General features: G+C 40.7%; 4 protein-coding genes and 3 long non-coding RNA genes across 16 annotated transcripts; 3 read left to right on the top strand and 4 right to left on the bottom strand.

Annotated features, from left to right (window-relative positions):
• Nucleotides 1-11,880: 11,880 nt before the first annotated feature.
• LOC120741740 lies at nucleotides 11,881-17,852 on the bottom strand. Its single transcript, XR_005697680.1, has 2 exons — nucleotides 14,555-17,852; nucleotides 11,881-13,067 (listed from the first exon to the last, which is right to left on the bottom strand). It is a non-coding gene; the product is annotated as an uncharacterized LOC120741740 (long non-coding RNA).
• A 24,014-nt stretch (nucleotides 17,853-41,866) lies between these two features.
• On the bottom strand, nucleotides 41,867-84,522 carry asrgl1 (asparaginase and isoaspartyl peptidase 1). 3 transcript variants are annotated; one of them, XM_040044643.1, is made up of 7 exons: nucleotides 84,417-84,522; nucleotides 61,313-61,545; nucleotides 55,251-55,393; nucleotides 54,781-54,935; nucleotides 54,110-54,231; nucleotides 43,491-43,601; nucleotides 41,867-42,795 (listed from the first exon to the last, which is right to left on the bottom strand). In XM_040044643.1, the coding sequence occupies exons 2-7, from the start codon at nucleotides 61,506-61,508 to the stop codon at nucleotides 42,590-42,592; spliced, it is 933 nt and encodes a 310-aa protein (XP_039900577.1). In that variant the 5' UTR covers nucleotides 61,509-61,545; nucleotides 84,417-84,522; the 3' UTR covers nucleotides 41,867-42,589. The 3 variants fall into 3 exon arrangements, with proteins under 3 accessions (XP_039900577.1, XP_039900579.1, XP_039900578.1); XM_040044645.1 differs by having other exon boundaries at nucleotides 61,313-61,508; nucleotides 84,417-84,475; XM_040044644.1 differs by lacking the exon at nucleotides 84,417-84,522 and adding an exon at nucleotides 61,787-62,954.
• Nucleotides 45,139-53,427, bottom strand: LOC120741662. Its single transcript, XM_040044642.1, has 3 exons — nucleotides 51,700-53,427; nucleotides 45,808-47,613; nucleotides 45,139-45,776 (listed from the first exon to the last, which is right to left on the bottom strand). The coding sequence occupies exons 1-3, from the start codon at nucleotides 53,096-53,098 to the stop codon at nucleotides 45,652-45,654; spliced, it is 3,330 nt and encodes a 1,109-aa protein (XP_039900576.1). The 5' UTR covers nucleotides 53,099-53,427; the 3' UTR covers nucleotides 45,139-45,651.
• LOC120741665 (zinc finger MYM-type protein 5-like) lies at nucleotides 47,623-51,389 on the top strand. Of its 3 annotated transcripts, none has more exons than XM_040044646.1 (3): nucleotides 47,623-47,984; nucleotides 48,768-49,400; nucleotides 50,872-51,389. In XM_040044646.1, the coding sequence occupies exons 1-3, from the start codon at nucleotides 47,900-47,902 to the stop codon at nucleotides 50,991-50,993; spliced, it is 840 nt and encodes a 279-aa protein (XP_039900580.1). In that variant the 5' UTR covers nucleotides 47,623-47,899; the 3' UTR covers nucleotides 50,994-51,389. The 3 variants fall into 3 exon arrangements, with proteins under 3 accessions (XP_039900580.1, XP_039900583.1, XP_039900582.1); XM_040044649.1 differs by lacking the exon at nucleotides 50,872-51,389 and adding an exon at nucleotides 50,702-50,790 and having other exon boundaries at nucleotides 48,768-48,917; XM_040044648.1 differs by lacking the exon at nucleotides 48,768-49,400 and having other exon boundaries at nucleotides 50,702-51,389.
• Nucleotides 84,523-93,048: 8,526 nt separating the features above from the next.
• Nucleotides 93,049-203,292, top strand: LOC120741750 (regulating synaptic membrane exocytosis protein 1-like). 6 transcript variants are annotated; one of them, XM_040044780.1, is made up of 35 exons: nucleotides 93,049-93,224; nucleotides 97,180-97,254; nucleotides 127,611-127,821; nucleotides 131,169-131,180; nucleotides 151,894-152,165; nucleotides 155,367-156,061; nucleotides 163,568-163,608; nucleotides 166,535-166,648; nucleotides 166,779-166,878; nucleotides 171,181-171,304; nucleotides 172,193-172,210; nucleotides 174,532-174,578; nucleotides 176,826-176,941; nucleotides 177,035-177,165; nucleotides 177,721-177,892; nucleotides 178,069-178,216; nucleotides 178,455-178,511; nucleotides 181,255-181,420; nucleotides 181,864-181,968; nucleotides 182,416-182,475; nucleotides 184,490-184,567; nucleotides 186,494-186,583; nucleotides 187,756-187,839; nucleotides 189,375-189,431; nucleotides 189,780-189,845; nucleotides 193,786-193,895; nucleotides 193,986-194,104; nucleotides 196,017-196,177; nucleotides 196,281-196,495; nucleotides 197,334-197,366; nucleotides 198,346-198,511; nucleotides 198,936-199,048; nucleotides 199,142-199,243; nucleotides 199,383-199,522; nucleotides 200,894-203,292. In XM_040044780.1, the coding sequence occupies exons 1-35, from the start codon at nucleotides 93,064-93,066 to the stop codon at nucleotides 201,110-201,112; spliced, it is 4,578 nt and encodes a 1,525-aa protein (XP_039900714.1). In that variant the 5' UTR covers nucleotides 93,049-93,063; the 3' UTR covers nucleotides 201,113-203,292. The 6 variants fall into 6 exon arrangements, with proteins under 6 accessions (XP_039900714.1, XP_039900719.1, XP_039900718.1 ...); XM_040044785.1 differs by lacking the exons at nucleotides 172,193-172,210; nucleotides 184,490-184,567; nucleotides 189,375-189,431; nucleotides 189,780-189,845 and having other exon boundaries at nucleotides 176,829-176,941; XM_040044784.1 differs by lacking the exons at nucleotides 172,193-172,210; nucleotides 184,490-184,567; nucleotides 187,756-187,839; nucleotides 189,375-189,431; nucleotides 189,780-189,845 and having other exon boundaries at nucleotides 176,829-176,941; nucleotides 181,258-181,420.
• On the bottom strand, nucleotides 102,029-106,023 carry LOC120741753. Its single transcript, XR_005697684.1, has 3 exons — nucleotides 105,873-106,023; nucleotides 102,642-102,644; nucleotides 102,029-102,042 (listed from the first exon to the last, which is right to left on the bottom strand). It is a non-coding gene; the product is annotated as an uncharacterized LOC120741753 (long non-coding RNA).
• Nucleotides 133,344-144,056, top strand: LOC120741752. The gene is made up of 2 exons (XR_005697683.1): nucleotides 133,344-143,868; nucleotides 143,917-144,056. It is a non-coding gene; the product is annotated as an uncharacterized LOC120741752 (long non-coding RNA).
• Nucleotides 203,293-213,380: the final 10,088 nt, after the last annotated feature.

The raw sequence follows: 213,380 nt of genomic DNA, 5'->3' as shown, positions 1-213,380 counted from the left end.
CCAAACGACGACTCAACTGTGGAAGACCCGGCTCAATGAATATGGTATGCGGCTCAACATGAAAAAGATCGAATACCTGGAAGGAGGCCCCCAAACTGTTGGCACCATCATAATTGACAATGAAGAGTTGAAGAAGACAGAAGAGTTCCGCTACTTGGGCTCAGTCATCAGCTACCATGGAAATATCACCTCCGATGTCCAAGCACAAATAAATGCAGCCTGGTTAAAATGGCGACAGGTCACTGGTATCCTTTGCGACAGAAGAGTGCCAGATCGACTCAAGGAAAAAATCTACAAAACGGTGGTCCGCCCAGTAGCCCTGTATGGCTGCGCATGTTGGCCAGCATTGACCACACATGAACAGGCCCTAAACACCATGGAGATGCGCATGGTCCGATGGAGCGGGACCGTGTTACGAACAAAGACATACGGAAGCGACTAGGCGTAGCCCCAATTAAGGAAAAGATGCTTGAGTCCCGCCTGAGGTGGTATGGACACATGATTCAAAGGGATGAGAACTCTGTAGCAAAAATGGCTATGACGATCGACCCAGAAGGATGCCGGCCTCGAGGCAGACCGAAGAAACGGTGGATGGACAAAATTAAGGAGGACATTAAGACCGTCAACACATTACCTGAGGACGCCTTGGACAGAACCAAATGGAGAAACCTTTGCCGAAGCGCGGACCCTGCACCAGCAGGAACAACGCCAGGATGAAGAAGAAGTCTGGAGAGGGTTTAAAACCCATTTCCAAGGTTTTGGAACTCCAGTCAACCACAGTGAGAGCCATTACCCATATGTGGAGAAAACAGAGATCATTGATGAACCTTCTCAGGAATGGCCAGCCAGTTAAGGTCAAAGTTCACAATTGAACAATAGGAACGACTGGGTAGAAATGGCATCAATGGAAGAGTTCCAAGAACAAAACCACTGCTGATCCCCAAATATTCTGTAGACTGACGAGACAGAATTTAAAATTTCATAAACAGCATTTCATAAAAAGCTCATATACCAGCAGTCAAACATTGTGGTGGTAGTGTGATGGTCTGAAGCTAATATGCTACTTCTGGACCTGTACAACTTACTGTAACTGATGTGCCATGAATTCTTGACTAGAAATCCTGAAGTAGAATGTCCGGCCATCAGTTTGTGCCTCAAACAAACAAAAAACAAAATGAGGGTATTGAAATGCTTTTGACCTGATCTTAAAAAGACTGTTTAATGATCCAAATCATCATAAACATCATCAGAGTGGGGCATGAGATGTACGGAAGAGGATTAGGGCCACTGGAAAAAAAAAGTGGGCATGTCTTTTTTTTTCTTCTTTTCCAGAATTCTGAGAAGAAAGTCAGAATTCTAAGACTTTAATCTCAGAATTCTGAGAAAAAATTATTCTGAGGAAAAAGCCAGAATTCTGAGATTAAAGCCAGAATTCTGACTTTTTTCTGAGAATCCTCTTCCGTATGAGATGTTAGATGGACTGGGGCAGTATTAATCTCTTGTGGGGAGGAAAAGGTGAGTGTAAATGTAAAGCTATTGATTTGGTCAATCTATGTTTCTACCCTTACCTACATTCACGAGCTCTGAAGATTTCCGAAAGAATGAAGTCACAGATGAAAGTGGCGAAAATGAGTTTCCTTTGAAGGATGCCTGAGTCTCCATGAGACAGGGTCATGGTCATTTGAGAGGGACTCGCAGTATAGCTACTGCGCCAGTTGAGGTGGTTCAAGCATCTGACTATGACGTAGTTGGACACTCGTGGGCGAGGTCTTTTGAGCACTGATACTAGTCCTACCAGGAGGAGGCCTGGGGCAGACCCAGGACTGGCTGGGGAGGTTATACCTCCTGGCTGGCCAGGAAATGACTCAGTGTCCTCAGGGATGAGTTGGAAGAGGTGGCCAGGATCAGGGAAGTCTGGTGCCCCTGTGACAGAAAAAACTAATGGAACATATATTTCACTTATCTACAAACAAAACAAGTTTTGTTAAGTTAGCCAGCAAAATTTGCTAAATAGTTAGCTAATTAGCTAGATTAACATATAGCTTAAAATCTTAAAAAAATAAATAAATAAATACCTGTCATGCTATACTGTATATTTTAAACAATATAGACTTCACACAGTAACTAACAAGGTAGTCTCCTTTTCATCTGAATACCAGGCTTGTGGGCGATGTGTATTTCAGCATTTTTGGCTACTTCAAATAAAAATCACTTTTGTAATTTTTGATATTCTTAACAACTGGCAATAACAATATTAGTGACTGAACATTTCACATATAGTCATACAATTTCTATCACTTTTTCTCTCCCTATTCACTTCAGTCCAGTCCAAATACATAGTAATTCACACGAAACTATGGCTTTGCAATACTTGTTCACTTCAGTCACTTACCTCAGCTGATTTTCGTTTAGATCTTTTTCAGCTATTTCATCTGTTAGCAAGTAGACATATTTTCCTTTCTCTGTTTGCCACATCGTTGCTAGTCCTTTGCTATGGCCTGCAAATGGTAAATGGCCTGCATTTGTATAGCGCTTTACTCAGTCCCTAAGGACCCCAAAGCGCTTTACACTACATTCAGTCATTCACCCATTCACACACGCATTCACACACTGGCAATGACCTTCTGATTAGTGGCTGACCTGCTCTGCCACCTGAGCTACAGCTCAGGGGGATACATAGCTGGGGGATACATGTAGCTATGTATCCCCCAGTTAGGCTTTGCCCTGTGCTACTAAGTGTGTTTATGTGGGACTTTAAGGAATCAATATCCTTTTGATCACAAAACATCAGTGCCTAGTTTTATGTCCTATGTCATGTACTTTCTGTTGTAGCTGTAGTCATTAGCTTCTATTACACTGGGCTGAAGAGTGTCACCAGAATTTATTACTGCATATGTCACTCTGAGCTTTGCCTTGAAGCGTGCATAAATTACTCACGAGTATTATTTGCGGAGAACATTGTTTATTGCGTAATCATCTGTTTTTAATAAAACAATTACACTGTCATTTTCCATGGTGTCTAAACAAGAGATAAATTACAAGTTTGGCAGGCGTAAAACACCACTGCACATTCATACATGGTTTAATTATACGTTGACGCACAGACAAACAAAGGTACAGATAAATTAACAACAGCAGGGCTAAAAGACCTCAGGCAGCACATACTTTGCCTATAAAATGCATTTTTAAAAATGACACGATGCGCTGCTTCCATTTGTCACAATGCTTGACAACCTTTATTTAAGTTTCTAATGTAGTTTAGGAGTATTGTTAAGCACTCATTACTTGCATAGTCACTTCTGAAGCATCTTACAGTCAATCATGGACTGCCTGTGCCTTCCAGAGCCACAGCAAGAAAGAAATAACGCTCTGCTTCTCTGGTACAAAGAACACATCTGTTGCAGCAGATCTGCCAGCTGAATAATAGGATTAAAGTCCTCAGTAAAGGGAGCGCAAGAAGGAGCTGTAGATTATGTGAATAGCAACTGACTGAAGAACCCTCTGTGAGAGGAGTTTTCTCTACAAAGAAACTGAAAGATAAGAAGTGGGATAAGATTAGAACACTTGCTGCCTAAGCAGAAAGATGTGACGGAGTCTTCAAAGAACATCGATTCTGTTGTAGCGCGACTCATCTCGCTCCTACTACGACTTTCTACTTTGTCCCATTGGTGACAGAGTCAATCCAGCTGTTCTTCTTTGCTGCTGTTGATGAGCCTTGATGAAGCTAGACAAAAGAAATGAAGCATCAGAGGAGCAGCCTCACGTGGTTCCAAAAATCAGCATGAGGTATGATCTACAGTACGTGATGCATTTTGTAAAAAATATTGAAAAGAAGGCTCCTGATGTCTCCACAGTACAGTAAACCATGAAAGACATTTTTTCTTTACCCTAATTAAGCTTAAATTGAATAGTTAGGCTGGACTGAAGAAGCTTCTCAGATGAGAGATGAAACGTCTTTAAGAAACTTAAAGAAGTTCAGACGCTTTTCTTTCCAAGCTCCTTAGACTACGATAACCTGGATGACTGAGAACCTTCACAGACAGGCTGATCTGTTTATCTTCAGTAAACCAACATATTGAGTTGTCACATGGACGTATACATGCTATAACGTCTGGACTCTTAACCACCACTGATAAAACCAAAGGTTGCGTAAGGTTTTGTCCTTGTCTTCTATAGATGTGTGATGGATGGTAAATTGACTGGTTCTTCTATTCTGCTTGAGCATTAAAAGCTCTTTTTAGAACATACCCCAATCACCTGAATTCATACAAGCACTTTCTTCTATGCATAAGCGCTTTCTGTCTAGGATTCACTCTCTGATGAACACATTATAGAGCAACTTGGTTCAATATCATGCAGAGTGGAGCAGGAATCAAACCACCAAACTTCCCTATTAGTAGATAACCTGCTCTACCCCCTGAGCTATAGCCACCCTCAAGCTTACAGTATCTGGTATTCCCAGGCAGTCTCCCATCCAAGTATTAACAAGGTCAGATCACACCAGCTATGCTCAGGGTGATATGACATTAAGGCTGAGGACCCGTCCGGCACGCATACCTAGGACAGCTGGGAGCAATAGTTACCTTACAACCTTAAGGTAGAGAATACCTCACTCATACTAGAGGAAAAAAATACGATGGCAACACCTTGCAACTAAGTTGCCCAGTGATTCCACTGAACTTTTCAGCATTCAATGACCAGTTGCAAGTAGCTGCTGTGACCAACTGGTTGCACAGAAAGTGAGTTTGCAAAACCTCAACATGTGCTCGCAGGACTGGTCCCCGTTTCCAAAGCAACCATTTCAAATTTCAGTGCACATTAAGGTAACACTTAGGTCCCATCTACACAACAAAAGCCATTCTCTACACATTCCTGTGACAGAGGAGCATGTTTAGCAACAAACTGCTGTCACTGTACTGCACCACCAACAGACTGAGGAGGGCTCCTGCACCACAAGCCATGAAACTCATTGCATTGCAGAAATAGAGAGGAGACATTGATTTTTCAGCATAACTCTGTGCAAACCAGTGCTAAGATTCTGGATACAGACTATATTAGTTCCATGGAAACTTTTACTCTTCACTTTAATGTAGTTTCTGGCTACAGCTTATTCCAATTTGTACAGTAGTCATAAATCTTGTGCTGTGAATGAATTATGTGCTGTTTGCCTGTATGACTACCTTCATTTTAAGTCACCCGCCATAAAATACACCCCACAGACATCATATAACAGGAACAGCTCTCTTTATTGAGTCTGACATTAGACTAACACTTCACTATTGTAGTTTCCTCACCATAAAACTTCTGTTATCCCGCATTGGTATTGCTCCCATGTGGCCTCTATTTACTGTTTCTTGTGTATATATATCTGTATTTGTCTCCTGTTTGATGTCTTGTGTTTTACAAGCAACTGGATGTCAAAGTTTCTTCCGGGACAAATAAAATACTCATCCATTCATCCGGTATGACCGTAGCATAAGCAGTTTAAAAATAAAGATTGGTATATCTTTGCTAAAAGAGGGGCATAAATTAATATTAACTCCTTAAATCAGGGTTTTTTAATGTATTCATGGTGCTACTGGGAGTGTTTTAAAGCCCTTTTAAAGAATATAATTGAATTCTGGCTCCAGATGTTAATGGATGTTAAGTTAAAATGCTATGATATTAGCACACTGAAAACATTGTGTTTTTGTGAGAGAAAAAAAACATACAAGAAAAGAAAGAAACTCAGATTCTGGGTTCATCCACTTCCTATAAAAAAACAGCAGCAGGGACAGTTTCATGGTTTGATCCAGGAGTTGAAGCTGTATTACTTTCATACATATTTCAGGATGTCAGTAGGGCAGGTTTGCAGCTTGTAAAACAAGGTTGATGTCACACTGTTTGAAGACATGCAGACAATGTGTGCAGATAAAATGCTAATGAGAGAATAATCATGTGCAGTGTGAAGACTACATGTGATTTCGTTTCCCCAGAAGGCTCCTCAAAACAACACTGCTGACACAGCCACTGATGCTTAACAAAGTTGTCGCTAACACAACTGTGAAAATTTATAGGCTGAATATTATTAAATCCCAATAAAGAAACAAAAAAATTTTTAAATGACTTCTCTGCTCATTATATCGTGTAAAATACACTCTGCAGGGACACACAACTCCACAAAAGTTAGAAGAACTTTAAAGTTGATGATTCTATAATTTTATCACTACAATCAGCCACTCTTACATTAAGGATCCAGCTTTAAGGTGATGCGGTTTGTAGGAATAAATGGCAGAAATAATTGTGAGTTTAGGTCGTTCAGTTCTCCTTGGAAAAATCCAGCGCACATCACAGACAGGCACAAAAACACCTTCAGGAACTGTGAGGGAAATTTAAGTTAACACAGCAACTAAATGGAGATATCTGGGGGCCAGCAGAGGTAAGTAGTTTGAATCCTAGCTCAAATGTTTTTTAATTATCTAAAAATGTCAACTTCAAATGTGTGGATTTTTGAAAGCCTCAGCCTGTGGATCAGTGTGGGATACAATCTGAATACCAGCAGTTTAGAGATGAAGGAATAGTCTCCATCATGGGGGGTTAAGTAATAGTCTATTGTCAGGTCTGTGATAGAGTTATACCCATATACTTTTAACCAAGTTAACTGTATTAGAATTACAACTATTTCATGTAGAGTCCCTCATTTTGAGGAGGACAAATAAATATATTACAAAATTAAAAGTTCACTTTCAACACAAGACTCATGTGGATGTCACCAGACACTGTTAGCTTCTAAGCGACACTTTGCCGGGTCTTTACTGTAGCTACCTTCAGTTTAGTCTTCAGTTTAGCAAGCAATAGGAAAATTCAGCTCCAAAAACTTCAAAAACTCCGTACTTCATGTTGCAGTGTGTTTTGAGTCACTGTCAGATTGTACTGTGTACTGTCACTGAATTCAGTGAAGGACTTTTCATTTACCACAGAAAGGATTCTGCAGTTTCTGCAGTCATCCATTATCACTGTCTTCCTTGGGCATCCAGGCAGATTTATGATCGACTTTTTTCTCCCTCAGAGTGTACCAGAGCTGTTATTGCTAATGTTCCTGTCATTTTTCATATCAGTGTGTTTTTTTCTGTATGATTTCTTTTTTTTTTTTTTTTTGGGGGGGGGGGGGGGGGGGGGGTTAAAGGATAGATAGGTAGATGAAAAATGCATGAATACATAAGAAGATACAAGCACAGAGACTTACATAAATATATTCTAAATATAAAATACAGAAGTATAAATGTAGCATGTTGTCTTCATTTTTACTGTAATGCTGTAATGAAAAGTACTTTTCCTGTAATAAACCAGGAAGTAACTCACAGTGGCATAATAAACTGATGGTCACACAAACGCACCCCCATGACACAAACGTATGCACACACACACACACACACACACACACACACACACACACACACACACACACACACACACACACACACACACACACACACAGCACTTTGGCTAGCAGTAACAATGTCACAATGCTGTGTCATTGTGGGTACCCATGTTTCTCATGTTGGGCACTTTAAGAATACGGCTTCATCTGATAGGAACACCATCAGTTTTTGTAGGTGTTTGGATGCAAAGAATAGAAAATGTATGTGAATTAAACAAAGTACATCAATATCCGTGCTCTATACTTGCTTCATTTTCTGCTATCGTGATTTTGTGCACCAAATCTTCTCATCCTTTGTGGATCTTAAATGTTGACACATTACTTTCTCTCTGACATACCCACAGTGTTGATTCTGGCTGTTTTTCTCTCTGTCTGCCCTTTTCTTTATATTGTGTGTGTGTGTGGGTGGAGTATGGGGGGGTTGGCACTTTTTTTCTGCATTGTTGCCCAACAGCAGATGGTGTCTCCATGTGCTTCCTCTCCTCTCGTCTTCCATTTCCTCCCAGCATGTGCTGCAACACACCGCTGCATCTTTAAAGAGATATTTCACAATGTTCTCCACTCTCATCATCAAGGGGTGATTACAAGTTCAGACACCGCTGGAGACTGACAATCACCAAAACTCACTTATTTTCACAACAGTAAGTCTAAAAGGCCAGATCTGCAACACACAGCAGCAGATTTGTTTTGCTCTCGCCCGTCTGCAGATATCAGTACTGAGGCTGAAAGATGAATGCTCCTGGTCCTAGCTGCATTCACTAAAACCACCGGTGGACAAATGAACCTCATGAAACCATTTTCAGCTTCCTGACAACACACAGCTGTCTATCAATCAATCCCAGTCAGAGGCTGTTTTCATTCTGAGGTGTGCCATATTACATCAAATACAGTATCATAGTCTTTAATACTGCAGCACCCATGTGATGGCAGGTTGGATGTTAGATAAAGATCTCCTGAGGTGAGTAATCTAAATGATGATAAATCTAAGTTCTTATTCAACCAAACGCTCATACAGTATTTACAGACTGTCTAAAACATCCCATCTTCACTCAATCACTTTTCCCCTCATTACAAGTCAACGTTGCCACCATTAGCAATCTGACTGTGGTTCTTTTCCCGTAAGAACTGGTCAAATCTGCAAAAGGTTCTCACCTGACCCCACTCAAACTTTATTAAAATATGAAAATATGCAGGAGGATCTTGTGCAGATCTGGGAATGAGAGCTGGGTTGAAATGTTGGGCATTTGGACAAACAGAGTAACTGTGCAAATTCTTAGTGGTAAAAGAAAAAGAGTGGGGAGGAGAGTGAGAGCAGTCAAAATGAAACAACCCTGGACAGGCATTCACTCAATGCAGAGAGCTCCCCAAGATGGTACAAAAGCAGTGTTCAGCTGGCATTATTTCATCTATTCATCTGGGAAGTTATATTTGCACCTTCAGTATCTCTTTATAAATGGCAAACTGTGATTGGGGAAAACTTGCTGCTGTTGGAGATCTTCGTGCATGTTCAGGTTCTCCGATGTGCAACAGTGGTGCAGTGTGATGGACCCTGTTGTGGTCAAGCAAGAGCTTCAGCATGAAAGCCTATTGTTACTGATCGACTGACAAGCTTGCAGAAACAAGTGTTGATAATGGGATTCCTCTGAATGGTCCCTGGGGCTCACGGATGAGCCGCATCAGAAGGACCCAGTTGAAGTGAATAAAGCATCTGACTATGATGCCTCCTAGGTGATGTGCTTCAGGGATATCCCACCCTCTTTTTCACAATATGTGAGGACAGAGGAAGATTACATCTCTTTTGACCTCTATCATCTCACTTGGAAACACCCCTGTGCACCCTCAGACAAGCTGAAGGAGGGGCCTGGGGAAGTAAAAACCGCTGCCCTGTAACCTAGTCAAGTGGTATAACATGCATGGAAACTTTTATAGCTATATTTGAACATTAAAAACTTTAAGCATATTTAATCAATTTTGAAAAACATGCTTTGACAATATATATTCATTTTCATTTCATTTTATTTCACACAGGTCAAAGTTTGTTTTTTTCCCTGCAAAGTACAGCGCCAAATGGCTCCATGTAGGTTTAATCTAAGTTGCTGCTTCAATGAGCATCAGAGTCGCCTGAGCATGGATGTTTATACTTTTGTGATTGTGTAAAAACTTGACTAGCGCTATTCCTGTCTCGGTGGTTTGTTTTGGTTTCGGGGGCTTTCCCCGTCTTTTCTCGATTGTGGCAGAAACTATAGTGATGACACAGAGTGTACTTCTGCTTTATGAGATGCAGAAAGCAGGGAGTTGTCATTTCATCTTAACTTGCTGCTAGTCTGCCTTATAAGCAGAAAACTATGTGCAAGAAGAGATTGTGTATGTGCCCTCAGATAATTCTGAATACCATGCCTTGGGACAATAAACCAGTTTAAGTCATGGTACTACTGCATAAACCAAAGCCTAAAATATATATTTTTTTAAAGTATAAATTTTCCTTATGAATTGAGATCTGGAATAACATTATACGTGTAAGAAGAAAATGTATAACATTGAACACATTTCAAACTCATCTCAAAGACGCCCAAAGAGGAGCCAGATCTGTGACCATTCAAATCAAATTAACTGAATTTTGCACTGCCAATATTTACTCAATCATTTTACACTCCACTGAAAATAAGCAGCTTGTCTGAAGTTTTGATGGGTGTGCTGGGAAATAGAGTACTTGTACTTCCTGACCTTGCTCCCTGTCACAAAGCTCTTGACTTCAACTATGCAACAACTTGTTTTTCAGCAAGAGCATCATAGATGTGACATTAGTGGTTTTTCTCCAACAACAGGCTCATGTGTAGCATGGTTAGTCAGCACAGTGGCAGCATTTTAATTTATGTTTAGCATTCAAAGCGAAAATGCGGTGCTCAAGGGAGGAAGGAGGGGACGAGTATAGGCTACATTTGAGCATATGAAAATGGGTTTTCATACTGTAACATGTGTGTAATTTGTATGATGTATGAAGTGATTGATGCAAATGAGTGCACTTGTTTGGTGTTTCGGTGACACACATTTATGGTGCCATTTTTAGACATTTTATATCTGTCCACACAGATTTGTTAGAGACATATTTGCAACAACCTTAAGTGCTTTTTTGTTTCCTCCTTATTGCTTTTTCAACCTGAACTTCAGTCAAAGATGACATCTTATAGGTTGGTAGCCGCTGAAGCACATACTGGATTACAGTATGTGATGTTACTGTGATTTTATGCCTCCATCTTGTGGCAAGAAATGAGCATGAAAGTGAAACCTGACTGATTGAAAAGGTATTCATGGTGTGTTCTGTGTTCTAACGGCTACAGTTCCAGCAGATTAGAATCAAGTATAACATTTATACCTTCTCTGAATCACACACACAGACACACACACTCCCATAGTTGACTTTGCTCAGTTTTTTCAGAGGTTGCTTGTTTTGAAACTAAAATAAGCTATATCTTATGGATTTGTGTCTTCTCATATGATGTATGATTTTTTTTTTTTTTAAATACATTTAGAAAAACTTTTCATATTACTTGTGCTAAAACCGGAGTACTGGTCACTGCAAAGTAAGAAAGCACTGCATTAACGGTCCTGACAGGAGTTAGAGAGCATAATTGGCTTCCTGTTGAATCCAGAATCAAATTTAAAATCCTTCTCACCCTAATAGAGCACTTTGCTCTCTGACTGCAGGTTTACTTGTTGAACCTAGAGTACTTTAAAGTAGAATAGGAGGCAGAGCCTTCAGCTTACACAGCCCTCTTCTATGGAAGCAGCTCCCAGTTTGGATTCCTGAAACAATCCTAAAAGTAGGTGTCCAAGTTTAAAATGTTCTTTTTTGGTAAAGCATATAGGTAGGGGAGTTTGTTATTAACCTCTGGCTCTCTTCCTGCCATCACTCCCAACTGGTGGTGACAGACCCCTCCCTCAGCCTGGTTCTGCTGGAGGTTTCTTTCTGTCATGAGTTTTCCCCATTTCTACTGTCTCTAACGTGCTCGGACATTGACTCTTGAGGTTTTCTCCGCATTATATTGTAATGTAAAGACCTACAATAATAAAACTTCACCATCCTGTAAAATTGTCCACCCCCCAGGTGTAGATTGACAGTCAAGTTTAAGTACAGAAAACACACTGAATGCTTCCTCTAAATGAAAAGGTCAGAAAACACAACATGGTGATTTATGTAGACTTTCACTTCATCTTCTAGTGCTGAAAGAGTTTTGGTACCTAAAGAGAGTTATGGAAAACTCATTTTTCTATTCTACTCTCTGGACTCGGTCACATGCTTTGAAGAGTGCGTGTCACCCCCAGCCCCAGTGGGAGAGGCATGACCAGGGTCTCTGGGTCAGGGAAAACAACCAATCCGAAGTCAGCAGCTCCCCATTTCCTGTCCCAAATGCTAAGCATTCACAGCAGCTGAGGTTGAAGGAATCACACTAGTCCTTTAGTTGAAACTTTAATAGCCTTTTATTTACACAGACTTCCATCATTTGTACAGACAGTTCAAATTAACACCAATGAGGTCCTTATGAAGCTAAACTGGAGAAAAACAAACAAACAAAAAAAAAAAAAAAACACTCCAGTTGAAAGCAAGTAGTGGGTCCATGGCTCAGCTGTTGACTCGTATAAAGAAAAACTTTTATATATCAGCAAACTCAAAGTTTTCAGAACACATTCAGGATTAATATTTATCAAATGAATTTGATACAATCTACAGTCTGGATTTAGATGTGAAGTGTCAACTTTCCTCTGCTGTTTGGAGAGTTCCTGAGCCGGAGAGTGCAAACAGTCCCACTCCCGGCCACCAGAGGGCAGATGCCGAGAGTGTAGGATGTTTACACTTCCTGGATCTCAGAGGTCAGAAGGAAATGTCAGGCTGGACAAAGTTTAATTTTAATACCATATTAACAGAAATTCCAAATCACAGAAAATAAAATCAGTGTTTATTCTTTATTCTCTCAAAAAAAAAAAAAAAAAAAAAAAAAATCCCTTGTCAAGGCAAATTGATATGGACAAAACAATTCAGAAGTGAGGTAGTTCAGAACGCTTTACAGAACGCACTACTTTTCACAGCACCAACTTACACTTCCTGCTTCCCTGTGTTTCAGTCCCATATATACACTTCTAACAGGCAAGAAAACAGAAGTATCCTTGCGGTTCCTCCAACATCACATCCATGCCAAAACATTGAGTACTCATTATGTGAACGGGTTCACATAATCACATTCAGGGTGAAGCCCGTTTGGTTAACACAGGGCTAACAAACAACTCACACCTGCAGCCAGTTTACACTCGCCAATTAAGCCAACGTGTCTTGCTAACCACTGCGGCACCCTGCCCCCTTTGTAAAGCACACTAAACTATATTGTTTCATAAGCAAACTACTTTGAACTCTTATTTTAACTCTCAGTTTGACAGTATTAATACTTGCAAACACGGTCCATAGCTTTACCGGTGAGTCTGCAGAGTTACAATTATATCCTCCAGTTTAGCACAGAAGCTTGTGCAGCAACAAGCATGCAGCTTCGTCATCTTTAAGTTCCTTGGTGAGACCCTCTTTTATGCAGGGGGGGCTTTTGTGAGTGGAACAGGCCCATTTCCTGGGTTTTCCAGCACCAAGGAAGGAACGCTGAGACTGTTTAGACAGAAACGACAAGCAGCACAGCATGTTTTCATTCATGTATGATGAATGTGGGGGTGGGGGCAGTTTGTAATATTAGAAAGCTTCCTTCCTTCCCTGTCTGTGGCCCTCTAGTCTGTGTTACACCCATTTCCCCTCAGCTCTGATGACATGGTTTATCTTAAAAAAAATTAAGAAGAAAAAAAAAAAAAAAAACCCCACCACACTCTTAGACCCTTAAGTCAAATTTTCTGAACTTTAACCACTCCTACATCTTCTTCCACCCCTCATCTCATCTTCATCCTCACCTTCTATCCCCTGCTTTTCTCCTTTCAACCCCACTCCTTCCTTTCATTCTTCCCCATTCCTCCCCCCAGCCCTCGTCTCAAGAGAGGATGAAGCCGCTCCCATCCACTGGGAATTGAATGGCCTGAGTGGAGACAGCTATCAAAGCCAGCCGTTTCACACTGGTGCACAGTTTTTTATATTTTTGCTAAGCGTGCTACTTAGTAACCACCTTACAGCTTTACAAAAAAAAAAAAAAAAAAAAAGCAGTATGAAGTTTTCTTAAATGTTTTTCATTTCTTCACAGCCATACGATACACATTTCTGTGATGGGTTCACCTCTTAGACCGTGTGCGTTGCTCTCTGGCAGAGTGACCTGATCACCTGTCTAGATCACAGTTTACACAGATTCATATACACAATGAGGGAGCTGAAAATACCATTAGTGCCTAAAAATGGATCCAAAACTCCGTTAATCAAAACACTCCTAAACAATGTGGGAACATGACAGTGGGGAAACGGTCCTTTTTTTCCCCCAAATCAGCCAATCACTGATAACAGTTTAGCTTTCAGCAAACTCTGTATCATCTGCCATTCACAGCACTAATTAAACAGAGTTTTATGGTTTCAAACATTCCAACATCATTACTCCATTTAAGTTTCTTTTAAAAAAAAAGTATACTTAGTCATTTGGTTAATGTTATTTAATATTACACCATCCTCACTGGCGTCTTGTCACTGATTTAGAAAAACTTTCATGTCTTCACCTGTGTGCTGCTTTTATGAAGTTGAGGTGGAGCTGTTTGAAACAGAAAGAACTGAATTTGGAACGAACCACCCGTTGTCCTAGCACAGGGGGCACATGGCTTCTCCGTATTGAGTTTTGTCGCGGTCTCTATGCCTTTCCCCCCTTTGCTTTAAATCGTTTTGCGCATTAGCTTATAGGTTCAGGTTCCTCTCATTTGGTTAGGATGCAGTTATGTTCCTGTGTTCCCAAGCAGAAGAGTCAGCTCATTTCTGAGGAGTGGTCCATTTACAGGCCCACTTATTCCCTAGAATAGTTCATTTTACCTCTTGGCTTTCTTAGTTGCCCACAGAACTCATTTTAGCACCATTTTTCAAACTCAGTTTAAACCATAACCTTCTTTTGACACTGTTCTCCTTTATGTCTGATCTTTCCCTTATATTGTTCATGACAGTTCAGTCACTATACTTACAGCTGTTTTCACTCCTGTCGCAGTGATGGTACTAGCAGTTGGCTGCTGCAAACATCCGACTGAAAGCCCCAGAAACTAACACCAGCTTCCAGTCAAGGATGTTTACAGTAGCCCTGACTGCCAACCGGCCCGGAGAGGATGAAGAATCTATGAACACACAAACATTTCCGTTAGCCAATCAACAGTCACTTAAAAATACAAGCTTGAATCAGAGTGATCTGCACTGGAAATAATTCAAAGCACACGTCATGTGCCTTTCAACCTTACTAATAAAATGAGAATGATCCTCACAGTTATGCACTCAAGTGTCATCACCTGAAAGTCTCATGATTGTGGAGTGAGTCTTAAAAACAAAGGACTGGACACATTATCAGCGTAAGAGTACACATCTCTACTGGGAAGATTTCTTTTTGTCCTCCTGCCAACGTGGACTGAAAGGCAACAGCGGTGTCTGTGTCACTTCCAGTCTTTCTGACATCTATTCTTAATCTCAAACTTCCACACAGCCTCGCCCTGTTCAGGGTATAATCCATCATCCAACACAAGTTCAGGGTGAATGTAAAGTTGTGCTCGAGCTGGGATCAGTGCCGCAAACACATCATCTTACCCACCCAAACCAACAAAAAGTAAAGTAAGATCATTTTTGATTTTGTGCGAAAGGAGCCGGAGCTGGTAAGGTCCCACTCTACTTTTATATGGAGACAAGAGAAAGAGGAGAGGGCTTTGAGAAAAGCGAGCAATATCAGAGGATTTGATGATAAGGTGTGAAAATATATGTTACTGTGACTCAATGCCAACTGGCTGTACAACTAAATTCATATATGTCAGATTTTTAGTATGCATATGCGAAGCAGTTTATTTTGGTCAGTTTACCCATGATGTAACTAAGAGGCTGAAGTCATCCATGACAACAGAAGCTGTCAAATTTAGGCTGTAAATGAAAAGTCTGGCTTTACTTTTCATGACACTGTCTAACTCGGATCTAATCTAAGACCACAACTTAGGCTAACCTATCGCTACACACTTTTTTTGTAAAACTAGTCTTTGTGAGAGTTAACAGCGACCCCCATGACAGTGACATAGATGCAAGATAAGTTTTCAAAGAAAACACCTGATGATGGGCCTCCCCAGCAAAGTTCATACATTACAGCCTTCATTCTATGCTGACTCAAGTGCTGAGCAGCGCAGACCAGCATAATTACTGGTCTCCACTATGTTTTGCTGCCCTGCCTTTGTTGTCCAGTAAGCATTCTATCAGCATGTGACATTCCACAACCTTAACTCCCAACCCACACATACACACACAAACACACTATTTACCATGTAAACACAACCCTGCATTTCTGTTTAGCTACCATACACACTCCCACAGCTCAGCATATGTACACACACACACACACACACACAAATCTAATTACTTCTTCACACGCAAATAAATGTGCAGGACTCCCATAGTGCCCTCTCTGACCCTCCTCCCCCAACCCAAACGCCTACTTCCTGTTTCTTCCTCTCTCCTCCACTTTTTCTCCATACATACAATAATGGAATGGCATTCTTGTGTCTGAGTGTGTGTGTGTGTCTGAGTGTGTGTGTGTGTGTGTGTGTGTGTGTGTGTGTGTGTGTGTGTGTGTGTGTGTCTGAGAGAGATAGAGAGACAGAGTTAGAAAGACAGCAGAGTACATGTAAATGAGTGTACATGGCTTTGAGAGCATGAATGTGCCCCCGTGTGTGTGTGTGTGTGTGTGTGTGTGTGTGTGTGTGTGTGTGTGTGTGTGTGTGTGTGTGTGTGTGTGTGTCTGGTAGAGATTGAGAGTGAAAGAGCAAGAGTGCATGTAATCACATGTGTCCTGCACTGAGATAAAGACAGGAATGCTGCTTCCCCATGGTTCCCTCCCTCTGCTCCAATAACAAAGACCTCAAGTGTTAAGTTATTGTAAATCAAGTACATTTTTCTTTACTAAAACTGGGTCAAATGTAAATGGTAAAGTCACTTGGAGTTCTTGACATTTGCTACTACATATAACTAACACCAATCATTGTTCTATTTTAGCGGCTTGTGCATGTTAGAAAGACCAGGCTTCTTTATAGAGCTATAGACTGTATATAAAAGATGGGCAATTATTACTTTTGGACTCTGGATTCGGTGACGAACGCATGGTGTGCTTGTTATCTGCTAACGCTAGCAAGCTCAGTTAGCAAGCTACTTTTGTAAAGTGTACGGGTATGAAGCCCTAAATCAAAGACACAAACATCTTCTAAAAAAATGCTGCAAAATGTTTAGATGTCTGAACACCTGTCAGTCAAAACCACACCCCTAACTGTAAGCCTTTAAAAATCCAAACATGTGACCTGAACCACTGTTTGCTACATTAACAATATTGTTTTATTATTGCAAAGTTGGGCATTTTGAGAACTGTGGGATTGACATGATGAGATTTACATCATACAGACACTGATTGAGACATTACATGCATACTGAGCATGTCTACTTTACTTAACAATGTGGTTAAATGAAATATCTTAAATTCCTAAACCAAGAATGAAGTTACAGGTTTTGCTGTACATACTGACTTTCCACAAGATAATAACGTATAAGCAGAAATATTTGTGTCAATTCAGTAAGACTGAGCACAAGCCCATAGAAAGCTAAACAGTGCTCTTTTTGCCTTGAGGATGTTGTTTTACTTGTTATGAGAATGCTACAGCAGGGAAGACAACCATCATTGGTGAGCCATCTATGGATAGGGTTATGATTGGTTTGACGTCTACATCTTTTTAGACCATTTTTCCTGTCTGGAAAACCCAAAAGGAAAATCTTAACAAAAAGAAAAACTGTAATGACAAAATTATGAATCTCATAGTTTCTAGAAATCGCCTAATTTAGCATGTAGCTAAGGCAAACGCTCCCCTTAGCCCTAACCCTGACTGAGTTTTCATTGATTTGTTGGATGTTAAAAGCTTGCTGCTCGGTCACTGCTAACTAGCTGAGTAAAAATAAAACAGGAAATCATTTTGCATGTTCCGTTGTGCATGTACATAACAACTTTTTTATTTTCTTATCACACCTTCAAGCTGTAACCTGTTTACTTTTATAGTAATTTAGCCACTAGCACAAAGATTGTTCCTCACATTTTGAGCAGATTCTGTCATTTAAGTCATACCAGTGACACACAAGCTGCCTCCACTGGACCACAAAGAAAATTATAGGGTTAAAAGTAGGGCTGCACGATTTTGCATAAAATGAGAATCAAAATTTTTTGGCTTAGAATTGAGATCATGATTCTCTTTTCTAGTATAAATATTTATTGCACTTATTAACTGCACATCAACAAAAACAATAAATAAACATTAAAAACAACAAATGTCTCACGTTTTGTTGTTGCCGCAAAATGTTGTACTGCTTGAAATTCCGTCTCCACCGTTGCTCGACACTGCGTGTATAGAGCAGGTAGTGCAACAATAGAAAAATAGTTGTGGGACGGCACTGTGTAGCATTTGTCTAGGGTGTTGATCATTTTCCTAAATCCCTCGTTTTGCAGTGTTGATGGGAGCCATATCTTTGGTCAGGTGATAAGTAATAGCCTCCGTAATTTCTTTGTGCCTGTGGGAGTTCGACGTGTATAGGGAAGCGCTGTATAAGGTTCCCATTATTGATGTTTGGGTGGTTGACCGGGACGGATTTTCTCCTGTCACTTTCTCGTCATCCCTGACGTGCTCTCCGCTGTTTTTTCCCTGCTAATTTTAGCATCACGCGGCACAGCTTCTGTATCACGTGGTATAAGGCTCCGCCCTTGTCATTTGTTGAGCAGGAAGAGTGAGCGCTTGTTTTCATGCAGATTACGTCCCGGATCAAAATGCGGTACAATCGTGGTCGTCGTCTCTTTTTTTTTTTTTTTTTTTAAATCGTTGTCATTTGGAAATGAGATCGCACATAAGTATGAATCGAGATCGCGATTTTCTAACGATTAATCGTGCAGCCCTAGTTAAAAGAAATGAAATATCATGTTAACCCTTAAAGGAGAAATCTGTCTGTTGTAAATGGATGGTTTAACAATGCAAGACAAAGACAGTGTTTCATGAATTCTGCTGACGCAATAGTACATGCTACTGGCCTCGAACCATGCTTTACAGTAAGTTTCGGTTACTATTGCTTTCCGCACTCCAGTGTCCTTTTGGAGAAAAACAAACTGCTCATGTGCAAGTATGCATGTATGTGGACTGTATATGTGTGTATGTGGACTTATGGCTAGTCCTCCCTCTCTCACTCAGGTCACTTTGGGGAACAAAGCAAACTTTATCAGGACATTGCAATCCTGCATTCCCCAGATTCTTAGCACTTGGCAACCAGCTAAAAACAGAGCAAAGAGGGAGAGAGAGAGAGAGAGAGAGGGCAGAGGAAGGCAAGCGGAAGACAGAAGACAGAGGAGGAAGGCAGGAGAAATAAAAGGTGTACGTACTACTGATCTTTCCTCACAGCATCTACTGTAGGTTTGAATACAATCTGTACTGTTGCCTAACAGGCTGCCAGATGATCTAAAAACCAAGAGCAGATTTTGAAATGGGAGGAAAACAGCTCCTATTGTTCTATTGTGAATGATGTTTGAAAAATGTATTTGCAAGAATGTCTTTGTGTAATTGTGTAGTAGTGCAGTGTGAGTGCCCTTTACCTATATCCAAGAATAGCAGAATGAATATCATTTCCAACCAAAAACCTTCTATCAGTGGTCTAAAGTTGTAGAGAAAATGGGGAATAGGAAATTCATGTGAAAATGAAGTTTTGTAGACATGATACAGGAAAAGTACTTAGAGCTAACATTTAGAAATATGCCCAAAAAGTTGATTCTGGACGTAGCGTATCCCACGGAAAACACTATGTCCAGCTTTTCGGGATTTCCTTACCTGGATGATTGAGCATCCATCAAGACATTTAGAAATATGGTTGCGATTTTTGTGTCAACTTTATGTAGCACTAGTTTGACATTTTGGCATTCGGTAGAGAACAGCACAAAGAGTAAAATCCAATTCTAAAACCAGGCTGTCAGACGCCTCCTGTCTTATCGTCTAAAGCAGTGCATGACTACGGGCTGCTTTTCAGTTTGGCTTTCGTAAAATCCAGAAGATAAACTCCTGACACAGCTCGCTGCCAAAATGAAGCCAGCATTTGGTTAAACACGAAGAAAAGGCCTTTGAAAAACTAAGCTCTTTTGCAGTTTTATTGTTTGGAAAAGCTGGAAACAAAATGGGCACTGCCACATCTTTGAATAGTTTAGTGGTTTCAAAACTAGAATTTACACTGAGGGTTTGGGTATAGAGAAGTGTACAATTTGAATGAGAGAGTATGGCAGTAAATTATTTTATCACTTTATTTTAAAGGGTTAAATGATATTTGGCAGTCGAAACAGTAAGATAAGGATGAAGGTGGAGCAAGGGCTACCAGACTACTCCATATGAAGACAGGTAACAGGAGGTCAGGAACCTGTCCTCAGCCATATTAGCAAAGGAAGTATAATTAAATTATATACAGCAAAATACTTTTGACTAAAAGTACATAACAGGGATGAGCAGCATGAAGAAAAATTGATTCTAGAATTTGCAAGACTTCCAGCACTAAAAACGTCAGTGTTCTAAGGCAGAGGCCATCTATCATGGCCTGATCTGTGTACAGTAAATATTCCAAGGTGACGGGCAGTTTAGAGGTGATACATGGATGTTTAAAAATGCTACAGAGGAAACCTTTAAAGCATAGCAAACTCTGTGTCTGCACATTCTTTCATGCACTCGAGAGGCACTTCTCTGACATCACAAATACACCAGCACAATGAGAAAGCCACAGCGAGCCAGGTCAAACACCATTAAAAGGTACAGTAGATCAAGGACACGCACTTCAGATGACCTTAGCAGTGTATTGTGCCAAAGTGAGCGTTTGAAGTCCAGCAGCTTCTCATTTGTTCAGTTGCCAGAGAACGTACACTAGAAGATTTGTTGCTGACTTTTTAGAGGAGATGAAACTTCACTTATTGTATTGATTAAAACTAGGGGTTTGAGGTTTGTTTGGGCTTTTTTTGGTCTTGCTAGTCATCTATTTCTTGTAGCTCTTTTGTCAAATCAGTCAGATCTGTAAATCTGAAATCTGCTACGATACTCTGGACAAACAACACCAATTTTTTTTTAGTCGTGCCATAAATTATCTTTTTCTATAAGTAGTCATCTGACATGCAGGAGTAAAATAAAATGAGCTTTTTAGAGCTAAAAGTCCCACGCTGAACTCGACAATTTTGTAAATTAGTAAAATGTGGTGCATCTGATGCCAGCTGGAACATTAGAAGACAGATACATATCACTGACTGAATAAATCCTGATGTGAAATCTACCGAAGAACTCTAGAGCAAAGACAGTGATAGAAGTATAACTTACACAGCAAGCTGATTCAGTTTTCTTTTAAAAAAATATAAAAAATCTGTGTGGACTGCTGGCCCCGTGACCCAAACCCAGATAAGCAGCATAAAATGGATGGGTGGATGGATGAATGAATGAATGGACACCGTCTTGGTGACAATTGAATGTAAAGTTAACTCTGCCCAGATAAGGGACCGGGTGACTAAGAGACCACATTAGAACTGCTGTGTGATAACTTATAGTTACACTGGTCATTAGAATAAATAACTAACAATCATGTAAACAGAGGAGCTTTTCTGGGCTCTGAAAGCCTGAGAACCACATTTCTCATTGCTTTATTGCCTATTCTTAAAGTTAATATCAAGCTTCAGAAGAATTACTTTACTTACAATATTTTGGCTTCTATCAAGCTTCACATGGTGCACATTCCTACCTAAAGTGTGGCTGAAACATTGTTCCCGATACAGGCCAAAAACATGTTGCAGGCCTGTGAATTGCATTGATGGATGAGTTTTAAGGTCAAAATACAAATACTAGTAACTGCTGGTTGCTTACAGTATCATTGCACTTCTGAGTCAAGTTACTAACGTATAAGCATTAAGAAGGTATATGGTGTGACCAATAAGTGCAATAACACTTTAGAGTCCAGATTCTACAGTACACGCCACTATATCCCTTGGCCAACCCGCACACCTCCACCAAGAACACTCCTGACTCCTAATAAAAGTACAATTGGTGACCGAGTACCTGGATTCCTGGATTATCAAGTTGACACCTACACTTGGCTAGTTACTGCTCAGCTAAGTGGATTTTACATTTACAGGCTTCACTCCATGGCTCAAGCGTCAAGCTTTTCACAGTTAAGCCAAAAGGTTTCTGAAAACACGTCACACAAATACACCGTTTCCCAAATGACTAGCATTGAAGTAAAACAAGTGCTCTCAGAATCAGACTACAATGCACCTTCATTAACAGGCTCGCCCCTGGCCACGACCTTCACAGCAGCACTGAGTGTAGCTGGAGTTTTTCTACAAGTTTCCATTCTTTATCTGATAGCACAAATCCGGCCCTTTTTTAAGGCCCTCCCTTCCTCTGCCATTCAGATCTGTCTCTTTAGTTCTCTCTCTCTCTGATGACCTGGCCTCGTGTATGAGTCTCTGTCAGCAGTTTAACGGACCGGTGGATATTCCGATCAGGGTTGTGAATACTAACAGAGCTGGTGGCCCGTGAAACCAGAACCTCTGATTATTAACATCGCTGACTCCTAGAGGACCAAAATGAGGAGTTAATGTTTCTCAACACCCTTGGCTGCAAAGCAAAAGAGACTCTCAGGAACCTTTAGTTGGAAAAGTTGGTAATAATATGCCCTGGTGTTTCACACACTTTTTGGTCTACATTGCTAAAATACACCAACACCAACATGCTAGCAGTTGTAACTATAAATACTTACTGTTACAGTTTTAAATGATCCAGCAGTTTTGGAAATACTTATTCGTTTATTCCCAAAAGTGAGAGAAGATTATTTACTTGTACTTCTCAGGTCTGTGCATTAATTACTGAACTGAAATTAAGCTGAGCTCAGCTTTGCAAGCTAATAATAAACCATTTCTTTAACCAGCTCTCTTCAGTGACTTCCAAAATGCCAGCAGAAAGTATTCTTTTCTCTATCTAGTGCTGTTTACGGCTGACTTTCTCCCCTATAAATTATAACCTAATAAAAACCAGACATATGATATTAATCTTCTTCTTTACTATGATGACCATAGTTACATGTGTATCTGTATGAACCCATCTTCTCTGCAATAGGTGGGATAATCTGAATGAAACTTTGTACAAACATCATCAGACTTGCAGCAATAATTAACATCTAAATGCTTTTAAAAAAAAAAAGAAAAAAAAAAGATTTAATATAAATCCCAATTTCTTTTGATCTTTATATATATTATGTCCCTTTGTGAATGTAGTGTTACACTCTCCGTTTGCATTTCTATCATGCGCCACATTCAACGTAAGGTTCCCATACGGAACTTAACAGTCACCACAATGGAATTTTGTTCAATTCACCACTAAATACGGAATGAAGAATTTGGAAAAGCACTAAGCTAAATATTTAGAGCAAGTTGATTATTTAGTTAGCTAGTGCTAAAAAACCTTGGCTACACCATGTTACAAAATGAAGGTCCATCTATAGTATTCAAACCGCATGTTTATTGGCTAAAAAGTGTGCAACCACAAGTCATTAACCAATAAGCGTGTGGTTTCCCAGTCAGGCACACCCCTTCTTGTCACATCCGGTTGTCTACGACCACGAAAGCAATGGCAGAAAAGGTCAATTCAAGGCTTTAAAACAGGACTTTAGAAATCCCTGGATGATGTAACGGTAGCTATGTTCATACAGGTATTCTTGGACTCAACTACAGTAGCTAAGCATGAAACAGCTGGAAAAAAAAAAATCTTAAGTTGACCCTTAATATACAACTTCAGTTTATCCCCAATAATTTTAGCTACTTCCCTCTTAGCCTGCTTTCTTCTCATAGGCCAGCTTATAGACTAATAACTGTTTTTGGTACTGAAAGCAGTCTGACGCCAAGTTTATGGGATTACCTAATTATCTGATTTGATTTAATTTGGACATCTTAATTTTCACTTTTACAGAAACTCTGCAGGATCATGCAGACTTTATAGCTAAGACTTGTCTTCAAATGTTAGCATGCAGTGCATTCAGCTTGTTTCAGCTCAGGTCCATATTAGTTCTGCACCATTACTTTCCATTTCTTAGAATAATCCCATTAAAACAGAATTAGGTTTTCCTTCCTCCCTCGTTTCCAGTCCAGTCCTCACTTCGAGTTTGGGTCCCCTGCTCTGTAATGTATTGCGGGATGGGCCGAGAATTCAGGAAGTGGCTCCTGCGGTCTCCATAGTAACCCTGAGGTCAGCCCCGCAAGGCCGGAGACCCCTCCTCAAACACAAAGAGCTGAGAGGCCTAGATAAACACAAACAACCCAGATTGCACACACTTAACAAACAAACACTTGCACACACAAACCCAGGCGAGCACACAAGGACGTGGAGTGCATTCAGCTAACTAAAGCACTTCCTGTGTAATCTATAGCAGGAACACAGCATACAGCATGGAAACTACTGTAAAGCACTGGTAAAGATAAAGCAGGCTATTTAGCTTACTGGTTAACAAACTGATCCCTTGACCATCCCAGTGCTCCTAGTAGATTATTGGCTCTGCTGTTACATGGTACTGGCATTTTAAGAAAAGGGACACCATGACACCAACATTTTTCTTACATTTATCAATTTACCAGTGTGTGAATGTGTGTGTGAATGGGTGGATGACTGGATATGTAAAGCGCTTTGGGGTCCTTAGGGACTAGTAAAGCGCTATATAAATACAGGCCATTTACCAAATATTTATGTGAGCTTTTTACGTGAATACACCAAACTGCTTTCTTCTGTAAAACTTTTTGCACAAAAAGGAATGGTGGTATATAAGCAGACATCTAAACCAGACTATCGTATCCAAGTAGCGACAGTGACAACAGAAAAATGAGACGTCTTTTTGTGCTCATTCCTGTGCTGTAGGAATAATACTTACTTCTTCCTCACTGTGCCTCTGTCTTCCTCACACTCATGTCTGGGAACCAAACTGACCTCCATCCCAAGGGAGGAAAGAGCCGGGTGAATGGGCCGGCCCCAGAGCTTCGCTTTCATACAGCGCGCAACCCGATACAGATTACACATTACTTTTTAAGAGTCAAACCAGAGACAGTGCGACTGAACTGTGACCTCTTGGTTGGTGATCATTAGAGCGAAAAAAAACAAAACAAAACAACTTATAATACATCATCTCATAAGGGCCCTGTAACCTTTGCTGCATGGAGTTTACAGTGCTTTGTCCTCCTCTGCATCTCTTTGTTCTATTAATGTGTGACCTGATTACACTGCTTCATAGTATTTCTGGAGTAGCCTACTTGAACTTTAAAAGGTTCAGAACTAAGAGATATTTATAGACCACTATAGCCCATGGAAGTTGTGATTCCAGTTAGTAAAAATGAAGACCCTGTTTTCTTCTTTGAATATAACCACTCTGTGTAATCTGATTATTCTTATTTCTAAGTAGCAGCAGGCACAATTTAATCCAACAGAAATGGCAATGCATCCTGTTATAAACAGATTCAGTTAGGGAGATGACATGCAGATCTAGACAGGCGGTTTTCTTAATAGTATTCATCTTGAGAAATAAATCTGTTTACTCCCTGGGATTTATTCCAAAGAACAGCAGCATTACTAAAAGCACAACTTTAACAACTGTGTAATGACTGATGGGCAAGTGATGCTTCGACAAACCTCACACGAAAACCCGACCCTCTACAAACTTTAGTGTCAGTCTATAAGGACATACAGGGTACACAATGAGAACAAGGCCAGATTATAACAGAAATTATTGCATATTCGGCCTGCAGATATCTAACAACTTCTCCGGTGAAATCTTCTCTGCTTCTCATGTCGCTTGACTCCGCTCATTGGCTCATTATGCGGATGTAAGGTGTGAGAAAACAGAGGAACCGATTCTCTTAAAGTTATTTTTGTTCGCAACTAGCTGCGCTTTTGATGTTACAGCTGAGCCGACCTAAAGAACTGGCTGTTATAATGACGTGGATAGCTAAATGACTACTCTCCGGTGTATGGAAACGTGCTGAGAGTTCCGGTATCTCAAAGGTCGTTGTTTTTTTGAAGGCGGTTTGGCACCATAAGAAGTTAGAGGACGGAATGAGTGCAGAGGTAAGTTAAACTCACCGTGTTAACGTCCCCCGCGGACAGCTGCGGCAGGCAGAGGGCCAGCTCTGCTGCTCTTTGTATTTCGGGATAACACCGACAGCGACCAGCATTCTTTTAAAACAGTTAAGAGGTCGAGTGAGGGTCAGAAAATACACGAAGTCTTCCATGAGTGCCGCTCACTTGTCCCGAGAGTCTATGGTGAAGCAGGGATAAAGTTCTTAAAATTATTCCGCCGAACCTGCTCTCCTCTCAGCCTGCACTCTGTCAACTCTAGGTTTTTGTAGGAAGAACGCTGGACGGAGCCCCGCCCCTTTATGCTGACCGCTGTCAAGTTTGCTTCAAAAACGATGCGTTTTTCGGTCATATTTTTCCGCTTAAAAATGCCGCATTTTTTAAGTAAAAGTTTGCGAACATTATTCCTATAACTACTTAAACATTGTTAAGAAAACAGAATATTTACCAAGTATTTATTTGAATAGAATTTGATGCATTTTAACAGTAAAATTAATGCTTTTGTTTTGAAAGTATTTACATTATTTCCGGTACAACCTTGTTAACTACGCCAATTTGTTGTTTTTCAAGACTGGCCAAAAGCAGGCAGGCCGTAGGACAGCCACACACACACACACACACACACATTGTTTGTCCTGATCTTCTAATAAAACTTTTATTTATCACGTTTTTAATGAGGCCGTTTTAAAGAATTGACTGAATACGTGAACACAACTACAGGTTAATCAGGTCATCACTGAGGAAAGATCTAACCTTGCAGAGCCCGCATCGACCTCCGGCTGCAGACTGTTGGCAGGTCAGCTGTACGCTGATTTTCTTTCCTTCCGCACGACTCAGCTCAAAATGTTTCAATAGTGCGTCTCCTTTTATGTGCAGATGTTCTCCAACTTGTACTGCTGGTTATGTAAAGGGGTTTGCAGTTTTATTATTCTCACAAGAAGCCTCAGTTGATCACATGTAACAGAAGGACATAGTCAAACCCTGACAAACTTTCATGTCATAATAATCTAATAGTATTCATGTTCTTTAAAGGCTATAAATTAGAAAACGTATTACAGTTCGTAGCCTCAAAAGAGCTAACAGATTCCAGTATGTTGGCTGAGGAGTAATGTGCAGGTATCAAAAAGCAGGTGCTCGTTGGATTCAAGGACAGAAAGAGAGCGTAGATGTTTTTTGTAATCAGTAAGTCATAACTAAAGAAATGCAAGGCAGACTCCTTTTCAAAAGTAGACAACAATACTTTACAATATTTGACCCGAGGTCTGATCACCACATATAATTCTGAAGTGAAGGATTATGTATCCTGAGAACATGTATAGAAAATATAACAGCCTAACTATAGCTGTACCTAAACACAAACTCACATCATTTTACGCAATGTCTGATATGGACTTCCCTTGTTAGCTTACTATTACTGTTGTTGTAGCAAATAGGCTACCAGGACTTAATACTTTAATTAAACAAATATTGTAAGAAAAACGTGTGCACTTAACCTTTTAAATTTGAATACATAATTGTATGTATCCGACTTTGAAGAATTTATCTCCTCTTTATCTTGTATAGATAAAAATGCATAGATGCATGTAAATGTATTTAATTTGTATTTAAATGCAATTCATCCAATGCTTATATTTTACATCAACCTTCTGTGGCCTAATATGTCACTTAACGTGACCGAGAACTCTAACCATAACCATAACTAATCCTAGGCAACCAGGATATGTTTTTTTAATCAGAATTTTATTTTGATTTAATTATCATTCCCAGATTTGCAATCAGGAAACAAAGAAAATCACCATTCTGTGTGATTCAATTGAAAAAAAAATATCAATTAAGTCTGTTTTGCTTTTCTTTAAAATACATGATTGGCGTAGGATTACTTGTCACCAGTGTTGGTCAAGTTACTTGAAAAAAGTAATCAGTAACTAATTACTGATTACTTCCCAGAAAAAATAATCCCGTTACTTTACTGATTACTTATTTTCAAAAGTAATTAATTACTTAGTTACTTAGTTACTTTTTAAAAACACAATTTACAACCTGAATAGGTGATAAAGTGATAGATCTTTCAGCCCAATTCTACTTTTTCTGCATAATCCATCATACAAAATGTAATCAAATGGAAAAGTCCCTTTTTTTAACTTGTTTTATCAGTTTTAATCTTTTAACTTTAAGCATCAAGCAAAAATTTAATTATATGCAACATTCTCTCACTGGAAGAAATTAGTTTAACATTTAAACCTATTTTCTGCACATTTCAGCACATAAAATAAAATGTTTTTTGTGTTTACACTCACTCTTTCAAATAGATGCAAGTAAAACACAGCAGAAAATAAATAAAGTCAAAGACTAGCAGTCCTTTTGCTCTATTTTCACCTGTAAAGCAGGAGTGGGGTAGGCGGAGGTTTACCCTGGTGCAGGTGTGCCGCAGCGGTCAGTGGAAGAATCCGCGAGTTTCTCGGTGAATTTCCCATTACGTCGTTGCGCACTCTGTGCTTGTTTAGGGGTTTTTTTCGCTGTAAAAAAAGTTTTCTTCCCACACACAACGGACACTAATGTTTTTGTCACTTTTTATGGAATCAAACTCAAAGTAAGGTCAGTATTTCCACGCTTTAAACGCTGCACGCTCATACTCTCTCCCGCACTCGATATATGATCCATTGTTGATCTGCACACAGCTGTTGTCACCAACAGCGCACTCGCTTACATGAGACATTTTCGCAAAAAAAATCACAGTTTTAGTAACGCAGTAACGCAGCGTTCCTACGGGAAAGTAACGGTAATCTAATTACCGTTTTTGCAATAGTAATCCCTTACTTTACTCGTTACTTGAAAAAAGTAATCAGATTACAGTAACACGTTACTGCCCATCTCTGCTTGTCACCTGTGATGACTGTAACATCAGAGTGTTGAACCAAATTCAATCGACATCATGCATCAGACAGACACACTTATCCTAGCTGGAGCTGTGCTTGCAAACACTTTACAGTAATCCTTGTACTGTATTCAGATAGGCATCAACCAGTTTTCACTGGCGCAATCCACCTTTATTCTGCCTGAGATTATTCTGCCTCTATAACGATTTAACAAAAGGCGACAGTGGCATTCGATTTCTATCAGCATTTCTGCCCATAGGCTGTCTGTAAAAGATTGGTGTACCATTCATGTAAAGTACCTACTTATGTTAAGTGTTTGTGTAAATGTAACTAGTGATCTTTTTTCCCCCAAAACCGTCATCATACAGCTACTTTTTATGAGATTAGCCCACCCAGCCAGTGCTGGTTACGTAACAACGATTTAAGCATCAAAGAGCTGTGAAGGCGATAGCAGGAGGAGTACCTGGATTCCAACAGGTTTCACTGAATACCACATGGTGTTTTTCATGAAGTAGTTCTGAATAAACTAACTATTAAAAGCAAATAAAGGCCGTTTTGGCTTTGCCATGGCCCACTTTGAGAGTTCAGGGCTGGACAGCCTTTGTCCAAGTGCTGTGTGCTGTCTGGGCAACCCCAGGCAAGCCCAGATCCTAACCCTGAACTGGCCCCTTGAAGGAGAGAGAGCCGACCCAAATATGCTCACCTCGAAAGATTAACCTCTGAATGTACTACACATCCAGTCAAGTCCCTTTTATATGTGCAGCACTTTGATTTTTAAAACAGGAGCTGACCCATAGTGAGGGAAATCTCCAGATGAGGGAATTTTATAAATACAAAAACAATAAAAAAGGAAAACCTAGACTTTGTAGATTTCATTTAACCTCACACTGGTGAAATTCCCTTGGAACAGCAGCAGTTTTAACCTGAAATAACAGTATACATTTTAGCTGTTTGCTTTTTCCACTGCCCTCACTGCTACATTGTTTTGGCTACAAGCTAGTGCACAAACCTACTAGTAGGACCTGCTGAAAGCGAGTTACACAGCTAAGGGTAGAAGGGCAAGTGTTTATACTCAAAGCACATGAGGATGTGGGTGATAGGTAAGAAAGCTGACACTCACAGCAGCGTTTGGATGTGTGACCAACAGACGATATCAGCTGAAAGTTTACAGCAGGTCACTGTATTATAAAAACATAATTTCATAATTATGCAAACATTGATTGAGAACTGTATTTAAATGCAAGTTCAAGTTGATCTGTTTTAGCGATGCTAATGATCTAACGGTCTCAGTCGGGCTATCCAGTGGTCAAGACTGAAAAGCACAAAGCAGACTCAAAAAGTCCTGCAGCTCTGTCCATAAAACCACTGTCCCCTTCAAGGTGATGTCATCTGACCTCTGGCCAGTGTGCATTTTCTCAAATTTGCTCTCAGAACAGACAACTTTTGTGTCAGAGGACCCAACTATCATGTCAGCTTGGAAACCAAACAACAGTGTTCAGTCAAAAAACCTTATGTGCCCAAGATCAAATGAGGAACTTTATATCCAGAGTATGCTCTACTTGTGTCAGCACGGGCTCATGCACTATAACTTAACACATGTCAAACTCAAGGTACTCCATGTAGTAACAAAAAGACCCTAAAATAATACAGAGAAAACTCTGGGGAGAGAGAAAGAACAAAAGGGTAAACTGTGGCTAATAACAACTAATGATAAATGCAGGTGAGTGAAGATGAAATGCTCAGTGCATCATGGGAAGTCCTAAGCCTAATCTTTAAAGTGGAGCTCCCAAATCCAAACTAGGAGCTGGTTCCACAGAAGAGGGGCCTGAAAGCTGAACACCCTGCTTCTACTAAACCAGCAGTCTCCGAGGGAGGCGCTCTATTGGCGTGATATGGTACTAGGAGGTCTTTATGAAAAGATGGGGCCTGATTATTCAAGAGCTTGTATGTGAGGATTTTAAATATGATTCTCTCTTAGTTGTTCAGGCATTTTGAGACATATTAAAGGAACTGGAGGGACTTGATTGTCTAACTCCCAAATAAAAACATTTCATGCTACATGAAAACATTTCATGTAGCAGTTTTGCAAGACTGAGCTTTAATTAGCAACTGCCAGCATGCTAATGTTCCAGGTGATAGCTGAACTATAGCTACAAAAGAAGAGGTTTTTCTCTGTATAGTTTTTCTTTTGTGAGTAGGAACCAAATTTATATAGCTAGGAGGTAAAAGAAGAGAATGGCAAATTTGTTAACTTTAACACCACCAGTACTATTTAATGTTGTAAAAGCTACTGTTCTCTACATTGGTTTAGTTATGTGTGGTAAGAGTCCTTTTATCCGGTTTATTGTTACCATTTCCCTATTGACCATCAGGATAATCCATAAAACACTTTGCACAGTTATGGCCACTAGGTTTTCAGGTAAAACGTCCATCCTTGTGTTACTCCAACCAGCTGTCTATCATATGAACATAATATCACAAAGCTTCACTCGACTTAAAACTGAACTGATTAGAATTTGACGGTCGAAGATGAAAGGTCAGACTCAAAGTGACCTCTTAAGCACTTCTTTAGATTTATAAAATGGCCATAAATATGAAAAAGTAGGAAAATGTATTACTTTTGGTTCTGTTAATATTACAGTTTTTTCTGAATGCTTAAACCCTAACTGTGATTCTTATAGCACAATTTCTAAAACTATTGATACTTATAGCAAAACCACTCACTGAGTTTGAAAAACTAAAAGCACAAACACTGCTTTGCACTCAGTTTGCCATTTTGTAATACACACTTTGCAAACCTGTAGCTACAATCCACTGCACAGCACTCTTTTTGCAGAACTGTAAACACAACTCACTGCTTTACACTCAATTTCCAAATGATCAATGCACTCCTAGCAAAACTATACACATTTAAGGCCATTATTTACACTATTTTGCCAACTGTCTGGCACACTGTCACATGTGAAAACTTTTTTAGATAATTAGTTCACTTTGCAATCAGCCTAAGCACTATGATACAGGTAAGCTCTGTGTGTGGAGTACAATGGAGGGAGCAGGAAGAGTGAGAAGTAGAGGAGGCCGAGGAAGAGGACGTGGAGGTGAAGAAGTAGGATGAAGAGGACGACAAGGACAAGGAGGACCAAGAGGAGGATGAGGAGGGGGGAGAGGAGGACAAGGAGGGGGAGAAGAGGATGAGGAGGGGGGATAGGAAGGATAAGAAGAGTAAGGAATAGAATTACTGATGACATCAGAGCTACAATAGTGGACCATGTAATCAACCGTGGAATGACCCTGAGGGTAGCTGGCCAACGGGTCCAGCCTAACTCGAGCCGCTACACTGTAGCAAGTACCATAAGGACATTTTGAAATGAGAATCGGTTAGTACAGTCACTTCGCACAAAGATTTGTAGCACTGCCATATGCCAATGAGAAACACACCAATACCATTGATGTAAAAATACTGAAATTGTTACTTTACAGAATTGCTAGGCGACCAGATGCTGGGGGCAGAAGAAGCATGTTCACTGCAGACCAAGAAACCCATATAGTCATTATGGCGATTGCAAATAATCCTATACTTGGAAATAAACACTTGTGTTTGTTTTGATGTGTTTGAATAAACACCAGTACTTGAAGTTTGGATCCCTCTATGCTTATGGATCTATGACAGAAGTATGAGCTCAAACTGACATAGCCTACCTTGTGCACAGAGAAAGCAAAAGCCAGATGTGTTTTGTATTCATACCATCAGTGTGCAGTTGGCGCATTGTGTGCTTAGTAGATGATGGCTTGTGTGTACTGTTTGATACGGAAACACCATTTTTATGAAGGTGTGAAGAGTTAATCTAGCTGTGTTCGCTTTTGCAAGAGAACTACAATGTTTTGATGATTGGGTGACAGGTTTTCTTATTTGTGTGTAGAGTTTTGCAAAATTAGCCAATAGTTACAAAAAATGTGCTTAAGCAATCAGAAAAAACTGTAACTGAATCGGATCCCTCTATCGGTATAATATATACAGCCAAAGCTGGAGAACAGACATCAGTGCACTCCAACACGTCTCATGGGCAAATAAGGTAGGAAACACGCAACCGACAGGGGTAAAGGCATTTACTGCCTTTACTGGAAAAAGCCTCTGCATTAGTAATCACGATCTGAGCAGCAGCGACAGAATGGAAAGACTCATTAGTGTCAATTCTTCTAGACAGTAGATCATTATCTTTCAACTGGAGAGTCAGTTCAATCTCAAAAGAGGTGCTGATCTAAACGCAGAACACACAGTTTTCATCAAGGAAACCACGTCAGGGGTGGTCCTGTTTACTAAGCAAATGTAAGTTTCATATACATGAAAATACAAACATAGCAGCAGAGAGACAAGCACAGGGGTAATGATCGGGTTTCACTGATCTCTTAGAAGCAGCCAGAGAGCAGCGATGATGTGATGTGTAGAGTGTTCCCTGGGATTGACACACAGGTGATCACTGATCATCTGAAAGGTGTAGAAACAAGATGCTCTGCAGCCATTTGGGTATCTTTAAATATCTTTAACAGCACTCTCCCCAACTTTCCCATGGCTGCTCTTTCCCTGGGATGGTAGATTATATCTGAGAAATAGATACCTTTCCTAAAGACAGCTAAACAGTCTCCACAGCAGCAGTAACCAAACTTGTTAGCAGTGTGATCAGCTGATGACCTGTTGAGGATGTACCCATCACCCAGACTTGGATAAACAGTTCAGGACTTTACCTGTGGATTCTTCAAAAACACATTCTCTTTTTCCATTAAACAGTAGCGCATATTGATTTTCATAGCTTCTTTTTCAGCTGTATACACCACATGTAAACATGTGAAAGAAATGTATAAAAAAATAATGCAATACAACAGAACAATTCATACATACACAGAAACAAGCCCCCTGTGACTGAGAATAGTGATTGTGCGCTCCAGGATGTAGTGATGTTGTTGATACTGTTTGCCATATGGGAGAAAGGAGGCCATACAGTGAACTGTATATGATATACACTGGGCAGGTCTGTTTTTGTTTTTTGTTTTTGTTTTTTATTAAACAATAAGAAACATAAATTATTCTTGTAATAAAATTAATCAGAAAAGAGTTTACTGAGGTCATGAATCAAAGGTGCCTGGTGGTAATTTTCCTAGTTACCTTCTGCAGCCAGAGGTGGCACCTCCTGCTGGTCACTGGACTGAATGGACTCTACCTACTGTATCTCTACATTACAGTTTTTTCTGATGGCTTAAGCACATTTTTTGTAACTATTGGCTATTTTTGCAAAACTCTACACACAAATAAGAAAACTCTTCACCCAATCAGCAAAACATTGTATTTTTCTTGTAAAAGAGAATAACCCTTGCTTAACTCTCCACACCTTTGTAAAAATGGTATTTTCGTATCCAACAGTTAACACAAGCCATCATATTAATAAGCACACAATGCGCCAACTAAACACTGATGGTATGAATAAAAAACACATCTGGCTTTTGCTTTCTCTGTGCACAAAGTAGGCTATGTCAGTTTGAGCTCATACTTTTGTCATAGGTCTGTAAACATGGAGGGATCCAAACTTCAAGTACTGGTGTTTATTTACACACATCAAAACAAACACAAGTGTTTATTTCCAAGTATAGGATTATTTGCAATCGCCATATTGACTATATGGGTTACTTGGTCTGCAGTGAACATGCTTCCTCTGCCCCAGCATCTGGTCACAATTTCAGTATTTTTACATCTATGGTATTGGTGTGTTTCTCATTGGCATATGGCAGTGCTACAAATCTTTGTGCAAAGTGACTGTACTAACCGATTCTCAAAATGTCCTTATGGTATTTGCTACAGTGTAGCGGCTCGAGTTAGGCTGGACCCGTTGGCCAGCTACCCTCAGGGTCATTCCACGGTTGATTACATGGTCCACTATTGTAGCTCTGATGTCATCAGCAATTCTATTCCTTACTCTTCTTACCCTTCCTATCCCCCCTCCTCATCCTCCTCTTGCTCCTCCTTGTCCTTGTCGTCCTCTTCATCCTACTTCTTCACCTCCACGTCCTCTTCCTCGGCCTCCTCTACTTCTCACTCTTCCTGCTCCCTCCATTGTACTCCACACACAGAGCTTACCTGTATCATAGTGCTTAGGCTGATTGCAAAGTGAACTAATTATCTAAAAAAGTTTTCACATGTGACAGTGTGCCAGACAGTTGGCAAAATAGTGTAAATAATGGCCATAAATGTGTATAGTTTTGCTAGGAGTGCATTGATCATTTGGAAATTGAGTGTAAAGCAGTGAGTTGTGTTTACAGTTCTGCAAAAAGAGTGCTGTGCAGTGGATTGTAGCTACAGGTTTGCAAAGTGTGTGTTACAAAATGGCAAACTGAGTGCAAAGCAGTGTTTGTGCTTTTAGTTTTTCAAACTCAGTGAGTGGTTTTGCTATAAGTATCAATAGTTTTAGAAATTGTGCTATAAGAATCACAGTTAGGGTTCAAGCATTCAGAAAAAACTGTAAGAACATTTTACTTTCATCTGGATAAAGAGCAGTGCCTGAAATGTCCATCTCAGCCTCCCCAGAAAGCTTAATGCAATCTTAATTATTTTTTCCAAAATATGACCACACTAGGAATAAGCTAAGAAGCCCGTGTACGAGGTCTTCTAATGTAATGTCTCTGCTCTCATTTCTTTTTGTGTTTCCCTTTTCAAGATCCCCCCCTTTAGGGCACTATTTTCACATTTACACACAAAGCAACTTATTGTTAAAATTGTACTTTTGTTTCTTATGTAAAAACATTAGAGCGATTCAACATTTGACTTGTGACACAGGAAGGGGACTTGGGATCAAAACGGGCTGTATGTGGCTTATATGTTTGACTTATTCTAAGTTCTTTTAGTTCACTTGTACCAACATAGATGGGAATTCAATTACTATATTTTCCTTAACGTTATGTATATTTTTTTCATTCTGTTTATGTGGTCATAAGATTTAGAAAAGCACTTTGGCACTGTTCTTTTAAGATGTTCGACACATCTTGCCCGTGAAGCAGTCTATGTGGATACTAAGTATCAAAATAACAAGTCTCCACTCTAACATCCTGTTACTCAGAAACTGTAAATTCCCTATATCTGGATATTTTCTCTCTTCTGGCAGAAAGCAAAAGAAAAAAAAAGGTCACAGTTCGAGAAGCTCTACAGAAGCTGGCTCCGTCCTCTTCTGTTACTCTGTATTGAGACAGCACCATCTAGTGGAGGAAACAAATAGAGTTCGTGCTTAAAACATGAGCACTCCTCTACACACAGAGTTTGTGAGTAAACAAAGCATGAAACACACTCTGTTCAGGGATTGAAGGCATTTATTGTCCTCTTCAGTGTTTAACTAACACAAAGCATCAATGTTAGCGCCATTTATAGTTATTACATGTTTTATTTTGAAAAGCCTGAAAAGGATATGGTACTTTTGTTGTGAAAGGTTTGTGAGAAATAAATCAAGCGAATCCGATTATTACAGTTTTTTCTGATTGCTTAAGCACATTTTTTGTAACTATTGGCTAATTTTGCAAAACTCTACACACAAATAAGAAAACCTGTCACCCAATAATCAAAACATTGTAGTTCTCTTGCAAAAGCAAACACAGCTAGATTAACTCTTCACACCTTCGTAAAAATGGTGTTTCCGTATCAAACAGTACACACAAGCCATCAGAGGCAGAGCCAGACATTTGAAACACCCGGGGCTTAGCCCTAAAGGGTAGTAAGCATGTGGGATTTTTTTTTTCTTTTTTTTGGGGGGGGGGGGGGGGGGGGGTAGAAATGACTGAAAGATTAATAGGCTCTGTTTTGAGTTTTGTTCAAAAAAGAATGACTTCATATAGGGAAAAATATATATCACATGTGCAGGACACCTTAAACTAGTTTTTTAATTAAGCAGCAAGGCAGAACAAAGTCGGGGCTGTATCAAGACACGTGGACTAAACCCCAATTCAACCAGACCCAGAACTGATCCGGAATTAAAACAGGACTACAACAGTTCAAAATCAGGACTTGGGACTTAACCAAGACAGAACCAGAATCAGAACTAGATGATAGTAGCACTACAAATCATCATAGACCTGCACTACACTTATTTTTTTAATTCTACCAAAGTACACTATTTAGATTGAGAAAAGTTTATATAATTATTTAGCCTTGTTGTGCAAACAAGCCTGCATAACTTAATAAATATAGAATTTGAAAAATAGCAAACCTAAAAAGAAACACTAGGTGCGAGATACATGAGGACCTGTGATACGGTGATACTTTTGGTAAACAACCATTTGACTAACATGTGTGTCTCACCTGCTCTTGTTCCATCTCTGTTCTGTCCTCATTCTCCATCTCCCTCTCTGCTCCTCTCTCTCCCTCTTTGTGCTGACAATCATCAAATATACAGTTGAAACCAGATATTCATATACTCTTCAGATCAAAACACAAACACTTTTTTAATTGTAACATCAAATCAGACTAAATGTTTATTTTTTTAGATTGATAAATATAAAAACCATATTTGTTAACTTTAAGAGTAAAGAGAGAAACTATCTGTATTTCTTAATTGCAAATGGCACCAAATTGTATTCAAACTTGAGCCACACTTATGGAGCTCCATAGTTCTTTTCCTGGTGTTTTGGTTGATATCTCTTAATTTTCCCATTTCAAAAAAACAGGCTCTGTGTTTTGCCTTATATGCATCCACAGGTGTGCCACCAATTTACTCACATGGACTCTACTAACCTATCAGAAGCTTCTTCAGCTCAGAATGGAATCGTCTGGAGTTTCTTATTAATTAACAAACTTAGTGTATATGTACTCCTAAATTTGATCAAAGTGATAATAAATAGACAGCTCTGTCTCTCTTTATTCTGACATTTAACTAATTCAAAAGATATTTCAATATTTATCTAAAACAAAAGTTTACTCTAAATTGATGTTGTACAGTAAAAATGTTTTATGTTTTCTCCCTAAAGTGTATGTAAATATCTGGTTACAAATGTGAATATCCTGCTGTGTACTGAAATCCCTCTTGTTTTGCATAGAAATATACTGAACAACATACAAAGCATAATATATAAAATAACATTTACCTGAGTTTTTTCTTTGAAAGAAGCTCCTAATGTCCATTCTTATATTTCAGTACATAACTGAAACCGATTTAGTCGGGGAGGGTAAGAACTGAAAATATGAAATAAACACACGTAAGCTAAGACTCTCTAAAAAAATAGCATTTGTTCGGCTTTTCGTTTCGCCATTTGTTGATTCACTTGAAGAGCAAGTAATGTAATATTGGTCAAGTGATCAGTTTGATATCAATCTTTCGTGATGCACCGTCATATGTACATTATTTGTACGGTACGAATGATTTGCTTTGGTACCTGGTCAAACTTAAGCTCTCCTTAGTATGGCTGGCTCCGTTTCTCCAACAGCGCACTCACAGGCGGCAGCTGCCCCGCCCCCTCGCTCAGTCGCTTAGTGCCTGAGCTCGGATCATACCAATATCAGGGGGGATTCACGCACAGTCGGAAATTCCCACAGTGTGCACTATGTGCTTCGAATATTGTGTGTACTTTTTGTTTTATACAGTTGTCAGCCAGGCATCTAACTATGAAAAAATTACACTCCAAAAGACCCCGGGCTTCTGACAAAACAACCCGGGCTTAAGCCCAGTAAGCCACCCCCACGCTCCGCCCCTGATAATAACCACTTCAGCCAAGAAGAGTGCCTGACGAGCCCAGTTGTAAGTAAGCTATTAAGACTCGACTGTACACTGTGTTCGTGTTTTCCTCCGAAAACAATAAGTTCCGTTGGAGCAGTCTTTCAACGCCTCTCTCTGTCTCTCGCAAGAAAAGTTGACCCACACAACAAAGTAAAGCTGTTTTTCGGCTACGAGCCGACAGGGACCCCGCCGTATTAGTCAGAGGTCCCTTTACTACAGTTCGGAGTCGCGGACCTTCAGTAATAGCAATAAATCACACAGCAATAGTACATTCACGTTGTTGTAAAAAGCATGATAATATATTAAGTAATCCAAAGTATTCAGAATACGTTACTGTCATTGAGTAACGTAACGGAATACGTTACAGAATACATCTTGGGGCATGTATTCTGTATTCTGTAATGGAATACATTTTAAAAGTAACCTTCCCAACACTGACAGAGACAGATGTATTCAAGATCAGGATAACTGAAAAACCTGTGCCAAAGACTAGGCGAGGCACCCTCTCATTTGTAAGTGCTTTTTGTCTCCTGTCATTCTGACAGCAAAAATCATCCTGCGAGAGCTATGTGGCAGGAAGATCTCATGGGATGAGGAAATCCCAGCTGAACTGGCTTAAAGGTCACAAGTTTGGCATTCAGAGCTTTCAAAACTTCATGGCTTTACCGTCAACAGGTGTTTGAAACCTGCTGAATTTGGAGTGGTCATATCTACACAATTGCACCACTTCGCTGATGCCAGTGAGAGAGGTTATGGAGACGTTACTTACCTCCGTATCACAAACCAGAAAAGAGAAACTCACTGCTCATTCATCATTGGCAAGTCCAGAGTGTCTCCTCTGAAGCAGATAACAATTCCACGTCTTGAGTTGACAGCAGCTGCAGTTGCTGTAAAAATGGACCTAGCTCATGAGAAAGGAGTTGCAAATGCCACAAGAAGAATCTGTGTTTTGGTCTGACAGTACCACTGTTTTAAAGTACATTTCCAGCGAGAACATCAGATTTAAGACATTTGTAGCAAATAGAGTGTCACTTATTAGAGACAACACAAAACCAAGTCAGTGGATGTATGTGAACTCTGAATTAAACCCTGCTGACCATGTTTCAAGAGGAATGAACACAGACACATTCATGAAGTGTTCAAACTGGATTGGTGGGCCAGAGTTTTTGACAAAAGATAAGAAAAACTGGCCAATTCCACCGGACATTAAAGAAACACCAATAAATGATGTTGAACGTCAAAGAGGTGATGAGTGTGGATGTTACAAAATTACATGAAAATCCAGTAAACAAACTGATCTCTCACTTTTCAGACTGGTTCCATCTAAAAAAGGCAGTTTCCTGGATACTTATGTTCAAGCAGCTGCTTCGCAGGTTAAGTGTACATCGGAAGCTTCTCATGTCACAAGCAAGTGGCTGTGAAAGCAGCAAAAGGAAATCTGAAAAGGTTGCAGGTCAAATGCAGCACTTCAAAACATGTATTAAGGGATCTTCACTTACTACTGCAGATGTTGCAAAGGGAGAAACTGAGATTGTTAAGTTTTGTCAAAATCAAAGCTTCGCAGAAGAAATTGCAAGTCTTCAAAAAGGTGACAAGCTTAAAAGGAGCAGTCACATTGCGAAGCTGGATCCTTTTGTCCAGGATGGAGTTTTAAGGGTTGGCAGTAGGTTGCATGAGTCTGCACTACCAGCCGATGTTAAGCATCCAGTGATTCTCCCTAAAGGTCATCATGTTTCTACTTTCATTCTGAGACACATTCACCAAGAAACAGGTCATGGAGGAAGGAATTACACATTATCCAGGCTGAGAGAAAGATTCTGGATTCCACAGGCAGATTCAGCAATAAGAAAGATCCTGTCAAAGTGTGTAACATGTAGGACATCTGCGAAACCTGGTGAACAAAGAATGGCAAACTTGCCACAAGATCGCCTGATTCCTGACAAACCTCCATTCACAAAGTGGGCATAGACTATTTTGGACCTTTTGAGGTCAAGCATGGGCGCAGCAGAGTTAAGCAATATGGTGTATTGTTTACATTTCTTGCTGTTAGAGCAATACACATAGAAGTTGCCCACTCACTTGAGACTGATTCTTGCATAAATGTATTCAGAAGGTTTATTGCAAGACGAGGTCAAGTGTCTGTCATGAGATCAGACAATGGCACTAACCTTGTGGGTGCAGAAAAGGAAATGCGTGAAGCAATCAAGGGATGGAATCATTCAAAAATCTCAGAAATGCTCATGGAAAAGGGCATCACCTGGATATTTAACCCCCCAGCAGGGTCACATTTTTGGAGGAATCTGGGAGAGGCAAATTCGCTCAGTTAGGAGAATTCTTAACCAGATCCTAAAGCAGCAACCTCTGGATGATGTATGTTTGTGGACATTGCTATGTGAAGTTGAAGCATTTGTCAACGGCAGGCCAATAACAAGAGTGGCTAATGACCCCAATGATTTAGACGCACTTACACCCAATCATCTACTTCTTCTTAAAGGGCAGCCAGTACTGCCACCTGGATTGTTTCAAAGAGAGGACTTGTATGCAAAAAAAAAAAAGGTGGAGACAGGCGCAGTACCTGTCAGACATTTTTTGGAAGTGTTGGAATAAAGAGTATTTGCCGCTTCTACAAGAAAGACAGAAGTGGTTAGTGACTAGGAGAAATCTGAGACCAGGAGATGTTGTTCTCATAGTTGATGACAGTGCACCAAGAAGTTCCTGGTTAATGGGAAAGGTTGAGAGATCAGGTTGAGACTCACATGGACTTGTCAGACGTGTGTTTGTCAAAACCAAAACTAGCGTTTTGGAGAGGCCTATCGACAAGTTATGTTAATTGCTTGAAATGGAGGCAACAGTTTGAATCTCAGCCTCATGTGTAACAGATTTATGTTCAACACATATGACTTATGTTTCATGTAATGTTTGGTTAAGCCAGTTAGATTCTGAGTGTTGATATTAAATGACGCTTTATTGTGTTAATATGTAATTGTTATGCCTTAGCAGTAACAATTAGGGGCCGGAATGTTAGCGCCATTTATAGTTATTACATGTTTTATTTTGAAAAGCCTGAAAAGGATATGATGCTTTTTTTGTGAAAAGTTTGTGAGAAATAAAACAAGCGAATGGCGGAGCGACACGATGGTTTTACTGTCGTTGTTGCACAAACCGACGCGTAAAACAGCCTCTTGTCCATCCAGACTCTTATTTTAGATATAAGAGAAATAGAGAACTCCAAGAAGAAACAAAGATAACCATTACAATCAGTATTAACAATCATTATGTGATCAGCAGCTCTTCACAGACACTGGGTCAGTTCATCCGCCAGCACATTTAACACACATAAAGCAGCAAGGCAGCAGTTCTCTATAAAATGTTCACAATACTTGATTGCACAACGTCATCAAAGAGCAGATTAGTGGAAGCTGAAGAGGTTCAGTAATTTACACTGACATCACATTAACACAAAAACGGTAAAAATAAAACATCTGAAGATCACATTCACAAATATTTCGATTCAGTTTATTTAAAGTCCCCACACCACATTTTCAGTTTCCGATTTATTTTGCAGTGATTGCCATTCAAACTGACATTCATTTAAAGAAATCTCACGAAAAATCTTTTTTTCAATCAAGAAATTTAAACAACTCTGTAATTTTATTCTTAAGAAATGAGATCAAATGAATGGCTTGGAGTTCTTAAGTCCTGTACAGGACCTACAGGACTCGTGTCCACTTTGCTTCCTGCACAGACTCACTCGAAACCTGAACTTAATGAACATACAATAAAAAAACGTTCATGGGTATTCACGGTTACGGTCTGGACTTGGTACCTGGTACAATGCTGCCAAAAACAATCATTTACACATGATTTACTGGTGATTTTGAACTTATTGCTTAATACCATTTATCCTAAATAAAGCCCTTGCTAGGCCTGATGTGATTGGTGATTGCTAACATACAAGCACTAAGGCAATGTTAAGACTGCATTAAAGATCAGTTTTAAGAGTGTAATCTGAAATTAGTTCCAGCCTAGAATTCATAGGCTCTGTAAGCCTTTGCGGATAAAAACATTTTGTGTTATAACTTTGTGTTTTAATCAAATGCACAATGACCATCTATCTTAGCACCTGGATAAACTTGTACTGAATTTTTTTTGTTTTCCAAGTAGTATCAAATTCTCTCTTAAAAATGATAGTTAAAAAAACAGAACAACAACATCCATCAGTTGATGCTTTGGGTGAAGTGTTCTCCAGAGTACTGGCCATAGTGCACAATATCCCTCTGGGCTGCAGCCCACGACATGTAGTTGCTGCTGAAGCGGGCAGCCCAGTGGCCCTGAGGATCCACTGTCACTACCCCGCCTAGCCCCCCAAGTCTGGACTGCATGCAGGCCAGGCCCAAGTCACTGGCATCTTCTACTGACCGACCTGACAAAAGAGGAGACACAAGAAACAGCACTTTAACTCTTTTTGTTTTAATTGAACAGTCTGGAGAGAGGCTCATTGTTACAGTTAGCATTTGTGCTAAAGTCAAAACTTGGTTACAGGAAGAAAACAAGAAGAGCTTTACTGGGATAATTGGTATACTGCTACAGTGAAGGGCAAATCAAGGAAAAACAAACAAAAACCTAGGTCCAAATAGCTTCCAGGACCCCAGAAACAGTGCGTGCAAGTCCCATGGGTAAAAAGGCTTAGTCGCGGCTCCTCTGAGGAGTTTTAGTTTTTTTCTGGATGTAAATAAATCAAATATGAGAGCTGAAGCTGTGTGTGGCAAAGTGTTACCAACCTCGCAGCTGGTTTTCAACCCCCTCAGCCACAGTGGCTCAGATTTGTGTGTGTGTGTGTGTGTGTACATGTTTAGACATCTTTGTGAGGACAGAAAATTGGCATGCTACTATACTTTTGGGGACCAACAGTCACTCACGGGGACAAGATGCCCATCCCCACAAGTCTGAAGGCATTTTTTAAGCTCAAAGTGTGGTTTTAGTGTCTGGGTTACAACTAGGTTATGGTTAGGCATTCATTTTTGATGGTTAGGGTCAGGGTAAGCGCTAGGGAAAGCATTATGTCAATGAGATGTATTTACTAAGATATGAAAACAAGTGTGTGTGTGTGTGTGTTACCTTGCTCCATGTGGAACAGGATGAGTCTGGCCAGTGTAACCTTCATGATGGTCTCACCGTGGCCTGTGGTGGACACTGCTCCTGACTGGTTGTCAGCATACCCTCCAGACCCTGACAAAGACAAAATATTTCAGCCGTCCTGCACAGCTTACTGAGGTGTTCTCTGGATCTTCCTGCAGCTATAAGCAGGTTTGGAAGCTTTATGAAAACACTGGCAACACCCAGAGGCAGCCCTGGGAGAACAGATTTTAGCCGTGTCTTTAATGATAAACTGACAGATGGCTAATGCTGCTGTTGTGTAGTCACAATTCTAATAATTGAACGGCTAATGTTATTATGTGCACCAGCCAAGCATCATAACATTTATGATGACTGTTTAATATTTTGATGTTGTGAAACAGGAGCTTTACTGACCTCCCAAAATGCCTTATAAGGACCAGGGAGGTGTGTTCTGCTGCTAGTGAGAGGCGGGGGATATGAACGTTGTGTGAAGCAGCTGGAGAAGGTGCAGATGGCATTGCTTGTATCAACACTATTGCAGATGTAACATACAGTTTATGGCACAACCTTACTTACATTCATTTGAGTCTGATCTCCCCACTGAGTTTGTGGTTTTGGTTTTTTCCTGCTGCTGTCTAACAAAACATTCTTAGTAGAGCTGGGCGATATATCGAGTTTTTTAAAAATATCGATATATTTTCATACGAGATATAAGATGTGACAATATCGTTTATATCGATATAGTCTATGTTACGTTATAATTATACTTGTGGAGCCGCAGGTTTGCCTCTCTTTCGTCCACTTTTGTCTCTACGCAACGTTACTCGGCCTCGCCTCTCCTTCACTGAACACAACTCCCCCTCCCCCTCAGCTTCACCTGCAGGCAATGACAAGATGAAAGCGGAAAATCTCCGTTAGCGAGTTACCGTGCGTGGGGCTGTGTTAACTCAAAAGACACGACGTCGTACTCTCATTCACAGCGCTTTATTCGTTCCGCCATTTTACATACGGACCACAACAACAACACTTCGCGGGCAACAGTACTCTCGCGATAAAACAGAAAATAACAAGTTAACAATCTCCCTCTTTCTTAAAAAAAATAAAATAAAATAAGAGTATAAACACACCCCAGTAAACATTTGTATACATATATGTATATATTTATATAAACAAAAAAAAAACATTTCAAAAGTGCTTTGCTTTACTTAAAGCATACTATCATTGCACACAATAAACAATGGTACATTTGAATGCAAAGACAACTTTGTAGACAAAGGATTACAGTATCCAGAGTCCTTCATCTAGCGCCTTTAGAAGGGTTAAAGGTGAAACTCCCTTTTTTGTCAGACAATCAGCAAGTTGAGATTTTGAATCTGACCAACAAACCTGTCTGATTTTCTTGGCTTGTATGAGCTCTTTAATGCTGCTCATTTCTAGCCTCAGTCTCTTCTCTGTAACCTGCTTAGTAGACTTGAGTGCATCAAACAAGGAATGATTATCAGTTACACAGATCAAAGGAAGAGCGTTTAGACCAGTGTTACCAGTTGTAAGCTCAGAAAAAAGTGTTGCCAGGAAGACAGCACTGTCTATTCCATCTGACATGGCAAGAGTTTCTCCTGCCAGTGTACTTCTGACCTACTGCGCCTGATTTTTTTAGACTGCCAGAAGAGAGGACAAAACTTTCCTCCTTTACCCATAAGGACGATTAATGCCCCTCCTTGAGTACCGCCATCAGGAAGGTTGCCAAATGAAGCATCACTGAAAACAACCAATGCCAGATCCTCACTGTTACCCAAGTGCTGAAACTTAAGAGTCACTTTCTCTGCCTTAAGTTTACGGATAACTTTGTTCACTTCATGAATAGACTGTACAGTTGCATCTTTGATATTAGATCCAAGGCTACATGTGTCAAACATAACATCAGGCCTTGTTTGTTTGGCAACCCACAAAATCTGTCCTATTTTTGACCTGAGTTGCTCACGTTCTGTTTCACTTAAGGAAGCCTCCCTCTGTACAGCCCGTGCTGCTTGTAGCTGAACCGGTTGTAGGTTGTCAATGTAAAGTTGTTGATGCACCTCTATTACATCATTAACTGTACAAATGTCCATACCAACATAAGAAAAGCTGTCATGTTCTTCACGGCCCACAAGGAAGGTAGATTTCAGTACAGGAATGATATGAGTTGCAAAGTGACTTGAACCAGCCCAAAGGAAATCATCAACGTGACATGCAAGCACTCCTGTAACCTCAGATTGTTCATTCTGCCAATAGAACACTGCAGGATCAACCTGTGATATTTTACCACCAGTTTTGAGCATAATGTCTTTGACCTTATTGTACCAATAAAGTGAAGCATCTGCAAGTCCATAAACACACTTTTTCAGTTTCCATAGAACATTGTCCTTGCCAGCTTCAGGTGGGGGACGAAGATAGATGTCTCTTGACAGTTCCATTCCCTGCAAGAAGGCAGATTTAATGTCCATTGAATTTACTCTCCACTTGTTTTGACATATCACAGCTAGCACCAGTCTGAGGGACTCAGACGCACATGTTGGAGAGTCTTTCTGTAGTTCTTTAGTATTTACCTCTTCAAACCCCCGTGCCACAAGTCGAGCCTTTGGGACAACACCATTAGTAGTTTCTTTGAGTGTACAGACCCATCTAGTAGACACACATTTTTGACCCAGGTCTTTCACTTCATCAAACACACCATTACTTTGCCAGCTCTCAATCTCCTGCTGCTTAGCAGAATCAAAGGAAATATCTTTTGTTATGAGTACATCTGCATCTCTGTTTTCAGCTTCAGTGCAAAGACCATCCACAAGTGACATGTCTACAGCTTTCCTTTCACCTTCACTACCATCATGCTCAAGATATTGCACATTGTACCAGTTTTTGTATTGCCCTTTTGCTTTTCCCGCTCTGCCTAGCACTCTGGCTGTGTGTTGGACACCGTTGTCTCTGTTGGTAAAAGCAATCAGCTGTCCTGATCTTAACTTTACATTTGCAGAGACATGATCAGTGGGTGTAGAGGGCTCATTTGCAGTTTGTGTGACAGACATGTTTTCTGTAGTGTGTGTGACAGACATGTTTTCTGTAGTGTTAGTTTCTCTGTCAATAGTGATGTCTTCTTCCTCACTAATACTCTGTTCACCATCGGGTGTGTCAGTGTCATCATTTTCAACTGCGTCTTTGTTGTCATCATCAGTAGTACTGTGTGATATTTGTTTATCTCCAGTCTGTGAATCCACTTTAGTCAATCTTGACTGGTGTACTCTTACAAGAGTCCCCCCATGTCTTACAAATACAACAGTTCCATCCTGCCCAATAACTACACCTGGACCCTTCCACTCTGTACAGTCGACTCGTTTGTAGTATACTTTATCTCCTGCCTCATATTTGTCATCTGTAGGCCTAAGTTGTTTGCGTAGTGCTCTCCTGATCCTTTCTGAACACTCTGCCTCAGTAAATGCTTTTCTGGAAGCATGTAATGCTGAGATATGTTCAGCTACTCTTGCACTTACAGTTGTGCCCTCTAAGGCAGGTGGCTTATCCATCAACACAGAAGGAAGGTTGGGGTTTTGGCCAAACACAAGTTGATGTGGACTATAACCATGTACATTAAGCATACTGTTTTTGGCCATAAGGGCCCAGTCTAGCGCAGTGTGCCAGTCACATCCTCGTTCCTTTTTTACCTTCAGGAGGATTTCTGTAAGTGTCATGTTATGTCTCTCCAGTAGTCCGTTGCTCCAGGGACTATACCCCGCCGTTGTTTTTACCTCAATGTTGAAGTTTTCAGCCATGTCCCGAATGTCTGTGTTGTTGAACTCTCCGCCGTTGTCTGTGTAGAGCCGTCTGGGGGCACCGTGAATGCTTATCCAGGTGTGAATGAAGGAGTTGACGATCTCTGCAGCTTTCTTTGTCTTTACGATGCTGCCAGCACTGAAGCGTGTGAAGTGGTCGATGATGTGAAGGTACCACACATTGGGCTCCAGCTCATGTAGATCCATCGCTACTGTCTCATTATACTCAGAAGCCAGGGGTAGACCAACAGCAGGTCTCGGCTTGGTTTTGCAATATTTCTGACAAATGTCACAGTCACGAACTATCTCTTGTAGAATAACTGCCAGTGCCGTAGCTCCGCAAACGCACATAACGCACACTGCGTAGGGCACCAAATGGCCGGTAGGGCACCAAAAAAATCAGGGTCGTAAAAAAAAAAAGTAAACCATATTAATACTATAAATATCATATGCATTAATATGGTTAAACAATACAAAAGCAACATAAAACAATTTTCCCGAGAAAAGGGGTGAATCTGCTTTGTGCCCTGTCTCCAGTCTCCTCCTGGTGCCCCCCCCCCCCACTCCCAGTGGTCTGTTCTATAATTGGTAAACACCTGTTTGAACATGGCCTCGAAACGGCAACAGGAGTCGGGAGCGGAGAAAAGAAAGAAGAAGAGGAAGCGTGATGAAACTCAGGCGTCGCTTGCCGGTAAGGCAATGTTTAGATAATAATAATAATAAAAAAAGTTCATTATTGTAGCCCTTGCTTGCACGCTCATGTCCGTCAACTCTGTGATAGCTCCTGTTAGCAGTGTTCATACTGTGTTAACAAATGTTGCAAATGATTGATGTTGGGTAGTTTGTTTACGTTGTGGATATGAATATAGAATGGACTACTAAAAGCAACTCATCATGGTCACTCAATTGACGGTTTTCAGATAACGTTAGCAATCGTGACTCACGATTGCTAACGTTATCATGATTCGTGAGACTAGCATTTCCCTCCTCAGGTTGCTAGCTGGCTAACGTCATGCATGCTACTGATTAACCTTAACTTTGGGATAGGTCAGTGATGCAGTCAAGTATTATTATCAGATTAGACAAGATTACTTTGTATGTTGCTGCATTTCAGGATATCTATAAAGACGCATATCTTATTTATGCCATTGACGTCTGAACACATAAATAGTTCTCGTCTTTCTTTAGGTTCATAGATCAAGGGCGACATCTGTTGGTGAAACTGTAATATGAAACCTATATCTTCCAGTAATATAGATTTCCTACTTGCGCATTTATATCAAATTATGTACAGCATGTTTATATTGCCATTTGCCATTATGAAAATCTATACATGTAAAATATAGTTAGTAATTTTTAAATGTACCAGTGACTTACTTAATTTATTAGTCTTATAATGCAATCTTTCGTAGGCCTACTGTAGATTCAAAATTGTATTTCTGTAAAATCCCTGAATATTTTCTCTTGTATGCAGGGTCAATGCTTAAATATGTTCAAGGAGGATCTCAAGGACAGGATGAACCATCCAGTAGTAGTGCCATCCCTGGACATCAACCACCAGCCATTGTAGACCCTGCAACAATCCCTAGCCAAGAAGAACAAGAACCATCAACCACCAGTTCAGGTACAGTTCCATACACAAGTACCACTGAGAGTCCTGTCACTGAGAGACTATCAGAAAGTGACACTGTGGAGACATGTGTGCCCCCTTCAACCGATCCTGCTCTTTGGCCAGCTCACATTGTAGATGCTGATCGTGTTGAAATTGTGCGGAGAGGTCCTTTTAATGTCAGCTCTGATTTTAATTTTCCAAAGGGGCCTGATGGAAGAGCATTTCACACTAGCCTTAAGTTCAAAATTCTTCCCAATGGAGAAAAGGTTCACCGGAGCTGGTTAGTGTACTCACCGCAGAACAATGCTGTGTTCTGCTTTGCATGTAAGCTTTTCAGTGTGAAGGATATAAAGCTGAGTACAGAGGGCTTCAGTGACTGGTCGAACATCAACATCCGTTTGAGGGGTCATGAGTGTAGCCAAGACCACATACAGTGCATGCTTAAGTGGAGAGAACTGGACACACGGCTAAAGAAAAGCATGGCAATAGATCAACAGGAGTTGACCTTACTAGAGGCAGAAAGGAAAAAGTGGCGAGAGATTCTCAAACGATTACTCTCAATAACTCTCTCACTGGCTTCCAGAAATTTGTCTTTTAGGGGCTCTTCTGACTGTCTTTATGAGCTGGACAATGGCAACTTCTTGAAGGAAGTAGAGCTTATGGCAACATATGACCTTGTAATGGCAAATCACTTGGCCAACATAAAAGATGAAGGTTCCCACACACATTACCTCAGCCCTGAGACACAGAACGAACTAATTCAGATTATCTCTTCAGAAACATTCCGCGCCATTGTGAAGCAAATCCAGTTGGCAAAATACTTCTCCATCATTCTTGACTGTACTCCAGATGTGAGTCACACTGAACAAATGTCAGTCATAGTACGCATTGTTTGTTTCCAAGCACAACCAGATATTAAAGAATACTTTCTTGGCTATATAAATGTAGAGCAAACAACTGGCCTTAACCTGTCCAATGTTGTCCTTGACAAGTTGAAGGAGCTTGGCATTCCATTTGAAAACTGTCGAGGACAGGCCTATGACAATGGGGCCAACATGAAGGGGAAGAAGCAAGGTGTTCAGGCCAGACTGCTACAATTAAACCCGAGAGCATTGTTTGTGCCTTGTGGAGCTCACACGATGAATCTGGTCATAGCTGATGCTGCCAAGTCCTCTCCAGATGCAACTGGCTACTTTGGGTATTTGCAGAAGTTGTTCAATTTCTTTTCCAGTGCCACCCAGCTATGGGCCATTTTAACAAAACATGTGAAATTGACACTTAAATCTTGGAGTGACGTTAGATGGGAAAGCAGGCTTCAAAGTGTAACTGCTGTCCGGAGTCAGACAAAAGAAGTGAGGGATGCTCTCCTGGAGGCCAGAGAAGCTGTAAGTGATGCAGTCGCAAAGGTGGAGGCTCAAGTGCTTGCTGAGGAAGTAGCCTCATTTCGATTTTTGATTTGCTCCATCGTGTGGTGTGAACTTCTTACAATCACAAACCAGGTGAACAAGTTACTACAGTCCAGCTCCATGCAGCTCGATGTTGCTGTCAGGCTCATTGACACTGCCAAAAGTAACCTCTCTAAATACAGACAGTCTGGGTTTGATGAGGCTGTGTCAGCTGCCAAAGAACTCTGTGAGGCCCTGAACATAGAACCACAGTTGAAGGAGAAAAGGCTCAGGAGCACAAAAAGGCAGTTTGCATATGAAGCTGTTGATGAGCCCCTCCATGATGCCCTTAAAAAGCTTGAGGTCACATTTTTCAATTGTGTTGTGGACTCTGCTTTAATCTCCCTACAGGAGAGGTTTGAGACCATGAATCAAGTGAAGGAGAAATATGGAGTGCTGCTTGATTTCAGCAAAGTGAATGGGATGTCCAAGGAGGATTTAAAAAAACACTGCACTGAAGTACAGAAGACACTGACAGATAAGGGAGTAGCTGACATTGATGGACCTGAGATGATGCAGGAAATCATCAACCTTCCTCAGCTGCCACCACAGACGTCTGCTTTGGAAATGCTGTCATTTTTACATGACAATCAGCTTCAAGAGGTATATCCCAATCTGTGGATTGCTCTGCGTATTGCACTGACCCTGCCTGTCACAGTTGCCTCTGCTGAGCGAAGCTTTTCAAAGCTCAAACTCATTAAAACGTACCTGCGTTCATCAATGGGGCAGGAACGTTTAAGTGGTCTGGCTGTTATCAGCATCAATGGTGACGTGGCTCAGAAGCTATCATATGATGACCTTATAGCTGATTTTGCAACCAGAAAATGCAGGCGTGTGCCTCTCTAGGCCCTAGAGAGGCACACGCCTGCATTTTCTGGTTGTCAGAGTATGCCCTAGAGTCTAGGGCATACTCTGACAACGAATTGTAAAAATGTTTAACATAGTTACTTAAGGAATGTGGCTTTTGTGTTCAAATTCTTATTTTTCTTATTTAAGTTTCTTATTTAAATTCTATTGTGAAACTATTTGTAAATATATTAATAATAATACTATTATATTATATATATTATTTTTTTATAAAAAAAAATTACACATTATTGCCAGGCTCTTTGTTCTTGTTCCAATGTTCAATTTTTGTTTCAGTATTTATTTGTAACAGTATTTTTAACCTCCTTTAACCTTATTTATTTGTTTAACTGTCATGTTTGTTGTTATTTAATTAAACAAATTCCACTGAGAAATTCAAAAGTATTAATGTGTTTTTTTTTTTTTTTTCAGTGGCGGGGGGGGGGGGCACCATAAAGCATTTGTGCTTAGGGCACCCAAATGGCTAGCAACGGCCCTGATAACTGCACATTGTTTATCTGTATTGCCAGAGCTTTGGATGAGCCTCAATAACCTCTCTGCAGATGCATGACCAAACTGCTTATGAAGTTTCACAAGGACTTTCTGTTTCTCTTTTGTAGACATTTCAGCAGTTACCATGACAACTTCATTTTCATTGCAGCTTTCTGTAGTATTTTCATCTCTAATGTCCACACAATAGTGTCCCGAACTAGTGAGCTCTAGGGGAACAGGCTGCTTAAACATGACAACACTGTCATTCTCCATGTCTAGAACAGTCCCTGCTTTCTTGAGAGACGTTTTGCTCAGTAGTAGTGGAATGTCAACAGGAACTACTTCACTTTCAATGTCACATTTTGTTTGTCCAATTTTGGCTGGAAGTTTCACTTTTCTGCTGGAATACACTACAATACCATCCCCAAAGCGAAATGGTCTGGAGCTGGGGGTTTCTGATTGCAACAGCTTGTTTACTTGGCCTTGGCTGAGGTCACGCATGTAACTATCTAGCCACTTCTGACCACAAACTGTACGTGTACATGCAGTATCAATAATGGCTGACCCCAGTGCCTCAGTCAGGAAGATTTCAGAGTCTGTCATTGAGGCTTTAGTGTACAAAGTAATGTTACACTCCTCCACTTTCCCATCTTCAGTTAGCTTTACTTGGTCACCATTACGATGAGGACAGTCTTTCGCCCAGTGGTAAGTGCTCTGACAAATAGCACATCTTGTTCGCTTGCCAAACTTGTCAAGTGGGTTGGTACCTTGTAGTGGTTGTCGCTGTCCACTCCGCGACGAAGTACCGTTGTTTCGTTTGTATTTGGGACCTTTTTGTTCCGTAAGGAAAACTGCTTCTTGGTTCAGTTGAATTCCGCTGAAAACTCCGGTTACTTTCCCTCCGAAAATCCGTTTCAGTGCAGACTTCATAGACGCAAACGTTAAGTCCGTGCACGCTGTCAGTGCAAGCTGTCGACTTTTCTCATCAAGACAAGCTGTATCTAGAAGCTTAAATGCTAGCACAGCGTCAGGCAGCGTCATGTTGTACTTTTTCATCCGGTTATAACGCTGTTCAAAGTCTATAATGTAGTCTGCCATGGACACGCTGTGGTTCTTTGCAATGGAGTCAAAACACGAGTAGGCTTCATAAGCGCGGTCTTTCTCTTCTCTCTGAAACACCGCGTCAAGTTTTGCAAGTAGTATTTCCATACCATCATCTTTGTCTAAATCTTCCGCGGGTATCTCCATGGCCGTTTCTCTGGCTCTTCCCTCGAGCCCCAGCGCCACCGCGAGTGCCTGTTTCTTTTTATCCAGCTCCGTAACTCGTCTCCAGATATTGACTTCATTCTTCCAGCATTCGTATGGCCTGGCTTCATCAAGCTTTGGTGGTACTTTGTAATTGGAAACCATCCTCTGCTACCAATGTTAACTCAAAAGACACGACGTCGTACTCTCATTCACAGCGCTTTATTCGTTCCGCCATTTTACATACGGACCACAACAACAACACTTCGCGGGCAACAGTACTCTCGCGATAAAACAGAAAATAACAAGTTAACACTGGACGGCGTCAACGTGTTAGCGAGCTAACCGCACTAGCGAGCTAACCGCGCTAACGACATGCAGCCCGGAGGGGCTGCACGGCCTAAAATCCTTTCATTTTCTCAAAAATCGACAGTGCGCCTTATGTATGAATTCTGGTTGTGCTTACTGACCGCGAACCGATTTTATGTGGTACACAGCGCTCAGCAATCTGTCAAAAAATGTTTTAATATGACTTTGCTAAGCTACGGAGCTGCACCGCTTGATGGATTGTCGGAGGATTACGGCTACCGAGGAGGAGCCTCGCGGAGTGGTACGTACTGTGTGTGTATAAGGACCACAAATGGCACCTGTTCAGAGACGTGGTGCAGCTGTGAAATCTGTCTCTTTGTTATTATGCTCAACGTCTATTAGTTTACATTTTGACTGCACAATTGTGAGCTTTTTGTTATGCACAAAAACAACATTGTTTGCTTTTATTTATGGACCATGATTATTTAATAAATGCTGATAATTTATTTTTGAGTAATTTCTTCATGTACATCTACGCTGTATGTAAATAAAAGTGCCCGTGTGACATCTGGGACACAGTGTGACTAAGAACTCTCTTTTTGTTCTTAACTTATGGCTTTAAAAAAAAAATCGAGATATATATATCTTATATCGCCATCCAGCTAAAAAATATCGAGATATGAATTTTGGGTCATATCGCCCAGCCCTAATTCTTAGGTAACCTAGAATTGAATCAAATATTAACCATACTCCCATTGTTCACTAAATAACTATTCATTTAAGACTGGCTAAAGGTTAAAAGCTCAGCGAAGACACAAAAACGATTACAACTGCATGTAAATAATTACCAGGCATGTGTGAACTGACCTATGATGGGGGTGTCACCCACCCGACCTTCCATCTTGTTCAGCATCCCACCAGTGGAAGTTGCACAGGCTAAGTTGCCCTCTAAGTCAACTGCTACTGCACCAACCGTGCCTGCCTTCCCCCTACAAAAGAGAGCAGAGCAGCAGAACATGTCTGAGAGCTCTAGTTCTATTTTGTTCTGTTTCGCTTTTTCCTCTCCGTCTGTCAAATACACTCAGCGGCCACTTCATTAGGTACTCTTGTTTAACTGCTCAACACCAATGTCTATGCAGTTTTCTACAGACTGGTAAAAAGGACTGGAAAAGCTCTGCTTCTCTAAGATGTTTGTTTTTTAAATACCCAATCATTTTGCTGACCCGCTGTTAATTTACCCAATTAGTTGCCAAATATTCCTTTTCAGTCTTTTTTTAAAATTCAAAGTGAGATAACATCTTTCTGGGTTTGTGTAAGTCCTGCAAAGACTCGCTTCCTCCCTTTATCTACACTAAGAGACGTGAGTGAAGGAAGTCAGGGTCCACATTATGCAACACAGTGAGCTTATGGATCAGTGCGTGCATGGCAGAGATGTCTATTGATCGGTTACATACTAAAAGGGGTCATTTCATTTCTGGATATTACTTTAAAAAATGAAAATAAATAATGCTAGCAAGCTTAAAACTGTTGTGTCTCACATTTGGCACTGCACAGGGTTGGCATCAGGTGCAAGGTTCTTCCTCCAGCGCATGCGGGAATACTCAGTGATGAGGGACTCCTGGGGGACCTCCTCGATCCCCATGGATCGAGCAAACTGATTAGCACCTTCGGCTGTCAGATACGCATGACTGGTCTGAAGCAAAGATCAAAGTTCACACTGTAAACAGTTACAGAGCACATTTGAAATACTGTGCTTCGTCCAGACTATACTAACGGTTTCAGTTCAAGCATATAGAATTTTGTTCTTATCAGAAGAAGGAATCATAGCTACAGCTGTAAACAGGCTGTAATCAGCACCTTTAGCTACATTGATAGATAAAGGTGCTGATGAAGGCAGAAAGGTCCTGTAGGTGTCCATCATGTATTTTCAGATAAAAATCCACAGCGGTCTCCACACATGCATGATTCCACACAGTTCCTGCAGTTCAGTCAGGAGAAACATGCATACCTTGTCCATAACAAGTCTTGCTAGCTGGATGGGGTTAGCTATGTTGCGTACTGCGGACACTGCTCCGCTTGCCAGTGTTTTGCCATCCATCACAATAGCATCCATCTCCACCTCTCCTTTGATGTTCAGCACTGACCCACAGCCTAAAATATGATTTGAGAAATGATGCAGCTCCAAGAATCTTTAGTGTCCTGCAGTGACATATGGCCTGTTGGTGTCTCTTAGGTGATCAGAGCTACACGCAGCAGGTTTACTCAACAGCTAAACTGTTTGTTTCTTCTCATCCCAACAAATTCTTATTGACTGCTTTACTTTCACAAAAGAGATACCACAACATCAGTGAAATATATAAAATCAAATAAGAAAAATTTGTGTGGTATATTGGTCATATTTTTTTTGTGCAGTGTTTTTTTTAACCATTTGAATTTGATTCCTTGTGCAACCCAATATTTAAAATTTTCTTACACCATCTCAGTGTCCAAAAAAACAAAAAAGGTAATATATTAATTTCTCTCTGTTCATAGTGTCATTCATTCATATATTCATATATATATATTAGGGGTGCAACGATATTCGTATCGATATTGAACCGTTCGATACAGTGCTTTCGGTTCGGTACGCATATGTATCGAACAATACAAAATTTGTAATTTATTTTATCAACTTTCCTTCTGACGATGCTGTCTGTGTTGAGCGCTCAGTGAATCTGCGTTCGACTACTCCGCCTAGGCTGCACTGTCGAGCGCAGATCCACTGAGCGCTCAACACAGACAGCATCATCAGAAGGAAGAGCGCAGGGCAAGCTAGCGAGACAGAAGTTAAGCTCTCCTTGCAACATGGCAAATTGAACCTCCCCCACCCTCATTCAGATCTGGCGTTTGGAATTATTTTGGTTTTCATGTGACGTATGACCCTGAAAGTAAGCGAGTCATGGACTAAAGTAAAACAGTATGTTGGATGTGCCACGCAATGCTCAATTACATGGGTGGGAACTAGTGTGTTAGCGCAGTTAGCTCGTTAACGTGTTGGCCGTCTAGCCCCATGCTCGGGGCGATCAGGGGTAGCTCGTTAACGGAGATTTGCCGTGTTGTGGCGTTAACGTCATTTCAACGAGATTAACCTGAAAGCACTAGTGGGAACACAACGAATATGACTGCACATTTACGCCGACATCATCCTAGTGCAAAGACAAGTGGAGGCAGACAAAAACAACAAGCATGCATGCTACAAACTTTACCCGAGTCATTTAGACAGCCGTTAGCACATGATTCTCCTTATGGGGACCTGATATGTTTAATATGCTGCTGAGAATATAGCCCAGAAGAAGCGTATAGTATAGCTTTTATTTTGGAAAGAGCCATTTCTCTGTAATAAACTCTCTTTTCCAAAGATGAGTGATTCCTCAATCAGATACAGGGCTCGCAATATCGCTAGCCCCGGGACGTCGGGCTAGCGATATTGCGAGCCCTGTATCTGTCGGGCTACCAAAATCTATCTCTTCCCTGCCCGTCCGGCTATTGTAGGAAGGAAAAATATATGTCAATGCTTTTGCATTCTTTCAGAAATGTAGCTGGGTAATTATGTCATTGGCATCGGTGAGCCACTGTCAATATGTGACATATTGAAATCGCGTTTGAATTTGCGCTTGTTTTTTTGCTTTCACTTTGCAATCGCGCGAACTGTGTATAGAGAGCGACGATAATTTGCGCACCAATTCCTCTGACATCGTCTTATTAATCGTTAGCTTACTATGCAAACATGACAAGTGAAATCTCCCGCAGCAAGCTTAAACATGTGAGAGGTTGATCGCGCAGAGAATCGCTGAACGTTATGTGAGTGCGTGTGTAAAAGCAGCAGGATATATATTTCAGTTCTGCTGAGCCAAATAAGACAGGTCAGGGTGAAGAAGTGACAGCCAAAGAAAAGCTTACCACAAAATGGAAAAGTTATGACAAATCAGACTATAAGGTGTGATATTATTCTGTGTTACCTTATATATGTAATCAAAGTAGTTGAAGTATGATGCTGCTGTAGATCATATTATACCCTTTAATATAGAGTGTGTGATCTGTATGTAGTTTAGTTCTCATTATACTTTTGAGTTAAAAGAACATATTCACTTATTAGTTTATTAGATAAGTGTGCATCACTCTGTATCCTTGATCTGCAGTGAATGTATTACATGCTTAATTGTTGAATCATGAAGAGAAGGTTGTAAGCAGGAGACTCTGTGTCTAAGACAGGGGAGATAGACAGACCACATTCCACACCCCCACCTTACAGAAAGCAGAGAAACAACTGCCGAGGTCATAACTTAGGCGCCGTAAGAGAGAAAGAATGTTAATGTTTGGTCTTTTACGACTAGGTGGGGGCCACTAGAGACTATAAAAAGCTGAGCAACCCGTCACCATTTTGAGACTTGCGGTGACCCTCTTCAGGCATGTCTCCCCATCATGATGGTCCTTATGCTCTTAAGTGTTGAATTGTATGGAAATAAATGATTGTTGATTGAGCATAAATACACCGAGTATTGTCCTTCCTTCAGCCCAAAGATTCAAAGAATTGGAAGATTTCAACAAAGGCAAAAAGAAAGTGCAGTTTTATGGTTTCATGGACAAAATAATTTCTGTGGCTGCAATATGATGAGCTATATAACCAGGGGTGCACATAAGTGGTCCGCATGTGCGCATTCGCTGTCAAAATAAAAAACACGCACAAGGGTTAGGGTTAAGTTTAAAAACTGTACTTTTGAGTTAAAATATATATTTATAATTTTAATAAATGACAAATTAAAAAGGCATGAACATTTTTTTGTATCGAAAAAATATCAAACCGTGACACCAAAGTATCGAACCGAACCGTGAATTTTGTGCATTGTTGCACCCCTAATATATATATATATATATATATATATATATATATATATATATATATATATATTAGGGGTGCAACGATATTCGTATCGATATTGAACCGTTCGATACAGTGCTTTCGGTTCGGTACGCATATGTATCGAACAATACAACATTTGTAATTTATTTTATCAATTTTCCTTCTGACGATGCTGTCTGTGTTGAGCGCTCAGTGAATCTGTGTTCGACTACTCCGCCTAGGCTGCACTGTCGAGCGCAGATCCACTGAGCGCTCAACACAGACAGCATAGTCAGAAGGAAGAGCGCAGGGCAAGCTAGCGAGACAGAAGTTAAGCTCTACTTGCAACATTCAGATCTGGCGTTTGGAATTATTTTGGTTTTCATGTGACGTATGACCCTGAAGGTAAGCGAGTCATGGACTAAAGTAAAACAGTATGTTGGATGTGCCATGCAATGCTCAATTACATTGGTGTGAACTAGTGTGTTAGCGCAGTTAGCTCGTTAACGTGTTTGCCGTCTAGCCCCATGCACGGAGCGATCGGCGGTAGCTCGTTAACGGAGATTTGCCGTGTTGTGGCGTAAAGGTCATTTCAACGAGATTAACCTGAAAGCACTAGTGGGAACACAACGAATATGACTGCACATTTACGCCGACATCATCCTAGTGCAAAGACAAATGGAAGCAGACAAAAAAAAGCAAGCATGCTACTAACTTTAGCCGAGTCATTTAGACAGCTGTTAGCACATGATTCTCCTTATGCTGCTGAGAATATAGCCCAGAAGAAGCGCTTTTATTTTGGAAAGAGCCATTTCTCTGTAATAAACTCTCTTTTCCAAAGATGAGTGATTCCTCAATCAGATACAGGGCTTGCAATATCGCTAGCCCGACGTCCCAGAGCTAGCGATTTTTTCAGTCGGGCTACCAAAATCTATCTCTTCCCTGCCCGTCGGGCTATTGTAGGAAAAATATATGTCAATGCTTTTGCATTCTTTCAGAAATGTAGCTGGGTAATTATGTCATTGGCATCGGTGAGCCACTGTCAATATGTGACATATTGAAGTCGCGTTTGAATTTGCGCTTGTTTTTTTGCTTTCACTTTGCAATCGTGCGAACTGTGTATAGAGAGCGACAGCACTGATCTGTGAGTGATGATAATTTGTGCACCAATTCCTCTGACATCGTCTTATTAATCGTTAGCTTACTATGCAAACATGACAAGTGAAATCTCCCGCAGCAAGCTTAAACATGTGAGAGGTTGATCGCGCAGAGAATCGCTGAGCATATGTGAGTGAGCGTGTAAAAGCATTTCAGTTCTGCTGAGCCAAATAAGACAGGTCAGGGTGAAGAAGTGACAGCCAAAGAAAAGCTTACCACAAAACGGAGAAGTTATGTTATATATATATATATATATTAGGGGTGCAACAATACACAAAATTCACGGTTCGGTTCGGTTCGATACTTTGGTGTCACGGTTCGATATTTTTTTCGATACAAAAAAATGTTCATGCATTTTTAATTTGTCATTTATTAAAATTATAAATATATATTTTAACTCAAAAGTATAGTTTTTAAATTTAACCCTAACCCTTGTGCGTGTTTTTTATTTTGACAGCGAATGCGCACCTGCGGACCACTTATGTGCAGCCCTGGTTATATAGCTCGTCATATTGCAGCCACAGAAATTCTTTTGTCCATGAAACCATAAAGCTGCACTTTCTTTTTGCCTTATAGTCTGATTTGTCATAACTTCTCCGTTTTGTGGTAAGCTTTTCTTTGGCTGTCACTTCTTCACCCTGACCTGTCTTATTTGGCTCAGCAGAACTGAAATGCTTTTACACGCTCACTCACATAAGCTCAGCGATTCTCTGCGCGATCAACCTCTCACATGTTTAAGCTTGCTGCGGGAGATTTCACTTGTCATGTTTGCATAGTAAGCTAACGATTAATAAGACGATGTCAGAGGAATTGGTGCACAAATTATCATCACTCACAGATCAGTGCTGTCGCTCTCTATACACAGTTCGCACGATTGCAAAGTGAAAGCAAAAAAACAAGCGCAAATTCAAACGCGACTTCAATATGTCACATATTGACAGTGGCTCACTGATGCCAATGACATAATTACCCAGCTACATTTCTGAAAGAATGCAAAAGCATTGACATATATTTTTCCTACAATAGCCCGACGGGCAGGGAAGAGATAGATTTTGGTAGCCCGACTGAAAAAATCGCTAGCTCCGGGACGTCGGGCTAGCGATATTGCAAGCCCTGTATCTGATTGAGGAATCACTCATCTTTGGAAAAGAGAGTTTATTACAGAGAAATGGCTCTTTCCAAAATAAAAGCTATACTATACGCTTCTTCTGGGCTATATTCTCAGCAGCATAAGGAGAATCATGTGCTAACAGCTGTCTAAATGACTCGGCTAAAGTTAGTAGCATGCTTGTTGTTTTTGTCTTTGCACTAGGATGATGTCGGCGTAAATGTGCAGTCATATTCGTTGTGTTCCCACTAGTGCTTTCAGGTTAATCTCGTTGAAATGACCTTAACGCCACAACACGGCAAATCTCCGTTAACGAGCTACCCCTGATCGCTCCGTGCATGGGGCTAGACGGCAAACACGTTAACGAGCTAACTGCGCTAACACACTAGTTCACACCAATGTAATTGAGCATTGCATGGCACATCCAACATACTGTTTTACTTTAGTCCATGACTCGCTTACCTTCACGGTCATACGTCACATGAAAACCAAAATAATTCCAAACGCCAGATCTGAATGTTGCAAGTAGAGCTTAACTTCTGTCTCGCTAGCTTGCCCTGCGCTCTTCCTTCTGACTATGCTGTCTGTGTTGAGCGCTCAGTGGATCTGCGCTCGACAGTGCAGCCTAGGCGGAGTAGTCGAACACAGATTCACTGAGCGCTCAACACAGACAGCATCGTCAGAAGGAAAATTGATAAAATAAATTACAAATGTTGTATTGTTCGATACATATGCGTACCGAACCGAAAGCACTGTATCGAACGGTTTCAATATCGATACGAATATCGTTGCACCCCTAATATATATATATATATATATATATATATATATATATATATATATATATATATATATATATATATATATATATATATATATATGAGTAAGTGAAAATATTTAATAAAATTCTGAGTTTCTCCATTACCTGCATTGAAGGCAGGGTTATTCTCCATCTGGCTCACAGCCTCCACCACAGCATCCATGCTGCTGCCCCCTCCCTTGAGGATATCGTACCCTGTCCGCACTGCTGCACAAACCCCTGAAATGGACAGTTCCAGCCGCTCCTTTGGGACAAACCCTGCCCCTCCATGCACCACCACCACTGGCAAGAGGTCAGTCATCTGGCAAGAAGTGTCACTCAAATAATATCTGGTGAATCTTTCAGCACAAACAGATATTTTTAACGCACAAACGTACACAAACACACAAACACACACACACACACACACACACGGGTTATGTTAAGCAACGGGTATAAAAAGGCCAACCTGTCTTTTTACAAAAAATAAGACTTCAGCACAAACACTGCTTAACAGATGATAAAAAAGCACAAATATTCTGGACTTCTGTTAAGAAACAAACAAAGAAATAAACAAAACAAAACAAAAAAAAATTATACCTAAATGTGGCAGATCCCCAGGTAACTCAGAGTTTGATGAGCAGAGAAATGAGAACAAATGGGTGTGTTGTGCAAGTAAAAGTGCTTGCTGACCTGCAGGTGAATGGGGTCAAACTCCAGAAATTCAGAAACATTATCTCCAACTGGTAAATCATTTGCATGTTTTGGTCAAGAGCTTCTCTTTAACAACGAGGTTGTTTTCTTGTTTTGTTTTTTGTGCCAGCATATGCCAGTTCTATGGGAATCCCCCATTTTGGTGCAAAAATAGGATTTTAAGCCTGTCAAACTCAAATTTCATTGCAGAGTCAACTAAATTGTGTGTGTGTCATAACCGCATTAACACGGCAACTGTGTGGGGCTGCACTGCGTCAACATGTTAGCTTGTTAATAGGGCTGGGTATCATCACTGATTTCTAGAATGGATCAGAATACTGCTTGAATGGGAAAGTGTTCAGATGTGTTAAGTGGCTCAACAAACAAAAACATTCTTCTGAAAATGGTCAGGTACAACAACTGGACTGAAAATGAGTGAAAGAGTATGCATGCTCAGTCATCCAGGTAAGTAAACCCCCAAATCCTAACCTTATAAAAACCTTTATAAGATTGGGAAAGCCTGCAGTCAGCTGAGACTGAAGACGAAACGTTTCTTCCACTAAAAACGCTTCCAGATAAACCTAATCGACCTTTTTTAGAGTGAAAGAGTAGTTTACCCAAAGGTGCAAGGTTTATTGCATGATGTTGAGCAATGTAATGTGCACATGTAAGCAGAACATACAAAGAGATATATTTTTAAACGTTTCATTGGGAAAAGAAACTCTGGATTCACATTTCAATCACAACAAAACTTTCAATAAAACACTTTTTGCATCACATTGCATGATTTTTAAATAATTTAATTGTAAAGCACTGCTGCACATATGTATTTGAACACCTGGCAATCAGCAAGAATTCTGGCTCTCAAAGACCTGTTAACATACCTTTAAAAAGTCCACATCTACAGACAGCTGTCTTGTGTCAGTGACGTAAAAGATGGATTTAATGCGACCTGACCATTCAGACAGCAGTTGCTTTCTGAAACATCGGATATGTATCGGATTCAGTACCACATACCAAAGTGACCCAGATCGGATTTGAAAATATCGGATTTGTGCCGTTCACACTGTCATACCATGATCGGATATGGCTCGCATAGGGTAAAAAAAAATCGGATTTAATGCGCTTTCGCCTGCAGTGTGAACGTAGCCCCGTCTCGAAAGGGGAATATTTATTTGAATATCTATCGTGCATTTTTAAAATACAATTCACACACTCGAATTGCTGGCTTAATGCTTCCAGGACTTATCTGAAGGCGCACATGGGTCATGTGACAATGCCCTATTTACTAGGGGTGCAATGATACACAAAATTCACGGTTCGGTTCGATACTTTGGTGTCACGGTTCGATATTTTTTCGATACAAAAAAATGTTCATGCCTTTTTAATTTGTCATTTATTAAAATTATAAATATATATTTTAACTCAAAAGTACAGTTTTTAAATTTAATTTTGCTGAAACAACAAACTAATAAAAAAAATAAATCTATCTGATTGAGGAATCACTCATCTTTGGAAAAGAGAGTTTATTAGAGAAATGTCTCTTTCCAAAATAAAAGCTATACTATATGCTTCTTCTGGGCTATATTCTCAGCAGCATATTAAACATATCAGGTCCCCATAAGGAGAATCATGTGCTAACGGCTGTCTAAATGACTCGGATAAAGTTTGTAGCATGCGTGCTTGTTGTTTGTGTCTGCTTCCACTTGTCTTTGCACTAGGATGATGTCGGCGTAAATGTGCAGTCATATTCGTTGTGTTCCCACTAGTGCTGTCAGCGTTTATCTGAAATGACGTTAACGCCACAACACGGCAAATCTCCGTTAACGAGCTACCCCTGATCGCCCCGTGCGTGGGGCTGGACAGCGTCAACACGTTAACGAGCAAACTGCGCTAACGCACTAGTTCCCACCCATGCAATTGAGCATTGCGTGGCACATCCAACATACTGTTTTACTTTTGTCCATATCGCGCTTACCTTCAGGATCATACGTCACATGAAAACCAAAATAGTTCCAAACGCCAGATCTGAATGAGGGTGGGGGAGGTTCAATTTGCCATGTTGCAAGGAGCTTAGCTTCTGTCTGCTAGCTTGCCCTGCGCTCAGTGAATCTGCGCTCGACAGTGCTGCCTAGGCTGCACTGTCGAGCGCAGATCCACTGAGCGCTCAACACAGACAGCATCGTCAGAAGGAAAGTTGATAAAATAAATAAAAAATTTTGTATTGTTCGATACATATGCATACCGAACCGAAAGCACTGTATCGAACGGTTCAATATCGATACGAGTATCATTGCACCCCTACTATTTACGCGACTCCGTAATAGTGATGTGCGATACCACTGATTTCCTTTCCGATCTGATACCAAGTAATATTCAGGGTGGTATCGACAATACTGATCCGATACCGATACTTTGTGCAAAAACTTATTTTATTTATTGTATCTCAAATTATAGCATCATAATGATTACAGGACATCAGATTACTTGTTCTTATCACTTAATAATGCAGAGTTCATCATATAGAAATAAAAAATCTGAAGTTGTGCCTATTTGAACACTTTGCCTGCCTGCAGCACTAAAGGACTCCATGAGAGACGTCTGTCTCGCCCTAGCAGCACCTGTCCCTCTCCTCCTCTTCAGTTCGCCTCAACATACGCTCGTCATATTCTGTGATATGATTTACTCTGAGCCCCTCCGCCACTTGGCTGCGCCTAGAAATCCTGTCCATAAAAATTATGAACAGAACCGGAGACAAAGGGCAGCCCTGGCGGAGCCCATCACCCACCGGGAACGAGTCCGACTTATTGCCGGCAATGCGAACCAAGCTCTTGCAACGGTTGTATAGGGATCGAATGGCCCGTAGCAATGGGCCAGACACCCCATACTCCCGCAACACCTCCCACAGGACACCCCGAGGGACACGGTCGAATGCCTTCTCCAAGTCCACAAAACACATGTAGACTGGTTGGGCAAACTCCCATGCACCCTCAAGTATCCTCGAGAGGATAAAGAGCTGGTCCAGTGTTCCGTGACCAGGACGAAAACCGCATTGTTCCTCCTGTATCCGAGGTTCGACTAGCGGACGAACTCTACTTTCCAGCACCCTGGCATAGACTTTCCCAGGGAGGCTGAGGAGTGTGATCCCCCTGTAGTTGGAACACACCCTCCGGTCCCCCTTCTTAAAGATGGGGACCGCCACCCCGGTCTGCCAGTCCACAGGTACTGCCCCTGATCTCCACGCAACATTGCAGAGGCGTGTCAACCAGGACAGCCCTACAACGTCCAGAGCCTTCAGGAACTCGGGGCGGACCTCATCAACACCAGGGGCTCTGCCACCAAGGAGTTGTTTAACTGCCTCAGTGACCTCGCCCCCGGAAATTGGCGGGTCATTCCCCTCATCCCCAGACTCTGCTTCCTCCTCGGAAGACGTGTCAGTGGGATTAAGGAGGTCCTCGAAGTATTCCTTCCACCGCCTGACAATTTTCTCAGTCGACGTCAGCAGCGCTCCGCCAGCACTATACACAGTGCAGGTAGAGCACCGCTTTCCCCTCCTGAGACGCCTGACGGTTTGCCAGAATCTCTTCGAGGCAGTCCGAAAGCACTTGGCGGAGGGCTTTCGCTTTGGTGGCCTCAGAATCTCATCTCTGATTTTTGCGGATGATGTGGTTCTGTTGGCTTCATCGGGTGGTGGCCTCCAGCTCGCACTGGAATGGTTCGCAGCCGAGTGTGAAGCAGCGGGAATGAGGATCAGCACCTCCAAATCTGAGGCCATGGTTCTCAGCCGGAAAAGGGTAGAGTGCCCACTCCGGGTCGGGGATGAGTTCCTGCCCCAAGTGGAGGAGTTCAAGTATCGTTTTTCAAACCCCCGCGGTCTTTTGCTACTCGGGTTAAACATGATATATAAGTCACTTTGATAACTTAAAAATTTTATTATTTGGCTTTTTCAGTGTTTTATTTGTTTTTGATTAAATCGGTTTGGCTGAGATTAAAGTTATTAGATTAGATTAAATTTAACTTTATTAATCCCTCAGGAGGGTTCCTCCAGGGTTTTCACACAGCTGAATAAACATCAAAGAGAAAATGATTAAACAGAAGAGTTTACGCCAGCGCCCGGTTATATTTTAGATAGCAAGGAGCAGACGACAGAGTTTCACTCCACCGAGGGAGCCTGTGACGTACTACCCGGCTTTCTTTAGACCGCAAAGGCCGGGTCCTCAGGTGGAAGCAGCCTCTGAATTTTGACCCCCCCCCCCCCCAAACAGGTCTTTTGAATGTCTCCCTAGTATGGCCACAACACCTCACTCTTGGAGCACTTTTTTGCCACATGTGTCGCAAACCACGGCTGTGTCCCAATTCAGGGTCGGCACGCTTGGAGTACGCGCACTACGTTTACTACGTACGGTGCGTACTATAAGTACGAGAAGTGCGGAAGTGAGAGGCTTGTGAAATGAGACGGTCTAGCCTTTGTCGTGCTGTTCAGGTTGCCTAGCAACCATGATACTAACCACGAGAAATGTTACATACAGCATTGTTTGACAGAAATGAAGGAGAAAAAATGTTTTGTTGGTCATTCATTTTTGTCATGACATCACTGTGATTAGTTGAGTAACTGAGGCTGAGACCACGGGACTGTAAAACATGATTGCTGGGCTTCATTTCTGTACTGAACAGTCATTTCAAGATTAGTTAGTAAATAACAATTAGCTAATGTTGTTCATGAGACTAAAATCATCTCACTGTGGTAATGTAAATATAATATGGACAATATTATATGTATTGTCAGATTATTATGATATATATTACAGGATATATTACAGCAGTGAGCTTGAACTCTGGGTCAAAGATTCAAGTTGCATTTATTTATATTTCCTATCACCTTAAATCTTCACTCAAAGACAAGTATCTTTGACAGTGTATATATAGATGTATTATATATGAGACAAATATTGTTCTTTTAATATGTTGGCATTACTACATTTGGCTCAATGCTTACATATATGTGTAAGCAAAATGTACGAGCTGTGATAACTGTTTCTGATAGAATGAAGAGTAGACTGATATATTAAATATTCCTTTATTGGGTGAGAAAATCAGACCATGTCATAACTGCTTTAGGTCATACAGAATAGATATCAGAGCTTTAAACAGGCTGACTTCTGCTAAATGGGTCAAACTGGGCAGAGTAGAGGCTTTAAAACCAAGTTAACGCTGACGTAGTACAAACATCACTAATGTCCAGTGTTGGGGAGTAACGGAATACATGTACCGCCGTTACGTATTTAAAATACAAAATATGAGTAACTGTATTCTGTTACAGTTACCGTTTAAAAAGGTGGTATTCAGAATACAGTTACTTTGTTGAAATAAATGGATTACACGGCGGTATTTTCCTGTTTCATATTGTGGCGGGTCAGGACTATTTGGGTTTTGTTTGACAGCTACGTTCTGTTGTTCCAGGCGGCAGCGTTACGGTTGCCATGGTGACGCGCTCTCTCTGCGACTGTGTCTTTCCTGGGTGAGAGAGCGCTTTTTTTGTTGTTGTTGTTGTTCTAAGCTAATAAGCCTAAAGAATGTAGCCTTATGGTAGTGTAGTCCGTGCTGCAGGGAGAATGGACTGCCATACCCGTTATGTGTCCGTGAGCGCGAGGAGGGAGGAAAATGTGAGTGGAAAAAGTACGAGCTGTCACCGAGCAGAAACAATAATAACCACTGCAGCCAAGAAGAGAGCCTGACGAGCCCAGTTGCAAGTAAGCTATTAAGACTCGACTGTACACTGTGTTCATGTTTTCCTCCGAAACAATAAGTTCCGTTGGAGCAGCCTTTCAACACCTCTCTCTGTCTCTATTTTTCAGCTATGAGCCCAACACGGAACCGACGTATTAGCCAGAGGTCCCTTTACTACGGTTCGGAGCCGAGGACCTTCAGTAATAGTAATAAATCACACAGCAACAGTACATTCATGCAGTTGTAAAAAGCATGATAATATATTAAGTAATCCAAAGTATTCAGAATACGTTATTCTCATTGAGTAACGTAACGGAAAACGTTACAAAATACATTTTGGGGCATGTATTCTGTAATCTGTAGTGGAATACATTTTAAAAGTAACCTTTCCAACACCGCTAATGTCACATAACTTTGCCGACATGTGGCCAACAGCAATGTTTTAATGTTCTTCATTATTAAAGATTCGCACATAAATAAGTGATATCATATTCAGTACTTACTTTTGACAGTTCACTCTTCGGCCGCTCCCTTCTGCCTTCTGCCGTATTTTGCAGCAAAATTATCCACACCCACCGCTGCGCTATGGATTGTGGGATATATGGGACCACGAAGTGTGCACCGGACATTGGTCGTGTCCAAATTCATGGGCTGCATCCTCCTGAGGCCGCATTTGTAGACCGATTACGTTACAGCGATGCGCCGAAGGCTGTCCAAATTCGTAGACTCCTCCGAATGCAGCCGACAAATGACTCCTTTTCCCCGAATTTGAAGGATGGGTCGGGTGTGTCCCTCGTGGCCTACCATATCCCAGAATTCATAGCGCGGCCCAGCCAAACTCCAGTTTCCAATAATGGTGGCCGCTACTAAGTTTTAAAATTACTCTAACTAATCTTTCTGGGTCACAAAATAAACTTTTAACATATTTTCAGGCGAGAAACTAGCTGTGTAAACATAAAATATCTGCTAGGTTTATCAAGATATCGCATATTTGCAAAAGTGCTTCGACGTTTTCAGAGCATCTGCTACCCACCAGCTCGATAGCAAGCCGAGAGCTCGAGGGTCACTGAAGCCGCCGAAAACGGCACAACATTTTCAGATCACCGCGGAGTTTCGCTACTCAGCTTAAACGTAATATATAAGTCACTTAGACAACCTAAAAATGTTATTGTTGGGATTTTTTCAGTGTTTTATTTGTTCATGAGTAAATCGGTTTGGCTGAGATTAAAGTTATTAGATTAGATTAGATTAGATAAAATAAAACTTTATTAATCCCCCGGGTGGGTTCCTCCGGGATTTTCACACAGCTGAATAAACGTTAAACAGAAAACTGATTAAACAGAAGTGTGAGACGGTCGAGAATTTACGCCAGTGTCCTGTTATATTTTAGATAGCAAGAAGCAGACGGCCGAGTTTATTAAACTCCACCGAGACAGCGGTGACGCTAATCAGAAGGCTAGACCATCCAATTTCCCCAGCCGTTTACTTCCGGCCTACCCGACCTTCTGAGGACCTGGCCCACGTAGACCGCGAAGGCCGGGTCCTCAGGAGGATGCAGCCCATGAATTTGGACACGACCATTGGCTGTATCTGTCATGGTCCTGGGCCATGTTGGCCCAGTATTCTTGGTTCCTTGTATTTTCGCTCCTTATTTAGGCCATGTTTTCTGAGATGTCCTGTTGTGGTGTTCCCTAAGTGTTTTCCCTTTGTGACTCTTACCCCCTGTGTGCCCCTCTGTGTATTTATGAGCTCTTGTCTCTCTTTGTGTTTATTCCATGTTTCCCCCAGCATGTTATGTCTGTGTTCTCCCCGTGCTCTCTCTCCTCCTGTCTGAACCTCTGTGTACTTCCTGTTTTACTTTGACAGTCTCTCGTCAGTATGCGTCATGTTGTGTTCACTCCTGCCCTGTCTCGTTATGTTTATCAGTGTCACCTGTGTTCCCCACCTGTGTGTAATCTCCCTGTGTTCTCTGAGTGTATTTAAGTTATGTCTTCTGTTATGGTAGTTGCTGGTTTGTCTGTGTTGTTTCCCCTCGGTCTCCCTGCGTCTTCCCGTATGTATCTCCCCGGACCTCCCTGCATCCTCGTTTCTGGTTTGTGTTATTAGTTTACCCAGTTTAGGTTTCCGGTTTCATGTTTTGTCGCCACCGCTGTTTGTACTTACACCCCTGTAAATAAACACTCACCTGCACCAGAGCTGCTGCCTTTTGGGTCCTATTTCATATTCCACACGGCTTGCCCCGGCGAACCGTGACAGTATCCCAATCCGGTCGTTAAGTGATGACGTGACGAATCCTACTTCCGGGCCTAAAGTAGTCTTTAATATGGCTTTTGTATTGTTAACATGTTTAATGTTTTGTATTTTCTTCTACTTAATCTCCTATCCTATCCTATCCTAAAACAGTCAGTGATCACTGTTGACCTCCCTCGGCTTTTATTACCGCTAATCATTTATTTAAGCTCAGTTTTTAAAACCTTAGGATGTAACTACAGCACAGCCCATGCAGCAGTATATGAATGACCAACCTCGTATTGTGGATGGATTATCTCAGTTGTTCTCCTGGCTGAAGTTTGGTCCTTTTACAGCATCCTGCCATGCGATTACATTTGTTCCTGACCACCGAGAACACTCACGTTAACGTTTATCGAGTGGAAAAAAGTTAGCTTGTTTATATTATGCTAACATAGCTGTGTCGCTAGCGGTCACGTAGCACATCATTATATACCAGCTAGCCAAACTTCAGTAACCCTACAAACGTCACTGCTGTTTAGTTTTCTGTCTTCATTTATGTTGGAAGTGATAACAGAGCTGTACGTTTTAATTTGTTTCCAAAACCCTGCAGTCAGGACACGCTATATTGTATTTAGATAGAAGCTAGCGAGCTAACTTCCTGCTAACTTCTAACTCCGTTAAATGTCATGAATTCTGTTTTCATGGATGCCTGGATGTTAAACTCAATTGTTACACCTGGTAGAGCAGAACGCTGATCATTTTATTAACGATGAAAGACTTTAGACAGTTTTTCAACTCTCAGTAATGCCATAGTGATCGTTTGATATATGGACCTGCAGCGGAGTTTAGGCCCAGACACGGCTAGTGACGTCAGACTTAACGATCGGATTCAGGGTCTGCAGCCTTAAAGTACGCAGCCATAACGGTCCACAAGGGCCACGTACTCAAAGACCGCTAAGGCCGGAAGTGAGAGGCTTGTGAAATGGGACGGTCTAGCCTCCGTCGTGCTGCCCAGGTTGCCAAGCATCCATGATACTAACAGCTGGAAACGTTTCATACAGCTTTGTTTCACAGAAATGAAGGAGAAAATCTTTTGTTTATTTGTTCATTTGTTTCTATATGAGCTTTGATTTGATAAGTATCTGAGGCTGAGACCACGGGACTGTGAAATCATGATTGTTGGGCTTCATTTCTGTACTGAAAAGTCATTTTAAGATTAGCTAGTAAATAAAAATTACCTAATGCTGCTCATGAGACTAAAGTCATCTTACTTTGGTAATGTAAATATAATATGGCCAATATTAAAGTTATTATTTCAATCATTATTAGTTATTACAGCAGTGAATGACTCTGTTTCAAATACTGAGCTTCAGTAAAGATTCAAGCTGCATTTACTTATATTTCCTGTCACCTTAAATCTTCACTCAAAGACAGGTTTCTTTGACACTGTATATATAAATGTATTATATATAGGAGACAAATATTGTTTTTAATATGTTGGCATTACTGAATTTCTCTCAGTGCTTACTTTAAATATCCATGAAATCATCACATTCTCTGTAAGATTAACGTCGACTATTGAACGGTTTATATTTTAAAGTAAAGGCTTTAAAACCAAGTTAGTACAAACATTGCTAATGTCACATAACTTTGCCGACATGTGACCAACAGTAATGTTTTAATGTTCTTCGTTATTAAACATTTGCATATAAATAAGTGACATATTATACAGTATTTACTTTTAAAAGTTTACTCTTCGGCCGCCCCTTTTCAGCCGTTTTTTTATTTTCGGCAAAATTATCCACACCCACCGCCAGGCTATGCATTCTGGGATATGTTGGGCCACGAAGTCTACACCGCCACATCCTTAAAAGGAAATGAATGACTTGCTCCTCTCGACTCCGTCTAAAGGTGACCATCCGAGAAAGATTGCTAAACCCAGTCCCACAGCGAGCGACATACTGGCAGCTATTCAAGCTCTCCACATGCGATTTAATAAACAAGATGACAAAATGGCGGACATTAACAACAAATTATCGGAGAATGCCTCGTTGATTGCCAGTCGTGCTGAGTCCATTGAATTCAATGCAGCTGAAGTCTGTGATTGTAAAGATAAAATCGCGGGTTTGGAGAGGGAAGCCTCAACCTTACGGAGAGAAGTTGATGAACTCAAAAAAAAGGCAAGAAAATGAGACCAGGTATTCATGAAGGTGGAATCTAAGGATTAAAGGAATGAAAGAAGGCATGGGCGAACATATCAGAAAAGAGGTGATCAAAATTCTCGCCAAGATCGCCCCAGAATGGTCAGATAATATGGAGGACATTGTGGACATTGTGCACCGGATTGGAAGAAAAGAAGAGGGCAGAAATCGCCAAGTCATAATTCAATTCACAAAGCGCCTACACCGAGATGGAATATGGAGTATAATAGTCCAAAAATGCTCAGATTTGTGAGAGTGAAAAAAATCAGTTTTGCAGAGGACTTGATGAAGGAGGATCGTGTGGAGAGGGAGAAAGTTTGGCCAAAAATTTTACAAGCCAGAAATGCGGGGGAGAAGGCTTACTACAAAGGAGCTGTCGGTTATATTAACGGCCGTCGCGTTCTGGCAGATGGCTGAAAAGTGTTCACTTTTACTTGTTCTCTGAACTCTACATAAAGAGGGACGTTTGACAGTTTTGAATGGGATAGGAGGTGCCAGCACCGCTGTTCTTTCACCTTTCCCTAAACAGGAAAGTAAACTAAGTTTTTCTTTTTTGTATATATTCAAGTTTGATATTTTTAATATTTTGAACTCTATTTTTTTTTTTTATGCTACGCACGTGTTTATCCTTTGTGTCGTTGAATGTTAAGAGGTCTCAGGGATAACGTTAAAAGAAAAGCAATGTTTATGTTTATCAAAGGGCTAAAAGCGAATTGCGCCTTACTACAAGAAACTCATTCAAGTGACGCTGATGCCACCTTCTGGTCAAAACAGTGGGGTGAAAAAATCCTCTTCAGCCACGGATCCAACCACTCTGCTGGAGTAGCTCTCTGTTTCTACCGATGTCCAGGGAAGGTCGTGACTTTTCAGGCTGATAATTCAGGACACTGGCTGGCAGTTGTATTGAATATTGATGGTTCATTTCTGATTCTAGTAAATGTTTATGGGTACTCCTCTGTAACTCTAAATAAGCTCATGCTGGAAAAAATAACAGATGTCCTTTCCGAGTATAAACTTTTATACCACACAGACCATGTATTACTAGGCGGTGACTTTAATCCTGTTCCAAATGAATGGCAGGATAGAAATCCTCCTAGATACAGTATTAATAAGTGGAATCCAATTCTAACAAAGTTCATTGATTCAAACAATTTAAGTGATATATGGAGAGAGAAAAACCCTGGAGTTACTCAATTCTCTTGGATTAAACCAAATGGTAATAATATGTCCAGATTAGATCTGTGGTTGGGCTCGACTTTACTATATAGATATGTTTCACATGTTTCCATCTCAGCAGCCCCGTTGACAGATCACAGTATTATTACTCTTAAACTTAACCCTGAAAATAAAACACAATTTAAAAAAGATAACTGGAAATTCAATGCACATCTGTTAATTGATGATGGGTATGTTAAGATGGTTAAAGACCTCCTCCATGAAATTTGCAATGATGGAACAATTGGTACTTACACACACGGATGGGAATTTTTTAAATTTAAAGTTAGAGAATTTTCAATTACGTTTAGTAAAATGAAAAGTAGACAACAAAAGGAATCTGAAAGTAAATTACTTTACAATATAAATAACTATTGTAATAGACAGTTTATGTCAGAAGCTGATAAGAAATCCCTTTTGTCTTTTTTGATCAGATTGAACCTTATATTCCAAAAATCGATTCTGTATTCAGAGAAATTTGTGATTCTGATATATCACTGGATGACTTAGATCAAGCCTTAAACAAACTGAAAATGGACAAAGCTCCTGGTCAGGATGGCTTGACTGCCATCTTTTATAAATTCTTCTGGAAAGAAATAAAATAGTTTTTCTTCAAAACTATTAGGGAAATCATTAGTAATGAAACATTAGCAACGACAATGAAACAGGGTCTTATCTCCCTTATTCCCAAACCTGGTAAAGATAAAAGATTAATCGATAATCTACGACCAATTACTCTATTGAATACAGATTATAAAATTCTTGCTCATGTTATTGCAAACAGATTAAAGGACGGCTTAGATCAGATTATTAGTGAAACACAATCTGGGTTCCTTAAAAATCGTTCTATCCACAATAATATTAGATTGGTTTTAGATCTACTGGATTATAATCACTTAATTGAAGATGATGGTGTGATTCTTTTTGTAGACTTTTATAAAGCATTTGATACGGTCGAACATCCTTTCATTTTAAAAGCTTTACAGTATTTTGGTTTTGGTAAAAAATTGATAGATTTAATTTCTTTATTATACTCTGACATCAATAGTTCTATTTCTTTACCTTTTGGAACGTCTAAACGATTTAACATCAGTCGAGGAATCCGTCAGGGGTGTCCAGCTTCTCTGTTACTTTTCATTATTGTAATGGAACTTTTAGCTATTTTCATGAAACACAATCCAAATATTCAACCACTAAATTTGATGGGAGCCCCATTGATCATAAGTCAATTAGCAGATGATAGTACACTGGGTTTTTTTTGTTTTTTTTTTGTGTCCCGTTTGGATCTTTAGCCATCAGAATTGTTGTCTTAAGGCCAAGAAAGATGCCAAGCGGATTTATTTTACCAAGTGGATCATCATGGCCTTGCCATATTGGTCCATTTGATTGACCTTTATTATAATTATGAATTTATTTTATTTTCAGTTGCTACAAACGGGACAGACATGACTGGGGGATAGGACAGGGAGAAAGAATGAAAGAAAGAGAGGGAGAGAAAGAAAACCAAAGGGGAGAAGAGATGGTGAGAAGGGGGGGAAGAAAGAAAAAAAAAACAAAAAAAACAAAAAAACAAAACACCTGGGTCACCTGTATGGAGAAAAAAAAACAGAAGAGAAAGCAAACAACAAAGAGCAACATAATAAAAAAAACGGCACCATCACAATAAACTAGCTAGCAGTAGATATCAGTAGATACTAAATAATAAACGATATTGTGCAGCACGCAAGATAGACAGCGCACAATGTGCTTTGAGGCAGCAGCCAAGAAAGCTGTAGTCCGCGTCTGTGAATACTCGTGTGTACACCTGTGTGGATCAGCATGCTTGCATTCCAAAGGTTTCTCCATGTAACGATCTGCTAGAGGGTGTGGGGAGCCACAGCCCCGTCCTCCAGGGTATGAAGCAGGTATGGAGGAGATCAAAACTCCAGACATCCAGAGGCCCCCAGAACACAAGAGACCAAGGAAGACCAACAGAGGGGCAGCCGCGCCACTGTCCCAGTAAGAGCTGAGGAGAGTCCCAGATGAGGGCTCACTCAGCAGCCGCGGAGCAGAAGCCAGGGGGAGTTGCAGTGACGCGCCCGTGAGCTCCGCCGGCAGCCAGCTGTGCCTGAGTGACCGAGCCCCAGGCCGAGAGGCCGGGGTCACCCCACCTCCGAAGTGGCCCGAGCGAGCCCCAGGCTCCAGGCCCCGATAAGCGGCCGCCAAGGAGTGAGCCGGTGTGTACCCGGACGCCCACCCCCAGACACAAAGAACCACCAACCACCTGAGGGAGTCCGCCACTGGCAGGGGAAGTGGTGGTGGGTGGAGATAGGCCTCCAAACCTTGGAGGGCCTGAGATGTCCCCAGAGAGGTGGCGTCTGATACCCAACCTGACATATAGACACAGAAATACAGGCACACACAGATACAAACATCCATTCCCACCCTCATGCTCTCATATGCACTTACTCCACACTCAACCAACGTGGAGACAGACATGAAGAGACGCTGAACACACGATCACACTCCCCAAGCGTACTCTACAAACCGGGTCTAGGTACCCTTGCCCCTGGAGGGGGGAACTGCACCCAGACCCAGGTGGTGTTACCCTTTTCCCTGCGGTGGGGAGAGGCAGACCGCCCCGACTCCGCAGCAGCAGGGAGGCCCCACACTCCAGACCGCAGTCGGACGGCCAACCTAGCCCCCCCGCTCCGGCAGGTCGCAGAGAACGGGGGTGAGAGAAGACTCCAAACCTCCCTCCACCCGCTCATTGTAGTGTTGATGCATGTGTGTTCTAAGGTGCAATTAAAACCCAGGAGGGCATGGAGCTACCTGCCAGAGAGCAGCAGGTAAGCGCATGGTCCCTCCTGCTAGCCCTCAATGTCTACGTACTACACTGTTTTTAAAGAACATGTCACAGGTTCCTCTTGCACTAAATGAAATTTCACTATTTTCAAAGGCCTCTGGTTTGTACCTGAATATTAGAAAATGCGAATTATTAAGTATTCATGATTGTAAACCCAATATCTCTCTTAACATAGCTATAAAAACTGAAATTAAATATTTGGGTATTATAATCTCAAAGAATACAAATAATAGAGAAAATCTACATTTTGAGCATATTACCCAGAAATCTAAAAAGATCCTAATCAGCTAGTTACAAAGAGACCTCTCCATCTTTGGACGCGTCTTGCTTACTAAAACAGAAGGTGTCTCTCGACTGATTTATCCATCACAATGCTTATATGTTTCCAATAGACTAATCAATAATATAAATCAAATTCACTTTAATTATATTTGGAGAAACAAGCAATATTATATTAGGAAGAATGATGTAGTGAAGTCATTTGAAGAAGGAGGTTTGAATGTGATTGATTTTGAAGCAATGGATGGTTCCATCAAACTCAAATGGTTGCAGTCTTTCATAAATAACTCAAACAGTATTTGGTTTTATTTCCCCAAAGTAATTCTCGAGAAGCTTGGTGGCATTGAATTTCTCTTAAAGTGTGACTTTGAAATTTTCAAATTGCCAATTAAATTAACCAATTTTCATAAACAGGTTCTCCAGTACTGGAAAATGATTTACAAGCATAATTTTTCTCCACATACAAATTCGATTTGGAATAACAGATGTATATTGATATAAAGAAAATCCATCTTTTATAAGGATTGGATGGATCATGGAATTTGGACCGTTTTACACCTTTTAGACAATGACTGCAATGTATTATCGTATATTAAATTCATAGATAATTATGGCTTATCATGTACCCAAAGTAAATTCATTAAAGTTGTGAAAGCCATTCCCCCTGCAATGATTCAGATGGCTTAAGCCAGTTTAACCTATTCTTCCTCTATAATTCGTGAACTGTCCTTAATTATTGATGATCGTCAATTTAAAGGAAAGACATGCAATAATACATTTTTAAGGACAATTCTAACCAAACAACATTTTCCTTCTCAATTAAAAAGAGAATATTTGTTTAAAGATTATAATTCAAGGTTTTTGACTAAGTATCTTTCTTTTCCAATTCCACCAAAAGCAAAAGAAAGTCCTTGGACGGGTATATGGCAAAGTGATTATCTTCACAAGAAATTCAATATAGATACTTTTTGCAACACTGATATTTAGACTACAGAGCACCTTTTTTATTCATGTGAAAGTTCCAGATCTTTTTGGGATGATTTTCAGTACTGGTTAACCTCTAAAAATATTGACTGCCCTTCTCTAACCTTTCAAGTAATTAGATTTGGCCTACAAACAGAAAATAAGAAAATAGAATTTGGGATTAACAACTTATTTATAGTTGCAAAATTTTTCATTCATAAATGTTGCTTCTTGAAAATTACTCAGATTTTTGCTGGCTTTAAAAATGAAGTCCTTCTATTGAAGGCTTCATTAGACAAGTGTAACTTAAATAAAGCTCACACCTTACTTGAATTTTTGATACTGCTTTTCAACTGATGTAGCTAGACTGTGTGTGCGTACTTTTGTTTTTGTTTTGTTTTCTTTGTTTTTTACTTTATATGGAAAGTCATCTAATGTACTTGTATGCTGCTTTATGTTATTTCTGACCTATACTGTTCTTTTGTTCTTTGTTCGATGGCTGCTTTGTTCTTAACCACCTATATTTATACTTGTACATATCTTTTTGATTTGTAAGATATGCGCTGTAATTGTTAATTTGTACAAATAAAAAAATATATATATTTGAATTATACGGTTAGCGCCCAGTTAGCTCCTAGCGTTTCTCAGCAGCTCTGCCTCCTTTTCGACCACCGGGACATTTAAACAATGGTTACCTCCGTATACAAACAAATTCATGCTTTTCTTCTCAACAGAGAGCGTTCCCCGATTGAACGACAGCACCGTAAAATAAGAAGAATGGCGCCTAATTACAGAGTTAATAATACAGACTTTGTAATATCTCACGTGTAGATTCATCAGCCAGATGAAGTGTTTACTGACAATTGACAGTGATAGCGGACATCATCATCACTATTCGAATCAATCTTCTCCACACAGACAAGCATAAACACACTCGACTATCACTAAATCAAATTTACCACACGTTTGTTATGATGCTAATTCAGTTTACAATAGGGTTCATTCGCTCGGTCAGCAGGTGGCAGTATCCTCGTACACTGGGGAGTAAACTGCCATTAAACGAACAGAAGAAGAAAACCCCTGCACATGCGCGGTACGGATCAGGTAGACCCGATTTGTACGGTCCAACTGTGCACATGCGCAGTAAGGACCGGGAATCCTGATCCGTAACTACCGTATTTTCACAACCATAAGGCGCACTGTGCTAAAAGGCGCAGTCTCAGTTATGTGTGCCCTTACTGTATTTAACACACACATAAGGCGCACTGGACCATAGGGCGCATACAAGTACCGTATGCGTATTTAAAAATAAAGCGGGAGCAAACCTGAATTCGGTACCTTACTCACATTTCTATTGCCGGTAATCGTCATCATCAACAACACACAAGCATACAAGTGTGCGTATTTAAAAATAAAGCAGGAGCAAAACAAAGTTTGGTACTCACATTTTTATCATCAATCAAACCCATCAAAGTCCTCATCCTCTGTGTCTGAATTGAACAGCTGCGCTAAATCTCCATCAAACATGCCAGGTTCACCGTCTTCACCGTCAGAGTCACTTTCCGTGCCGTGCGGCTCCTCGGAAACGATGCCGGCTTTTGCGAAAGCTCGAACAACAGTGCCAGCAGACATGTTAGCCCAAGCATCTACAATCCATTGGCAAATTGTGGCGTAACTCGCCCGGCGCTGCCTTCCACTCTTAGTGAAACTGTGGTCTCCACCGGTCATCCATCGCTCCCAGGCCGCTCGCAGCCTTACTTTGAACGGGCGGTTCACACCGATGTCCAGCGGTTGGAGTTCCTTTGTCAGGCCTCCCGGAATGACAGCAAGCTCACAGTTCATTTGCTTCACAAGTTTTTTCACATCGGCTGTGAGATGGGCACGCATAGAGTCACAGATCAACAGCGATGGTGATGCGTGGAAAAAACCACCTGGTCTCCTTACATACACCTCCCTCAGCCACTCTTTCATCATTTCCTCATCCATCCAGCCCTTTTCATTTGCCTTAATGATGATTTCTGCTGGAAACTTCTCTTTAGGCAAAGTCTTTCGCTTAAAAATCACCATAGGCGGCAGTTTCTGTCCATTAGCATGGCAGCCAAGCACAACAGTAAAAGAAGACTTTTCATACCCCGTTGTGCGTATCGCTACCGTGCTGGTCCCCTTCTTCTCCACAGTGTGACTCACCGGGATGTCAAAAGTGAGCGGGACCTCGTCCATGTTTGTGATGTGGCTGGGCTGGATGTTTTTGTTGCCGATGTGTTTGCTGCAGTAGGAGCGGAAGATGGCCAGCTTTTCCTTATACCGTAATCCGCTGGAAGTTGCTGCGCTACCGTAGTCCTGGTCCGGATGGAAAAATGGCACCGTTTCATAAAACGAAAGCACCAAGACGGACCTCCTTGGAAATGTTCAATGTTCATCTCTTCAGCTAGTGAAACTGCTTTTAGCCGAATGGTGACCGTCGAAACGCTTCTCCCACTCGCTCTTTGCTCGATGATCCACCGCTCGAGTCTTTCCTCCAACTCGGGCCACCTCGCCTTATGTCCGCGGAAACTCAGCTGCGTTTTCTTGACCTGCCGGAGCTTGTTTTCCAGCTTCCTCCATTTGCGAACCATCGACTCGTTAATCTTAAGTTCTCTCGCCGCTGCTCGATTTCCATGTTCCTCCGCGTAGCTGATGGCCTTCAGTTTAAACTGTGCTTCGTAAGCGTGTCTCTTTGCCATTTTCAGGGTTGTTAAAACAACGATGTCGTGCATAATGCACATACCTGTTCTTTTATACAGGTATGTGCGATTGTCCCGGTATATACGATCAACGCCCACACTTCACCCTTTAACGTTCTCATGGTGTTCTCTACTACGTCCTCCTTACAACACATAGGGCGCACCGCGCTATAGGGCGCGCCGCACTTTTTGAAGAAAATCTAAGACTTTTAAGTGCGCCTTATGGTCGTGAAAATACGGTATCTTTTTATTTTTCGTTTTTGTCTACATTATATTGAAATGCTTCATTATTGCAAACATTTTAAGAGATACTTATTATTCTTAACATCTTAACAGATACTCTGACCTGTAACTATCGTAAAACGCTTCGACCGGAAGTAGACACCTTTCGCGCATGCGGGGTACCGATCGGGTTTCCGGTACGGATCGGGTAGTGACACGGACCACGCTTGATATTTGGGGAAATCGACGGTGCATTTGGAGTACGCATTTGAAGTACACTTCAAATTGGGACAGCCGTCGTCGCGTGGCGGTGACGTAATCACACTCAAAATGCATACTTCAAGTGTGCGGTCTCTTAATTGGGACACAGCCCACGTTTCAGCTGGGTTTTTTTTGGGGGGGGGGGTTCATTCAAACCTTTATTTAAACCTCAGTACAATACAAAATAGAATTAAACAGTACCATAAAATTACATACCATAGACAACCAAATAAAAGAACAATTTTCAGAACCTACAATATAAATATGCTAGGAGGAAAGTAACTGATCAAGCCAAAGAATAAAGTGATTGAAAGATTTTGATTTTCTCACAAACACAAATAGTTTTTATAGCTTTTGGGTTAGTGGAGTTCTTAATTGAATTAAGATACTGTACAAGTTCAAAGGAGAATACATAAAAAGAGGGATGTCTTCCTAAACATTTGGACTTGTGAATATGAAATTTAGCCATTAAAATTAACAAGTTAATCATACATAATAATAATAATAATGGATTGCATTTATATAGCGCTTTTCGGGACCCCTCAAAGCGCTTCCTCAATACCACTATACATTCACTCTCACATTCATACACTGGTGAAGGCAAGCTACAGTTGTAGCCACAGCTGCCCTGGGGCAGACTGACAGATATCTGTTATCAAAGTTGAATTGTCTTTGGTTTTTGTGTAGACCAAATAAAACATATTTCCAAAACAGTACAAATCCTTTAAATACATTTTCTGAGATAAAAACACATAAACTCTGCCAAAAATCTTGCACAAGGTTACAAAAACAAAAAAGATGTATAGTAGATTTCTTGGAAGTTTTACAAAAGCTACAGCTTGTATCAATGTCTAAATTGAATTTGCTTTAAAGATAATCTTTAGAAGGATAAATTCTGTGTATTAATTTATAAGAAATATCTTTAATTTTATTGGTAATTAAAAACTGATTATGGAGTTGCCAAACTTCGTTCCACATAATACCATCTGACAACCGGTTCCAGAAAAAAATTACATATGGTACCGTGGTTATGCTACTCTGAAATAAAGATCTGATAGATTTATTGTTTTTAGATTGCTTAGAAAAGCAAATCTTGCCAACAAAAGTTTGTATAGGAGATGCCAACGGCCTGTGGAATGAAGTGATATTAGGTTGATTCTTAAACAGCATACAAACCCCTGATGGTATTGAGCCAAATACTTTTGTATAATCATGAGGATTTATAGCTAAATTGAAATGTAAACAAAATTCTTCATAGGAGAAAAGCGTACCATTCGAATCAAATAATTGGTTGACTAAAACAATGTTATTCCTAAACCAACTATCTAAGAAGAGAAATTTTCTTTTAAATAAAATATCCTTGTTATTCCAGATATAATAACTGTGTGGACTAAAGTTATGCTTGTAAATAAGAGTCCATGCTAAAAAAGCTTGACGATGAAAAGCAGAGACTTTTATAGGGATTTTATCAATATCAAAATTACAGGTAAGGAAAAATTCAATGCCACCTAACTTAAACATGAACACAGGTATAGTATTCCAAATGGAAGTAGGATTAGTAATTAGATTCTTTAACCAATTTATTTTGAATGTGTTATTTAAAGTGTTAAAATCTAACACATTAAGTCCTCCATTGACATATGAGTTCATAAGAACTGTTTCTTTAATGTAGTGTGTCCTATTTTTCCAGATAAAGTTGAAAAGTAACTTATCAAACCGCTCTGACCAAAGTGTTTAATGACATATGTCTGAATACAGACAGTGGAAAAATGTCAGTCTTAGTTTTACTGGATCTCAGTGCAGTATTTGACACAGTTGACCACAACATATTACTCAAACGACTGGAGAACTGGACAGGTCTTTCAGGAACTGTACTAAACTGGTTCAAAACATACTTAGAAAACAGGAAATACTTTGTATCAATACGTAACTTCACATCTGAGCAGACAAGTATCACATGTGGAGTTCCCCAAGGTTCCATCTTGGGACCCCCTCTGTTTAACATTTACATGCTCCCACTGGCACAGATTATAAAGAACAACAAAATAAACTACCACAGCTATGCAGATGACACACAAATATATATCATAATGTCACCAGGAGCCCGAGGCCCTGTACAGGCTCTTGGTAAATACATTGAGGAAATTAATGACTGGTTGTGCCACAATTTTCTCCAGCTAAACAAAAACAAAACTGAAGTAATAGTCTTTGGTGCCAAAGAAAAACGATTACAGGTCACCAGAGAACTTCAATCTATACACCTAAAAACCACAAACCAGGCGAGAAATTTGGGTGTAGTGATGGATGCAGACCTAAACTTAGAAAAACACATTAAGACAATAACAAAATCAGCTTACTATCACCTCAAGAATATATCAAGGATAAAAGATCTGATGTCCCAACAGGACCTGGAAAAACTAGTCCATGCATTCATCTTTAGTAGGCTTGACTACTGTAACAGCATCTTTGCAGGTCTACCTAAAAAATCAGTCAGACAACTACAGCTCATTCAGAACTGTGCTGCTCGAGTCCTCACTAAGACCAAAAAAGTGGACCACATCAGTCCAGCTCTGAGGTCTTTACACTGGCTGCCTGTCCGTCAGAGGATAGACTTTAAAGTTCTGATGCTGGTCTATAAAGCTCTGAATGGTTTAGGACCAAAATACATCAGTGACCTCCTGACCCAGTATGAACCTTCCAGATCCCTCAGGTCATCTGGATCCGGTCTTTTATCAGTTCCCAGAGTCAGAACCAGACACGGAGAAGCTGCATTCAGCTTTTATGCTCCTTATATCTGGAACAAACTCCCAGAAAGCCTCAGATCAGCTGAAACACTCAGTTTATTTAAATCCAGGTTGAAGACTCACCTATTCTCAGCTGCATTTGAATAAAGCACCAAATCCACACTTTTAAGCTTAAATTTCAAAACTAACATTTTAACTACTGATTTTATCTACTGTTCTGATTTTATCTGTTTTAATTTTATATACTGTTTTGTTTGTTTGTTTGTTTGTTAATTAGTTAGTTCGTTTGTTTGCTTGTTTTAATCAATTTTAAATCATGCTTTTTATTTGTTTTTGTTTCTAATGTCTCTGTACAGCACTTTGAATCACCTTGTTGTTGAATTGTGCTATACAAATAAACTTGCCTTGCCTTGCCTATCAACCTCTTTTATGAGTTTATTATCAAGGTGCAATGCCAGTGCAGCGTATGTAAGACGAGAGATACCTTCACGTCTCAGCTGTTTGTGGAGGTAAAATACGTCTGCACAATTACGCTCAGCCATTGTTGTGAGTGCGCACGCCAAGGGGCGGCGAGACATTTATACAGCCGTATTTCGCACATGACTACGAAAGGCGGAAGAGGAAGTAGTTCCGTTGAATGTAGACAATCCGAATGTTATAGTTTCTTTCCACTGTGTTCCTGTTAATGATAAACTACAAATTTACTCTAAATTACTAAAATATCGATATTGTAATGTGAGAATCGATTCTAGAACATCAATGATTGGTATCGGAGGAATCGATATTTCAGGATCAATCCGCACATCGCTACTCCGTAACGAAGGCACCTTGCTCTGCTCTAGTTACAGGGAATATTTGAATATTTAGTTACCGAAATATGGTGACTGAAAAGCGAAGGCAAAGAGGGTCAGTTTGTCTAACAGTGTAACAGCAAACCAGCAAGCTTCATGGTATATAAAATTCAACGTCTCTTAAATTCTAATCTGAAAATCATTCTCGGTGCACTCAAACTAATCCTCACTATTCCGTCACGCTACCGGACACACGGGTTTTTCACCGCCAACGTATGAAAAACATGAACGTATGATGACATGAAAGTAAGCATAAAAACATATGCTGACTTACAACGCAGCACACAGATCCAAACACACACGCGTCTGCGCCTGAAAGTATCAAGTCCAGAAGAAGCAGGAGTACTTCCGGTATACGAAATTGACGCTTTCAAAATAATAAAAAATGACTCCTTAAACTAGACCAACAATATTTGTGTTTACATTATGGCAGCACACGACAAAGGTGAAATTTGCTTTTTTGAATTTATTCCAAGTCTGTTAATACAGTTTTGTTTTTATTATGAAATCAAACTTGGCTGATTTCCTTTTATATTGTGGCTTACTTACTGCAGCCCATGAGGGCTCAGTTCAAATAATCTACACCTGTACAGGGCAATTTTAAGACTCTGCTAGCTCTCTGTGCCAAACCGACCATGCTGAATGGAAGACTGCATATTTTTGAAATTTTGTCTCTATATAATCTTATATAAAAGATATGCCCAAATGTACAGGTTATCTTTTAATGTTCTAAGGCATTCTGTAACCCTGCAGATAGTTTACAGTCACCCTAATACATGCAGACATGCAAACAGATAATGGAAGTTCAAAATTAGTAAAATTGCATAAACATGTTGAATTAAAATTCAGTCCAAAGACATGGGACTGTAGGAGGAAGCTGGAGTACCCGGACAGAACCCAAGCAGCACGGGGAGAACATGAAACCACCACACAGAAAGGTCCCAGCCAGGTGGTGAAATCAAACTCAGGACTTTCTTGCTCTGAGGCAACAGTGCCACCATCCCAACTGAAGCCATTTTTTTAAAACCAATATCTGTACTTCGAGTATTTACATTTTAAAAATGGACTCATTATTTTTGCTTTAATGGATTTGGGTCGAGTTATTATTTCCTCACTTTGAGGCTTTAAACATCAAACCAATTCGAGCCTAAACAATAACACATGAAAGGAAATTCTGTTCCTTTATTAATCATGTTGCATAAAAAGAGACGACATGTGCCAAAGTCACGGGTTAAAGGTGGGGATGTGGGGTTTTGTTGTTGTTTTTGCCATAACACCAGAGTGAAGTTGCCCCCCACCCACCTGTTTCAAATCAAACAAAATTTGTCTCAGTCAACTGTGCTACGCTTGTGCTGCAAAATGTTTTGTTAGTGCCGCAATCATTTTAAAGATATTATTTAAAGTTTTTAGAGGTCATCCAAGGTCAACAAGCCCCTTTGTGAAAAGGTTGTGATGATTGACCTTTTGACCTTTAAACTTCCACTAATAAATTCTTTCAAACAAAAGCAGCACAAATGAAAATTTTAGCAGCTCAAATGTAGCACAAATGCATGACATCAATTTTGTTTGATTTGGGTATTGTTGGGTCGCTGGTTGACCTTGGATGACCTCTAGAAACTTTTATTAGTATCTTTAAAATGATAGCGGCACAAACCAGCACAAATGTTTGACACTAGAAAAGGTGGAGGTCTAACTTCACTCATGTCCCTGGAACAACTGCAGGTGTCCGTAAGTTGCAGTGTTTCAGCATTTAGCTAGCCCTACTGAAGAGAAGGGGGCATAAAACTGGTGTCAAGCCAGCCCCCACTTAGTTTTGAGTATGTATATTAGTGTATATTAAGTTTTACGGTAAGAGATGTGGAGACCTGATTTCAAAACAAAAGCCAACTTTGTTTGAATTCAGCTTCAACATTAACACATTCAGTCCATAATAACAAATATTAGTTAGTGTTCTTTCCACACTTTAATGCTAGATCCACAGGATACACCCAGTACTCTAGTAGTACCTTAGCCAATATCAAGGCAGTCCTTTTTTGGATTTCAAAGTAAAAGCCCTCTGAACTTTCCTTTCTGAGCTACTCTTTCGAGAATTTCAGAATGCTGTAAAAAGGAAAATTCTAATTTCACTCTAGAACAACAGCGTACACCCTCACAGGGCTACCATGTCCGTGTCAAGTAAGTCTGGTTGTGCATTTCAAAGTAAGAGCCCTTTGAATTTGCCTGTATATGCACAACTTCTCAAATGAATTGAGGACACTGTTAAAAGGTAAATTGCTGTTTCCACAGGTTAATTGCAGTATATGTTGACACTATAGACCCTCCCGGTGGCATTTCAGAGTAAAACCCCTTTGAATTTGCTTGGATATGAGCTTTTTTTTTTAATTAAGTAAGGGTGCTGTTAAAAGAAAAATTACTGTTTCTACAGTACGTTGAGTTCATGTCAACCATACAAGTCCTTACAGTGGTACCATGTCAATCTGAAGTCAGCCTGATTTTGCATTTCAGAGTAAATGCTCTTTGACTTTGTCTGTGTGACCTTACTTTTCAGTGACTTCAGAATGCTGTTAAAAGGAAAATCCCTGTTCTTATGGAATAATTCCACTTTAAATCCATAACATACTGCCTCAAAGCTGCACACTGTCAAAATCAAGTCTTTCTGGTCTTGGATTTAAAAATAATTCCCTTTGTAAATGTTTTTATATGCAGTTTGGTTTCTTTATTCAGAATGATATTACTATGAATTATAAGATACTAGCAATTTCAACTTGATTTTACTTCACCTTTTATGATTTGATTCAGTCATAATCAAATGATTCTGATTTTGTATTTCAAAATGAAAACCTTCTGATATATTTAATATCAAAAGCACTCAGGTCATGTGACAGGGAAGAACTGATGAGTATCAAACATATTTAAGGGTAAAGGTACTGAAATTTAACAACTGATACAACAGAAGACTGGAGCTCAATTGGCAGTTAAAAAGCATGAAGGATGTGTGGAAAGGAATGAAGATAATTACTGTGACTAAGGTGAGAGGCAGTCAGTCAGCAGCCTGAAGAGAGCAAATGAGGTGAACAATTTTTTCAGCTGGTTCAGTTTGCAACTCTACTGGCTCTTCCACCCCACATTCTAGCCTCCAAACATCACTAATAAGACATTAGTGATGTTTGGAGGCTAGATTATTCCCTGAGTAAACTTTGTGGCTTTAAACCTGCAAGGAAGGCTACAGGTTATGGTGGTATCAACCACAGGGCTCTGCTGACTCACCTACAGTTGCTTGCAAAAGTATTGGGCCCCCTTGAACTTTTCCACATTTTGTCACATTACAGCCACAAACATGAATCAATTTTATTGGAATTCCACGTGAAAGACCTAAACAAAGTGGTGCACACGTGAGAAGTGGAATGAAAATCATACATGATTCCAAAAAGTTTTTACAAATAAATAACTGGAAAAGCGGGGTGTGCGTAATTATTCAGCCCCCTGAGTCAATACTTTGTAGAACCACTTTTTCCTGCAATTACAGCTGCCAGTCTTTGCACATCTAGAGACTGAAATCCTTGCCCATTCTTCTTTGCAAAACAGCTCCAGCTCAGTCAGATTAGATGGACAGCGTTTGTGAACAGCAGTTTTCAGATCTTGCCACAGATTCTCGATTGGATTTAGACACCAGACAGGTCAGGGATAAAGTTATTGAGAATTTTAAAGCAGGCTTAGGCTACAAAAAGATTTCCCAAGCCTTGAACATCCCACGGAGCACTGTTCAAGCGATCATTCAGAAATGGAAGGAGTATGGCACAACTGTAAACCTACCAAGACAAGGCCGTCCACCTGAACTCACAGGCCGAACAAGGAGAGCGCTGATCAGAAATGCAGCCAAGAGGCCCATGGTGACTCTGGACGAGCTGCAGAGATCTACAGCTCAGGTGGGGGAATCTGTCCACAGGACAACTATTAGTCGTGCACTGCACAAAGTTGGCCTTTATGGAAGAGTGGCAAGAAGGAAACCATTGTTAACAGAAAACCATAAGAAGTCCCGTTTGCAGTTTGCCACAGGCCATGTGGGGGACACAGCAAACATGTGGAAGAAGGTGCTCTGGTCTTTTTGGCCAAAATGCAAAACGCTACGGGTGGCAGAAAACTAACACTGCACATCACTCTGAACACACCCTCCCCACTGTCAAATATGGTGGTGGCAGCATCATGCTCTGGGGGTGCTTCTCTTCAGCAGGGACAGGGAAGCTGGTCAGAGTTGATGGGAAGATGGATGGAGCCAAATACAGGGCAATCTTGGAAGAAAACCTCTTGGAGTCTGCAAAAGACTTGAGACTGGGGTGGAGGTTCACCTTCCAGCAGGACAACCACCCTAAACATAAAGCCAGGGCAACAATGGAACGGTTTAAAACACAACATATCCATGTGTTAGAATGGCCCAGTCAAAGTCCAGATCTAAATCCAATCGAGAATCTGTGGCAAGATCTGAAAACTGCTGTTCACAAACGCTGTCCATCTAATCTGACTGAGCTGGAGCTGTTTTGCAAAGAAGAATGGGCAAAGATTTCAGTCTCTAGATGTGCAAAGCTGGTAGAGACAGACCCTAAAAGACTGGCAGCTGTAATTGCAGCAAAAGGTGGTTCTACAAAGTATTGACTCAGGGGGCTGAATAATTACGCACACCCCACTTTTCAGTTATTTATTTGTAAAAACTTTTTGGAATCATGTATGATTTTCGTTCCACTTCTCACGTGTGCACCACTTTGTGTTGGTCTTTCACGTGGAATTCCAATAAAATTGATTCATGTTTGTTGCTGTAATGTGACAAAATGTGGAAAAGTTCAAGGGGGCCCAATACTTTTGCAAGCCACTGTAGTTGTCTGTAATCTTGAGTAACATTTACAACCTGTTTCTGAAGCAGGAGAAGACACTGCTGTTATGGAACATATTTTGTCTGGTTCCTGTATTGATGAAGTCAACACCATCAGCGTTTAAGAACTATCAACCAACTGCCATCATGTGTGATAAAGGACAATAAAGGACAGGATGAGGGCATGGTGTCTATCTGGGTGTCCATGCTGAAAACTGGATGAACTGGAAGACCAACACAGTAACAATATACAAAAAGAGGAAAATGATTTTCATTGCTATAGTATGTTGTGTTTAAATTATTGCATTATCCATGCTGAAGTTGGGCTTATACTTTGAAATTAAATATCAGATTGACTTGACATTGACATAATACCCCTGTGAGGGTGTTAACTTTTCTATGGATTGCAATCAGCCTGTGGAAACAGGAATTTTCTTTTTTACAGAATTCTGAAGTTATTGAAAGACTAACTCAAAAAGGAAAATTCAAAGGGCTTTTACTTTAAAGTCCAAAAGATGACGGCCTAGATATTGATAAGGTACTATTAGAGGGTGTGTCCTGTGGATCTAACGTGTGGAAACAAGACTAACTAATATTTGTTATTATGAGCTAAATGTGTTAATGCTGAAGCTGAAGTCAATCGATGTTGGCCTATATTTTTAAATCAGATCTTGCTTATAATAATAAGAAATAATCGTATTCTGTAAAAAATGACACATTGGTTAAACAGCTTCATTACCTGAATAGGTCATTTTGAAATGCTCTGACATCATGTTAATCATGATACATTTGCAGTGTTACACTTAAAAATATTGTGGTGTCTTCAAAGTCTGAAAAGAAAATAATAATTTTCTGTGTTTTTATTAACTTCTTGTTTTCTTTTACATACATCAAAGACTAAAGACATTTTTAAGCACTTAAAACCTTCCACTCAGTGAGGGTCCAGCCCTCAGTGTAACTGTACTACATTAAACTCAGAGTGTTGGGTCTGTGTTTCCACAAGCCCCGCTAATTCTAGAGACTTATTCATCATGAAGAAAACAAGACAGTCGATCGATCGATTATTTGCGCAAGGGAGGCCTTGTCTGTGTCCACCACGAAAATGACCCCCAGATCTGACCTCCTCCTGCTACCTTTTATTGAGAGACAGTTCACACAAAACACGTCAGAACAAAGCCACGCCCCCTTGGTTCTAAGACAAAGCATTTTATGTATATGTGTGAACTTCTGTAAGAGTGTGTGTGTGTGTGTGTGTGTGTGTGTGTGTGTGTGTGTGTGTGTGTGTGTGTGTTATGTGAGAATGTGTGTGTGTGTGTGTGTGTGTGTGTGTGTCAGACCTCCTGCTGACCAAAGGGTCGTAAACCCAGGAAGTTTACATCAAAAGAAACAGATCTTTCAGATAGGATGTATCTACAATAAAACCTCCCCCAGCACAGAGTGGTTGGAGAGGTGGTCAGGATCAAAGGAATGGCTTTGATCCTACTGCTTGAACTAAGACTGTACAAATTTAAGAAACACAATGGCAACATTCAACAATTAGACTTAACACAGAGTTTTATGTGAGACAGGTGTGGCTGGATGAACTGTACAGTTAGTCTCCAACAATAATTTACAAAAACATTATTTGACAGTCACTTTAGGCTAAGGCGGGGATGTTTTTGGTGTCTCGTGTGTCAGCGTGCCACTGGCTCTCACCAGTGTGCTGACCGTGGTACTGAAACAGAAACTGTGAGTTTACAGTGAGGTCTGAGCTCCTGAGGTTTACAAAGCAACATGCAGAGGTCTTTGAGAGGAACTTAATGAGGAACTTATGGAACTTTGTTTATTTCGGAATCAAAATATGCTTAATAATAAAGCGAAATATATTCTTTTTTTCTTGCCAAATCTGCATTTCTGGCTAAAAATAGACGAGATGTGTTTCTATATTTAGATCACTGTAACACACGATCTTGTCTCACACAGTTTGTGGGATCTACAGTCCCCATCTGCGGTTTATCTCCCGTATATGAATAGGACAGTTTCGGCAGACCACACATTCTGTAATTAGAGGGTTGCATACTGACATACTGTAAATGTCACCTTATAAGCGTACATATGTGGTAAACCTCACGCTCCCTTCTGAGTGTTTTTCAGCATGGGGAAGTACTGTGTGTAGTGGGAGTAAGGGTTGCTAGAAGGGTAGACAAGGAGGAAAGAAAGGAGAGAGAGAGAGAGGAAGGAAGGAGGGAGAAAAAAAGAGAGATTCGCGTCATCCTAACACGCAATCATTGGTGGGAGAGGAGGAGGAGAGTCCCTGCACTCTTACTGCAAAGGGTTTCCTGCAGTGCTAGAAAAGGGTTCTTTAGCCCTGCATTCATTCATTTAAATCCAGCCTGTGTGTTTTAGATTTCTCCCTTTTTATAAGAATTTTGATTCATAATCTTTCTGTCACTGTATTTTTTCTTTTCTGTTCTGTATGAGAAAGCCTGGAAATAACAATGGAAGAAACAGCATCGCTTAGATTTGGAGCCATGGAAGGTGTAAATAGCTCTCATTGTTCACTTGAAGATCCAAACATGATTAACATGCTACTGTAAAGCAATTATTATATCATAAACATCTTTTAAAAAAAAACATATTTCTGCCTGCATGCATTGTAATACAATTGTATCTTTGCTGAAGTCCCTTGGTGTAAGCTGTAAATTTGATGTTATGTGTGCTACATAAACTGTATACTGAAAATGGATGAAATGTGAATCCAGTGCACAAATGCCTCCAAACTGAATTCTCTCTGACAGCCAGCAGCGGGCAACTCATTTGGTGGAAAAGAAGTCTGGTTGTATGGGGCTCCACAGGAAAATAGCTGTTTTCTGGATCCTCAGTTTTTTGACCCTCAATTAAAGCTCCTTAATGAAATATAAAATGTATCCTAATTAAGTCTAAATGTGGTTTAAACTCTTGAAACAGACAACAAGAATAAATTAAGAGCTACATATAATTATATAGTAATATGTAATAATAGTGTAATAAGGGTAAGATTAGCCCCAACCTCGACTCACTTTTTTAGATATTTTCCTTCAAAATATCCCGAAGCTACCCTGTTTTTTCTCCCACATTTTAATTATGATTATGAACCGGTATGTAGTGAAAAATACACCAGGACTTTTTGTTTTAAAACACAACGCTACGAATAAAAGGATTCGTGTTTGGATGCAGTCACGCGGCGTTAAACCCGCACAGTGGACCCTTAAAGGAACCCTTTATTTCCCGTGTGTGCTATAGACAGCCGTGAGCGCGCATCTTAACGGTGAGTGGAGCCCCCATTCTCAAATGAGGGCTGCGCACTCCCGCCGCAAGAGGAGTGAACGCGCTCGAGGGGCTGCGGTCCCATTGACTGTTTCGTCTCCCTGACAGCAGCATCAGCGGCGGCGCTGGAAAACAAGAAGTCGCCGCCTCGCCCCGCAGCCAAACAGCCGGCCCCGGCTCACCGAGCGAAGACCTGAGCCGCCTTTGGGGGACCCCCACCCCCCCGCTCCCCCCTCCTCCTCCACCTCCTCCTCCTCTCTGCCCGGCCTGAAGGAAGGAAAAGAGGTCCTCCTCCCGCGAGTCATCATCCCGAGCGAGCGAGCGAGCGACCGCCGGAGACATGGGCTCCCCGTGAAACGGAGGCGGTGGAGGGGAGAGGCGGGCGGGCGGGCGGTGGGAGGGGGGAGAAGACAGCGGAGCAGCAAGAGGGAGAAGGAGCGGCTAAAACCGGGAACCAAAGCGCCACATCCACCGCTACCACCACCACCACCTCTACTACTACTACTACTACTACTACCGCAGCTAGCGCCGAGCCCGCTGCCGCCGCCGCCCTGGGTGCCCCCCGCCACCGTCATGGGAACTCCGCATCAGATGCTCCAACCGCCGCTTTGTCCGTGGGCCATGTCGTGATCCGTGGGCTCCGCCAGCGGGTTTTCTATCCGTGATCCCGACCGAGGCTAGGAGGGAAGAGGAGGAGGAAGAGGAGGAGGTGGGAGAGAGGGAAGAGGAAGGGGGCAAGGTGGTGGTGGTGGTGGCGGCGGCGGCGGGGAAGATGTTTGCCTCGGTGGGCCCTCGGGGCGGCCCGCGCCCACCCGTCGCCCCGGCCATCCCGGAGCCGGACCTCAGTCACCTGACGGAGGACGAGAGGAAGATCATCATGGCTGTGCTGGCTCGGCAGCGGGAGGAAGAGGCGAAAGAGGAGGCCATGTTAAAGTAAGAGAGGGAAAGCAAAAAGATAGTGTGTGTGTGTGTGTGTGTGTGTGTGTGAGAGAGAGAGAGAGAGAGAGAGAGAGAGGGGAAGACTAGGCCTGGGCAGTTTCCATTCTGAAGTCCATGAAAGTCTGCTCTGTATGGACACAATGTGACAGCTGCAGGACCCGTGCTCCTCTCCACTGTATGTGATCATGTATGCATGTGTGTATGTGTGTGTGTACATCCTGCAGGTCCCTCCACACACTCACTCACAGGCCCACGTAGCCTGCAGCTCTGTGCCGGAGGAACCTCATTGGCTTTAGTCCATGCATGTCCAGTTCACAGATTTGGAACGCTCCTGTGGGGAGGCCCGCTGGATGTGAGGGCTCAGGTGTAACTTGTTAGGGGAGGGAAGAAGAAGAAGGGAAGGGGTGTGTCACCCAGCAGCAGCAGCAGCATCCTCCCAGATGAATCATACACATTTCTCTTCTGCACTTCTTTCCTTGAGATTGTCATCATCACCCAACGCCACTGCCCGAGTCAGGTGGAAAGTATTTGTACTTCCCCTGAAATATTTCAGCAGGAAATTGCAGGAGGCTCAGTGAAGCCTGGCGCTGAGAATAGTAAAGCCCTCCCTGTTGGCTTTTATCTGTGCAGCATCCATCTCAACAGCTGCTGTTCTCAGCTCTGGGGTGCGGTTGAGCCTTTCCCAGCCTTATGCACTGTATGTAGGCCAGTGCTCTTGCAGCAGACATCACACAAGCTGTTAAAGAAACAGTGGGCCTCTAGCAGGGAAGGAAAAGGTGCCTGTGTCATGTTATTTTGAATCAAGAGTGACTTACATCGCTGTGTGTATCCTACCTCTTCTCCCCCACATTAAATGGAGAAAAGTCTGCTCCAGTTTGTTGCAGCAATCGGCACAGGAACGAACCTATATGTTCACCCCCCCTCCACCATCCCCCACACTCCTTACCCCCCACCCCCAGGACCAGAAAATGCATCAAGTTTAAGCGACGCCTTTTCTCATGTTTTCTGCACGTTATGCACGGGAGCCGCACGCATGCATGTGCAAAGAAAGGCAGAACGACCCACCTAAGAGAGGCGCTCCTCAAGCTTTACGTCCCTGTTCTATTTTAAGCCCTCTGTGCAGAACGATGGCCCAGCACTGGAACGGAAGATCGATTCATTGCTTCTAAAGAAGGAAATGTCCAGTATACAGCTGCGGCCCTAAGTGGTTATGCATCATTTTCAGTGATGTAGAGCTGTGGATTCACTCATGTCATAGTGAAGAAGCTGCGGATAAGGCTGTCAGCACACACATGTCCAAGCCTATATAGGCTTCAGCACTGTTTCCTCTCACCAGTGTTGGGATTGAGTTAGCAAAGCAGTGTGTATGTGTGTGTGTGTGTGTGTTTGTGTGTGTGTGTTCGTACGATTGGGTCTGCACTGAAAAGCTGCACTGGTTGGTTGACTAATACATGCGTGCTAAGTGTACCAGGAGTAGGGAAGTGTGGGCTGTAATGAACAGAGGCAGAGAATACGCTCCACTTACGAGCTGTTTAAGATATACTCACATCAGTTTACTTTCTATTAATGCGCATATGTTCACAGTGCATGCGTGCAAACCTCACTTTAAAGCCACAGCAATAATGGGCATGATTTGTATTCTGCTTTCAATGATCTGAGGTAGAAAAATGGAAATCGATGGCAATAAAATGGAAATAATTTCAATAATCGATGAGTGGTGTCTCTGGCCACACTCTGGTTTAAATTCAATATAAAGGCATGTCATAATAGTACAAATGTGTGCATTTTATCCAGTGTTAAGCAGAAACTCCATGGCCATTACCCATTAAAACGGGGTTGCTGGTGAACCCGTCTAGGTTTAGAGTTATTGTTGGCTTCAAAGCCACATGCTGAATTGTACAAAGTCTCATACTTCCATTTTGGTATTACAGTGTTTCTTCTAGAAGCTTTTTCATTTCACTGTTCCATCCATCCATTTTCTCAAACATTGTCCAATTCAGAGTTGCCAGTCCTAGCTGTGATTGGGCAAGACCTGGGGTACACTCCTGACAAGTCACCAGACTATGGGAGGACTTTGGCTGCTCCAAACAGAAAAAAACGTCAACTTAACTCAAATCCTAGAAGCATCACCTGATGGGTGTACAATGTTGAAGTACTGTATGATAAAGGTTCCTCAAATTGATAACTTATTTTTCTATTTTTATAGAGGGCTCCAATGTGTTACCTTGAAGACAAAACACAGAGGAAACACCAGAAGCTCAAATAGATAAAGAATCTTTTGTACTATACATATGTGATATGTGCTCAAATTTGACTGCTGACCTGGTTAGAGTTAGACAAGCACCTCTTATGGAATTTCTGCTTGTCTGGCATATGTACGCCTTTAACAGAGGAACCGTGCATGTATGAGAGTTTATTTGAACTGTAACACCTTCTAGAAACACATCTTCTAGCTTCTGAAGATGTGCTTGTTTAGCCTGTGCCTAAGATACAACTTAGTAGTTCTAACCGTCATGTAGGCTATGAGGATGCTGAACTTTGCCTTTTGTATGATTGACAAATAAGTTGTAGTTTCATATAATATTGAATCTATTACTGTACCAAATATTAGGCTGTGATTTTACGCTAACACAGTGGAATCTTTAACATGAAATATTCAGCCTTGATGCTTGCTATGATGGATTACACAACCCAAGGATGTTTCGCTATGAGTTTTGTACCACGTACAAAGTAAAACAGTACTTTTTTTTACCCCCTTTTTTGAAAGAATTGTCATATTATACATCGGGGTAACCCAAGGTTCTCGAAGCTACCTTTACTGTCAGTGTATAAGCACTTAAACTGTCAGTAGAAGAGATATCTCGATTCCTGATGTGCCAAAAGTGTCTCATAATGAACGAGCAGGGTACCCACGGTATTGACAATAAAAAGAAACGTCTTCTGTTTTAGACAGCGTGGGTGTTGGCGGGGAATTCTCTCTTGAGTTCCCTCTGTGATCAGACTGATCAGAGCCTGCTGTTCATGTTTATGGATGAGATGGTTTTGAATCACACTGTGGATGTGTCAGTGGACATACTGAAAGCATGTCAGTGTTGTCTAAGGCCCGTCATCTATGCCTAGCGGTATCCCGATTGCTCCCAAGATAAAAAGTGTTGATTCGAACCTGTTTCAAGTAGATTTCTGCTAAAACTGAACAAGTAAAATTGAAAAAATAAAATTGAATAAGGGACAGCACGGTGGCACGGTGGTTAGCACTGTTGCCGCACAGCAAGAAGGTCCTGAGTTCAGTTCCACCATCAGGCCGGGGTCTTTCTGTGTGGAGTTTGCATGTTCTCCCCATGTTTGCGTGGGTTCCCTTCGGGTGCTCCGGCTTCCTCCCACCGTCCAAAGACATGCAGTTTGTGGGGATAGGTTAATTGGTTAATCCAAATTGCCCATAGGTGTGAATGTGAATGCAAATGGTTGTCTGCGACAGACTGGCGACCTGTCCAGGGTATACCCCGCCTCTCGTCCTATGACAGCTGGGATAGGCTCCAGAAAAGGACAAGTGGAAGCGGATGGATGAAAATTGAATAAGGACTGAGAAAACAATGCCCGGACACAAAGTTTTATGTAGATAACAAGATAATTATTGACATTACAAGCTAGCATGTAATGTGCCAAAATGAACCAATATGTAACTGAATTCTGGACTAATTGTCGTGCTTAGATGTTTCAGCTTATAGGAGAGAAACATTAAGACAGGTCTGCCATGCTTTGTCAGACAGTAGGATTCAGGGCAGATGCCTTGTAGAAGTTATAAAGGGATAGACGTGAACTTAACCCTAGCCTGTACCCCAAGGCTGTCACTGGTGACTTGTTCAATGTTAGGAGGACGAAGCACATAAATCAAACAAAATCATAGCAAAATGCTGGACTAACTGCACTTTTCTAACTTTGTGTTTTTCAGAGAAGAAAAGCCTATCCAAGCCAGAACAGTGAACCTGGTTGGACAGAAGAAACCCCCGCAGCAAAACGACGTCCGGTGAGTGCCAACAGCTACTCTTTAACCACCAGGTCAATACCACCCCATCGATGTGGAACTGGCCCTAAGTTGCTAAAAGTGCGAGCTAATATTTGCTTTTGCGTCACTTTAGCATCAAGTCGCCTTTCTGGCCTCAATCTCCAATCAAGACGGTGTTTCTCATGTTTGTTGTGAAATTCAGTTTTACACCTCAGATGAATCAGCGGTATTAAAGATAAACACGCACGATGGTGATTATTTTTTGCAAGTGTGACTCAAGCCATTATTATGCAATTTGCATAATACCTTAAGTGGAACAGAAATACACGGCACGTCATTTAGACTTTTAGATTTATTTTTTATATTTATTAAACTTTTATTTTAGCATTCTGTGTCTCTAAGACACACACAAACAGACCAATTGCTGTCTGTCATCTGTCAGGCGGCAACCTACAGAGCTTCCGCTGTAAAGAAGGACATGGTTGGTCTGATGAGTCCAGTCCAGAGCCTGAGTCATTAGAGACTAGCTGATGTTATCTTCCTCCTCCGTAGAGTGGCTGGCTAAAGGCTGGATTCAGATGCTCTGTGTGTCTCACAATTTGCTCGTCTCTTCTGCCAAAACTGCTCGTCTGGAGGAATGACTTCTATCATGCGGTTGTGTGACTTTCGCGTCATCTTCCTCTCACATGTTCGAACAGATTTATGCAACATGAGGCATCATTTTCCTTTAGAAAAAACCCACCTAAGATCCTTAAATCCAAGTTTCAAAAGCAAATGGGATTTATGTTTCGTTTTCTTGCCTTCTAAAATCAGATGCAATGTAACAATTTTTTTGATTTTGATTTTGATTTCTGAATTTATACAATCTTTGGCATTTCAAACTTAGTGATGGCAGAAAAAAACTTCCGGTTTCATTAGAAAAACCTGAAGATTGTCAGGGAGAGTATAGTGATTTGATTTCGTCCATATCTTAAATGCTTAGTAATCCTCTTGTTGTTTTAGCTGATATAATCTCTGCTGTCTAGTAACCTATAAGTGTTCAGTCTTTTTTATGGACTTGTCAGCTAGCTGTGATCCCTGTACTCTTCTGTTGAGCTGTGACGTTGAGGTCACAAAGCGCTGGGAGTTATGGGAAATGGTGCTTCCTAAAGACTGCTAAAAAGCTGAATTAGCAGCAATGTCTCAGCTGAAAGGCTTTATCGTTTCCTTTAGAATGAATGGAAATGTCAGTGGAGTATCTAAACTAGGTTTTGTTCTAGTCATGTTTACTCACTAGCTTTGTTGGTGGAAGCTGGTGCTGTACACAAACTTTTAGGATGGATGCATGCTTCTGAAGACACATAAAACAGTTTTAGGTAGAGATGAAGAATGAAAAGAAGAAACTGTTATGCTCACCTACTATGTAGCATAGAGAAGGTAAGCACTGTCCCTTAGCTAGCATAATGCAGCTTTCTACCTGGAAAACATTCTCCCTATATACAGTCAAGCTAACTGGCTGTTAGCTGTTTGGTGGCTGCTTGCTAAGTGAAAATGAGGTCTCTTCCAGTTAGTTATTTTTTTCTTTTAACTCTGTTTTATATTTCATTCACTGTAAAAGAGGATACAGCAATCTAATAATACCTTCTTCTATAATAATCAGTCTCTCTTCTCTGTCAAAGGTTAGCATGATCATATATTGCACTAAAGCTAAACTTCAAACCAAAGATCTTTATCACACTTGCACTTTAATTTAGTATTCATAATTATTATAGTAATATATTATTAGTATTCAATCACTTGTAACTACGAATCACTATATTTTTGTTAGCTTAGATTTATAGTTTGGCTCATACTAGATTTATTGGGCTGATGTCTAGACCCATTTTTTGGGAATTAAGATTTCTGATTAAGATACATATCTATAGAGATCAGCCTGTATTCTTTACATAATACACCATATGGACAACAGCTTGGGAAACCTACACATTAGTCCTGCAGGAGCCATGGAAACCCATGCCACGAGGCTTCTGGTGTACAGTTTTTATGCTAACCTTAACACAGGAGGTTTGTACCTGTGCAGGTATAGGAGCTGATCACTGGTTTCCTTTATGCACTGTGGGCCTTAGCACTCAGTGACCCCGCTCTGTGATGTTACGTGAGTTCATGGCTGAGTGGTTGTGGTTCTAAAATGTTTTCACTTTGTAAAAATACCACTTACATCAAGGAAACATCATGGGATCATGGACTCTCTATTATGGGGAAAGAAATTTCACAAACTGACTTGTTGCAGGAATGGTATTCTATTACAGTACCATGCTCGAATTCAGTTTTTTAGATGTTGTCCAATACTTTTGTCTGTCTTTTACGTATGCAGTTTCAGCATAGTGTACATATAAAAGAAAAAACACTTGAACTAGACTGAAATAATCCAGTGTCATGTTACTGTGTGGGACATTTTGCTGACATGGTTTGGGTCCATTTGTCCCCTTAGAGGAGGCAAACTCATTTTACATTGTGGGCCACGTACAGCCCACTTTGATCTCTAGTGGGCTGGATCAGTGAAACTCCCCCTTTCGATAAGTGTAAAGAAGTATAACTACACACTTAATCATAATGTATACTTTATTGATCCCCGTTGGGAAATTCCTCTCTGCATTTAGCCCGAGGAGCAGTGTGTACGGATGGTACCTTGCTTAGCTGTAATCAAACCCCCGACCTTTCGATCATGGGGCCACCACTATACCTACTGAGCTATCCCTGACCCGATACCTGAGACATCTTAATATTATTATACAGAAAAAGTTCTAGTAGTGCATTGGCCAGAATAACCTGTTATTATTAAATAGAAACATTTTGTTAATTCACTAAAAATTAATTTTTTCTATGTGGCCCCATTGTAAAAAACTGAAATTTCTATAGTAGATAGTGAAAAACAGGAACTTTCCTGTCATTTCAGTGTTAAGCTATTACTTATTTACTTTTGTGTCATACAAATGGTCATGGGGAAGGTCTTTATCAGTAGCAAAAGCTGTTCCACCTTTAAAAATACAGTTAAAAGTCCAAAACGTATGCCCTCTTTCAAAATCTAATCTAGTGGGCCAGATTTGGGGTCTTTGCCGGGCTGATTTTGGCCCCCGGGCCCTATGTTTGATACCCTAGCTTTAGGGGAAAAAGCCACTGCAAATCAAAATAAAGTTTTTTGGGGTGATCACCGTTATCCTATGACAATAAGACATTTTTATCCCAATGGAGTGTTCTCCTAGAATAACACTACACCCATCTATAAGGTATATGGGTCACTGAATGGTTTGATTAGTGTCAAAATCATCAGATCTCAATCCAGTGTATAATGATTGGAGATTTTAGACAGACATGTCAAAAGATATGTAAGCTGTCTTCCTGTTCTATAGATATATAACCAGAATACAATTTGAGCCCATTAAGACAGTTGAGTCGAGTCTCCTTGAGTCACACTCATTGGCCAAGGCTCATTCAGACTCGATTCAATATAAGTTTACTCACCCAGCGTTATCTCAGGATGGTGGTGCATTAGATGAGACCTCTTACTCATAGCATTCCCACAGTATTTTGATTTATTTAACAAAATATCAATATTTGGTGTCCCTGTATTGCTGCAGAAATTATTGTGAGATATACAGTACCGATTGTTTCTTCCACCCCTTGTCAGTACTTTTCAATAGAAATGATATATCGTCAGGCTGAGCTTTCATCTATAGGGTGAAGGTCCTTTTGTTCAGTATATCATTAAATGTTTTCATGGCATACCTACAAACAATGCTTATCAGTAAAGTTACTTCTTCCTGCCGTCTTTATTCCAACTTTGGAATAAAGTACTGCAAATTATTTTGTCGTAGTATGTTGTTGGTTTCTTAAGGAAGTGAAAGTCAAAACTCAACATTAACCAGTAGAATAATGTTCAGCTTTTCAATAGGCATCCTTTAGTTAAAACAGTACAAAGTTATGAAAAACTGGACACAATCTATTATTAAAAAAGTCAATTATGAGTTTGATCCAGGATTGTATGAAGGAACGTCTGTTTGCTGAGCTTGTGCAGTCGTTTGTTGGCGAATATGATAATAAGGCAATCCAAGTACGCCAGAACCTTGAACCTTGATCATAATACTCGCATCAATCAATTATCTAGGAAACTCCAATAGTTCTGTATTGACTAACGTTGCAAAAATGAAACTTTCATGTGTAGATTTATTGTGTGAAATATACTTTGGGCTTTAGCGTTGCCAGCAAAACCTATTTACTTCTACATACTTGTAAATTGAACACTCCAGTTCATTAGCAAGCTTTCCAGCAAACATCCTACTGAGAGTGCAGGTGGTTAGAGGTTAGCTTTCTCCGAAATAACCCTTCCCATCTCATCTCCAATTAGTGGGAATTGGATGCTTGATGGGTTGGTCAGAAACAATTCTTTATAATGGAACTGCTCAGTGATCATCTTTCCACCGCTGCGTGTGTGTCTGTGTGTGTGTGTTTTAAAGTCTGCTTATTTGATCAATAGTCGTTAATACAGACCTGAATTGCCAGTGCTGCTTTAAAAACACTCTTTGATGTCATACGAGGACCCCCGTCTTCGTTGGCTTATTTGTGGACTGAAAACCGGGTTTCCATGCATTCCTGTTTGCAGTGACGTTTGCAGCCAGAAATAGTTTTTTTTCTGCCACACAATGATCAAAGGATAAAGCTTGTTTATGTTGTATTTGCACTGTATGTGTGTTGGAGTGTGTGTGAGTGTGTCGCTGGATCAGAAAGTGAGGTGGGATTACAGAGTAAGTCAGCTGGAGCACATCTGCTTTTCTGAGGAATCCCACAATATGACCCTCATTTTTAACATTATACAATCTGCGCTTATCTGGTTAGTGTTCCCCACGCAATTCCTGTGAACACCAGACGTTACAGTCACTTTTCCTTCAGCCTTTCATGGGGCACTGAACTGGGACAGAGACAATATCACGTTTGTAAAGCAACCACTGGAATAACTGCTGAGCTACTATAAGCACACATGTAATTTCTGAGATTTGGTTAAATTTAAATAAAAATGCATTGGGCAGACACCACCTAGCAGCGTCTGGGGCTACAAAATTGAACAAAATGTGAAAATGTCAAAAACCTCACTTCCTAGATTGGCCACTTGAGGCACCTTAGAGTTAAAATACCAACAAAAGCAACAATTACGTTACACCCTGGTATGAGTAAATGATACTTTCATCTTTCATAACAACTTTAGGTTGTTGGATTATTTTTTAACCCGTCCACCTGGATAGTGGTAAGACTTAAACTCAGAGATTGCTGTGCTTTCATTTACAGGTGTGGTGATGAAGCTGTAGCCAATCACTATATGCCTTATCTCAGCTTTTAATCTTTACTGTGATCGATAATCTCTCCTTAGCTGTAACTGGCTTGTGATAGGATAAAGTTTTTAATTCCTATCCAAACACTAGGCTGCACTTGGGTTGAATTTATAGTAGTAGTATAGCTTAACATTACTTAAAAATTATCTTTTCCAAAACAGATCAATAGTTTTGCATTTTCCTCTTTGCTAACATAGTGTCAGTAATATTTAGCTGTAGCTAAATAGCTACAGCAAGAGAAATTAAAAGAGTGCATCTAGCACAGTCAGTCTAAAGACCCTAGATAACATGGTACCTGGTTTGAGATGAGATGAGATGAGATAGCCTTTATTTGTCAGTTGCAGGTCTTTTGCCCACAACCGAGATGACAGACCTTGCCGACCGTACATACAATACACAAACGTCACATTGGGGAGACAGGTCAGGCTAGGTAGCGAGGAAAAAAAACATTGAAATGTGTAACACAGAAGGATAATACAGGAATGCACAGATATCAACACACCATAGCACAATAAACACAGACAGCAACATGGGAAAGAGTTCCAGTGTGTACATCTGATCTGGGACCGCTGCAATCTTTCGACTGCGCCTCCAACTGACCCGATGTCCACATCAGAGGGGAGGTAAGCGTTGGAGGTGGCGTTGGATCCGGGGTAGGGAGGGTGATGCGTCAGTGAGTGCTTATCAGTATCAGTATATGTATGTGTGTGCGTGTCCAGAGTTCAGCTGAGACAGTGTCCTTCGCCCTGCCAGGCTAAGTAAACAGTCTTCCAGCCAACCCAGGTGGCCTTGTAGGGAATGGGAAGGAACAGACTCAACACAGTCGTTATCAAGGAGTTTTTGTTCGGCTCCGGCCTTGAGCCCACAGCTGGCACCGAAGGGGTAGCCGGATTATGATGGTAATTTTTCTTTTGTGACAACTCATGAGAATTTCAAAGCTGTTCTTTAACACTCTGACACTGGTCTCTCAATCTCCCGTTGGAGAACCGCGAGCTTCCCGATGATGGTATCAAACTTCAAAGTTTGTAACCTTTGAAGTCTTTTTAGCTTATTGTAGCTTATCATAGTGGCTAATAAGCTGGTCACCTACTTACCAAGTTGAGTTAGCATTGTTAGCCAGAAAGATAAAATCTTATGAACAGCATCTATTGCCAATTAGCAGCATATAAGGTGTCTCAGCTGTGGAATCTTGTTGGCTGTTAGGTAAATATGTGTCTGGTGAAGTTGGCAGAAAATGATTGTTTAATTAATTAACATTATGGTATGGTGCTCCATTCTTTTGATCAACTCGATATGAGCTGATCAACTAGTTATTAAGTACACCTCAGTGTAGTGTTTACTCACTGAGAATGGTAATTCTTAAGAATTTAGAGATTGTGATTCTCTTATCGATTCTCATTGGCTCATTTGCATTGCAAAGTGTGTGCATGTTGGAGGAATTCCCCCTTTTTGTTGTGATCAGAGTGGAGTGGATGTATTACACATATTACACAGAACACTTTCCTTAAAAGTAATTCAGTTTGTTACTCCCAGGAGACAGTAATTCATTACACTACTCAATACATTACTTTTGCATTTCTCTATAAAATGACCTGAAACACATTGTTTTATAATTAGCATTTAACAATTTAAGCCAACAGGCTAGAGGCCTACACTAACACAAATCCCTATCCTAATGAGGACACGCATATGATCTTTCTGTTAGCATTTAGTTATGAATACGAAGCAAAGATGGAAACCAGCACAAAGAGACTTTAAAGCCATCGCCACGGTGATTTACTGTTGAAAAATGAGCAGGTAGAAATGGAGGCTACAGTCTGACTGCTCATCCATTTGTTACCTGTTGAAGTTCAGGGTCTGGCTGCTGGGCTGGGGTCAGCATTCACTCAGCTTTAACATCACTCTGGGTTCCTGGCTAGTTTAGCCTTAGCATGCTGTCTGTGCAGGTGCCGAACTATAATCAGCTGATTGTAGCTCAAGTACAAGTGGAACCGATAAGCGGAATCGTTAGGCAAACAGACTACTGGGAAGTGTTTCTATACAAGAACTGCTTCTGGATTGACATCCCTATAACTCGCAGAAATATTGTAAAAACCGTAGGGAGCAAACCTGGCTCGTGATTGTCAGTTTATGCCAAACGTTTGTCAGGTTGATTAGCTCAGTAGTCACAGCAATAGACTTCTGGTGAGCTGCTGGTTGAGCTGCTGGTAATCTGAAAGCTTTGTGAGAAAAAAACATTTTGTTCTAGACTTGAATATTGTGCACTTTTTCAGTTAACCTAATGGCTTCGTTTTCAATCTATAAAAAAAAAAACCCATAAAAAATAAAACCAGGAGTTGTAGCATTTTCTCTGTCTGTATGGGAACAAGTAACCCTTCATCTGTAGTTAATCACCATATGCAGGGCTTTCATCCAGTTATTTTAGTATTGTCACAATGTACGTCAGTAAAGAACTTGTGTTATTTTCAATGAGCATGTTTTGTTTTATTAATATTTTATCATATTTTGCACAGTGACCTGTGTTTATTAGAATACTAATTTGCCAAAATTAATTATCTTAATAATTACCCAGGCTTTTATGAAATTGAATTTCAACCTTTTTTTGTGTAAAGTTATTGAAATAATTACATGACATTTGGAAGTATAGCCTTCATAATATTGATTGATTATTGTCTCTGATTAGGGTTGACACTTTTTTGGACTGTTCCCATAGTCCAAAAATCTTCATCGCTCCCCCAGAGCTAATGTCGAGGCAGCATGGATGTACTGCGGTGTAAGGATGTTTACACCTCACATCAACAAATGCGGTTGGCCAGGTGTCCCCTGATGGCAGGGTACCATGGCAATGGCCCAGCAGCCCCATAGTAACCTCGGTGAGCCCTGGGATTGGCGAGGAGTCACTTCCTTACTCCCTACAGGGATTGGCAGTTATCCTGGTCTTCCCGCAAGTCTCTGCTTCAGCAGGGATCTGGAAGGGACCTGACACACGCTCACATTTCTGTACGTGTGAGAGGTTTCCATGCGTACTGAATAAGACTCACAGTGAGCATCAGATACGTGAATGGTTTTGACTGGAGGTTGCTATACAGACATCAGCAGAAAGGATTGAAATGATATGATATGATTAGCGTGACTCAAACAAAGATGTTCAAGCGTGTAGCTTAGTGTTGCACTAAAGAACGTTTTTTGTCATGAACACAAATATGAACCCTTTTTCTAAAACATCACGCATGGACCATGCACATGGACCATGTGCATGGTCCATGGACCATGCACATGGTCCATGTGCATGGTCCAAAACTTCATTGTTTTTCTCAGTGACAATCCATTGATTGTCACTGAGAAACAGTCAACTTATTTGCCCTTAAACCAGTCGCCACTTTTAATACGTAAAAAAGCAGCAGAGAAATTTAGTGAAGAAACAGCTAGAAAAATCACAATGCAAAGGGAAGAGAAGCTTCTGGAGGCAGCAAAATAACTTGCGTTGTGCAAGGGTGCTGGGTCAAAATTTCTCTGAATTGTTACTGGAGGAATAAGGCTTGTACAGATCAGTTCTGAATCTGTTTGAGATGCATGATTTAAATATACCCTACCCTTGGATGCCACAGCGACTCATCTGCCTCCACCTCACCGTATTCTCTGTGCGCCTCTGTCACGCCAACCCTCTGTATATCCTCCTTCACTACATCCATGATTCTCCTCTGTAGTCTTTTCATCCTGCCCAGCAGCTCCTTATTCAACATCCTTTTCTAATATATCCACTAGTTTCTGTTTTAGTGTGTTTGGTATTTAGTTTTACTTCGTGTCCCTCCCAGCTACATAATTCACCAAACTTAAAAGTCAAAACTCAAAAGGCTAGCTCAAAGACTCAAAGACAAATTTTCTCATTCCTTCCAGTTTTCAACCAGCCGCCCAGCCCCTCCCTCAAAAAAGTTTACGAATCAAAACCATCGCCCAAAAACCAAGATATAAAAGAAACTGCATCCTGTCACTTTTGTACACCACGACAAATATTTGCACACTGTTGTCCTTTTATATTTATATGTATAGGGATGGGTATCGTTTACCGGTGCCAAATCGGTACTTTTGAAACGGTGCCGGTGCTTAAACGGTGCTGAAACCGGTGCTTAAAGAATGGAGAACACAAAATTGGTCCAAAAACCTCCCATGTTCAGCTGTTTTTTTGTAAAAAGATAACAATGTTAGCCTTTTCTGCAGCTATGGGGCATATATGGTATCACTCTTGGCTGGAAGCAGTGCTTAATCAATGGAAAAAACACAAACTTTGTCCAAAAACCTCTCATGTTTAACTGTTTTCCACTTTTTCTTTGGTCATTTTAGCCTTTTTGGCCACGGTGAAGGGAGTATCTGCCATCAAACAAGAAGACAGCCGCATGTAGCTATGATGATGTTTGCTAGTTCACCTTACATGCATTAATGTAATAACGTGGTTAGCCTACTCAACGTAAATTACACACGGACAACATTAAGCTACTCACGCAGAGAAGAACGACTGCTGCTGCCGTCATCATCCATCATCATTTCTGCTACACTGGCAGGGCTAGGGGCCAGGACTCTATTCTTCGGGTTTTTGGGGGATGTTGCTAACTCCGGGTCCGATAACTGGCAACCCACCCGCAGTAGATGTGCATGGTGTGAGGTCTCGCAGCAAGCTATCAAAAATGGCGCATTTCTCGGCTTTTAAAAAAACCGCTATGCGTCGCCAGGTGTTTCATTGGATTTGAGGCGTTACCTCCTTTGACAGTATCACAGTATCAGCTTAAAACACTTGTTGCAGGCTGCTGAGTTTGCATATTTTGCTGTGAAGTACAGCCATACTTTTGACCGCTTCGCCTTGGGCATTTTTAATCTGTAGCTCTGCTCTAAAAGAACGTACGTACCTGGACCCGCCTACTATCCTCGGAAACGTAAAATGATTGGCTAGAATCTAAAGTGCATCACAGCTCAGGAAAAAAAAAGCACCGAAATAAAGCACCGAAATAAAGCACCGAAATGTGCGCTGCTTTTCGGTCTGGTTACTACCGTTTATGTCAGAACCGGTGCCATCATGGCACCGGACACCGGTACCCATCCCTATATATGTATATGCATATTTATACCTTTATCCCTATATTTATCTATTTATCTTAATATTTATCTATCAATATCTCTGTTTCTACACTCATTTCATATAAGTGTTTGATGTCGGTTATAAATTTGCTGCTATGACAACTTAATTTCCCTCTGGGGTTAATAAAGTTTCTCTAATTCTGATACTGAAACTGCGGTTTCAGAGAATGATTGCACCCTCAGAAGCAGGGTTTCCAACTCTAAAGACAATCCAACAACCACCGTAATTGGGAAAGACCAAAATAGATTAAAAAAATAATAATTTAGGGTTAGGGGTAGGGTCACAGATGATGGTTTAGACCTTAGAAGATCTCAGAAGATCCAATTCCTAAGTATTACTTTATTATTCTACATGCAGCGATATGTACCGGTATTCTGAACATAAAATCAAAGTAGTAACTATAAACTGAAGGGCTGCAAAGTTTGCTGGTCACTTTATCTCACCCTCTGCTCTTTCTGTCAGGTAACTGGGCAAAATCTACCTTCCTGTTTTCTGCTACGTGTTGTGTTGGCAAATTTTATAGGACTTACTAAAACTGTGCTAGAAGCCATCTTTTTTTTCTTCTTCTTTGGGCTGCTACCTTCGCCACAGCCGCCTCTTTCCAGGCCTGGACCAATCAGGTATGGAATCACTGTGATCTCCATGTAGGGCTGGGCCATATCATACCGTTCACTGTAATACCGGTATAATGTTGGGCAACGATAAGAAAATGAAATATCGCGATAGAATTTGGGTAAAACACACATGCGCAGTGCCTTTGTTTTCATACACACATGGTGGAAAAATCATGGCGCCAACGGAGAATGAGGGCAAAAGCGTATCGCTGAATGAAACGGATGAACCAGAATTGGTTTGTAAAAATGTGAAAACTTCAGTGTGGAACTGGTTTAGCTTTCGTCCGTCAGATACACAACAAAGCACTATTTTTGGTAGAGCATGCTAGCGGGCCGTCGTTATTACCGTGTTTTTTGGAAAATACGGCGCACTTAAAATCAATCCTTTGATTTTTCTGAAAATCGACAGTGCCCCTTATAATCCCGTGTGCCTTATGTTTGAATTCTGGTTGTGTTTACTGACCTCGAAACGATTTTATGTCGTACACGGCGTTTGAAAATCTGTCAAATGTTTTAGTACGACTTTGCTAAGCTACGAAGCCGCACCAGCTTGATGGATTGTTGGAGCATTACGGCTATCGTAGGTAGGAGCCTCGCGGAGTGATACGTACTGTGCTTCAACATAATATTACCGTATTGTGTGTGTATAACCTCTTTAAGTTTTGTGGATATTATACATGGTTATGCTGAGGATATGTCGGCCAGTTTCCACTGGAAATGCCTTTTGGTTAAACTGTCAGCGAGGAATTTGCATTTGCACTGTTACATTTTTATATAACTTTAATGCACATAAAAAACAGCTGCTTGTTCAAGTGAAAATACATTGATGGTTTTTTTTTTTGCAATAATAAAGTTGTGGAGTTGTAAAGTAATTTGTCTAGTGTCAATTATATCATCAGTTATATCGTTATCGCAAATTTTCAAATATATATCGTGATAAATATTTTTGGTCACATCGCCCTGGTCTATCTCCATATTTGGACTGCCAAACCTTTTACACAGGATGCCCTTCCTGGCACGACCCTCCAAATTTTTCAATGCTTGGGAGCAACACAAAGATTACGCAGGCTCATGTATTGGCTTATGGGCAGCAGCCGCAGCATTGGACGAATATCTGAGAGCGACGATTTAAAAAAAGAAAAAACGTTTCTTGTCACGTCTTGGCTCGAAATCACACGAACAAATGTTGTACATACTGAATTCGGTGAACAGACAACTGAAGGCTGCACAAAACTGCTCTCCTTCCCCTTCACGCGGTAAAATATAAATCTGTCCAGCTGGACAAATCTCTGCCGTCGCTAACCTAAATTTTTTGTGCTTACAGTAAATTTGGTGCCTTCAAACACCAAATATCAACACATCAAATGTGATGGTTTAGTATTCTTTAAAAAGAGTGGCTGGAGTCGCATCGCTCCTCAGACTGAACTCTGTACATGTGTGGGTACATGGTAATTAATGTGTCAATATGCACTACGTGTGCGAATTTGATTGTTTGTGCGGGGAGTGTTTGGGTACTTGTGTGTGTCTGAGTGCAGTGTGTATGCGTGTGTTTGTGCTGCCTGGCTGTGTATGGCATTGCCAGGCCATATGGAGCGCTGTCTGGGGAGCACACTACCCACTTAGCTCCACCGTTGGCTCTGGTGCTCTCTCCATCTGTCCTGCCTCTCTCTCCTTCGCTCTCTCCTTAAATTTATCTTTTGTTCTGTGTTTTATTTTTTTAATTTTCTCTTAGAGCTTGGCTTCATTTCACTCACTCTCCTTCACTGTTCTACACTCGGTGCTTTATCTCATCTTAAAAATAATCCCCTCCCCCCAAAAAAGTCATCCCTTGGTATTTGTCTATTTATAAGTGTGTGTTTGTATGTTAGCGTGTGTGAGCCTGAGTAATTAAGTCTACATGACAGAGCCAGAGTTTCTTCTCACTCCTCTCCTCACATTTTTTCCTTTTTAGCCATTTTCTCGCTGCTTCTGTGCTTTTCGAGCAGCCCCCCGGAAGAGAACTGGGATGAGGCACAGACCTTGATTAACAACATCGAGAGAAAGCCCCTCACATTGTAATGGAGATTTATAGGGTGCTATAAATGCTTTAAAAGTAACGAAAGTAATGTTGACAGAGAATTTCAAACATGTCCGAGTTTGTCACAAGTATGTCCATCTTTTCTGTACAGTTAATTTGCCCTTTGTCTTGTTTTAATTGGAAACGAGGACTGCTCACAAAAAAGACAAAACATTGCCTGACTGTTGTTGAATGCAGTTTAAAAGCAGGGTTTCTTACTTCTACTGAGATAAACCAAGGAGTGAAAGTAGTTTGAGTGCACAGGCATTCCCTGCAGCAGAGGCCTTCGTGAGCGAGAGCTGCTTGCTTCAGACGGTGACAAACCAGTGATGAAATTTGTCGGAAGAGTCGAGATACATTTTTATTTCCAGAGACGCTTTTCACGATTGCAAGATGAGCATCATTTCAACAGAATGAGGAAGGCACATTAGAGTGGTAAAGAAAAGGAGAGGCAAGAAGTGAGAAAGAGCGAGGATGAGGAGAGAGTGGGTGGAAAAGCAGTCAGAGAAGTATATGAGGAGAAGGAGCAGGAACGGGAGGTGAGAAAAGTAGAGGAAGAAATGACGAGAAAGAGAAAATCATTTAGCGAGCTGAGAAGCAGTGCATACTGTACGCTCATCATGATGCGTACTAAATTACCACTGTCAGTTTTGGAATAATCCCCCCTCCCTCCTCCCTTTGGCGGGGTTTCCCAAAACTATAATCTGTTCTTTTTCTATAAGATTTCAAACCTTCAAACCCAGCTTCAAAAAAAAAAAAAAAAAAGTTATGATTTCCATCAGAAACTGTAGGGGCATAAGAGAGAGCGTGATATAAGGAAAGGATGGGAGCATAGATAGATGGAGGGAGTGGGGGAGGTGAGAGTACACCCAGGCAGCTCAGCATGGTGAGTTCTCTGACGGAAGAGAGGGAGGGGAAGGGATGGAGGAGGAACAGCAGAGCTTGGCACACAGAGAGAAAACTAGAGAGCAAGAGATTCTCCGTGTCCCTGCTGCCATATGGTGAGCAGCCATGCCACAGCACAGCACATACATGCTCTAATGGAGAGGCAGGCACAGAAGAAGGTTGGTGTTATTTAAAAAAAAGGATCTTTAACTATATAAAATGTTCCTTAGGGTATTCTAATAAGGGGAAAACCATGACACTAACCAGATTGCTGGCAAGCTGGTGGATATTAACAAGTTATTTAAAAAAACAGGTTTTAAGGGAAAATATTAATATAAGACTCTGGATGTCTTCAACTGTCCAACCAGTTCTAAGGAGCCCAGACCCAGTCTGGGACCAGCTTGGGTAATTTTGTTTTACTGGGTCTCAGAGGTGGGACCAAGTCATTGTTTTGCAAGTCTCAAGTAAGTCTCAAGTCTTTATCCTCAAGTCTCAAGTCAAGTCTCAAGTAATGTCAGGCAAGTCAGAGTCAAGCCTCAAGTCACTGGTGTAAAAGTCCGAGTAAAGTCACAAGTCTGAAACTTTGAATTTCAAGTCCTTTCGAGTCTTTAAAGAAAAAACGAAAAAAAAATGTCGCAGTTATATGCTAAATGCAGTGTTGGGAAGGTTACTTTTAAAATGTATTCCACTACAGATTACAGAATACATGCCCCAAAATGTATTCTGTAACGTATTCCGTTACGTTACTCAATGAGAGTAACGTATTCTGAATACTTTGGATTACTTAATATATTATCATGCTTTTTACAACTACGTAAATGTACTATTGCTGTGATTTATTACTATTACTGAAGGTCCGCGACTCCGAACCGTAGTAAAGGGACCTCTGGCTAATACCGTGGGTTCCGTGTTGGGCTCGTAGCCGAAAAACAGCTTTACTTTGTTGTCTGGGTCAACTTTGCTTGCGAGAGACAGAGAGAGGTGTTGAAAGGCTGCTCCAACGGAACTTATTGTTTTTGGAGGAAAACACGAACACAGTGTACAGTCAAGTCTTAATAGCTTACTTACAACTGGGCTCGTCAGGCACTCTTCTTGGCTGAAGTGGTTATTATTATATTTACATGCTTCCAGCTCCCGTTTCTGCTCGATGACAACTCGTACCTTTCCTTTTTCTCCCTCCTCGCGCTCACAGACACATAACGGGTATGGCAGTCCATTCTTCCTGCAGCACGGACTACACTGCCCATGAGGCTACATTCTTTAGAGCTATATCTGTAGCATTCTGCCTATTAGCTTAGCACAACAACAACAAAAAGGTGCTCTCTCTACCAGGAAACACGCAGAGAGAGAGCGTCACCCTGTAACCATGGCAACCGTAACGCTGCAGCCTGGAACAACAGAACGTAGCTGTCAAACAAAACCCAAACAGTCCTGACCCGCGACAATATGAAACAGGAAAATACCGCCGTGTAATCCATTTATTTCAACAAAGTAACTGTATTCTGAATACCACCTTTTTAAACGGTAACTGTAACGGAATACAGTTACTCATATTTTGTATTTTAAATACGTAACGGCGGTACATGTATTCCGTTACTCCCCAACACTGGCTAAATGTAAATATTAGACCATGTGATTTTTAAATTTCTGTTTTTCTCAACACATGACGAAATAGTGAACTTAGAAAATATACACAAATTGTTTAATTGCACCTCTATAAAATGCAGCTCAATTAAACTTAGCTCCAAGAATAATTTTCACCGACAATTCTGAGATAAGCTGCATGTTATTCTTGGATGTGCTTGTAGGACCGGCTTTAAAATAGCATGACAAAAATATCATACACAATAAAGTTAGTTGACATCACAAAGTTAGATGAAGTCAGCTATCTCATCATAGCAAAAGAGAAGCACCACCTACCGTTCTTTATGCAACTTCAACTGTCAGACAAAGTTGGAAGTTGTTCCATCTCTGTCTGTGATTCTCTTCTTGCATGTTTTGCATATTGCATTTCGTTTTTTTGTTGACTACTTCATAGTTTATGTACCTGGAAAAAAAATAACTACTTGCAGCATTTTTGAGCGTTTTTTTTTTTCTTCTTAAAAAAGAAATCTGGTTAATTTGATTGGCTGTGCTACAGCTCACGCACACATACGTACAGAGTGTGGTTGGAATAAATGAATGAATGAATTGAATTAATGGTGCACACTTTCTATATAATATGTGTGTTAAATTTTATATTTGGGGTAAAATATCAAGTCTTTTCAAGTAAACCGGTTCAAGTCCAATTCAAGTCCCAGGTCACTGGTGTAAAAGTCCAAGTCAAGTCACAAGTCTTAGAACATTTTTTCAAGTCAAGTCTAAAGTCATAAAATTAATGACTCGAGTCTGACTCGAGTCCAAGTCATGTGACTCAAGTCCACACCTCTGCTGGGTCTGTGTGTCAATGTGTACACCACCTGTGTAAATCCCTTTAAGAATAAAATTGGAAAATCTGAATTTCACTCTAAGTTTGTCTCTGAACAATATAAAGAGATTTTTTTTGGCTTCTGCTTCTTCTTCCTCACTAACTAATGGCTTGATAGTGGCTCGTGCTACAGCATTGTCTGGGCCCCTGGTGGACTAGATCTCACTCTCTCATTTTTTGAAAATTCAAGTCTGTTCCTATCTTTTATGAGCTCCACACCACACCCATGGCATAATGGAGAGCTGACAGTAATCCCTCCTCCTGCCCAAAACTGCCTATGATTTGATCTCTTCCAAGTGTGCATGTAGATTTACTTTCAGTTCTTTGTTCTATTCACCCACAAATAAATACAAGGCTGGATCAAGGCTAAAAATGCTAATAGTAGTGTCCCATGGCCCCAAGCCAAGAGGGATTTCAAAGGCCCCACACATTTACCACGGTACAGTTTTTGGTGCCTCAAAGCAGCCCCTTCAATTTGACTAATTTTAAAGCCCTGTCTTCTTTAATAGGTTAAAGTTGGGATAGCCTTTATTTTGCTTATGGGGTGCTCTAATGAAAATGCTTATTGAAGACGTGGGATTCACCAGACACATCGCGATGTTATCACAATACTTTACCCACAGTACCAGTACTTTAGTCAAGATATGTGTATATGTAACTATAACATTTGCACTCAAGAACCTTCCTGTTCTACAGAATACAACCGGCTGGCATCCAGCTGAGTAGAGTCCGCTCGAGTTGTGCTGCTGTCTGCATCATACTTTTGATAGCAATTATTTACAAACCTTCAAAAATGTCTCTGAGAGCGACTGCAGTCAGTACAAGTCAAACTGCAGCTGTTCGCCTCCTATCAGGTCAAACGAGCCTGATAGGAGGCGACATGTTTATAATTATCACAGTACTGTGCTGTATCTGTTTTTTTCCTCCACTCTTATAAATATCAATGTAGGTGGTAGCCTGCAGGCCACCACCTTTGAGTCACAGATAAGACTGTGATACAAACCCAACAAATTAATGAATAATTGAAAGCCTAGCTGGTTTTGAACTTCTTTGAGCTTGCTTTGCTGGAGGGTTGAACACTTGAATTGTTTAGTATTGTTTACTATGTGACATTCAAGCTCAATGTGAATGAAGTGGTTGGTTTATATTTAATGTGCCAAATTCCTTGTAGGACATAGTTTTGCAACTGGGGAGCCGTCTGGAAACACTTATTCACTTTTTTAAAAATCGAAAAAATCCTTTGAGTTCAATGGTCACCTCGACCTGATTAACTGCCCAAACTTCCCTCAAAAACAAGTTCTTTAAAAGTGTTTTCCCTTGTTAATGTCCACAGATTTCCATTTGTTGTGTGTCTGTCTCTTCTAATGTCTCTGACTGTGCATACTAGAAGTTCTGGAATAACTTGTTAGTTTAGATGGCTAACTTTACCTGGATCCTACACGTCTTTTTTATATGTAGATTATAATACACTGTAGTTTTGACTCATTTTGTCATTTGTTTCTTACATGCATTTCATGATTGCCTAATAACTGCAGTGTGCGTGTGACTAGTTTCACAATTTGAAGCCTGCAAAGGTGATAAAGTATTTTCTGCAAAGAATAAGGTGTTAAAGGGAGAGGAGGAGGATTTTTTTTCTTTTGTCTACCAACAAATGCCTTTTGTGTATCCACATTACACACATACAGACACACACACAGGCACACACGGCTGCTGCAAACAGGAAACTCGTCTTTAATTTTGGCATGCACTTTACCTTCTATTCAATCTCACAAATAGCATGGAGGAGGAGGAAAGTTTTTTAATACTCATCTATTATAGGACACCAAATGAGTTTCAATCAGTCTTGTAGATGACTACAGTAAAAGTGTGTGTGTGTGTGTGTGGAATAGATTGAAGACAGCAGAGAGAGGGAAGGAAGGAAAAGAGGATGGTGACAGCGAGACAAGTTTGAGAATTGGAGAGAGTGAAACATCTCACAACAGAATGGAGTAACAAGAGTCTGAAGTCAGTTAAAAAATGCTTTTCAAAAAGTGTTAGAAAGAAAATGAGACGAGGAAAAGTTGGAGCGGTTAATTTCTAAATGGCCATGAGGTGGTTTTCTCTGACACTGACTCATTGTTATTTGATTCATGTCTGCCTGCTTTTTTGAATATCGATCCCGGAACTGGAGGAGTGACTCATACGCTGCCGTAGAGGCCTGAGTCACTACAGGAAACGAGTTGAAGCTGGCACCCATTCCCAACCTGATGCCCTCCCAAACCCATCCCTCCTCCCCAACCCCCACGCTTTGTGAAAGCCCAGGACGAGTGAATGCGGTGCCAGCGTTTGGCTTAGAAGTGGTAATGACGCTCAAGGACTGTAGGACTCAGCTGTTTTATCAGCCTTATTTTTGGACACATCGACTGTCATGTCAAGGATGGGGTCTTTAACTTTTTTGGAGCTGTTTAAGTGTAACTTTAAGCTTTGAATGAGGTGCCAGGCTCTGAGAGAGACAAAGCCAGAACCATTTTTGGAAGCATTTTTGGGGAAATTGAAAGGCAGAGAGGACACACTGTAACAACTGTGGTTAAAATTTAAGAAAATCTTCATTAAAACTGCATAGTTGCTTAGTATGTTTTAACTTAGCCTGTACAGACTGGCATATTTCTGTGTAAAAGTTCAACAAAGCTGTGCAGCATTTCTGATTTCCCATTCTAAATTCTTATTTAAAAAAACATGAAACACATTAGCAATTAAAGTTCCTAAAACGACTGGTTGCTTTAGATTCAACTGATATAAATCAAAAAGACAGTGTTGGTGAAGAATTGGTGCATTTGTTTGCTGGTAATAAGGTTATATGGGCAACTTCATCAGGTCCCAAAAAGCCTCTCGTTCACTCTCTGGCAATTAGCCTGAAGATTAATTGTTGTTTTTGCAGTGAACTCAAGAACCCTATGTGCAATTCTAGGAATCGATGTGATACACACCTAACAGTGACCACAATAAAACTTGCATAGTTATGTTTAAGTAACGTTTGTGCCACTAAAAAAGCTCTGATCCATCAAAGCGTGAACAAGGGCCCTGTAGGGGAGGCCTGTGGTGTCTGCCACTTGCCTCTGTCCACTGACACTGTTAGTGGATCCTTTAGATCAGGGGTGTCAAACTCCAGTCCTCGAGGGCTGGAGTTCAGAAACTTTTAAATGTGCCCCTGCTGTAACACACCTGAATAAAATTTAGTAGGTCATTAGCAAGAGATGAACGTGACAAGATGCTGAGGTGGCAACCCCTAACCTCACGCTTGTACGTTGTTGAAGCATATGTGGATCAAGCTTCTTTGGAAACCATAAGTTGAAGTGCTCTAGGATAAGATACCCAAGAACATTTCAAAAGCAATTAAAGGCATGGAATAACACGTTGTGTGCTCCCAGCTTGTAGTAAAGAGCACTTTGAGTGCTCTGAGTAGAAAAGTGCTATATACATACCAGTTCATTTACACTGTAGGGAATGTAGCTGCCATCAGTGAGTGCTGTTGCCATGGCATGTGGTTTTGTTTAGGTCCAGGAAGCAAGATTTTTGCACCATATCATTGCATTATAATGAGATGATCAATGTTAACTGTGTCACTCATCAGTAACATTAAAATTGTATTCTTCAAATGATTATATGTTTATGCTAAAACCATGAATTGCTTGACGTACAGCTCAAATTTTATAGTATTTAGTTATAGTTGGTGTGTTCTGCTAACATAGCTGGTATTCCCATTAGGGCACCTTTAATGAAGCTAGCCTTAGCACCATATTAAACATCAAGTACAAACAAACACATTGAGTTTGGATGAAAGTCTGCAATCTTCAAAATTCTGACACCGAACTCAATTACATGATGGGCTATATTCTTACTGTAAGTCTTCTTCTTGTTTGCAGAGACACAGCTCAACTAATCCATGATGACAAGGCAGGGAAAGTAAAACGAAATACAAAACACAAGAGACAAGAGACTATCAAAATAAAACAGGAAATCCAAAACATGAGAATTCTTAAATCAGAGATTTAAACAACATGACAAAGGAAAAATGGAAGAGGAAGGATGAACTGAAATAAGAAATTGAATCTAAACTATAACCATTAACAAAACCTAGATAACTAAACTAGAATTAAGATGACCTGAGAATATAAACATAAAGAAACCAACCAGGAACTATCTGCTGAAAATAAGATTGCAAAACTCAAGATGTCCATCCATCCATCCATCCATTGGATTTCCTCCGGGTTCTTATCTGGTTTCATGTCACAGGGGCAGCAGTCTAAGCAGAGATAACCAGACCTCCCTCTTCCCAGCCACCTCCTTGAGCTCATTGGAGGTGTTTGGCGTGCCCCAAGCCAGCATTATATTAATATTTAAAAAAAATTGCAGCTGAAATAAAAGCATTAAGCACTGTGGGACATAATAAACTGTTAATATCTACAGGAGAATTTTAAATGTTAATTAAAAATTAAAATGGTGTTATAGCAAAACAGGTGGTTGAACTTCATACATTCATTTAACCCACTGTTTTTTTCTAGATGCTAATTTGAAAATGCTGGTGGAGCCTACATCTGTTCGATTTGGCTGTGGCAGAAGTTGACATCCCCTCTCCATCATCAAGGCTTTCTTTGCCTTGTATTGTATTATTAAAAGTTATTAAAAACTTCTCATTTTGCTCTAAGTTCTCTAAATCATGGTCAGTAAGAGTAAACATATATCTTATGACAATGAAAGACAGAAGTTAATTTACTAGCTAATGGTAGTAAAAGGTGGAGAAACTGATCTCAGAGCAGTGATAACAGAGCCAGCGGTACCTTTATAGCACAGTGGTTTCTAGCAATTTCCCATGAAGGAATATAGATTTGTCCACATTGTGCATGTGCATATAACCAGAAGAAAGTTGCTGGCCTCATAGGTTGAGAAGCTCAGTCCATTGTTAGTGAGACACAAACATACCCATAAAACTGAGCCATGCTATGGATTTCAGTAGAATCAAATATCGCCATAACGATATATAAACGTCTATCGTTTCATTTTACGCTATCGTTTGTTTTGTGGTGTCGCAAAATAAACTGTTTACGGCAATATTTTTTTCATCGTTTTGATGGTCACTGAAGTGGCTATATTAATATCTTAAAGTTCTCTCTTTCTCTTATATTTAATATAACCACACTACAGACGGACAAGCGCCTGTTTTTATGCGTTGTCGTTAGCAACAATGACGGTAAAACTATCACGTGTCCGCTTGTTTATTTTCCATATAAACCTTTCACAATAAAGCTCAAGATCCTGTTGAGACTTTTCAAAATAAACTGAATCACGTGAAAGAGTATGCACGCTGTAACACTAGGTGACAAACTCCAAACTGTACTTTATTTTGACTCATTCCCACATATACCATCCTGCCTCTGTAAATAGGCGACTACTAAATGTGTATTTATCCACAGAAGAAAATAGTCCCACACCACGTCGTGCTGCATCTCCATCTGCTCATGTTGGAGATGTGTTTTACAGGAAAGATAAAACTCAGGCACAGGCTAAAATGCACTGGAGGTTTTCTGTATTACTTTCAATGAATTATTCTGACATTTTGTCATTAGATATTATCCCTGCTGAGTCAACACACACACACAGGTACGACTTAGTCTCTCATGTTTGTCTGGTTCCGTGGACATGGGCGCAAGAGTGTATTAAGGTGGCAAATCTGTCTGATACCAGGGGGCTTCTGCATCTTCTGTTCCGGAAGTTACCTGCATGTTATTATTATTTAACTCCTTGGGGCTGTACATACATATATATATATATATATATATATTCTCTCCCAGACATGGTGTATTGTATTATAAGGAGGGCCTGGCTTTGGTTAGTGTTTGCTCTTTATAATAGAATTTTCATCTGTTTGGAAAAAGCCTTACATCATTTAAATATGAAACATTTCTGAAAATGTTCCTATTTAGCATTATGCTTTAAGAAAGAAAACACACACACACACACACACACACACGCGCACACACACACACACACACACACACACACACACACACACCACACACACACACACACACCACACCACACACACCCACACACACACACACACACACACACACACACACACACTACCCTCAATCCTAACCCTAGAAAGGTCACTGGCAGATGTTAAGAGGTTAAACAAAATAATGCAGGTTTGGGATTGTTCTTCTTTGGGTACAAGTGAAACACCCCAAAACAGGATTTTTCCATCTCAGTACCTGACTAAATGAGGAGTCCTTTTTTTGTAGTCTGTATCTGGTATGTGTATGCGATCCAAATCATTTCAGATTCTCATGGACAAAACTTTGGTTTCCCTTCATGCAAAGAGTCAGAGAGCAGAGCTTGTTAGTACTGCTCAGCTTAATTATGAGACACTTTATGTTAATGCTGTTTTCTGCTTTGAATCATGGATCCTTTGTTTAAAATATTTATATATGCGCCCACCACACACACACACACACACACACACACACACACACACGGTTTATTGTTTTAGTTGTTCAGCAGTGAGCTCCATCGAATGTTGTGATGGGAAAGTGAGGCAAGTTTGTTTGGAGCATGTGTGTGTTTGCAGAAGAAAGTGAAGAAATTATTCTCACTTTGCTTTAACCTTGTGTCTCACTACATTTGAATATGGATATTTTTCTTAATGAGCTTGCATCCGTGTTTCCGTCGCTCTGTACGTTTCCCTCTGATCTTTTCGTTCACTGCCTCTCTTTCCCTCCCTTCACTCTCTGTCCTCTCACTCTCTTGCTCTCATTAAATCTACTACCATCCATGTCTGCATTTTCCAGGGCTGTTATTTGACGGAGATGGGTTTTTTTTCTCACCTGTGACAGAGAATTTAATAACTTGATTTTTCAGATTTGTAGCAAAAACACACAGAAACAAGAGCACATTACTGTTCCTGCTGCCTAGTTTCTGTTGATATTAGATGAGACATCAACCGTGTTATGTGTATTGACATTGCATAGTTTGACCACCAGAGGGCAGTCTACAGTTTTTACATAACACGTGACAGCTAGCTAATCTGAGTAGAGTCTGGCTTTGTGCTCATGGTGACTGTGGATGAATTAGGATGAATTAAATGAATTAAAATCTTTTCCTTTTCTCGCTTGCGCAAAATTCCTTTAGTGGCTGTTTGGGGACTTTGGGGGAACTTTGAGAACCCTTGCTCTATGGGCTTACGCAAGCTGGGATGTCATGTGATCAAAATCCTTTGACCCATAACTGTAAATCATAGATAAAAAAAAAACATTTCAGGTTGGCTGTGGCCTTTGTGTATATACTGTATGTTCCTACTCCACGTGTTTTCTCGATGTTCTCTGGGTGATCTTGTCGTCCCTTCCTGCTCCATCCCCCCTGTGATCCTCTTCAGCAGCCATTCCCAAAGCCAAGAGTCCCACGGCCACCTAAAAAAACAGAAAATCCCATTGGGCCCAGCCAATCTGAAATCTTCACTTTACTCAAAGTATAAGAGAAAGTGATGAATTTTCTTGAAAATTTTATTTAAGAAATGCAAACAACACAGGCTGTTAACTATAAATTGCTACTCTGTTGCTACCACCTACCACTGGCACACAAACTTTAATACAAGAGCAGTAGATTTAGGTCAGAGTAATAAGTAACATCAGAAACTAACCACCTCCTATCACCAGTTTTCATCTATTTTTTATACAAATACATTTATATAAATATGTAACCTTACATACTTAATTTCAAAGTTACTGTAGCCCACCAACAGTTCCTTCACGGCCCACCAGGGGGCATCGACCCACACTTTGGAAATGACTACTTTCAGAATAGAAGGCAAATAGCAGCATGGATGTAGGCTTGGATTTAGCATTTGGGATGAAAAATATTTTTTAAATACTGTTTTATACATTCTGCTGAAGTTTTATGCACCAGTTTAGACCCAACCTGTTTTTCTCTCAAGGAAAACACAATGTTTGGTACCAGCTGACAATTCAACATGACACAGTGAGGCTCTCTGTATCTCTGTCTTTACAATAACTACTCTTATCTTTTCTAAATCAAATCTAGCTGGATGTGTAGCTGTGGATCTGAGAGTGGGGGTGTGACCTCGGATTTTTTCATATATTTGGTAACTGAACGGGAAAAAAAATCACATTTTGTAAATATATCCAACCGTACGACTGGCCCCAAATGGGTGAGTTCACAGTGGCTACTTCCATCTTTTAAATACAGCCTGTGAGATTGAAATAATAGAAAAATAACAGACAAAGGTAAAATGTGTCAAAATGTGTGGAAAGGTAGAAGTTAAATGTTTGGGGGCAAAAATGAAAGAACTCACTGAACCCCCAGCAAAGAATGATCTTGAGGATGGAGGAAAATGAGATGTAATAAGGATGAGCAAATGCCCCGATCACCTTCTGTGCATTTAATACTCGGAATACTTACTTCCAGCCAACATGGATTTATTAGACCTAATACCAATAGAAGCTATTTTGGACTGCAGCCATGCGTCATCAACAGTAACACCTCTGAAATAACAAATAAGATGCTGATAATCGTCACAAAAAGCTAAACGTAAATCCCTCTTGTGCTGAATCTGAACAGCAACATCTTATTCAGTTCAGGTTGAAGGCTTCCCCACGGACAACTGGCGTCATATTGATCAGATCGACAATACGCATAACCAACCACGCAGGCTCCATAAATCAAGTCCGTACTGGATACTGGTCTAAATCTATTAGCAGCTGACAGGAGCCGTGGGTTAGGACGGGCTCAGTGAGAGCCACGGATCAGGAAGTAAATCCTGCAGCGCTGCAGCAGCAGGTGACCTCTCTGTGCCCTTTGGCTGTTACTCCCAGGAAGTGTGTGTGTGTGTGTGTGGGCAGGTGCTAACATTTACAGAGGTAAAGCTTGTATTTCACCTACTGGGCCCTGACATCTCTGAAGGCTGTATTTAGAGGCAACGGTTTGTCTTGTTGCACCCAAAGGAGCAATGGCCAAATCTCAAGCAAACAACTAGTTGGTGGACTTTGATTACTCGGGCCTCAGCTGCTGGAACTTGTAGTTTTTTTTACCGCCTGAGCCGATGGGGGAGCATCCTGCACCGCTGAGCCCCGGTCTGTAAGTAGTGCTGCAGAAAATCGTGTTCTGTTGCGTTTAGCAGCTACAGTCGATGTTGTTCCTAAAGCATCTGAGGTAACGTTGCTCCAGGACCACCGCTGGGATGGAGAAGTTATGTTGTGACTGTTCACATGGGAACAGTCACACAGTACCAGTATCTTGTCTTCTGTTATCTGCTGATACAGATATCAGATGGGAGCAGGCCTGTCTGACAGACAGTGCTGTAACAGGGTTGGTGCTGTTATACGTAACCAGAACTGCCCAAAGTGTGATGGAGAGATAAAAATACATTTAAACTGAGAGCAATAAATCTAAAAATAATAACAGAACATTAATATCTGGAGTGTCCTGTGTGTGATCCATTCCTCCACCACAACCTCATCTCTGTATGCACTTTTGCTACCAGGCTGCCACAAAGGCATGGATTTCTGTTCGATGATTGTGATAAGGAGCAGTTTGTCTTTATGACAGTGCGATTAAACAGTTGGTGTTTCTTATATACTCCACTTCCCTGCTTCTCTTTTGTCCCTCTGCTCCATTCTTTCACTTTTTCACTTTTCACTTTTCATCTCTTCATTTCCTCTTCCATCTTCCTCTGCTTTGCCTCTTCTTCTTCTTCCCTTTCACTTTCTCCTCTTCGCATTTCTTTTCCCCACTTCTGTTCTTCAGTCTCTCTTAGTTCTCCTCCCCCCACCATTCCACCTTGTTTCCTTTCCTCATTTCCCCTCCTTTTCTCCTGTCTTTTTAATCCTCATGTCCCCTTTTCCTTCTTTTGATTTCTTCATAGATCCTCTCTGTCTCTGTGACTTGTTGGTTTGTTTTCCTCTCCTCCCCTTTTTTCTTTTCTTGCCACCTCTTCTTTCGTTTCATCCTCATCTCTCCTCCCTCCTCCCCTCGCTTTCCGCCCTCACTTCACCTCTTTGTTTTTCCCTTTCTTTCTCCCTACTGTATGTCCTCTCTTGTCGTCTTTCTTCTCATCCATCCTCCTTCCTTTCTTCTAATTTTACTACAACTTAATTTTTTGGGTCTTTTCTCCTTTTTCCCGGTTATTCCCCTTTTCTTCTATTCTTCTAATTATCTACTTTCTCTTCCTGTAAGGTCTCTTCCCACCTCTTCTTTGACGACTTGCTCCTTTCCTCTTTGTTTTCCCTCTCTAACATATCATAAATATTAATGTCACATCATCCCTAAGCTCACTGCCGTATTATTTCATTACTAGCAAAAAGCTGCTCTATGAGCACTTTTTTGCCAGGCCTGTGGCATTTAAGGGACACAGCACATGCACCGATTTCTTTGGTCAATAATTTAAGATTCCAGTTGTAAAACCTTAAATTGTACCCTACTCAGTTCACATCTAAATTTATCTGCAGGCTGATCATTAAACCACAGATTGTTGCATTTCTAGTCATTTTCTTATATTTTAAATAAATATCTCTGTATAAATCTCTATATCTCTATTTTGTTTTCATGTCATTTAGCAGTACTTGTCACAGGGTTCACTCAGTCCTGATGGTCATCAAAAAATGTCTTGAGCTTTACCTTAATGAACTATTAAGCTGCTCTATATGTCCGTGATATTAAAGGACTTTATGTCTCATTCTTCATTCCATATTTAGCAGTGAGTTGAAAGAAATTCCCTCGCAGATACACATGTATGTGAGACTTCAGTATGGTTTGTCCACCCGTCGCTTGACAAATTCAGTATCATGAGACCAAGACGAGGAAATGCTCAACCTGCTTCCTGTGGTGAAACAGTGAATGGACTAACAGTCAACGCGCTTTCACCTGCAGGTCATCACATACTGACGTTTGGTCAGGAGCACATGTGTGGATGTGCGGATTCACATTATGACCCGCTGGATGTTTTCTTCTGAAACATGCAGGGCAGGCAGAATTTTATAGGAGTTCTTTAATGTCTGAAATGGAAGGCGTAAAGTTTTTGGCAAAAGATGGTGTTGTCATGATGAGTCTAACCATGATCGCCAAAGAAACCTTCTGCAGATAGACAACATGTGCCATATTTGAACCTAAACGTTTTCATTTTAGTTTTTTTATTTAACGTCGAGTCAAAACAGAAAAAACTGGTCCCAGTCTGCCTTGAGGTGACTGTTGTTGTGATTTGGCGCTATATAAATAAAATTGAATTGAATTGAATAGATAGCACTGAAACACCTGCCTTCTGCCTGCCTCCCAACGTGCACTTTTTAAAGGTTTTAGTTCATAAACACATTGGTACAGGGGGTATTGTGTGTTAAAAGATGACGAGAAGGGGCTCTGGACCATGGTTGTCCTACTTTTGTCTCCTTGTCTGTAAGTTTGCATTTGTTGCTGTTTTTTTATATCGCGTGCTCTTCCAGGCTTTTAAAATTAAATCACAGTGTCTCTATATTATGATTGTAGTCATTTCACTCAATGTAGTTTTTAATTATGTGTAATTTGGCTGGTCTTCTTCAGCTCTAATAAATGCCTGTAGCCTAGTACATCCCATATGGAAAAGATGTATATAAGTCTTATAAAGTTTGTATCTGTCTTGTGTGAAACTTGTACGAAAAGCATACAAGAGTGAAAACACATATAAGATCCCTAGAAAAATTATATAAATGAAACTTGTATGTTTTGGATACTTACTAAAACAATATATGAAAGTGGCCACTTTCATGAGTAAATCATATAAGCCTTCACTATATGAAGTAGGCCACATCTTATGCAAGCCTTTTATAAGTTTTTACTATTTCTTTTCCATATGGGAATGCCGAGTAGTGTTTGGAAGTGAAACATAAAGAAGTATATCCTCTGTCCTCACCTTATTCATCAGCTCTTCTCCTCTTTGGTCTGTTTCCCCTCTATTTGCTCTCTCCTCAATCTCCACAGTGTGAAATCCAATTAATCAGCATACTGTAATGCCTTTGATAAAACCAATACTCTTCCCCTCTCTTTCTCATATCGATTCGAAGAGTTTCTTGTGTTGGCAAAGCAGCCTGAAACAAAAGCACACACACAAAAAAAGTTGACTGCACCAAAACACAGAGAGTGTGGAGAGTGGCTGATATCGACTGAACTTAATGCAACAACTGTCTCCTTCATACTGTGGTTTCAGTTCATTTCTCCTCCCCTTTATTTATTATTTATCCAATAAAACAATCATTCTTTTGTAATTTCTTATTGTATCTTTTTGTCCTTTAACTTTTTGTGTTTGCAGTGATCCACAGTGTGTGGAATTACTGTGGAAGGCTTAAACCTAGTGGATCAAAGCAGTAGTATTCTGTGGATTTATGATTTTTCCATAACATTTGTTTTTGTTTTTTTTGTTTTTTTTTACAGATGCAGCAGGATCTTTATTTCATTCTGTTTTTTTGCCACATTAAACATTACAGCGATCAGACATAACATTATGACCACTGACATGGGAAGTGAATAACACTGATTATGTCTTCATCATGCCACCTGTTAGTGGGTGGGATATATCAGGGATCAAGTGAGTATTTTATCCTCAAAGTTGATGTTAGAAGCAGGGAAAATGGGAAAGTGTGAGGATTTGAGTGAGTTTAACAAGGTTCAAACTGTGATGGCCAGATGACTGGGCCAGCTTTGGGCATCTCCAAATCTCCAGCTCTTGTGGGATGTTCCCAGTCTGCAGTGGTCAGAACAGGGGTGAACCATTAACAGGGTCATGAAAGCCAAGGCTCACTGACGCACATAGGGAGTGAAGGCTGGCCTGTGAGGTCCGCTCCAACAGACGAGCTACTGTAGCTCAAATTATAGAAAAAGTTACGGCTGGTTCTGGTAGAAAGGTGTCAGAATACACAGAACATCACAGTTTGTTGTGCATGGGGCAGCAGAGTTGCAGACCAGTCAGGGTGGCCATGCTGACCCCTGTCCAAAAGCAATAACAATGTGCACATGAGACCTGGACAACAGAGCAATGGAAGAAAGTGATCAATCTTTTTTTTTTTTCACATGGATGGCTGGGTGCATTTGTGTCCCTGACCTGGGGAACACCTGGCAGCAGGATGCACTTCTGCATGAGGACTAAACCAGCAGAGGCAGTGTTATACTTTGAGTATTAGCCAGTTAGATTAACCAGCCTCAAGTGGTTGTTAGAGAAACTACAGTTTAAGGCAGTGGTGTTGCTGCAAAGCAGTTCTTTTTTACTTAGGTTTACAAAACAAATCTTCTTGGTTAAGTTTATGAAAAGCTAACGGTTTAGATTAAAATATGCATGCTGGACTCTTTCTTGGTTTTTAATGTGGGTAGAACCGCAAACTTGTACTTTACCTCCCAGTCCACAGAGTGGGATGAGTGCACATTTAATAAATTAACCTTCATAATGACGCTGTGGATGCTAGCATTAAAAAAAGTTATACTCTTGTTCTAATTAGTAAATTGTAGCATTGGCGACACATAAATCCACAGCTCAAACCATTGCTGTGTTTAGCATTACAGAGACGCGCATTGTTGCTGAGGATGGTGAAATAGAAAGTAAAACATGTCCTCACAAACTAAAACGGTAAAGAGCTCGATTACGACACAGTAAGGAGTAAAATACGCTTGGACTGAAGTGAAAAAAACACCAGTGAAATTCAAGAGAGCTTGGGTGACATTTGACACATCCTTTCCTTCAAGTGTATTAGCACATTTCGTTTTTGAAATGTATCCTGAGATGGTAACTTATAACGTGGCCTCCTTTCAAAAATGCAGAAGTCTTCATTCTTCTGTTTGATTTTTTTTGCAGAGGTATCCAGCAGCAGTTATCCAGCTACAGAGAGACTGTGATCCGACAGGCCACGGCAGCGGCAGGCTCGGCCGTTCACCGGGACGACGCGCCGACCTGTGGCATCTGCCACAAGACCAAGTTCGCAGATGGCTGTGGGAACCCGTGCTCGTACTGCCAGACCAAGTTCTGCGCTCGCTGTGGGGGGCGTGTGTCCCTGCGATCCAACACGGTGAGGGAAGGCTACACTTTCTCAGCACAAAAACACATATTTTTATCCTTGTGAAGTAGCACACAGCAATATAGCAAATATTAAACCTGCCCTCACAAAAGTGTGATGCAGTATCCTCCACACGTTTCAGTGTGAAGGGCAAAAAGAATGGAGGACAAAAGATAATACTTTGATCGTTATTAAAGGTTGAATTGAAACTCATTCTCCTAAACAGCACTATGCATCAGTTCCCGGACAGAGCTGCAGCTGTCTGGAAGAAATACAGCACTGTCACATTTGAAGAGTTTGGATATTAAAAAGTATCACAAGTATAATATCGAGTGATGTACACGCTCTTTAATTTGTATATCTTCAATACGCATTCTTTTCTGTATTGTAAAAAAGAACATGATCACAATCCTACAACCCAAACTGCTTTATACGTTAGTAAAATGAACAGTATACAGATACAATAATACAGAATTAAATAGGTTAATGTAAAAAACACAGTAATGTATATATAAACACAGAAGTATTTTCCTTTTTTTTAAATTTGTGTGTACACTATACTGAACTAAGAGATATGCAGAGTTTTATTCCTAGGCGTCCACTGACCCACTTTCGAGCCTTTTTTTCAGACATGGCAACGTTAGAACAGGAATATTTCAAAGATAAAAGCCTGACATTTTCACTGATCTTTCTCAACATCAAAATGAACCACAATCTGTCATTTGGGACTGATTCCCCAAAAGTATTGGCTACTAATAATATGAAAAAATAAAACTCCAGCAGTCCTGCAAAATCCCATATTTGAGCACACCTTTATACGAATATTGAAAAAGACAGTCAGTGACCATTTCTGATTGGCATATAGTTTAATGCAAAATAAAGCACGCGCAATACTTTTTAACATAAACTTCTTAGTTGCAAAAATGACTCCAGCATGAATCGACTTGTTGTATTTGCTGTATTGAGCAAGTACGACAAGTTGTGCCACTAAAGCAAAAATCAGCATGTCGTCTTGTTCAGCAGGAACAAAATACCGGAGATTCCAGATGGCGCTCTAATCACAAGTCAGAAAAGAAGTTATTTAAATATGTGCATACATTTCATTAAAGACCTGGGTCACTAAAATCTCAAATCATCACATTTTTACAATAGTTTCTGCTCAGCCATCTCTGATTTGCATTAAAACTGAATGACCCAAAGTTTGGACATGTATAATGATTGCTAGGAAATTTGAGACGGTTGAGCAGCAGGAATGTTTGATTTTAGATGGACTGATGCTGTTTGTGCACAACCTACGCATGTTCGCTTTCCTGCTGAGTTTATGCTGTTATCCTCAAGATTCAAGTCTTATTTGATGCAATATGTTTTTTTTTCTAAATTATGGTAACGTTGTAAACACGAATAAGTAATTGAAATTAAATCTACACTCAGTATACTTCCTACAAGCAGCTGGTGATAAAAGCACGCACTGAACATCACATCAGGCCTCAGGTGTTGGAACTCAGATGGAGCTGATGAGCCGTGGGTCGTACTGTATGTGCTCTCGAAATGTACTGTATCTGAGCTCTGTGTGTGTTACCATGTGTGTGTGTGTGTGAGAGACCTGGTAAAGGTTAATTGGGCATTAGACTGAGCAGTGGATGGGAGAGGGGGGTGTCTCTCACTCTGTCTCGCTCTGCCAGGGGTCCGGAGGTGCCCTATACACACACAGTGGGGTGTATGTGCATGTGTGGTGATGCTGGGAGGCAAGTCTTCCTCTGAAATAAGTGACATCCCGTCTTACCCCCCAATCCCCACATCCCCTCCCCTGAATTGTCGCTGTGGCATTTAATGACCTCACACACGCAAACACACAAATGCTCAAAAGTACATCCTAATTAGTTAGTGGCTAACGTGGGGAGAGTTCAGCAGGGGGGGGGGGGCGTTACATTTAGTGGAAACTTTTTGAAAGGTACATTGACAGGTACGCACACATATACACAAGCAGACTCACAACACTGTTTATTAATGTTTGTTTGACTTTCTGTTTAATTATACTTTGTTAACTTTGCTCAGTGTGAACAGAAAACATGCGTTACGACTCAGGGAAGACATGAGATTACTCAAGAATACCGGCTTGATTTTTACCACCACTGGACATTTACTCAAATAACTAAAGGAATACAATCATTTATACAGAAGCAAATCTTTTTCAGTTTCCTTAACGAGACAGTCAAACAGAAAAATTAGTAATATTCAGTTGTTCAGTGCCCATTAAGATACAAATCTGTGTCTTTCTAAATCTACATCTTTTGGAGACACAGAATTGATGATTATTTTTCATTCAGTGATTGCCAAAACTTTGGAGAACAATTAAAAAATACACATTTTGACAGCACACAGCTCAAGTTCGGGTCATCACCAAAGATAGTCATCACCGAAACCCAGGACAGGGTTTTAAAATAAAGTTCTGCTTTGACTGTTATAGTTTCTGTTGCAGAATCGGAGCCTTGTGTCTTTTATCATGTCTCTTTCTCTAGAGCCAGATTCATTAGCGGATTAGCTTAGGTTTGTTTAAAGGTTGTAGATTGATAACACTTAGCCTAACGCTAATTTAAGTATATGCCTACCTCTAAAACTCAATATTAAACTAAGTGTTGGTTTAATCTGTACACAAACAGCACAGTTTTGATTTTAGATGGAGTCAGCTGTGACCAGAGATTGCTACTACTTGTTGCTAATGTTTGTGGACAGTCTGTAGTCTGTTAATCACTTGGGTTGCCTCAGTGGCTTAAAGATTCATTTTAGGTTGAGAAGAAGCTGTTACATTACTATATTGTTATTGTTACTATCTAGTGAACTCGAAATGAGCTGGTAGGTAGGCCTTTGGACAGAGTAAAGAGCTTTCCTATGGCAAGCTAAGCTGTCTGCTTTAGCTCTATATGCTTTTAAACAATGAAATAGATTATGTTGATATTTGTGAACTGAGGATAGAGCGGATAGATTTTTGTATTCTTCTTTCAGCTTGAAGTTGGTTTATAGTTTTGCTTTAACCTCATTTTCATAAATCAGAAACATTCCGTTTTAATTTAGGGAGGCTATAACCATGCACGAATCTTGTCATGTGCTGTTGTAGGCCAGCAACTGTTAGGTATTTGTGTTTGTGGTGGATGTAAATGAGGAATTTTAAAGGGCAATGCATTTTCATTCATCTTCAGTGATGGGAATATTATTGGAAACTGAAATATCTGCGTATGACAGTGTTTGTGACTTGCAGGCTTGCACAGTAGGATCATTGCCATGCTTTCAGATACCATTTTTTTGTTCACATTCTTTCTGTCTTTCTTTTCATTATACATGGATGGCTGACTGGGCTGCAGGAGGACAAAGTGGTGAGTGATGCATCTTTTCTTCTCTCTTTTCTGGAGCACATAACTCTGACCAAAACCTTTAAGAAAATACATGTACATAAAACAGACCCTGTCTTCTGTCTTCATGCGTCTATTAGTTCTATTGTGAAAATATTACCTTATAAATACAGCACAATTACAATTTAATTTATGGCATGATAACGAGACTAAAACAAAACACTCATCTGCTTTGATGATATTCTTGCAGTCAGATGCACGCTGCCACCTCAGAGGTAGATGATGCACACAGACCAATACACTGTATGGACAACTTTAGATTTGCAAATGAAAACATGTGGGAGGAAGTGGCAGCAGTCCTAGGCAAACATAGGGAGATTACAAGGCCCAGAAAAGAAACATACTCATCATCTTGACATTTAAGATGTGTAATATTGTCAGTGTGGGACAGAGCTTAGTTATTATACATCCTTTTAGAAAGGGATTTAGTAGTTAACTGGAAGCATGTTCACAAGTAGTTAACAAAATCCTAATTCTTGCAAGAAATGAATATTGTGTTTACGTATTAATAGCTGGTGTGTCGGTTGTTGTTTACCTATCCTTGGTCATCTCTCATTTGTTGATTGTGACATGTTTGCTTTGTAGCTAGCTTATGGTGTCTTTTTAAAGCAGGATTTGTCTTTTTTGGGAACACCTGTCAACATATTCAGCATATATTCACTAGCTATCTAGCTATAGTACTGATTTACAATAATTTCAGAGACTGCGTCTTCAAAAAGCAAAAACTGTATCTGATTTATGTTTGTCTGTTAACCCTTTGGTGTTGTCTCCTAAGCTGTCGGGCAACCATGTTTCTAAATCTAGCTTTAATTGCCCAGTTTTTGCAAATGTTGACCTGTTGGATACTAAAACTGACCCAAAGAACCCACAACTAACTTTTGTACATGCTGAAATGGGTCAAGCATATCAAAACTTGCAGCCTAGCTTAATTAACACCTTACTGGCTGTCATATGTGGCTTGTATGTTGGGATTACTGACCCACGAGTGTTTCGGTGCATTGGTCCCTACTGTAAACTTCCTCATTGTCATTAAGCCTGGTTGTTCAACATGATACTGCATGACAGGCGTACCTGGCAGAGATGCCTTTAACATCTTCCCCTACTTGTGTAGTTGTGTGTGGGTTTAGAATTTTTCTTGGCCTTGGCTGACTGTCCTTAGGGCAGCTGCCAAACCAGCACTTTGATCTTTATTGGCTGGGCTGGATTGCCACCAGTGTCCAAGAGTGCTTTGGTGTGCTGTACATAGTGGTCCCACTCCCTGCTAAAGCTTGGTACGCGAGGCACTGGCTCTAAAGAGGAAAGTTTTGGCTGAATGGAGGCCTTATGTAGCCGGATACTAGACCAGGTTTGAATTACTCTTGACATGGATTCATTTAATTACTTTAATTTTGGCTGGCACAGTGAACCAAAAGTTACTCCCTGCTTTGTCCACTCCACTCAAATATAACACTCAAAGTTAAATTGAAGCACTGGCAAGTATAATTCTTGCTGTGAGTGATATAATGATATGTATTATGTAGTATACTATAAATGTTTTTAATAGTGTTTCTAAACAGGGTCATGTTTGGTCTATGAAGTCGCACACACTTGAATTTATTTCTGTTCACAGAAAACAATGACTGGTTAGCAATTCAAGATAATGACAAAAAATCTGAAAAAACTATAAGAGAGCAAAGGTGACAATTGGCAGTGCATATTATTATATAATGCATTTTGTACCGTTGTCATTGTTATTATTAATCTTTCATGCCATGGATGTAATACAGTTTTATATGAAATGCCCCCCCCAGCAGGAGTGGCAGGCTCGTGAGGGCTCATGACGGCCGCTCTCAGGGGCAGAAGCAGTATTAGTTGTTGGCAAATCACATGATGAAGTGCTAGTTGTTGTCATGATGGTTTCCTGAAGATGTAGGTGGCAGAATGTTTCCTTGTCCTTACCCTTGTGGAATTTTGGTCAAACAGAAAATTGTTCATTCGATACCTTGGCTGATTGGGACCCACACCCATTTTCGCACCTTGGCTCGTGTGATTAGGCAGAGGATCAATAGGGGGTACATGACCCTCTTGGGGGACACTCCCATAGGGCTTAAAAATCTGGGACTCTCCACCATTTGACCTTAGAACTCAAGAAGCTGAAGAAGCTTCTCAGGTGAGAGGTGAAACGTCTTCAAGAAACTTAAAGAAGTCCAGACACTTTTCTTTCCAAGCTCCTTAGACTACAATGATCTGGATGACTGATGACCTTCCCAGTCCATCAGTTTAGTCAATCAGAACTACGCTATAGGGTGTAGTTTAGAATGAACTAGATCTTTCATGTTAGTTGAATTTTGCAGTTTCTTTGGACCAGGACGTGTCCTCACAATGACCTCACAAGCCCAGTGCAGTTCGTGGGAACACAAAGACCTCAATTACAGTTTAAGTGTCTGTGATTCCACGCATAAACCTCGTCTTCACACGGTGAGCATGAGGATGCATTTGGACATCTGCATGCTTGCCAATTTTTTGTGATTGTGCAAACTGAGCTGTAGAGACTTTACAATGCACCAACTGCGCATGCACCCCAGGCAGTGGACAAGTCAACAAGTATAACAGGCATGAATGCAAGTCTGTCATCTTAGATTTTAACTGGCATACATTTAAAAAGTTTTAATGTGTTTTTTTTAACAACTTTCTCACTTTTTTAGTTTCTATAATTTATTTTTTTCACCATTATTTGGTATTCAGGTCTAGTAACAGGGTTTTTGTTAGTAAACACAACTCATTGTATTTCTGCATAGATTTTATCAGTCTTTCTAAAACAGTTTGACATTTTTCCATTGTTTAACTACAGCATTTGCTTATTTGCTATTAAAATCATACACAATTGATTTTGCAATCATTAAGCTAGCTAGCATACAACAATCTTTAACTTTTATGTTTTGCGCTCCTTCAAATTTGGAATTGCTAGGATGTTGAATATGGAGCTGTCAGGCAGAAGGAAAAGAGGAAGAACACAGAGACGTTCATGGGTGTAGTGAAGGAGGACGTTAGCGTGACAGAAGAAGATGCTAGGTATATGGTGTGATGAAGGCGCAGCCAACGGAAGGACATTAAAATATAGAATATAATTTTTGTCTCCATAACCACTCAGCAATATAACCAGAATCTAATATCCCGACATAAGACATTTATCGTCTCAACAACGATATACATCACAAAATTTTACATTTTCTGAAAATTCTCTGAATCTCGGGCAACTCGATTTGTGTGAAGTCTTTTTTTTTTTTTTTTTAGCTGGTCGTGTACCTGAAGTCAAGTGTTTTGACCGATGCATGAAACTATACATTTTTAGACATTTTCTTTGTGGGTATTTATTACATGGTGTGCTCCGGGGAAAAGCCCGCTCTAATGTTTGAATCTAGGGTCTATTTTTTAGCACCTCTTTTTTGCTTCTCATCCATACACACTCTGCTTACTCTTTCACGTGATTCAGTTTATTTTGAAAAATCTCAACAGGATCTTCAGCTTTATTGTGAAAGGTTTATGTGTAAATAAGCGGACAGTGGAGCACGCAATGGTTTTACCTTCGTTGTTGCTAATGACAACACATAAAAACAGGCACTTGTCCTTCCGTAGTGTGGCTATATTAAAAATAAGAGAAAGAGAGAACTTTAAGAAATTAACACTACAGTGACCATCAAATTGATAAAAAATATTTCCGTAAACAGTTTATTTTGCGACACCATGAAACAAATGATAGCGTAAAATGAAATGATAGACGTTTTCATATCGTCATCCGATATATATCGTTATATTGAACAGCCCTATCACTCAGGATGTTTTTGTATCATTTTTTCTTTACAACTCTTAATTCTCCTCTCGTAACAGCTTTAACACCACTTTGCCATTTTTGTATTACTTTGGCTACAATCATGTTTGAACTGGCAGCGCTTACCGCACAAAGTTGTTGGTGTTTCATAACAGCAACCAAAAATACTAATGCTTTTAAAAATGAACACTTTCAATAAGTCATTGTTAAAAAAAAGAACACTTTTTTCATTAAACAGTCCAAGGTAATATAAAGCAGGAAACTGAAAAAAACACTAATAGTCACTATATTTTTCCCTGTCATTCTCACACGTGTCTGCTTAATTCGTTGTGTTATGAAGTGTGGTAGATGGATGGATACAATGATAAATAAAGTTTTAATAGGCGCAGGGATGTGAAGCGTGTGGTGCACGCAGGCTAGCGTGTTGTGCTAATGATATTCAGTGCTCATTATCTGCAGTGATACCTGTGCTCTAGTGGAGAGATGAGTGCGTGTTGTTGTACTGAAGCCAAGTGTTTCTCGCAGAGAGGGCCATTTTTGAAGTCTTGATTCTTCCTCTCATGGGGAACTACAGAAGAGCTGTTTGTGTTACTTCACCGTCACACATGCACAAATACACAAACACCTCTTTTCCCTCTCTTTGCTTTCATTGTAACGTCCAGGGCTGTATTTCTGTTGGGGGGGGGTTTATGTGACTGTACCTCAGCTCGGTGCTGGTAGATTGCTGTTTTTAGACCAGTTCTCATTCAGAATTACTGGCAGGGATGTTTACAGACTATAGATGCTGTTAATTTTTAGAAATACAAAACTTTCAGAACTCTAAAGGCAAATCGAGAGAATGCAGACATTACATCTTCCTTTTTCTTAATAATACATTTAGGAGTTAAATTATTATGAATTATTATGAAGTTAATGACCATTAACATTAATCGTTTCTGATTGCTTAAGGTTAGGGTCAGCTGCTTTAGTATTACTGAAATATACAACAGGTGCAACAATGAGACAACCCCCAATCTCCCTCCTCGTCATTTCTGACTGTTTTTCATTAGTTTTGTATTTGGCTATAGGGATCATGATACCTGGACCTACAGAGGCTGAAGAGGTAGTTCAGCTCCTCCAGTATGCCATATCAATACGTACCATTGCCATAAGGTTTGCTGTGTCTCACAGCACAGTCTGAAGAATGTGGTGAAGATTCTACTCTCGGAGAGCTGGACAGGGCTGCGGAAACCCATCATCAGGACCGGTATCTGCTCCTTTATGCAAGGAGGAACAGAATGCACACTGCCAGCGCTACAACATGACCTCCAGCAGGCCTCCACCTGCGCCCTGTGGGTCTGGAGAACTCATGGAGAATGTTATACTGTCTATAACTTTGTTCAGTATGGTCACTTTGGTAGTGGGTCAGTGATGTTCTGGGCAGTCATATCTATTAAGGTATCGGGATGAAATCTTTGGACGCTATTGCAGTGGGACTTGGTTCCTCCTGGCACACAACAATGCCTGAACTCATGTGGCAAGAGTATGCAGGGAGTTCCTGGAGGATCAAGGAGCTGTAGAACCAGTAGAACACCTCGGTGAAATCACGTTTTATTCCATCCAGCCGCCAGGTTTTACCTCAGACTGTCCAGGATCTCAGTATTCCCCTGGTCCAGATCTGGGAGGAGATTTTCCTGGACAGATCCACGGTCCATACAAACTACCGAGAACCTGCTGTGTGAATTTTTCTCATGTTGATTTACAGGGTGTCTTTGAATTCAGCCCTCTGTAGGTTGATCACTTTCATTTCCATCAAACCAAGTGGCATCCTTTCATTCCTAACACATGACCCAGACCTTGTTGGTATAGATATCCAGCATGTTTTCTTTTTTTTTTCATTTAGATCTGATGTGCTTTAATCTTTTTTAGCAGTGTATCTCCCCTCCCTTCAAGCCTCCTCCAATGCCTTATCTTTAAGACTGATAGCATGTACATTCATCACCTCAGTTTATCTTGCCCTCATGATAATGTAACACTTATCTTTTCCAGGGGGTGGTGTTTATGAGCTCACAGACACGCTTGTGTCATGCTTGTGTTGATTTATTAGAAGCATCACGGTGTTTGTGAAGTGGCCAGCATGTAGCTAACTCTACTTCTATTTGCTGGCCACTAGGGCAAAAAGTTAGTCTTATCCTATGAAATAAAATCAAATCCAAGATACTTCAAAATATAGTATGTGCCTCACACTTGTGCAAATGTATATCTATTGATCTAGGCTTGCAAGGAATTATGGCTCTGTGCTGCTTTGTGTCGGTGTGCAGTGCTGTAGAAAAAGCCGGAGCGATGTGTCATCCGCTGTAAACGCCACAGCGCCTCATGATTACTATTGATCGCCAGTCTTGCTAACTGCGTCCGTCTCCGCGTCCGTCTCTCATTGACTGGCCTTAAGGGGGCCATCTCTCTCCTGGTTGGTGTGGCACACACTCTTAAGAGCAAACACTCACACATACACAGACACCTTGTACTTGAGGAAGGCACATTATTCATAGAAATTAATGTAAAAAATTATTCATATAAAAATCATATATGGACAGTTCATGCTGCTTTTAGTGTCTGTATCTTTCGTCAGTTCAGTAAAGTTAGGGAATGAGTAATTACTTATTACTCATTCCTTTAACTTTCTCTGAAGTCTCAGTCATCACTGGTGAAAGCTGTAACCCTACCCTAACTATATTTTAAAGAAAAGCACAATTGATGCACTTCTGTTAGAATGATTGTTTTCAATGTTCCATGATTGCCAAGACTTGGTAAATCATTATTAAAATAACAAATATGACATAATGTGATTACCAAGAGCCAGAGTTTGGGGTTTAGGGTTGGTGTCAGTGGTGTCTTAGATCTTGGAGGATTAATTTGTTACCATCCATCAGATTTTACAGTAGGTGATTTATTTAGTTGTGGAACTAGGGTTTATTTAGTAGTTTTAGTCTCCTGCTAATCAAACACATTTTAAGAAACAGCAGTGGCAAGCAGTTGATATTTTTGTCTGAAGCATGTCTGAAGCATGTCTGAAGCATGCACGCTGGCCTAGAAGTTAGTCTTTCATAAGCTTTTCGTTTTGGTTATGGCAAGTAGGCATGAATCCTGCAGCTTGAGGCTAATCTTTTAACATCCATTTGAACCCTGCCCATTGAGGGTTAGGGGTAGGATTTGGGTTAGTGGTTACCCCTTTATGTAGAATTCTTAGTTTTGTGAAATAGCACACGATCTGATATCCCCATGTTAGTATTGTTCCTGAATCATAATAATGTTGGTCCAGGATCAGCATTGTAGCTGATCAATAACACGGCTTGATCATTCAGTTAGCTTTAGCCAAAAAGATAGCTAATGCTCTTAAAAATTATCATTAGTAAACCAACATGAGGAACTTAAATTTGGCTGACAGCAAACCTAACTTGATAATATATTTATTACACTGTATAAATTAATAAAGAAAAAAATCTTTTTTTTCCACTTTTCCCCCCTGCAAAGGTATGAGATCACAAAAATGTGACTGTGCAGTTGCAATGTTGATTCTGGATCAACATTATTATGATGAATATTATATGAACAACACCATGTTGAGGATACCAGATACCAACCAGCTGGAAACCTTCTGAGGGATACTGTAATTGTAAAAAGACTGATAAAAAGATGAAGATTGTCGCTGTACTTGGGCGTTGAACAGTGAAATTGGAGCAGAGCTTACATTTCAGCAGACTAGCATGCATACATTCTTGTTTGCTTGCACTCACCATTCATTCCTCTGAATTAATTTACAAATATAATACATTTGCAAAATTAAAACGGCGAGAAAAATAGTGGCTATATTAACATTGAAATAGCATTTTTTTTTATTTAACTTTTATTTATGCAGGTAGTCCCATTGAGACCCAATGTCTCATTTGCAAAAATATAAAAGTATGGTAAGTGTGGCTCACTGGGTCCACTCACTGGGCTTAGTGCTCAAGGGAAAAAAAAGCAGTTTCTCAGCGTGGCTGTCCTGCTTTTTAAACACTTGTACCTCCCACCAGAGGGCATGAGGTCAAATAGGTGCTGTCCAGGGAGGGGTGAGTTGATTTTCATAGGTTCATAGCACAGATTTCATAGATTCTCAAGCACAAGTCTTTAATGTGTTTTCAGTGAACAGGGCTGAATAGTACATCTCAAGATTATTTAAAGTCCTAGTTTATAATGTAGGTTTTTTTGTCTTATTATTTATGATTTAAACTGTGGACGTCTTTTTCTCTCACTTTATTTCCTCCATCCGTCCACTTGTCCTTATCAGGGTCGCAGGGGGTTGGAGCCTATCCCAGCTATCATAAGGCAAGAGGCGGGGTACAGGTCGGCAGTCTGTCGCAGGGCTAACACAGAGAGACAGACAACCATTCACACTCAGGCTCTGGGTTTGAACTTGTTGCTTCACTATGTCCTTTCTGTGCCTGTGTGGGTTTTCTGTGACTGACTGCCTGTTCAGGGTGCACTGCGGTTCCTGCCAAATATCGGCTGAGAAAGGCTTCGACCCCAACGCAAATCTGTTTGGATAATGGGTTAAGAAAATGGCTACTCATTTTCTGATGTAAGCAAACCTTCTTTAACAGGTGTTGATTAGAGATTAGATTAGAAACGTACCTTTTTTATACAGTGGTAAGAAAGGTAAGCACAGCATCATCACTAAACTCACCTGCAGTACTACAACTCAGTGTGTGAGTGGAAACTGTGTTGGTGACTGGAGACAAAGTGTTCCAACATGCAGTCAAACATTAACTGCCACAATAAGGCACAGTGTCCTTAATCATTTTCTCACTTTAGTGGAACCCCAATATTTCTAGGTTGGAGACAGAGACGAGGTGCAGGTAAAGCCGGCTCCTGTGTCTAAACCTGTGCTGTACTAGTGCGTGCAGCCTCTCATGCTCTGTGCTTGCTTGTGAGACCACTGTTTCATGGGTTACAGTACAAACACAATATACTCGGGTGCCTGCAAGTGCATTTATTAGTGTGTGAGCTTTCCGTGTATGGAGATGTGTGTAATGTATGTCTGTATGTGTTGCTGCGGGTGCCGGGTTGTGCTGATATAGTGCCTCATTAGCTGCTGTGGACACTAATCTCCTTTGTGGCAGTCTTTCATCCTTACCGCAGGATTTATGGACGCCCTCGCGTGCTGCCAGTGCAATACGTCAAGCTGTCATTGGTTGATCTTACTTCCTGGTTACCTCCCCTCCTCCCCCTTCCCTCCCTGGGTTTTAATGTTCTATTTGTTTCACCTGTTAAGCAGCAGGCGTTGGAAGATGTTAGTAGAATAGTGGCTGGCAGGGGTAACATGACAGTGAGTCATGTTTTTAGTAAACTGGATGGAAATAAACTGGAGGATGATCAGAATATTACAGCTTCTGGTTCACTCAAATCTGACTGGCTCAATACAGGTAGCCTCTCTTTCTTTTTTTACCAGATCACCAGAGACCTGTTTACGGTTGGGTTTAAAAGTTTACATCTGCTCCTTATAGAATTTTCACTTATCATATCCAGATGGAATTTTAATAATTGAAGGTGAAATGTTTGTGAAAGAGTTGATTTGAAATGTTTCAAGTTTCTGATCATGTGGCAGGCTTGTAACATACCTAAGGCTACGTCCACACTAACGCATCGTTTTCTCTCCGTTTTGGCCTCCCGTCCACACTGAGACGGCGTTTTCCTCAAGTAAAAACGCAGCGTTTTGAAAACGCTCTCGAAAACGCATACATTTCAAAACAGAGCTGTCCTGCTGCAGTGTGGACACTCGAAAACGCAGACTTTCTAAAATGATGACGCGTTTTAGTCATGTGATGCAGTCATGTGACCAATTAAACAAAGATAGAGGACATTATACAGCAGTTCTTTTGATTGCTCTCAATTTTGACAGCCCTAAAAAAGATTAAGATCCGTTTGTACATGCTCCAGACAGCTTTTCTTCAAATTCTTAATTCTCACAGGACTGGAACGTGAGCGGTTTTGGCCGTTTTAATGTGGACGCACATTCTGTGAAAACGACTGAAAACGCTAGTGTGGACGCAGAGCGTTTTCAGACGAAAACGACGTTTTCAAATCTATCCGGGCCAGTGTGGACGTAGCCTAAATCTGTGCTGAAGAGGTCTGCCAGTGACCTGGGGGATGCTTCCTTTCTTCATGAAACAAACAATCAGCATTCCAACTTCAAGGTTCCATCACTGGATTATTCACTGTTATCCAAACGCATATATATAGACACACACATGTGTGCGAGTAAAGATGACAGGAGCAAACACATAGGCGCAGATGGCCACGCACAAACACGTTCAGATGCAGCAGGACGCAAAACAAACACACAGGAGTTTGGTGTCCTAGTTTCCATCTGTGGAGGGGCTGTTCTCCTGCTCTTGCTCATTCCTTCACTCACAAACTCATCTCAAGGGGGAAGGGGGGGTGGTGTTAGTGGTGGTCTCATTGTGGTCACATGACGTGTTGCTGCTGTTGTTGCAATTTGTGTGTGTGTGTGTGTGTGTGTGTGTGTGTGTGTGTGTGTGTGTGTGTGTGTGTGTGTGTGTGTGTGTGTGTGTGTGAAAAAGAGAAGACGTTTGGATCTGCATGTTTGCATCACTGCTCTTGTGAGGAGCCGGTTATATATATTTTCTTTGTGTGTGTAAGAGTCTCCCTGCCAACAGTTCCTCCTTCTTCTCTGATTGTTTCTCCATCAGAGTGTGATCTAATACAGGGATTACTCTGGGATTAAGTGACTCTCTCATAAAAGAACACCTCACCAGCTCCATATCTCCACAAGACTGGCCATTTGTTATGGAGTATCATCATGTGGAGAACATCTCATGAAACATGAAAACCGCTCCAGACAGGAGTCAAGTGTTCGTAAGAGAGGAAGTACACCGGCAGAGAAGATGTCCAGCCTCAGAAACTAACCCAAAACGTGTTTTTCTTAAAGCCAACCAGCAAATTTAACTCCATGGTTTAATTTTTCGCACACACATACACACACATTTATCATTCATGCAGTTTATGACAAACTCTATTTTTGGAAAACTGGCCAGAAACACTGACTGTGTTAAGTTAGTAAGTTATTACTGGTCTGCCATTAAGAAACAGGGAGGTCTTACTTGAGTTACAGTTGTGTACGTGGTGCTTTGATACTTTGTTAGGGTGTGGAAGAAAGTTTCAGTGGTAGTTCAGTGTTTTTCAGCGGGCGCTCTGGGACTGTGGAAGAGTCTGAGAGTAAGTAAGGAAAAAAGTAAAGAACAAGTGGTAAATAGGCTTACTTGTAAATTAGAAATAATGTCAAGCACAAGGATTGGGTGACCTGTTCTGTGATTATTTAACTATAGAAAGGTATATAAAAGAACATAATAATATATAATAAATTATATATATAATATCATTTCTACAATAAGTTGTTAGAACTAAGGAACCCTTTCAGATGAGAGGTGAAATGTCTTCAAGAACCTAAAAAAAGTACACTTGCCTTCAACTCAACCACTTACGACTGCCGTGAGGTGGATGACTGTGAACCTACAAAGCTGTGTATACTCTCATACTATCTGTGTATCGAGGTGTCCATGGGTTCTTCCTGGAACGTTGATGGTGTTTTCCAGAGAACTGATTGGTCAGCAGTTGGTGGTTTTGTACCTGTTGATTTCCTGGGATCTTGGCTTGAGTTTTTGCTGGAAATGAGAGGTGCTGCATGTTGTGCTGAACCCACAGAGAAGGGTTTGGTTCGTTCTCCCATAGCACAAATAAAACCACGCTCCTGATCTGCTCCAAATGACAGCTTGGGAAGTAAGTAAGGGGATGGTGAACACAGTGGAGAGTTGAACACCTTAGCAAAGAACCGTCTTATTTCTTTGTAGATTTTAGATACCAGGCAAGATCTAAAAATCCATTATGGCTCTTAATTTCATCAAGACCTGCTGGGTAGGACAAGGTTCCCTAAATTTTAGTCAGTGATGACATGTTATAACCTGATGAGTATTGAATACAGATTACAAGTCAGGCCACCATTGTCAGACTATAACACAGACAACATTATGCATTGCTTTTCATTCTGAATCCTCTTGGTAATCATAATGTGATTACCAAGAGCCAGAGTTTGGGGGTTAGGGTTGGGGTCAGGGGGTCATTCTGAATACTGTGCTCTGAAAACATGTCATTCCCACATAATGATGTAGATGTAGAAACATGCCAACTGTGGCTTGGTTTACAATGAAAATGATCTGTTTTGTTCGCAGCGTGGCTCTGTTTCACATGTTTTACTTTATAATGAAAATTGTGTTTGTGTCAGTCAACTGTCTTCTAAAGAGATAATTCAGTCAGTATTCAGTCAAAAGGGGAAAAGAATTGTAGTTATTATTTAAATATATAGTATCAGTAATAGCTGACATGGAATGCTATACTTTAGGAGGACTACAGGGATACAAATTAACACAGATACACATTTTGCATCTTGGTCATGTGAACATCTATTTCGATGTCAACATTCATTATCTCTGTTTTATATGGTTATATTGTTTCTGCGTTCCTTCTGGCAGTTCATTGTATCCTTTGAATTTGTACAACACTAATTAGCATATTTCTATATGTGCTTGAAATAATAAACAAAAAAACAAAACGTAGCGGCTATACTGAATTCAAGGACGATGCCGGGCATGTACGTCAGGATGGTTGTCGATATGAAACCCACGTGGGAGGAATGCTACAGTTTCCACGCTACAAACCTGCAGTATTCTGATGACGCCGACATGTAGCAGTGTGACTGATAAGGAATGAGCTCATTGTTTAGTGTCTGCTCAACTTTAGTTATTAGTAGAGGTAGCTGGTTAGCTAGCTGGTTAGCTATGTGTAAACATAGCTAACGAGGTAGCTGGTTAGCTAGCTGGTTAGCTATGTGTAAACATAGCTCCTTGCTATCTAAAGTATAACTGGACGCTGGCGTAAATTCTTGACTATCTCACACTTCTGTTTAATCAGTTTTCTGTTTGACGTTTATTCAGCTGTGTGAGGAACCCTCCCGAGGGATTAATAACGTTTTATTTAATCTAATCTAATCTAATAACTTTAATCTCAGCCAAACCGATTTACTCACGAACAAATAATACACTGAAAAAAGCCAAACAATAACATGTTTAAGTTATTTCAGTGACTTATATATCATGTTTAGCTTGAGTAGCGAAAGACCGCTGGGGTTTGAAAACGATGTGCCGGAAGTTTGCTGTTCTCACCGGCTCAGATATTTGAAGTTTACACAGCTACATTCTCGCCTGAAAATATGTTAAAAGTTTATTTTGCAAACCAGAAAGAGTAATAAGAGTAATATTAAAACTAAGTAGCTGCATTAGCCATTGATGGAAACTGGAATTGGCTGGGCCAATCTGGGATATGGTTTTTCAATTTTGTTGTCCGTGTGGAAAATCGGGAGAATAGTGACTCCAGGAGATTTTCAAGAGGGGCACTGAAATTCGGGATTCGCCTGGAAAAATCGGGAGAGTTGGCATGTGTGGTCTGTGGCAATGACTGTAAAGTACAGTACAGTCATTTTACAGTCATTGGTTTGTGGGCTTATGGTGACATTGTGTCAGCACTTAGCTTGTGGAAGGCTAGCTAGCTAGAAGGTGAACATTAAATTTCTTGCTAACAAGAAAATTCAACTATATATTAAACAGCTAAATGTTAGAGTAACCAGAAGTATTTGATCTGTAAAGCTTTATAAAGTGAGTTGTGTTTGCCACTCTTCATGATATATAAGGTCTTATTAGAGAAAAAAAAATGTGAATGAAGAAGAGAAGCTATTTTTTGGGTTGAGGGGTCTCTTTTGTAGCTCAGTCAAATCTACAGGACAAAAAACAAATACAAAAGCTACAAAAGACCTACAGTAAAGTACAGTATATATGACAGAAACTGAGTTTGTATAGTTTGGTATAATTTGAGCTTGAAAGTCAATATTTGCCATGGCTGCCTTTATTCTTTAACACAGCTTGAATAGTGTTCTTGTATTTTCTTTAAGTGGTCTTCAGGAATAGTTTCCAGGTTGCTTGGAGGATAGCAAAAGCACTTATTTGGATGTTTGCTGCCTTTTGTTCTGTCAAAATGATCCCACAGTGCTTCTTTAATGTTGAGGTCCAGGTTCTGGGGAGGCTAATAATTCAGGAGATATGGAAGTAGCCGTACACAGCTAGTTTGAGTCCAGCCATTCAAACCTTGTCTTTCTGTTTGCGTAGTTTGACTATAGAGAAACAGGGTGCTGTGATGTCAGAGGATGATGCCTGGTGGCTTTCTGCTCCTCCCCCCTTCCCTTTGGAACTGCTTCCACCATCAAGTGCTTCGCTTCCATTTCAAGAAGTGTCAGTGTCGCTGCACCACCAGACTCCCAAGGACCAGGTCTGTCACCCCAACAGAGCTCAGAGTCCGCAGAGCTACTGCGTCAAAACCTTGGAGAGGATATAATGCATCTAGGGAGCTTGTTTATTTAGGATACAGGCATACTGCTGCTGCTGCTGCTGCTGCCGAAGAAGATACAGAGCAAGAAGATATGTAACAATGCGGTACTGGCCTAGAAGATACATATCAAGGGATTCAGGCCAAGGAGATGCATGTCAAGATACCTTCCTGTAACCACTGAGCCTACCAAGTGGTACTAGGCTGTTGGGAATATGCGGTGCAGCTACTGTAATCTACAAATTATGTGTTACGTCTAACTAGTCTCAAAGTGTTAATGCTAGCTTAATGGTAGCTTTTTTTAAATAAGCATTGTCATATGCAACACTAGGGTGGCACTGGGGGTGGCAAGAGATTATTTTAGGGGGCCACATGTAGATCCGCCTGATGTTTTGTTAGCAGTATTATGCAGTTGTTCCTGTCCTTGATGCAGTTTGCACTTCACCATCACACTCTTATGGTTTAGTGCAGACAAAATTTAAGTGTCCATATCTCCACACCCTTAAAAAACTGCAGAGTATGTCACAAGTTTCTTCTTCCCTGCACACAAACTGTAATCATCTAAAATATATAAGTAGGAAGAAAACGGCATGTGTGATGGTTTTTTTTCCCTATCTGCCAGTCATGCAGACCATTTAAGAACTTTCGTAACACTAGCTACAACAAAACTGAAACTGTGACGTGATTACTCAAGTGACAACAGTAATGCGTTATGTTGTTGTTTCATGCACTACACCTAAAATTGCCACTAACACATGCAAGCTTTTACCAAGAGGCTGCGCCGCTGAAATGTTTTTAACTGTTGGTATATGTTAAAAGCAGCATCTGTGCTGACAATTTGGCTGTATTTAAAAAAGGGATCGCTCAGAGAAAGAGTCTAAAATTGTTCAAGTGATCAGTTGTGGTACCTTTTATGTATCTTTGGAGGTTTCCCACAGATTTGGATTCTGTTCACGGTAGTAGGTGGGGGAGGACTTCAAAAGGACTTGAAAAGTGGAACACATACACTGAACAATGCTGTTTTTGAAGTACTTCGTGCCAGATAACGTATCACAAACATGTCTTACCCCATAGATGGACTCTGACCACAACTGCTTGTTTTTGTTCGTGGCTGCAGGTCCTCATTACAACAGCCCTCTACCTTGCACCCCGTCATCAGCTGTAGTTGGTGGTGTTGGAGCCTGTTGTATCAAATGAAACACTGTAAAATCAAGACAAATGTAATCTGCATTCACAGCAAAATATGCGGCAGGCGTCTCTGTCAGAATGTTGTTAAATGTTGCATTATCCTTTTTGTCTAAAGGCCTTTACGTTCATCATGAACAATGCTCATTTAGAAGTCTGTGTTAAACTTAAAGTTGGAACATGAAACCGGGATTCGGAAATTGATTTTCACCAGTGTTCTACTTTCTGTTCTACTTTCCTCTCTCTTCCTTGCCTCACTCTTCCATAGTTTTGTGTCATGTGACTAAAATGACAATTGTCCACATCTTGTCCATATTATTTATTTTCATGGGAAGCAAGTCAAAAGGTATTAATGGTGTTGTTCTGATCAAGCTTTATTTGCATACTTTCTAAAGTGTAAAAAAAAGTTTCTCTGTGAATTGTGTATTGTAAGTATAAAGCACACCCTGTGAATGACTAAATCAGCAAAGGTAATTTGCAAAATGTGTCAGTGTCATCTTCAGTACCAAACACAGCTGATGAGAGAAATATCTCAACAGCGTTTTTGCTTCAAAAACAATTTCCCAATTAAAAGGCAAGTTGTTTTTAAAATTTGTAGTCTATGACAGAGGAAACAAAAGTTGGGTTTGCACATAACCTATAGCAGAATAACTAAAGGATGGTTTGGTCTGATCCAGTCCTAATTCTAAGATTTATCAGAAAGGAAAATTTTAAGCCTTAAAAGAAGCGTGGGTGGCTGTCTCCACAGAGGAGGGGCTGAAAGCTGGAAGCTTTGCATCCCATTCTACTTTTAGGAACCACAAGTAGGCCTGCTGATAGTTTTTTTTTTTTTACTACCTACTATAGAAATTCCAGCGTTTTTTACAATGGGACCGCAGATAAACAAAAAGTAAAGTGGTCTCAATGTGGCCAACAATGAAAAACAAGTTTGACATCCTTACTAAAGGATTATCTAGGAGCTTTTAGAGGAACTTGATAAAAAGGAATTGCAAAAGTGTGGTTTAGAAATAACAAATGCTCAAATTTGTTTTCCTGCTGCATCATTCTGGGACAGGATGTTTAGCAATACTGTGCAGAAGAAAAAAGACATCAGAAACATTTGTTAATGTGGACGCTGAAGGACAGATCCTGGTCAAAGGGGAGTCTAATGTTCTCACTGTGTTATTGGAGGCCAAGCAGACACTGTGTTTCTTAGAATCACTTATGTCTGATTTTAGAAGTACAACATTACATTCCAGATAATAAGTAAAAGTTTAATTGGTCCCATTTAAAGAGATGTTAGCACATTAGCATAAATGATAGCTTTGCTGGCAAATGTGACTCAAGTGTTTTGTGGGTTTTTTTCACTAATTTTGAGATTGAAATTAAATTTCTCTTTTCACCTTTTTAACATCAAAAGATTTTTTGACCAAGTGAAGAAATTAAATAAAGATGTTCCAGTAATTTTTGTTAGGAAAGCACTGAACTTCCCTGTGTGACTGCGAGGCATGTCGGCCCACCTGTCAATGTACGGACGAATAGGCTAGCATTGCAGTGTTGATCTGGCAGCCATCCACCTTGGCGGTCTGGCTGCAGAAAAATCACAGATTGGTGAATGTTTTCACCGAAGCTATAATGTCCCACATGAGGCAGTGTTTTGCTTTCTTTGCTCTGTGTATATGTGTGTGTTTGTGTGCGCACACATTCTCCCTCTCTCCCCGGTGGTGCTGGGGTGTTTGGCAGGATAAATATAGCTGCGTTGGTGTAAAGCTGTTTTCTCCTCGGCTTTTGTAGCTTTAATCAAAAGCAATCTGGAGGAGGGAGGAATGGAAGGGAAAGTGGTGGGGTGAGGGAGCGGGAGGGAGGGAGGGAGGAGGAAGAGGAGCGAGAGAGATGGTAAGAAGAAGAGTTGGGAAAGCGGGGTGATGCCAGAGTGTTTTATTTTAGCTCTCTTTAAAGAGTCATTGGGGAGTGCTCAGGAGTAATGAGAACCCTGGTGGCTGGAGGAGTGGGACCGGCTCTAACCTCCACTCACCCTCCTCCTCCTCCTCCATCCACTCACTGTCTCTTTATTTCCCGCCCAGCCTCACTTCCTCTGTCATCTCCTTCTTCCTCATTCTGGCTCTCATATCACTTTGAGTAAGGCTACATTCACACTGCGAGCCGTCCTTGCTTCTCTCTGCCTTTCTATTCTGGGCTGTAGCCCACACCTCTTATCAATATGAGCTGATGGTGGTGGAGAATGTGCACAGAGAAACTGTTGTTTTTAAGAGCAGCCGCCATGTAGCACAGCAGAAGAACAGAGCCCTCTGTTAGTTTTGTTAGTGATCTTTTGAGTAAAGTTTACTGTAACAAGCTGCTGTGATGCCCTGGCGACCTGTCCGGTGACAGCTGGGATAAGCTCCAGCCCAGCCCACCCGCAGCTCTTAACTGGATAAGCAGTTAAGAAAATGAATGGGTGGATGGATGTTACCAGCTGGTGCTATGCTCAATTTTTGACAAATCTATTTAGGCTAAAGCTGAAGCTCCAAAGATGTTACATTTGCCTTTTCTCAGCTTGCTTCTTTTTCATTTTATTTTTTAAGAAAAAATAAATGATAGAAAAACTATTCAAGGTATGAGAAAATTCTGATCTCTCCACATTTAGCAGTGAAAGCAAGAAAGGTGAGTAAATGGACTGGTTCTTATATAGCGCTTTTCTACTCTTCTGAGCACTCAAAGCGCTTTACACAACTTGTGCATTCACCCATTCGCACAAGCACATTTTTCCTAGGTGCTTTCTAACTGACATTCACACACATTCATACTCCGATGGATGCATCGGAGAGCAATTTCGGGTTAGTATCTTGCCCGAGGATATTTGGCATGCAGACTAGGGGAAGCCAGGAATCGAACTACCAACCTTCCGATCAGTAGATGACCTGCTCTACCACCTGAGCTACAGCCACAGCCACCCTACTGACACTTGGTATCAGTAGGGTGATGAGGTGATGAGTCAGATGTACAAAAATGTACAAAAACTTTTTCCAATTTTGATGCTGATACCAAAATACCATGCAGATACCAAGTGTCAGTCCTATAGCACTGTTAAGTAATTATGTGTTAAGCAACATCAGGCTTTAGTTACACTGTTATACTGTTTTTGCAACTTTCTAAGGTAAAATGAATGTGTCCAGGTATAAATGTGTATCGCTCTGGTATTCATTTATAAAATAATAAATGCCAACTGGATTGAAATAAATCAAGTGTTAATCTTTTTCACCTAATTTATTTGAAAAGGTCTTAGTGTGAGAGACTTTACTGTTTACTGCTGTCATTTACAGACAGGGTGCTTTCCCTGTTCTCACTGTGTGAACACCTCCTCATCTGAGCTCGTGGAGTGGAGCTGACAAGAGTCACTGATGACACCTTATGTTACCATAATAACGCAAAATCTAAATCTAAGTATTAGACCAAAATGAAAGAGAAGCCAGCATGAAAAAGAATTGTGTACTCCTGAGCTTTTCACTTGACCACAAAAAACGACTGCAAGCTTTGCAAGCTCTACAGATGTAGAAAGAAAAGCTACAGTAGCAGGTATGAAATACCTCCAAAGTGTTATGAGTGAAGACTGCTAGGTTGACTCATCTTCACAATCCCTCATCTAGCTTCTTTGGATCAATAGCTAAATATTGATTATCCTGGTCTGAAGTTTAGATTCTTTGAAGTCTTAGAAATATAGTCAAAAGAAGACGGTTGAAGATAGTGGATACATGGAAAGCTGAAGTTGGGGAGAGCAACAGAAAGGCCAAGTCCAGAACAGACACTGAATAGGTTTTCAAGTTTTTTGCTATATGCACAGTGGAAAACATGTTGCCCTGTAAGATATTTTTTCTTTGCTGTCCACAACAAATGCAGAAAAACATATAAACATATAAAATAGCTACACAGAAGAAATGATCATTAAAAACAATTTAAAAAACAACTATAAACCCAGCATATATAGTCAAAAACATGATAAATAGGAAACGCTAGCATGGTGGTGGGTTGCATCCATCTTTAATATACAGTCTATAGAAGTGACTAGTCAGTCACTCAGTAGGCCTCAGTAGGCCTGTTCTAAAGCTTTTCAGCTTTAATGGGGACCACGGTGCACAAAATGAACATTATGTTGTCCTCAACAAGACTTTAAACTAGACCAAGACCATAAGGTGTTTACTGAGGTTACAGTCCAAGATAGCTGAAAGCTTCTAGTCATGCTTCCTTTTGAAACCAGAGTCGCCGCCTGATGGCCATTAGAAAGAAATGCAGGTTTAAGGCATTAGCTGCACAGCACAAGAGGACCGGAGAGGGGAAAAGTGTCATCTTATACTTGATGCCATTTCTTTAACGTAGTGATTACAGTCTGTTCATAGAATGAATGCAGTATCTAACAGCAGCTGAGTAGTGGAAACTGGCGTCAAAGGCTTCTTTGATGCTTTGTTTGGAGCCAAGTCTGAGTGTGCCACATACTGTACGTGGTACAAAGTCTGTTGGTCGCTTGAAACTGAATTAGCTGTCACTGTCAAAAAGGGTTAACATCAAGTAATCACTACATCCCGAAGTGGTTATGCAATTCACTCAGCTGTGTGGGTCTGATGCGTGTGTCACGTGTCTGCGTTTGGACTCACTCTTTGCCGTAGTGCATCAGCACAGCCAATGTATAGTCAGTGTGCATATGTGTGATGGGACAAATAGAAGGAAAGAAGACAGGAGATATCAGTTTGGCAGCGACTTGAGTGTCCTTTCATTATCCAGTTGGCTTTGTGTCCCTCATTTGGAGGCCAAGAGCGGCCCACAGTGGAAGCAAAGCTGCTCCCTGCTATAACTGCCTTGATGTTGATCTTAAAAAGCTTCCATAAAAACCTTTTTCTGGGCAGCAGAGCAGCTCTTTAGGAAGTGCATTGTTCCGTTTCCTGTTTGACAGTCACAGCCGTGCCTCAGATTAGTGCTTGGCAAAATACTTGGCTGAGATGATTTCTACTAACTGCAGTAAAGAATATTTCCTTTCTCTTCGACACCTTATTCTGATACTAATGTGAAAAGCGTTCAGCTCCTCATCACTACTTCACTGTCGTGTTATGCAAGTATATGTCATATATTATCTGATCTGTTTGTGCAGAACCTCTGTGATGACAGCTTGTTGGCAGATTAGCTGATAAAGATACATGTGTCGTATGGCTGTTATTGTAATCCCCACCCGTGCTCCTTCTATCTTAGGTGATCTGGGTGTGCAATAACTGCCGAAAGCAGCAGGAGATTCTGACCAAGCCAGGGGAGTGGTTCACCGGGCCCCCCGGGAAGCCCGCTGGCCTCGGTTCAGCCGTCAGCGAGCCGTCAGTGTGCCAAGCTCCCGGGGATAAGAAGCTCAGATCTCGCTCCCAAGCACCACCGGGGTCCACCACTGCAATCTACGACCCCAACCGACCGAGCGCACCTGGGACCGCGCCTGGCATTGATGCTCGGTCGCTCAGTGAACCACCACGAGACACGTAAGGCGGAGCTATAAAGTAGAACCCGTGTTTCTGTGGCAAAATGCATATGCAGACATGGGCAAACAAAAGGCATATTTTATTCTTTTACCTCATGGGTGCGACGAACATCACTGAAAAAGTGTGAAATGTTCAATGTTAAAATATAAAGGAGAGAGAGTAAGTTTTTTTTTTTTAATGCTGTTGTGGTCACAAGTTGTTTTTCCAAATGATTGATTTAATCTCTTTAAAAAATAAGAATTGGCTGCACAACTTTGCATTTATTTTGGATTTTCTCAAATGAACATGGGGTCAAAGTAGACTTACAGGTTTAATTATATGCATGTTGTCCCTCAACCACATACTTTTGGTAGCCATCAATAAGCTTCTGACTTAATTCTGCATATTTGACCACTCATCTTGGCAGAATTGATATTTTTTACTCAAATTGGTTGGTTTCCTGGGATGAACCCAGCTTTGAAATGTAGTCCACATTCAGATTGGGGTGGTGGGAATTCCACACGCTTAATATGACCCTGTTTAACCATTACAAAACCACTTTTGATGTGTGTTTGGGATCATTGTCCTGTTGGAACACCCAATTGTGTTTCAACCATCCAGCTGTTGATCTGTGGGGAAGTTGAAGAATTTGGAGGTAGCTCTTCTTCTTCATTATTCCATTATTAACTTTTACAGTGTACTACTATTGCTAGCCCAGAGCACAACACTACCATCACCATGCTTGGCTGCTGGTACAGTTTTTTTTAGCTCTGAAAGGCTCGCTTACTTACTCCTCCAAACATACCTCTTGTCAGCAACATGCGCATTTAATATCTGTGCAGGTACCTTGTGGATTTTATGGTAGCATGCAGATACAGAGATGAAGATCAATGTGTAAAATTGCTGCTACATTTACATAATGAGGTGACAAGAGCTCAATACTCAAAAAACTCCCACGCAGAATGTGATCAATCCATCTAAGGCCTGAGTACTGTGAAGGCAACAGCATATGATTCACCCTTAATTTGTCACCCTCTGATACTGTGACTCAGTAATGGAGGGATCCACCTTAATTTGAAAAATGAGAAGGTGCTGCACGCGCTGGAGTTACTCTGGAGTGATGGTACTCTCTTTCAGATCATATCACTTCCAAAGACAATGACCACTAACATCGCTGCATTAGGTTGTTATGAGGAATAATAAAAAAAGAAAAACAAACAAACACGTAAAGCAAGTAAAAATATACTGTTGGTGTTTATCCTTTCCCAATGTTTACTGACAATATTTACTGGGACATCATCTCCCAAGCCAGAGCTGGTGCTGACAGAACAATAAAAACTACACTGTAAAAAGACAGATGTTGACATTGTTTACATGAACAGCAGTGGGTCCACTCAAATCCTCCTCTAACACCAGGAATATTTCTCATATCATTGCAATAAACAGCAAAAACATGTCTTTTTGTTTTCTTTAAAAAATATAAAACCCAATTGATTTACAGCCTTTTTGGTTAAGAAGACATGTGATCAGATACCTGTACTGAAAAAAAAATCAATTTAAAAATAACATGTTCATATAGCTACATGTGCGTTCCTGTCTGAAATTTAGCAGAGACATGTTAATGTTACATAACGTATTACTCCTTCATGGAGCTTTGCAGATCCTCAACTAGATCTTAGAGTTGTCACTAGGGGGCAGAGTGGAGTGGAGAAGACGGGAGTCATATTATGCAAAGAATCTTTGTAATGAGATGAAGCCAGCTAGGATAGGCTCCAGCCACCCCGCAACCCTGATAAGGATAAGTGGAGGAGAATGCATAGATGAGGTGAAGCCAAATGTTATTTATTATCTAAAGTGTCCATGGCAGTCATTCTCTATATTTCTTATAACTTTCTCATTTGTTTTCTTCTTCTTCATGGTGAACTCTGCTGTTGATCCTTTTCCGTTCTCCACCAGTCAGTCTCTCACCTATTTATATTGTCATCACCATCACACTCCTGGCTTCCAAGAGCACTGCACATAAGCGCATGTCTGCAAACAGACATCATCACACAACCATAAATCCCACATCAGATGTGTGGAAAGGACGGCCAGCCAATGGTTATTCAATGTCCAAATGTTTGCTTTGTGTTTATTGCACTAATGGCATTTCAGCACTCCCTTTATGTATAGCTGGAGAACTAGCAATACATACATACAATACATTTTTTTAAAAGACAGAGCCAAAGATATCTTGATTTTTTACTCTATTAGTTCTGACCTCTGCTAGTTCCATAATTTGGGATTTGTGGGGTTCACTGATTAATACTGCTTTTCTTGAGATGCTCCTCTTCAAGAGCCACGTTTTTCAAAAGAACCACAATGTACTGGTAGCCATCAATTCCTGGATTCACCAGATAATTAAACTTCATAAACCTCCTCAAGAGCAAGTGAAATGTGTAAAATTGTTAAAAAGTGCCCATTTTATCTTGTGTTGTCTCAGCCAACAGAAAGAAAGCAGTCCTAATGCTTGTGTTATTGAGCACCATCTCCCACATTCCTCATTTGCTTCCATTATACAATGATGGATTATGCCTCTTAGCATTGTTTCCTATGCCATTCATTGTAATGGAAGAATGAGGCTACTTCCAGCACACTTAATAGTAGAATGAGTTTTCACTTGTGACATTCTATTAGTGGACACTAATGTTAACAATGAAATGGTAACAGATGCAAATCACACCAGTGGCATTTGTCACACATGGCTTAAGTGGATACATTGTATAAGCAGAAGCTAAAAGCAGCCACATACATTAACCAAAGTCTTCCACCCTCCACGTGCTGTCACAGCTGTCTGTGATGCTCGGTTTGTGACTCACTTTCCGCCAAATGAATCATATAGCTACTCATTGAAGAGCCTTCTTAAGCGCACATGTGATGATTTATTGTTAACTCAATGGGAACAGAAAACTTCGGAATTTCAGATTGTCTGACAAAACACCCTATCGCCGACTTGTTAAGTGATGATGTAATGCCCTGTGACACCCCGAGTGACAGATACTGATTTACAGGTTAATTATTATTGGCACTGAAGGCTAAAACAATGAGATGATTCAGTTTGCATTAACCTGTGTAACATTGTCACTCACACGTTGCCGTTGTAAGCTTCCTGCTGAACAGTTCTCTAACCAAACCAGTATCTTGTCTGACATCACCCCTCATCTGTATACTTTCCCTCCTCAGGAGGAATGGACGGGGTGGAGGAGCTGGTCGGGGAGAGCGGCGGCAAGGCCAGCCCAGGCTGAAGACCCAAGTCTCCATGGACCGGGACCTCAGGGGGGAGTCTAGGGAACGCAGGGAAAGTCGGCGCCTGACAAAGGGACGTTCTCTGGAGCACGATCCTGTGGGAGGTGTTGGAGTAAGACGGACAGAAGAGGGGGATTACCATCACATGGACCACACCGGTGCGCCCCCTCGACAAGCAGGGCCCGTCCCTCCTGGAGGCAGGGGCCATCCTGTGCCCGGGCAAGGTCGAGGCACAGGCGTAGGGGGAGGTGAGGTCGGGGACGGTGCCCGACCTGGACAGAGGACGGCGGGTGGGGTAGGCGGGCTGCATGAACATGCTCTTTCACAGCAAGCCCCTCCCCCTGAACTCAGAGAACCTCCTGATTCAGGTCCTGGCTCAGCCCCGGGCCAGGGACCCTCAGTGAAACGGACCAAACGGGACAAAGCTGAGAGCATGCTGCGCAACGATTCGCTAAGCTCTGACCAATCGGAATCTCTGCGTCCGCCACCGCCGCGGCCCTACAAGTCAAAACGAGGGCAGGGGGCCGGAGGGAAGAGACAAACGAGCGTCAGTAGTTCGGAGGAGGAGGGCGGGACCACGCCTGAGTACAGCAGCTGTGAGGATGCCGAGATTGAAAGTGTCAGCGAGAGAGGTGAGAAAATATCCATCATTACCTTCTGTTCATGAAGAAACTGTGGCATATATTGATATCTGTCTGGTCATTTGTTTGTTTATCCGTCCATACAATTACACGAGATATTTATTTTGACAGAAGATGAGGAAATGATCCACCCTACCCTTTGTTTATGGCATCTTAAGTCAGAGCGGTACATTAGCCTTGTTCTTCAAGCGACAACATTTTTGATTTAGATTTTAAAACCAAAATCTCTGTTTTAATGTGTTTTTTTGCTGTGAACTATCATCAACCATGGGCGACCGTGGCTCAGGGGGTTGGGAATCGCATCTGTAACCGGAAGGTCGCTGGTTCGATCCCTGGGCTCGCTGTCCTGGTCGTTGTGTCCTTGGGCAAGACACAATAGTGGCATTGTAAAGCGCTTTGGGTGCCTTGAAAAGCGCTATATAAATCCAATCCATTATTATTAAGATAATATAAAGGATGGAAATTTATAGTCATGCAAAATAATAAAACATTTTAGTAAGTAAGATGTAAGTTAAGATCAAATAAATAAAATAAGATGATCATTCATTTTCAATTATTTAAAAAAATCCAGCTTTTTAAAAATTGCCTTTCACAATAAAAGTGTGTATTATAAGCCTGACGGACTGCCAACTTAAGGACCGGTGATTTTTCCTTTAATACAAAAGCTTTGAGCTAGCGCATGTATTTTATTAGCCTGCTGTTGTTATTATGTTTTGCATATATAAAATCAGCTGGAAAGTCCATAAAGACCTCTAAAGACTACCACATAAAGATTACAACTTATTCTTATTCCTATATTCTTTTACTTTCTTAGCTCACATTCATCCACTGATTTTGGATTACCATCGGTTAGAATATTTGGAATGAACATAAACCTTCATTTAGTGCTTTCTCACTTGTAAAGAGTTTACTGCTGGACCGTAGCTATACTAAGTAACATGTGAAGCAATTACTTAAAAAAAAAAAAAAAAAACTAGATCCCTATGGACAACCCTGAGTGGGATCCCTGGAGGACATTGTGTTAATGTTATATTATTTTTTATTATATTCCAGTCTCCAGGGCACCCACTAGACTGTGTGGGTCTTTAGCATTAGGCACATAAAAATCCCCACCTTACCAACAGAATTTATTTCACATCATGCATTTCATTGTATTGGTGCTGCACTTGCAGTGTGTACGTTTGAACGCTCCCATCTGACCAATATATTATGGGAAATGAATTTAAGAAGTGCAGACAGTTGTTCGGTTTCCATCTGTGATCCTCACTTGCACTGTGTCAGTCTGCGAGTCTACAAACGTTTCGCTTCTTTAACACCGTGTGCTCGCTGATCACAGGTGAGGCGACTCTGATGTAACCTCCTGATTTGGAGAAGCACTGCTCGTTTATCAGGGTTTTTTTATAATGCTTAGTGAAGCGCTAAAACCTCATGTGTTACACACCAAACGGCTTGAGAACAAGCTTTGCAAAGGCAACATTTGAGAGGCATGGTCTGGCTGCGCCTGCAGAAACGTGGCACGTCCTGCGACATTCTCTAATGTTTTGTGTGCCGTGCATGCAGCAGGCTGTAGCCGGCAGTCCGGGTTGTCAAAATGAGCAGCTACCCAATAAACTGCCATGCACGTTAACAAGTGTGTGTATCTGAACGTTTTCCTGTGTGTCATATTGTATTGTTTTCAGCTTGGCCCTGAGGGAGGACAACCCCACACTGAGCACACATGTACATGTGTGCGTGTAGTGTGTTTGTGATGGGGGCAGTTTGACCCCAGTTAATCCCAGGCTTGACCTTCTTTGGCTTTGCATAGCCAACTATGTCCCCAAGCCTGAGCACACACAACTGTTTACACTCTAACCTTGTCATGTCCAAGCTGGGTTATGTCACTTCACTACTAACCATTCCAAGGCATTTGGACTGGCTGCTATGTATCCGACTGTGTTAAAAATAATACAAGCCATAAATAAATATACACAGCTGGAAGGAAGTCATATTTTTCACTGTTTAGCAGCTTGTAACCAGTGCTACAAAAGCATTGCTTGAGTTAAATATGACCAGTCTCATATTTCAGAGCTGCTGTTTTTCTATCACTTCCTGGGAGTCCCATTCTTGCCACTTGTCCTGTGGGCTCTGTCATTTCAAAATCCATCAAGAAATTTGCGTAGAGAGCAAACTCCTCTCACAAACTTACCTGAATTTTAGTCCAGAGGATCGTAGCTGGTGATGAGAGTTGGGTCCTTAGGTAGTTAGTAGCTAGTCATAAATAGCAGTTAGATAGCAGTTTGACCCTTTGAGACATGTACTGTAACAGCAAGCTTAAGTAATGTCATTCAGCTAAGTGATAACGTAAGGATACATGGATTTTCTAAAAAGGTTTTTGGGCCTTTAAAGATCACTCATGACTCTTAGAGTTCACCTCTCTTTTCCTCATCTCATCTAATAATAATTAACAGAACCCAACAATCACACTGATTGTATTCTCATGCTACATTAAATTTTATTTGCACTGGAAACCAACAAAAGTGTGCAGCATTCTGTGGAGCAAAGGATGGAGCGCCAGCCTGGACCCACACCAGCCGCTGTGACATTCATCATGTGGAGGTTTAGGATGAGAGTGTGCTGTCAGGCCAGGTTTTAAACACATTGGTGTGGCAGCAATTCGCTGCTTCCTTTTTTAGCTCGAGACTGAGACCAGGTCAGCGCCAAGATGTGGTTGCTGGCAGCTAAGGAGCATCCAGGCATGTAAATCATTGTAAATTCGGGGCACAGTAGATCTGTGCAAGTATTGTCCTACATACAAACATGCGCTACCAACTCACACTCTCAATGGAAGAAAGGGAAACATGATACAAACACTTGAGAATTCTGTCAGGCAGTATTTAATCTATTGCATTTTAGATTAATTGGTTTTACTTGGATTTTATAGAGATGTAAATAAAGGCAGACTTATTGATTATAGTCGAGTTTGCCAGATAAAATAACTGATGCTGGCAGGTTTTATCAGCTACAGTTAAAAGCTAACTAATAGTTACTCTGTGTGCTGGTGTTCCACTAGTCTTGTTATAAACGTGAACCTTGTGAAAAGGTCCTTTATGTACTCAATGTCTGCATGTAGTGTCCTTGTACCAGGCACCAGACAGAAATAAACAAACAGCCCCTTTGCTGTAGAGCTAGCTAGCCCTGTGTAAGATGTAGGCTAAGATAAACAAGTAAAGTCATGTTCTAGCATAACTTGTTTAGCATAGATACGTATTTGTGTTTTTGAAAATGTAATCTGTTTAAACAGTAGCCTTTTAGGGCTACAAAATTAAAAAGGAGTTTTGTCTCTTTGTCGTTAAAGTTAAATGGAGTTACTGAAGTGTAGAGCTAAAATTAGCTTCAGTTCCGACGCAGCCAGAAGTTAAAAAAAGAATTTTTAACCACATGATCACGGATTAGTTTCAATTACTACATATTGGTAAATGTAAGAGAATTTCTTTTTTCTTTCTGTGTTTAATAACCTTTAACAGGTACTGATAAATGCACAACATTGGTACTTGTTTGATTTTTACTGACTTTTGAGTGATAGGGTAAGTACTGTCAAGTAGTTGGTACTTGACATAAACAGTCATAAACAATAGATGGTACTCGTACAGTGTAGGGTATTTCCATGTTATGTATTCAGAATACGTTAGAGTAACGTATTCTGAATACTTTGGATTACTTAATATATTGTCATTCTTTTTACAACTACATGAATGTACTATTTCTGTGTGATTTATTACTATTAAGGTTACTCGCCATACCAATACCAACTAGATTTTAAAATCTTAATATAAAATGAGTAACAGTAGGTGGACATTAGGTAAGGCTGCACTTTTTGCAGCGATCTCGTATAGGAAACTATTCCGCGCGTATATAAAACAGATCCGCAGCTCTGAACCGTAGTAAAGGGACTTCTGACTAATACATTGGATTCTGTGTCGGGCTCGTAGCCGAAAACTAGCTTTACTTTGTTGTCTGGGTCAACTTTGCTAGCGAGAAACAGAGAGAGGCTGCTCCAACTGAACTTATTGTTTCGAGTCCTCAAGTGGCCATCTGGGTCTCTCTTCAAAAGCAAGGCAATCTCTAATCCTTACTATGAATAAATGTAAAAAAGTAATTATAACTTACTATTAGAGGGTGTATCTGTATCCCTGTGTTGGTGTTGTTCTTGTATTTTCGTAATAATGTTTGTCCATGATCAGCATTACAACTGACCAATCACGTTGTTGTGATGTTATAGCATCGCAATAAAAAAAGTCTGTGGTTATGTAAAACTTTCTTCTGGAATAAATGGTAAGCATTGCAAGTGTTTTCTTTATTAATTTATGCAACATAATAAATATGTTATTAAGTTAGGTTTGTTGTTTTAGGCAAATTTAGGCTACTCATGTTGGTTTGCCTGTGATAGTTAAAAAGAATTGGCTGACTCCTGCTAGCTGAATGCTCAGAAAATGTAATTGCTGAGTTGTAATACTGATCCTGGACCAATTCATGCTCTATTAGAGATAGTAAGCTAGTTAGCTGTGCATGGTAACACTTGCAGCTTCCAAATGCTTTTGCTCCTCTTTGTTTGGTTTTAAGAACACTGTAAAAACAAAATGCCAAAGTCTTGTTGAGCTGTGACTGGATAAATTCAGTTCCCGTGGTTTTGGTCAAAGTGCAGGTTCTTCTTTATAAAGAATACATTTTATTTAGGCCATGTGGCCAAGGCTTTTCCTGCATAAGCAAAGAATTTTTAGCCACAGTCAATGTCATAAAATTAACACACGGTAACTATTTGCCTGTTAATTTCATGGACAAACCTTATGTGTGGATTCACCCTCCACAAAGGCTCCTTGTAGGCCATGAAACATTGATGGGTTTCTGTAAATATTCTATTATTAGGATCGTAAAGGTTTATTTTTAAAGGGCTTATTTCACACTGTCTCTGTTTTAGGAAACGTGAAAAATATTATTTGTTGTTAAAGTCCCATTCCAAGTTGTGTTCAAAACAGTGTCCTGAGCCCGTAGTGGAGTTTTCTCTTTCTTTGTTGCCATTAAAAGTGCCGAAACACAAAAACAATACACACTCGCAGCCATGTGGCTCACCCACTGCATGAAACTATGTTCACGCTCAAATTATGAAACTAAGAACTGGGTTGAGCATTTGCTTTAAGATTACATAATATCACTATAAGTTGTCCCAAGCCATTAACCTCATAGCTTCCCCGGCTCCTAGGAATGCAGCTCTGTTTTACTCTGTGTCATAACAGTGTCGTCCAGGTCCTGCGCACAGTGCAGCACTGCCCTGCAGCCCGTGTGTACAGGCTTTGGATTTTGGTCTACGTCACGAGCTAGAGCTAAACACAGTCTTAGGAATAAATTAATAATTAATTAATAGAAAAGGAGATTGGGCATTTCAGGCAGTGGCACCGAGGTTGTGGAATTCTCTTCCACTGTCTTTATGTTGTATAGCCTCCATTAACTCCATCACAAAGCAGCTGAGCCCATGTTTATACAGACTATGTTTTATTCTGTGGCTTTAAATTGTTATGATATGTTATGCTTTTATTTCTTGTGTTTTATTGTGAAGCACTTTATGGCTTTTTATCTGTGAAAAGTGCTATAAAATTCCTTTTTAACCTACTCACTCGCTGATTTTTGGTTCAAAGTTACTTTTGTAATTATTATCCACAAAGTATAAGAAAAACCCAGCTGCCTTTCCTGATATTTATTTTTAGCCCTTTTCTTAAAGAGGCTTTGCCTTAGGAGGCTACCACTGTAAATCTGAATATGTAAATGACTTGCCTGCGTAAACAAAGGTGACGCTGACGTGCTACCTCTACTTGTGGTATAGATAAAAGTATGGCTGAGCCTAGTTTGATTTCAGCTGATATCTCTTCAACAAAATATATAGATTTTTTGGGGCATAAAGCTATGTCGGTTATTTTTCTAAAACCTGTTGATGCCTTAGATTTGTTTTGGAAGATTTATAAATTTATTTACAAAAAATGACCTTTAAAGTCTGTGCTTATTAATTTGAAATAACATTTTGCATTTCAGTTTTAAGTGATTCTGCAATTTACATTTTAAAGACACAAAGAAAACATTAATCATTAATTACTCATTTTAATAACTTTATTCTTACTTTTGTGCTCAGTTTCTTGCACTGTATACTTTTGAAAAGCACTTGAATGAATATTTAAATAGCTTTAATTTTAGCATTTATTTAGCTCACTTTTGTCAAGTTTCATAACGATATCTTTGCATTTAACCCTCAATGTCTCATGTATCATGTTTGATACATACAGGTTTTGAGAGTTTTTAAGACTACATCAGTTGTTCTCATATTTCCTCTTTTTTCCGAGGTCGTCATTTAGGAACGTGGTGGGTAGCCGAAAACGTAATATGGTGACGATTTGTCACCTAGCGTAAAATGTTACGCTTTGGGAGTGAGAACGTGTTGCCAAATCATAGCAACATTTTCTAAGGCATAGACCTACAATCATATAAAGACAACAGAGGACAGACCAACAATCGTATGACCCCCTCTGAGCAAGCACTTTGGCGACAGTGGGAAGGAAAAACTCCCCTTTAACAGGAAGAAACCTCCAGCAGAACCAGGTGCACGCAAGGGTGGTTCATCTGCTGCGACCGGTTGGACTCCCCAGAAAAAAAAGTAAATTGCACGATACATTTTTAAGCAATAAATTGCAAAAATTTTTGGATGTAGAAAAAGTGCAAAATATGTGCAAATAATATTTAATTTTTATAATTTTGTCAGAACGGTCAATAAATGCTCCATGTTAAAAGACAATAGAACTTTCTGGAAATTATTTTGTGATTTAGACTTTAACAATATTAACTTTTATGATGTATAGCAGCTTTAAAACTGATCGTTAGTATTATTATCACTTAATAAGTGAATCAATTTAGTGGTTATCAAAACATATTTATTAACACATATAATTTATTACCACATATCTATATTTGTTTCATTGGCTCAACCTATGCCCGATACCTAAATAATGTGAGAAAATATCTGTTATTGACACGCTTGTGCTTGTATTTGGCCTTACATTGTTGCATTACCCCTGGAGGAGATCAATAACACCTAATCTCTGAAGTGTCTTGGATGGATTTAAAGCGTTTTAAAAGGCTTAACCATCCGTTGGTGTCATCGCTGCCTCAGTGGAAAACTTTTTAGGCCACCTGCTGCCGTGGTGATACATTTCTAATTCCAGCCCAGGCTTGAATTTTCAATAAACTTAAGCCTCCCCATTGTAAACAAGTACCTCCTGAAGAGCCCCCAAATTTGGCTGAGCTGTGTGTGTGAGGACTCCTGGTATGTGCTGTGTATACAAGGTGTGTGTGTGTGTGTGTGTGTGTGTGTGTGTGTGTGTGTGTGTGCGTGCGCGAAGAAGAAGAAGGAGATATAAGGGAGGTCATTGTTTCCTCTGCGACATCTATCCAGCTGATCTGATCTCTCTTCTCTTGCAGGCGACTGGGAATGCTACCCACATGACCCCACTGTGTGGCATGTAAGTCAGTGTTTTTCCTTCTGATTAATATTTTTTCATACATTAAAGATAGTTTTGAGAATCAGCATGAAGTTGTTCAGGTGTTATTGTTGTATTTTAATTAAAGTCCCAAGTGTGTAAACATTTATGTGGATGTACTGGAGTACCAAATAGTGCCAAATGGAGTGTTTGTCTCTTTACAGTCTGATCCTCCTGTCCTCGTTTAGCATCGTTGGTTGTTTGTCTTACCACAAAGTTTGTTTTTTCAATTTTTCTGAAGAATCTATTAATGTAAAACACATGATGTCTTATGGTTATTGACTATGGTTACTTTACTGTTGTGAAGTACATGGATAGTATGTTTATGTTGTTAAAGACCGTGGTGGTGACCATTGACTTAAAAACCCTGGTTTAAAATCAATCATTGTGGGCTGAGTCTAGAGAGGTCATGTTATATATGGTACATATCCATGCCAAAACAATGATGCTATAATTACAAAGGCAGATACTGACTTTGAATTATTTGAATTAATACACTCAGCTCAGCTGTCTGATCTGGACTGTTTGGCAGCTAACTGAGAGTCATAAATAATTTATGAAGTTTTAAATAGTCCAATATGGGCTTACAGCTCTTGTTATGGTACCTAAAATTATTAAAACATTAAGTGTAGTATGATTTCTTCTTGTACCTGTGGGAGAGTTACACTCATTATCTTTATAGCTGCACTGCAATGAGTCAGTCCTGCTGTATCGAGGCTTCTTAGAGCAGAGCTAAATGCAGTCTGTGTACTGTGGCCAGTAGAAGTCCAGTCAGTAAGATAAAAATCCAAAAGAAATCCTGGTTTATCAGAGCTTGCATCTTTTACAGCTACAGTATAGACAGAAATTCAGCCTGTTACAAAAATAGGGCAAAACGTATGCTTCCTGTTTTGGATTTTGGAGTGGCCTTCAAGCCTTGTCCATTAAACACTTATCAGTGTAGTACATGAATCCAGAATGAAAATTGGTAATCAAAGTTTTTAAAAATGAAAATAAAAAACTGATTTCAGTCTCACAGTTTTACAGTAAGTACTGAGTTGAAGCTAGGAGGTAATTATCTTAGTTAAGCTTACCATTCAGACCCTAGCTCTATGAGTAGTATCCACTTTTCTCTTAGAAACAACTTTTAGGAAACAAGACTTTTGTGCACTTAAAATTTGAATTGAAAAGCCAGATCTTATGTCTTTTAAAGCTACCTCTGTAATCAGTTAAAATTATTGATAGTTTTCAAAGTGTTTTGTCAAAGTACAGGGAGTGCAGAATTATTAGGCAAATGAGTATTTTGCCCACATCATCCTCTTCATGCATGTTGTCTTACTCCAAGCTGTATAGGCTCGAAAGCCTACTACCAATTAAGCATATTAGGTGATGTGCATCTCTGTAATGAGAAGGGGTGTGGTCTAATGACATCAACACCCTATATCAGGTGTGCATAATTATTAGGCAACGTCCTTTCCTTTGGCAAAATGGGTCAAAAGAAGGACTTGACAGGCTCAGAAAAGTTAAAAATAGTGAGATATCTTGCAGAGGGATGCAGCAGTCTCAAAATTGCAAAGCTTCTGAAGCGTGATCATCGAACAATAAAGCGTTTCATTCAAAATAGTCAACAGGGTCGCAAGAAACGTTTGGAAAAACCAAGGCACAAAATAACTGCCCATGAACTGAGAAAAGTCAAGCGTGCAGCTGCCAAGATGCCACTTGCCACCAGTTTGGCCATATTTCAGAGCTGCAACATCACTGGAGTGCCCAAAAGCACAAGGTGTGCAATACTCAGAGACATGGCCAAGGTAAGAAAGGCTGAAAGACGACCACCACTGAACAAGACACACAAGCTGAAACGTCAAGACTGGGCCAAGAAATATCTCAAGACTGGTTTTTCTAAGGTTTTATGGACTGATGAAATGAGAGTGAGTCTTGATGGGCCAGATGGATGGGCCCGTGGCTGGATTGGTAAAGGGCAGAGAGCTCCAGTCCGACTCAGACGCCAGTAAGGTGGAGGTGGAGTACTGGTTTGGGCTGGTATCATCAAAGATGAGCTTGTGGGGCCTTTTCGGGTTGAGGATGGAGTCAAGCTCAACTCCCAGTCCTACTGCCAGTTTCTGGAAGACACCTTCTTCAAGCAGTGGTACAGGAAGAAGTCTGCATCCTTCAAGAAAAACAGGATTTTCATGCAGGACAATGCTCCATCACACGCGTCCAAGTACTCCACAGCGTGGCTGGCAAGAAAGGGTATAAAAGAAGAAAAACTAATGACATGGCCACCTTGTTCACCTGATCTGAACCCCATTGAGAACCTGTGGTCCATCATCAAATGTGAGATTTACAAGGAGGGAAAACAGTACACCTCTCTGAACAGTGTCTGGGAGGCTGTGGTTGCTGCTGCACGCAATGTTGATGGTGAACAGATCAAAACACTGACAGAATCCATGGATGGCAGGCTTTTGAGTGTCCTTGCAAAGAAAGGTGGCTATATTGGTCGCTGATTTGTTTTTGTTTTGTTTTTGAATGTCAGAAATGTATATTTGTGAATGTGGAGATGTTCTATTGGTTTCACTGGTAAAAATAAATAATTGAAATGGGTATATATTTGTTTTTTGTTAAGTTGCCTAATAATTATGCACAGTAATAGTCACCTGCACACACAGATATCCCCCTAAAATAGCTAAAACTAAAAACAAACTAAAAACTACTTCCAAAAACATTCAGCTTTGATATTAATGAGTTTTTTGGGTTCATTGAGAACATGGTTGTTGTTCAATAATAAAATTATTCCTCAAAAATACAACTTGCCTAATAATTCTGCACTCCCTGTATATATGAAGTAAATACCAGTGAGTGTGCATATTTGTGAATGTGTCTGAGTGTCACTTTGCTCATTTTTATTACCATTTCCTGTGTCCTGCTGCAGCATCCTGTAACCTGGCAGCCATCCAAGGAGGGAGACCATCTGATTGGACGGATCACCCTCAGCAAGAGAACTGCTGCCATGCCGAAAGAAGCTGGCGCTTTACTGGGGTTAAAGGTCAGAGGTCACACAGACATGCAAACAGTTTCTTAAATTATTTTTCTGTCTATTAATTCTAACTGAGCCATCCTGTGTTGTCCACTTGTCAGATATTTCTCACTAACTGTTGCTGTCTGCTTCTCTTCAGGTGGTGGGAGGCAGAGTAACAGAGTCAGGGAGATTAGGAGCCTTCATCACCAAGGTTAAGAAGGGAAGCCTAGCTGATGTGGTGGGACATCTGAGAGCAGGTATCCACTAAATTGGCACAGTAGCCTCTCACAAATGCTGGGAAGTAATAATCAGTCAAATGTAAGGTCTTTATAAACGTCGAAATGTCCTAACTACGATTGTTTAATAAGCTTTGTCACATAGAGAGTCTTATTGTATGTTTTGCAATAGATGATATAAGAAAAATCTTTTTTTTACCTGATACCCTGACACCTATCCTGCCTAACAAAGTGAAAATGTAGTTGTTCTTATCATAACTGATGCGCTGTACGTTCTGACGACCTCGTCTATTCAGCTGCTGCATGCTGCAGGTTGTCTTTTCTTTTTCGCTAGTGTGTTTAGAAGAGCTAGTATCTTTTTGTTTTGTGTTGCAGGTGCTTGGTGTGGTGTAGTTGTGTCATCAGTGATTGGGAACACCTGGGCTCAGTGTTCCTGTGATCCTTAACTCCATATGCTGCAGACCTTTTTGCTTTTCTAGTGTAGTGGTTTACACATTTGGCTAACAGGCAAAAGGTTCCTAGTTTGATTTAGTCACAAATCCCTTTGAGGGTTGTGTCAGGAAGGGCATCCAGTGTAAAAAAAAAAAATCAAACATGCAAAGCTACCCATTGTGGCAACTCCTTGGGGGATCAGCCAAAATTAGCTGTTCTACCTAAATAATATTTCGCACACCACACTAGCACAAAATATGCTATCACTGACTCATTGATTGACATATACCATTTTTTCCCCCTTTGGTTACTTTATGTAGTTTTGCAAAAAGAACAATTCTATTCATTTACTTGACTAATGGTGTAACGTCCCATTAATTATCATGGGTTTTGAACCAGTCTTTACAAGTTGGGCCTTGGTCTTTGATAATTTCCCAATTAGCTGGCGTTTACGGGTTTGTCCTTCCACCTGATTGATTAAGGGTGAGAAAAATTTATGTTGTTTGGAACAGTCATGGTTTTGCCTGACCAAAGAAACATAAGTGTTGACATGTTAATGTGTAACAATTTAAATGGGAGTTTTTCTCCTGTAAGGCATAGCAGCACTGTTCCTTAGGTTGTGTTTCTTGCTAGGTTGTGTGTCAGGTTGAATGCAGTTTAACTTTTTGTCTTGGGTGCATTTCATGGGTGTGAGGTTGTTGCCAGATGCTAGTTATTTCCTTGTTCTATCCTTTTCAATTTGAAGACTACGCCTGAGTTAGTTAGGTGTTGTTTATGCAGTTAGAAGGGATGCTCGCTAGTATTACCTAGCTTTCCTACCATTTCTGAGGCTGCCGCGACCAGTTTAGAAATGGTAGGAAAGAGAATAAGCAGCCCTACCTGCAGTTTCCATGTGATGTGTTAAATAATATCAGCCTTGGGCATGCATCTTCAGAGGTAAAACCTCGAAGGGAGTTGTGTGGCAGTGATTAGGAGCAAGTCACTTGGCTATGGAATATATTGGAATATATTAGAACTTACTGCTCATGGCAAGTAACTGGGAAGCCAAATGTAATCATTAAACCTCCTTGCATCAACGTCAACTCACTGAGTTAGTGAAAGCAGCTATTTTGGGATGGTTCCTATTGTGAGGAGTTCAGGAATGATAGGAAAGGTTATAAGCGGCACTACCTGGAGTTTTTGCTTGATTTGTTGAATAATATTTGTTGTGCAGCTTCAGAGATAAAATCTCTTTAAGAGTTTTTGAGTCTTGTTGTTTTGGAAGAACACTTCAAAAAGTTCTGTCAGGAAAAAGAGCATATGAAGGCATATTGTTAAGCTCTGAAGAAAAAAAACAAGTAAATGTGTCTGCTAGACTAGCTGTTTCTTTTGAGATACCTTGTGTTGAAACACATCAAGCTACACTCCACTTGTGTTCCTTATGTGAAGAACTTCCCTGTGATGGTGCTTATTTACCGTTTACACCGGATGGTTTTATTTTCATGACAGAATACCCAATATCCTTTTCAGAAGAACCTTTTGAGCATATGCTCCTTAACTTGTGGGTCCTTTGCTTCCTTCCAAGTTGGAGCTAAAATATATTTTTATTGTCATATGTCATATCACCCAGTTGCATATCCTTAACAACTGGTAACAACCAGGTCTGTAGTGAAAGCGACAATTTATTTCTATCTTTGAAATCCCTAAAGTGATCCAAAAATGACCAGGCTTCTAATTTTTACCTTCCAAGTTTGCCCAGTTGTTAAAACAAGTTCAGGTGCAGCACTTCCAGTCATCAGCCTATCAGCACAAAGTCAGGGCCCGTCCATCAATTCTCTTGTGCTTATCCTTGTTAGGGTCAGGGTCAGCCTATCACAGCTGTCTTAGGGCGAGAGGAAGGGTACACCCTGGACAGGTCAAAGTCAGGGTTGTTGGAGCATTTTCATCAGATTCTAAAGTCACTGTTCTTAGGCAGATTTTGGGAGAAGGGTTTTTCAGTGCTTCATGTTAACAGCCAGAGAAGTTTCACAAGTGACAACTGGCTTTAGCCCCAGTGACATGGTGTTTGCCTGTTCTGTATACGGTGTTGAGGGTTTGTTGAGGGTTAAGGATGACAATGTTCCAAAAAAACTAAACTGACTATGCGAATGACTTCCAGCATAGTTTATACATTCGAAGGTAGCTGGCAAAATAGAAGTTGGCTGCATCGCAAGGAATGATGAAGCTCATTTACGAAGCAGGCTGAGTGGTGCCAGTTCAGTCCTGATGATCAAGTACTGCCTGTTGTTGGATGCTTCTTTCAGGCCAGGTCCTTCCACAGTGGTGAAGCAGATCTCACGAAAGAGTTGTTTAATTTCTACACCAGAGTTGCTTAAGAAAAGACAGCTCTGTCTGTTGAAACCACCCTTTTGTGGTTACCCAGTCACTAGTAGTAACAGAAAGGGAAAACGTTGGTACTGGGAATTAGGCATGTGGTTGGTTTAAAGCACCAAAACTCTCAGAAATGTGAATAATTTATTAGTTCACCTAAAAGAGTTTCTGTGTGACGAGCTGGAAAAATTCCAAACGTTTATTTGCTGACACACGTTCACAAACTCACCAAATTCATTTGATGATTCATATGATTATTGATATTCCCCATTAAGCAGCACTTTTACTAGGTGTCAGCTGACAAGTGTAAGTACTTGGATGCAGAAGTCAGGTTCATACTTTAAAACAACATCATCGACCCACCATCTTCTAGCTGGCCAGCTTCTAGCTCCCTTGTTTTCTTGTCCCATTATGTGACAACACTCTCAGGTTTTGTTTAGACTCTTGGCAAGGTCAGTATCACTAAGCCTGTTGCATTTCCACTTCCATGATTGGATGACTGTATTGACCAAGTTTGATCTGCAAAGTTTATGAGTAAAGTTTATCTGTTCGAGTGATACTGGTCCTATTGATTAAAAATCTGGAATGCTACACTGTCTGTCTGGATGATGTGGTTGTATAGAATGACATTTGTGGCATTCATATGTTGTGTATTTGTTCCTTATTTAAATGTCTGTCTGCAGTCCGACTGAACACTGACTTGGCTAAATGTGAATTTGCTATCCATTAGTAATCTACAACGAGCATGTTGTTGGCCGATGTCAGCTGTGGCCACAACGAGGGGTGCCAAGGGAAGGCGCTGGCCAGAGAACAAAAGAAAAAAAAAAGAGCTGATGTCATTCTTAGGCATGGTCGGATATTACCATAGTTTCTGCTGGAACTTTTACTGGAAGATGTCACTTCCCTTACCAGTCTGAGGAAGGCACATGCTATATATTTGTGGTATACGATGCGTGGTCTCTGAACTTGTAGTTCTAGTGTATGCTAATCAAGAGATCTAAAAATGTGGAAGTGGACATGGTCACACGTATTGACAGATGTTCGTATGTGGGATCATGCTGCTAAGGTTAAGGTAGTATGTAGGCTGTGGTGGTGTAGGTTGCCAGTTGACGACACTGTCTCTTTCGGCTCGTGGGCTGGGAGGTTGTATTTGTCTTTGTGTTTTGTGTTGCAGGTGTCCAGTGGGGTGTGGTTGGGTGATGATGGATTGGGAACACCTAGGTCCAGTGTTCCCCTGTATAAACGCATGCTCCACTTGTTACCTCAGGGGGAAGAATAACTTTGCACCTAAGCTATTATTGCTGCAGACTTTTGTGCTCTTCTTTTCCCAAACAATGTTTCACTTACTACATTAGCACATGTTCAAACATGCCAATGATCCTGACTCATTTACTGACATATGTCATGTTTTTTTGTCCTTTGATAACTTTATTTAGTTTTGTTAATTTCAAATAAAAACTTTATTTGTTTTAATCCTGTCAACAGCCATTACTTTGACATGGCTTTTGAGCTAGTTATGACAATGTGGACATCTGATTTCAGGTGACGAGGTTTTGCAGTGGAACGGGAAGCTGTTACCGGGAGCAACTATGAAGGAGGTTTACAACATCATCTTGGAGTCTCAAGCTGACCCTCAAGTGGAGTTGGTGGTATCCAGGCCTATTGGGTAAGTCAGGCATGAAACACGTCCAGTATACTGTCAGAGTCATATGTTTTTACCTGGTTTGTCAGGTACTAGTCTATTTGTAAATTGAAACCCTTATTTAATTAGGCAACATTTATTTGGACTCAGAGTTGACCTCAGACAAAGCAGGAGGTTATGATGCACAGCTGCATTCAACGTATTAAAAACAACTGGCCATTGCCTGCAGCTGCCAAGTTTTGGACTGGGAGATAGCCATGTCTCATATGTCCCCTTTAAAAAAGCACTTGCTTTTATTTGTCGGATGGTAAAAGCTGAATTATTATTGACCAAATAAAACTGTCTGTAAGCTCCATTAAAGACAGGAGAAGCTGCATGTGAAGTTTTTAGTCGATGGATTGCAAAGCTCAACAAGCACAGTCATGAACATACTTCTGAAGGCAGTAGACGCCCTGAGTAAAATTATTTTTAACTCTAAGTGTATCATTTCAAATCATTAGTATCAAAAGTCATCAGTAAACAAAAAAAAGTTCATGTTTCTCGAGATACTTTGAATTGGATGCTTTCTGGTATACTAACTTTGCCTTATATTTAGCAGACTTGCTAACTCTTACATTACTAACATTAGCAAAGCTTTGGAAAAATTTAATTCAAAGAGAGGGACTTTGAGGTGTCACCCTCTCATTTTCCATTATTGTTCAAGAGATGTCATTTCAAAAACGTCACACAAACCAGGGTGCAAGCTGGTTTCAGGTATTTTGAATACGTTTTGTTGTTGTGTGTAATAAGGTCAATCCAGTGGGTTATTTTAAAAGTAAAGTGCCCACTGGTGCAGCTCTCAAATTTTACTTTTCTGCTTATTGATGGAAAAAAAAGTTGAATATATGAATTTCTCTCCAAACACTCACGAAGGGTGTATAGAAAATATCAGTAAGTAATCTTTTTTTTTTTTTTTTTTTTTTTAGGACCTTTTAATTCTGCCACGCTTATGGAAACTATTTTGGTTTTGTTGGTGCCATTTTGCATCCCTAAAGGAACTAACTGTAATACTGTTAAGTGAGAAATCTAATTGATGTCACTATACGGTTTTATGAAAGTAGCTGCACTGTGTGCTAAATTAAACTGCAAGTTTACCTGTTGGGATGCAAAATGGCCAGCGGAAAACATCCATCAATGTATCCGTGTTTTCGCAAGCTTTTAAGCTGTTTGTGCAGCATCTGGAATTCCTATTTTTTAAACTCCTGATTAAGTCTTACCCTCGAGTAAATTCATAGACTGTATATAAAAGATGGTCACAGCAAGCAAGTAAACTTGCATTTTTTTAAATGGCCACAAGAGGACGACTAGTGTCAGTTGTTATAGAATGCAACATGATTGGTTTTTTGTTAAATTTTGGTCCCACTAGGAGTCAAAAAAGGACGATAAGAATGGCATGTCAGATAAACAGCCTGTCTTGTGATTGACAAGTTAGAATGACTACGCAGCTGCGACTTCTGTTTTTAAAAATTGAAGATGGCAACATTAAACAATCCTCAGGACTTGGAAGAACAGGATTTTTCAAAGCACTGGCCAATCTGGTCTTTAAGTCTGACGTCATTAGCCGTGCCTGGGCCTAAACTCCGCTGCAGGTCCCTAAGTCACACGATCACTGCAGCGTCACTGAGAGTTAAAAACTGTTTAAACTCTTTCATCTGTAATAAAATGATCAGTGTGGCTGCTCTACCAGGTGTAACAATTGAGTTTACATTCAGGCATCCATGAAAACCGAATTTATGAAATTTAACAAAGTTTGTAGGGTTACTGAAGCTTGGCTAGCTAGTGTATAATGATGTGCTACGTGATCGCTAGCAACACAGCTATGTTAGCATAATTAAAACAGTGAAGCTGGAGGATGAACACTAAATATTTTTGCACTCGATAAAAGTTAACGTGAGGGTTCCCGATGGTTACGAGCAAATACAATCGCATGCCAGGATCCACAACAAGAGGTTAGTCATTAATATACTGCTGCATGGGCTTAGCTATAGTTTTAAAAACTGAGCTTTAAAATGAATAGCAGTAATAAAAACCGAGAGAGGCCAAGAGTGATCACTGACTGTTTTGGGAGGCTTGTTGAGATTAATACAACAAGATACAAAGCATTAAAACATGTTAAATACACAACAGCCTTATTAAACGCAGTAGTTTGGGCCTGGAAGCAGGATTCATCACGTCATCACTTAAAAACTGGATGGTGTGATGGCTACGTCTGTCTTTTATATACAGTCTATTAGTAAAATCCAGCACACAGTATCCCTGGTACCTTATTTCTGAATTACTGAAGTTGGGTTTCATAAAGCAAGCAATATTTTTTTTTCCATATACATGTTTCCTATTTTTGATTTTGGAATGTGTTTCAAGGCAACCTATGATCCATGAAACACTTATCAGTTTAATACTTGAATTTACAAGTAAAAATTTTACTAAATGAAGCAGTTTTCTTTCAACTTGAAGCAGAAATAAGAAAATTTCAGTCTGACAGTTATACATTAAGTACAAAGTTGAAGGTAGGAGATGACTAGCCTAGCTATTTCCAGACTTTATGCTAGTTTATCTTAGTTAGCTTTAAGTCCAGACACTAGCTCTTTGAGTGGTATCCATATTTCTCTCAAAAAGAATGTTTTTTAGGGATTTGATTGTTGAATAATGGTTTGTTTGGTAAGTAAAACTCTAAAACACTGCCACTTCATGTGTAAAACCATCACATGCCTGATGTGAGTCCAAGATTAGCACACTTTAAATTTCAACGGAAAAAGAAAATTACACTGATAAGTGTTACACAGATTACCATTTCTTTTCCTTTACATTACATTGAGCTGGTGCAGTGGATTCTGGTGTTTCCCATGGGTTGTGGTGATGGATAAGAAAAGATGGCGGTGTGGATAGACGCTAATGAGCTAATGGTTTTCACCCATTATAATTTCCAGTTGTGATTGGTCGAACAGAACTGAGTGAGTCTGGGAAACACTGCAGTCACGGGAAGAGCTTTGCTCTACTCACATCTCCCTTTGCTTCTCCATTTTTTTAACCACATGATCCTTTAATCTCAACATCCAAATAACCTTTGTTTACAGTGCTGCTTTCTCCCTGCGTGGTAACTACTGTCTGAATATGCATGCACGCCTGTGTGTCACTTTTACATCTAACATTCTTAGTCTGACTTCAGTGCCAGTACAACTGTGACTCATGTGTTTTTGCGGTTTCTCTTTCAGTGATATCCCAAGAATCCCCGACACGTCCCACCCTCCATTAGAATCTAGTAGGTATCTCCTCTGACATGTTGAGACTGCTCTGTGCTTGTTTGTCACCTATGTATGTCGTATATCTGTATATCTAGCTGATTTCATTTGTATGATATGAATTATAGCAAAAAATACGTTTGTTGATGTACTATTATATACTTTATGTTATGGATGTCATATTATGTCATATAAACTTAAAGGAATAGTCCAAAATTTTGAAATATTTTCTTCCTTTCTAAGAATTAGGTCTTGTGTGAATGAGTCAAGAAAAACTGAAAGAACTACCTCAAAGGTTTTTAAAAAACACTATTCAACTGTTCACAAAAATGTAAAAAAATAAAATTTGTGGTTTTCATTAGTGGAAAAAATACTGAGTAAATTCACTTAATTAAAAATGTCATAAATGTCCTTTCAATAGTGTAATGGTTTACAAATTTACTTGGCAACCAAAAGGTCATTGGTTTGATTCTAGCTGGAGACGCAGATCCCTTTGGGGTTGTGTCACGAAGAGCATCCAGTGTAAAATTCTGCTAAATCAAAACATGCACAGCTGCCCACTGTGGTGACCCTTTGTGACGAATGGGCACCTGAAAGTAGCTTTTTATGTGTAAAAGTCGTCATAATAATACTGTGAACTTACAGTACTGTCAGACAAATGTACGGCACAGGTTATAAAAATATTGCCTTCTGTATTTTAGTAGAGTTGTAAAGGTGAGGTATAAAGACTATTAGTTGCGTTGCCTTGCCGTTTGTACACTATGTGCTTTTTTTTTCATCCTATTCTTTTCTAATTAATAGATAAATTATACTTTTTTAAATAGATGACATCTACTAGTGGCTCTGCCAGTTATGTCTGTTTTGGAGTTGTTTAAATTAAGAGCTCATTCATTGGTGAAATTTTCCTGCCTCGTTTCTTATGCTAAATTAAACTGATTTCTTCCTGGTATTTATATTCTCATCTAACTCCCAGCAAGAAAGATAAATATTGGCCCTTAAAATGTTGAGTGGTTTCTTTAAAACAGACACTCATCTTAAACATAGCCAGAGTATCAAATAATGATGTAAATGTATGTATAATTGATTGCAGAGCTCAGGATTCAGACTGCTTTACAGGTTTTTTTTCTATCTGTGGCTCTGTGTGACATCACTAAGAGCAGATAGTCCTAATATGATCATCTAAGCCAAACGGCTCTGGCTAAGACAAACGATGATGAAAGGGTGCCCAGAAAGCCCAATATGACATAAATGAGGATTTTTTTCAAATAATAAATCATGTAAAGGTATTCTAATAGACAGGGGTGCACATAAGTGGTCTGCAGGTGCGCATTCGCTGTCAAAATAGATAGATAAGAAGTTGCAACACGCATTTGCGTACATATAAAAGGCACTGTTTTTGTCCGCTAGAGTGGGATTTTCATGGCATATTCTGCACCACATCTCTGTGCCTTCATCATTTGTTTGAAGCCAGCTCACCTCCTGCAACCACTTTTCAGAGAATACGCGCTTCTTTTGCGGTTCGGACTCCTTCTGACATTTCTTTGGAGGTGGAGGAACACCAAAGTAATTGCTTAAAGGAGCTTCTTCGACATCTTTAAGAGTTCTAAACAAATGTCTGTCCTCCTCCAGAAAATCTTATGTATGCAAACACGCGTTGCAACTTCTTATCTGGTGCGCGTCTTTTATTTTGACAGCTAATGCGCACCTGCGGACCACTTATGTGCACCCCTGCTAATAGAGTCTAAGAATAAAAATCTCATGTTTGAAATGAGCATAATCAGTTCCCTTCAAACACGTGGAGATTGATGAGTGCTAGAAGTTTTCTGTTCCCTTTCTGAACATGTGGCTGATAATGTCCTCTAATATTGCATGGAGTGACTAATTAGACAACTCTTTTTTTCCCTGAAACTAACTGATGTCTGACATCTGTGATGAATGTTAGCGGGAGAAGATCAGTTTCCTGGTAGGCAGTTAGTTAGATGACTTTTGATCATGTAATTGAATATAAGGCTTTCGTGACCCAAGTCACACTGAAGCCTGCTGGACTCTAACTAGGACAGAAGCGTGGTGATTTGTCATCCTGACAGGTTAGCTGACTTATACTTTAAACTGTTTCTGTGTGAACTTTTCTGAGGAGTCTGGAGTTTCAGTAACGAACGCACCTTTGGTTTTGGAGCAGATTATGTTTTCAGTCTGACTCCCTTCTGAAAGACAGCTGGCATTTCCTGCTCGGGATTTCAAACATATTGCTTTCCCTGCCTTCATAGCAGGTTCCAGTTCTTTTGAGTCCCAGAAGATGGAGAGACCATCCTTAAATGTCCTGTCTCCCTCCAGTCCCGGGATGCTCCGAGATGCTCCGCAGTTAATGCCAGGGCGACTCTCAGTGAGTGTGGGCACTTGAACTGTGGAGGACCTTTCAAGTTTGCTAAATGTGAAGACATGGCATCGGATTTGGTTTTGTTTGCTTCTCATCCAGGTGAAGCTGTGGTACGATAAAGTGGGTCACCAGCTCATAGTGAACGTGCTGCAGGCTGTGGAGCTTTCTCTTCGGCCTGATGGGCGGCCCAGGAGCCCTTATGTCAAAATGTACTTCCTCCCTGACCGCAGGTATGCCAACCCTGACACAGGCACTCTGAACAGTCACAATGCCTAGCCCTCATTTGGCATGAAAATTATGGCCATTTACAAAAGAGCCGCAAAAAAACCTTGTGACACGAAGGCTAGGACACGATTCTTTTATGCAAACTGCACAAATCATGCACGTGACTTTTAATGTAAAACATTGGAGTTTGGCATCGAATATACTTATATAATACAATATGCACAAGTTTTTGATATTGAATGAGTATTGTTTCGTCCCTTAGACTTGGAAGAACAGTTTGTAAAAAGAACAAAAATTTCATGTTCTGATAGTATAGTCAGGGTTAGGGTGATCGCAGATGATGACTTTGACCTCACATGGATAAAATACATCTTCAGTAATCATGTTATACAACGCAATCGAAGAGGGTTTTTTTGGGAAAAGACACTCTACTGTGAGTTTAGCATCTCGTTTATATTTAAAGAAAGCAGTTCCAGTCAGCTGAATAAGGCACAAATGGGACTAGAATCAAAATCAACATTCAACTGACTTTAAAGACAAGAATCTGTTGTTTAACACAGCGACAAGAGCAAACGAAGGACAAAAACAGTGAAGAAGACCTGTGAGCCTAAGTGGAACCAGACATTCGTCTACAGTCACGTCCATCGCAGGGATTTCCGAAACCACATGTTGGAGCTGACCGTGTGGGACCAACCCAGGTCTCCAGAGGAGGACAGCATCTTTCTGGGAGAGGTAGCACACACATCCACATACACACATGCCGAGTATTCATATCTTGTGGAGACATCTACTTGACACAATGCTTTCCCTAGCCCCTAACCCTAACCATCAAAAATGAATGCCTAACCCTTAAACATTTAACTTCTTTACAAAGCACATATTTACTGCGTGGTTGGTGACTTGAACAGGTCCTGGTGGAGCTAGAGACGGCCTTACTGGACGACAAGCCTCACTGGTATCCCCTCCAAACTCATGATGTCTCATCCATACCACTGCCCCAGCCCTCCCCATACCTGCCCCGACGACACATAGACGCCCCTGGCAAGAAATTGCAGCGTAAGTCTGTCAAGATCTCGTGTCGTGTGCAACATGAAATGCATAAGCTCTTTCATATATTTCTGCTTGTAAGTGTACACATCCTGTCCATAAGCAGTTTAGCATGCGTGTCTATGTAAATGTCTGCTTTCACTCCATTTCCCTAATACTGCATTTGATGTGTGCATCCATATATATGTGTGTGTGGTGTGTGTACACATCTGTGGGTATCTTTGTGTGTGTGTCTATTACTGTTTAGGTTCTCAGCGTGTAACAGAGGCTGAATTTGATGAGGGTACAGCAGTAGTATCTAAAGGTGGGTTGGGACTGTTTCTTAGTTTTACATGCAGGTTTTCTGCAGCTTGCACTTCTGTTCTCGGTGTTATTTGTAACTATAGCTTTTAAAAAATGAGAGCTGCTAAAGAGTGGTTACATTTAGGCTTGGTTCGTAATCCAGAATTTAAGTTATTTGGTTAAAAATTGATAACTTGAGATTCGAAATGACCCCAAAACTTCTTACATTGCACCAGATGTTGTTGTTGTTGTTGTTGTTTTTTTTTAATTATCCATTAATAGGGACAGATTGTGGTCATTTCACAATAAGTCCAGTATGGATAGTAGTACATAGTAGTAGTACTTTAGTAGTGTACAAAGATAACTGCATATTTGTGTACTTTACCAAATCTGCCAGATTTACAGTTTAAAATAATCTTCATTTATCTTATACTTGTATATGGTACCACCCTCATCCTTAAAACCAGCTTACTGGCTGCTAAACAGAAAAATCAGGTGATGAGGTGAGTGGGGCTTTTTTGTGGGGCCTGTGTGCTTGAAAGGACCATACTGGAGATAACTATGATTCCCCTGAGAGGTCAAATGCAAGTTAAGAAAAAACCAGCAGATTAGTTGAACACAGTGGAAATAGAAAAAGAAAATGCTGCAAAACTTGCAAAAAAAAAAAAAAAAAAGATGGATGTGTGTACTGTGACATCATCCACAGGTTTATGACATTCTGTTTTGAAGCCATGGGCTTAGCGTTTTTACCATCACCACACTGATTTCCAGAAAAAGTGTTGTGACAGGGAGGGGGTCTCAGTCATTGGCCAACAACAATCAGTCACTCACACGTCATTAGCCAATGACCACGCCCTGTATATTGTTCTATTGTGAAACAAAGTGAACGAGAGTTACAAAAATATATTATATTTTTTATTTATGACTAAAAATTATTTACTGAACACATAAACTCATCAGGAAAGTGTTTAGTTAGAAGGTTGTTTTCCCACAGCCTTCTGTAGGAATAAAGTGTTTTTACAACCACAGTTGGCCTTGGTGTATTGGCCTTCAGAAAGCAGGCAAAGGCACCTATTGCCTTTTTTATTCCAACCCGGAGGCTACATCCATTTTAAACTTGCAAGTAATGTAATTTAATAGGCTATTAGCAAGATTTTTAAAAATTATAAGTATTTTAACATAAGATAAGGTAACATGCTACTGGCATATAAGTAAATTGCATGTGGAATAAAGCTAAACTTGCAGACATTAACATAATTATAGAGAGGAATGCTGTAAGGTAAGGCCATTAGCATGGTTTTAAATCAGGTTACACATGAGGTGGAAGGCCACTAGCATGACTTCTTATATCTTTTATATAGTGTTTGTATCTAACAGGTTACTGACATGAAGTCAATCATCCATGTTGTGAGGGCTATGAGCATGAGTTTAAACTACATAAGTGGAAGCAGGGTCAGTAGCATGAATTCTTGTGTCTTTTATACCCTCTCTGGGTATAAAAATGTAACTTAAACTAGCTAGGCCTGCAGTGTTTCGCTAAAACACAGATGTGTATGTTGTTGTTTTTATTTGATCTATATCAGTGTATATAGTGAGAATGCAAAAACTTCTGTACATAAACACCAAATGAATAAAAATTACATATATTTCTTTCTTCTTGTTCATTGCAAGCTACATATTCATGTAATAAGACAAATCAATTAAAGGCAGTGTTAGCATCACTGTTTGATTAACAGGTATTTACAGACATGCATGACAATACATTCCAGTGACCAAATGCCACAGAAATAAAAGGTTTTTTGCTAAATTTAATAACAGTAAACCTCATGTATACAGATTTATTTCAAACCCTACGCGGTTTATTTAATAAGTTTCATCCAGACTGATTGCATCGAGAAAGAGTTAAGGAACAGACCTACACGATGATCACTCTGGTGAGAATGTGTTGTGAGGGTAGCAGACATTGGCTTAGTTATAAACAAATGCTGTAAGGTAGCAGAAAATGAACATGAATTTAATTATCATATATGAGGTAGTATCATGAATTCCTCTGTATTTTTAGTGCTAATGTGTAGAAGGCTAATAGCATGTTGTAAGGGTAATAGACATTAGTTTAGTTCAGAACTTAGCAGGTGACTAGAATGAAATTAAATGTACATGGTATAAAACAGCAGACTGTTAACAAGATTTAGTCACAGATGTTAGGATTTAATATGATTTTTTTTCTTTTTAAGTGGAAACAGTTCAGAAGTTGTCTTGCAGGCAAATGATAAATGTAATTCGGCCTGACTGTAGCTAATGTATGGCTTTGGTATAAATTTTTGACATGCAGATATGGTGGTGGATAAGAAACAATGCAGATTAAAAAAAGATACTGTAGAAAAATGCATTTCACTCTAATTCATCCTGGCTATACTGGCTATGTTCCACTACTGATCTTGACTAGCAGCCATATTTTAAAGCCATTAGCACATTTTTGCAACTTCAAGGCCCACGCATCTTCCCATGTATGCATAATGACAGTTATTGTATATCATTAATGTTTGCCAGGATCATATGGAAAACCTTAGAGTTAACAAACCCATTTTAGTAATATTATTCACTCAAGAAGAGACTGTATATGGATTATATAGTACTACTTAATACCGTTCCTTTCTTATGAATTTTAGAGACTGAAGGTTTTGTCACTATTAAAGTATACACTCTGAATTGCACTTACTTTGCTATGATCTTGTTTATGTACGTGTGCTGCCATTTCTCCATAGCAGCAGATGGACGTGGCAGGGAGAGGCAGCGGGAGCCCACATCTACCCTGGAGGTCCCTGAGCAGCAGAGGACCCCCACCCATCACATACGTTCTCGTTCCGTCTCCCCTCATCGAGAGGAGCAGGGGCGCATCCGGTCGCGGCCACCCAATGTCCCCCCCCAGAGGTGAGGGTTGAGTAAGGCAGGATTTTACTCCCTATTATTATATTTTAGCCATAAATTGTCTTGAACGCACTGCCCTGGACCGATTGCTGAGTCCTGTGAAAGAGCTCTGTCGATTCACGTCTGACGATGATTACTTAAAAAGACCGATATCGGCCTGGGGAGACGATAGTGAATGCATGGAAGAGGCAAAACCAAGATTCAGGAAAAACAGACAGGACATGAGCGTTTCTGGAAGCCAGCAAACTGAGTCCATCTACTAATGAAATGTCTGTCTGGCTCAGAACATGCAGTGCTGCCAGCTCTGCTTTTAGTGACTGAGCTAAATGAAACTGAGCAGCAGTGTGCCGCAATACCACCTGACCACTAACCTCACAAGTCAGTCTCTCATTTATCCGTCCGTCCGTCCGTCCATCCATTTATTTATTTATTTACATTTCCTTCAGGAGCCTGGATGATGAGCTTTCTCACGGTCACCGTTCTCGTTCTCCGTCCCGCTACTACGATGCTGGTAGAGGTCGCCATCAAGGGGAAGGGTATCTGGACGACAGGTGCGTGCCTGTGTTTGGTCACCACTTGTAGTGTAAATGTCATCAGAGTTGCTTTATGTTGTACAAGGCCGCAGTTTTTTGTGCAAATCCGCATCCGCTGAAAAAGTGTGTACAGAGTGTGAGTGCCTGTGTTGCCAAGTCTAACTTTGTTTACTGGTCTCTTAGATTTAAATAGTTGCTGCTTTTTGTCTGTTTTTGTTTTGTTTCTTGAAAAGCGTTTGATGCCGTAGCTATATGTTGAGTTTCATGTTGCACGAGGTGACCTCAGACCTCAGTGTTTAGGTTGAAAGCTCTCGGTTGCAAAACTGAATTTCTGAATCTGTGTGACTGTGTGGAACCAGCCAAAGCTCTCTTTCCTATTCACTCTCTTCTCCCCTCTGCTCTTCTGGGTTTTTTTTAACTGTTGTTGATTTCCTCATATGTCATCCATCCCCATGGTTACCACAGTGAGGTCTTCACGATCCACCAATCAATGCGAGGCAAAAGTGCTGAGTGCCTGCACACCAGGTAAACTGGCCAATCGTGACATGTTTACATGTTGGTTGTAGATGAGGTGTGTTTTTGTCAGATTGTCTCTAATTGCAGTCTGTCGCTCAAGACTGTTATTTAAGAGTGAAACGAATATGCCTCTGAAATCGAGGTAAAAAAAATCCTGTGTAATGTAAAATGTATACAGAAAAGAAATGTGAACAAGTCCCATGCAAACTTTGACTTCCCAGCATTATAAAAGAGAACCGAGTTATATCAGACCTTACACACAGACACATTAGTTGGTTTTAGTCCGTTCATTAAATGAAATAACTGTAAGAAAAACACAATGTGTCATGTCTAAATAACGAGACAAAAAGGAGGCCAGTGAGCTGAAATCCTGTGGTAATCTAGCTGTACTGCTGCCTCAGATCCACAAGAGGACACTACAGGACCATGCATGGTTTCAGACTTTGCTGCTTTTCAAGAATCAGTCCAACAGTACAGCTTGCAGGGGCTAGACCACAGGTGTCGACCTCCAGGCCTCAAGGACCGGTGTCCTGCAGGTTTTAGATGTGTCCTTGATCCAACACAGCTGATTTAAATGGCTAAATTACCTCCTCAACATTTCTCAAAGTTCTCCAGAAGCCTGGTCATGAACTAATCATTTGATTCAGGTGTGTTGACCCAGGCTGATATCTAAAACCTGCAGGACACTGGCCCTCGAGGCCTGGAGTTCGACACCCCTAGAGGGCTAGACTTAAAACTAAATGTTGCTTAGTGTACACCTGCTTTCATACGTCCAAATGATGAATATGCACCAATTCTGTCTCTGACTGAAACAATTTAGGGCACTTTTTGCATGATGCTCCAATATCTTTATTTAGTCTGAAGGCTTTTGGGTCATTCCATGGAAACTGTACTGGTCCTCCTGTTTCTGGACAAAAACCAAACTATGAATTTTGTGTTTCATAGCATATTTTAAAACCTGCAATAATGCACGATTTGAAAGCTCGGGAACTTGTCAAATATCTTTTATTTTATTAATACACTCATTTGTCAGTTAGTTAGCTTGGCCCAGTCACAGGAATACAGCCAACACTATAGCCTGAGATGAGGTAAAATCTAATTGGATAGAAAAATTCAAAATGATGTGTCAGAATTTCTCTATGTAGTCAAAGTTAACACCAGTATGCACACATATACACATATACAGTGCTGTTTGTAAGCCTATGTAAAACTGCATGGCTCTAAATGAATAATATTATTTCATCCAAAAATACTTCTTTTTCACACTTGATTGCTACATTTCCCATTAAGAGAGAAGTGTTGGTGCTACTTAAACAAAATACCAAAAGTTATTACATATATTACATGAGACACAGGAGACATTTTGGTTTAGTGTGTTTGGTCACTGGAAACTATATTTTTCGGGGTTTTGTTTTTCCCTTTAAATGTTAGGAACCCAAACGTGACAGTTTTCATGTAATGACTCTTACTGATTATTATTTATATTTTTAAGTTCACGTGTAATGTAGTGACTCTTACATTGCCATTTGAGCACACAGCCAAAGAGGTAAGTTACACTATATATACCTTTGTTAGAGGTATATAAAACCCCTATACAACCGTAGCTGTGTTAGTATCTAACCTAGGACACTTTTTGTACTTTTTATACACACAAGTGTATAAGTGTACAAGTGTTTGAGGAAAGGAGGGTGTAAAGTGCTAAGTTTGTCTGTAGAGAAGAGATCTGGCTGCTGCTGACTGTACGCTCTTAATGCAGAGATAATGTGCTTACTTATGCTTTAACACCCTAAAATCTTAGCCAGTGATTTTTGCAATGACCACAATATCTAGAAACATGTTGATAAATAAATCTAAATAATTAACAAATCAAAAATCAATGAGATCACTGGATAAGATGCCACTTCTTTCCCCCTTTGTATCTTTCGGTTGTCCATGCACTCCTATATACTTTTTTTCTGCTCTTCCTCCTTTTCCTTCCGGCTTCCTTTCCTGCTTGTGTCTGCTGCATGCATGCTAACATCAGGAGACCTACTAGGCACAATAACACACTGCCACCTAAGATGCCACTTTTGTTCAGCAGTTTCCGCAAACAGGCAAATAGGTAAGTCTTCAGTTCAATCAGTTCAAATGGAGAAAATGTCCAAATCTGAAGGGACTTTCCCTGTGTCGACATTTTACCAAGGTAGATCACAGACTGTATGTAAAAGATTGACCTGCTCAGAGTTGTCACCTGTTGTTGGTGAATCCTCAAGCTGAACATTTTGCTTTTTGTTTTTTAAATAAATAAAGTTATCCCTTTAAAGGGGACCATGATAAAAAAAAAATGCCCATTAAATATTAATTGCATTATATAGTACTTCAGATGTTTAATTGAGCCCATAAGGTTTTCAGAAGGATCTTTTCTTGAATGTGTTTGCTCTTTTCCCCATGTTTGTTTTCAAATGGACATCAGGTGTCTCCCCCTGCTGGCCATTTAAAAGAATGCAGTATCTCTTATCAGCACACAATACCAAAGGGGCAACAGCACAGGGAACAATCTGCTCGTCACCTGCTGCTTTGTTGCAGACATTTAATCGCTTGAGGACAATTCAGGCTTTAGTTGCCTTAGTAACGCTATATTGTATTTAATATGCAGTCACATTCCAGCCAACAGCATCCTTCTATGGTATTTCATACAATCACTTGCCTTGAAGTTGAGAAAGTTTACATTTGGACCCGCCCACTTCTCGTTACCAGCGGTTACTTTGACTGTCATCGCTTCAAGTTACTGAATCCCGACGACTTTTTTGTTCTCTGATTGCCTCATCAGTCCTTGTTGCTTCCTGCGTGGATGTCTTCTTCAGGAGCATCCACATAAGTTATTACATGAGTACATTCTATTATCTTTTTGTTTTCATAGATTCATTTGGCTCATTTTCTGAAATTGATTCACCATCAACAGCTTTTATTTTAAATGACCTCTTGCAGAACTCACACTTTAGCAATCACTGATCTAATGCAGTTTTTGAATAACTGGATAAACAACCAGAAGAGCTTCAGTATAATGTTATGTAGCATAACATTCACTGTCATTAAGGCATTAATAAAAGTTTCTATCATTTTACTGTTTATTAACAGCAGTTATTAAAGGGTTTCTGCAGAACCTTTACTTGTGTGAACTTGATTACAAAAAATGGCGCCTACTTTTTGTCTGCTGTCATACCTTGAGCGCTCCTAGCCAAGAGCGACAGAGAACAAGTATGACTGTAAGACTTTGAAAAAAGACAACAAAATAATTGAGTCAGATGACATTTTCATTGTCAGAAAAGTTCTTTGAGGTGCTATTAGATGTTGCTCTTGCTCTTCACGCTCCATTTGAAGCATACTGAAGCCATCAGACAATTTGTAGTACCAGTGTCAACTTATATTGGACCGGTTAACGGTTCAGTCCTTCCATCACAGCAGGGGCTTCTGATTAGTTTCCAACCTGTTTTCTTTCATTTCTTTAGTTTCGTTAACAAATCCTTCCACTTTTTGAAATTTCCATTTCATCAGCAGCTCCACGCTGCTTGCATATTAAATAAGTAACTCTGTAGTGAGACTGAAAATGGTCATGGCGACATGCCGCTCCACCACACATCTGTGGTCTAATGATGAGGTGACACATCGGTAAGGCACACACACACATTGATGATGGTTGATGGTTAACATGGATGTTTAAGTGTTCCGCGTTGGGAAAAATGCAGAGATCAATCAGTCTAGTTTTGGCAGTAACAGCTAGAAGACACATTTTCCTCCATACTCCATCTCCATGTCAACCATTACAATGTACAGACACTGCCATCCTGACACCAGCTGGGTCAGTCATGGTTTAATTTCTTAGAACAGCATTATTAGGGAAATCTAACCAGACTTTCTTTTAAAAGACTTTTTCTGTTTGTCCATTGTTTTTCTCTTTGTGTCTGTTTTTGTCCTCCCACCCTGTCTCCTCTCCATCTCCTCCTCCTCTTCCTCCATTGGATGGCATGTTGTGCTGTGGTGCCTCTAGTGATCTGCAGCCTTCTCTGGACAGGGTTAGGAGCGCTAGTGCCAACTGTCTGGCTCCAAACAATCATGCCCCCTCACCAGAGACTGAAAGGTACCAGCCTCTGTACCCAACCCCCTTCCTGTAGTCCTCCTGCACTTCAGCTTTCCCTGCTCTTTGTAGTTCCTTCACCTCTGAATGATCCTACACTAGCCTGATATCATCCTCACCCCACCTACACCACTATTGTGCACCACTCTACTATTCCAGCAAATCCCCTTTGTTACCTCTGTCCTCAAGGTTGTTCATGATGATGTTGTGATTTTCGCAAAGTTTCATTGGCAAGCAGCCAATTCTGAGTATTCGGGTCAGTTTAAAGACAACTTCATAACCAGCTATCAGACAAAGGAATCAGTTTACCTTACTTGTACCTTACAGTTTTTGATTTGTCACTTCCTTGAAATTATTCCCAACATTAGACGGTCGAAAGGATGTACTACGAAGCAAGATCAGTTGGTTAGCAAAAGTAAGGCTAAATGATGCAGTTTTACTAATTCTAAGAGACACAATAAGTAAACCTCTTGAGCCTATAGACTGTATATAAATTATGGATGTAGTCACTGTGATGTCACCTGTTGGTTAGTGAAATCCCTTTGTAAAACCTCAGGTGAAGCATTAATCAAAGGTAGACCCACCCTGCAAGCAAAGATTAAAAAAGCCTGGGTCTTCTGAACTTGCTTCGTAGTAGACCGTCTTTTTTAGTTACTTTTGTCTTTTCAATGCTTAATACAAAAGTCCTGTTGGCATTTGTCCATTTACTTCAGAGTCACTGTGTCGTTCATGTTGTTCCTTCTGGTTGTAAAGTGATAACATAACTGCACTGTAAACAGTGGGATTCACGTTTTAATGCAGAAAAGAAATGCCCAAACAATTGATCTTTGCTGTCCATGAAAATGAGAAGAAAAGCTAAAGCTAAAAGAAAAATATAGACTTGCGTTTAAGTGTCTAGAAACACAACACAAAATAAAGCTAATGTGGAATGTGAAAATGGGGAAACATTTGCGAACAAACTTGCCATATTCAGTTTATAAGGTGATAGCGTGCTAATATTGTGTTTACAGCCTGTTCTGTTACTCCCAGGTAGTCAAAATGTACCCATAGCAATGGCAAGCAAAATCAACTTTTTACTGTGCGCTTTCCTGACACTGGAAAAGCGAATCTCTTGAATTTTTAATGACTTGCTGATTTGGTCCTATGGGTGATGTATTTTGTATGTGTACGCATAGAAAATCTTTGTCCCATTCCCTGCCCCGAAGACGTCCGGCAAGTCCAAGGATTCTTATTCAACATGCTTCCCCTGAAGATGACAGGTACCCTTTTGTGGACCATTCTCACCCAATTGCTTCTTGTTGGAGCTTGACTTGTGCCTTAAAATCTCACGCCATTATGACCCAAACACTAAAGTTTGCCAAGTTACTTTCTTTTTCTTTTCCTTTCTTTCTTTCTTTTGTTCTTTTCTTTTTTTTACAGTAGTTTTAGTAAGAAACACATTTTTGTCAAACCCAGTGGAAATATTCTTGGCTTAGTTGGGTCCTATTGGGTTGAGGCAAATGCCAAGCTCTTTTTGCCAGATTGTTATATTTCTATGAATGACTAGTAGTGATTTTACAATTTAACCTTTTCAACTTTCCAATTCGTCAGCTCTCCGCGAGTTTGGCAAGTGACTTTATCTTGTATCATATAAAACAAGTGTAATTAAACAAATTTTAGTACAAAATATAGCACAAACTAGCCTAAACTCAGTACATGGGGTAATAACTACCCTGACTTTGTCCTAATGATGCAATAAATAACAAATGCCAACTGATTAGTGAGCTTTAGAGGTTTGGGTGGATAAGGTTTAGATCCTTAGTAAAGGGGAAGTCTGGACATGACTTCATTGCTAGACCAATAGGTTTTGGCTTTCAAATTTCATGAGGTCATCATAAATCAATTACAAAAGATATTTTAGATAACATTTATGAAAATATATGACCAGCAGTAATACTTTGGTTGGACTTTGCCAGACTAGCTTTTTCGTTAATCTAAGACTGCATGCTAGGCTACGCTAACACCTTCTAGTTGTAGTTGCACATCAAGCAGACAAGAATATATACAAGAAATATAGGTTTATTGCTATTGACTTACCTTTTACTTTGACTGCATTTTTATTTAGACAAATACAAGATAAAATCACAATCTATTATCACTTTTGGCAATTTAGCCTTCTGCTGCAAACTTTAGTAATAGATGAGCTGATCTCAGTGAGAGTGAATACGATCTACAAAGTAGAACTTGTCCCAATGAAAAAAAAGTCCTCTAGGCATATACAAGTTTGATTTTTTTTCTTTAACTTTGTCGCTCACATTGTGTAAAGGGTTATTTGTGTGGCTTTTAGTGTGTGGGTTGTGTTCTTCTGGCTTGCCCTTTAATGCAAAGAGTGGTAGCAGCAGTTTTTGGTCGTGATTGTTGTTGCTGTATCTTTGTTTAGTTGACTTTCTGTTCTTTGTGATTTTTAGTATCAGGTTTGTGCTCGTTTGAAGTTAAGGTAGTTTGTACTGGCTCTGGTGTGAAATCCTGCCCTTTTGCATTTGCTTCCCACAGTCTCTCCGAGTTACATTTTTGTTTTAGGAATTTGCATCCGCAGCTTATGTGTGCTTTCCTTCTCCTCTTAGTCTTGAGAAGTCTTTTTTTGAAGGCGTATTGCTCATTAGTGGTATAAAATTCATGCAATCCACAATTCATATCATAAGTGTGATCGTGTATGTGTGTGTGTGTGTGTGTGTGTGTCTCTGTGGGTGTGTGTGTGTTTGTGCGTGGGGCGGTGCATGGATCATCCTTGTCATCTTCATGTCCGTGAATGGAGAATATGGATGCTACTTCCGTCTCAAGAGAGTTTAATTCACCTCAGTACAAAGAAGAGGTACACACACATTTATGAACACACACACACACACACACACACACACACACACACACACACACACACACACACACACACACACACAGGCACACTTACAGATGAAGCATGACTGTATAACACCCCTTATTCCTATCATCATCATACCATCCATCACAGGATTCCTCCTATTTCCTGTTTTACAGATCATAAACTTATAAGGCCGCTGACGGCTCCAGACAGAGTCAGGCCCTTCTAAATTGAAATGATTTATCCACCATCATGCTCTCTTCCATCCCCTCATTCACCCATCCATCCATCTTTTTTTGTTCTGTGGTGTATTGTCCTTTTTACTCATCCACCATTCTCCAGGAAGCCTCGGATCCTGGAAACACCTGAAAGCCACACTCTTGGCAGGAAGCTCTTTGACAGTGGCAGGTAAGGCGTGTGCGGCACGCTCAGCGTATTTCAGGTGGCTTGTTTACACACAAAGCTTCTTAGATGCATTCACCAGCTGGGAAGAAGCTGTGTTTTAGTACTTGGTAGCAGATAGTAGTTATAAATAGGTCCAAGTATTTTTTGAGGCCCTTAATGCTTAGCCACAGTTAGGCACAACCACTGTGAAAGTTAGCATGGATTTCTAAAATTTCGAAGTCACAATGCTAGCACCTTGGCTGCTACTGTGTTTTGCTGCTAGAGCCAGAAGGTGGCACATTTGCATCATATATATCTGCTAATTAGAGCTAAGTAAGCAGACTAATAAATTAGCATTAATGGACTGTACCAGACAGCAGGTGATCTTATTTGTCATATAATTATACTAAAAATATCCCAAAAAGCACCAATAGGACAAACAAGATGAAGAGAACCAGGTCACTGACACAAATGACACTAGTCCGATTGAGTAAAGTTGCCTGTATCAGCATTTTAATATATGAGAGTCTGTGGAGATTGTAGGACATGCAAGGAACCATTGCAGGAACAGCAGTTTTGACACTTTGATTTTCAGTTTAAGGGGTTGCCACGGTCTAATTTCAAGCACAAGCTAATTAGTGAGTTTAATTTCAGTTATCACTTAGGGTCCTTTTTCATTGGCTGTTTCTGTGTTGTCGTGGTCAGAAAGAGCCTGTAAGTGCACATTGATTTCAGTGGAGATGAATGTATCTGCTGATCTGCAGTGACAGTGTAGTACATCATCGTGCAATAAATGATCGAGATATGGAACATAGTGTCAGTACGTGTTTCCCAAGGGCTCCATGTGGTCCTTGTAAGCATGAAAGATATTCTGATACAAATGTTATGTGTCACACCAGGAATTTATGTTGCTGGTTTTACCACATATCTTTTGTAGGGCTTTATTTTTTAGACAGTGCTATAAAAGTGTTAGATTCTTCCACTGCATGCATACCATAGAGATGCCCCTTTGTTTAGGATACTAAAGACTTTTAGTTAAGTAGTAGGAAAAGTCGCTTTTTTATATAATGAATAATTGCTACTATTAGCATCTCCAAAGTGAAAGTGCTAAAATGCTTATAAAAAAGGAAATTAGGTTCTGTGTTTAATATTTTCTTAAACATTGGAGCTGCTGATAATGACATGATAATGTGTAAAAATGCCAGTTATTAACACTGAGTAGAGTACCCAGGGGTCAGGGCTTCATTGGGCACATGGAAATATGCAGTGAATCAAAGCCTTAATTGCGCAGCCAGCTAAACATATTTTAAAAATAATGCAAACACTTTTTCATTATAAGAACATCTGCGTTATACATTGCCCTCTGTAATGTTTATATAGACACCAATCAGCCACAACATTAAAACCACCCTGTAAAATTTTATGACACCTTGGGAGAGATCTGTAGGGACATGGAGTCTGCATGCCTCGACAGTTGTTCTGTTGCACTGGGATGCTGGCATCACATCCGTTGGTTTGCTTCTTTATTACTTCCTGTTGATGCTTTGCCAGATTTGTCAGAGGTCTCTTCCTGTTAAAAGGGAGTTCTTTCTTCTCACAATCACCAAGTGCTTTCTCATAGAGGGTTGTCTCATCATTGGGGTGTTCTAATATAAATGTTTTAGGATGTTCACCTTACAATATAAACGTATTGTAAACTGTAACAACTGAAATCAGTGTGTTACTTGTTTTGCCTGGTTTTAATGTTGGGACTGAATCTGGTAAAGGACTGAAACTGCTGTGTCTTCCATCCAGATCCATTACTATATTTGGGTCCAGCTGGTCCAGTGTGCAGTCTACTACCATAAACACAAGCTGACATATGCTGGTTAGCGCTATCTGAGGGACATGCAATCACTTGCGACTTCAGGCTGTGAACACAGAAGCATAAAACTATTAATAGTCCTCATTGTGTTTGGAGGCATGGTTAAAAGTGTAGTGATGCTTTAGTGCAAAACTTTTTCATGCTTTTCTTATGAAGTTTGTATTGTTAAAATGTTAATTAAATTTAAACTAATGTTACTCATAAATGACTCTGTTTAGGTTTGCCTTCATTTAACATCGTTTCTTGTATATTTTATGGATTCTTCCTTTCCCCCCATTTTTCCCATTCCTCAACCCCATTTCTGTCCCTGCATGCTGCTGTGTACACACTGTATTGCTGGGCTCTGGGTTTTTATGGCACTCGTGTCGATGTACACAAGAAACAAGTCCACCTCCATTTAAATGGGCTCCAGGGGAAAGAAAGCCCCACTGTGTCCCCTTGGTAAATGGATTCATCTTAAATCAGCCTTCCTCTAACTCATTTAACCAGAGGCAGAGTCTTGTTTGCTCACCGTAGAGACTCGTGGAGAGGAAAGACACAGGGCTGCTGCTGCTTCTGTCAGCATTTGTATGTGTGTTTGGTGAAATGTCTTTGCCGCATCTCATCAGATGCTGCTGCTGTTTGTGTAGTTGTTGTATATGTGTTGTGTGGACTCTGCAGTCATTGTTTGTATGTGTAATTTCTGAGTGGATGTGGAAATTTTTGGTAAGTGTTCATATCTCAACATTTTAATACTCAGACAATGAATAAGCTTCATTTAACAGTAATTTTATCAATGACCAGGAATATATCTGCTCATGGGTGAGCTAAGGGTGCCTCTGATTGAGAAACCCAGTAGAGGTGTGTATTGTATTGATACCAACGCTGGTATTGGTATCAGAACGATACTTTGTTTCTAACCTCTAAATTCAGCACATAGCCCAATAAATTGTGTTAAATGTGTTCAATCATTCCATTTACATTCCAGGTCTCCTAAAATCCAAGTTACAAAACTTAAAAACTTGAAGGTTTCAAGAAGACTTGACACTAGGATGAAACCACAGACTGATCAAGAAAATGTTTAGATTGAGTAAAAGGGAGTGTCACTACCCGATCCGAAATGCTTCATTATTGCAAACATTTTAAGATATACTTGTTATTCTTAACATCTTAACAGATACTCTGACCCATAACTATCGTAAAACGCTACGACCGGAAGTAGAAACCTTTCGCGCATGCGGGGTACCGATCGGGTTTCCGGTACGGATCGGGTAGTGACAGGGAGGCCAATTGTCAAAACAGCCTTTTACTCAGCCAGACTTTTTCGCAATCAGAGACGTCGCCCCCTGCTGGCCATTAGAAATAATGCTGGTTTATAGGCACTCATACATTTGTTTCACTTCTCAGATCCAAAAGCTACAAACCACTTCTTTGCAGTCTATATTCAAATAAAATGACAAAATGTCATGAATAACCCTTGTTATTAGTAGTCCAGTGGAAAGGAGCCCCAAATTTTCAAGATTTCTAGTAGGAGAGGGAATATGTGTTATGTGAGAATGGATGTGTCGAATGGATGGATGTGTACAGTCGTGGTGGGATTTGTGCCTGAAGGCTTTCACTTTCTCAGTGTGTTGTTTCACTGTTTAAATCTTGATTTGCTTCTCTTACTGGCAACAGAGTCCCTCACTGTGAACCCCAAACAAGCCTCACTTTGCTTCACTCTGTGAATATGATGTTTGATCGAAATGTTGCTGCTGCTGTTGTCTTGTTTCCAACGTCGATGTTCCTCCTATAGCTTCTGTCGTCATGTCTTTGTTTTGCAACCTTATGTTAAGTGATACTCGCCTAACGTCAAGAAATGTGAAATTGCAGCAGGTTCATCCAATGTCGAGTACTTGTCAACGTTTTGTTCACTGTGTGAATGGGATGACGTGAAGACGTCAAATTCCACCAGCGAATGGCACTCTCGACTGCAAATGTGATGACTTTAATATCGTTTTCCCTTCTTCCCATCTTCACACTTTTCATCCTTCCTTTATATTCACACTTCTTCTCTCCACCATGTCTCCCCTTCCCCTCTCCCTTCTGTTTTCTGCTTTCCGTCATGTTGTTTTGTGTTAGGGGACACCTCCAAAGTGGTGGGTCTCTTTCCTCCTCGGTGACGTCCTCATCAACTCGCAGAGTGAGGCAACTCCCACAGCTTCCCCCCAAGAGCAGCACTGTAGAACAAGGTACAAAGAAAGGTTGACCCATATAGGGTCATTTTTGTGCAGTGTCCGATTAAGTACTAGTTTTTCGAGTTTCTTTCCTTCACCGTGCAGCCCTGGTAGCAGAGGAGCGTGTCCGTCAGCTCCAGATGAGGGTTCATTCCAATCGGGTCTCAGCTCCAGCCACCTCCAGCCAACAGGACCTTGACCGAGCGCTCAAGAATAAACGAGAGGTAGCCTGACCGTTCGCTTTAAAACAAGCTTGTCTGGAGAGTGGAGGAGGACAATACAGGTTCCAGCCAGACAGAAAGAATGAACCATAATGCTGCTCAAGTGCATCGCAGCGAATTGCATTGACTGTCTGAGAAAGTAATAAATTACAGTACAGTAATGGTGAAGACCACTCCATAAAATGAATCATTTCCAAATGGGCAGCCACTCAAGAACTGAGTTAACGCTTGGAATCTTGAAATGTATAATCCATACCGTCTGCTTTCTCTACTTTTTTTTCCCTTAGAGAAAATAGTTTAATATTGATATTGTGATGTTTAAAAATATGTACATGCCAGTAGTTTAACTTCTTCTTTTTGTCTGTGTGATGCATTATAGAAGGCTAATCAGAAAATAAAGCATGTTTTAATATAGCAGACAGAACAAACACAACATTTAGGTGGAAGGTGATTAGAGCTTGGATGCATCTAAGCATCTAAAAACATTAGCAGCAGCTGGAGTTCCCAGTGTACAGTAGTCTCGTCCCACCTAACAACTCAGGTTGCTGGTTGCCCTGTAATTTGTCATCCTCCTATATGGCAATGCATGAGTGTCTGTCACTGTACTGAACTCAGGCTTGCATGGACTTTAAAAAGATTTAAAAGAGGGGCATGGCTAAGGTGATGTCACCCACTGATCCCAAGTAGCACATCTGACTGGCAAACCAAGGGAGACATATGGTAGCACACAGTAGGTTTGTGCTGCTTTATCACCCCTTTTCACTCTAATGCGTGCTATGATTTACGAAACAACCAGCTTAAAACTAATGATTGAGACCATAAACATGTCAGGAAGTTTCCTGAGGCCATGAAAAATGGAGTGAAATGTGTTCTTTCCCTTTAGCAGTCCACACAAGAAGACTTCTTTATGAAAACCTCAGAGTTGCCCTCTGCTGGTCATTAGAAAGATTGCAGTTCTTCCTCTTCACCCTCACTTTTCAGACCAAAAGATGCATCATGATGCACAGTCTATATGGAGAACACCTGGTTCAAGTTTTAGATTTTTAATAGCTTGTACACCAAATGTAATGTTGTAAAATCCCTTTCTGTAACTAACAGCAATTTTCTATCAATCAGCGTGTTGTGCTATCAGCAAATGGACCAATCAGGATGCAGCAGCAGAGCGCTAGCATTTTATATTCAATTCAATTCAGTTTTATTTATACAGCGCCAAATCACAACAATAGTCGCCTCAAGGCGCTTTATACTGTAAGGTAGATCCTACAATAATCCATACAGAGAAAAAACCCAACAATCATATGACCCCCTATGAGCAAGCACTTTGGCGATAGTGGGAAGGAAAAACTCCCTTTTAACAGGAAGAAACCTCCTGTAGAACCAGGCTCAGGGAGGGGCGGGGCCATCTGCCACAACCTGTTGGGGTGAGACAAGGAAGACAGGATAGAAGGCATGCTGTGGAAGAGAGACAGAAATTAATAACAAGTGTGATTCAGCAGAGAGGTCTATTAACACGTTGCGTGAGAAAGGCGACTGAAAAGGAAACTCAATGCATCATGGGAATATTGAAAGTAGGCTTCCATATAAGGACATACCAGACATACCATCTTCTTATTGTTATATATTAAATTCATTCATATTGATTGAGTTTGTCAAAACTAAAATAAATGTCAGGTTTATTTTGGGGTTTTTTCCCAGAAGAAAGTGTAAATAATTATTTAAATTTAGCTTCGTTCACTTAGTCACTGAAGATGATTGCAGGTGATTACAATCCATCTATTGCTCATGTATTGTTACAGCTTTAAACCTGGAGCATGTGATTGGTGTCGAGTCACCATGGCGATGGCTTGAGAATTACTTGCTTCATTTTCACAGCAGTTTTCTAAAATATCTGTTTTATGATGTGTGGTTCATGCAGCTCTATAAGGACCAGAGGAGGAGTAGTGAAAATGTTTCCCATAAGTCCTCAGACAGTGATGTCAGCGACGTCTCAGCCATCTCTCGAACCAGCAGTGCCTCTCGCATCAGTAGCACCAGCTACATGTCCATCCAGTCAGAGAGACCCCGGGGACGCTTCAGGTACACACACACACACACACACACACACACACACACACTGTCATTTAAACGTTTTGAAATAGGGTATCACAACATGTGTTATCATTTATAATGTCACCATCAGCCGAGCCATGCGCGCATCGGGTCGCCACATGATGAAGAGCACCAGCATCAGTGGTGAGATCTACGGCATGGAGCACGCTGACGGCAGCCAGTCAGACACGGCACTCGGGAGCCTGGGTAGCGGGATCAAGAAGCGGCGCTCAAGCCTGAGCCAGCGTGTTGTCGCCATCCTGCCGTCCAGAAGGAGTCGAAGTACCTCGCAGCTTAGCCAGACAGGTCAGACAACAGACTGACCAAGTGTCCGAGAAAAACGACGTGCAAAGATTTGTCCAGAAGGAAAAACTTTTGAATGTTGTTTTTTTTCTGTCTTTCCGTGTTGTGAGTCTGTTAACTTTCAAAAATGACCAAAATACATCTCCACATTAAAAAAATGAACTGAAAAATGTTAAATAACAGTTTTCACATAAAAATTCAATTTTACTCAAGAACTCATCAAGAAAAGTTAACTTACTAATAGGATTTTTTCACGACTACCCTTTTGCAGAATTTTGCTAAATATTTCACCCCCAGACGACAGCGGGGTACTGGTGGGTGTACTGGTGGGTGTAATGGTTGGTGTACTGGTGGGTGTACTGGAAGGTTTTTTGGTTTTCTTAATTTTTTGCCGTGCCCCAGCTTTCCTCGAGAGGCTTTGCCTTTCCCCAGGCACTACTGTAAATAAGAACAGACTCTTAATAATGGACTTACAATGAATTGCTGCACCATCTTGTGGTGCACGTTGCACAAAAGTATGGCTTAGCCCTAGTTTAATTTTTAGTTGATATCGCTTCAATACACAATTCAAGGACTTTAGGGACACATTTATAACATTTATAACATTTTAAACGGAACTTGATTCCTTAATCCGATGCTTCTTTATCTACACAAAGCAAGCTGGATTTCATAAGTGGTACTTTGATTTTTATAAAGGACACATACATACATACATAAATACAGTGTGGTCACTAAATCCTGAAGAATAAGTTTTAAAAAATGTACAAGTTTACCAGTGTAACCAGTGTGCTGATGTTGCTGTTGTTTACTGGCTTTGTTGTTGTTATGTGTGTTATTTCAGAGGCGGCGGGTAAGGCGGCGGACAGACAGAAAGGTAAAGCAAAAGGCAGGAAGTCAGAGACTGTAGGATACAACAAGGAGGAAGGTTAACTGTGTAATAATAGTAATTGATTAGTCATTGCCCCACGCAGAATAGTAAATACAGGATCATTAACAGAGCGTGACACCACATTGTACACCAGGAGGAGCATTAGTCCTTAAGTACTTTGTATAGCAGCAGTTCGATGTAACATCACATTCACGTCCCACTTTCACAGACGCAGGCAGAATAGGGCAAAGTCAGGCACAGAAAGCATAAGAAGTGGTTCAGTTAGGAATGATGAATGTTCCCAGCACTCCGTACACCGTTCCTGAACTGTTTCCGGCACGCTTCCTTACTCCACCCTCTTGTTTAACCATTATGCTTAAAGGCTGGTTCGGTCGTGGAAGAAGCCTGACTCAGTGAATTCAGAGTGTTCTCATGAGCTGAGAATACAATATTTGTCTTTGAATTTTAGATTTAAAATTAAAGTGGGTCTGAAAGAACTTTGTGTTTATGATAAAAACAAATGAACAAACAGCAGGCTTTTGAAAATGACTGAACTCTTCCTTTTTGATGCACACACTGTGTTATTTCCTCAACCCTCTGAGTTTTGCCTTTCCATCCCTGCTAAACATTTGAGGTGTGAGTGGACTGACTTTTGATTTTTAGTCAGATTTTCCTGCAGTGACCTCATCACCTAAGTACCATTAAAATTTTTTTTACAATTCCCAAATAAAAGTGTCTAAAGATTTGCATAGATTTGTCTGTCATACAATAGTGTATTACTGAAATGCTGGTGATGTCACCGTGGGATGTTAGTTTGCATGGGAAGGCCTGAAGAGATAAATCTCAGGCTGTAGTTATCATGTTGAATTTTTGCAACAAAAAAAGAGAAATCCATCAGAGATGCCTGATAACTGATTAGGACCTAGGGTTGAATGACACATGCAAAGACCAGTGGCTAAAATCCGTTTTCCTGTGTTTGCAACAGAAGCGTCAGCAGGTAAGAAGGTGGGTAAGGCCGGCAGCAGCAGCATCCAGAGGAGTGTGGAGACGGGCATGGCGGTGGAGTATCCACGAGGAGGGTCAGCCATGAACCGACAGGCGAGCAGAGAGTCGACCGACGGCAGCATGAACAGCTACAGCTCTGAGGGGAAGTACGTACATGCTGAAAATATTGCCAAAACACAGGACAACACACAGAGGGCACTGTCAGTGTTCCTCTGATGTATTTATGTTTCCTATCAAACCTCAATTTTTGGGGTCTTTTTTTCATTTTAACTCCAACTCCAACAAACATACTAGCTCTCTCAATAATGATTAAATTGATTGTTAACCCTCTTAGGTCTGAGTTGTCATCAGTGACTACTCTGCGACTATTACTTAGTTTTAGCACTCTTAGCAATCAGAATAGATCATTTTTGTTTTGTTTTGTTGGCTGCAGGGAACAGAAAGTTATCTTTCTAAACAACAAACATCAAATGCTGTTAAGAATTTTTGGAAAAAGTTTTTACTGATTCTCTAAAAACTAGATGGAGTCAAAAACTGAGGACAGGTTTCATTTGTGTTTGTGTATGTCAGTTTGATCTTCTCAGGGATGCGTTTGGGTGCTGACAGTCAGTTCAGCGACTTCTTGGATGGATTAGGCCCCGGTCAGCTAGTGGGCAGACAAACGCTGGCGACACCAGCTATGGGTGAGTCACAGCTTCATCAGCTCTGCTCAATTGAGAAAGAGAGATTTTGTGTGTTGCACATTATTCTCTGAAATGGTCTGTTTTTAAAAACAGGTGATGTTCAGATTGGTTTGATGGACAAGAAAGGCCAGCTGGAGGTGGAGGTGATCAGGGCACGAGGCCTTACCCCCAAACCAGGCTCTAAATCCCTCCCAGGTAACACACGTTCATACAAAACTAATTCCTTGTAGCACTTACAGTTAAATTAAGGTGGATGCAACCTAAAGCAACCTCCATACTGTCCCCGTTTTTTCCCATAAAACTTATTTTTACCCTCTCCTGACCACTCTCTCAGCTCCCTATGTAAAAGTGTACCTGCTGGATAATGGAACATGTAAAGCCAAAAAGAAAACTAAGATTGCACGAAAGACCCTGGAGCCGCTCTACCAGCAGCACCTGCTCTTCGATGAGAGTCCCCAGGGCAAGGTGCTTCAGGTAATGATCACATTTTTTCATGAATCATTTTTTTTATGGGAAAACTCGTTGAAAGAAAAAGCTCTAGTTAAAAATGTATTAATAGTGAAAGGTCAGAGTGTTATTGGGGACATTACAGTGAAACTGCCATAGACTGTATATCTTGGAACAATAGACTTATGGTACTTTCCAATAGTCCATAGCCTTTACAGTGTATCCAGAGAGTATTCACAGTGCTTAACGTGTTCCACATTTATGTTATTGTACACGTCACATATATAACATTATTCTAAAATGGATTCAATTCATTTTTCACCTCAGATTCATGCCCATAATTACAAAGTAAAATAAGGTTTATTCCAGCTTTACTGAAAACAAAAAACTAAATATAACATGTACATTCACAAGCTTTTCCGAGACGCTTTCCTGTTTCCAGTGATCACCTGTCAGCAGTTTGATTGATTGCAGTCCATCTGCAACACGTTCTCATCCCAAAGCGTAACATACCGACGATATGTGACAAATCGTCTGTATGTTACGCGTTCGGAAACATGAGAACCGTTTGCAATGAATCTACACTTGTACATTTATTTTATTTTGTCATGAATCGCTTTGGAAAACACTGTCTCATACGATTATTACGTCATTCCATTGGAGTCCATTCACAATCCGGTGCGTATCATAGGGACGTGGAAGGTTACCTTTCACGTGGGAAGGCTTGGGACGTGGTAAATTGGAAATGTGGTAAATTGTGGTGGTAAATTCAGCTTCAGTTGACAGTGCATGTGAGTACAAACCAAGCCATGAAGTCCAAGAGATTGTCTGTAGGCCTCAGAGACACTGAGATTGTATCAAGGCACAGATTAGGGTACAGGCACGAGAAGAACGTTTGCATCATTGAATGGCGCGGTGAGCACAGTGGACAACCTTTTTTTCTGGAATTACAAGTTTTTGTTTAACCCCAAAAACGAGTGTGTTGAGAAAGTGCGTTGTTTTTACTGTTTATTTTATTGTTTTGACTTAATTAGTAGGATTAGGACGGAACACGTTAACACTATGATACGGGCCACAACTAAGGGTATAAGTCCCCTGTAATTAAAGGAATTTCAGTGTATTTTATTAGAAATTAGAATGTGATTTGATTTGCTTACAAATACTTAGTTGCAATCGGGTTTTTACAGGAAACAAAGAAATAATTAACTGTAAGTAAAATGAAATGGTAAGTAAGTCATTTGAAGTGATGCATAAAGCATTTTAAAATCTTTTATTATGAGCATTTTGTTTTCCTTTGCGCTTTGAACCTGGAAATCTCTAAGGTTATGTGTTGTGGTGATTGTACCTTTGTCTTTTCAGTCAATCCTAAATCAATTCATCTGCCGTTCTTTCCTCCAGGTGATAGTGTGGGGTGACTATGGACGATTGGACCACAAATGTTTCATGGGTGTAGCACAGATACTGTTGGAGGAGCTGGACCTCTCTAGTACGGTGATCGGCTGGTACAAACTTTTTCCACCATCCTCCCTGGTGGACCCTACATTAGCTCCGCTCACACGGCTGGCGTCTCAGACGTCACTGGACAGCTCAGGACCGCCGCCGGGCGTTCGGTCCTAGTGACCGGACGGTGACCGCCTACCCCTCAACACCCCTTAAGTGACAAAATAGAATAATGGACCACAGCTACTGGACCACTACTGAGCAGAGGGGTGACAACACGCCCCGAGGATGTCGACGAGAAGCCCTCTTTCAAATGATGAAAAGCCAGACGGAGAGACAGGGAATGCGAGCGAGAAAGAGAGGGAGAGATAGAACTAGCCAATCAAAGCTTAGCTGGAGTCTGACAATCACGTCTCACACCTTCCCTCTCCCTCCTCCTTACACCTTTTTGTGTTCAAAGTTTTGCTTTCTTTGTTTTCTCCTCTGACCTGCAGCAGTGGAGGCTTCTGTCCAACATTGTTTTCTTTTTTCCGTATTTCCTTGTGCAGCCACTATCAGAGCACCCAAACAAAGTGGGGTTCTCCGCCTAGTAACCCTCCAGCCAATCAGAGTAGAGCTTACAGCCAGGCCACAGGGAAAAGTGTGGAAGTAGCAAATAGTTGCGGCTTCACAGGTTTGGCTGTTGTCTCTTCAGGTTTTACTGTGGCGATAGTGATGAGTTCAAGGGGACAGAGGGTTGGTCCCGTTTAACCGTGATGGAAAGGGAGCCTGCACATGCACTCGCACATTCTTAGCCTTGACAAGAAAAGCTGGACTCGTTCATTCGAATCGAGGCCAAACCTTTTCCGTGTGGAAAGAAAACATAGACCAAATTGCGGATTAGAATTTCACTTTTGATTTTGGATCTTTTGTTTTTTCCTGCCTTTGTTTTTGCCCACTGTCCAGAATGGTGCCACATGGTGCAGACTCCCTCTGTGTATGTCTATGTTTGGTTTTTGAGCGATGGCATGCCAAAGGCCAATGACAAAGGCCAGGCCACATTTCTTTGAATACCCTCCGCCCGACCGCCACCGCCCATCTCCTCCCCTCCCCAAACCCCTCGAACTCCCCCTGTGGGAGGGAGCAGCATGACTCGGGGACGCCCCCTCCCCGGCCCCCAAGCTGCATGCACGTTTCTTTCGTTCCGTTTCGTTTTTTCGGTTCGTTTCTCTACTTTTTTGTAAAATCGAAAGACGAGACAAATTAAGGAACAATTCTCAAAAAAACAAAAACAGAAAAAAAGACTAGACTATGTGTGTTAGTTCCACATACTTTTAGGCCAGCTTGTATGTTGCATGTTCTTGTACAGTTTGCTCGTACTGAATATGAATACAAACCGAGAAAAGCCAAGCCATCCCCGCCCCCTAACAAGAGCGGATCTAATGGGGGGGAGGGTGACAATCCCACCCAGGCCTCGCCTACCACTCTGGGTCTAAATATCCATATTAGGAAGTCTCCAAAAGAAAAAAAAGAAATTGTCTGAATTATTTTTTTCTTTGAACCCTTTGAACAACAGTGCTGTTCTGTAGTACTGAGCATACTCGAACCCCTGGCGTATCCGAGGATGTAGGTGTCTAAACTGTAGTTTATGACGGTCGGGGCTAGAGACAGAGATAGAGAATGTGTGTATAACAGCTAAATGTATATGAAGTATCATTATGAGTTTGATATAAATTATAAAGATATAGATATATGAATATAAAAAAAGAGTGTATCTGACTGTACACCCGTCACAAATACACGCAGACATGCACACTTTGTACATACAAATTAGGCTTGAACTTAAGTTATGAACGAACAAACGCATCGCTGACACACAAACATTCCTGGTCTTGTTGAGGGGAATACGCGCCCAGTGCTTGAGCTGCTGAGTGGCTACGAGACACAAGTGGGCGCCAATAGGCCTTTATTTTGATTTTGTCCCAGTTGCAGAAAAACAAGCAGAACCAATTGGAGCAAAGTTTACTTTCTCTTCCTGAAAACCATGTTTTTTCCCCCCGTTTATTACTATTGGTTTGGACTGGACTTCTAAAGCCAACAAGAAACCTGGTTTTGCAGACATATTTTGCAGATGTTTTTTCGTTGAAGCACTTGGCGGTACGGCCGACTGCCCCTTTCCTTTGTCAGTATTACTCCAGGAATACTGATTGTTTACAGCCCATGGCTCCCCACTCCCAAACCACGATACTAGACGAAAGATGAAGTATTCACTGCAACAGTTCTTGTTTGTATAACAGATGTGGCTCTACTGATGTGTATGTTTTATATTCAAGAGTTCATTTTTATTATTTACAAATAAAAGACTGTGTGGAAGAAGAGCGTGGCCTTTTTGAACCCAGTGCTCCCAGGTTATTGTGTACCTGATGACTAAAGGCACATGTCATATGCTGAATGTGATTTTTTTTTTATATATATAGGTTTCTTCACAATTTCAGAAGCACAAACTTGGTGGTGGTAATGAGCAACATGATGGTACACTTGTGTCTTAACTGTCTCACTTTTAGATCCAGCCCCAAGTGGCTATAAATATGCTTCAATAAGGAGAGGTCATTTGGAATTATTGAGCATAATTGTTCGAGTTGCAGAAATGAATTAAGCTTTTGGACGATTAGTCTCTGATGACCCATCACTGCAGAATGCAATGCCAGTGGTAACTGGAATCAGGACAGGACCCCCTGGAGTCCAGTTATTGGTGGTGATGAAGATGAAGATGGAGGGTTGGATGGAGCTCTGAGTGACCAGGGCAAGGCGAAAACTGAGAAGGAGGTGAGTTGCACAAAATGACAGAGGAGCACTGAGATAGAAAGTATGCAGAGTGCGGGTTGATTGGCATCTAAGGCAGGCAAGAAGATGGCTGGACCTGACCAATGATGTCAGCATTAAGTTGACAGTGCGACAAAGTGGAAGTGATGCAAAGAACAGCGGCCTGGCCCTAATTGCCACCCCCATTGTTAAATGATGAATTAATTGTCATTAACCACATTTTTTTGAAAGCTGAGTTCACTTTCACTAGCCACACGCCAGAAAGAAAGCTGCCTGATAAAGTGAAGCCGTCTAGAAGATCTCAAAAGCAATGCACCATGTCACAATCTAAAGAAAAGGCTAGGACACAAAGTCATTGACAGCTCTCAGTCCGGAAGGGGTTTCAAAGGCATTTCTAAGGTTTTGAGACTCTAGTGAAACAGTGTGAGCCATTACCCACAAATGGAGAAAACCTGGAAGAGTGGTGAGTCTTCGCTGGAGTGGCCAACCGAGGAGGTCACAAAGGAACCCAGAACAACATCCAAAGAACTTCAGGCCTCACTTTTCTCAGCTATGGTCAGTGTCAGCGCAAAAATGGGAGAGTTCATGGCTCGTCACATTTTACAAAAAAACTTTTTTTTTGCGCCTTTGCGCAATTTAGAATCACCAGTTAACCTAACCCCACTAGGTGCATGTCTTTGGACTGTGGTAGGAAGCTGGAGTACCTGGAGAGAACCCACGGAAACACAAGGAGAACATGCACGATCCACACAGAAAGAACCCGGTGTGAACAGCAACAGTGCCAAAAGTCTAGTTTATTTAACAAAAATGTATTTTGACTTCTGGTTCTAGTTTTTAGTTTAGTGTTAGTTAAGTATAAAAACCTTGTTACACACTAAACTGTGAGCTGATATGAAGGAGGTGCATGTACGAGAGCAGACAGAGGATGGAAAGTTCTCTGACGCATTTATGATTGATTGATAGCAAACAATACATCCAGCCTCCTGAGCAAATACCGTCTTTACACTCAGCCTGTGTCATGATTTCATTTTTATTTCTCATGGGTTTTGTTTTCACTGGCCACAAAACAAATAGTCTGGCTTTTTTTTTATTTCACAATTGAACTCATAAAGTTACTAAACTACTTGACACACATACAGTCCGGTGTACGTTAGTGAAAGAAGCGCTTGAGCCCTAGGTGCAACATTCGTAGCTCTTTAGTGCCATCTAGTGGTGACTTGAAACGAATCAATTTGCAAATCTGGCAGAAACATTGGATCTCATCATTTTCCCTCTGTCAGGCGTGGTTTACACTAAGACAGGTGATGCACTGTGCTGACAAATATTTCAGAGACGAATATAAATGAAAACAGTTTGAAAATTATGCCATGCCTGTAAAGTACACACAGTATGCGTTCAGCTTGTATACATATACTGTACATTTTGATAGTTTCTTTTTCAAAGTACTTTTTTCTGTTGTTTTACATAAAAATGCTACTTTGTGAATCCCGATCCCAAAGCTCCCATAAAATGCATTCAAAATACTAAATGCCTCATATAGTGACATACTCACACGAACAAGTGACAAATTAAAGGAAAAAACGCCTCAAGCTCTCATTAAGGTTTTTTGTTTTGTTTTGTTTTTTTTGATCACCAAAACGTGTAAGTGGAACAGCTACAATGTGAAAACGGACTCACCAAGTTTGTGGAAGTCCACCGGAGGGACGGAATACCATTCATCAGAAGACAGATTTTCATCCTGGATGAGAGCACTCCCATCAGGACAGAAATGATGAAAGTGATGGCTCCAAACAAATTTGTACACATTTGCAGTGATTCACCTCTGGGTGGCAGGTGGAGCCAAAAAGTATTAAAAAGCAAAATATTTTTGCTTGTGAGTTTTATTTTTGCGCCACTGTTCTGAGCCTTTGATCGGAGGAATACAGACTTACTGAGTTTCAATCCCTGTTGTGCTGTTATATGACATATATGCTTAGCATGTGTCAAACTCAGTGCAATAAACAAACAAAAAGAGGCAATAATAAAAACGGCAAGAGAAACAAGATTTCATTACATTTTATTCTGTTAAAATGACCGAGTGTGGCATCTGTGGTGTTATGGCACAAACTGGTCTCATATACATATTGCAAATGAGAAAAGTCCATTTAGCTTCCTAAAACACAAGTCTACAGTTTGCACTGCAGTGAGACAAAAAACTAAAATTCTTCCATTCCTGGTGGGCTCCTGGTTCCACAAATAAAAACAAAAAAGTTTGTGGCTCTCAGTAATAAAATAAATATTTTATTACTGCACAAATAACAATGTAGACAAGAAGCCAAAGATAAGGAGTGAAATTTCATGTCTTTATCACAAGTCCCAGTCAGATCACCTGTCCGGCAATCTTTTAAATGACACCGCTAATCAGCAGCCACGTGTAAATTTAACATATTAAAATTTGGTCGGTCTGATCCAATAGTGCCCCCCCCCCCCCCCCCTGTTTTTCTTTATTATTAATAATATTATTGTGGCTTCTCTATGCTTTTATTGAACACGTCGTGACTTTATTTTGGAAAGTGCTCGGCCTTGATAAGCACGAGCCACACGCCGTAATAACCAGGACACTGGGCTGCTTCCATCTGCTGCTCTAACCTGAGCGAGTGTGGTCACCTCCTCTTCTGCTGGACTCAGTTCCGCTGTGAGGAGGAGGAGGGGGAGGGCCTGTGGAATGTTACAATATAACGTATAATTGAGCACTTTTGATAATGATATGTTGTCAGCCGTGGCGCGTCGTCCTCTGAGACGCAGTCTGCGAACACACAAGTTATTTTCTTTTTTTGTGTGTTCGCAGTCAGCTGATTGGGGAAGTGTGACGGCCGCTGGTTAACAGGCACACTGAAACAGAAGGGTGTCATGTCACATTAGATTTGTCATGCAGCCTCACTCCACCAGCCTCACACACACACACACACACACACACACACACACACACACACACACACACACACACACACACACACACACACACACACTGCTCCCCTCGGTGGTAATGGTTTGAAACCCACCCACCCCTCGTGGAGGGCTGTGTGTCAGCGCTTCAGAGCTCATTAGAAAGTCGGTGCCGTGAGATCAGTCCTTACGCACTGCTCCCCGCTCCTTCAGCCGGGCCGCGCCGCCGCTGTGGGTACAGCTCTGGCCTCCTCTGCCTCACACCCCTTCTTTCTGTGCGGCTTTTGCAAAATATTGATATTCATTTAAAAAAAATAAAGAGGAAAAAAAGCAGGATTTATCATTGCAAGATCTCCAGCGGCCGTCACACGCCCGATTTATGGCCCGATTTATGGCGCATGATATCATTTAGCCTCTGATCACGATTTCTTAGTAATAATAATAATAATAATAATAATAATAATAATATACAAGACTTAAAATGTATATAAAAGATGTGAAAATATTTTATTATAATAATAAAATATTTTTACAGAATTTTCAGAGCACAGTTTGACAGCTCACTGCACAGATACCTTTACTCGAAATATTCATTTATAAAACCTTCAAAACAATTAAAATTAGGCGCTTTAAAAAAATCTAATAAGAATAATATGATCATAAACGGCTCATTTAACCGTTAAGCTGTGTTTTCAGTGAAGATGAGCAGATAGCAGAAAGGTGAGCTTGTTTGTGGTTTTGTTTCCGGATTTCTGGGCTCTGAGGTTTTATTTTTTATTAATTTTTTTTCTTTAAAAAAATTCCTGAAAAAAAAAACAAAACAAAAACGACATTTGAGATTCTTTGTTCTTGCTTGAACAGCAGCTCTCACGCTGCTGCTTCTCTTCTTAAGTTTCTAATCTTTGAATGATCTCATTGATTTGAGGCATCAGTGAATTTATTTATATTACGTTAAAAAAAACAAAACCCCAAAAAACATGAATAAAACTGTTTTTATCAGAAAGTAAAATCACCTAATCATTTGTCCAAAACGTATTTTCCTACTATTAATATGATAAAAAACAAAAACAAATAAAACAAATACTATTTGTATTTATTTATTTTCATTTGAAACAAATCTCCATTATATTTCTATCCTGAGTCTCCGGGCCCTCTGCGCTTTGTAAAGCGGGGGTCCCTTATATATTCTCACTCGCTCTCATACTGATCGCAATTGGACACAAGGGGGCGCTCGAGTCCGTGTTTGGACACGATAAAGAAGGCGAGCGACCGCAACTGGAAGCTTGTTGATTTAAATGGCGGTCTTTATGCTGTTATGTCACAGCGATCATGGAGTTTGTGGTTTTATTCACCCCGACATAAAACACATCAGCCAGGCTTCGTTCACTTCAAGCGCATGCGCTGCCGGGCTCATTCTGATCAGGAAAAGGTGAGTGTCAGAGACTGACGAAGCTAGTCGCTGTTTGAACCCTAATCAGCACCGTCCACTCATACACCATCCAAACACACCATGCACCCATACAGCTCTTCATTTAAAGCAGCTTTGAAGTTTGTTGGAGTTTTGTTTTGCATGTTTCCTCCAGTGTGAGTCAGTCAGTGAGCTGTTTCCAATAATACTTGGTCCTAAATTACTTTCCAAATGACTTTGGATTATTTGTCAGCTTTCTGCAGTCGAGTCTTAAAATGGTGCTAGTCTGACATTACTGACATCCCTCCCTGCATCTGCAGGCCCGGAGACAGACGAATACTCGGCTGTCCCGAGTGCCCAGTTCCCCTCCTGTCGTTCATCCCCAAAGGAACCAATTTAGGGAAAAATTAACAACAATTTAGGCTTAGCCACCATTAACGCCCCTGTGTATGCTAAGGATGGGTGAATGGAGGTGGATGGATGGTTTGTGGTCCTTTGAGGCGTTCCCAGTTGACCTTATCGGTCGGCAAAACTCACACTAAATGTCTGCTTCCGGTGTGAGCCACACATTAATAACAGACTCCTAAACATTGACCGGAAGTTTAAAATCTCTCATCTCTGCTTAATTTGACTGAGAACCTTCACCGTCTCATCACACACACGAAAAGGAGATTGGGAGGACGAAAGCATCTAAAGTTGTGTGTACGTATGGTGTGTGTGTGTGTGTGTGTGTGTGGGGGGGGGGGGGGGGGGGGGGGGGATCTGATAATTTGCTCTATAGCCGTGTAATCCCGCCCGATTTCATCTAATACCACCGCTCCGACGCAACGGCGTGCGCGCACATCTCCAGATGTGATAATGGGCGCGCTGTGGAAAGAAAAAAATCCAACCCGCTCGCGTTATTGTAAAGCTTTGTGGGATCAAAAAAAATAAGGTGTGTGTGTATGCTCTCTATACGTGGGGATGTGCGGGGACTGGAGCCTGAAATTCCTCCGCAAAGAAAGAAAGAAGGACAGGAAGAAAAAAAGAATTACAGGATCTGGAGCTTTTTATCTGTGTTTTTTTCTTATGGTTTCTTGTTGTGTTTGGTGCGTCGGATCAGGAAAGAACAGAACGAATAAGAGAAGCAGGTTTGCAGGTACTAACCGAGTTAACAATTAATGGAAATTAATGGAAAGGTTTGACTTCTCTAAATAATTCCGCACTTGTGTGTAAATTCAGGAAACAGCCGAGCGCGAATTGTTCGGGTGTGTGTGCTCGTGTTACTGGCAGGATGGAGATCGGATCCTTTCATTTACACAAGCGGGAGCGTTTTAGGCCGCATCCGCGTGTGGAACGTGTCCGGTGGAACCTTGTAAGTGTGTGTGAGGCCGGTAACATAGGTTTAGATCGCACGTTCTTACGCACAGGATTCTGGATAATTCGATTGTTTTAAAAAAGCATCAAAGCAGGAGAGAGGAGGAGAGAAACGGATAAAAAGGAGCGTGGAAAAGGACGGAGGGGGTGTGTGTGGAGCTGATTTATCTCCGGAGCCCCCCCCCCCATTCACACTCACGCACCCCACCCCACCCCCGGTCATTTCCATATATTGAAATGCGCCCCCAGTACCTCAATTTCCCCGGAGCTGTCGTGCGTGCAGAGGAAGGCGTGCATGTGACCACCGCCGATCTGACGCCCTGTACCCCCTCCCCCCGTCAAAGTGCTCCAGTGTCCGGTCACCCGGTGTGTGTGAGAGTGTGCGTACTGAGGTGTGCCCGGAGAATAAAAGTGCTGAGCGCGAAACTGTGAAGTTAAAAAAGGCGGCGTGTGGCCTACATACGGAGCAGCTAACATCCTGCTGTCTGCTCTTTATCTGCGCGCGCGCACCTGACACCCCCCCCCCCCACACACACACACACTTACTTTAAACACAGAAATGTAATAAAAGATTAAATATGGACCTCAGTGAGCCACACACACACACACACACACACACACACACACACACACACACACACACTCCTGCTGCAGCATTAAACATGCAGCCTGACTGATTTATGACGGAATCAGGCGACACGCCGGCCATTTACATATCCCCCCCCCCCCCCCCCGGCTCACTCCCGGAGTCCGAGCACCGCTGCGGGCTTTGATCAATGTCCCACCGTGACTTAGAGTGTATGTACGGGAGCAGAGGAGGAAGAGACATTCTTTGTTGCCGACAGATGGAGATGGGTGTAGACAGAGGTCAAGGTTGGCGTTCTCGGATCTGCGCGCGGGGGTAATGAACAACACAAAAACAAAACCTTCTTATATAAGTGCGGCTGACAGAGGACGCTGATGGTCCGGGCCTGTTTACAACCACGTTTTAACGTCACATTCGTGCCCCACTGTGCGCGCAAACCTGAAGCCAAGAGTTTATCACACGGAGCCAATTTTCACCCCCCCGCCCCAAAACAAAAAAACAAAACAAAAAAACGCTGATCAGGAAGTTAGAACAACCTGTCCACAGTGATCAGTCACGTGACAGATTCCCAGCTTGCTCCTGGATGTTTTCTCTCTCTCCGCTCCTCTCTCTCACTCAGGTGCACCTCCGCGTGTCACCTTCTACAGTTACAGGATCAGGTTTAGTGGAAGCGGTGGCCGCCTGTCGCCAGCACGAGCAACAGGCCACCCAGGATACCAGATGCCCCGGACCGAGAGCGAAACAAACCCCACTCCACCCCAACTCCACCCAGCCCGGTTTATCCCAGTTTGAAACGGACCAAGTCATTTATCAAATGAGAGGCACCTTTAACCAGTGTTTAACGCTTTCAGAGAGGAAACATTCAGCACGGAGTTTGTTTTTTTAACGCAGCTTTTGAATGATTAATGCACACCTCGGGGGGGGGGGGGGGGGGGGGGGAGTAAATTTCTAACAACAAATCGCTACAAACGTCTCCCTAACTGCACAGACTAAACCCGGGAATCCACAATGAACGTCCACGTAACGCCCAAGAAAACAAAACAAAACGCGCTCCGTGAAGACAGAGAAATGAAAGGTTTATGCCTCTCTCCGTCGTCACTGGATTCCTTTGCTTTTCACTGCCTACAATAGATAAATAACTAAATGTCACTTACTGTGATATTTTAATCCACGCAAACGTACATACACACACGGGTTACAGTTAAAATCTGACACGCTGGATTAAATAATCCACAAATCTCTTATTTACACTCACACAGAATAGCTCGTAACACGGATTATTATTATGGTTATTTTATAATTATTATTATTGTACTTTTAAATAATAACGCAGATGTTGTCGTTTACTGCTGCTCTCCTGTTTCGTATCAAACTCTGAGCCGTAAATCAAATCCGTCTGCTCCGCTCAGCTTTAAATCTGCCTCAACTTCACCACACGCTCGCAAACGGGATAATCACCCTATGTGGGATAATCGTCGTGCACGCGCCCCCGGCACACACACACACACACACACACACACGTGAACACTCTCGCCTCGCAACCGGTCGGTCTAATAAGCCACGCAGCGAGTTGCAACCTGCAGAAATTTTTCACTCACTGGTCACGCTGAACCTCCGCCTCCTCTTCTTCTTTTTCTCCCCCCCCCCCCCACTCATTTCTTCCTCCTCCTCCTTTCTGCCTTGCCTCCCTCCACCTCCACCACCCCCTCGGTATTAAGTGCGCGTCCTCTGCGGTCAGTGCGCGTATCTCCGGGTCTCCAGAAGCAGCCGCCGGATCCTCCTCTCTCCTCCCGCTCAGCAGCCGCTGGTGCTTCGCGAGCTTCTACCTTCTTTTCCCTCTCTCCGTCTGCCTCTCTCCCCCTCCCGGTATACCGCAGCGATCTCCTTCTCCGGTTCCTCCGCCCGGCCCTGGCGGTACTCTCTCCTCTGTGCGTCCTCCGAACAAACCGGCGAAGTCGCGTCTTTGCTGCCGTTCTATCACCAAACCCCCCTTATTACCAGAGTATTTACAAGCTCTCCCCCCCTCCTCCTCCTCTTCTTTTTCTTCCTCCTCTTCCTCCTCCTTCTCCTCTTCTCCACCCTCCACCAGCAGCAGCAGCAAAACACCCTCCCCTGTACCGTAAGCAGCTCGAACCTAAGGCTCATCTCAAAGTTGTTACAGCGGGCACTAACTGTCCCGCCGGTGGCGAGAGGCTTCAGTTTGGATAGGGAGAAAGAAAGCAATGGGTTGACCCTGTAGTGCCCATCGTGTGTGGGCACATACTCCCCACACCCCCACTTAAAATACACGCTCATGTCTCTGTTAAAGTTCTGCACAGTGTGCGTGACGCTCGCGTGAATAACCCCGGCATGATCTTCAGGACACGAAGCAGTTTCTTAAAGTCAATCAGTACTAAAAATCAAACCCTGTTTGTCAGTTGGAGTGAAGGCTTTGATTTCCTCTGACCTTGTTAAGTCAGACTGGTGTAAATGATCGCGCATCAGTGTGCTGTACAGTCTGCCTCACCTCACTCACTTAAACAGTCATAAAACAACGTTCGTGTAAATAATTTGTTAAACTTTTTAGGCTTTTGGAGTCTGACACTTTAACACTGTTCCAAAACACGAGTGTGTGTTTTATGATTATTGTGATTATTATTACTGCGGGAGGTCAGCAGTGATACAGCCCACTTTGCGCATGTGAAGCCACCCAGGTTATAGACGGTGCCTGTGCTTCTTTGGCTGCCCGACCAGTTTGTCCTGTTCACTGCAACCGGATAGCTGCTGTCTGTCATTTTAACACATGCATCTCTCTGTCTGATACACCCCCCCCCCCCAAAAAAAACCTTCCGAGCCTGCACTTTAAGGACACATGCTTGTCCGTGCGCATGCCGTCCACGGTCCAGGTGAGCTTGTGTCCGTTCTTCTTCTTTTTCTTATTTTTGCGCGCTTTTCTCGAACAGAAGCCGCTACATGCGACAGACTTTTGCACACACGCGCGCGCGCGCTCTCGCTCTCTCTTCCTGTATATATGCAGCAGTATCATATCCGCCCCCTCCAGTGAGCTCCTGTCCGCGGTTTCCCTTGCCCTGTTTTGCGTCCACCTCTCTCTCTCTTTCTGCATATTGCTTTCATTAGACATCTCTGCCTCTCTTTCTCTTTCTCGCTCACACACACACACACACACACACACACACACACACACACACACACACACACACACACACACACACACACTGCTCCCTCCCTCCAAGTGCCTCTTGTCCGGCCCCCCTGATCTCTGTGTCCATTGGCTTCCACCGGGTCTATTTCTCATGTCCAGCCCCCTCCCTCCGAGCTCTCTGTCTCTCCCTCCCTCTCTCTCTCTCTCTAATGACCGTCCATTGGTG

The sequence above is a fragment of the Simochromis diagramma genome, unplaced genomic scaffold, assembly GCF_900408965.1.
Source record: "Simochromis diagramma unplaced genomic scaffold, fSimDia1.1 OVJJ01000486.1, whole genome shotgun sequence".
Classification (NCBI taxonomy): domain Eukaryota; kingdom Metazoa; phylum Chordata; class Actinopteri; order Cichliformes; family Cichlidae; genus Simochromis; species Simochromis diagramma.
Note: the sequence above shows the minus strand (reverse complement) of the source record. Positions and strands in the feature narration are given on the sequence as shown.

Excerpts from the sequence above, each read along its gene's own strand:
- LOC120741665 (XM_040044646.1), top strand. The coding sequence starts at position 47,900 with ATGGCCTCGAAACGGCAACAGGAGTCGGGAGCGGAGAAAAGAAAGAAG. Across the intron at positions 47,985-48,767 it reads AACTCAGGCGTCGCTTGCCG|GGTCAATGCTTAAATATGTT; the intron begins GTAAGGCAATGT and ends TCTTGTATGCAG. Across the intron at positions 49,401-50,871 it reads AAGCATGGCAATAGATCAAC|AATCATCAACCTTCCTCAGC; the intron begins AGGAGTTGACCT and ends GATGATGCAGGA.
- asrgl1 (XM_040044643.1), bottom strand. The coding sequence starts at position 61,508 with ATGACTGACCTCTTGCCAGTGGTGGTGGTGCATGGAGGGGCAGGGTTT. Across the intron at positions 54,232-54,780 it reads AACCCTGTGCAGTGCCAAAT|GGGGAAGGCAGGCACGGTTG; the intron begins GTGAGACACAAC and ends TCTCTTTTGTAG. Across the intron at positions 42,796-43,490 it reads CCTGTTCCACATGGAGCAAG|GTCGGTCAGTAGAAGATGCC; the intron begins GTAACACACACA and ends CTCTTTTGTCAG.
- LOC120741662 (XM_040044642.1), bottom strand. The coding sequence starts at position 53,098 with ATGGTTTCCAATTACAAAGTACCACCAAAGCTTGATGAAGCCAGGCCA. Across the intron at positions 47,614-51,699 it reads TACAGATAAACAATGTGCAG|TTATTCTACAAGAGATAGTT; the intron begins TTATCAGGGCCG and ends CGGCACTGGCAG. Across the intron at positions 45,777-45,807 it reads CAATAAGGTCAAAGACATTA|TGATCCTGCAGTGTTCTATT; the intron begins TGCTCAAAACTG and ends AATATCACAGGT.
- LOC120741750 (XM_040044780.1), top strand. The coding sequence starts at position 93,064 with ATGTTTGCCTCGGTGGGCCCTCGGGGCGGCCCGCGCCCACCCGTCGCC. Across the intron at positions 193,896-193,985 it reads GAGCAGCACTGTAGAACAAG|CCCTGGTAGCAGAGGAGCGT; the intron begins GTACAAAGAAAG and ends TTCACCGTGCAG. Across the intron at positions 199,049-199,141 it reads GCTGGCGACACCAGCTATGG|GTGATGTTCAGATTGGTTTG; the intron begins GTGAGTCACAGC and ends TTTTAAAAACAG.